The 288,358-nt window shown below is 33.4% G+C and overlaps 1 protein-coding gene and 1 long non-coding RNA gene across 2 annotated transcripts; one reads left to right on the top strand and one right to left on the bottom strand.

The window, feature by feature from the left end:
- Window positions 1-79,707: 79,707 nt before the first annotated feature.
- On the bottom strand, window positions 79,708-253,444 carry LOC133178456 (E3 ubiquitin-protein ligase RNF213-like). Its single transcript, XM_061313153.1, has 80 exons — window positions 253,392-253,444; window positions 252,922-253,286; window positions 252,227-252,517; window positions 251,363-251,543; window positions 249,136-249,535; window positions 235,857-236,010; window positions 235,529-235,746; window positions 229,747-229,899; window positions 227,375-227,536; window positions 225,512-226,103; window positions 213,392-213,533; window positions 204,233-204,369; window positions 203,234-203,308; window positions 184,233-184,339; window positions 181,682-181,823; window positions 181,377-181,575; window positions 180,841-181,084; window positions 180,467-180,613; window positions 170,480-170,582; window positions 164,316-164,481; window positions 163,461-163,629; window positions 162,032-162,162; window positions 154,782-154,979; window positions 154,555-154,677; window positions 154,305-154,425; window positions 152,117-152,358; window positions 150,720-150,802; window positions 150,336-150,469; window positions 145,132-145,224; window positions 144,194-144,365; window positions 143,919-144,109; window positions 143,577-143,795; window positions 143,274-143,444; window positions 143,064-143,126; window positions 136,875-136,984; window positions 136,538-136,672; window positions 135,731-135,902; window positions 134,701-134,774; window positions 132,411-132,543; window positions 130,399-130,506; window positions 129,706-129,791; window positions 129,173-129,361; window positions 128,843-128,969; window positions 128,250-128,444; window positions 124,358-124,494; window positions 122,731-122,938; window positions 99,562-99,751; window positions 97,842-97,986; window positions 97,227-97,564; window positions 96,826-96,995; window positions 96,454-96,675; window positions 95,937-96,151; window positions 95,373-95,472; window positions 95,012-95,112; window positions 94,482-94,664; window positions 93,965-94,222; window positions 93,636-93,756; window positions 93,276-93,532; window positions 92,792-92,912; window positions 92,413-92,529; window positions 91,972-92,082; window positions 91,714-91,767; window positions 91,313-91,513; window positions 90,826-90,925; window positions 90,610-90,644; window positions 88,494-88,591; window positions 87,971-88,124; window positions 86,485-86,656; window positions 86,043-86,143; window positions 85,852-85,909; window positions 85,499-85,683; window positions 85,077-85,218; window positions 84,371-84,454; window positions 83,900-84,092; window positions 83,061-83,283; window positions 82,441-82,515; window positions 82,046-82,237; window positions 81,146-81,235; window positions 80,742-80,938; window positions 79,708-80,364 (listed from the first exon to the last, which is right to left on the bottom strand). Exons 1-80 carry the CDS (start codon window positions 253,442-253,444, stop codon window positions 80,166-80,168), a joined length of 13,017 nt encoding a protein of 4,338 aa, XP_061169137.1. The 3' UTR covers window positions 79,708-80,165.
- Window positions 242,546-243,720, top strand: LOC133178570 (uncharacterized). The gene is made up of 3 exons (XR_009719991.1): window positions 242,546-242,800; window positions 243,450-243,546; window positions 243,646-243,720. It is a non-coding gene; the product is annotated as an uncharacterized LOC133178570 (long non-coding RNA).
- Window positions 253,445-288,358: the final 34,914 nt, after the last annotated feature.

Here is a 288,358-nt window from a genome sequence, read left to right as displayed (position 1 = left end):
TGTAATTCAAATTCATTTTGGTTGTTGGGAATATTAAAAATATTCAAAACTGACATATGATTTTGAAGAATTTCCTCCATAGAAAGGGAGCTATGGGCTATGGGATTACCACTTGTAGAATTAGATCCCAGTTCCTCTAAACTACAATTTATATAATGAGCCTTACAAACAAAGACAATGTTGTTACATACCTGCTTTGTCAGCATGGACCATTACATACTGATCGTGTAATCTATCTAATTCTTTTTTCACTTTTGAATTATTGAATACAAAAGGATAGATGGTTTTCATACTGTCCCTCAATCGTTTAATGTGAGATTTTAACATATATCTGATACATTTAATCCATTCTGACAAAGTGTCAAGGTCTTCTTTTTCATGTCTAACAGAACGAAATCCTCTACAGATTCCATAATATGTATGACGTCAGTTAAAGGATCGGGGTTGCCTATATTTGAAACCTTTTAAAATTAGTGATCTAAGGTCCTCATTATTAACTATTAAATTCCAGACATTGATTTTCATCATCAGCAATAGCATTAGATTCAAATGGAAAATACTGTGAAGTATGAAGCGTTGCTTACTTTTCAGAAATGAGTATTATGTCTAATCATGATATAAAGAAAATTTGAGACAGTCAAAAGAAAGTTCAATAATTTATCATCTCAGCATAAAACTAAAAATACGAGGTATTTACCTTAATAATATTTATTGTCATAAAAGTTAATTCATATTAGAGAACATAATGAAACGTTGCTTTTTAAATCAAAATATCACATTGTTTTCTGTGCTTGTAAAAAAAGAGCATTCATCTACAAGAGTTCTCTTTCCATCTTCAAAATACATTTTTAAGTGAAAAATTAATTAATTATGAAAATTCTGTAGCTCATACATGGTAAATTACTGTAGCAATTAGAAAAAATAATATTGAGAGATAGAATTACCTCAGTTCAAACAGTTTAAAAGAACTGAATGCAAATGCTATAAGTCAACTATTATAAGTAAATATAAATAAGTTACTATAAAGAATATTAGATAAAGAAAAAATCAAAATTTGTAACATAATACAGATTTGATTAAGCTGAGTATATAATGGTCCTGATTATTAAACTCTGGTAGGACAATGTATTGGACAGCTTGGAATAATTTCCTTGGAAAGTTATCTCTCTTATCTGAGGGACATTTCAGCTTAACAAAGATAATTTCACATACTAGTACTTTACTTCATATTTTTGCAGAACTCGTGATTATTCCAGAGATGAGGAAGAAGACAAGGAATTTGATATTTCTCACTTTTTGTGTCGTGTTTTTCCTGACGTACGCTACCTTCAGAGGTCTTCATCATCCACTTAATAAACTCTTGGAAACTTTGTCACATAGTACAGAAGATCAAAAAACATTTCGTCATAGTCATCTTGCTACTCGTTCCTTCACAATTCCAACAAAAACTTATGCAATTTCTCTCGGAACATCTGCAAAACCATTCAATGCTGTGAAAATACGAAACTTCCCAACAGAGAAATTAGCCTTTAGGTATAAATTTCTTCCTAAATTTAAAACTACTGAAAGAAATGCAGAAAAGAAGAACTGTAAAAAATGGGCAGTTCTGACCACGATCTTCAAACCTTCGGAAGCACTTCGGCGTTTCATTTACCTGCCTTCATGGTGTGTCGTGGTTGTTGGGGATTTAGAAAAACCAAGAAAGTATAACATTCCATCTTCATTAAAAAGACGTATGATTTTTCTCAGTCATGATGATCAGATGAAAATGGGGTCAAAATTTGTTGACCATTTGCCTTGGAACAGTTTCAGCAGAAAAAATATTGGATTTCTTTTTGCAATTTCCCATGGAGCAGAGACCATTTGGGACTTTGATGACGATAATATGCTGAAATTCTGGCTGGAGAACGCTGCGGTTGACCCGAACCAGTGGATTCAGGCTTTTATACAAACAAAGATCTCTGTGTCAAAAATTGAGAAAGACCAACGATCGTTATTTTTTAATCCTTACAACTACCTGGGATCCAAAGAACAAAAAATATGGCCTCGGGGATTGCCTTTAAAAGAAATAATACCCCTGAGAAATCAAACTTTCAAATTTGTTACAATGGATTTTTCAATTGAGAAAATTGGAATTTTGCAGTCGCTTGCTGACCATCAACCAGATGTTGATGCTATATACAGACTGACAGAGCATACGCCATTTTATTTCGAAAAAGCATATGCAAAAGTAAACAATACCATTATTTTACCACATGGACTCTACTCTCCGATGAATGCACAGGCTACTTTACATTTCCAGAAAGCATTCTTCTGTCTATATCTCCCTGTGACCGTAAATGGACGGGTGTCTGATATCTGGCGGAGCTACATTGCTGAAGTTTTGCTTTCTCTCCGAGGACTTCATGTCGGCTTTTTGCCCAGACCGCTAGTCGATCAAGATCGAAATGTACATAATTATGAAGGCGACTTTAAATCGGAAATTCCACTTTACATACAAGCTAGTTCTTTTGTATCTGTCTTGGAGTCGTGGAAGAAAAATATCACTGAAGTTGTTGATTATAAAAAGCGTTCCTTAGAAGATTTGATGGAAGATCTTTACGTTACACTATATGAATGGGGTTTCATTGAAATAGATGATATCGTGAACATCCAGTTATGGTTGAAGTCTATTAATTCCGTTGGCTATGATTTAGGACTTAGTAACATGAGAAATATTCTTACGAAACCTTCTGAATCTATATTAGACGTGGGATCTTCAATTCTAACAAGACCAACAGGAATGCCAAATAATTGTGTAGACCTGAAAAAGAAAAAGATGTCCGCTATATTTTGGACGTCCGACCTGCACGATGGAACAAGAATAGATATACCTTCTTTACTGTCCAGTTTGGGGCAGAGAGTCTATATAGCAGGCATCAAAGGGGACAGATCACCCTATCCTGAAGTGTTCAAGCGCCCTGGAATAAACATTTTCGGAAATTTATCAATGGAATTAAAGAAATATACCACCCATTCTACGCCTTTATCTATAAAAAGTATCAAGAAAAATGCTAACTTTTTTAGAAAGGATGCAACATTTAAAAGTGTTGATGCTTTCTATTGTTCATTCCCTGCATCTATGTGTGAACTGTGGATGCCTTTCAATGAAACAAAATCAATATTATTTCTGCCGTCGCATAGATATAATTTAGGTCGATGTACTGTAGAGAGTTGGGAAGGACTCAATGTCAAATTGCATAGCCTCGCAAAAATGAAGACGGATCTAGGTTCGAAACATGTTATTGGTGCTTATAATCGATATGATTATGAATATCTCTATCACTACACTGGAATAAAATCTCTGGAGTTAATATCTAGTTTTTCAGGATTTTACACTGAGAAAGCTACGTATCAACCGACAAAAAGAGAAATTCTTGTTGTGTTTGCTAAAGGTGGAGAAATTCCATCTGTGATAAAAGATATAAATTTCAATGTGACAATTCTTTTTCATAAGTATAAACATTACACTTTAAATGATTTGGCGAGTTACCCAGCTGTTATCTTTTTCCCATATTCCGTGCACTCTTTTAAGATTACAGAACTCTACTCACTTAATATACCACTGTTTTTTCCGAGTCTGAAGTACTTCCGGCAAAATGGCGGATTGGGATCTGATCGCACAAGTACTAGTGCACCGTACTGCCAAGAAGATATGGACCTTTGGAGGAAAATGAAGAAACACCCGTCCAGCTATCATTCGTTCAACCCTAACGCTGAATTCAGGGATCATTCAAAAGATGAAATGTATTGGTTGCAATTTAGTGACTTCTATGATTGGCCTCATATACAATATTTTGATGATAGAGAAGACTTGGAAAGTAAAATGTCCAATATATCTGAAGCTGACTTGAAATTAATTCATCAAAATATGAAAAAGGAAAATGAGATACGAAAATATGTTCTGCTTAATAAATGGTGTGACATTATTCCAAAAATCAAACACAGACACTAGAAGGCTTAAAAAGAAGAATTTCAGAAATTGTTTATTTTTCAAATTACACTGTAAGAGAGATTTTAGAAGAAAAAGTACACAAGAAGAAAATGTCATGAAGCCCATGGGCCTTAACGCTCATCTGAGTAACTTTAGCCCTGTTGTTCCTCAGCAAATTTTTAGAAGATTTTTATCTAATTTTAAGGTGTCTCTGAATCCACACACCCTGGTTATGTCTCAGTATCTATATGACTAACATGGCCTTGCATTTATATGGAGAAGGGAATTCTTTTCGTAGTATTCATGCATTATTTAAAATTTTATTCTGAATTCAGCAAAGTTTAACCCACGGTACAAAATTAAAAAGGGAAGCTAATATTCACACAATATGGGAATGTTTGTAAATTTACGATTCTTTTGTGTTTCGTTGGACAACTTTTAAAAAATAAATCTTGGATAGTTTCATGTGAAACTTTTATACCTTTTTGCAACTCCCCCCCCCCCCTCCCGTGGCCGGAGTTGAATAGTTTAGAGTAGCCACTACCTCAGGAAGCCTTCACGTAAGTTTCATCTTTTCTGGTCCAGTGGTTCTTGATAAGAAAATTTTTAAAAAGATTTTTCCTATATTTCAATGTAAAAAATTGACCCCTTATAGTAGCCTTCTCCTTACCCTAGGTGCCTGATTTAAACATGTTTCATCTTTTCTACTCCAGTAGTTCGTGAGAAGAATTTCTAAGGGTTTTCCTATATATTTCAATATTAATATTTGATCCTTTATTATAGACCCACCTTACGCCCTAATACTGGGGGTCCTGATTGAACAATTTAAAACTTACATTTTCTCTGGAAGCTTTCACATTTTCTGGTCCAGTGGGTCTTCAGAAAAAGATTTTTCATTTTTATTTTATTTATTTCAATGTAAAAATTTGATTCCCTATTGTGGCCCAACCCTAACCTGGAGGCCATTATTTGAACAATTTAGAATGAACACTACCTCAGTAAGCTTCCACATACATGTAAGCTTCAACTTTTATGACCCAGCGGTTCCTGAGAAGATTTTAATTTTTTTTCTTAATATTTCAATGCAAAACTTTGATTCCCCATAAGAGATCCACCTTACCCCCAGGGACATGATTTGAACAATTTAGAATCTATACATGTACAACTCCTTAGAAGGTTTCCAAATAAGTTTCGACTTTCCTGGCCCAGTGGTTCTTGAGAAGAAATTTTTTTTTGACCCAACCCTATTTTTGCGTTTTCTTGATTATCTCCTTTTAGAAGTAGGCTTGGTCCTTTATTTGGACAATTTATAATTCCCTTTGCCTAAGGATGCTTTGTGTAAACTTTGGACAAAATTGGTTTGATATTTGAGAAGTCAAAAATGTGAAAAGTTTTACAGATGGACGGATAGACAGACAGACGGGCGGACGCCGGACAATGGGTGATCAGAAAAGCTCACTTGAGCTTTCAGCTCAGGTGAGCTAAAAAGTAAATAGATTATAAAAATCATTGTGTTGTTTTTTAAGGTTCAATTCTTAATTGATAAATAACGTTTGTATTCAATACAAGCTACAATATCCGATTTAATTTGGAAATACACATGTAATTAAATGATTATTTTTCGGAATTGTGAACAAAATGTTAATTAAGATATTACTTTTTTTTTTTATCTCTACCATAAGTAGTTGGATAAAAACATTATAAGATCATTGTTTTCTTAGGACAATACGATAAATTAGACACCCGAAGAGTTTTAATAACCACCGAGCCTGAAGGATTTAACGTCATCAAATTATCATCAAATTAAAGAATATGTAGTTCTTTTCACATTTTTCTATCCCAATATTTACAATTTTCTTTTTTACTTTTTGTTTGTCATGTTTATATTACATTTCCATCCCTTTAATCTCATATTTGGTTGCTTATCCCTCTGAGCCTTTGATGAGTGGTTCATTTTCTAATTTAATTACCTTTACACCAAGATTATTTTAAAAATGTAGCGGTAATTTAAATTGATTCTTCTTATTTCATATGTAGTACTTTATTGATTTCTCCAATTTAAAAGGATATCAAACAAGCTCGATATAGGTATATACAGAATTACTGCACATGCCAAAAAAATTTCGAATGCATTTCAACCATGAATTAAAAATTTTCGACCATGAATTAAAAATTTTCATGTCATGGATTTATCTTACTAAGATATATCATTCCTTAAAGGTTTACAAAATGAATGATTTGAAATGTTATTTTTTAAAAGTCTTTTTCAAGTACGCTGACCCTTTGAATTATTTTCGCTTTACCATTACTCCATAATATCATAAAAGCTATACGTGTCAAAATTGTACAGTGACTGAGAAACGAAGAATATTCCTCCCAGAAACATGTCCTTTGTTTTTACTTTATGCGCAAACAATTTAGAGAATGGAAAAAGGACCAAAAATTGCGTCGAAGTAAGGTGGCTTAGTTGGTAACGAACTTATATTAATTAGGCCCTTCCAAGCTTGTTAATATGAATTAATTAATGCATGACTGTGAATTACAATTACTATACTCTATGGGAGAGACAAATTGAAAATTGAATCTAATGGTGTACTAGAGCAATTCGAGATTCTATTCTCTAGGGACAGGGATAAAACACTGTGAGAAATGAAGCAATAAGTATATATATAGCGTCTGATTGATGGTCTCTTATACCTCAATGCTACATAATAGTTGGTTCAGAATAATCGGTCTAGGTAAGGATAAGGAAATAATAACACTGTTATGCAGAGATATAAGTACGCCGAGACGTCGAGCCAGCCGTTATATACATGTATCTTCGGGCAGATTAATATGTATAATGTAAAAGGTGAAGATAATGAACATTGATCGATCTCAAAAAAATCTATAAACAATACAAATATGTGCAGATGGAATAAAACACGGACCCCTGGAATCTCCAGAGATGGAATCAGGTGCCTAGGAGGAGTAAGAATCCCTTGTTAACCGGTCACACCTGCTGTGAGCCGTATGAATTGATAGTTTATGATGACTGATCACACTGCATCATCATATCTAAAATGTATGATTATATGGACAATAAAAATCGGGAACATGTTTTAGTAAATTATAAAATAAAGTTCCTTAGCAACTTTAATGTCAAACAGCTCTTGAATTAAAAGGAACATATAAATAGAGGATTTATGTCACCTGATCCCACTTCTGGAATTTCCACGGGCCCCATGTTTTGTGCCCTGTATACAGATTTGTACTTTTTATAGTTTTTTTTTTAATATCAATAATTGTTCGTTGCCTTCACCTATTTTGTTGCATGAGCTATTTTCCCATGGTAACTAAAAATAGTCACTTTTCTGATTTTTTTTTTTTTTTTTTTTTTTTTTTTTTTTTTTTTTTTGGAAGTGCTTCTCCTCCTATAGTTTTGATGCAGTGTTACAAAGCACTTTGAAAAATTACGCACTTTGAAAAAAATTTCAAGTGCGTTAAATTTGGGACCAAGTTAACGCACTTTGAGAAAAAAAATAAATTTCTTCATGTTCTTTTCAAAGTGCGTTAATATCGACCATATTAAAGCTGAACATGACTCGTAAATAGGCATACACCATTTTTGATAATGCTATCTACGATATCATCACCGGGGTACACCCTTCGCATTCGTTACACCTGACTGCTTTATTGTCAAGGGTATCGGCGTGGAATGGCGACAAGTGTCCGTGCTGGTTATCTTGTGTTGCCTTTTTTTTCTTTTTACATTTTAGTGCAGTTACCTGTATCTGTGTTTGTGTACTGCACTGACCTGTGTAACTGCTTTAAGTTTCTTTGGAATATCTTACTCTCCAGCATTAAAAGAAGTACACAGTGATTTTTTTTTGTCGTTACCGGTGCTGTGTAGCACACTCGTATGTCCATCTACACTGATGACGACTGATTACACCGAAGAGCGACTAAGTGAGTGGCTTTATATAGGGGTCCTCAGATATATAGCGAGAAACCAATCGAATATGGCGGACATATTCTTTTTACGAAGCGTGTTCAGCTTTAACGCACTTTGAAAAAAAATGTGCACGTCTTGGTCAATATTCTTGCAAATAGGTATGAAAAATAATTATTTGAACCTGGTCCAAGTTTGTATGCTCGTTGAAATTTTCCCGCACAACATGATTTTTTTTAAAATAGCTATTTGATAAGTATTTAGAATTATAAAAAAAAAAAATTGTTTATTCCCGTACAATATGATGGCCATTTTTTACAGTTTTTTTTTATAAGTATTAAGAGGTATATACAAAATTATTTATGCATTTTAAACAAGTTTTTTTAAAATTTGTATTTGAATCTGTAACGGTACTTTGGTCAAAGTATAGTTGGTTGCTATTGTTGCTTAGATCAGCGATATGGCCCCTGAGCCTCTCTTCGTATTCTTTAATATAATAGTGTGCGTTATTTCTTTTTCATGAAAGCTTATCTCAATTTTTTCATCTATTTTACTTTAACTCAAATTTATTGAGAGAAATTAGATCAATGTCATACCAGTTATATGTAAATACATATATTTTGATAGAAAATATAAAGAGTTAGACTGTGGGACCTTCTACCTGTCTTCTCCTCGTTCTCGATGAGGGTAGATCAATCTATAAATTTTTCGAAAGAAACAAAACAAAATAATGCTGTGTCTTACTAAAAATCGAAGTCCAGAATTATTGTTTTATACATATTTTTTCAAAGTGCGTTAAGTGTCTCCATGGTAAACAAGAGGCCCATGGGCCACATCGCTCACCTGAGTTACTTCGGCCCTGTTGTTTTTCACCAGACCCCCTCCCTTGTAATACTTATTGCGGCCCCGCCCTACCCCCGGGGGCCATGCTTTGAACAATTTAGAATCTACACTACCAAAGGATGCTTCCACATAAGTTTCAGCTTTTCTGGCCCAGTGGTTCTTGAAAAGAAGATTTTCAAAGATTTTGCCTATATATTTCAATGTAAAACTTTGATTCCCTATTGTGGCCCCACCCTATCCCAGGGGAACATGATTTGAACAATTTAGAATCTACACTACCCAAGGATGCTTCCACATAAGTTTCAGCTTTTCTGGCCCTGTGGTTCTTGAGAAGATTTTTTAATGACCCCACCCTATTTTTGTCTTTTTTTGATTATTTCCCCTTGTAAGGGGGGTTGGCCCTTCATTTTTACAATTTCAACTCCCCTTCACCCAAGGATGCTCTGTAGCAACTTTGGTTAAAATTGGCTCAGTGGTTCTTGAGAAGAAGTTGAAAATGTGAAAAGTTTACAGACGGACGGACAGACAGGCAGACAGCTAGACAGACAGACGGACAGACAGACAGACGGGCGGACGACGGACAACAAGTGATCAGAAAAACTCACTTGAGCTTTCAGCTCAGGTGAGCTAAAAATGTTGATGTACACTCTTAACGCACTTAAAAAAAAAATTTCATAGTGCGTTGATGTCCCAAATTTAACGCACTTTGAAATTTTTTTTCAAAGTGCGTTGATTTTGTCCCATTTTTTTTTCAAAGTGCATAATTTTTTTTCAAAGTGCCTTGCCACAATGCAAACAATAACACTTGGTACACATGTAGACTACACTCAGACATATAATTCTTAGCGCTGGTTTTGATTTTGACAATCAGCGTTGCCATGGTTACAATTAATGTATTTAAAATAGAAATTCTGTGATTTTTTTTTTCGAAAACAGCTTCATTTATTTTGCTAAAACTTAAAACAAGTAGACTACACTGTGAAAATGAGCATGTTGATGCAAATGTCGGAGATATGTAATAGTGCATAAAGTTAGTGATTTTACATAATATATACTAGATATCCTAGATTAAGTATAATTGTTTTAATGCATTACTGGATTTGACTGTAACAACTTTTCGATATTTCATTATAGATTTTAAGGATGATTAAAATGACCTCATAATAGAGAAAAACGATGGGATACTTCTGGCATATCTTACTCCAACTCAGAAACTTGTATCTATAGTTGAATCTTGTAATTTTAACCCCACCCCACCCCACCCCTCAAAGACAGCTACTTACAATGTGTCCCTTTAAGATTATAATAAATACATTTTCCTGGGGCCTGAGGGTGGGGCTAACACGATAAAAATTAATGTAATCTTTAAAAACTCCTTCTTAACTTCTGGACATCAAGCAGTCAAACTGTTGAAATATGATTGTAATACTAGTAAGAATTGAGGCCTTTACCAAAATTGTGAAATTCATGGTCTAAGGGTCAGGAGTTCTGGAGTTAAGTTTGTGTTCTGTTAATCATATAGTGAAAATGCATAAATTCTTCTTTTTTTTCATCTTCTCTCCCCTGTACTTTTAGCAGATAAACTATGTGCATAATTATGATGACAAAAGTGTCTCTTCCAAAATAGTAAAAATTATGGCTGCTGGGTCAGGGGTTCTGGATTTAGGACAGGGCTTTATCATGACCATGTATAGACATTTTTACTCTGCTTTTTGAATAGTTATTCGATCCATTAGTTGTGAACCCTTTTTAAATAATCACTTTATATAATGTAAATTGAATTAATGAATTATACAAGATTTTTATAAATCAATCAATAGAGTATTTTTGGAGTTTCTTAGTAGCAAGACGAAATGTAAATTTAATTAAAGAATTATACAAGATTTTATAATGTACAAAACAAAGTATTTTGGTGTTTTTTGTAGCAAGATAGACTTGCAAATAAAAGATGAATAGAAAAGGAGACAGAAATACCATATTCATGTATATTTACTTTAAATATTTTTCAGAGACCATGAGAGGACAACGGTTTTGGGATCATGTTGGGGATTCTGTGTGAAATTGTTTGTTACATTAAATCAGACTAAGTTTAGGGATGTCAAAAAGTGAAGAAACTATGGGCAGAGACAGGCAAGTTACTGACTACCAGACTGTATTGTTTTGTTGATCCATGATCATCCTGTTTCTCTTGTTTTTGAATTTCAGTTTATTTTGTGTTACATGTATTTATGTAACTATTTATCATTCCATGGATCCTTTTCGAGGTTGTATATATTATACTCAGGTGACCGTTAAAGCCCTTAGGCCTCTTGCTAAACATTTTTCCTATGTAAAACTTTGATCCCCTATTGTGGCCTTTCCTACCCAGAGGGGCCATGTTTTGAACAAACGTAAATCTAAAATACTCAGTATATACTAAGGACACTTTCGTGTAAGTTTTATCTTTACTGGCCAGGGGTTTTTGACAAGATTTTTTAAAAAGATGTCACCATATTTTTGAATCCTCTTCACCATGGAAGACTTTGTGTAAAGTTTAATTGAAATTGGTAAGCAGTCATTTATCTGAAGAACATTGGCTTAAGAATCCCCTCCCCAGCCCTTGAAATAGCTTTTTGTCATTTGGGGAGGATCATTTTTTTTTTTGGTTGCTTTGTCTTTTGTTACTATGGCCTGATATTCTCCATCATCAGATTTTTGTCCTCTATATATTCTCATGTAAAACTTTGATCACACATTGTAGACCACCCTGCCCCCAGGAGTCATGAATTGCAAACAAAATTAAATCAATACTACCTGAGGATGCTTCCATTTTTTTCTATGTATTCCTATGTAAAACTTTGACCATCTATTGCCCCCCCCCCCCCCCCCCACAGGGATCATGATTTGAACAAAATTGAAATAACACTACCTGAGGATGCCTCCATATCAGTATGAATAATCATGCTTTTTCTGTTCTTGAGAAAAGATTTTGAAAGATTTTTCCTAATTATATATTCCTATGTAAAATTTAAATCACCTATTGTGGCCCCACTCTATCCCCAGGGGTCATGATTTGAAGAAACTTGAATGTACACTATATAATTAAGCTTTCAAATAAGTTTCAATTTTTCCTATACATTCCTAACTTTAACTGTGTTCTGCTTTTGGGGTCCCAACCTGGGGAAATGAACACAAATTTGAACTATTGAAATTCAGTTCTCGAGTTTTATAATATGTGCGCTTTAGTTACGGATTTTACACAACTCTCATTTTAATTGTCAAAAGCAGAAAATGCTCTGCAAGCCTTGTGTCTTTTGATAATTTAGAAAAAACTAGTGGGTATTGTTTTTTTTTACAAAAAAAACCCACATGTCTCCCCTTCTTTACCAACATTAACGAGTGCAAATATATGATCAGGGTCAAAAATAATAATGCAGTGCATCTCAACTCAAATTCTGAGTACAAAATTTCAAGTCTTCATGTCAAACGCATCTCAAGTAATGGTCTGGTCGTGTTTTTCTTAATTTGACCTTGAAGAAAGTGGTCAAGGTCAAATATTTTGATGCAGTACATTTAGTCTCAATGTTGTCTTTCCTTGTTCCAAGTTTGAAATCCTAATGTCAAAAAGTTCTCAAGTTATGACCTAGACTATATTTTCATGTAAACGATTGACCTAGACTTTATTAATAGGTCAAGGTGAAAAATGTTGCCATTCACCCTTCCTCTATACCACCTCTCCATGTTCCAAGTTTGAAGTCTTAATGTCAGGGTTCTCAAGTTATGGTCTAGTCATGTTTTCTCTATTTGACCTAGAAGAAAGGGGTCAAGGTCAAAATTTTGAAGCGTTGCATCTTGTAATAATGTCTTCTTTCTATGTTACAAGTTTGAAGTCTTAATATCAAAGGGTACTCAAGCTAAGGCCTGGACTCTATTTAAAAGATTGACCTTGACATTATAATAGTTGGATCAAGGTCAAAAATTTTGGTGGCATGCATCCTTCCTTCATACCATTTCTGCATGTTCCATGTCTGAAGTCTTTATAACAAAGGATTCTTAAGTAACGGTCTAATCAAGTTTTTTCCCTATTTGACCTTGAAGGAAGAAAAGGGGTCAAGGTCAAAAGTTTTGGTGTGTTGCATCTTGTATCAATGTCTTCTTTCTATGTTACAAGTTTGAAGTCCTAATATCAAAGGGTACTCAAGCTATGGCTTGGACTCTATTTTGATGTAAAAGATTGACCTTGACCTTATAATAATTGAATCAAGGTCAAATATTTTGGTGGCATGCATCCCTCCTTTATACCACCTCTGCATGTTCCAAGTTTGAAGTCTTAATGTCAAGAGGTTCTCAAGTTATGGTCAGATCGTGTTTTTCCCTATTTGACCTTGAAGGCAGAAAGGGGTCAAGGTCAAAATTCTAATGCAGTGCATTTTGCCTCAAGGTCTTCTTCCTATGTTACAAGTTTGAAGTCCTAATATCAAAGGCATCTCAAGTTATGGGCTGAACTCTATTTTGATGTAAAAGATTGACCTTGACCTTATAAATAGGTCAAGGTCAAAAATGTTGGTGGCATGCACTCCTTCTTAATGTCATCTATCTATGTTCCAAGTTTGAAGTCTTAATGTAAAAGGGTATTAAAGTTACGGCCTGGACAAAATTTGGATGAAGAAGAAGAAGAAGAACTAGATGAGATCTCGTTGCGAGCAACGAGTAGGTCTTCCGTCCGATTTTTTGATAAGACGAGATAAGATTTTGATTATGATCTTTGTTAAAAGATAATAATATATAGACTTCCCTAATTAGATTTCATTCTTTTGATTTATGTAACATTATCAAAGAGCTATAGATGACAGGCTTCTGGCCCCTCAGAGCCCCTAATTTGAGGGGTCAGCCCCTTTCTCTTGATATCAAATGAAAGGTCTTGTCATTTTGAAGACTTTTATTCAACAACTATTCAGAGATTTCTTTTCGTTGTGGAGATATGCTGATTGAAAATATTTAGGGCCACCCCTCCAAGTCCTTAATGGGGCCCTTTGACAAAAATTGAAAGAGTGCATATTGTTTAGAACATTATTCTGACCATCTTTTGTTCAGTATTGCTTATCAAAATATTCCCCTTTTTCGAGATATAAAGCGTCAAAGATTTAGAATTCTGGCCCCTTGTTACTCCTTATTACGTAACATATGATCACAATTTTAAAACATATAGTTGCAAATCGTTGAGATGACCATTTTTGCCTCAGTAAATTGTAACAAAATATTGATCGTTCAAGAGTTATACATGAAAGAATATTGGCCCCTCATAGTCCCGAATTTCAAGGATCAGCCCCTTTTTCTTGATATCAAATGAAAGATCCTGTGATTTTGAAGACTTTTTTCAACAACTATTCAGAAATCTGCATTCGTTTTCGAGATATGATGAATTGAAATATTTAGGGGCCAGCCCTTCAAGTCCTTAATGGGGCCGTTTTGCAAAAATTGAAAGGTTGCATATTGTTTAGAACATTATTCTGAACATCTTTTGTTCAATATTGCTTTTCAAAATATTCCCCCTTTTTGAGATATAAAGCGTCAAAGATTTAGCATTCTGGCCCCTTTTGGCCCCTTATTACGTAACATATGATCAAAATTTTAAAACATATAGTTGCAAATCGATAAGATGAACATTTTTGCTTCAGTAATTTATTACAAAATATTGATCGTTCAATAGTTATACGTAAAAGACTTTTGGCCCCTCTGAGCCCCTAATTTGAGGGATCAGCCCTTTTTCTCGATATCAAATGAAAGGTCTTATCATTTTACACATCTTTTGTACTACATGTTTTAACAAAATATTTACAGGTAAAAAGATATAAAAGAAAACGTGTCAAATTTTGCGAGTTGTTTGTGAGCCTATTTTTCGAGCCCAGGCGAGCTTCAACGCCATTTCAGCTGGAAAGATATAGATGCCCAATTGCACATCTACATTTTTCCTCTATCTTCACTGAAAATCTGAACTCAATAGCTTTAGTCGTTTAGAAGAACACTCCAGGACAAGCCGACCCTCTGAAAATCAGAAAATTGTCAATATCTCACGACCGGAAGTGACGTCATCAAAAAACAAAAAAATAATCAAGATCAATTGAATATCTTTTACATCTGAAAGTTTGGTATAAATCGGCCAAGCCGTTTTTGAGAAATCGCGTGCACAAAATCGGTTGGAAGAAAAATAATAATAACTAGATGAGATCTCGTTGCGAGCAACGAGTAGGTCTTCCGTCCGATTTTCTGATAAGACGAGATAAGATTTTGATTATGATCTTTGTTAAAAGATAATAATATATAGACTTCCCTAATTAGATTTCATTCTTTTGATTTATCTAACATTATCAAAGAGTTATAGATGAAGGACTTGGCCCCTCTGAGCCCCTAATTTGAGGGGTCAGCCCCTTTTTCTTGATATCAAATGAAAGGTCTTGTCATTTTGAAGACTTTTTGTTCAACAACTATTCAGAGATTTCTTTTCGTTGTGGAGATATGCCGAATGGAAATATTTAGGGGCCACCCCTCCAAGTCCTTAATGGGGCCGTATGACAAAAATTGAAAGAGTGCATATTGTTTAGAACATTATTCTGACCATCTTTTGTTCAGTATTGCTTATCAAAATATTCCCCCTTTTCGAGATATAAAGCGTCAAAGATTTAGAATTCTGGCCCCTTGTGACCCCTTATTACGTAACATATGATCAAAAACTTATCATATATTGTAGTAAATTGTTAAGATAAGCATCTTTGCTTCAATAATGTATCACAAATTACTGATCATTAAAGACTTAAAGATGAAGGACTTTTGACCCCTCTCAACCCCTAATTTGAGGGGTCATCCCTCTTTTCTTGTTATCAAATAAAAGGTCTTGTGATTTTAAAGACTTTTTGTTCAACAACTTTTCAGAGATTTCTTTTCGTTGTGGAGATATGCTGAATTGAAATATTTAGGGGCCAGCCCTTCAAGTCCTTAATGGGGCTGTTTTGCAAAATTTGAAAGGTTGCATTTTGTTTAGAACATTATTTTGGACATCTTTTATTCAATATTGCATATCAAAATATTTCCCCTTTTGCATTCTGGCCCCTTTTGGCCCCTTATTACGTAACATATGATCACAATTTTAAAACATATAGTTGCAAATCGTTAAGATAAGCATCTTTACTTTAGTAATGTATTACAAAATATTGATCGTTCAAGAGTTATACTTGAAAGAGTTTTGGCCCCTTCTGAGCCCCTAATTTGAGGGACCAGCCCCTTTTTCTTGATGTAAAATGAAAGGTTTTATGATTTTGAAGACTTTTTGTTCAACAACTATTTAGAAATTTATTTTCGTTTTCGAGATATGCTGAATTGAAATATTTAGGGGCCAGCCCTTCAAATCCTTAATGGGGCTGTTTTGCAAAAATTGAAAGGTTGCATATTCTTTAGAACATTATTCTGAACATTTTTTGTTAACTATTGCTTATCAAATTATTCCCCCTTTATGAGATATAAGGCATCGAAGATTTAGCATTCTGGCCCCTTTTGGTCCCTTATTACGTAACATATGATCAAAATTTTAAAACATATAGTTGCAAATCGTTAAGATAAACATTTTTGCTTCAGTAATTAATAACAAAATAATGATTGTTCAAGAGTTATACTTGAAAGAGTTTTGGCCCCTCTGAGCCCCTAATTTGAGGGACCAGCCCCTTTTTCTTGATATCAAATGAAAGGTCTTGTCATTTTGAAGATTTTTTGTTCAACAACTATTCAGAAATTTCCTTTCGTTTTCGAGATATGCTGAATTGAAATATTTAGGGGCCAGCCCTTCAAGTCCTTAATGGGGCAGTTTTGCAAAAATTGAAAGCTTGCATATAGTTTAAACCAATATTCTGACTATCTTTTGTTCAGTATTGCTTATCAAAATATTCTCTCTTTTCGAGATAGAAAGCGTAAAAGATTTAGCATTCTGGCCCCTTCTGGCCCCTTATTACGTAATATATGATCAAAATTTTAAAACATATAGTTGCAAATCGTTAAGATAAACATTTTTGCTTCAGTAATTTATAACAAAATTTTGATCGTTCAAAAGTTATATATGAAAGACTTTTGGCCCCTCTGTGCCCCTAATTTGAGGGATCAGCCCCTTTTTTCTTGATATCAAATGAAACGTCTTGTCATTTTGTGCATCTTTTGTAATATATGTTTTAACAAAATATTTACAGGTAAAAAGATATAAAAGAAAACGTGTCAAATTTTGCGAGATGCTTGTGAGCCTATTTTTCGAGCCCAGGCGAGCTTCGGCGCCTTTTGAGCTGGAAACATATAGATGCGAAATGGCACATCTACAATCTTTCCCTTATCTTCACTGAAAATCTTATCCCTTTATCTCTATTCGTTTAGGAGAACACCCCAGGACAAGCCGACCCTCTGAAAATCAGAAAATCGTCCATATCTCACGACCGGAAGTGACATAATCAAAAAACAAAAAAACCTATCAAGATCAGTTGATTATCTTTCACATCTGAAAGTTTGATGTAAATCGGCCCAGCCGTTTCTGAGAAATCGCGTGCACAAAATCGGTTGGAAGAAAAATAATAATAAGAAGAAGAATAGGGAAAAAGAAACCGAACGAAAACAATAAGTTCTTCCGTTGGAGACGGAAGACCTTAATAATAGGGAAAAAATAACAGAACGAAAACAATAAGGTCTTCCGTTGGAGACGGAAGACCTTAATAAGAAAATCGACAAAAACAATATGTCTCCCCTGGAAGGGGAGACATAATTAAGGAGAGAACTGGAGAAAATTCGATAACTAAAATTCAGGAGTTATGGATTACCTTAGATATTTTTAAAATGTTTAAAAACAATTTACAATCAAAATTATAATCCTCCAATGAAAGTGTAAATCCTTACAAGATTTTATTGGTGTCATGGTATTAACTAGAAGCCATTTCAGGAAAACAAAATAAACACATTTGAACTATATCCCACATTTATTTTATAAAAATATTCATTGTCAAGGCTGATAATTTATGCTGTCTACAAATTTTGTCCAAGTTTCAAAAATCTCATTGAAATAAAGTTTAAAATATTACAAATAATATAACATGAATGATGCACCACTAACAAACAAGAAAAAAAAATAGCAATGATATGCAACTTAATTTAAAATATAATAATCAAACAATATTCAAAACCCTTAATATGATTTTATAAAGAATAAAAATCCTCTAGATTATGGCACTTTAAACCTTTTAATATTGACCAATTATGACACACTTAAATTATTGCACACCGGCTGATTCACATTTAACAAAAACCAAGGGTACATGTAGTAATAGGAAAAACTTATATTTTTCAAACAAATCTATTTTCTACGAGTATACCATATGAAAAGTATTTTAAAAAAAACCTAGCAAAGTTAGCTAAAGGCAATTATCACATTGAAAGGAGAAAGGGAAAAAAATATCACAGATTGACAAGAAGTGCAAAACAACCCTGATAAAAAATTAAAAAAAAAAATCACAAGATCTACAAAATATAATTGCGTAAGAAAAGTTTAATTGAAAGATCAAAGTTTTTTTTTGGATTTTTTGACAGAAATGAAACATACATTGTAGGCTGCTATCAACTGTCATGATGACAAATATTTCAATGATCAAGAAAATAGAGTATTCAGTCTATGGAATGCATGTACTTTCTGTAAGTGTTACTTGCTTAGATTTGGCAGTATACATGTATAACACTTTGGCTGTTGAACTCATGAGACATAAAAGTTGATCACATAATATATCAAATATAATGCCAGTATTTCACACCTACAAAACTTTTTCATCACAAAAAATATGCCCATTTTTAATATCAAAAAAATGTAACAATTCGGACTAAGGAAGTAATATAATGCTCCTTTCAAAGTAAGTATTAACTTTAAGAGGTAGCATGCAGAAATAATGCTCTAGAGAATGCATAGAAATACGTCCATAGGACATGAATGCATTGCAAAAACCAAACAACATGTACCTTGTTTCTTCAGGCTGAGCATTCAGTAAAGATTGTTTTTCATACAATATGCATAGAAATGATATAGTATTACATTTATTGCACTTCTTTTGTAACAAGGCAAGTTGTGCTGATTCATCCTGTTTAATAGCAAATGAATTTGAAATTTCAATATTTCAACTTATATATTCTCCCATTCTAAAATCTCTCCTCATTTGTGGAATTCAACACTTAGAGGGAAAAAATGGGAAGAAGTTAAGACTATGCATAGGTCATAAGGAATGTCAAGTGCAAAGGTCATAGGGAATGTCAAGTGCAAAGGTCATAGGGAATGTCAAGATCATAAAATTATGCCACAGTTGAATTGCTCTCACCACTTTTGATCAATTTATGAAGTTGATAAAACCATGCTGAACACAAGCTATATTCCTACTGAGGCACAAAAATACGTATCAAATAATTAAGCTTTAAGGTGTAATAAATTAAATGTAATACTCCAATGGTAACTCACTGACTCAACATATAAAAGAATATTATTATAAACTCCATAAACCAATGTACAAGGGTTGTCCCAGAAAAACGCGAACTTTTTAAATATTTCAAAAATTACGTTACGAAAATTATTCATTTTTGGCACAATGTTGGGAAATGATATTTTCGTCATTTTGACCAAATACTATAAGGTTGGAATGCCATATGCATTTAGAAACAGCATTTAAAGGGTGTTAAATATCGGTGGTTGGTGCACGGCAATTTCTTGATTTTCAAAATTAGCATTGCCATCTATGTTTTTCTTTATTACACGGCTATATGGAAATATAATGTGAAAAATATTACATCCATAGAAACTGTACGATCTAGAGTACTCGTGTGTAAAAAAAATAATACTTCGACTTCATAAATGACAAAAATATGACGTTATATGACCAAACAATATTAGTTAGATATTGTCAAAAACGGCGACATCCTGCGTTAATTTTGGCGCATGCACCAAATTATCACTCAGTACTGTGTGGAGCAGGGTATGACTCCTGTTAACACGGGAAGAGAGCTAGAACGAAGGAACGACACAAATACATGTATCGAAAACTGGTTTATACATAGTAAAAGAGGTTCAAAGATGGATGGAGTGATTATCCAAAGGAAGAAGCGTTTAGTATACCAACAAAAATGACGACAAACTGAAAAGTCTAGAGCTGGATGTCATACGTGGAGAGCGCCGTTAACTATGCGAGCAGTTAAGTTTATGATCGGGGTTGGAAAATGTCTATTAAAAAACTAATTCCTTGATTTATTCTTAACTGTAGTATGGCATGACATGGATAACTCGGTAACTAAAAGAAAATCAAATGCAGTATTGAATTTCTGCTTCGAACGAATTTTTAAAGATGCACAATTCTGAACAAATTCGAAAACTCAACGAGCTACGTTTTGACGTCGTTGATGTTGCGCCGTGGGCTATTTTGAATGATTCGTTTATCAGAGTGAAAAATGTTATTTATAGAGATATTCTATTGAAATTTCTGTGAATTATGTAAAAGATGTTGATTATGGTGCATGCCAATTTTTAACTTTATAACATAAGTAAAATGAAAAATATTGAAAATGTTCGCGTTTTTCTGGGACAACCCTCGTAGATATGTTAAATATACATAAAAGTGGAGACAATTGTGAGATTCTTCTGACTGAAATTCTAAACTTAAATAACATCATTAATGACCTAACAACGTAACTGTTCTATCAAGAGTCAATAATAATTTATCACTATCAAATAACAATTATATTAATATTTCATAGATTTTTTTTTTATTTTTAACACTTTTTTTAAAAAAAAGTAATCTTAATACTTTTAATAAAGTATTATATTCTTGTGTGCTTTCTTACTAAATTGCTATATCTTTTAAAAAGGGCATGTAATAGATATTCTAAAATGTCTCTATTTTTATCAGAAAGGTCTTCACAAAAAAAAAAAAACAAACAAACAAACAAAACAAACACACAAAAAAATCTTCACAAAAAACATCTACAAGTTGCTACTTTAGTTGTAATATACTGTTGAATCTGTCACATCTATTGTAGCATTTACATTTTAATTACAAATTAAGTCATTCTGATATGTGTTATTGTAGTTCAAAACAATAAGATAAAGGATTAACGATTAACAATCGCAAGTTGATGAGCACATATTTAAACAATAAAATACAATAACATTCTTAAAAATGCATATATAGGTATCACAACTGTGGAAACTCTGAAAAGAGGTTCACTCATCTATCACAATATACATGTACATGCAATATAATTGCAGACTAGTACTTGCCATGAAAATGAACATTTCTATCAATTGCATGTTCTCGAGCATTTACAATACTAGTATCAAGTCGTACCAAACATGTTTAGCCCCTAACCACAGAGTTCGAAGTCATACAAAATACAAATTTCAAATAATCCCTTATTCTGCACCTTGCATTGATGTCAAAGTTAAAAGATTTACACAGTAATATTTACATCCCCTGCATATAATCTTAATTTCTGAAGAAAACCATTGTTGATTATCAGTCAATAAACAACACTTAGCATATCACCTGTACAGATATTTTGAGCAGTGACTCTTCCATCAATAACAGGTTCAATGATGTACATATCAATAACACAATATTTAATCTACTTAATCCTATTTTAAATGATCATTTTTACAAATATAAACTGCAGTCATTGCAGAAAAAATTAAATAACCTACGTTAACATTAATAATTTATGAATCTCTTGTACTGCATGACAGAGCGTTGAGTCCAGGGTGCACATGTGTCCAGTGGTCTAGTGGACCCAGGTACGCTCCCAGAAAGGTGGTCACAAATGAAAAAAATCTCCTATGCCACCATATACAATTTTCAGTATTGGCAGCATTAGAGCAAAGGTATACCTGTTTGGTATTGGTCTAGAAAAATAAAGCGTCAATTAACCTCTTTTTTAGCTCACCTGAGCTGAAAGCTCAAGTGAGCTTTTCTGATCACCCGTTGTCCGTCGTCCGTCCGTCTGTCCGTCTGTCCGTCCGTCTGTCCGTCCGTCTGTAAACTTTTCACATTTTCAACTTCTTCTCAAGAACCACTGGGCCAATTTTAACCAAACTTGGTACAAAGTATCCTTGGGGGAAGGGGAGTTTAAATTGTTAAAATAAAGGGCCAAGTCCCCTTACAAGGGGAGATAATCAAGAAAAGACAAAAATAGGGTGGGGTCATAAAAAAATCTTCTTCTCAAGAACCACTGGGCCAGAAAAGCTGAAACTTATATGGAAGCATCCTGGGATAGTGTAGATTCTAAATTGTTAAAATCATGACCCCCGGGGGCAGGGCGGGGCCACAATAGGGAATCCAAGTTTTACATTGAAATATATAGGAAAAATCTTTAAAAATCTTCTTCTCAAGAACCACTGGGCCAGAAAAGCTGAAACTTATGTGGAAGTATGCTGGGGTAGTGTAGATTCTAAATTGTTAAAATCATGACCCCCTGGGGTAGGGCGAGGCCACAATAGGAAATACAAGTTTTACATTGAAATATATAGGAAAAATCTTTAAAAATCTTCTTCTCAAGAACCACTGAGCCAGAAAAACTGAAACTTACGTGGAAGCATCCTGGGGTAATGTAGATTCTAAATTGTTAAAATCATGACCCCCGGGGGTAGGGCGAGGCCACAATAGGAAATACAAGTTTTACATTGAAATATATAGGAAAAATCTTTAAAAATCTTCTTCTCAAGAACCACTGGGCCAGAAAAGCTGAAACTTATGTGGAAGTATGCTGGGGTAGTGTAGATTCTAAATTGTTAAAATCATGACCCCCGGGGGTAGGGCGGGGCCACAATAGGAAATACAAGTTTTACATTGAAATATATAGGAAAAATCTTTAAAAATCTTCTTCTCAAGAACCACTGAGCCAGAAAAACTGAAACTTACGTGGAAGCATCCTGGGGTAATGTAGATTCTAAATTGTTAAAATCATGACCCCCGGGGGTAGGGCGAGGCCACAATAGGAAATACAAGTTTTACATTGAAATATATAGGAAAAATCTTTAAAAATCTTCTTCTCAAGAACCACTGGGTCAGAAAAGCTGAAACCTATGTGGAAGCATCCTGGGGTAATGTAGATTCTAAATTGTTAAAATCATGACCACCGGGGGTAGGGCGGGGCCACAATAGGGAATCCAAATTTTACATTGAAATATATAGGAGAAATCTTTAAAAATCTTCTTCTCAAGAACCACTGGGCCAGAAAAGCTGAAACTTATGTGGAAGCATCCTGGGGTAGTGTAGATTCTAAATTGTTCAAATCATTACCCCCGGGGGTAGGGAGAGGCCACAATAGGGAATCCAAGGCTTACATTGAAATATATAGGAGAAATCTTTAAAAATCTTCTTCTCAAGAACCACTGGGCCAGAAAAACTGAAACTTATGTGGAAGCATCCTTGGGTAGTGTAGATTCTAAATTGTTCAAATCATGACCCCCGGGGGTAGGGCGGGGCCACAATAGGGAATACAAGTTTTACATTGAAATATATAGGAAAAATCTTTAAAAATCTTCTTTTCAAGAAACACTGAGCCAGAAAAGCTGAAACGTATGTGGAAACATCCTCAAGTAGTGTACACTCTAAATTGTTCAAATCATGACCCCGGGGATGGGGGGGGGGGGCACAATAGGGAATCCCAAGTTTTACATTGAAATATATAGGAAAAATCTTTAAAAATCTTCTGAAGAACCACTGGACCAGAAAAACTGAAACTTATGTGGAAGCATCCTGGGGTAGTGTAGATTCTAAATTGTTCAAATCATGGCCCCTGGGGGTAGGGCGGGGCCACAATAGGTCAATAGGTATTACAAGGGGGGAAGTCTGGTAATGAACAGCATGGCCAAAGTTACTCAGGTGAGCGATGTGGCCCATGGGCCTCTTGTTTTTGATATTCAGTTATATTACTGCTGTCAAAAGGATATACACTTGTACATGCTAGATTTAAAATTTGAATAGGTTAAAAATAAATTAGTGCAGGTTTTGACGTGCGTTGTAAAATCCATGAATAATATGAACCAAGTGGCATAACAGACTTGAGATATAAGCCTTAGAAACATCCTTCAAACAATTTTTTACCCTTATTATTTGAGTCATCTCTTACAAAAAGGATGCATTCACGATCATAATGGCTACCTAAATATAGCAGCTGAATATGAGATATCTTTCTCTTTTAAAAGGACAATTCACCTCACTAGGTGTTAGATTTTGGATACAAATATCTAACTGTTGCAGTCATAATAAAGTGAGCTCAACTAAATCCAAAGTGTATAGTTATTAGTGATGATTCTGTTAACTTGCAAAATATCTGAAATAGTTTGGAAGTTGAGAGGCTGACGATATATGGGCTTTAGTAATCCCAAAATAGGTTTAAGTGAAAGAAAAAAATTTAAGTGCAACAGTTTGTTCAACAACTTTACATCGAATGAACCGCCACGCCATTGTAAGGAAGTCTCAATCATCCCTGTTTTTGTGTTTACCATACTTGGAGATATAAAAAATGTCTGGATGATACAGATTAGATCAGAATACAAACGAGACAATTTTTTACCCGGACAAAAATGGAAATGGATCACTCCAAAAAGTATCGAAGTATGGGAAAGCACTCATAAATATCGGATTCTTGGATTCAAATTAGCGGAATTCCCTAAATATCGGAAGAGAATCATCACTGAGTTACATAAATTTACATTTGATTGGCTAAGATTTAGAAAACACCATCAATTTTTATCAGAATCTTGTATGATGCAGTTATTACATGTAACTAAGGCCTTCTAGGGATTTGGTACCTAGCATCAAATATTTCTGTTACCTTCCCCTCATCCTCACAACATCAGGGGTCCTGAATCAACATGTTGCCATTGGCAATGGCAACATGTTGACTCAGGACCCCTGATGTTGTAAGGATGCCTTTCCCTAAGAAGCAGTTATGGTAGCACATCATTCATTAAAAAGGTAGCTCTACATAAAAGCTATGCAGCCACTGTGATTTTGAATGCAACCCAGTGCTTTTAAACACAATGGAAAGTAAAACTGAAAATAATTATGTCAAAATACTACTTATGATTTTGTTACCCTGCACAGGCTCTTGAAGATCGAATTTCTGGTGTGGTCAAAGGTTCGGTCACATTTGGATTGTTTTCACTTGAATTTGAAGGTGTCACTTTAAGGCAGTCAGGATCTACGAAAATCATAAACATGCAATTACATTTTTAGACCTGTTTGATTGTAAAAGTCTGCCAGATTAGATTTTTGCCCTTTACATTCCTATAGGTAAAACTTTGATCACATATTGTGGCCCCACTCTGCCCCCAAGGATTTTGATTTGAACAAACTTGTTGCTACATACCTAATTCTAATACCTATGAATTAACATTAGTGATGGGAATCAGTAAGAATTTCATAATCGATGATCTGGCTACTGTAACTAACTAATTATCAATTATAATTGGACATTTACAAAGTCTGTCAATTTAGTATATTAAATGGTAAGAATGGGTGAATTAAACTACATTCTGTGATGGTCCAGCTGGTTCTTCATTCATTTTTGTAGAATCCAAAGTACATTCATACCTGAGTGTTGTTACCTGGGTATGAATACAATTGTCTGTTGGTCTCTGCCATTATGATACATAAATAAGTTAGTAGATAAGTCACGAAAGTATGTCGCCATATATCATGAAAATTCTTTTTATCTATGAACATTGACCCCCAAGAATTAAAATGATTCCACAGCAATCAAGGCAATACAGTCAATGCACAGGCACTTATTTCTTTTATTCCAAGTTTTTAAAATCTTACCCCTACTGTATAATATTTAAACTAACATAGAGCATGACATTTCTGAGAATTGCAGTAAGAACTACAAACAACTCTTGATTCCCGCCTACATTTTATCCCCATCCTTTTCAGTATAAATGGCATTTTGGCCATTAAAACTTTTTTGAATGCAAAGAAGAGTTCATTAGTAATTGATTAATATTTTAAAACCAGCAACAAAAAGTTAACTTTCTTTTTTAACAACTCTTTTCATAAGGGGGTAGAAAATTTTATGCGTTGAAATCAGGCATAACATCATCAAAATTTCAAATATGCACGTATATGGATAAATGCCCCTTAAATTTTTCCATGTTAAAAAAATTATTAAAAATTCAAAGTAAAAGATTGTCAAAGTGCATTCTTATTTAATTTGCTATCTACATTGGCTATAAAATGACCATTTTTACTGTCTTTTGGTCTGTAAACATGCATCCCCCCTTGAAACACAAATTTAAAAGCTTTGATATGAATTTGTGAAATAACAATCCAAATTACCTGTAAAGAGGAATTTCTGTTTCACAGGGGGGAAAGATGTTTAAAAAATATTTTTCCTTTTCTGTTGATTTCTATAGTGAACCAGAAGTCTCTGATGAGACTGTAGCTCTACTGGTTTATATTTATAACAAATGAAGGAAAAAGTGGCACCTGCACTTAAAACTGTGCAACAGCAATAAATAGAATAATGGTCCTTGGTTAAGTTGTTTTGTAGCAAGATTTATTGCAATCAGACTAAAACTGTAGAAGAAGTTTTGAAAGAATTTCATGAAAAATTCTATTTTTAGTAACCATGGCAAGACTGTTCATCAAAATAATAAAAAAACAAGAGGCTCAAGGGCCTTGATGGTCACCTGAGTATATAACAACAATTTAGAGGATCCATAGAGTATAACATAAACTGATAAATGAAGCTTTGTTGCCCAAAAGCAAGAGAAATAGGATGATCAGGATCAGTGAAATAATTAGTCTAGTATTCAGTAACAACTCATACATTAAATTCTAATCTATCCACCATTTATCAGTATCACCATACAGACTATTAACAAACTATTAGTACTTCTGTACTACTTCTAACCCCATGCATGTGAGTTAAGGTTAGGTATAGGCGTTTCTATGCAAATAAGCTAATAAAAATGCATAAGAGGTATATTTATTATTCAGAGAAAGTTTTGACAACTAGGCTGTTGATATCTGTGCAGCAATACCAGCAATCTTTGGAATATTTTGCTTCTAAATATACCTTGTTTCAGTTAAATAAAATAAAGCATGCCCTTGTGCCGAAGCATTTTTGTTGATGTCTTTTATAATTGTGTGTAGTACAGAATAATGATGTCATAATATGATGTCATAATGTGTACTGGCTATATCATGTTGTGTGTACCAAGTGTGTATTAGACAATAAGTTTTAACTTTCTCTGTATAATAGATATAGTCATTAGGCATTTTAAGTAGTTTATTTGCATAGACATGCCTATAGCTAGCCTTTATTAACTCACTTGCGCATATTGTGACCTCTCACATTGGCCTCTCTTGGTCTTTGAAGAACATTTATAATAAGTTATTTTTGTCTCATTTTTATTTATTTGTTATTTACAAGTCTACCTGATCATTAAAACTATGAAAGTACTTTTATACAATAAAATTATACAATGAAATTTTTTGCATAATTCTCTTATTCAGTACATTATTTACAGTAATTAATTACCAAAAGTGAATGGCAAAGGGGAATAACTTCTCTCAGTTGAATACAAATTGATAGAGCCCTGGTCAGGATCAGAACACTTGACCAAATGGTCCTGATGTTCAAAACCAGGTAAACAGGTTCTGGGCGGCCTCCGTTTTTGGAGGATAGCTAATTCAATATGGCGGCCAAAATTTTTACCATATATGGAAACCGCGTTGCATTGTGGGATAGTTTAAATGGACAAATACCCTCTGCTGGGTTTTTCAGAGAAGGTGCCAGGTCACCAATACATGTACGAGGGACATTTCAAAAGTTCTGGCAACTGGTGTGCGGTAAATTAATGACCATCATTATCATGAATTAAATTATATCAATCCCTCAAAATAGTCTCTGTTGACCTGGACACACTTTTTCAGTCTTGAAATCCACGTGGAAAATGCTGCCCTATAGTCCTCTTTCGGTATACGCTTCATACACTGGAATACGGCACTTCCGACTGCATGACGACTTTTAAATCACTGTCCTCGGAGGGCTTCTATGATAACGGCATTCAACCAAAAATCGCATGGAGCTAGGTCAGGACTGTAGGGTGGATGTGGCATAACGGCAATACCATTTTCCTTTAAATATTTGGTTACTACCTCTGATCTATGGGCAGGTGCATTGTCATGGAGGAGCTTTATTCCTCTAGTACTGGTTGTTGGTCAGGTCGTTTTATAGTGCTCTACAACCTGAGACAAGACATTCTCTGCATAAAATTGACCAGTAACACTGCTGTGTTCGGAACCGGAACTTGAGCAACAGGGCCTTTAGAATAAAAAAATAAGGCGTACATTACTCTCCGGACAGACCGGTTTCTGCGTGCAATTTGAGGCCTTGTATCATTTTCACCGATCCAAACTTTATTATTGAGCTTAGTTTCCGGTTCCAAAAAATATATCCATGTTTCATCACCAGTTACAATCTCATTTATTCGCCTTTGGTCACAATCTTCATAAACTGTTAGTAACTGTGAAGCCATTTCTACCCGGATGCGCTTTTGCTCTTCCGAGAGAAGATGTGGCACCCATCTAGCACAGACTTTCCTAAGCTTTAAGTTTTACTTTAAAATACAAAAAACTGCTGACGAATTAATGTTAGTTAAGTCTGCTATTTCCTCAACTGTATATCTAGCATCATCAGCTATCGTATTTTGAACAGCGACGATTTCTTTTTTGCCATATGCACAAACTGGACGCCCCAAAAGGGGGTCATCTTCAATTGATTTTCTACCCTCTTTAAATTGAACTACCCATCCTGCTATTGCTCGATATGAAAGAGCATGCTCTCTATATACTACATTTAAATCGGCTTTTATTTCTGTTGCCGTAAAGCCAAGCAATGAGCGAATTTTGCAATACACTCTTTGCTCAACAAAAAAATTGTTCTCCTTGTCAGTCATTTTTACGCACAGTGTACAGAGTATACCTAATTATGACGTCATTTTAGCAGACCTATACGTCATTTTGAATGTAAAATGACGTCACTACTAATGCCTAAGCTTTACAGTGGTATCAGAGTCATTTTAATCCGTAATGTAGTTAAAATTTTATATACCAGTTGCCAGAACTTTTGAAATGCCCCTAGTACTACCAAAATGGACAAATACCCTCTGCTAGGTTTTTCAGAGAAGGTGTCAGGTCACCAATACATGTACTAGCATTAAGATGGATCTAAGAGGTGTTCACAATATGTTTAAACATTTAGAGTGAAAATTTACCGGTAATTGCTCATTATATTTCTTTAATGAATGAAACTAAAGCACAGCCTAATAAAACATCAATTACATTGTTTTTTATTACATTGAAAAAATAAATAACAATTTTTAAAGTATTTTTCTATTGGAAAGTATGGATGCATTTTTATCCAATTTTTCTACAGTGTCTATAGGTCAAGATCATGACACACCCTCAGGTAATAAGCAATCTTTGTGTGAAGTAGGGCTGTGCGAAAATTTCGGTGCACCGTGGTTCATACTGTTCGATTCGGTGCACCGATCCAGAATTCCGTAATTCGGTTCAGTTCGCTTCAAAATTTACATAACACGTATAAACAAAAATGGCCGCCAATTGGAGATCAGAAGTGTTTGTTTTCATGATTTTAATACTTTTTATAATGATTGTGCCAGTTTGAAGTCAGTGATTTAGTTTTTTTTTATTCCACAAACACCCTTTACTTTTACAGTAGAGGTTAGTTTAAATTGGTATGGGCTAGTAAATATCCCGACGGGCTAGTGAAAAAGTAGCAGGTATTTTCCAAGTTTTGCTTTTAAATCCCCAACCAATGAAAAAAATCAAAGAAGTGTGGTTCTCTTGTTCATATCTCTTCTATCTAATTCTTTTAGCACTTCTACATTATTTATTTATTTCTAAAAACTTTTTCTACTAATCCGAATTTCCTCCATTCCGATTTTATGGAAAATACATGTAGATATCACATTAATTAATTAAATTATTTCCAACTACTCAACTAATTAACTGAAGATTTACAAGGATTATCAAAAATATATTAACATTGTTTCTGAAAATTTGAATTAAAAAAAAATAAATCACCTAGCTTTCACTTCATTTTGGAAGAGGAAGTCCAATGAACAGAAAAAAAGATGAATGTATACCACCATGTTATAGCATGATTGTTCATTCTATTAAATTCAGCCTTAAATAGTTTCTCTGATTATTTATTTATCATTGACTCAGAAGAAAAATACAAAATGAGAAAATAAGCAGAAGAAATATGAAAAGAGTAATTCATTATGAAATGGAATAAAATAATACAAAAGGTTTCAAATTTTATTATTTTTCTGGGCTAGTAGAAATTTTACTTTAGCTAGTAAAAATGTCAAATCCACTAGCCTCACTTGTTAGTGTCTCAGAAAAGTTTTTGTGAAGACTGGAATAAAGGATTTTAATCAGTTTTTAAAGCAGAGGTTATCATTTTTCATTTATGATGAGAAATATTTAGACTGTTTTAGGTTAAATCGAACCAAATCGAAAAAAAAACCGAACCGTATCATTCTGAACCGAAACCAAACCGAATCGATTGAACCCTGAATCGTCCCAGCCCTAGTGTGAAGTGGGAACTCCCAACATCATTATCAAAATTATTCTCCATAAGAAAGATACAGACTGGACATGAATTATGAACTTTTTCTGTTAGTGACCTTGAACTTGCACAAATGACCTTGTATCAAAGTCTTGACAAACCCTCAGGTCATAAGCAATCTTTGTGCAAAAGGGAAAGTCAACAGGTTTATCTATAAGAAAGATATGGACCAGACACAAATTATGAACTTTTTCTGTCAGTGACCTAGTACTTGCACAAATGACCTTGGGTCAAAGTCATGACACACCCTCAGGTCATATTAAGCAATCTTTGTGTAAAAGGGAAAGTTACCAGATTTATCCATAAGAAAGATATGGACCGGACAAAAATTATGAACTTTTTCTGTCAGTGACCTAGTATTTGCACAAATGACCTTGGGTCAAAGTCATGACACCTCAGATCATAAGCAATCTTTGTGTAAAATGGGAACTGACAAAGTTTATTCATAAGAAAGATACGGACCATTCACAAATTATGAAATTTTTCTTTCAGTGACCTTGAACTTGCCAAAATGACCCTGGGTCAAGGTCATGACATACCCTTATGTCATGAACAATCTTTGTGTGAAGTAGTAGATTCTAAGAATCTAATTCTAAGATGTAGGAAATATATGGACTGGACACGTTTGCACATACAGACAGACGGACAAGGTGATTCCTATTTACTACTCCAAACTTTGTTTGTGGGGGTATAAAAAACGATGCACTAAATTATGTATCTTAGTGTAGTCTACTTGTTTACCTAGTTATATTAAAATCAGATCAAAACTGTACGAGGAGTAGCGTTTTTGAAAAATTGTTTACAAACGGACAAACAGACAACTAGACAGATGGATGAAAGACGGACACCTTACTATCGCATAAGCCCTTCTGGTCTCTTACCAGTAGAGCTAAAAACATAAAAATCTATATGAATATAAAAATCATTCAAATATGTTAACTTTTGAAAATTGACTTGGAGGTAGGCGGGAGAACAATACTATTGTTTGTAGTTCTTTTGACTGATCTTGGTTTCTGGCACCATTCCAGAGAAGCTGCGATGATGTCCAAAAGCTTACCAGTGAAACACGACCATGGACAAAAATGGATAGCAAATGAACATGGCTCAGATGAAATAAAAAGGCTTACATTTTTTGTAATCTGCAACTTGGTGTTCTGAACAATCAGGACAATTCCTTTCATATGTCTGGCTTACAGCATAACCGCTATCTGTCTCCACCCACACTGCACATTCATTGACTGAAACAAATAAAACAACTGTTTAACAATTGAAAATTCATCAAAAGGCCCATGGGCCACATCACTCACCTTAGCACTTTGGCTAGGAAAAAGCAGAAATCAGTTCAGTATTGAGGTTTCAATAAAGTGGTCCAGGGACAGGAATGATTTGAATGAATTTACAGTTCCTAAGGATGTTTCCATATTTCTTCACTACCTGAAGATGCTTTTGATATAATATGACTAATCATTGCTTTGATGTTCTTGAGAAGAAGATTTGTAAGGATTTTCCAATGCATTCCTATGTAGACTTTGATGGTCCATTGTGGCCCAACCCTACCCCCTGAGGATCATCTGATTTAAACAAACTTGATTCCACACTACCTAAGGATGCTTCCATATAAAAATGACCAAATAATGCTTTCCTGTTCTGAAAAAGATGATTTTAAAAATTTTCCCCGTTCTTTTTCGCAAAATTATGATTACCATTATGACCCACCCTATCACAGTGTGTGTCATGATTTCAATAACCTTCATTCAACACTACCTGATAATGCTTCCAATCAAGGCTTTGCTGCTCTTGAGAAGATTTTTAAAAGTCTTCCTTTGAATTCATATGTAAAGCTTTGATCACACATTTGGTCTACCCTACCTCCTGGGGGGCATGATTTAAACTAGAAATATGTCCATAGGACATGAATGCCCCACTGAGTGTATATTATAATGCAACATTTTAACACAAATTGAGAAAAGTGAGGTCAAGGTCAAAGGAAAGGTCAAGGTGAAAAAATATTGATGCAGTTGAATAGCTTACATTAGTATGTATCAGCATATGAAGTTTGTTAAAAATATCTTGATTGGTTTCATTAAAACTGAGCTAAACACTAATTTAAAAGAAAAGTGAGGTCAAGGTCAAAAAATGTTGATGCAGTTGAATAGATTACATCAGTATGTATCAACATATGAAGTTTGATTAAACTTTCTTGAATGGTATCTTTAAAACTGAGCTAAACACTAATTTAAGAAAAGTGAGGTCAAGGTCAAAGGAAAGGTCATGGTCAAAAAATGTTGATGCAGTTGCATACCTCTCATCAATATCTATCAGCATATGAAGTTTGATAAAAATATCTTGGATAGTTGAAACTGAGCTTTGAACAGAGCTAAATGCAAAGTGTGACAGAAGGACAGACGGAAGGACGGAAGACGGACATGACAAACACTATATGCCCCGGCCATATTCATGGCGGGGCATAACAAACTTGATTCTACCCATCCTGATGATACCACTGAGCATCCTACATATTTGAATATGACCAGTAATTTTATCCAAATTTTATAAATGACACATAAAATAAACATTATATATACAATCAAACTTGTCATAGCGGTCACCTTTATCCAGTGGTCACCTGCCCTATGCGGTCATTTTATTTCCTCCCAATGATATTTCCTATATAAAGTAACTCTATTAAGTGGTCACCTGTGTAACGCGGTCAGCGGTCATCAAATTTCAAACGAAATCGCCATTTTTCCGTCTTTAGCGGCCATTTTGACCAATCATGTGACCTGATCTGGCATCAGGTATATATATATATATATATATATATATATATATATATATATATATATATATATATATATATATACACACATACATAATACACATATGTCATTGCATTCACTTTTAAAGGTTGGCATTTAATAAAACACATACTTTAGTTTGATTCAAGCACACATTTTATTGAGTTATCATTTTTAAAAGATATGTGAAATTACTGCTTTTTGTAAATTAACAAGGATCCTTAGTCTATTTATTAACCACAGGTAGTTGGATTATAACGTCCCTTGTCAGTTAATTAGGAAATATTCACAGAGAACTGATTGTAGCTTACTATAGGATTGACAATATAAATTATTTTGTTCATCGAGAAATGAATCTTAAAAAAACAAATTGCACACTTTATGAAAACCGAAGGCTTATAATTCAATTTTAGTGAAAAACATGTATAACTTTTAGTATACATACTCATTATTTAGCTAACTCAAATAATTGTGCACAAAATTTACATGCAGACAGCTCTGTAGAAATATAATATTAATTGGAAAATCACACGATGTGAAAAATTTACAGACGGATGGATGGACAGACGGACGATGGACAATAGGTGATCAGAAAGGCTCACTTGAGCTTTCAGCTCAGGTGAGCTAAAAACACATGATTAAAATATTTCCTTTAAACATACAAGGAGAAATAAAAGATTTACAGACACTGAATTTAAATCATGAAAAGAACATAATCATTAGTTTGAGAGAGTATTAGTTTATAACACAATCGCACTCCTATTTTTCTTGTGCAGACTTAATATCCTGACAAACGTTGTACCAAAACGTATAATGAAAAGTAGTTCGGTTACATATTAAGTTGACTTTATATTCATTGCATACTTGAACATAATTTGCACTTAAATGTATAACTTAACAAATAAACATTGCACTAAATTGACAGCTGTCGCAGTGTGTTTTAATAAGAATGGTTATACAGCTGTACCCCACAAGTATCAAGTCAACCTTTAGCTCATTCATCCTAAGACAATTTACATTCAATCTTTTTATTTACTGCATGTACAAATGTAGCTAGTCAGAATTTTCCACTAGAATGTCATATGTCATTTTACCATAAATGCACAGATTCTTTGCACATCCTACAGCCAATATTTGCTTGTATTTAACAGGCAGGCACACTGGAATAAAGCCTTTGAGGCACTGGAGATTACTTGTCAGGTTTTCAGTGAAGCAGTCCACACTGCTATCCAAGAAGGTGATGTTCTTGTAGGTAGGGACTGTTCTGTCTGTAAAACACTCTGACTGCTGGTCCTTCAAAAGGAAGACATGCATAAAATTAAATAGTACACCATAATGCATGATATATAATTATAACTAATTAACATAAGTAACCGGAAGTAGAACTCTTTAATAGATAAATCAACAAAGTTAATAGCCAACTTGGCTTAAAGTGACAATGTGACGCACACACGGGAAAATTGACAAACATAGAATTTTTACATGACCCTTGCAAATTTTGTTCAATTCCTATAAGTATTAGGTTTCAGAAAATTACAGGTTTGGGAAACTAAAAAATCTATTTTTATGGAGAAAAAAATAATTTCTGTATAGCCCAACATGAAAATATTGTTTTACTATTTCCTCCTTATTGTACACGTGCGCAGAAAAGTTGAAGAAGTTACGGTACCATGGTCTCAAGTACCAAAAAATGAATGTCGGTAGACCAAGAATTTTGATACAATCTTCAAAAAAAGATTATTAGCACATATTTCTCACCTTTGCATGCTCCGATTGAATGTTGTTTACAAGTTTACGCCAAAAATAAAAGTGGTGTGACCTTGACATGCACGATAACAAAAAAACGGTAGATACAACCTCTGTTTTTCCAGCACTTTTATTGTGCAGTCTTTTCCTGCTCTGCAGTGCAATTTAGTTGTCATATTCTCGCTATACTCGTAGTTTTCATTAATCTTTCGCTTTATGATACAGATAACATAAAAGAAACACATGATTTTGACTCATTATGTAACTTTAAAGTAGTAAACTGCCTCCAGTTATGATTATCAACCCAGATAAGGGGATTTCTGAACTACGGGCAACGCTAAATGAAAACACTGCATGATGTAAGTTTTATAAATTCAATAAAGTGAGAATTAACCTTTGTATATGATAGCAAATAATAAATAATAATCAAAATTTAATAGAGAATAAAGTCTTTAAAAAATGCACAGGAATAAATATATAAGTTTTATCAAAAATATAATTTTATTCGGCAAGTGAATAACAGTAATCTCAATAAATAATTAAGAATTTTATGGAAAATTTAATAGAAAATGGGAGGAATGTGGAAAAACCTATGAAAAATGAAAGATGCTTACTAAAAATATCTTTGTCCCTACTGGACCTCCATACTTATGAAAATGGGCAAAAATATACACAACTGAAAATGCCAATGAGCTGGAAAATGTAAGGAAAATGAGCTACACCACCCTAAAGAAACTTATCAACACTCTAGAGTTGAACTTAAAATAATAATGCTAAGTCTAGGCTCTAAAAATAACTGACTCAGAAAATAAACAACTGACTTATAAGTACTGAATAGTGGTTCCAGAAATTATACCTGTTATCTACAAATCCCTAGACCAGGCTGGACTTGGGAAGGGGAAACTAAATTAACTTTATAAAACCTACATCCTAACTGTTAATCCTGTCACTTTGGAATCCAAATGCTTAGAAGCGTACTTCCTTAAACTGATAATTAAACTCCATTCTATATGATCTATTTGGTTAAGAGCTAGCTTGCCGTCACAATATTTCAATACTTAGGTGGTATTAATGGCACATATCTTTATAAGTAAATTATGTATTTTCATCTGCTTTTTCTTCCAAAAGAGCTAGGTTCACTTTATGAATAAAATGGCTCTCTCATTATATCAATTAATTGACTGTCACCCTCTGTCCCATTTCATATACCAAAATAAAGTAGAGACTTAGTGCTTTCATTTCCTATAACAAAATTTCTTTTTCAGAATCCAGTTATTGGAAAACAGGCTTTGAGAAAATGCAGTGTTCTTGAATTTTGTAGAAAACATGCGTATTTGACTACCTTTAGCAAAGAATTAAAATATGAGCACAGTTCTCGATCCAAAGATTAAACATATTTTGTAATCTTCAGAAACCATTCTTTCATTATATGATTGCATATTTTGGATCAGAGGTTGTGCTCTATATGATATATTGAAAAAAATACCTCAACTTTTGGCCATTTTTAAGGGAATTAATTTAAGGATATGGGAAAAATGATGCATTTTATGACGTCATAATGCAATGACTTGAGAGAAAATTACGTCATGTTATGTACATTTACGGTCACCAAGGGTCCAAGTTAAAAATACTTATTTGGTGCTTCAAGAATTGTAGCTAGCCCACTTGATACAAGCTTAGATCTTATTTGCATATTTGTATGCTGTACTTAAATTCAAATGCAAGTCCCGCATTAAAAATAAATAAATGTTAAATGTATATATATTACAAATAATATAAATTTATAGATAATAATATATAATATAGATAATATAATATAATAATATAGATATAATCTGAGATACGGTTTTGTATTTGTGAAGCAACCCATCCAATTTTCAAAGAAATTGGTCGATAAATAAGGTAGCTGAATCCTTTGAAATAATACCACAAACTGTCTGATCTTACTTTACAGTAGAGGGCAAAAACCCATTACACAACAAAATCTGCAAAGCTAGGAATATATGACACCTTGGAGATTCAGCTTTGGATACCTGTCACTTAGCCATATTTCCTATGCATATTCACAAGAATGGGAGGTTCTTTTCTGTATTTAGATTTTAATCAAGTAAAACAGGTTTAATTCTGAATCAGAAAGATTTCCCGGCAAAATGGCAAGAGCTAAGCTCCACCTCCTATTTTATGGTCATCAGTGATCTGTTAGATCTCCTTCTCTAAATCTAGAGTCCCTGTAGTTTAATTACTGATAACCTCTGTGTGGTTAGTGAAGAATTCCTCAACAGGTCACAGTGATTTATTGCGTCTTCCATGAGCATGCAGGCACTCACAGATCAAATCAGAAGCTTCAATAATGGAACATTCACATGTTTTTACATGATTATGTTTCATTATTGCTAAATAGTTAGAAAACCATTTCATAATTACCAAGAATTTTACATGCATTATAAAGCAGTGATTAACTTCTTTTTCTTAATTAGCCAAAAATCTCAAAAATTGTTGAAAATCTTAAAAAAACCTTCGGTGTATCCCTAACAAAGAAATGCATTGAATTAAAAGTCTATAAAGCAGTTTTTTAAAAATAAAAATTCAAATAATAAGAATATCAATAAATACTGTAGTGAAAAAATGTGGTAAAACGTGTGTTACAACAAGAGGCCCAAGGGCCTTAATGGTCACCTGAGTATGATACAATAATTTGCATTATGCATAGAGTATAAAATGAACTGAAAGGTGAAGCTTTGTTGCCCAAAAGAAAAAAAATAGGGTGATCATGATCAACAAAATAATTGGTCTTAATATTCATTAAAAGTTCATAAATTAGGTTCTAATCTGTTCCCCATTTATCACTATCACCATACAGTATATTAACAAATTATCAATGCTTCTGTACTATTTTAATCCCTTGTTGAAATCTCTTACATTGGCCTCTCTTGGTCTTTGATGAACATTTAATAAGACAAGTTATTTTTGTCTCATTTTTCTTTATCTACTACTTACAAGTCTATCTGATCATTAAAACAATGAAAGTACTTTTTGTATTATACAATAAAAGTTTTTGCATAATTCTCTTATTCTATTTACCTTTCAAGTACATTATTCACAGTGATAAATTATCAAAAGTAAATGGCAAAGGGGAATAACTCCTCTCAGTAGAATACAAACTAATAGAGCCCTGGCCAGGACCAGAACACTTGACCAAATGGTCCAGATGTTCAAAAATCTGGTAAAAATTCCTTTCCTTATAAAAATTTTTACTCCATTTGCCTCAGATATGCCCAGGTGCGGAGAAGATTTTTAAAGAAATAATGCATTTTTACTACAGATTCACTATATTATCAATAGAGCCCCCCCCCCCCCCCCAACACCAGAGCTTCTGACCCTGGGACCATAAGTTTGCTCATCATAACTAATCACTTTGTTTATCTGCTTAACACTAAGGAGCAAACAGGATTATTTAATAGAATTAATGCATTTTCGCTATATTATCAAGAGCCCCACCCTCACACCAGCACATCTGACCCAGGGGTCATGAAATTCACTACTCTGAAAGAAGCACTCCTGCTCATCATAACTATACACTTAGTTTCTTTGCTTTTTTAACCAGAAGAAGAAAAGAATATTTTCAAAGAAATTTTGCTTTTTCACTTTATAATCAATAGAAGCCCCCCCCCCCCCCCCCCCCACCAGAACCCTTTAACCTGGGGTAATAAAATTCACAATTTTGGAAGAGGCATCCTTGCGTACCATAACAATGTACTTAGTCTGTTTAAACAATACTCAGGGGCAGAGAAGAAGATTTTCAAAGAAATAATTCACCTTCACTATAGGATCTATATAGCCCCGCCCTAGCACCAGAACTCCTGTCCCCAGGGCCATGAATATCACAATTTTGGAAGAGGCATCCTTGGGCCACGAATTTCACAATTTTGGAAGAGGCATCCTTGATTATCATAACTATGTATTTAATGTGTTTCAATAATACCCAGGAGTAGAGAAGAAGATTTTCAAAGAATTAATGCTTTTTCACTATATAATCAATAGAGCCCCACCCTAACACCAGAACACCTGACCCAGGGGCCATGAATTTCACAATTTTGGAAGAGGCACTCTTACTCATCATAACTATATACTTAGTTAGTTTATTTAATACCCAGGAGCAGAGAAGAAGATTTTCAAAGAAATAATGCACTTTCACTATATGATCTATATAGCCCCGCCCTAGCACCAGAACCCCTGACCCTGGGGCCATGAATTTCACAATTTTGGTAGAGGACTCAATGCTTATTTCAATGATGCCAACAGTTTGACTGCTTGATGTCCAGGAGTAAAGAAGAAGATTTTTAAAGATTGCATTAATTTTGGTGGTTTTAGCCCCACCCCTCAGGTCCCAGAAGGACAAGGACCATGAAATTCACAATTTTTGTTCCCCTTCACCCATAGATGCTATATGCCAAATTTGGTTCAAATTGGTTGAGTGGTTCCAGAGAAGAAACTAAAAATGTTCAAAAGTTTACGAACAACGTACGACGACGGACAAAAACGGATAGCAATAGGTCACCTGAGTTTACTCAGGTGACCTAAAAATGGACTGACAATTGAAAATGATTTTTTTTACCAGGTAAGATTTTTAAAATTGATTTTTTTTATTAATTAAAAACAGAGGGAGATAACTCTTAATCAAATTCAAATTCATGTTAGGACACATCCCTACATGCTAATAGTAATAAATGGGAATTATGTCTAAATATACTGAGTATTAAACACCTACACATCTGTTATGTATTCAATTTCACTGAATCTTTTGCTATTAAGATGAGGCCAAAATAAAAAATACCTTTGTTTCCCCTAACGCGACCAACCCAATTAAATTGCGCCTACTTAAAAGTTTTTTTAAAATAAGATTATTCAAATATTTTTTTTATTTATCAACTTTTTAAAAGTTAATTTCTTCAAAATCCATTTTTATCAGAAAGGCTGCTTTTGTTTTACTCTGATTTCAAGCGTTTGTTGGCAACAAAATGGCTTCAACAACATGAGGTCACAGAGGGCTAGTTCGTGTTAGAAAAAAAACGGCGACCTATCAGTCTTTTTATATATCTTTAACTCATTAAAATCCTACACTCTTGAAACAGTTCGTTAATTTAATATACCATGACTAAATAAGAAGTGTTTCAATGGTACACGTATTTACAAATGTGTCTTCACAAATTAACATAATTATGAAGTAAGCATGGCAAAGCCTGCCTCATGAGCAGATGTACGGCACACCTTGTGACGGTTTTGTGTACATATCAATACATTTCATTTGTTTTGATCTAATTACCACTCAGCACAGTTAAGGCTACAGAAAGGAGAGGGGGCCTAATTTTTACGGGAAATATTAACTATGACATCACACAAAACTAACAATCCTTAAAAATACCAAAAAATGAAGTGATTTGCGAATCTAAACTGTAGGAGATAATTAAACTACATCAAAACTTACTATAACATGCGTTTTTGTCATTAGTTAAATCCCACATAGCAAGGTTTAAACAAGTCACTTATCGCACTGCACTTGTCGATATGACGTCATTCTGTAAAACTTGACGCAGTTTGTATGAAGTGAGAAGCGGATCAAGTAATATTTTCACAACGAAAAAAGGTATTTTTTAATTAAATAAAATATTATTTGCAGATTTTTAACAGGCTATTAATTTACCGGTAGATACAAAGCCCTTTTAATGATTTTATTCATATATTTTCCGTACATTTCCTATTTAACAGATACTGCCGTATATTTGTATGCAGGTTCACTGTAGGATAATCTAAGGGTCTTAATAAATTGATCATCCAGTCCAAGGGCATATCCTCAATGGATCATGACAAGTTTTTAAAGATAAACTCTAGAAGTATTAAGCTATTTGAAAAGTGCTGCGATCCTGCTGAAATCTTGAAACTGAATTATTTCTATATTTAATGAAGCTGACCTGCAAAAAATTCTGTATGCGTTCATACAAATATGATTTAAACAATGAAATTGTAGAATCTATATAGGATCGCAGCACTTTTCACAAACTACAATGGGTGTTGAAACTATTTAAAAATTAAACTTCGAATTTTAACTTGGTTATGCCCTTGCACTATTGAAATTTATAGGTGACCTCAATACTGCAAGTAGACGTGCAAATATCACGGGACTGTCACATAACATGACAGGTCTTAATAGAAAATCTTATCAATATGTAGTTAATAACCATAATTACAATTGTCCGATATTAGTAAAGTACTAAAAAGAATCGCCATCCTGAAAAAGAATATATTTTGTTTCATAATAAATCGCCAATATTTCCACTGCGCACCTTAACTGTACTGCGCAGTTCATGTATGATCTCATTTTTACTATGTGGGACCATAGCAGTTCTAACATGTCTTTGCATAATTATTTCATCCTGATAAATATAATTCAGACGTCGTTGCTTCATTCCTTTTATTCATAGGTTAAACTTTCGTGGAGATAACATTGGATATGGCATTTTAATCATTTTTTAGATATGGTTTGGTTGAATTAAATATTGTTTATACAGAGGCACATGTACTTGACTGTATACTCTTTCCAAATAGTTTTGAAATTTTATGCTTATGGTACGGCTTCCTGAGACGTCCAGTGTATTTTTCTTTAGTTAGGACCTTAGAAATAGGTTGTTTTTTTGCTTGAAAATCCCTTTAAAATTGTTGGGCTGCACCATTTCAACATTTGCCTGGTGGAGGCTTTAAATTTAGACTTTTACTTGGCACTTATGACCACTGATCAGAAAGGGTTCTTTTTCATGCCACCATCTACTATGACACTGTATGTACGTTTTTACGGTCTCAATCAAATGACCAGTCTCCACATCCCACTTCGGAACCTGTGACTTGAATAAGCTCCTAAATTATGTAGTGACTCCAAAACAAAAAGTGTTAGAAGACTGCACCACACAAGACCCTTGGAAAATTACATTGCCTGTGTAAACTTGAAGATGAAAATAGGTTGATTATTCAATTTCAATAAATTTACTCTGGCGTGAGATATTTCACAAGTTTGAAATAATAATATTTGTGAATTAATGTACCATGATGTTGCTTTTTGAAATTCAATTGTATGTTGTTGTTTTTTTTTTTGCAGAATGTATTTTCAAAACTGCTGTCAGAAAAAAAAATAATTTACCTACCTACCTACCCAATATGAGATTTTAGGGTCGGTTAAGATTTTCTTAAAGATATTTCCTATATATTCCATGGTAAACTTTGACCCCCTTGTTGTGGCCCTACCCCACCCCAAGGGGTCATGGTTGGAACAAAATTGAATCTATACTACCTGAGGATACTTCTGTAATAATATGACTTATCATGGCTTTGCTGTTCATGAGAAGAAGAATATTTAAGACATTTCTTATGTATTCCTATGTAAAATTTTGACCCTTATATGAACAAATTTGAATCTACAGTATGTAATGAAGCTTTCACATAACTTTCATCTTTTCTTGCTCAGTGGTTCTTAAGAAGAAGATTTTTTAAAAGATGCCACCAAATTTTCACGAATTCTTAGTTATCTCCCCTTGAAAGAGGGTGCGGCACTTCCTGTGAATAAACGTGAATCCCCTTCACCCAAGGATGCTTTGTGGCAAGTTTGGTTGAAATTGGCCCAGTAATTCTTGAGAAGAAGTAAAAAATGTGAATTAAAAGTTTACAGACACCAGACAGTGCTCTTTGACAGATCAGATCTAGAAAAGCTCACTTGAGCCTTTGGCTTAGGTAAGCTAAAAACGCAGACTTTATTTCTTAAAAAATATATCTTAAATCACAATCACAGCCCGTTGCTGTATAGTGAATAAGGAACTGCCTCACTCTGTTGAGTTGTTCTGAAGCCTTAATTAGTTTCATAATAAAAGTTCTTTTTATCTTAACAGATCAAAGTCCAGATGCATGACACTTCACAATAATGTTTCAGTCTTCGACTTCCTTTAATGGGCTCCATTGAAAAAAATGGAAGAAAATGATTTATTTGGTCAATGTACAGTTCAGAACACTTTTGATGCATGGCTTGCATGATTATTTCAAAAACAATTCATGAATGTTATGGTTGGTTTTATGAAAGGTAAGGTTCGTTTTGTGAATGGTATGTTTCATTTTGTGCATGGTTTGTTTTGTTTCTTGCAGTTTTGTTTCAATTTGTGAACAGTTTGTTTCATTTTGTGAACGGTATGGTTCGTTCTGTGCACTGTACAGTATCCTTCTAGCACGAAACAGTTTGTTTTGTGTCTGAGGTTTACTAGCACATTTTAGGGTCTGTATATAGTGACAAAATATTTGGCGATACCCATTCCTATTGGACTTTTGCGAGAAGCGCTGACTTTTACAATCGACGGTTTACTTTTACACTAGAACAGAATATGGAACCTCTTTTGCGATAAAAAAAATTAAGCTTAATAGTTAATTAAATGATAATAATGGGCCATTTCAAAGCACATTAGATTACATTGTCTAGGAAGGGAATGGCAACCATCTTACCCTCAACCCCCTCCCTTCCAACATTGACCAACTCTTGCTTAGTTTTCCTTTTGTAATGTTTTTTCTTCCTTATTTGATTCCTTCAGAAAATGAGATTGAAAAGAAAATACTAATCCTCACGAATAAATAATTTAAGCTATGTAATTCTGCCTCCCATCATCTCTTGCATTGATTGCATACCAGTTAATCATGTAAGTGCTCCAAACAAAATATCTATAACCACTATTGCGGTTTTCTTTTCTATTATCAATTCCGTACCTCTGTACATAAGGTAAGTTTAAATGTCCAAGTAAGCTGTCGACTGTAAAAGTCACATTTAAAACAAAACACCAAAAATACAATACCTACACAACTTATTAGCATGCAAGTACTTAATTTGTGCTAGACACCAAGGTGCAATTGTAAAATAACTTAAACCAACACATGCAAATGATAACACCAACTAAAAATACCACATTAAACAAGTACTGATATCTACCGACTCTTTGCTTGAAAATTCTGTAGGAAGAGGAATGATGTGAAGAATTATTATTTTTAAATTCTTAATTTAAATTCTTAATTTCAATTTAATATACAATTTCAATTTTTACAGAGAATATTGTATCAAGATTTGCTAAGATATACTAATTACAGTCAAACCTCAATCTAAATGAGACCTAGAAAAAACTTTGAGATATATCTGGAAATTTGAGATGCAAGGGTAAAATAATTAAAGAGGTGCCTAGGACTCCAAATCATATCAACATATCCATGGTATTCAAGACGTTCCAGATACTGAAGGTCAACTGTTAATTATATTAATTCAGTCAACCTTCAGTTAGCTGCAGCTGTAGCTATCATTCAGTTTGAATAATGGGAGGAATATACAATGTATTTTAATTTCAAAGAAAGATCTGATGTTATGCAGACTCATGTAGTCTTCAGTTCTTAAAGCATAATATGCTGAAAGACAAATTTATACATATTAATTACCTTAGTATTCCCAGCTTGACCTAGAGTACTTGCACATACATACATGCCTAAAAAAAGACAGAGTCATGTCAATAAAGTTATTATGTAACCTGTAGATCTCAAAACTTTAAGATGGATTATCATTTAAGGGAAATGTTTTTTTACTTCATAGACAGATCTAATTGTAAGTTGAGGAAAATATCTGCATTTAAACCAAACTAGGAAACACTTCCTCGACATAAATCTGCATCTATCTATATATAAATCAGCATCATATATACATGTATAAATAAATATTTTTTTATGCTCATCACTGTAGCTTCAAATGGCTGCTTTAGCCTTTTGTTGATATAGCCAAGTGAACCAAAAATAAATTTTGTAAAAAAAGTGGTAATTTTTTTAATAAAAGCAATAGGCAGGAGATGGAGTAAACATAAGTAATCTAAGAGATTACAAAGCTCACCTCATTGAATGTTGTCTTTAAGCATTAGGCATTCTAATAATCTAGTAGTGTACAATCCTAGATGTAACATTTATGTAATTTTGGTCTGAATGGGTTTGCAGTTACTTGGGAATGGACTTTTTCTAAAAACTTTAAACTAGTCACTCATTCAGAAAATGTAAGTCAAATCCAGCATCTAAAGCAATTTTGAGAGAGTTCATTCCTTGATGCATCATCCATGCAAGTTTAGTTCCAATAGGCCTTATAGTTTCTTGGTGATGGATCTGCTCCAAAAACCTTAACCTGGTCACTCATCCAGAAAATGTAGATCAGATCCAGCATCTGAAGCAACTCTGGTAGTGTACATCCCTTGATGCATCATCCATGCAAGTTTGGTCCAGATAGCGCTTATAGTTCCTTTAGAATGAACCTGCTCCAGAAACTTTAACCTGGTCAATAATCCTGAAAATGTAGGTCAGATCCAGCCTCGGAAGCAAGCCTGGTAATCATCCATGCAAGTTTGGTAAATGTAGGGCTTATAGCTACTTTAGAATGAACCTGCTTCAAAAACTTTAACCTCATGGTCACTCATCCTGAAAATGTAGGTCATATCCAGCCTCGAAAACAAGCCTGGTAGTGTGCATCCTTAGATGTATCATCCATGCAAGTTTGGTCAACATAGGGCTTATAGTTACTTTAGAATGAACCTGCTTCAAAAACTTTAACCTGGTTGCTCATCCTGAAATTGTACGTCAGATCCAGCATCTGAGGCAACTCGGCTAGTATGTATTCTTAGATGTATCATACATGGATGCAAGTTTGGTCAATATAGAGCTTATAGTTACTTTAGAAGCCTGCTCCAAAAACATTAACCTGGTTACTCATTCTGAAAATGTAGGGCAATCAAGTATTGAAACAACTCTGGTAGTGTGCATCCTTAGATGTATCATACATGAATGCAAGATTATGGTCAACATACGGCTTATAGTTTTTGAAATCTGCTTCAAAAACTTTAACCTGGTCATTCGTACGAAAATTGTAGGTCAGATCCAGCATCGGAGTGAAGCAAGCCTAATAGTGTACATTCTTAGATGTATCATCCATGCAAGTTTTGTCAATATAGGGCTTATACATAATTACTTGGAAATGAGACCTGCTCCAAAAACATTAACCTGGTTATTCTTTAGCTGAAATTGCAGCATTTGAAACCTTAACTGGTACAATGAATCATACTAGAAGCATCCTCCATGCATCTCTGATTAATATTATATGGACATAGAAGTACTTGAAAAAAAATCTGCTCCAAAAACTTTAACCTAGGATGCTGATGCCAACATTATTACATAAGCTCCCCCAACTTCGATGAGGTGAGCTAAAAACTTCTGCCTAAAGCGGTGAACACATGTATATGAGTTACTGTGAAAACATGGGGTCCATGCATGCTTGACAATATTTAATTGCTGTTCTGGAGAACAACAGGATACTGCTAACCAACTATTATTCGTGTCATCTTTTATTTGTGATTTGTCAGTTTGAAATCGATCTGCCACGATTAATTTTCGCAATTGAAAAACATTTAATACATATACAAAGCAAAATAAATTGTTTGCGGCGACTAATATTTGCGAATTAAAGTAGGTTACAAAACTTGAGAATATTTCTCGCACGCAAATAAAGTTGGTTTACAGTAATTTTTAATTTAAAGATTTCTTTGTACATACATCTGTTTACAAGCATTATAATGTAAAATCTGATTTGGAAATTTAATTTGAATCCTTATCCCAAGGTCCAGAATTCAGAATTAAAAACTTTTCACAACAAGAATGTTTTCATCTCACTATGATTTAGTGAGGCCTTGCTACTTTTGAAACAATAGTGAAAATTAATATAAAGCTTAACAGAAAACAATGCCACTCTTCAATAAATGACTATAGTCTCCTTAAGAATTTTAAAAAAATTACTTTTTGTATATTTTCATCCTTCAGAACAAGACATGCATGCGTACCCTTAAGTCATAATAAGTAGCTTTTGTCTAAATATAAACTTCTAGAATTTCTCCATTTCAAAGTTTTGGATAGAACTTTCATACCAAGGATGGGGTCAATTACTTTAAAAAGTAATTAATTAAATTACAATTACTTTGACATTTTCTTCAATTAAATTACAATTAAATTACAGGCTTTCTAAGACATGTAATTAATTAAATTACAATTACTTTGCAAAAGTAATTAATTAAATTACAAATTACATTTTTATGTTTTTTTGAAAATTTTTATAATCCTTTTCAATGAATATACAGAACATCATTTATTTGTATATAAGCTCAGCCTCTGCACAAACAGTACAAGAAACTAGAGCGAGCTCGTTGCAAAGCAACGAATAGGTCTTCCGTTGGAGCTGCGGAAGGAAGAAGTGACCTTGAGTCAAGGTCATGCCACATTCTAAAGTTATACATGTAAGCAATCTTGTAAGGGGAAGCAACTTACAATATTTCACTAGGAAAAACTGTAAAGGAATGTACGTGACCTTGAACATTCCAAATGCCTTGCGTCAAACCATGACACACTCTCGTCATAAAACCCAATCTGTGTGTTACTGACTTGAAAAGTTCACAGTGACATGTCATGTTCTTTTAGTCCATACATACAGTCAAAACATCTTATCCTTAGTGACCTTGAACTTGAGTCAAGGCCATGTCACACTCTGCATGATACCAGCAATGTTTCACTAGTACAAATACGGTAGCGAAATTACAGTTTCTTTGTCAGTGACCTTGACTCGACCAAATGACCTTGCATCAAGGCCATAACACACACTGGTTAAAAGCAATCCCAGTCTGTGAGTTTCTGAATGGATAAGTTCAGCCATGTTTTTTCAGATCATACAGCGAGTCAGAATAATTTGTTAGGTTCAACATAATGATTAAAAAATTCATTGAGAATGTTTTATGCCCAGTTTGGATAAGTAGTAAAACGTGGAGATCGGTCCTTTGGATGAGACCGTATAAGGTCTCGTGTCGGGGTAAGTGCTAGCATGAAAAGGATCTCTCATGCTATAAATTTTGAATTTACCGGGTGGCAGTAAATACTGACAACCGGTAAGTTCAAAATTTACAACATGACAGATCCATGGCACTTGATTCTACCTCTGATTTCAAAAGATTTGCACTGTTCCTGATTTGTATTGTTTGAATGGTCTTTTAAGCTTGAATGCTGCACAGGTGCTTGTGGACAGGACCCCCCCCCCCCCATATACACCCCGGGGTCCAAGAATATTTTTATTCGTCTTTTTCCATAAATTAATCTTCTAGTACACATTTACAATGTATTCCATATGAAAAATCCATAAAAATAACGTAGAATTAACGTTTTATTAAAAAATCATACCCGCGGTATTATGAAATAGAGAGGGTAAGTCACTTCCATTTGTTAACGCTGGACCCCTCTTGGATATCGGGCCTAAAATATCATATACATGTACCTACCACATGTCACCAAAATATGTTATTATATCTTGTTTCATCGTCGCAAGCCACGGGTTTTGTGTCCATTCTATTTCCACAAACCCGTGGCTGCCTCCTTCAAATTTCTCTCGTTCTCATGAATATTAATAACATACATTCAACCAATGGAATAACATCTGACGCTTCAAGTCAGAACCAATGAAAATGATCAGTCTATCTTGTTTTTGGATGTAACCATAACCACGAGCTGTACATCAACTTCGGTTCGAATTTCCTTTCTCAACGGGCAACGCTATTCAGCGTTCTCACACAACGTCTACATTCGAAACCCTGTATTTTAATGTAAAACCTTGTAAGTATTTTAGAATATACGTTACTCACATCTGTTCTTCAGGATCTATCGTATTTTTTTTCAATAAATCTGCCACGCATAGCAAACATGATTTCATTATGGGCGCCGCCATTTAAGCGTACCAAAAATTGCTACAGAGTGATTTCATTGGTCAGGGTAAATCTGGCGTCACTTAATAAATATTCAATGATTCAGTCGCGAGAACGAGAATATTTGGTAGGAGGCAGCCACGGGTTTGTGGAAATAGAATGGACACAAAACCCGTGGCTTGCGACGATGATCTTGTTTCGGTAGACATTTTTGTCTTTAATCGTGCTATTTAAACGGAAGACCTTAAATAGTGTCTGTGGCTGTCACTATTTCGGTGTTTTTCAGAAACTTGATCGTAGAATTAGTCAAAGTCAACAACTGGACAATAAACTGATAAATCGGCTACAGTATATTATCTGTTCACAGAAACGACATATTGAAACTGGAAAAAAATAATCCAGAAGCAATTCATTTCATTGAAATTCTATCATGAATATTTTGTTTTAATCGATGGACTCGATAAATCAATAAACTGACCGAAGGAAAAACGTTGCACGTGCCGTAACATTCTGTACGTTTTCTTTTTTTTTTTTTAATTTTACATTTTACTTGCATAATACATGCACATGTACATATATATTAAACAGAAACATAAATACCAAGCCCGCCAGCATTTAAAAAAAGTAATAAAACATAATTTGATTTGATCTATTTTATTTCATTGAAACTCTATTAATTTGTTTTAAAAGTATGATTGATCTTTTTCCTTTTAACAGGGTGAAAAAAAGTATATATTGACTCGCGTAACTTTCATGGTTGTAGTTACATTTGAAAATGAAGAAATAATGAAATAATGAAACGTTGAAGGGACTGGTGTGTTGTATGGCTAGACAACGCCTTGCACATGCAGAGAAATTTACCACAGGTACTCTAGGACAGGTGTGAAACCCCTAGGGCATGCCGTTTCCTGCTCTTGCTCTGCTAATCCCTATACACAGGAAATGATCGCGACTAATACTTAATACACAAAGAAACAGAACATATTCAAGTAAACTTGGCATTGATTTTTTTCTTGAGTATTATTGAGAATAATAAGTTTTAGTGATATACCTCCCCCCCCCCCCCCCCCCCCCCCCCCGTTTTAATTGTTTTGTGAAGTTCATCACCATGCACATTCCATCTTCTGTAATTGGAGAAATGTTTAAATGAAAAACAAACCACTGTTTACAAAAGAAGTAAATATCGAGGGAAAAAAATTGTTATATTTTATTGATACCTTTTATAACGTTCACGCGCCCACTCACTGCAAACGCTCGCCATCGAATATTACAGCTTTCCGGTCATTCGACAATTTCAGGGAAATGCTTGCACATTAATACAGTAAAGTGAAATTATTTAAATGAATTATATTGTTCTAAATTTGGTAAAAAAAAAAACATGAACAATATATAGATATATTTTTTTCCTCATAGGAATGCTGAAAACTGTTAATCGGAACTCGCACTGACTATATTGTTTAGCACGTGTATGTAACATTGCAGTTCGCATATAATTTGAAAAGAGAAGTTATTAGAACTAATATTTCCGACATTAAAATTTGTCACGTTAAACTCTCAAATGACTCAGCTTATAAATAGTTTTCTTGATACTATTTAAAAAAAGATGTCGCTTTAGTATTGATATATAACTTAACAAAATTAATAATAATTATAAATAAAATATAAAAAAAATAACGATTAAATATATTCTGCTTTACAATTTTTTTGTTCGTTCATTATTTTCACCTGTTGCGAAATAAAAGAAAATACATTCATAAATATACATACACAGCGGGATTTTAATTTGTTATTTTTAAAGAGGGAATTTCGCAAAATTCCTGTTCGGGGAGATAACTCCCGTTTGTTTACGATACTAGTTGATCGATGATTTAACCGCGGCGGGGACAGGTAGGTGATGAATTTCCCGCGGAGGGAACGCGGTTTACCTGTCTCACCTGGCCAAATCCTGTGTTGTGTTTATACCGCGACGGGGCGCGGGAAATACGGGATCCGCGTTGCCTGTACTGTACATGTATAGTCAATCAGATTAGAAATACAGCGACTATCAGAATTTCGGGCCGTAAAAAAGATCTGATTTTGATTTGATTTCAGGTGTAGGCGAATGTGTGTGTACTAAGGGGTTAGTTAATTCATTCAAGATTTATTATATTGTTCGTTTAGACGAAGGCTTCATAAAAATATACACACTGCTTGTACAGGTACACGTCAATGAATGTTCAGATTAATTCAAAAATCGGCGGACATTAATTTATTTTAGTTATCTAAAGGCAATGTTATTTCCAGAGACATTTATATTTTCTGTTTTTTGTCTCGGATTTTTCTTTTTTGTGATTTACCGGTTTACAAAGGCCTGTGTTTTAACAGCTGTTCATAAACGCTGTCAATTAATATATGATCAGAGAAAACGAGACATCTCCCGGTAATTCATTTATTATGGAAAATATATGGATTGACATCTTAGTATTTACCTGTGTAATTACGATGTTACAAACCGTGACGATGACTGGCCAGGAGGACTACCCGTTATGAAAACAACTCATGATCAACTCAGCGGACCTATAATTGACTTTAATATATGCTGTAAATCAATAAAATCATTTCAGTTTAACCGATATTTTATTGCAAAGATAATGGGGGAAAAAAGACTTGGGATTTAGAATTTTTCTGAATTTCAAACGCTCGATATGCATATATTTGGGGCGCTCTTGCATATGCACTTATAAAATGTGCATGTTCTGTACTTGCATGCGTGTACATTGTATGTATCCGTAAAACCTTAAGAGAGCTGATAAATGTGTTCTGATTATCAGAAAAAATAATGGGGACCTATAAATAATTACATGTTTATCATTTTGTTCGCATACAATAACAAGTTTAGTAGAAAAAAATAATTTGTTCAAGGTTAGGTGTCTAATAAATTTGTAATATTCAAATACAGTTACGCATGTATGTCTCATTCTACATACTTTGGAGGCGCGTGTGAATGTGGGATTTTGTATTTCCATACGCTCGATATGCATATATTTGGGGCGCTTTGTATATATACAGTTGTACATTTTAAGGGCGTCGACAAAGGAACGTATATTAGATTACATACATGTACATTTAAGTTTCAAAAGTTCCATTACTAGTAGGAATTAATTAAGGTTACATATTTTGAATTTTATTATGAATAAAACAGACAATTAACTCGATATCGAGAAATAAATTGTTTATAACAATAACTATGCAACTTTCCTGTAATTCAGCGAATAAAATATTAAATAAAATACACTAGCGATTTAATCAAAAATATTATGAAATAATCTAAAAAATTCAACATATTTATCCACTCATGACTTAGTTTACAAAATGAATTTGGAATGGCCATTCTATGATTTGTTTTGTGTATGACTAGGTCGCTGGATCACATACGCCGATTGATCCCCGGTGACCTCCTTTGCCACGCGCTATCGAAGGAGGTGTTACATAATTGTAAACACACAAGGTGAATGTAAAAGGCGCACACTTAATGGCTGTAAATAGTCTATGCTTCAAAGTTATGTTTTATTTTCTCAAGTATATTGTTTGTTTTTATATGATAAGAAGAAAAGGTTATCTTTTTTCCCCTTTTTTAGTAGACTGGTTTATTCGACTTTGAAAAAAATGAAATAAAACGAAAAGTTGTCAAAAAATAACTTGGAAATAAAGCACAAAACACTTCAAGAACCTTATTCTAAAGAATATTAGCATCTAATGTAGCCAGATTTATTATTTATAGTAAGTTTATTTTAGTTACACGCATGAAGAGCTCTCGTTTACTTGCTGAATGAAAACAGTTACCTGTATATGGGTCAAGCTTCTAGCGCATTTAAAACACAAGACTCGAACAAAATAACATTTTCATGAAATCAATAAGATGTTAAAGAACAACTTTTTTAACGACAGCCATTTCGAAATATTTACCGGTTTTGAGTTATAAAGCAAAAACTTTAAAGGGCTCCAGATCCCTAATTTGAGGGGCCAGCCCCTTTTTAGTGGTGTCAAATGAAAGGCCTTGAAATTGTGCACAACTTTTATTCTACATGTCTTATCAAAATATTTTTAGTTTTAAAGATACAAAGGAAAATATGTCTAAATTTTCGCTCTTTTAGGCGTTCTAAATTTTGACCCCTATTTAGCGCCATTTTGAATACAGAAATCGAAAAACAAAAACCGATGTGCACAACTTCAATCCTTCTATTATCTAAATTCGGTAGAATTTCTGCTCCAGCTTTTGTAGTCTCGGAGCCTTTGTCTGGAAATGAAGCCTAATAAATTTTCATTTAAAGGGCAATAACTCAAAAGCGGAAGTGACTTTTTGAACTGTTTGACAGCATTCTGATAGAGTTTTGTAACGTCTATAAACTCTGCAAATTTGAGCAAAATCCGTTGAGAAATGAGCGAGATATGAGGTCTCAAAGTTGGCGTCTAGGAAAAAGAAGAAAAAAAAAAAGAATAATAATCTTAACCATCAGAATCAGTAGAAGGTCTTCCGTTGGAACGGAAGACCTTAATAATATGCTATAGGCATTGTGTATCATAATGTGGTTGAATTTATAACATTTATTTACAAAACAATAAGAATCTCTTAAAGAACTATTCGCGATCAGTTTGATGCAGTTTCCACCATACAAAACCTATATGTACACAAATTGCATGGCTTATGATATTTGATTAGAAGTGAGTATTTTAATAGAGTCAAATTAGCCGCAACTGTAACCCCTTAAATTAAATATTTCCTTTGAAGGTAAACTGAACATCTCAAATTGCTATTTATGTTGAACAATTTTACTTCATAAATCAGAATTGTACAGATAGAAAATTCATTCATAAAAATCTGTTTAGATGTTAAAATAATTATCAAATTGAAAGTATTTCTTTTCTAAAGCCAGCGGAGCATTTTAAACTGAAATAATTATCTCCATTGGCTTTGTCTTCTAAATCATGGAATGAATATCTCTTTAAAGGAGTTGATTTGTTTTGATTGCAATTTAAAGCTTTGATCTGGAGGGCAATTATCTCTTCCCAACAAGAGAGAACTCTAACTTAATTAATGACACACACCTTCCTTTTCTTTATTATTGATCAAACAACAAAGATTGAAATACATGTACAACAAATCTGTGTTGCATAGCTGAATAGACCTAAGAAGGGTGGTTCAAAATTCATATTTATAAACATAGATAAAAAAATTCAAAATTTACATAATGATTAGAAAGAAACTAGTTTATTATTATCAAGCCAATCATTTAATTATTTATTTGTAAGCATTAACCTAAGATTTTGTTTAATTGAAGGATTGAGGATATGTTTTAACAATAAAATAAGAACCAGTAAAATGGGGAGGTAGTGGTAACGATATATCATGAATATATCATGAATGTGTATTATATAAAGTAATTGAATGTAATTGAAAAAGTAATTGAAATTACATGGTATTTTTTCAGTGTAATTAATTAAATTACAATTACAAGTAATTGAAAAAATGTTCAATTACAAATTACTTCCAATTACTTCAAAAGATGTAATTAATTACAGTCAATTACAATTACTTTTTTCAATTACCCCATCCCTGTTTCATACCCTTTGACCTTAACCTCCTCCAAGTTGCCTTGGTACAGTGTCGATAACCAATACACCTCTAGTCATAAACTATCTTAATTTGTACCAAGGAGGAGATTCTTAACCAAATAGATCTCAAAGTTATGTGAAGAACTGAGCATACTTTATGAAGTATTTCACTCATTCATGTCAAAGAAGTCAAGACATCCTTAGAAAAGTCAGATCATATTTTTTTCACTTGGGAGAACTATATTTTCAAAAGTTTTACAAATGGTTGCACTATGATGCTTGCCACAAAATTCCCTCGTTCTTATATATATTAATGACATCACACACATTAAACCAAATAATAATGATCTGACCCTGTTTGCCAGCGACCTTTTTTCCAATAAAAATGATTGGCATATCTTACACTATAGTGGTAAGCCACAAGCGTTTCAATTTTAAAATACAGGTTACTCTCAATACCTTGAAGTTCACCAGGAAAGAGGAAAAACTTCTCGAGATCAAGTGTTTGAGTTTTCAAGAGTCCAGAATTTTCCAGGTTAGTTGACAGGTTTTAATATTAGTGTAGCTGGATGTCCTGACTTTCATTCATTTCCAGTGATATATATTGCCATTTTCTTTAACAACGATACTTCTTACCATATATGTACTCGCCTATAAGTTGGTCCATATATAAGTTCAAAGGTGGATCCAGGGCCGGCGTGCGCACCCCCCCCCCCCCCCCCCCCATTTGAATTTTTTGTATGTAAAACTTAAATGTCAATTATCCTAAAATCAAGGAAAAAACATCTCTTATTTGTAAGAATTTGTCACTAAGGCCTTGCCCTAGGCCCACTGGAGGCTTCAATGCAGCTCCCAGACCCCCCTGCCTTCTGTTATGAAATTCCTAGATCCGCCACTGAAGTTGGTTGTATTTTTTAAGATTAATTTTGAAGAATTAGCCATTGACCAGCTTATAAGTAGGTGAAGTTTTTTATTAGAATCTGTTAAGAATTTTTGATTAATAATCTATTGTATTTACCAGAGTTCCAAACTATATTTTGGGGTAATTATAGACATATCGATATTTGATCTTTCATTAACAATTTACAAATACAAGATCATTTAAATCTTTAAGTACTTTTCTTATGTGCATGTGGTTACATTTGATCTTCATTACCTGCATTAGATTATAAGTTCCGATCTTTACAAACAATTATCGTTGGAGTTGTTACAATGTAATACCATATTTCCTCTTCAAGAAAAATTCCAAATTTTCTAGAACTAATGGCTGTAAGTCGGACTTAGTATTCAACTCCCAAAAATCCAACTTATAGGTGAGTATATACAGTAATTTGTATTTTTTAGGTTAATAATTACAGATCTGCTTTTTTCAAAACAAATAAAGAAAAAATTGTATATCGTCATTATATTTATTTATTCTAGTATGTAAGAGAAAAACATCAAGAGAAAGACATTTTATAGTGTTTTACTAGTTATTATGAGCAAATAACCATGAACATCCATCCCATCTCATATTTGACTTGGTAATGTCTGCACCTACCAATATTTGCATAACTCTATACCAGAGGCTGGCATTGTGCTTGCCTTGTAATTGCATATGAAAGGAATTGGAGGCATAATTCTTGGGCTTTTTGATTCCTTAATTAATAATAATAATTTTTAAAGCATGTTAGTGCCTTAATTTGTAACACAACTTAATAAAGATGATTTTTTTATGATTTAATTTTTTATCAGTTAATTTTTCTGCTCATCTACCCTGTAAAAGCTCATAGTTGTCTCTGTATACCTTCAGGGAAGATTTCATTGATAAATTGCATCACATCCCCATGACAGAATGAGTGAAGAGCATTGACTACATGTTAATTAATGTATCGCCAAAACAACATAAACAGGAAGAGTTGCAGGCTTTAGAAATTAAGGTTCCAGCCACCATCTATATATCTGTCTGTTTATTTCTGGAAACTTAAAGTAGCAATAAGACACCGATATATATGATATGCTAGCTATAGTATTATTGACACCAGGTACATGTAGAGTTCCAAGTGGATACTCATTAACAGTGTACTGCTTGAAGATTTGATTACATTATATTAAGCCCTACCATGAAATTAATGAATGCAAAATTGCTACAGATCAATTATTTCATTGGCCGATATTAATCACCTGGCATCGACACTTCAATACTCAGTAATTCATTCCAAATTAAGAATGAAAAAATCTTGCAGCAGGCAGCCATGCACATGCAGATTCGTAAAAATAGAAAGGACACAGAAAATTGGCTTGTGAAGATGTCTGAAACATTACAGCTATAAAGATTCATTCCAGTGTAAATTTCTTTTGCATGTTATACCCAGATATCAATTAAACTTAATTACCAAACAGTAGTAGGGAAAGGAACTTGGGAATCATCCAGTACAGAAACTGCTTCTCCTGTGAAAGAAACATAAAAACTATGATTTAATTTTCTGAAATAAAGTTTGACATGCAAATTTATAGTCATCTTGTCACTTTTTAACAAAAAGTTTCCTGAACAGCCCAATACTGGACCAGAGTGCATGACCTTATCTGATGAGGTTCAGACATTGTTTTTCTGCTATGTTAGTTTAAAATACTAAGAGGTGTGTCCAGCACTCATAAACTATCAATAAACATAACCACGTTATTGTAGGATGACGTGTAACTATATATCTAAGGATTATAAACTCTTTTAACTATGGGCTTTAAATTACTGTAGGATCAAGTAGCTAGGACTGTAATTAACCTATAGCTAACAACATAAAAGTGAAATGAAAGCGTATTTTAGTGCCATTTTGACACTTTTATTCCTTCAATATGTAAATTACACAAAATTATTCTGTAAAATTTATAATTTAATATGCAAAATGTACACTTTAATCTTTAAATTTTAACTTCAATCTGTAAATTTTACATTTTAATTTGTAAAATTATACACTATATAATCTGTAATTACAGATTAAGGACATGATACAAACAAACTTTAATTTATCAAAAATCTTGAAATAACAACTTCTGTCATGTTTCTATAAGTAAAATGAATATGTTAAACCACATAGATTCTAAATTTTCATTCAAAGTTTCACAATAATGGGATTTAAAGTGGCAAAAAGTTGTAAACATTAATAAGGATGGTTCCAGAAAGGTAGAATTTAACTTTAACATTATAGAAAGTTTACAATTTCTTAATATTTCAGAAATTTAATATTTGCACCATTTACAACCAAAATAGGTCCAAAAACATATACCAATCCAGGCCTCCATTTTAATTTTTGTTTGTATCATTTAAATCTGTAAAATTTGCATTTAAACTGTAAAATATACACTTTATTCTGTAAATTTTACACAATATTGATCATGTTGTTCCATAATTTTTTTACTTAAATCTCTTACCATTAATTGAATGGTCATGTTACAGGTTGAAATGATGATATTACAAGCACAAATTAAATATTATTAAAATGATTTTATTTTGAACATATTTTTTGTATATTTATACATACTGTAACATGATAATGTCCAAGAATAAGGCAGATGTTCTATTTACAGTTTATTTACATATTTACACAATATTACACACAACACTTATGTTGTATAACATCATATACTCAATACATCAGTCCATCTGCTTAAACATTGTTAAAGTGCAGAACTGACATCCGTCTGCGTTAAACTCTAATGCAGAACTAACTTCTCATTTAATTCAAGGTTCCCAGCCAAAAGGCTTGGGGTAAAAAGCTGAGTGGAGTGGAGTGGAGTCTTGTGGAGTCATGGAGTGGAGTCTGTATCATAACAGTACAGAAAGTTATAAAAACAATTTGATTTCCCTAACATACAATCATTTCCTTGCAATGAGATTTTGGATTTGTGTAAAAAGAATGAAATAAGAAACAAAAGATTCATTAAGAAAAACAAACAAAAAAATTATGACCTTTAAATGTCAGCAGAGGATCACCTAAAAACGTTCTCATAACAAAGACTAGGTGATGCATAAACGACATGAAACTAGGCTTAAATCCTATCCCAAACCAACAAACCTATTTAGAGGTGTTGACAGCTTTAATATCAGACAGATAAATAGCGATCATTAGAGTTTTTTTAAGCTAACAGCTGCACTGAGAAGTGAATTATTAAGAAGCATGATTTATTTTTAACTACCACATATTTGGATATGGAGGGGGCAGGATTTTCATTTATTGAATTTCTATTAAAAAAATTTCTTTAAACTCCAACCTACCATACCCTCTGGAAACACATGGACCCCTCCTAAATAGTAAAGAAGAAATGGAGTCATTTCCATGTTAGACATTTTGTTAGAGTTGATGTGGGAATCACCCTGGAAATAAATCCAGGATCTGTGCATGTGTGAGGATTATTTAATAAATGATTCAACATACAGTATATCATAATAAATATAGAAGTATTAAATTTTATTTTTTCACAGTTGAAAAGTTCTATTAAAGAGCTCCCAATCATGGAAAAGTGAAAACCTCATGATTTTTCCTATTATCCTTGCAAAGAAATTCTCTTTCAAATAAAGCATGGTCACTAACTGTTTAAAAATGTTCTCTAAGACATTGCTTAGACTCTAAACATTTTATCATCCCGACATTTGATAAAATTCTGACAATGGAAATGAATGTAATAATATTTTTATCAGATAGGTGCCTTATTTTCTTACAAATGCCAGACAAAAACATGCGTTAAATGTGCCAACGGTTTATTTAGAAAAGAATATTTAACAAATTGAAGATTTGTTAAACTTGTGTGATTGATGACAAAACATAGGAGTACTTTTTTAACCAAAAAGGAAGATAAGTATTAAAATGTGAAATCAAAGAAAAATCTGTGGTCTTATTATTGTAAAGAGAAGCAAGAGCTCCAAACATGTTTTATTAACTTTCATTTTTTTTTTCAAGATGTCCACTAAGACATACACGAACACCCCAAGAAAGGACTATCAGTGGTAACTTTAATGTTCCAATTGTACTAAGGAAAGTTAAACAGATTTCCTGCAAATGAATTAAGTCTAAATATTGGTATCCAGGGTAATTTTCTTGTACCTGACAATGCTGATGCAAATTAGCATAGGTAAATAAATGAAATCCTGAAGAAAAGAAAATTTACAGAACTGTGTCATCCCCCATATTGGCTAGGTCTCAGCCATTGAGAGATCTCTTTATTCCAAAAATGTATGAAAACAATAAAAGGAAGATTGTACAATATCAGATATGTTATAAGAAGTTGATTTTATCAGTGTCTTTGGGGCATCCCTAAAGATAAGTATGCTGAGGTTTTCTGGCCACGGGTACAAAGACCTTAGACATGCGTAAAGGATAAAAAGGAATGCTTTGAAGGATTCAATATATTGAGAGTAATGTATTAAGTACTTTTCTTACTTTAAGATGACCTTTTGCATTATTTATTGAATGACCCTCGTACATTTTTTTTTTTACTTTCAAAGTGCAAGGCACCCTCTTTGTTGATATTTGATGATTTGATTGTCATTTTATAGTATTTATTACTCATTTTGTGTAAATATTTTTACATCACCCCTTTTCTGGTTAAATTTGGGGAAATGCTATAAAAAAAGATTTAGAGTGGCGTGGAGTCATGGAATTGTAACAGATTAGAGCTGAAAAGATTCATCTTCTGTCACTGTCCACAATTCTCCCTCCTTCCCTCTCTTATTTCTGTCTGCAAGAGTTACAGTTATTTCTGTGATCACTCAGATTTTAATGCACTTTTAATCTGTATGACCCATATTGACAACCGAATAAGTGAGGGAATAACTAACGACCTTCAAATGTCAACAATGGGAATGGCTTGTGTGTTTTGGCTTTTTGTTTTAGAAAACAGACTGAGTGAACTGTGCACGCACTTTTATCCTAATAGGCGAAAAGTCTTGACAGATTTAATTACTGCATTTGAAATGCTTACTCAGTAAAACAAACTTGCTATGAAACATAACTGGTTTTGTTTCTGTAAGCAGAAAAGTTTACCTGGGCATGAGTAATAAAAAAAATTTGTTAACAATCTGGTTTCAATAAATTGGAAATAAAAAAAATACATTATAAATATATTCTTTTCACAGGATCTGTATCATTTATTCGCAATTTTTTGTTCTAAAATTCACTAATAACATTATATATAAATTTATCATATCACTTAAATAATAAATGTTCCTTAAAAGTTACAATACTTAATAGAGAAAAAATAAATTAAGAGAAAAAAAAATCTTTCACAATGTGTTAAAATATAACACACACAAAATAGAATCACAAATTCAGCACAATTAAAGTCGCTTTTTCAACTTTGACATGGCTGTCTCAATATGTTCATATTACCTAATGTATCATATTCAAGAGTGTCCATTGATTATAATTCTATCAACAAATATGGGTTTTGGTAAAAATGCTTATTTATATTGTAAATTCTAAAGGATGAAAACTGTATTTTAGATAAAGCAAAACACTTTACTCACTTTTTTCAGTGTTCAGTGTACAAGTAAGTCCATTTTACTGAAAGGATACATTTAACTTTTGTAACACATCTTTATGGTCTGCAGTTAACTGAGACATGATTTCTCTATGTACAATGACGTCTCTAGAAATTTCAAACAAAGGACATTTTCTTCTACAACAGTCTGAATTTAAATGATAAATAAATATGTATTTTGCAATGTTGGTGTTGTTTTATAGGTTTTAGAGTTTGGACTTAAATATTTTCTATGATCAAAGCGTTTTAATATAAGATCATTTGGTGGTGACCTTTGTCTATCAGAAAAACACTGTCCACATCCATAACATTTCTTCACAATTCCAGCCAAAAATGTGAGATGAAATGGTTGATCAAGTGAAGGTGTATGTGGTGTTTCAAATTCAATAATTTCAGTACTACATTTATTATTCTGACCCTTTCTTACTGAGGTTCCTTTTGGCTTTTGACCTCTACTTTTTGGCATATTTGCTAGCGCCATTTTAGTTAGACTAGTACCTAAAGATTTATACTTTTCATTGTAAATTTTGATAAAGTCTTTAAGAATGTCACAGTAGTTTGCAGCAGCAATCGTATGACTGCACAATTTAAAACTGGAAAACCGATGACATCTATTTTCGCAGGTAAAAAAGCTTGTAGTTTTCAGTTTGCATATTTTATATGGATCCTTCAGATGTGCAACGTTCAATATAAATAAAGATGATCTGTCTTTGTATCCTGGCATTTCAACAATTCCATTCACAGAATTTATAATAGTTTGAGCTTCCTCAAATATATTTTTCAAAATTTGAAATGGAATATTTGTAATTTGACTGTTCTCTGCTGAAATGGGAAGTGATGAATTTTCTTGAAGATCTTCTAATTCACCAGTATGGCATGTGAAGTCCTCTCCCAGAGCTAGTAATGGCTCTTTCAGCATCCTGTTAAATATTAAGTAAAAATGTTTTTTAAGAAAGAGGAATGATAAATATGACAGATTATCGAGACAAAATACATATTAAATATTATACTAACTTTGTAAAAACTGCCTCTCTTTGTAGTGGTGTTTTTCTCCAATATATGTTGTCTGGTACTTGAAGATGTTGGTATTCTTTCTTTAAACGATACTCCCCCTTTCCAATTAAAGACAATTTGACTTCTGCCTCTTGCCTTTTTACAGTTTTCTCCAAGGCTAAAACGACTTCCTTTTCATTGATTTTTGAGTGATGACCATCCTTTTTTAGGTCACTTTTGATGACCGAGTTCATGCATTCATTGGCATTTTGGTTATAGGGTTTTGGTGGAAAACCTAGTCCTGAAAGACTTCGCAACTCTGCAGACATACAATTTTTTATCAAATCTGCTTTGAATTCAACAAAATATTTTAAGAATAAGTTTCCATTTTGGTGTAATGACTTCCATTTTTCATACAGATTTTGCAATTTATGGTCAAATTCTTCAGAACTCATGCAGTCCACTAATCCCTTTATTTTGACTTCCCCAGTTCTTTTTCCAAAAATATCATCAATATACTCCCTGGCTTTGCTTTTTGTTATTCCTAGATCTTTAAGTTTTCTCTCTATGTTATCTTGCATGTGGATGTCACACAATAAATGTTTTGTGGATGTGAAACAAACTTCAAAGGCATCGGACAAATTTTTATCTCCATCAGTTCCGAACGCCTTTAGATTTTTCATTTCTGGGCATATTTGCAGAATTGAGGAAGAAAGTTTAAAATAACTATCAAAGTTTTTCTTCTGGTGTATCAAAATTGGTCCAATCATGACTGGTTCATTTCCATTTTTACTCATTAACACTGTATTTCGATAAGTTGTTACTGTGACATAAAAAGCACCTATATTAAAGGTAGTGTCAATGCCCAGTATTGAGAAATTCTTTGCATTCGTACAATATTTCTCCATTTCTTTAAGCTGGCAATTTGATGCTAAAAACACAGTAAATTCAGGAGCACATCTTACTTCACGTACAAATACATCTTTCATTTGCTCCTGTGATTTTGCAAAGTCCATTAGTTCTGCAAGTGAATCGAAATTGCTTGTACTTGATTTTTTCATTTTTGAAATATTTTTGATTTGTTGTCTATCTCGAGGAAGAAATAATCCACCTGGTGTGTGTTCTATGCCTCCTTGCTCTTCTATTATGGTATGAAAAATGTCATTTGGGCGTTTATTTTCATCAACTAAAGTTTGAATCCTCATTTTAGTGCTCTCACTAGTTCGCTGATATTTTTCCAGCTGTTTACTGTTTTTGTGTGGATTTGGTATAAAAGAATGTGGTTCATTTTCAAAGTAGTATTTTGCAAAAACGAGGTCTAGCACAGTCCCATCTTCTGTTTCCATGTGTAAAATTACTCTGTGTAGGTCAGGGGATGTATTATTCACATATTTATGTCGAATGGATTTTAGCACCACATTTTCTTTCAAAACTTCTTTCACATCATGTGAAATTTCAAAATCAATTTCAGAAATATTTATAAGTGAAACTTGTTTTCCCATTTGTTTCCAAGAGCCCATTCCGTCACACAGAGTATTCTTCCAGTGACCGATGAATTTGACACTGTATAAAAAGGAGACATTTTCATTTATTTGTGAGGGAATGTTCTTGGCTATAGAATTTTCATCCCAATGCTGTAGTAACACTTTATTCACTTCTTTTGTTTCAATACCTTTTGAAAGTCTTTTGTAAATAGGCATTAATGGATCGCTTTGATAAAAATCCTCAACTGAACCAGATAATGGAACTTCAGACCTTTCATCTATGTCAGGAAGAGAGTTGGAATCTGAATCAACACTAGTGTGCTTCCTCTTTGCTGATGCTATGGAAATGCTTGAAACAGGTTTCTCTGGAGACTTTTCATTGTCAGATGAGGAAGATAAAATGTGAACATCATTGTGGCTTTCCTCTGTGTCTGGATGAGTAAGCCTCCTTCTTGCTGTTTTCAAAGGTGAACAAGCCGTTTTTCTTGGTGACTTTTCTGGAGAAGAATCTGAGATTTCAATTATTTCATCTCGAAAACAGATCTTCTTTGAAGGACTTCCATGTTTTTTCCCTTTTCTTTTTAATGATTTTTTGCTCTTGACCAGGACTGGCAAATCTTCTGACGATCCTGAACTGCTAAGATTGGTGTATGAAAAGCACATATATTTTGGTTTCAATACACTTTCCCCCGGAAATCCATCACTTTCCAAAGCATTTTCTTCTGACACGTGTGAACCTGAAATAATAAAAATTAATATATTTCAATAGTTTCAGATACAGAGTATATCATTTCATATGAAAATAATCATCTTTGAATCAATAGATAGATAGATAGTTTGAAGGATAAATAAATAATTTAATAAATTAATTAATTAATAACTAACTAACTAAATGAATTGATAAACATTTTAAGTAAAAAACAAAATTTTATTTTTAATACAAAAACAAAATTATTTGCTTGCCCTTACCTCGCACAGCATCAGCATAGGATTTTTGCAGGAAAAACTTCTTCGACATTTTTTTTCAAAATTGTAACAAAAATTGCCGTAAGACTGCTATCATATGTTGTAAGGGTTTTTTTTGGAATGAAGCTTTAGTTTATTAAGGTACTTATATATTGTACCAAGTATGGGGAATATTCGCTGCCTCAGCAACATCAAAGACAAACTTAAATAAATTTTAATGTAATTATAAAGAGGCATTGAAAGATGTGTCCATTGCAGATAACTATGTGATTGTAATACTAGAACCAAGTTGACAGCATCCTGCTTTAGTATCCTTTTTAAAACAATGAGTAACCAAAACCTTTCAGCACATCATTATGGGGATTGACATTTTTTAACGTTCCCATTCTCCAATTAAATAAATTCCATCAGTGAACCTACACCAGTGAACCTACATCATTGTTTTCAGTGGTTGATAGACTGCATGTGATACAGACTGCATGTGATACAGTACATTGATGTAATATACAAATACAGCAATACCTCAACATATATATCTCTTTTGAGTAACATTTATTAAATAAGCCTATGTTTGTTCAGATATTGGTGAAATTAATCATAGACAGGAATTAAAGCATTAAACCCTACCAAACACACAAAGATAAAAATTCAAGTTAGTGAATGCTGAATCACTAGTTATACTAAAGTACAATGTGTACTTTACAAAGTTTTAGATACATTTATAACAATATGAGTAGTTGAGTATATTTCAATAAATATTTTCCTTTATATATTTTATAATTAGTCTTGGATTCCATTAACTGCTAAATCTGATGGACATTGAATCTTCTGTAGCCCCCTCCCCCACCACCACACACACCTTTAATTTAAACAGGGAAATAAAATACAAACAATGTTAATGATATACAGGAAAAATAAATAATAACATCAAACATCAAAGAGGTCACTTTGCACTTTAGTAGTAAAAGTTCATAAAAAAATTTCAACCAGTAATTGCTGTTTATCAGTTTAATATGAAAGCTGTCAACAAGACATAGCTTTGTCTATGTGCATTGTTATTGAATGGCAGAGTCTTTGTCCCTGTGTGACATTTAAAGGTCATTATTTACTTTTTTTCATTCTTCACACACTAACCCAAAACCATGTAACAAGGGAATGATTGTATGTAAGAGAAATCAAATTGTTTTTATAACTTTCTGAACTTTCTGTACTGTTATGATACAGACTCCACTCCATGACTCCACAAGACTCCACTCCACTCCACTCCACTCAGCTTTTTACCCCAAGCCCAGCCAAAATCATAAAGCACCGATAGTGACCAACCTTAATCAGGAATATAAACAATGAACCCCCATATTCCCATGAGAACTTCAGCGACCAGGCAGATCTGGACGCTGACAGACATATCCCAGTTACCCATTAGAATAACGGTGCAGAGCAATAAATGCTCAGTACGCATGAATTAAAGATAACACAAATAAATCAAATTAGTGAAACTCTAAATTATGACAATACAAAAGGATTGGATACAAGTTTTTTCAAATTAATAGATCCTCTCTTTGTTATACAAACACAATGATTACTAGATCTATATGCATGATTGTCATAACAAATAAATTGAGATAATTTACAAATCATGTTATATTGACATGCAAAAAAAAAAAGAAAAACAAGATAATAAATATATAGGAAAGGTTAAATAAATATACTGGTACAGTAGATATATATTATTTCAGAAGATACACGAAACTTTGATATTTCTAACTTTGTGCACTTCGATCTGAATGTTATCTACATACAGAAGTGCACAAAATCAAGAATATCAAAGATAGTGTATATTACATGTATCATTAATCAAGACTTCTTTTATGGTTAATTTTTCCTTATTTTTTCCGTTTATTTATTTATTTTATTTGGTTGGTCAACCCTATTTGTTTTACTTAATGTATTTATTGTCTTTGAACAATTGTTAGTTTATATGTACATATCATCGGTCAGGTCTTTAGTAGATATGATCAGTCAGGTCTTTAGTAGATATGATATCAGTCAGGTCTTAAGTATAGATATGATGGTCACCCTTACCAAACTGTTATGTTTGCTGCAGACCTGCAGCAAGTCTGCTGCAAGTTTGCAGCAAACAAATTTGTTCGCAGGAAGAAAATTTTCTTGTTCGCAGATGATTGCCGCTAGCTGCGATCTTGCGGCAAACATTGCAGCAATTGCTGCAAGCTTGCAGCAAAATCGCAGGAACTCAACATGTTTGCAGGAACATTGCAAGAAACATAAACGCCAATCTGTTGTTCACAGCAAGTTTGCAGGAAACATTCAACAAATTGAATGTTTGCAGGAAGTTCGCAAGAACAGTAAACAAGACAAATCAGCCAATGAAATGCAGACTGTACTGAGGTCAATACAGAATTCGCCATTTTGAAATGTTTGAATTGAAGTTGTAGATGTTTCAGTATTTTGTTAGGAATATATACCATTTTGAATGATTACAAAAGCATAATTATGGATGTAGGAGTACATTGGCATACAAACATCTAATTGGTAAGATCTGATTTTGTTTTATTTTAATATGAAACAATTATCTCTTGACAAACTGGTGTACTTGCTAAATCTAAATCTACTTATGAATTTCAATCTTTATCTTAATATCACATTTGTATGTTTCTTTAATGTATTAAAGGTTCAAAACCAATTTTTATAAATGTTTATACGTTTTCAAATAAATTGGTATTAACTGTAAAATTTTTTAAAAATTTGTGTGTACAGAGAGAAGGGTTCTTAATTTTTTCTGTACATGTCTATTACATCTGTACATGTATATTACATTTGAATTAAGAATAGTATGGGAACCTTGTCTAGAAACAAAAAGAAAGACTGTCAATAATTCAGAAACTTGCATCATTTCAGACACATATGGTGGATTTTCTCTATAATTAACAGATTAAGGTCAGGACAAAGGCTTTCTGCAAACTTGTTGCTTGTATGCAGGAATGTGCTGAAAACAATAAATATATTGCTTGCTGCAAGTTAGCAGCAATGTTTGCCGCAAGCTTGCAGCAATGTTTGCTGCAAGCTTGCAGCAATGTTTGCCGGAAGCTTGCAGCAAGGTCTCCATATTTGGAAAATCCAATGTTTGCTGCAGACTTGCAGCAAACCTCATTTGCATGGTAAAATGTTTGCTGCAAGCTTGCTGCATACCTGCCGCAAACTTGCTGCAAACACAGAAGCTTTGTATAGGCTGTCATGGTTTCTTTAGCTTCATTGCCGCAAGCTTGCAGCAATGCCTGCAGCAGGTTTGCAGCAATGTTTGCTGCAGACTTGCAGCAAATGTTTGCAGGAAGGCAGTATTTTTGGTAAGGGCAGTGAGGTCTTTAGTATAGACATGGTCTGAGTCTTAAGTCTCTGCAATTGCTGTCAGGTCATCTATATTTTATTTTATGCTTAAAAAATATAAGATAAGATTTTTTTTAATTTAAGTGTATACAATACTTTAAATTATAATTGGTGAAAAGTTGCTTATGTAAATTCGGCTTATAGTTTCATCAGGTCAATGCATATTTGATATATAGGTTCATAAGTTTGTGTTAATCTGTCAGAAATGTTTAATTACAAAGTATTATACCTTAATATTTATAAATTAACATTATTTGTATTAAATATTTTTATAAAATGATAACGATAATTACAAATGATTTTCATTTGGTCAGGTCATTTCATATTTGGTCAGGTCATTAAATATTAAATTATCATGAAATAAATGGATAAAGACTAAATATTTGGTAAAAATGATTCTAAAAACATTTTATCTAAACTATCAATCATTACAATAGAGAATATAAGTTAAAAATGTATCAGATATTTTTAAAAAGATAACAATTATGAATGATTATCATTTGGTCAGGTCATTTCAAATTTGGTCAGGTCATTAAATTTTAAGAAATGAATGGAAAAATGACAATAAATTTGGTAAAAATGATTGAATAAACCTTTATTCAATTGAATTGAACCTTATGATTAAGAAATTATCATGAAAATATTGATATAAAAACTCAGAATATTGATATTTGGAGAATTTTATGTTGGTCAGGTCAGTCAGGTCTTTGGTCTTTAGTATGTTCCCATTGCTACTGCAAGTTCTATGTACGTCTGTCACGTGACAAACAGCTGATGCATTGGTTGTGCAATTTGCAAGTAACTCAATAAAGGTCTGAAGTGGAATATTTCCAGTGGCATCAAAAGCATACATTCATTATTATTCATAGCGTATAAATTTTTGACATTTTCTAAAGTATTTCCCATGAGCGTAAATAATCTGCGCACAGAGGCCGCACAAGAACAGGAATTCTGTATATAGCTGTAACTGGTCAAATCTGTATCTAGTAAAATTACTTGTATACAAAAGCATATTAAATAAAAAAATAAACATACCATCAACTTTACCATACTTTCAGTCTAAAAGCTTTAAGCCTGCCGTGAATGTGTGTAAACGGTGAAAACTGAAATGACACAGCAATACGAAGAGTACTGTCAATTCGTACACAATCGATTCGTACACAATCGTACAATTCCTACATGAAATTTTAATGAGAGAAGTCCATTTGTACACAAGGCTTTTTAAAGGTTTTGTAAATGTTAAATTTTAATAAAATTTGATGAAACTCAAAATTTGAAAATATAAAATTATATTTATGGTTATTGGTTTAACATTTTAACACCTTCCCGTCTTCAATTTTTGATTTGCAGAATGCCCTGCAACGGTCCTACTAAACAGAGTACGCTAGAGTACTTTAGAGTACGCTGGTAAAATAATGGAAGTTAATGCACTTAAACTGCTTTTTATATATTACATTATTGTAGTTTATCATAATAAATATATATCTTGAAGCATTTCCCTCTCTTTTAATTATTCATTGAATTATTTCAATTTATTACTTCGGGTTACAGTTTACAGTTTGAACTCGATCCCGAACTAATTTAACTATATGTAAAATAATAGATTATTACTAAAATAACACTTTTTTTAATGAACATTGGTATTTTTCATTTAAAAAATTATTAACATATACTTTACATATCTAAAATAGGAATTACATGTGCATTATTATTAATTTAATATAGAAATCACAATTTTTTCTTCAGTAATGCAGTTTTAATTTTTGAGTTAAATTGCCTTTCTTTTTTTTTTTATTATTGTGATATGGATTTCAGGAATAGTTATGTAAAATGGATTCAAAGTTATAATTTACAAAAAATGTCATTATTCGGATTAAGTTTAAATTAAATAATCACGTCTTTGAAGGTTACAAACGACCGTTCAAATGTGATTTCATTGATGAGTGCCGCTGTAGAGTTAAATCAACACTTAGTGTATATATAACCGTAACAGACAGCAATTATTTAATTGATTCGTATCATTAATTGCTTGAGGAATTTCTAAAATAAACATATAAAATGATCTTCTTCACCGTGATTTGCGATTTATCAAAAGTACGTTTTAAAATGTTTGCATTTAATTATTTTAATAAACCAAGACTTCTGCTATATCAAAGGAGAAGAGGACAAACTTTTCCATTATTGTCTCATCATCAAGAAGATGAAAGAGTCCGTAAGTATAAAAGTTGCTGAATTTTTCCTTCAATATATCAGTTTTTTGCTATCTTAGTATACGTTAAACTGTTATTTTGACTTACTAGTCGGCATTATGAGGTAATTATTGTCAATAAATAAAAGATTGAAAAATAAAATTTACTTATGTCTAATGTCATCATGAGGGGAACGCAATTCGTAGTTTTGTTTCTAAAATTCTATAGATTTCAAAAAAAAGAAAAAAATCAGGACAATTTAAAGAATCTAAAGAATTCGTAAAAAAAAAAAAAAAAAAAAAAAAAAAAGAAACCGCTAATTTTTGGTCTATAATTCATAAAAATCAAAATAAACAAAACTTCGAATTGCTAAGGTATAGTATAACGTGTAACGAAACCTAACGGTGACAACTAAGTACATGTCTTTATTTATTTTTACATGTAAATACACCTCCTTTCATATCTGTGTCTGAGTTCCTTCGGGAGCTTCTGGGAGGAGATAATGCTGGACATCGGGGTTTACTGCAATGTAGCTGTATATGCTATATGAAGTTTTCACCCATTGCACTTGTGTCCTAACTCCCAGCCGGGTATTACAAGGAAAGGAGACTAATGTGATAGGCCCACATACTAATATTATGGGGTTTATGCAATTTTTTGAGCATAGATTTGTAAATATAAATAAAAATCTGCAACATTTCGCCACGAGATGAAGACCCGTCCTGTCATTGAACATATTTGATTTATGATATATAAATTTCATTGATACATGTTTTCAACATCAAAGAAATATAATGTTGAGCTGCGATTTTAGTTTCTTACCCTTTAAATTATGAAGAGAAATTTCATTTAATATTTCCCTGAGCTTCCTTTTATCATATTATGGCGGCAGTCACTTTCGTAAAAAATAAATATATATATAAATAAAAATAATATTTTGTTCTCTCTAATAATTTGAAAACCGGTATCAATTAAATCAGATGTTTTCATGTGGGAAATAGATAAATTTAACACCAGATCAGAGACAACGAAGGCTTCAAAGACTTCTGAACTTTACAACACCAGCGTCTACCATAACAACTAAAGACGGAAGCTTAACTATTCCGAAAGTAGCAAGCATTGCAAAAAAGCCTGGACAAACAAAAAGAGTTAAAGCCTGCAAGTCAAACACTTTTTTTTTATTTATACATAATTTTATTCACATGAAGTGAATGGGATTAGGCAGCAGGCATAGCCTATTTTAGCCCTCTCCCTACAGTCAAACACTTTGACAAAGAAGGCAAAAATTTCTTAAAGAAAAAAAATGAAAAAAAAAAAGGAAATGAGAGCAGCAAACAAACAAACAAATAATATAAAAATATTAAAAGCAAAAAAAAAAGGGGAAAAAAAAAACAAAAGTAAAAAAAAAAAGAAAAGAAAAGAAAAAACAAAAAGAAAAAAAAAAAAAAAAAAAAAAAAAAAAAAAAAAAAAAAAAAAAAAAACAAACAAACAAACAAACAAAAACTAAACACTAAAGCAAAAAAAACAAAAAAAACAAAAAACAAAAAAAAAAACAAAACAAAAAAAGAAACAAAACAAACAAACAAAAAATACATAAATAAGAATAAAAATATAAAAGATATGGATCCTAATGTAGAACCACGTCCACGTCGTAGGATCTGGAAACATTCATATGAACGGCTAAGAGTTCTACAAAAAGTTAAATAAAAGAATTAAAAGATATTTTTTTTTATTTCATTTTTTTTCCTACAGTTAGATTAAAAGGAAAAGGAGAGAAAAAAACCCAGGATAAATAAATTAAATAAAACACAAAATTATATTTAAAAAAAATAAATAAATAAAAATTGAATTTAAAGAAAACATAATCCTTAATGAAATAAGTCACCAATTTAATATGTCGCTCAGTACTTCCAAAAACAAAGCCAAATAAAATTCGGGATCGGGATACCATAATTGATTATCAATGTTTTCTGGACAAAAAATAAACAATAACAAATATTTGAGAAAAATGTCATAATATTATTTTAGAAAAATGTTTATTAAGGTTAAATGTGAATAATTAATCCAGATGATTGCATTAAATTCTATTATTTTACCAGCGTACTCTAAAGTACTCTATCGTACTCTGTTTAGTAGTACCAGAATAGCTCCATATCATTGAAGTTTATTTATATACATACATGTGATATGTACCGGCTGTACGCAAAATGTACAGTTTTTCGAGCCCATTCATCGTGTACCGGCGGGACACCAATTCACAGAATATGAAAAGAGCTAGAGCCACGAACCATCAAAATGTGCCTTAACTCAAAAATGAACGAGGATTTCAATATAGATAGTAGAGACTTTTAGCTTTTCATTACTGTTTTTCTTTTTTAGATATCTATTATACTTTTTCAAGAAGAGATTTTACATTATGGTATTGTTTTGATTGAAATTTGCGTGAGGAACGTCATTATTTGTAACGTAACGTCATTATGTTACATCGTAACGTCGTAAAAAATCCATGATTGCAATTATATGAACACATTTAAAAACTTAAAATTGGAATAGAGAAGTATCTAATAAGCATCATAATCATTTTACCAATATATTAAAAAAAAAAACAAAGAAAGGTGTTGATTTCATATTGCAGTTTATGCAATAACTGCGCGCGAGTGTAAACCGATTGCATCATATCCTATAGTACATGGAAGCATACATGTAATCTGTATCCCCGAGACTGGGAATCATTTGACGAAGGAGCGTTCTACAGTATCTGCTATCTTTGTACACATGAGTACTGCAATAGTCCTTTTGTTTAGTATTAAAGTATCTTATACTATAGACGTATAACTTATAAATTCTATAATCTACATTATTTTCTGATATCAAAAATAAATTCTTGAAAGCTTCATCTGAACTGGATAGAAATATAAATGCAAATACATATTTTCAACAGAAAGTGGTGTCCAGTATGATAATTGTCAAATCCTTTTAGTAGCGAGCATGTGAGGCTATTAAAGATTTTATTCTCATTAAATTAAAATTGAATTATCAGAGAAGAGTACTTTGTGAGTGCGAAGGACTAATTTCCAAATCATTTGTGATTTTTTACAATGAAATGAATTAAAACAATTGAATGTCTCGCCGATTTTCGTTTAGTTTTCAACATAAACTGAAAAAGGGTTTTTGTAACTGATAGATTAATTTTATTTAAAATACATGAACTGAACACAAACTTTCTATCTCTAAATATGAGTTTTCTAGAGTTATATTATAATCCTCTAGATATTATAATATCGATATATTTTTTTATGTTATTCAAAATATGTGACGAGATCAAAAATTTAATTTCTAATCACAGGCACTTGTTTCGGTAATAAATTTTTGACCCATAGTATAATAATAACACAGGTATGTTTCGGTAATAAAATTTTGACCCATAGTATAATAATAACACAGGCAAGTTTCGGTAATAAATTTTTGACCCATAGTATAATAATAACACAAGGTATCCAACTCCGGATTACATGGAGTACCCCCCTCCCCCAGAATCGCACTCATTTACACTTTCAGAGGAAACGCACTGGCAAACTATTCATACCTATGTCTTCTAAGATAATTTATCTACACAACCATATATAACATGCTTGTCTTTATTTTCTTTTATCTCTGTAAACAGCGTCAAATCTCTGCTCGCCGAGTGGAAAAGTCGATTTAACCCATGAAATGGTATGTGCTAATCCCGGACAGGGAACAAAATTAAAAAATGACTGGGTTTAATAATTCAATTCCAGTGTTTAAATATTGCAGTGAATAAAAAGAATTTGTTTAAGTCTGATTTTCCCTGAAAACATTACGATGTTTATGCGATGTAATTTTAGAAGCAGATTTTTAGCCAATCAAAATCTCTGCCCGGGATTAGCACATACCAAAACAAGTTATTATTACCGAAACAAGTGCTATTATATTATACTACAGGTCAAAAATTTATTACCGAAACAAGTGCCTGTGTTTCTAACATAAAACCCAATTCACATAGTTTTCAACATGACCTCCCTTTCAAAAGTAAATATGATGAATGTTAAATGAAATTTAATTATAACGTACTATTATTTTTAAACTGTAAATAAATGGTATGTCTTATAATTGTTGATTCATATAAACTTTTACATAAAATTTCATGTACAATAATTATCGATGTTAGACAACAAAAAATTCTTGACCCCCTCCCCTAAATACACGTATTTGAATTAAGTTTTTTTTTTTTTTTTCTATCAGACATGTATCTTGCCCTAAAAGCAGAATCATGTTTATTTTTTTTATTTATTATCTACTATCGCTTCCATTTGTGGTTTTTTTTTTGGTCGGGGGGTGGGGGGGGGGGGGTATCGTAGCGGAACCACGTTACACATGCATTTTAATTTCGAAACGTATACATGAGAACGTACTACATAGGAAACAGTACGTATGTTTATTCTTTGTTATATTGTTGAACAGTTCAAGTATTTACATCAGTAAATGATTGTTTCTGTGTTTCATGTGTTTATAAAAATATCATCATTTAAAATCGCACAAAGAAAAGATGCACATTCAGAAGAGTAGTACCCGGGAAAGGGGCAGGGTCAAATTATGTTTGGAGACCTTCCTCTACTTTTTTATTAAATTAAATAAACTTTTTCATCGCTGTTCTTCTCCCCATACTCCTCCATTCCGTCAAAATTACCACCTTGCCACACTTTATTTAAATAATTGAAGCTAAACCAGCTAAACTACCAGTCTTAAGTGAAGGGCCTTTTCTAACAAAATAATTGTCCCAATTTCACGTTTATTGTAGTATTAAAATAGGTAGTATATAATATAGATTGACAAATAAAGTATGTCCTGGACTATTCATATTTCAAAAGCTTTATTCTTTCTGTTTAATTGTCACCCCCTTAAGTAACATTTTTACATCACTTCTGCAGGAATTCCCTTCTAAACTAATAATCCTTTGAATCTAATTTTTTACCTTAATGATCTAATTTGTTAAAGCCGTCCGATCCATGCTATGTCTGATCACCCTAGATGTGATTTAGAAAGCCGGTACATGAAGGCAAACCATCTAATAGTAAATGAGGGTCCAAAATATGTATTGGAAAGGCATTACTATCTTATATATCCTATGTGTGCAAATCGTAAGTCGGACACCTTTTTTCAGTTTATTTGGATCACCTCGGTATTGTACCTCAAAATGCATTCAGATGTAATAGAATTTCGGACACATTTGACATTGGGTCGGACACTTTTCTATAGATACAAAATGATGCATATACGTATGCGCGGATCTATAGGGGAGAGGAGGGGGGTGTTCCGGAGTTATTCAATTTCAGAGTTATTAGATCTATATAATAAAATGACCGATAGATGTCCTTGAAAACACTCCTCCACACATGCACACAAGAAACAGGGACCCCTGTAAATTGGTAAGAAGAGTCTATTTAGTGGCTTGTTCAAGACAAATGTCTTACACCCGCACCCCCTTTCAGGGAATTTTTTTATTGTCAAAACATCCCCCCCTTTCCGCGCATTGGATATTTTTTTTCTTTTTTCCCTTTTTGTGTTCGTCAAAAAATTCTAAGTCGTTTTATTTTTTAAAGGGGTATATGATATGTAAGCTGTTAGCTAAATAAAATTATTGATAATTGGATCGAGAACACAATTAACCGTATAATTTCTTCATATAAAATATCAGTGTGTGAACAAGTCAAACTATTTCCGCTTCATGTATATCTAAAACGCGCATAATTTTTGCGTATTGTATATATTTTAGATAATAATTTGTATTTTTATCAATATAATAAATCTGAAAATAAATTTTACGTTCAACATGTAGTACTGGCAAAAAATCGGAAACTGGATTTCGACACTTTTCAATTATCTATTTTGAAATTATTTTGGCAAACTTCTTCAAATTATCTATGAGATGCAGTCGACGTCAAAAACGTCAAATTATGACGTCATCATTGATGTACGTAAGTATGAATGAAAAGAACGTAATTTTAAATTTTATATGAAACAACACATGTTAAATGTGAGTTTAAGATATTCTAAAACAAAATAATTGACACATTAGGGATTATGTAGTTATCAAGAATAAATCTCATATACTAATAACTAATTTAAGCTATTTATGTATATAATGAACTCTTGTACCATAGGACTGGCGGTAAATTTAGATTTTGCTTTCATGTTGCTGTGGTGTATTTGCCAGAAGAATCACAGTTTTTTTAAAGTCACGCCCACCTTTTGGCATCAAGCCATACTGTGTCAAGACCTTGACTAATGAATGAATGAATGATGTCAATTTCAAGACCAAGGCAATGGCTGATGAATGAATTAAGTCAACATTTTAAATTTCAAAAATACTAACATTATTTAGCTTGTCGGTGTCCGCTTCATAAATGGTTTTGTATGTTTTCTCCGCGTATCCTTAATCAGTAAATGATACGTCCTATATCTCGAATTCTCGTCATTTTCTTTCCCGTCTCCAAATACATATAGCAATTTCACATCAGAAGTCCCCGCATTTTTTTTACTTCCAATACCATTTCAAACTTTCATTAAAATGTCACAAATCATTTCATTTTTTTCTGTACGCCGATTGCCATAAAGAAAAAGTTCAATGCCGATGTTTCCTATATCCATCCCCCCTTTTTTCAAAAAAAAAAAAACGATCTAGAAAAATAACTTTTCTTTCAGAGTTGACGGCTTGAACATAAAAGCCTACAATCGCTACCCCTATACCTGTACCTGACAAAAATCATGTTTTCTGCGTCTTCAACATTTCAAAGGTACAATATCTTCACACGTACCATGCAATTCCGATTTTTTTATCAACAACTTGTAGTAGCAGTGCCGCAGTAAAGTATGATCCTTGCAGATGGAGACAGCTATTTATACAGACTCCGGACCGTGTCTTGACACCTCCTAGTAGGCGGTGCTATTTATCAACTCGCTTTTCTCTCATTGGTCCTCTGGTACAAGTAACTTACACAATAGATATTAATTGGTTAGCTGTAAATACACTCACAGTTTTTATTCACTCGGGGCTCCGCCTCTCGTGAATGAAAAACTGTGAGTGTATTTACAGCTAACCAATTAATATCTATAGTGTAACTATAACATAATTACTGTTAAAATGGAGGACCTTGCTTCACTTTCTGATAGCTCATCGTTCATAAAATGTAAAATTCATATTGGTCACACTCGAGTACCTCTAAGATATTTTGCTTAAAAATGCATATATGTAATATTTTTCTCTCTGCAAAGTTTGGAATCGGTACTTGAGTGTGGCCACATTCAAATTTTGAAATAACTACCGTAAAATCGACGTTTGTAAGCAGTTTTTAACTTCATTTGTATATTTGATGCTGCGCATGTGCTAAAGACGGTGGTCTGTGTGGCCAAAAATTGTATGTAGAGTAGCATGACATTGTGCACTACAATATAACATATGACCGGCTTAGTGGTTTCAAACTTAAATTTTGTCTAAAATTTAAGGCACATTTTGATGGTTCGTGGCTCTAGCTCTTTGTACAGTTCTCGCTAAATGCCGCCATTTTCCTCTCATTCTCGCTCGCGAGACACTGGAAACGTCACCTGTGTTGACACTTGACCTTCAGATAATTGTGTAGTGTACACAACCATCGCGTGCGAAGGTGTGAACTGCCAATTGGGATAATTATCTTGCTATAAATTCGTATCAAATACCCCTTTAGGTAGCTTTATTTTTTAAGGGGTACTTAATTACTGTTAATGTTTCATATACGTAACTTGATTGAAAAAAATTAAGTCAACTTCTAAAGTTGATATACGTGAATCTGACCCAGATCTTCGTAGGTATAAAATATACGATGTTTATTACAATGATTACGATGGAATTTCATCAGAATTTAAGCGATATTTTATACCATTTTTTGTACCGTTTTTTGATAGGCAGTGTACAGTTTTTTCACCCAAATTCCAGTTTTTTTATGGCTCCTGTACAGTTTTGTGGTCTTTGACTTATCACATGTATGTATATAACATTGATTTTTTTAACGTGACACCCTGAATATCAGTATCTATAGCCCTGGTTTGTAGAAAACAATGTTGCCATTTTCTTACTTTCCAAACGACTTTGAAAAACCCGCAGTATTCTACTTATTAGAAGAAATGAGGATCCAAAAGGTATGGATCTAACTGTTTATTTCCAAATTCATTAGTGTCACTGTTAATTGTACATTTTTTTTCCATCTGCGCTGTATCAATTACTGATTTTGGGGGTTTAGATGTCCCTGCTTCTAGACCATTTGAGATCCACTCCCCATCATTTACTGGGAGAACTTAATTCTTATTCCATGCAACAATATCACCCTCAGAACTGCATAGATATAACCAACAGAACCCAAGTTAAAACCTGAACAAAATTCAATGAAGTAACTTGTGTACAAAAATGATCATGGAATTATCCCATGAAATCTAACCAAAATCATTTTTGGGACTAATGAAAAAATTCAGAATATTTAATATTTGTTTTTTTTACTATGCTAATATATTCTGACTTGTTGGAGTGTAAAATGAAATTTTGTGGCAGACTCTGTGATGTCTTCTACTTCACCGAGTTCATTAGAATATATCAAGATGACATATGAATGAAAATAGCTCTTGTTGATTAATTGATAAAATGTTGTTGATCTATCAGAACTTGAGATATTATCTACTCGAAGAAATAATCAAACTCAAACCTGAACAAATAGTTTATTGCACACATGAATTTACCACAAAATGTAAAAAGCACTACAAAGAAAAAAAAAATAATGATGCATATATACTCTTGTTACACAAAGCATTCAGTAATATAAACATGATAAATATCCCCATTTTATTGTGTAATTCTAAGATTTTCTAAAATGAAGGCACAAAAATAACTCTGCAAAATGTCTTTTTTCACTATATAGCCATGCCCTCTGTAAAAAAATTGGTATGAATTTAAATTTCTTGGCTCTTCTGTTGATCAAACATATTTTCATATTTGTTTTTAGTTTTCATTAATATGTCAGGGATAAATCATTTCTTCTTCTTAAATCTTGGTACAAAGATACACACTTTTAACAAATGAATATACATCATAATACATGCATACCAACCAATAACTACTTCATCCTTCCAAGCATATAACATAAACAGCATTTTTTTTTTAAACTTGGAAAAAATACATTTGATTAAACCAGTTTTAAATAACTATTCATGTCTATGTACATGTATTTTAAAATTGTGTAGCTTAAAAAATAATTGCACACTACAAAATACCGGGTAGAGGATGCACGGCCCCAAAATGTATGTTGCATTTGGTTATTTATGTTGGTCACATGAAAAGTTGGATGTCAATAACATTAATCAAAACAGAGAGTAAATGAACTAGTATACATTTATTTATAACATCAAAGTATTTGAAAGTCTTTTATTGAAAGCACAGCAAAAATTAAGTAGATTCATCTGAAATTTTGTCATTTATTTTTTGAGTAAATACCAACATGGTAGTAAGGAACTATTTAGAAGCCTTTTATGTCTTACAAAATCAAATATTAATCCCCTACTTCTGTGGGGAGATGAATCACAAAATCTTGAAATCAAATCAATATATTTTTCAATTGGTACAAAAAACTTAACAGAGATTCTGGTAGATTTATTCAATATTATTAAAGCCTAAAAACCAGAATTCAAATAAGTTATATATTTAACATATGTTATGAATGTACATGTATAATGTATAAAAACCAGTTTGTATATCAAAGTTTTTCTATAGACATTTCGTTAGAACATAACTGTGTTCAAACTGTATCATATCTATACAATAAAATATGTTCAAATGTCATCAGAGAAAACTTGTCAAAGCATATAAAATGATTCTAATGCAGGTACAAAAATTAATTGGCACAAATGTGTTTTTTAATTATCACAAAGAAACTTGTGTTCACAACAAAGCTTTTCTTTAATATGGCAATGTTCATGAAATGAATTGATATGCATTAGTACTTAAATTGTGCATGCATGGTATCATTTAAATGATGTCTTATACTCAAGATAAACATGTCTGAAAGTCACCTTTTCTGCATGTATATGTATACATGTTATCTAAAATAAATGTTACATCCAAAACCAGGAGTTTATTTTCCTCTATTTTTCACTCTGTCGTACAACATACACTTTTTATCTCCTTTCACTTTGTTTTTGAGAGTAGATGGCATACAAAAACAGCCACACATCAACAGCTTGGTTGTTCATGATTTTGGTGAAGTTTTCTCCTTCATTGGGGATTCTTCCCACCAGGTCAGTCATCCATCCTGGGTAGGTCAGGTCAAGGTCATATTGAGGTGCTGACAAATATCCAATCATTGTGTCTCTTAGGCTGAGAATAGAAAGAGTGACAGGTAAGATAAATATCCAATCATAGTGTCTCTTAAGCTGAGAAAACAATTATATAAATATATAAATAATTTTCAATCAATGAAACTGCATGTTTATCTGAATTTTAATCTTTAATATTCCTCTTGTCAGAACTTACAAAGGATTATAAATATTCAGTCATATTAGGGTAATTATAAAATAAGTCTTATGAACTCCACAAAAACATTAATTTCCCATTTTTATGGAGAAAATTGACTGTGTCAGAGTAATTGCCATTTTTTAGAATTACTCTGACTGTTCGGTAAGAACAAAATTTTTTGTATTTTATTTAAATTAATGTGCAAGTTTTCTCCTACTTTCAACATTTTAATCAATTACCTGAGTTTGGACATGTCTAAATCATCATCATCTGTTCCTTTGGGAACTGTGATCGTCAACATGATACACTCAAACAGGGTCTCCAGTAGGAGTTCTAGTCTCTCTATGGAGAGTTCCTCGCAGAACATGGTGATGATGTCACGCTGATCAGGGTGGAGGTCCACCCTCAACTCACTGGCCACGCCCTCAAAAGCATCCTGAGAAGAGGCAAAATAATTAATCCTTCAAAGAGGCAAAATAATTAATCCACATTTTAACCAAGAAGAAGATTTTCATTACAATTACATGTATAATACGTGAACATGTTCCTTTTCAATTTAAACTCTATCTTGTATGACTATAGCCCTGAAATAATACAGTTAACTCAGGAATTGTTCTCATATATAAATTATAATATAAATTACCTCTTTGTGTGAAGCTTGTCTTTTGGTTTTCTCCATTGCCAATGTGATCCAAAGTGACTGAGCATGCTTACACACACAGGAAGATCTTGCCTAGAAAACAAACATAATTAAACTAAACATTCTGTTACAGTAAACTGAAACATACACCTGCCCCTCTTATTACTTCACATGTCATGGTCATATACAAGTGTCACAGATGTTGTGTTTTAATTTGTACATAAAATTGGCGTGCATTGCCAATCGAATGTGTTCCCTGCTTTTGTTTGTGTTGTGTGTCTAGTGTGAATGTTTTGAAAGATCATGTGACATTGTTTATTTTTGTATTTTCACGTGTTTCCGGTGAGCTGACCAATAACCGACTGTTTTATCTTATTAATATGCATGTTTTAATTTCTGCACCGAGTATATAAGCGCAGAACCCGCCAATTCTCGACCCCCATGCTTTTTGCCTTTACGGTAGAAGTCTGTACATGTATTTAAAACATAAAAGTATTCTGTAAAGTATTACTTGGAGTTAATTTAACTGGATTCCTGGTAAGCTTTCTGTTTACCTTTATTATAATTATTATATAAATGCATTTTATAATTTACTTTTATTAATTAATCCCGACAGCGAACAATCATATAATTTATGTGTTGTTAATGTCTGATATTAAATGTAAAGTATTCGTTTTGAGTGTGTATTGTGTTGTGAGAGTGTGTTTAATTTATACTTTGTAGGTTTTTTGTTCTAAGCACAGTAAATAAATATAGTTTGTGCCGAATCCAGTGTTGGATTTTTATCCTACAAAAGACCCAGTGACACAAGAAATCATGACATACATCCTTTTAAGGTGACACAAATATATGTCAAAAATCATAAACATAACATACATCTTAATATGTATATATATGGCCAACCTTTTGACTGGGGAATGGATTTTCCATTTTAAGAGTCTGAGTCATAAATTTTTCCAAGGACATGTTAGCATCACCCCCTACAGATTTCAGGAAGCTGATGGTAATGTCAAGCTTATCAAGAGTTTGACAGAGGTCAGGGTAAGCTCTGATCTCTTCACTGATCTGATTGGCTACTGCTGGGGTCAAAGGTTCCTGTGAATAAAATCAAAATAGTTAAGGAAAGGGAACAAATCACATGCACTTGAATAATTTTCTTTAGCATTAAATTTTATCTCTATTATCTGAACAGATATAGGTAAACAGTTATAATTTTCAGAGATGACAAAATTGGAAAAAATAGACTATTGGTATTTAAGAAGATAATTATTCCTTAAATTGCTAAGTTTTTGACAAACCTGTTTGATTTTCTGCCTGAGATGTCTAAACACCACTGCATTAGTTGTCTCTGATCTGTATGTCATCATTTCAAACTGCAAGACAATTTAATGTGGGTCAAATATGTTGCACATTAAAATTTCTGAGCTATAGTAACATTATTTGAACATTTTTGTACCAAAACTAATCTTTAACTAGAAGTGAAAAATTGTCAGATGTGTTTGTAGGACGTAATTCCTGAAGCAAAGAGCCCCCTTTTCTTAATCTTGAGGTTGACTTTGATTTGGCATGAAGGATAGACCTTAGCCAAATATTGTAGGAAGTATCTTATATATTTCAAGTTTCATCTAATTAAAAGTTAATTTATATATACAGGCAAATAGAGGATGAACCAAGAGCAATACACACTTCCCAATGGTTTAACCTGAAAGCGAACAGAATAAAAATCCCTAAAAATCCAAAACTTTTCTTATCAATGAACACTCTGTTGAGATAAACCAGGTAATTTTAAAACCATTACTTTATCAAATCTTTTTTTTTTCTGTAAAGTTTTAAGGTACATTACTTCAACCTTTATTTGAATGCACATGATATATCTGCATGATTTTCATCTGTTTCTCAACTTTGCTTAGTTATGTACCTCATAAACAGGCATGTCAATGACAGACTTGGAGAAAAGGAATCGGTCCATGAGCTGGCGCTCCAAGTCACCAAAGTTGTAATCTATCTTGGTTCCTTTGCCGACCTCAAAGGTGTAGTGACAATTGGCAATGACCATGGGGAGGATGTCTCTGTCAGGGTGGTAGCTGATGAGGTGGGCAGAGGTCACACCATTCACCTGAACCTTGGGTAGTTGATTATACCTGTGAAAATAGATTTTATTTATTATATTTCTTGAAGCATCTTTAAATCTCGTATAGACATCAAATATAAGGTATGAAGTTAAAAGCACCAACTGCATAAACCATGTCAAAAACAGTGAAATCAACTGAGCATCGATCATTACATATATTTACAGTAAAACACGCTTATGGCAAAGTTCTAGGGGCTTCCATTTTTGTTAAGTTCATAATATTTTAAAGCAATATTAAGGGAATGAAAATCACTTAGCTGTAAGCATAAATTCATAAAAAAACATGTTTGTTGTAACTGTGTTTTACTGTAATTTCAATTTATTTTCAATTAATCTCAAAATCTTTGTTCAAATGTTACAGCCAATACCCATAATTCTAAATTCATGATAGTACATCTGCATAAATACAATAAGTATTTAATATATTACATATATATGATAATATAATGTCACACAGATGTTTTTCAAACTACAAACCCTGAGTAGAGTTTTTTTTTTCAGGTACATGCCCTTGATTTGAAGCTTTGACTTTTACAGAGGAAATTGTCATTAATTTCCAGAACTTAAAATAATCCCATTTACTGCATCTGTAGAGAATCATAAAAATATCAAAACTATAGGCTTACTGCATTCTTTTCTTCTTGCAGTACTCCTGAAGGAAGTTATTTTGTTTCTTCAGTAAGAAGTACAGGAGGCCATAGGAGCAGAGTCCGGCATCCCTGAAGGTCGGTAACAATACAGATACGGGGTGACTCTCAGTAATCACCTTCTGACAGTACTCCTTAGGGACCTTACCTAGTCCTTCCAGGGTGGGAAAAGCTGCAACGATTCATACATTACGATATTAATCAAGTTTCAAGTTTTCACAATAATTATCAGAACAACTGAACCTATTCATTTTCAACTTTTTATTTCAGATTAGAAAGAGACATTCATTAAACGTTAAATTTTCCTATAAGGAAATTGAAAAGTCAAATGATTGAGTTTACTTAGCAAGGAAAATTAAGAATTACACCATGTGCACTGTCTCAAGATTTTACTTTAAATTATTAGCCTTAAATAAAAGTAGTTCTAAAATAAAGCTCTATAAAACTTACTGAATGTTAAAAGTTGTTCTCGCACACACTGCCATGCCTCAATGAAGTCCCTTACCAAATTCTTAATCTCTTCTGCTCTTCCCTCTAAAGTTGATTGTCAACAACAAAATACAACTGAACATAAGTCTAACAATTTTACTTAAAGTTATATGTGCATCAATAAGATATGGTAAATGTACTTTTTTTCCCATAATTCCACAGAATAACAATTTCTGTTCAATCTGTGGGTAGAAAATTAAGCAGTTTTCTTAGATTGCCTCAAGATACCTTAAATGCACTTTACGTACGCAAAAAAAAAACATAACTGCAAACATAATGTAAATAAATATCATGTGGGAAAAAAAGTACTTTTACCGTATTTATTTAATACAGTCAAACCTCGTTATCTCGAACCTGATGGGACCGAGAAAATACTTCAAGATATCTAAGGGTTCGAGATACCCAGGGTAAAATACTTAAGTCATAAGTAATTGGAACTTCCAAATCACTTGGACATATCCATGGTATTCGAGATATCAGTGTTTGAAATACCGAAGTTCAACTGTATACTAAATCATTTTTAATGCATCAGTTAATTTAACTTCAAACTATCGCAGTCTTCACAGAGGATGTACGAATTGCATATTTAATAAGTGACTACCTCTTAACAAATGGACAAACAACGTCTTAATGGTCAAATCCATTCATGGTATAATAAAAGATTTACCGTTTTCATAAGACTGTATCATGTCCTCAATTGTTATTGTTGTGGCCTCTGCTCTGTCCAGCTTTCTCTGGTATCTCTGTATCAGCATCCTCTGCAACTTTAGGATGTTTGGTACCAGGCGAATAGCTCTCAGGTGGTGTTCCTAAAATGAAAGGTCTCCAACTAGTTTTGGGACTGATATTGACATACTTCCACTTAATCCACTCACTTAAACTAATCCACAAAATGTAGGTCAGATGTAGCACTTGATGCATGCATCGAATCAAGCATCAATAGCATCAATATATGAACTGTATATACTGAAGTTCGGTTTGGATAATCCTACATAAGCCTAGAATAGACCTTATTGTTTCCCCTATTAAGTCCTGCATTTACTCAAAAAATGAGAGTAAGCATGAACATACAGGTACATCAGTGTTTACCTCTTGTAAAAACATGTGGAGGACTTGATGAGCCCTGCTCTGCACTTGTAAGGTGTGTAGTAAGTGGTCCATAGTTATCTGAGATCGGTAGCGCCACACAGCTGGAACATTGTGAAGAGTGCTTGGTGAGGAATGTTCAGAGGGAATGTCTATCTCAAATAACAAACACAGCAAAGGGTCTGAACCTGTGAAACAAGAAAGACCTTCAATGTTCTTATACTGTCTATTGAGACTAAACCATTTGTTACAGTTGTAGATCGAAACTTGTCTAGAATGTATATTGCTGATACAACATTTTAGAAAACATCCAGACATGAATTTACAGAAAATTAGGCTGGCTAAGCGTGACTCACCAAGTCTCTGGTCATTAGCAAGCTGTTTATTCACAGATTTCAGATAGCCATCCATTTCCTGAAAAAGAAAAGAATATTTATTTCCAACATAAATGTAGACCAAATAACAGTAAAATTCACAATACTGAATTCACAGCAATGACTTCCTTTGTGATATGAATAGTAAAGACTATAAATCCTTAATAAAATACCTGAAGAACTGGAGATAGATAAGTCTTGGTGAAATCATCTTCCCATTTTTTCCTGCTGTTTTTATTTGCCAAGATGCATATTTCTTGGTTTAAATGAGTGTCTGAAAGTAAGATTTTTTTTTACTATAAGTACTGCTGTTTATTTTGATAATTACAAATACAGTCATTTTGATCTTTTAAGAAATAAACCATGGATGTTGCATGCATCAGCTAGAGAAGAGTTTGGCTGGAGGAATTGTTGGTGATCGAGGACACTAATGCAACTATTAAGAAGATGGAGACTCAAATTGTCTTAAAGTTCTCATTTCACATATTTTCCCATGTAAAAATTCCATCATAATCAAGAAAGAAGACAACTTGAGAAGGGTTAAATTGATAAAGAACTTTAATGTAACCCCCTTCCCACCCACCACCCTATCAAGAACTTCCGTATGAAACTCACTTCTGTGTTTCTCCATGATGTCATTACAAATTCTATGTATCAGGATATAGACATCGTCCACGCTTTTTCCTATGGCTTTCTGGATAGTGACGAGATCTCTATCTATGTGTGCCCACAAGAATGGCAGGACTATTGCTGGATCCAAGTCTGGTTTTATTATGCTGTGTATAGCCTATGTAAATGGACATGAACAAATTAAATATACTCTAACAAAGGACCTTCCTTGTTAAAACTAGAAATCTGACCTGTCAGCAAGGGCCCCGCCGAGGGGTAGAAATATAAGGGTGTAGATTAGGGGATATGAGAATTTTACTTGATTTACAAAAATTTAAAAATATATAAAGAATAAGCATATTTAAAGAAGAATGAAGCATACATGTGTTTTCTAAAATGCCAGCCTTCAGTGAATGCAAATATCACCCAGGCTTGACCTTAACTTCAAAACAAATATCAGTTGCAGACAAAGGTGTTAATTAATCTTAAAAGTGACAGAAAGATAAACCCTCTAAAATTTTCTGCAAACCAGCAAGATAATCAATCCCAGGGGATTAATTATACTGATCTCTCAAACTTTTCTTCTAAGTTTACAATAAGATCTTTTTCAGCAATGATAGAATGAGGTTATTATCTGAATACCTGTTAAAATAAATAGTATTCTTGAATTTACATAAGGCAGAAAAAAAGAAACAAAAAAATAAAAAAATAAATAAAATCATAATAAAAAAGATATCTTTATTTACATGTATATCTTGTTTTTAGAATTCCATAAAATCATAACTCATTGTGTATTTTACCAAAATAAAGACTATGAACATTATTTAAATCCACATTTCAGAGAATGTAAACATCATTCAAAATTGACCTTAACTTCAAAACAAACTTCATTTGCAGACAGAGGTGTTAATTAATCTCAATGTGGCAGATAAAGATAAATGCTTTGGATTTTCTTCAAGAGGAAAGTTAATTAATCCCAAGAGACTCATTGCAGCCTTTCATAGCTTACAATAGGAACATTCTCAGCAGTTATCTCTCTTTGTCCATTCACTCTTATGCAAAGTTAAGGAATCTACCCCACCACCTCAGCTCCATACCGGATGACACAGAGAACCAAACTTAGCATCAAAATATGTCTTACTGCCTATTCAACCAACATACCAAATTTGAACTTAATTGGTCAACCCTAAAAAAAGTTATTAGAAAAAAACAGAAAATTTGTGGACGGAAGAATGACAGACGGACAGACAGACAGACAGAGTGATTACTATAGGGCACCCGCAAATCCTTGCGGGGCCCTAATTAAAATATTTAAAGATTTGCTCTTTAATGAAATTTACAATTTTATTCTGTAGGGAAAGCAATAATCCAAGAGAATGTCACTTAATACAAATTTTGCATAATTTTATCCCAACAGTCAGTGATAGCCCTTTCTAATGACAGATGTTATTTAACAACATGGTTGGAATAAAAACTTACAAAAATAACTTACTTGTAAGTTGACATTGGCTCCTAGGTACATGGCCATGTGAGTAAAGAGCCTGACTATGGCACACTCAATGGGAGACAGACTTCTCTCAGGACTGGCCACGGGTTGTCTCCCCTCTGCTCGACCCAAAATATGACCAGTGGCAGTCTGATCTAACCTGTCAAGATGGAATAAAGATATAGATTATATGTACTCAGAAAACCACTAAGGCTCTGCTCAGTCAACATTTCTACTTTTTATCTTCATTTTCATTAATACTTCCAAATTCCATCATTTCCTGAAAAGGCTGTGACATCCATTAATCACAATGATTTTTGAAAGTATATGATATAAATTTCTGCTTTCAGATTCAGATATGTTTGTGAACAATGTGCAGAAAATAAATAAAATATAAACAAACCCTTGGTCTAGAACATTGCCAGCTCGTAGCTGATAAGACTGACCCCCGATTTCTTGACCACATTCTTTACATCTGCCCACAGTGGCGGGTCTGCCACACTGAAATATAAAAGGGGCTTAGACTTACCCATCATGCAAATGATTGGTGGCTAAAAGTTTGTGACCTTCACCTCCTATCTCCATTCCGCAATCTTTACAACGACCTTTATAATACGGACGACCACACTACAATTTACAACAGTTTGGTGAAAATTTCAGTTTTCCATACTTTATTGCAGTGTTCTCTGGAATGTGTGCAGGCTCTCACTTATCGTAAGAAAATAAGTTAATTCTCTCCATAATATTTAAATATTTTTTTTTTCATAATTATTTATAAGAAATTATAGAAATTTAGCAAGTAAAATCATATATTACTTAAAGTTTGCTTTCAGACAAGAACTGATTTCATCTTTGGGTAAAAATGCTTCTAAATTTATTGGGTAAAAATGCTTCTAAATTTAGTACACACGCACATTAAAGCAAGAAAATATCAATGCTTTTGGAGGACATATATTCAAATACACTTGCAATCCTGCCACATAAACTATATATGGGTATTAAATAAAAATAGCAACAATCTGTTAGTAGAATCTACGTGATAAGTAAGAGACTTTGCTCCAACATACAGGATGCAAGCATACAGTGACTGAATCAATAATTTAATGGAATATAACTACCTCATAATATATGCACTATAATCATTGAAGTGTGGTCATCCAACAAAAAGACTAAAATCTTTGGCCTTAAAATTAAATAAATTCAAAAAATTTTTGGAATATAACAGTACATGTCATTTTGACATTATTGTTAAATATGTAGTAAATATTATCCATAAAGTAATTTTTTTGCATTCAAAATTTAAACTTCAAGAATAAAAAAATATTTTTGTAAAGGAAAAAACAACTGTAAACATGCATTCATATTGGGATAGTTTAAAAAAAAAAAGAAGTAACAACAAAACAAGCTTATTCAGAGAATTTGTGTCTCCCACACAAGGAAAAAAGAAAAGGGTGTGGAAAAACTGGGAAATAATGCAGATTGTGAAAGAAAAAAAAGTCAACCTTGACCTTTAAGCTTTTGGCCTTAAATTTTAAAGTTCAAGAAATTTATGACCTAAAGTTTCTTAAAGTTCGCAAAAACTGTCAGAAAAACTAAATGACATCTGAAAACTGTGTATGCAATATATATTTGTGACCCTGACCTTTGACCTCAAAGTCAATATGAGGCCATAGGGAGTCATAAAATTTCATTGCAAAACTCAAAGGCTTTTTAAGATATAGTCTGGAAGCAAAAGTGTTACACAGAAAGAATAAATGAATTTCTTAACTTGACCTTCAACCTTTTAGGTGCCATCCTTTTGCCAGAAGGAGTTGTGATAGTTAATTTTACTGAAGAAAGCTCAAAGAAAACTTAAGTTATCATCTGGAAAATGTGTATAAATTTCTGACCTTGACCTCTTAGGCCATTATGAGTTTCAATATCAAATTTCATTGCAAAGCTTTTTAAGACATTGGCCAGAAAGGAAAGTGTTACACACATAAAGAATGTATAAATCTATGTCCTTGATCTTTGGACCTCAAAATCAATAGAGGCCTTCTTTAGGCCAAAGGGAGTTTTGATATTAAATTTTATTGAGAAAGCTCAAAGAAAACTTGAGTTATCATCAGGAATCATCATTTGCAATGTATGAATTTCTGATCTGTATCTTTGACCTCAAAATCAATAAGGGTCTTTGTTAGAGTATTAGGTATTGTAATATAAAAATTCATTGCAAAAGCTCAAATGCTGTTTAAGATATTGCCCAGAAACAAAAGTGTGACACACATACTGAATGTATGAATTTATGACCTTGACCTTAGACTTTTTGACTCAAAATCAATAGGGGTCTTCTTTACGTCAAAGGGAGTTGTGGTATAAAATTTCATTGCAAAACATCAAAGGCTTCTTGAGATATTGTCTGGAAACCAATTGTCTGGAAACCAAAGTGTTACTCACAGACAGACAGACAGCTAGATGGAGAGACCCAAATTAATAACCCCCTCTTTCAGTGATGGGGGGGGGACAAAAACGTGCTTACTGAGAGAGAGAGACAGAGAGACAGAGAAAACCCATCAATGTGCAATTGCTAAGCAGCAAAGGATTTCAATTCAATGTGCAAAACAAGATATAAAATACTCACATTTAAGATAAAAAAAAATACTCACATTTCCAATTACATATGGATGACCATTGGGGCAACCTAAAAAAAAGGTTAGATAAAATCTTAAGATGTCATCTTTTGAAAAGTTGGCCACAAGTAGCTGCCTCAATCTTCTTGCTTTTTGTGGAAGTTACATATCACTTCAAACAAAGCATGTGCATTAAACAAAACATTCATAAATTCAGTACATATCAAATATTTTTTTTCCCTCAACACTTACGATAAAAAACAGGATTTTCATCGCCTCCTTGTCTGGCAGCCAGCAGTGCCTCCTTGATTTCTGCCACATCATCCTGTGGCATGGTGGGCAGAAAAGCTCTCTGGTAAAAATCATCCACACATTATATTTTCAGAATTTGATCATGCTTTTTCCATTCTAACATTCTAAAAAGTTCTTTTTTGTAATTTGCAGCATCATTTTTTAGTATTACATCTGATATATGTAACTGATTTTCTTCCTGGTGTTGATGCAACATTCATTATACATTTTAGAGAGCAGCAAAATTATAATTGCAATATACATTATTACAGCTATACAGTTACTTTATTTGCAAAGAAACTAACTTAAAGTTTCCCATCTGAAGTAATTCATTTTTAATTCAGTTTATCTATAATTAATATTCCCCATTAAAGTACAATTTGCATCCAAAAAATTTTTTTGACAAAAAACTCTATTACAACAGGAAACTAGTCCTGACACTACCCACCTGCATGTCCTGTGGTTGTTGAACCAGTTTGTTGAGGGGTTCTATGAGTGTCCTCTCCTCAGGGATTTGTAACAGTGTGATAAAGAAGTGGTTCAACAGACACACCGTACTCTGATGTCCGAGTTCCATTCCCTCCTGAACAGTCAGATGAGGGTTTCTCCTCCACAGAGCATTTCTACAGAGTGCTTCAGGAAGATTAACCTGGTAAACAACAAATAAAAAATCCATTAAATGAACAGATTTTGTCATCAGACAAATCATTCATGATGAAAGAATTAATATCACTTGACATTCACTTATCAAAGTGGAGGGATAAAAATACTGTATGTAAGCTGTGACCTTACGCATTGCTTACAGCAGGCAATAATAAAATTTAATATATTGCTCAATTATTTCCTTACCTGATTTGCAAACAGAGGATGTTGTGCCATAAACTGGTGTAATAGCTCAATAGCCTGTGAAGAAGAAAATGTAAAATTAAAATCATACATACTTGTGACTTCAGTTAATATCTTCTTATAGCATGAAATAACTAAGAGAATTTTGGTAACAATTGAATTTTATTCTCTGAATAAAGATAATTTCAAGATATTTAGAAATAGCAGCTTTGATAACCATTGAAATACAATGGCAGCAAATGTGGCTGAACAAGAACTTACAGCTGTAGTAACTCTTCTCTTGTTTTCTGGGTACAAATAAGACATGGTTATTTCCCTAAGAATAGCCAGGACAGTCAGTGTTCTTTTCTGGAAATCAGGTACCCTGACACTCTGAAAAGCAACATAAATTAAGACTACTTACATGTAGGTATACACTCCATTGAAAGTATGACATATTTTGCCTACGTTTAAAGCTTACTGACATAATTCATGAAACAAACATGTGCACCAACAAATGCTGTTTCCTGTTAAACTGATAATCGATCATCAGATTAACAGGATTATTTGATTAAATATTTATCATATTATATGAATTTATTCGTACTGCACACCATATTACATGTATGTAAAGCAAACTTCTAAATCTATTTAACACTAAGTTTTGATGATTATCATGTTTTACATCTTCCTATACATTTTCAATGAGTACATTGAATCTACCTCTATAGCAGTGTTGAATAACTCCATGTTCTGTCCTAGTGCTGCCTGGGTCAATTTCTCTCTCAGTGCTTTGTACTGGTCTCCACACACAATAAACCTGTCACTGCACTCAACAATCTGTGTCAAATATCAAAGATTCTTCTTATTCCATTGAAAACAATAGGTTCGGGCAATTTTCTATTTTCATTCATATGCATAAAAGTCAAGTAAAATATACAATATGTTCAGCAATTTGCATTTGTGCAACTCAAATATTTTTTTAATTGTACAACTTGATCTTTTACAACCCCTGTTTTTCACATAAACTGTAGAAACAATCTGTTATATAATTGAGATGGTTAGATGAATTACTGTGCTCATGCTGTTTATAATGAGATACCTCGTTTTTCTGGAGTTCTGGAACACTTAACCATCGAACTGTGGCAGCATCACTTGTCTTGCAGACTTTTTGATAGGTCTCCAACCCAAAGCATCGACAGAGATGTTTGATCAGGAACAACCTAAAAGAGCAGAAAATTTGAAAATAGTTTTTTCTTAAAAACATTTGCCTTAAAAAATGGAGAAATGTTACTTTAAAAAATTGTTTGCCCTCTACCAACCCACTGGCCATAAATGACCGATTCAAAACTATTTTTAACCTCTAGGATTAGATAATTTTTTTTCCTTTTTATCCTGTGTTTTCTCATCCCATCAACAAGTACATGTATGTTGAAATTTTTTTTTTTTTGGGGGGGGGGGGGGGGATTGGGGGATTTTTCCCAACTACCTACTAACCCAAACTTTTTTACCCTGACTCAGGAGAGGGCTAACAAACATTATCTTAAAGATGGCCGTAATATGATAAAATTTAAATACAATCTTACTTTGGCTGCTTTGACCCGCATTCATCACACAGCCTACCAGCAGCTTCTAAATTTATTGACCTCTCCACTAACAACTTGTGGAGGATCTCTGCCACAACAATCAGGCCAAACCTGGTCTCAGCCATACAATACAACTTCTCCACATCCAAACCCTCCTTCATCACCAGGTGAACATTGTGCTGAAGCATCTGGGTAGCCATCTTGATTTTAGATTTTTCAGGGTCTGCATTTTTGGTAACCTCTTGATGCAGGGAGTCCTTTTGTAAAAAGTTTATAAAATATTAGTATTGATACTCAGGCCACCTGTTTGGCTAATAAATGACAGAATAGAAAGAGAGAGAGATTCTAAATCATATTTACCTCTAGACAATTAATGACCAACAGAGAGAGTTCTATCATTTTGTCTTCATTTTCTTTGAGGGACATCAGCTCCTCCACTTGATCCAGATAAATCTGTAGACACTCGCTTACTTCTCCAGAGCTGAATAGCAAGATCAAAGCAAATGTTTTCATTATCATATTAAACATTCTTTATCTTTCAAATCTTCAAAAATGCAGCAGAAAATTATTTTCAATTTTTTTTTTTTTTTTGCAAAGGCTGGATAATATAGGGGCATGTAATTGGTAAGGAAAAATTGATACATTCAGACCCTGTCCTTAGATTAAAAGTTTAGTGAACAAAAACCCACCTGGTCCTTATAAGATGTTGTAGGAGGAAGGATCGTAGGACTGGTGTAGGATCAATGCCTTCCTCAAACACTGACAACTCTTTACTGGCCATTCTTCCTCCCTGTCCTCGTCTAGCTGTGGTCGTGATGTAAGACATCAGCTTCTGAACCACGTGACTGGACGGTGGCTCATCATCAGTGAAACACAGCTGGGACACCAGATCCATGAAGAAACTGTTACAGTGTCTTTGGAAAACCCTTAATTGGTGGAGCTTAAGGCTGAAATAAAATTGACTAGAAATTTTAAACAAATATCTCTTTTTTATACTTGTGTCACTGAAATTGTATGTTCATAAAATCACAATTTAAAAGCTCATTTGGAGATTTCAATATAGTAAACAAATTTGAGACAAGAGAGTTTAAGTTAACTTTTCAGATTCCTGCTTTTTATTATACTCATTTTTAAAAATAATAGCAATACTTCCACTGATCATGACAGAGAAGATTATATTATAACCAAACATATAATTGCACTTACTTTTTGGTGTTGTCTTGATGGGGATTAAAGTGATCAGGAATTTCATCATGACAGACAGGACATTCCCCGGCCCCTAAGATCTTCATATCGTTGTAACACTTGATACAGATGACATCCTTACAGGGGAGTTGTATAGGTCTCTCTGTGATCTCACTCTCACAGGCTTTACAACTATCCAGCCTCCTACAATGTATCCCACTAAAGATTTAGTATGCACTAAAGGGAACTCAAAGACTCACTCAGAAAACATGAGGTTTCTGGCTTCTTAGTAATACAATCCTCTGTTCTGCAGCCAAACTGATCCTGAGACAATTACAACTTACAGTATTGAAAGGGATATACAAGAATGTCCCAAAGCTAAACCTGCATGAGCCAGACCTTCCAGAGACAACTTAACAGTATAATCTCCTTTTTAATGGAATTACTTTTCATTATTTCAGTAAACGATGTTAATAATTTAAATAGGTTTAAACAGAGCAATAAGACCTTAAAACTCAAATGAGTGACAGTGTGTAATAATTCTTGTTTACCCAAATGCTGTGGTGACTGCCTTTTTCATGCACATTTTTAGGAATTTCTCCACCTTCTCCAAAGCTTCAATGTTCTTGAAGTCTACATTATCTTTGAGCATCTGTTAATGAAACAAAAATGATAATTATGATTTTTTTTTTTTACCAGTTGACTTTACGTGTAAGTATTTTAACTGTTAATTGCAAAACAAAAATGACAATTACTTTACATCTTGAAATCATAATATTTCTATGACAATTATAGGTCAGTCTATCTTTTCCACATATACTATTTCAACCACATGATATTGGAAAGCTCAGTGAGATTTTGTTAAAATTGTAACTTTAAGTTATGTTCTATCATTCAAGTTAGAATACCTACCACCCATAGCGTCTTGCATCTCTCCACTGGTATAGTGGTGTCCTCAGCACAGACATGCTGAAGAAAAAGCTTCATGACTATAACCTTGGTCCATTGGTGTCTGAAACAAAAAGTAGAAATAATTGAATCAGATGCAAACAGCTCATGCAAAAGACAACAGGAACTTCCTGAGGTGCAATACATGTACATTATTTAACCTATTGGACAAATCAGAATTAATTTCAAAAGATTCCACCTCCATCTAAATCCATTTGAAGAAAGTAAATCTATAACCATGTTACAAGCAAAACATAACATATTCATGCTTATAATGAAGTCATGTATTCTTATAACTAGTAATATGACGAAAATTTAATAATAACAGATAAAATTTCATCTGTCTTTGGTAATTTGCTTTAACTCTATATTTCTGTCATTTATGTATTCAGTAAATATTGAAATTTTAAAGAGAAAGTGTTTAAGTACTTGTTCACTGCAGCCCATCGAGCTCAATGTACTTACAATTTAGTTCCTACTTTACATACAAATTCTTATACATGTGAATTATTTCTGTATGCAGTTTACCCGGCCTCCTTAATTCCCTCCCTACACCGTCTCCCAAACTCCTCCACTCCTGATGGATCCACTTCCTGTACAAACTGTCCCAGAATCCTCTCCACCACTGGTCGGTACTTGAGCACCTGTTTCTGCCAGTATTGTCTGCCCCTGTAGTCATTTAGTGAGTCCTTCCCAGGCTCAAATGATTGCAACAACAGGTAGAGGCCAAGTATATCCAGGGTCTGAAAAGTGAAGCAAATTTATCATTTTGAGATTTAACTTAAAATTAATTGATACAACCATGCAAACCATGATAGACATGATATGGTAAACAAAACATTCATATTTATTCGTAAAAATTGTTTACACAATCATATAAACATTTGAGACTTTGAACCTAGCTGCTTAAAAGATGTTGAGTCAATTTATATTCTTCCACCACTTAAAGTTATGGTGATAATCGACCTAAACAAAAATTGCAATATTTCCAATAAGCTAAGACTGATGATTGGAAATTTCATAACAAAAGCATTTTCATCATTACCAGTTCTTCATCAGTGACTAAGTAGAATTGAGCACTTTTCTGCTGGAACTCAATGATTTTGGCACTACACTCAGGCCAGACTCGTGTAATGCTGGCAAAATTCCTCAGACGAGGTACAGATTTATTGTGTACAGCATGAATTGCTACAAAGTTCATCACAACACTCTGCAGTCCTTCTCTGAAGTCCATATTCATTCCATTCAGTAAATTTTCATACACCAGCTAAAATGAATATAATAAAGTTTATCATGACAGTAATCATATTCTGCCATAAATCTTAAAAAAAACTTTTTCAACTTAATGAAAACTTAAGTTTTCTTTTTTATTTAATTTTTTTTAAATATTTTGAACTTTTGAATTTTTGAGACTTACCCTATGTTCCTCCACACTGGTCACATGATACACCATATGAACAAAATCGCTGAGATATGGCTTCACAAATTCAGACACCGTGATTTCACAAAGACATTTTTGAAGAGCTTTTCCAATAGGTGTGTTCTCTATGATATTTGTTATTCTCTTCACCAATTCTTGAATTGCTTCTGCAAAACAATTTCTATATATATATGACCCCAGGGGCTCTGCATATGGCACTATATGTTATTAATAATTATTACTAAACACACAATAAAGCCATTGTTTAGGCAACTGTTCATGATTGTTTAATATTCAATCTCTAAATGCAGACATAAAGTCACTTTATGACAAATCATTATCGGAACAAACATTGCTTCAAATATATGTTCTTGAAATAAGCCATGGCGATTATGTACCAGGTTTTTCAATATCTTGTGAAGTCCTCATGGTTCGGTCAATCAGTTTGTAAATCAGCCAGGAAAATGGCATCTGTGCTGTAAATTTCTGTCCATCACAACCCGTCCCCCTCACCATCACCTCGGGAAGTTCCTGGTGTCTTTTGGGGGACACAATCATGGAATACTCGATCTGTGTGGCTGAGGGGTCATTAATGATCTCAAGCCAAAGTTTGTGCTCCCAGGTGTCTGGGTCAGTTTTAATCAAAAGGTCAAGGTTATTGTTGGTGTCCACTTGTGCTATGATGCCAGCTAAGATGGGGGATAATTTCTTAATGATGCACTGGTTTCGAGCTCTTCTGCATGTCAGAATACAGCATATTTTAAACAGTTAATAGCTTCAAGTGGTGAAAAAACATACACAATAATTACGATGACTCTTAATACAATCAAGCATATTTGTTTTTGTGCTTTTCTAATGTCAACCGATGAATACAAATCACTATAAAGGCATTACATGTAAGAATTTCTGATTCCAAAATGATCAATGTTTATATACATGTATATATATATATATATATATATATATATATATATATATATATATATATATATATATATATATATATATATAACCTGAATGTCCCTGCTCTTTTGATACAGTCCCTGTTGATGGCATCTGAATAGAGCCAACTCTCAGCAGACTGCCCCGTGGTCTCCTCTTTCTCCTTCACCAGAGCCGCAAGGTGGCGCCCTACTCCTTTCATGAATGTCACTTTTTCTGTGAAACATTATTAATTGTGATAGATTATATAATCATCAGATATCAATAATAATTATAGAAACTAACATTTTTTAATTCTGACAGTGTATTTGTTTGTTGAAAAATTAATTATTAATATACAGACTAAGTATTAAATAAAAAAAATTAGACCTTTCAATGCTAATCAAATTGAAGAACATTGAAGAACATTAAAGAAACAAGAGGCACATCCCCTAAAAGTTCACTTGATTATTATTCAACAATGTAAAAAATTCACAAAATGGCAATTTATAACCAGAGTAAACTGAAAGATAAGATATGTTACTCAAACAAGAGAAATAAAACAGGGATCAACAACTTTGAAAGTAGACCTATTTACTTGCCTGTATGTGTCAATGCGAACTCTTTCACTATCACCAAACTTAACATTACAACAGTGACTTCGCATAATACACAGTACAGTGTTTACAAAGAAAACCCAATAAAATCTCTCCCCTCTATTCGCCTCTCTACTTTTACAATAATTAACATTCAATGTACTAATATTACGTATGTTTGTCTCATTTTTATTTATCAATTTTTACACGTCCACACGAGCAATAAGAGCTTTAAAAGTACTTTATATATACATTTTAAAAATTCTTGCATTATTATATATTTCAATTTGTACATCAATTACATTTTTTACAGGGATAAATTACTTACTCTGATTATTAATTACCATTTTTGGAAATTTTACAGGGTAACTTTCAGGCAATCAGCCCCGCCCTGATTCCAGGACCCAAAACCCAGGGACCATGAATTTCTAACATTTGGAAAGACAGTCTTGCTCATCATAAGCATGTACTACGTTTTCTGCTAAGTACCTATGAGAAAGAAAGAATATTTTCAAAGAATTTTGCATTTTCACTTTATGATCAATAGAACCCCGCCCTTAAAAAGCACACTCCAGTATTTCTGACGCATAGGTCATGAATTTCGGAATAAGCACTCTTGCTCATCATAACCGTAATATTTAGAGAAGACGATTTTCAAAAAAATAATGCATTTTCATTATATGATTAATAGATCCTACCCTAACACCAGAACGCAGGGAATACACATTTCATAATTTTGGAAGAAATAACCTCGTACATCATATTTGTGTACTTAATTGGTCTGCTACATAAAGCAGAAAGAAGAAGACTTTAAAAGTATTTATATATTTTCACTACATCTATAAAATTTCATCCTAACACCAGAACGCCTTTGCATCACCCAGGGACCACAAATTTTAAAAAAATATGAGAGGGCATAAGTAAGCCAACAGTTTGACTGCTTGAAGCCCAGGAGTAAAGAAGGTTTTCAAAGATTGCACTTTTTTTTAAAATTGGCTTAACTCTTAGGCAAAGGGGAGGCAAAGACTATAAAATCATTTTTTTATTATTTTTCCCATATATGACATACAGATAACGAAAGGTCACCTGAGTGACTAAAATCTTAGTATTTATTTCCGTGGACATAAAACAGAAGTATTTACTTCATTTTGAATGAAATTAATTGAAAATTTAGATCATAAATGGTAACGAAAACTAACATCTGACAAGATCGTACCTTTTTTTGCCTGATGTAGAAGCTCTAGCAGAATTTTCACTCTCTCTGTTGTCCTGGATGAGTCCTCAGCTGGATCTTTCACCATGGCCAGGGCTGGATGTGCTGACAGATTCATCAAATCCAGAAAACTGGGCATTTTATCATCATCAGGTCGAAGGTCATCAATGTGGACAGAGTGCCATAAACCACACTAAGAAGAAATATGCCTAATTATTATTATTTTTAAATCCAATAGGACTTTAACATGTATATGGTATGTTAATTTAATTAAACACTTGGCCAACAAAAAGTTGACAAGTTAAAAAGCTGAATCAGGTTTTACTGGTGACAAAACCAGCAAATACAAATAAATGTAATAATGTTCATAACACTTCACGTGTTAACCATAATACTCATCTCAATAGTTCAAACGAACAAATGAGATCAGATGGTTTGACATTTAACACATTTAATATTTCAGATTTTAGTAGACCTATGTCAAGGTTAGAAAATTCTTCTTCCGTTGACCCTGCATATCAAATACAGGACAGTGGTTCTTCTTTAAACACAATATCGAGTACAAATTTATCCGAAATGCGTGATAATTTGTCGCGAGGTAGTGAATCGAGCCCGTCTACTATTCAACCAAGTTTAAGACGTTCCACAAGAGTTAAAAATCCTCCTGATAGATACGGAAATTGGGTTGTAGGGGAGCATGATGCTCAAGTATGGTATGTGTAGGAGGAGAATGTCACAGGATTATTACAAGGATTAGATTTCAGATAGTATATTCCAGATAGTTAGTTGTATATAGTTTTATGAAGTAGATATCTAAAGTTGATATTTTTAGGATGTATGTGATAGTTGATAGTTTTATGACTAACATGATCGCTAGTTGATCATTTACCTAGATTTCAGGATACTTTATTAATCATGGATTGCTTTTCAGCTTAGCCATTCATGATTCCAGTTTTAGGACAATAATACATTGATATGAATTGAATGAATGATTTTGTATTTCAGCTTGTGCTAATACGAAATGCTTTCTGTTATAGAGCAGAAGATGTTGCAAAACATTAATTATCAATTATATGTATGTTGATATTTTTAATATTTAATATTTTCATTTCATTTGATATATATTTTTTACATGTAATTTGATGAAATGTAAGGACAAATTTTTCTCAAAGAGGAGGAGAATGTCACAGGGTGAATTATAATTAATTAATTAATATTACTAATTATCATTCATATCATATTCATACATTTGTCTAAGGCATTATATTATTATAGTAACTAGTGAATTCCGTTCTCACTACGGAATTTATTCATTGCCTTATTCATTCATTCATTCATTCATTTATACGAGTGAGTGGTCAGTGAGAGTACGGGTGTGTGAGTGGTCAAACTGGTTTTACTCTGTCCCCTGCGCATTCGCGCCAATACTAATTCTCGAGCAAACCAATACGCAAGTTTCGAGATTATCTCCCTTGGTGCGCTCTTTTGTTACGGAGGGGAGTTTTGTTTCCGCTTAAGCAGGCAGGTGGGACAGTTGTTTATAAATTGGATACATTATGTAATAGTGTTGGATTTGTACAAAAATAAAGTAACAGAACTTGCCAGAATATATGTTTTAACTTTTATTTAAATTTGTTATTCAAAACCTAGATCCACCCCTTAGTTCTCCCTTACCTGTACATACTTATATATATACCTAAGGGCATTGGTCAGGTGTTTTGGAAGTGGTTATTGTTATTTTGGTTTTTATTGGTTATTGATTTGAAAGGTCTGATTCTATTGGTTTTATTGACTGGGTTGGAGTTTTCCCGCTTTATTATGAGCATTCTTTGTTCAGAGGTTGATTTGACCAGACCACATATATATATATTCATAAAAGACATTTTTGACTTTGGACAGATTCCCATTTCTGGTAAGTTACTAATATTATTTCATATTTTAAATGTTCATCCTATAGTATGCAAAAGTTATTTCCATTTGCACTTACTAAAGTGAATGAATGAATTTGAAAGAAAGTTATTTTATGATGTATATTTATTATTGATAACAAGATCAATATTAAGTATTTAACAGAAGTAATTTGATGTTTATCAGATTATATGTTTTTATGATGATCAAAGATATATTTGATGATATTGTTCAAAGTGAGCAATTGATATATTTTTAAGGGGTCTTATTTTTAAATAAATTGTAATAAATTACAGATCACCATTCATGTAGATACTTCTATATTAACAATTTGTGGGAAAGCCTATTCCCATAGAATGGTGAGATTTAGATTTATATGTTTTTAATCTTAAATATTTTTTTATGATATTATGGGAGTAATTAATATGTAAAGATTTATATATTCGAGAGTTATCTCCCTTTGATGACAATGTAAATATAAACGATGATAATTCAATAATTATCTTCATGTGAAATAATGAACATTGTGTGTGATAAATATTTACATTATATTTATTGTTGTTTTTATGATATTTACAGGGCTTACATAATACAACACAATATATACATAATCACTCCACTGTGCAATAAATCTGATGAACCCTGACAGGAGTGTTGTGTTATATACTTCCATAGTGATACCCCTGTTACATTTTGGCGCCCACGTTGGGACACAGTGGCTTTGAGTGCAGACTGGAGACGAGTGTATGGTGTGTGGTACGTTTACGGGTCCATGGAGATCGTCAGGCCGTCAGTGACGCATGAACTTACCTGTGATGACTGTGTGTATCCACCCAAGTTACAAACTTTGATCCGCGCCTAACAAGTGACATTCTGAAGGATCATCAGTGACACCGGTGTTGTGCATTTGAGACTGCATGCAATATTTAATCTGTGATATTTATCTTTACCAGCAGGTGAGTTACATGCATGTTTATAAACTGTAGATTTAACTTGGTGCACCGTTAGAGTTGAATATGTAAAAATATATATATATATTTTTTTTCTTTGTAAAGAATTTAATATTCACGATCGATCAGTGGTGTAAATTTTTTTAATAGGCCTACATTTAGCTAGCTAGTAATATTTTTATAGATCAAAGTTGATCATTGTCTGTCTGTTCTGTCCGTCATAACTGGGTTTGTTATTTTTTTTTTTTTTTTTTTTTTGTGCACATATTGGTATAAGAACTTTAAGATGTAAGAAGAACTACAGTGAGAGTGAGAGAATGGGTAAGTTGTGTAATTAACAGTGCAAATATTTCCCTCATTCCATTCCCAGTGTTAATTAGTAGCTAATTGCTATATCTTTCATCTGACATTTTACAGACAAGACAGTAAGACTACAACAGTTGAATTTACTAGTTATATTGGTCGTATTCAAGTCAGTTGATCTGAGTTTGTCGTGATATTTTGTGAGGTCATTGTTGCTTCAGTTTTATCAGTGGTTTTGTAATTGTCTGGAAGTTAAAACACCCTATTACCCAAAATACCATTACCTCTGCATTGTACATATTATTTATTGTTTACAGTAGTGTTTGTATAATTTCATTCGTATCAATTTAGATCGGGTTCGGTTTCTTATCCGCATTTCAGTCGAGTTCGGTTTTGTTTTGCGAATTCCGATCGAGCTCGAAATCCGTTTCATTCATAAACCGGAAGTTTACAAAACGTGATTCGGTAATTCTTGATTTTTTTTTGTTTTCAGCACTTTAATTTTGTTTTAAAACTTCAACAACAATCTTTGCATTCAGTTTTTGTGTTCTTGTGTTGTTATCTCAAAGATTCCTACGTCTCAGGTAAATATTTCTGCTTAAAACCTTGTGTTTATTTGATTATTTGCACTTCATTTCTTCAACATAAAATCAGCTGATTTTGATCGACAAATAAGTTCATAGTGACAAAGATATCTGTTTATTTTCAGTATTGAAATTATTCGCTGATATTTTTGATCTGTTCTTGAATTGTTTCACGCTTACCAAACTTGCTTAATACAGTGCAAAGAATTAAAAGTTATCTTTATTGCAGGTTGTAAATTGCATTTTGTGTTTCAGCCATAAGATAAAATATTTTGAGTGCATTTATTGACCGGAAGTGCAACACTTAGCGGAAGTGCATCCCACTTTCATTTTCTATTTATATTTTGACTTTGTTTATACTTTCCCAAAGATTATTAGTTCATTCTGAACTACCCTCCTGGAATTATTTGCAATTTTATTTCACCATGAGATAAATTACAGGTACAAACAGTTGCTTTATTTTGAATATTGTGTATTATTCTGCAGCATTGTAAATATTGTGTACTATTATTTGTGTTACCATACAATTATTCAACAATCATGTCTGAAGAAGCAGCGATGACGAAGGAGGAGGTGAAGAACATGCTTATTGCCTGGAAGGCAATGAAGTTGAAGCCTAAGGCTGATACCCCACAGGACTTCATAGACTGGATGACAGCTACATTTATTAAGGAAGAACCTACAGAGACAACTGAATCTCCAAGCACAACAGCTTCCAGTAACACAGCTCAACCTCCACCATCTTCTGGGAAACCTATGCCTTACACTCCGTTCCCACGGATATCGACTTTCTCAGGAGATAGTAAGAGTGATGTTACTTATGATGTTTGGAAGTATGAAGTAGAATGTTTCATCAATGAATCATATCATCCAGACACTATCCATCATGCCATTAGACGTTCGTTGAAGGGAGAAGCGAGTCGTGTGACAGTGCATCTTGGACCAGGGGCATCTACTCAAAGTATCATCAAGAAACTAGATAGCATCTATGGTACTGTAGCTGAGAAAGAGGACATCCTGTCCGAGTTCTATAGTGCTAGACAAAAGGATGATGAGGAATGTGCAAGATGGAGTTGCAGATTAGAGGACATTTTAGGCAAAGCCATACAGAAAGGACTTATTGCACAGTCACAGTCCAATGAGATGCTACGGACAATGTTCTTCAAAGGATTAAGGCCATCACTGAAAGATATTTGTGGACATCTCTTTGACAAGACTCTCAACTTTGATGAGCTCAGATCAGCAGTGAGGAAAGTAGAGATGGAGCATCAACCTCAAATCAAAGAGAAGAAATCAGCAACTGCAAAAGCTGCAACACCTGCTGAACACTCTACTGATAGACTCGATGATCTTGAGGCAAAGATTAATCAACTGACCACTGCAATGCAAGGATTTAAGGATCGTCAGTACACTTACAACAGACGATTACCACAAACATTCAGTGCACCTAGACCATCCTATCAAAGAGGTAGACAAGATAGAGTTTATAGAGGAGGATACAAACAGAATCTTAGGATATCTCCGTCTCAGGTCACACATGATGATGTGCAGGAACCTCAGAGATATAGGAGGAAGGAACCACCTACTTGCTATAGATGTGGACAAGTCGGACACATTGCAATCGGATGCAGGGTAATGGTGGATCACAGACGCCAGGCTTTAAACTACAACAAGTCAACCCCTGGGGACGAGGAGTTGGCTCGAGGACCAAGAGTCCCAGAACGAAAATTATAGGAAAACCAAATGAGATTACAGTTGCCATCAACGACATTCAGTGTACCGCTCTTTTAGATACTGGTGCTACTGTATCTACTATAAGCCAGTCTTTTTATGATCAGTACCTTCAAGATGTAGAGTTACATCCTATTGAAGAGGCTATTAATATAGAATGTGCTGATGGACAACTGATGCCATATAGTGGTTATGTGTGTGTCAACCTAACACCATTTGGTATTCCAACATTGGACAGACTCCAGGATTGTTTATTCCTTGTTGTTCCAAATAGCAACTACAATATGCATGTTCCTGTGCTTATTGGAACTAACATAATCCAGAGTCTTATAGATGTTACAAAGGAGGAATATGGATCCAGATTTCTTCAAGAAGCAGCTTTAACGACACCCTGGTACTTAGCCTTCCGCTGTATTGCTGTTAGAGAGAAGGAATTAAGCAGGAATGGGTATTCACTAGGCATAGTGAAAAGTGCAGAGACATCCAGAGTGATCATTCCTCCAAACAGCAACATTACCATTAATGGGTACATTGACAAAAAGATTCCTTACCACAGATGTATTGTTATGATGCATGAATCTAACAATCCTGTATTCCAAGTGATGTTGACATTGAGGCAACTCTCCATCCTTATCTGTTTGAGGATCATCAGATAATGCCGGTAACCATCAACAACGTCACAACTAGAACCATCTCAGTTTCACCAAAGAGCATAATTTGTGAGATTCAACCAGTAGAAATAAAGGATACAGGACCAACATCTAGTGAATCTTCATCAGTGTCACCAAAATTAGAAGACATCCTATCCAAAATTCACCTACCAGAGGATATATCAGATGAAGAACAACAAGCATTCTGAGAATTAGTGGAGTCATACCAGGATATATTTTCAACAGGTGCTACAGACATTGGAACAACAGACAAAGTGAAACACAGAATTGAACTTGATGACTCAACACCATTTAAGCAAAAGTATTCCACCTTCTATGATAGATGAAGTCAGGTCGCATATTAAAGAGTTGTTGGCAGCAGGAATTATTAGACCTTCACACTCACCTTTCTCCTCCAATGTCGTACTGGTCAGGAAGAGTGATGGATCTCTACGACTCTGCATAGATTATCGACAGTTGAACTCCAGAACTGTAAAAGACAACTCTGCCTTGCCCAGAATTGAGGAGATACTGGACTCACTATCAGGAAACACCTACTTCAGTGTTCTCGATATGAAATCAGGATACCACCAAATAGAAATCGAAGAGCGGCATAAAGAACGAACTGCATTTACTGTGGGCCCTCTTGGATTTTATGAGTTTAATAAAATGAGTTTTGGCTTAGCTAACGCACCTGCAACTTACCAACGTCTACAAGAGCAATGCTTAGGTGATTTACATCTTAAAATTTGTTTTATATATTTAGACGACTTGATTATTTTTTCAAAATCTTTCAGGGAACATATTAACAGATTGCAGCAAGTATTCCAGTGTATCAGAGAATATGGGCTTAAACTTTCTCCCAAGAAGTGTTCACTCTTCAAGAAGAAAGTTAGATATGTCGGACACATCGTGTCTGAAGATGGGGTTGAGCCAGACCCAGACAAGTTGTCGAAAGTCAAAAACTGGCCAGTTCCAACAAATGCAGAGGAAGTTATGCAATTTTTAGGCTTTGCGGGTTATTACCGTAAATTTATACAGGATTTTGCCAAGATTGCCAGACCATTAATTGACATTATGGCTGTTGGAAAGAAGTCTAGAGGAAAGCAGAAACCAGACCCAAAAAGGAAATGGGAACAAGAACAACAGAAGGCATTTACTTTACTTAAGGACAAGCTTACTTCACCACCTGTTCTAGGTTATCCAGATTTCACCAAACCATTTAAGTTACACACGGATGCTTGCCAGACAGGTCTTGGTGCAGTATTATATCAAGAACAGGAAGGAAAAGATAGAGTCATTACATACGCAAGCAGAGGATTGAGCAAGTCTGAGAAGAACTATCCAACTCACAAGCTTGAATTTTTGGCATTGAAGTGGGCGATTACTGAAAAATTTTCCGACTATCTACAAGGAAAGGAATTTGCTGTCTACACTGACAACAACCCACTTACCTATGTTCTTAGTACTGCAAAATTAGATTCTACTGGACATCGTTGGATTTCTGCTTTGGCCTCCTTCAACTTCAAAATTTTATACAGACCAGGAAAATCAAACACAGATGCGGATAGACTTTCCAGACTCGACAACACAGAAACCATCGACAGCGACTCTATTAAAGCTATATGCCAAATTGGACAGCCATATGCAGAGACTTTAGCCACAGATGATGCTATTTGCCAGCTTATGCAGCCAAGTTTAGAAATAGCGGATCATCTGGATATATCAGCTCTACAAGATAAAGACCCTACTGTTTCTTTCTGGAAAACCCAAGTGGAATTAGGAACCAGACCAGACAGGGATTCTTTGAACACTGAAAATGACTTGATTTCCTACAGAAATTTTTCCAAATTCAAGGTCAAAGGAAAATCTTAATGAGAGAAGTGAAAACAGAATATGGCATCATCCATCAATCTGTTATTCCCATGTCAACCATTCCAACTGTATTACATCACCTACACAATAAGATGGGACATTTGGGCAGAGACAAGACTATTTCATTAGTGCGACAACGATTTTATTGGCCAAAGATGCAGAAAGATATCATCGATTGGATTGATTGTTGTGAAAGATGTATAAAGACTAAGACAAGTGACCAGAGAGCTGGAACTTGTATGCATGGATTTCCTAACATTAGAACCAGCAAAGGGAGGAATACAAAACATCTTAGTCATTACAGACCATTTTACCAAATTCGCTGTAGCAATACCAACTAGAAATCAGACAGCCAAAACAACTGCGGAAGCTATCTTCAATCATTTCATTTTACATTACGGAATTCCAGAAAAACTGCATTCGGATCAAGGAACAAATTTCTGCAGCAACATCATTAAAGAATTATGTACTCTTTTAGGAATTTCCAAATCAAGAACAACCCCCTACCATCCGATGGGTAATGGTATAACAGAACGCTTTAACAGAACTCTTCTTTCCATGCTGAGAACTTTAGAAAACTCCCAAAAGCCTGATTGGAAAAGTCACATCAATTCCTTGGTTCACGCATATAATGCCACAACAAATGATTCAACAGGATTCTCGCCATTTTACTTAATGTTTGGGAGAGAGCCTAAATTACCGGTTGATATCATCTTTGGATTTCCTCAGCAGTCAGATGAAGAAAAATGCAATACTAAATACATCAACAGATTGAAAGAACGACTACAAGATGCATATAAGCTAGCTAATACAGCAATCAAGCATTCCCAACAAAGGCAGAAGGAAAACTACAACTTAAGGGCAAGAGCGGCTACTGTACAGGTCGGAGACCGAGTATTGGTGAAAATTGTATCATACGATGGAAAGCATAAGATCGCTGACAAGTGGGAAGATGAGCCTTATGTAGTCGTTGCTCAATCTAATAAAGACATACCTGTTTACAAAGTTCGACGAGAGGACGGTGAAGGAAGATGTAAAGTTCTACATAGAAATTTATTGCTTCCAAAAGGTTCTAAATTACAGAAGTCTACACCTCCTCCATCAAAACCACCAAGATGTAGAAAGAAGGCAACAAAAAGAGAAGTATCAAAAGAAACAAATTCTAATGATGGCACCAATTCAGATTCAGATAGCGAATTTTCTTTTATAGGTTACCCTATAATACAGTCAGAAAATTCATATCAAGACATCCCCAGTCAAGATGGTGACGACCATTCCTTGGCTGAGGAAGCTTCAGTTATGACTTCAGGGGAGGACGCTCTCCACCAGGATGAGCCTGGGAATCATGCTGAAGAGGATGAAGAGCATAATGATGTTGATGATGAAGATGTTGATGATGATGTGCCTTCGCATGCTGATGATACTGTTCATCAAGAGCCTTCTACACAAGATACCCAAGTACCAGTACCAGCGCCAAGGAGATCAACTAGAAACAAAAGTAAACCACCTTGGACAAAGGACTTTGTTATGATGAGCCAGACACAGCCAGACTGGTTACAGAGAGCCAATTTTATCAAGAGTTTGATGGAACAAGGAACTTTAGAGAGTGTTGACTCCAGTGTTTGCCAGTTAGCCTTGTTAAATCTTGTGTCTGCATCATCCAAGTAATGTTTTAATTGTATATTATGTATTTTTATGCTTTATATTTCAGGATTATAGTTTCCCATTTGAATGACGTGGACGTCATTCCGCGACCGGGGGGAGATTGTAATAGTGTTGGATTTGTACAAAAATAAAGTAACAGAACTTGCCAGAATATATGTTTTAACTTTTATTTAAATTTGTTATTCAAAACCTAGATCCACCCCTTAGTTCTCCCTTACCTGTACATACTTATATATATACCTAAGGGCATTGGTCAGGTGTTTTGGAAGTGGTTATTGTTATATTGGTTTTTATTGGTTATTGATTTGAAAGGTCTGATTCTATTGGTTTTATTGACTGGGTTGGAGTTTTCCCGCTTTATTATGAGCATTCTTTGTTCAGAGGTTGATTTGACCAGACCACATATATATATTCATAAAAGACATTTTTGACTTTGGACAGATTCCCATTTCTGGTAAGTTACTAATATTATTTCATATTTTAAATGTTCATCCTATAGTATGCAAAAGTTATTTCCATTTGCACTAACTAAAGTGAATGAATGAATTTGAAAGAAAGTTATTTTATGATGTATATTTATTATTGATTACAAGATCAATATTAAGTATTTAACAGAAGTAATTTGATGTTTATCAGATTATATGTTTTTATGATGATCAAAGATATATTTGATGATATTGTTCAAAGTGAGCAATTGATATATTTTTAAGGGATAATATTTTTAAATAAATTGTATTAAATTACAGATCACCATTCATGTAGATATTTATATATTAACAATTTGTGGGAAAGCCTATTCCCATAGAATGGTGAGATTTAGATTTATATGTTTTTAATCTTAAATATTTTTTTATGATATTATGGGAGTAATTAATATGTAAAGATTTATATATTCGAGAGTTATCTCCCTTTGATGACAATGTAAATATAAACGATGATAATTCAATAATTATCTTCATGTGAAATAATGAACATTGTGTGTGATAATTATTTACATTATATTTATTGTTGTTTTTATGATATTTACAGGGCTTACATAATACAACACAATATATACATAATCACTCCACTGTGAAATAAATCTGATGAACCCTGACAGGAATGTTGTGTTATATACTTCCATAGTGATACATGTACCCCTGTTACAATTACATCATCGATGTGCCATCATATCTGATTGTTGGGATGCACTCTTCAACTCGAAAATTACCGAATTAAAGTAAAGGCATCAATTTTTTCTACGAACAAAAAATCGGAACAAAAATTAATAAAAATCGGAACAAAAGAAAATATCAGTGGATAAGAACTTATCAAACGAGCGAAGAGATATGGATCTCTAATAAATACACACGTATGTGATCATTGTACGTCGGCATTCTGAATGACTCTTTCCCTTATAATAACTTCGAAGAGCCCGATAACTTTTTAGAAAAGGTTTTACAATCAAAGAATTATTTTTCTTATAAAGACTATGACGGTTCTTTCGTTTTCAAGTATCCTAATTGAAAGCAAATTTTGTAAATGTGTATAGTATAGTTTTTTAAAACCATCAAAATGATCATTACTTAGTATTATCATCTTTCTATAACATTAAATGAATTTTAAAAGCCATATCCATCGTTCATTTATTTATGCACGTTTGTATACATTAACAACCTGTCCCACTTCCATGCTGATATGGATCCTTTTTGCGCCTCTATCGTAAGAGAGTTACAATCTCGAAACTCGCGTATTTAACCTTAGACTTTGGGGAGAGAAGACGCTCTCTCTCCCCAACAAAAAAATATATCTCACGATAATTGTGAACTTCAGTCTAGGAATTACGGTAAGAAATAATTGGTAAATTATTTCTAAGGATTCAATTACTATTCAATATCTATTTGATCATTTTATTTCAATCAAGTATTTTATAAATTCTCCAAATTTATGAAATTTAAATTATGATCTGCGTAAAAGTGTGAGTGAGGCGAGAGATATTTAATACCTGTTGTTATATTTCAGGTCACCCTTCCTTCTTTGTTATAAAATTCAATAATCGTAGAATATATATTATATATAAACATCGAACCCAGCAGCCGTGTTGTGTTGTATTTTACCACTTATAAAAGGCTGTGACAAGCATTTCACTAGGAGCTAGCCTTTTAAAAACTTGGAAACTTCATCAATTCGAGTCGAATATTCCAGTATTAAAACAGAAAGAAAACTGTAACTGAAGACTAAAAATTAACTAAAGTAGAAAATTCACCATGTCATACAGGACAGTTGCTAGCTCACATCAATAATTTTGAGTGTTTGTTCCTAAACTTTGTATGTTTGTTTGATTTCTTGTTTAACATCCCTTTTAGATTTTTTTCTCATATTGAAAGGCCACAAATTGCCGGCGGAGGGCTGCACTCAGTACTCAGCACTTACGGCCTTTGAGCAGAGGGATCTTTCGCATTCCAGCAACTTCTGTGACGCGAGACCTCGGTTTATACAGTCTCATCCGAATGACCGGTCTCCAAGTCACATAGTGGATTCGAACCCGCGAGGCAAGGATCAAATCTTTTCACAGCGACTTTTGAGCAAAGGCTCTAACCACTGCGCCACCTGAGGTATTCCTGACTGTTGTGAAAAGGGCTTTAAAATATTGAGGTCCATAATGGGATATCTTTTAATCGTTCGCGAATAAAAGTCTTCATTTTAATACATACTCCATGACATCATGAGAAAAAAACGTAGGTCGAACCTGACTTAAATGACCTCGAAAACTGTTCATAAATTATTTTAATAAAATGTCTTTGCTAAATCTAGAGCGTCCAAAGTTTTAAAAGCATATCAAAGGTAATATTCATGGTCAAGAGGCCAGTAGCCCTGGTAATTTTCAAAACTCATTGTTGCAAGGAATACATTTGCAAAATATCAAATAAATACTCTAAACCAATTATTATTCGCAAAAAATGCTTGAAATCTATCTGCGACGACTAATGTTCGTGACTGTTGAAATATTCTACATGAATGCACAATGAAATGAAGAGTTCACGCAGAGAAATATTCGCGAGTAAAACAAAGTCATAAAACCCGAAGATATTTCTCGCAATGTAAAGTATGGTAGAAACAGGGCACAAGTGGGAATAGGGGAAAGAATCTCCTGACGACCGTGAGTAAGACGCATTGATCAGGAAGACATAATGTATAGTAGTCAAACTTAGTATAAAAACAAAGGCTTAACAATTGGTGTGAAATATGTCAGTCAAAATACGACTCAATGTTAGGTTATATTTGCTTATAAGGTCATTATAACGTCCATAGAGTTTCTGAAATACTGACTAAAAACGAAGTTGTTGAAATCTCTGTTAACATCAACTTATATGTCAGTAGCCTGCCTCGGTACAAAAACTGATCGTACTCAGAGCATGCTCTTGAGTATCAAAGAAGTTGGAAGACATAAATACCATAAACAGGTGAAAGCTGTTCTTAATATTGGTATTTAGAGATGTAATTAAACTCCTGAAAATTAATAGAAACATGCGAATATTAACAAAAATAAAATGACTTTATTTTGTTATGCTGTATCTGTCACTTGGATTAAAATCTCCCACCGATGACGTCATAATTATTCAACAAGTAACTTGAGAATTGAATCGTGTTGTGTAACGAGAATTTGATGTTATGTAAAAAGATACGTAAACGGGGGAGGGGGGGTTAAAAACAAATACCGTGAATATTGTGTGTGATTCATATGGAGTTGAAGTTTGTTAAATAGATATGCTGATTTATTTTTCATCAATTATACCTTCTATTGAAGACAGTCAGTTATTTAAGTATCCCGGTCGGCTTTTCCTCTGTCTTTTGTGACAACAATAATTCAAAAGAACAACACTAAGCTGAATACTTCAAAACATAAGATTTGTACCGATCGAAAATTTCCGTTCTATGATATTGGAAAGCGCCTCTAGAATCATGAGGAAACATGGTTTGAAGAAATATCTCGGGTTATACATGTATATATGTTGTGATTTTTACACTAGAGTTATCTCCCTTTGTTTTCATACACTGTTTGTCATTGAGGGTAATTTCCACATATATTTTTAGTAACAGAACTTCTGTTAAACTAAACTATTCAAGATATTATTCAAAATATTTTTTATAATTATCATTTTTCAAATAATTGTAGCGCAGGCCGAGCTGCCGGGGAGTCAGATTAAACTGCTGAGTTGATAAACATTTACTGTCCGAGCGGTTTTTACTGAAATTCTCACCCCTCCTCAGAATAATGCTGAATAACTATGAAGTCCGCATAAAAGTTCACTAATTTATTTACATATCTATACACAATATTTACACATATATAGTCCACACTTCACATTAGAAATAATAGTAAAATAATCCAGATAAAATATATAAAATCCTAAACCCTGCTACTCTGTCTAAATCTATTCTGTCTGATATTTACAACAATTCACTACACAACTGCAACTACTTTAACTGTTTTAACTGTACAAATGATCAAATTCGCTTACTTATATACTCTACCGAGCCTCCACAATGTGGGGAGTGAAAACTCTACCTCCTCTAAGTGGGGAGGCAATACATAACATTAAACAATGACCACCTGTGATTAACTAATTATCACTATAATTAAAAAGCAATAAACTGCCCTAGATTACAAATAGATACGACTAAACAGCTAAATAGAAAATTAATAACAGGTAGCTATAACCATGATTACAATCCGGAATCTGACAATCAACTATCATAAATTTGCTACAACTCTCCCCCACTTAATTTTTGACTCCGCTCAAAATAAAGAAAAAAAACTAAGCTAAACGAAACGTTGACAAAATTGAAACAGAAAAACATACATGACAACACATAAATCAGCAACACTTTAACTTCGCATAATTAATCAAATAATAAGAGATATTCAAATACATGTACAATAAACAAACAATTAAACAAAAATAAATCTGACTGTACATTTTTGACAACTGAAGAACATATAGCATACAATGAAATTATATTAATCAGAACAATAATGAGAATAAAAACATTATTTAAACACATTCACTATCAGCATTAGTTCACAAATTTACAATATTTTGTCAATCATTTAATTCAACAATCCTGACGTTTCGATTACGAAAATGTTCCGGAATTTCAGTAAACACGTCAGTTGCAAACTTCATAACATCTAATTCGTCTGGGTTAACAGTTTCTGAATGAGAAATTTCGGTATCCCGAACAATCTCTGTGGTGCCATCAATGTGAGAAATGGTTTTCTTAGTCATCTTGATAATGATGGTTTCAGTTAAGGTAACTGTCTTTGATGTATTGTCACTTGGCGTCTTAGTTTCGACGGATTCCGCTAAATAACCATTGTTGTCAGAGTTACATGTACTAGATTCACCAAGGCCTGACTGTGTCTCTCCAGCACTGCTAAACAAGATCTCTTCTACGAACGTATCCGCGTCGGCCTTCTTGGTTTAGTTAAGAAGTTCGTTTTCTAAAACGGACCCAATTGACGGCCAATCTTCATCTTCACTAACTGGTTCGTATTCCGTTGACGGATGTGGCGGTGAACTAACTGGCGTAATATCTTCATACATCGAGCTGATAAATACAGCTTTCTTAGCCTTATTTAGTTCCTCTTGCGACATCTTCTTTTTATTACTGTGTTTCACTTCAATTCTCGCATTTTTGTCGGAAAGTTTGTGAGAATTTTGTAAATGTCTTTTTAGGCTGAAAGTTCTCGAAAATGGTCGCTGGCAATAAGAACAGTTTACAATAAATTGGTCCAAATGGTTTTCTCTGATGTGTCGTTGTAAATTATCTTTTCTTATAATATTTCTTCCACAAAATTCGCATAACATTACTCTCAAATTTTTTTTGTAGAATGGTTACAATAAGTAACGCTTCGGTAATTTAACTGCACGGCCCTTGCGTGTCAAGGTGGTGCTAAGCTGCGACTCCTGTTCCACGTTTCTTCTAGTCTTTTGAAGTTCCGTCGTTTCCGTATGGGGTGTCGAGACAGTTAGGTCAGTCTGGTTGGGGAGCGGCAAACTAGAAACGTCAGGGTCTTCTGGATCAGCATCATAATTAACACCTGATAAAGTTTTACTGCCGTGGTATCGTTTAAGGTTATCTGAGTAAATAATAACGGGTTTTGAATTTTCCGAATGTTTTATCTAGTATGATACTTCTCGTAGTCTTTTTCTGATAATCCATGGTCCAGTCCATTTTCTAGCCAATTTTTGTTTTGTTCCTTCCACAATTTTTGGTTGACTACGGCGCACTAAATCTCCAACTTCGTATGTTACTTCTCGTAAATTTCTGTCAAAATTTCGTTTCTGTATCTCAGAGTTATTTTTCATCGTTTCCCTCGCCAACTGATGAATTTCTATCAGTTTGTCTTCTAAGTTGCGCACATATTCTGCGTCATTAATTTCAATATCACTGTTTGTTAGATCTTTTTCAGTCATGAGATTCAGTGGTTATTTTGCTTCTCTTCCAAATACCATCCTATATGGTGACATACCCGTAGTTTCGTGTGGCGTAGTATTATATGCAAGAACAATACCATTGATGTAAGTATCCCAGTCTGTTTGATTTGAGCATATGTATTTGGACAACATTTCTTTAATTGTTCGCTTCAGTCGTTCGACCATTCCGTCTGATCGTGGATGATATGGGGTTGTCCGGGTTTTGCTAATCTGAAATATCCGACACAAGCCTTGGAATAAGTGACTCTCAAATTGTCTCCCTTGATCTGAATGAATTTCACCTGGACATCTATATCGTTTTATCCAGCCCTTAAAAATCACTTCAGCAACTGTCTCTGCTTCTAAGTTTACCAAAGGAAAAATCTCCATGAATTTGGTAAAGTAGTCAGCAACTACTAATAAGTAAGAATATCCTTTGTCCGATTTTGGAAAAGGTCCAGTAATATCAATTGCTATTCTTTCAAACGGTTCACCACTGAAATATTGCTTCATGCAGGATCTTTTCTTTCTTGGTGGATTTTTCCTCTCCTCACAAATATCACAGGATAAGACAAAATCATGCACACTTTGTCGCATTCTTGGCCAATAATAAAGAGAATTTCGCACTTTTGCAAGCGTTCTCTTTTCTCTCATATGTCCGGCACTAATGGAATCATGCAGCTGCCACAGCACAACACTTCGTAATTTCCGAGGAACACATATTTTGTAATCCTCATTATCCAACGAATGCACAGTATTCAATGATCCATGTATAACAAATCCCATCTGGAAAACCGAAATTTACACTCAGAATATCACGCGATATCACTGATAATGGGGGTTTGTTGCCTTTTTCCTGCCATTGGATAATAATGCGCATTCCGCTATCTTCGAGTTGATGTTTTTTAATGTTCTGAATATCCAATGGTTCTGTTTGCTGTTTTCTAGCTTTTGCTCTGGTAGGCCTGTTAGCTCTATGCCTTTTATCCCCTAGTATTGGTGCACAGTCACTGACATTAACACTAAAAAGTCTGTCAAGAGCAAACACGTCTTCTTCTTTGATTGTGTTAAAAGTTCCCCGTAATTCACTAACATGAGAGAATTTGTCACTGTCACTATTTGTAGATTCACGTTTGCACTGTTTACAAGTTGAATCACATGGAATTCTAGACATCGCATCAGCATTTCCATGCTGCTTCCCAGAACGGTGTTCAATTCGGAATATATCTGGTCCTAATTGTTGAAGCCACCTAACCATCTGACCTTCTGGTTCTTTCATCTTATGAAGCCACACTAGTGATCCGTGATCAGTCTGTAACAAGGATTCTCGTCCTAGAAAATAATGTTTGAATTGTTTGATGAAATACACTACTTCGAGCATTTCTTTTCTTGTAGCACAGTAGTTTTTCTCTGAGTTAGACAGGGCACGGCTTCCATAGCAAATAACAACTTCTCTACCATCTTGTATTTGTGACAGGACTGCTCCAATAGCATCTGTATCCAGTATGAATTCACTTCCCTTTACATCCGGGTAACCAAGAATTGGTGCTGACACAAGTTTCTCCTTTAGCAATTCAAAAGCTTCTGTACATTGAGAAGTCTAGTTCCATGTACTATTTTTACCAGTGAGAGCATGTAAACACTTTGCTATTTTAGCAAATCCATTGATAAATCTACGATAATATAATGCCAGTCCAAGAAAGCTTCTAAGTTCAGAGACATTCTTTGGTACTTTCCATTCTTTCACTAATGTAATCTTGGACAAATCAGTTTTTATTCCTTCTTGAGATACGACATGCCCGAGGAAATTCACTTCCTTCTGGAAAAAGTTGCACTTTTTAGCCTTCAGTTTTAAATTTGCCTCTTGTAATCGATCAAGTACTAAGTTCAAGTTCTCTAGATGTGTATCAAAGTCACGGCTGTGAACTATGATATCGTCGAGGTATAACACTGATATTCGCCACTGTAACCCGCTCAAAACTTTTTCAATAACACGCTGAAAAGTAGCTGGTGCATTGCACAGTCCGAATGGCATTATTGTGTATTGATATAATCCTCCACGAGGGGTAGCAAATGCTGTTTTCTCTTTATCACCCTTGTGCATGGGAATTTGGTGGTACGCCATGTTTAAGTCTAACGACGAAAACCACGCCGATCCTGCTAAGGAATAAAGATCATCTGCTACTCTGGGAATTGGATAAGCATCCTTGATGGTGTTTGCGTTCAGCTTTCAGCATAGTTTCCAGCTCTTATCTTTCTTCTGCACTAAGACAAGGGGAGACGACCAAGGACTATTAGACTTCTCAATTAGTCCTTGTTCTTCCAGTTTCTGTATCTCATTATCCATAACCTCACGTTTAAAGATTGGGACTCTTCTTACAACTTCTTTAAAAGGTATTTCTTCTTTCAGTTTTATAAAATGTTCTCCAACACGTGCCCTCTCAAGTGGTTTACTCGGGTCAGCAAAAACCTCTACACGACTCAGGAGAAAATCTTTGAATTTCTTTGTTTGCTCATCAGTCAAATGTTCACATCCCTCAGTGAACACCGGCTCAAGGAAATCTGGCAATTTCCTATTTGACGTCTAATCCACACAACAAACATTTGTAATTTTGACAGAAGATGAAACACACTCAACTGGTTCAACGAATGCTACGGCCATATTCTCTTTTACACGTACTTCCTGCTCAAATGGATTAAATACCCGTAAATAGATGCAACTCTGTTCAGCATCCAAACTCACAAGCACACGAGCAACCGCTAATCCATGGCTAAGTACAAAATTCTGCAAGGGCTCTAAAATTCCTATTCCTCCTCCTGGTCCTGAGTAAACTCTGGCTGTAGTAATTGCTTCATGATGTGGTAGAATTACACAAACCTCTATGGAAAACACATGAGATCCCTGTAAACTACTATCTGATACACATTTTAGAATACACAAATTACGATCAAAGTCCCACTGGCATTTAAATCTTGTAATGAAATCCAGTCCAAGTAAATTGTTTTAATACCTCCAACAAATACACGAAATATCACACTAAACCCAGCAAATGATATCAATATTTCAGCTGTTCCTATAATATGCAAGTTGTTTCCATCGGCAGCTTGAAATTTCTTCTTTGTGAACTCAAGTACTGGTCGTTGTTCTGGAAGGATGCTGTAATAGGCATCTTCTGTTATGAACGTATTTATGGCTCCTGTGTCTAATTTCCATTCTGATGGTGCTCCTTCTATAAACCCTTTTAACTTCATTCCAGATTCTCCAGGAATGTGTACAACGCGTTCACTCACATTAGAATGATAATCCAGGTCCTCTATAATATCTCGTCTGTGTTGCCATAGTTACTGACTGTGAAATGTCACCATCAATTTCCTTAACATCACGATATTGCAGGTTAACAGTACAAGGCCGCTTCCTTAACTTAGCCGACGCATGGCCTACTGCCTCGACTTGCATTTAAGGCTCCCTTGCTTCACGTTTATTTTGGTTAAGTGTCTTTTTCGGACAGTCCTTTAGTAAATGTCCTGTAGAATTGCATCTGTAGCATCGTTTCACTGATTTAAAACTACCTCGCTCTGTGTGATTATTCTTGTTGACATTTCTTGCATAAGAATTACGAATATCATAAACAGGTCTTTCTATTCTTCTTTCTTTCATCCTTACATTTTCCGTCATGCGTATACATTCCTCCTGCATAGCCGCGGTAACAGCATCATCCGCTGCCACCAGTTGTAGCGCAGTCCGAGCTGCGGGGGAGTCAGCTTAATTAAACTGCTGAGTTTAAAAACATTTACTGTCCGAGCGGTTTTTACTGAAATTCTCACCCCTCCTCAGAATAATGCTATGAAGTCCGCATAAAAGTTCACTAATTTATTTACATATCTATACACAATATTTACACATATATAGTCCACACTTCACATTAGAAATAATAGTAAAATAATCCAGATAAAATATATAAAATCCTAAACCCTGCTACTCTGTCTAAATCTATTCTGTCTGATATTTACAACAATTCACTACACAACTGCAACTACTTTAACTGTTTTAACTGTACAAATGATCAAATTCGCTTACTTATATACTCTACCGAGCCTCCACAATGTGGGGAGTGAAAACTCTACCTCCTCTAAGTGGGGAGGCAATACATAACATTAAACAATGACCACCTGTGATTAACTAATTATCACTATAATTAAAAAGCAATAAACTGCCCTAGCTTACAAATAGATAAGACTAAACAGCTAAATAGAAAATTAATAACAGGTAGCTATAACCATGATAACAATCCGGAATCTGACAATCAACTATTATAAATTTGCTACATAATTATAGAAAATACATATAAGTTTTAAGTTAAATGTAGGTTGTTTAATATTTTGATAATTTCAACTTCACTTCCTGTGATCACGTGATTTCATAGTTTATGATTTTGCACGAAATGTTTCGCGCTAGACTGTGTAACTGTTGAAGTCAATTGCATGTCTGTAATAGTAAATACCAACTGTAAGTTTTTATTTTTTATTCTTTTTTTTTTAGATATCTTTGTTCATAATAGTAAATGATGTTTTGGTAGGAATATTTTAATATTTATAAAGTAAGAAAATATTTATTCTAATAGAATAAGTTTAAGACATGTATTTGTTGATAAAAGTTTTCATATTCTGTTGGCTATTTATTTTAATTCTAAGTATGAAAGGGGTTAACATAGATATATTGATTTTTATTAGATTGCATCACTGTGACCAATACACATTGTGACCTTAACCTTTTGTGCATTTTGCCCTAATTGGGGTAAGGTTTATATTAGGCATATTCCTTATACATATTTATTCATAATGTCAATTAATTATGAGTGTAATATACTATAAATCTTTATAATGAAAAGGTCAACTGTCTGTCATAATTCTGTATCTTAATTTTTATTCATTTTTAATTAATACTTCATTACAATCATGTGAATTTAAATTTGTAAGTAAGTTTTTTTCTTTATTTTTCATTTGTACAGCACACTGCCATTATGATTATCATTAGCATTATTATTATACCATTATAAATGTTGTAACTTGTATGACACAATAAACCTATAAAAGACCAAAATCTGGTTATCACAAATGCAAAACATCGGGTAAGGTTTCTTGCGAATGTTTGGAATAATAATTAATTATAATAATTATATTCATTGGGATTCTAGTAGCACATTTTAGGCATAAAGAGCTGTTTTTAACTATATATTTACTTAAAGAATTTATTAAACCCGGGGTAATATTGTTCTGTTAACTTTTTTTTATTAAGGAATATTTTTCTACGCTGTCACGTGATGACGTCGTGGTGGTGCACTTGTTGGCCCCAGACACTCCGTTGTCTTTATGCAATAGTTAATAATGGTTTACATTTTATCGGTGGCTTTGGTAAATTATCAAACTTTAATTTCTTTAAAAAGTCTAAATTTCCCGAGATATGATTTGAATGCTTCCTTAAAATACCCATGAGAGGAAAAAGCAGAAATAACCTTATTTGTCTCAGTTAAATTGTTAGTTGGACTATAGCGCCTTTATTTAGTAAATAAAAACCCCAAGTATAAAACAGATGCAATAGACTCTGTGGTATCTTTTTTTTATTGATTGACTGTATGTTATTTTACGTCCCGTTTGAGAATTTTCACTCATATAGAGACGTCACCAAAAAACGGTGAAGGGCTTCAAATTAAGACCTTTACTCAGCATTCAGTACCATTGAGAAGTGAGGGATATTTGTCATACCAACGCCTACCGTGACACAGAGCCTCGGGTTTTAATGGTCTCATCCGAAGGCCTGCATCTTTCATTTCAAAGTGCCGAGCGCTTGGCGAAGGAACAGTTGCTACCTAGGTTTTATCGACTTAGGTCAGTTGTGGCCAAAATTCGAACTCACGACCTTCCAATCTCGGAGAGAGCGTCCTTTACGTTGGATTCACTGGGATATATTGAGTGGACATATGAATGGAAGTAACTATTGTTAATTGATAAAACGTCGTCAGTTAAGTTGTTAGTCGGCCCGTAGTGTCTTTAGTAAAACATCCAAATATAAAACAGATAGAGTCTCCGTAGTATCTTTTGAGTTCACGGGGATATACTGAGTCGACATATGAATGGAAGTAACTATTGTGGGGTTTTTTTTCTCGTGTGTTTGATAAATTTTCTGAATTTTAGATTTGATTTTTTTTTTTTTTACATTTTTTAAGTATCAAAATTAATCAATTCTGCTTCATAGGAATATAAAAACAGGTCGGCAAGTAAAGGAGCACAATTAGCGCCCATCGAAATTCCGTTTGCTGGAAAAGACCAGGTCTCCTAGGAATACACAGATGCTGTCAATGAGGATCTCCAGCATTCTTTGAATATCAAATTCAAAGAGCTTGTATTTAGAATCAGAGTGATTTTTCACAAAGTAATTTTGTTGATGACCGATTACAATATATTAAAATTTCTGAGTTTCATTTTAATTAAAGAAGCAATTATACTGTGTATCTTTCTCAAAGAAATATATGCATCAACATAGTTATAATAGATTATTTTGATTTAAACGTCTGACCACATGTACATGATCCCAAAATCTAAGAGCAGCTTCCTCTTATTACAAGCCACCTTTGCAATAAATATATGTTTCTGGATTTCATATATTTTAAAAGAATATCTGATTTTTTAACACATGTGTGTGAAAGGGCCAGGACATTTCTCCTAACCTCTGATCATTTTAATTCTTTTCATTTCCTCTCCCTTCCACAGTTTATATATTAAATCCAAAGTCTGTAGATTGAAAGAAATTTAAATAAGTGCATCAGATTAAAAAAAAGTTTATAAAACAGACAAACAGACAAGTAGCATATTGTTGTACCTATATACATGCTAGCTAGTGACAAGTACATATATAGGGAACTAGCATATTAAAGCATTTAAACAACAGAACATTCATTTTCAATTTACTACCAAAGACGCTTACATTGCTATGTTCCCTTCAACTTTCCTGAAATAAAAATAAGTGGATACTCGTATTTTTTTTTACCTGGAATTCTGTAAATCCTCCACCTGCCACCCTGGGGAGATGGATGATGAAGACAATGTGTGTCTTCCCTGTCTTCTCCTCCTCCAGCTGTTGCAGCTGATCTAACACAGAATACTGGGCACAGGCCACAAGGCTGGCATTCTCATTTCCACTGTCACACTGTACAATCAACAGAGACTCGGCAGCTAAGTCTCTCTCAAAGCTTTGTCTACAAAAGAAGTTTTCCATATTTTTATGAATTTATAGATAATCAGAAGTCCCAAGACTGGCCATTCCTAACGCTAAGCATACTCGGTTTTCACACTTATTTGCCAAAAAATGAGTTTCCAATGGAAATTATCTTCTGTAAAACAACAATAGTGCTGATTTCACAATAGCTAATATGATATGATGTGTTTGAAAAAAATATATACTACAACTACTATTTATAAAAGGATTCTCTATAATAATTGGTGAGAGATAACAATGCATAAGGATGTACTTAATATTAAAACATATTAGATTTGTTTCATCATAAATCATAAAAAACATTACAAAACAAATATAACCATTTAAACTAGTAAATCCCCTTAATAACCCAATCAGTATTAAAAAAAGAAATTACATCAAACAGCTTAATATATTTTGATTTCCAGTCTCGATGTGTTAAAATTGACAAGAGAACAAACTTGTGGCTTGTTCTCATCATTTTAAAATTTTGTTTTGTCAATCTCTGTAAAATATATATATATAATGTACCCCTTTTATTCGGTCAATCAATAGATATATCTACTTCACAGAAAAGCATATCGACCTCGCAATTCTAGGGACCGACCTCAAGAAAGGGCTATAATGTATAATATTGGTATATATATATATATATATATATATATATATATATATATATATATATATATATATATATATATATATATATATATATATATATATATATATGTGCCGATTAGAGAGTTTTGGACTTAACGGGAATTAAGGAGGACGGGGGGTCAACAAATTAACCATCAGATATAACTTATTTTTTTTTAGATATGATACCTTAAGTTGTCAACTATCATTTGGCAAAGAAAAAATCCATACATTTTAGTTTTAAAATTTGATCATATTTGTATATCTTTATATGGAGCTCTTCTTCTAAAGGAGATCAATATAGTCTAAAAATGGCCATGACCACCCAGCCCTCTTAAATATTTTTCTAAAGTTACAAAATGAGAATGATAAATTTTATGACAGGACAAACAAAACCTCCCCTTCCAATCTGAGGGTCATAAAAATATTCGATTTAGGTACTTGTAATGCTGCAGTAATTCGACTTACTTGACTTGTCAACAGAAATGCTGACTCACTTGACCAGCTGTCTTCATATCAAATGACTTATCAAACTTGTTTACATAACTGCTGCTCTGTAACAAATGACTTATCTGACTTTTCAACAGACCTAATAACTTACTGACTTGTCTACAGAACTGCTGCTCTGTATCAAATAACTTACTGGACCTGTCTACAGAATTGCTGACTTACTTGACTTGTCTTTAGAACTTTTGCTCTGTATCAAATGACTTATTTACTTATTTGACTTGTCTACAGAACTGCTGACTTACATGACTTGTCTACAGATCTAATGACTTACTTGACTTGTCTACAGAACTGCTGTTCTGTATCAAATGACTGTAGAGTGAGGAGTGTGATTTGTGTGTGAGGAATGTAGAGGTACTGAGAAAGCTTCGTTATATCAACTGCTGTGCGCAGTTTGGAGTTTGTGGTCACCTAAAATATAATATCAATTGATTAATGAATTTAAAATATATTTTTACGATACTTAGTATTAACGTAATAGCATATATCAATAAACAAACTAGATAGCTAAAGTAATAATTAAGGAAACGTTATTTAGTTTTTCGATTAACTTTACAAGGAAGAAATAAATTGAACTTTATTTACAAACACACACACACACACATTGAGAGAGAGAGAGAGAGAGAGAGAGAGAGAGAGAGAGTCTGATCAATATTCCAATTTTTCTATTTAAAAGAAAAAAATATTTTGAAAAAGTTTATCCAAATTGATTGCAAAAACGTGTAATACAACAGGTACATGTAATCATTTGTATTTTGTCATATTCATTCAGGTGGCTTATTTAAATCATGGAAACAAATTTCTTCCTGGTGTCCATGAGTATAGATAATTTTTGTACGTGTAATATATGATTAATATGTGGTCTTTAATATATGGTCTTGTTAGCCCCATATTTCAAAATTTTGGTTGAGAGCTAAGTGTTTTATTGTCAAAGAAACAGTTTGCTAACTTAATGTCCATCAGTATAGAAGATGGTTTTTATGGGATTGTTATTTATTTTTAGTATATGACCATCCTAAGGCCTAAACCATGGACCCAGGGGACAAAATAAAATCCATCACCGTTTTGGTAAAAATTAGAAAACATGTATAATAATGCAAAAAAACTTATCTGCTAGAAGTTTGTTTTTACTAAAAAAAAGTTAATTTCATAAGATACACGTTAAATGCATTTCTAGTATATTACAAATCAACCTGGAGCCTGGTCCCTGACCTCAGGGATCAAGAATTTCATAATTTGGTAAACAGCCAATAGCTAAGCATGTCAAAACTTTGACTGTTGGATTTAATAGAATATAAAAGATGTCTGAAGATCATTCATTCTGAGGTGTTTGGCTCCATTCCCGAAATGCAGGGACCATTAAGTTCACAATTTTGTTCCACTTGAACCATAGATACTATTTTAAACTTAAGCTGTTCTTGGAAAAAGCTGATAGGTTAAAAAATATGCAAGAATGAAAACAAATGTCAAATGGTCACCTATATAATTCAGGTGACCACCTATAAACAGTTTTGACCACTATATGCCGGGGAGTAAGGAGAACGTGTCCAAATATTTCATGTATTTTTTTGTAATTAAACAACTTATCCCACTCCTAATAGTTTGAAAAAGCAAACTAATTTCACATTTTGAAGCAGTTTAACTCAGCTTTTTCTAGACATGCAAAAAGAATTCGTGTTAAATGTCAAGAAGTAAAGGGAATGGTTTTTAAGTGTTACATAAATTCCTGTAGTGAATGCCCAACTTATTTCTACCTTAGGCATCAAATCAAGGGACTAGCACGAACTACATGATTTTGAAAGAGGAGTTACTGCCAATTATACTCATGTACATGTACATACTTTGCTTCTAAGATAACAAAGAGTATATACATGTAAAAAGATTTTATTAGGTTGCATGAATTTATTTTTGGCTCCACCCTTTCGTCCAGGGGGAAGTGGGTAGGAAGTTTATAAGTGACATACGACTAGACTTAGGGGTGTGTACGGATTTCAAATGGACACCTGACTGACTCCAGTGAAATAAAAGGTCCATGGGCATTGTTAATTACCCGAGTATCAGGTTTTTCTCATGTGATTAACACTTACGGCCTGAATTTCACAGTTTGATTAGGATTCTATGATAATTCTTATATTCATGAAGCATGTACCCTTGAAGCCCTGATATAATGAAGATAAATTTCAATGTATGACTAACCTAGCCCCTCCCCCCATCCCTGATCCATCCCTGATCCATGGTCCCAAAGGACATCACTTTTATTTTGTAGAGGCCTAACTGCTCTGAATAATCAGGCAAACGATTGCACAAAGTCAGTAAAGAAAAAGATCTTAACGAAATATTATTTACTTTCAATTTAGGGCTGACTTAGCCCTATTCTGGAGTTTAAACATTGGCCAGGGGACAAAACATTTTAAAATGTGGACAGTTTGCCTTTTACAAGCCAGTGAACGGGGCATAAAACATGGACCCCTGGAAATTTCGGAGGTGTGATCATGTGCCTACTAGGACTAAACATCCCCTGTCGAGCGGTCACACCCGCCTGATCCCTTTGTATTGATTAGGTAGAGGGAATATTCCATAGTCGAATTTAACATAAAAACAAAGGCATAACTATTGTATGAAAAACTTCAGCCGAAATATGACCCAATGATAGGTAATATCTGCTAACAAGGTCATGATGACAACCATAGAATTTACGAAATGCTAACTTAAGATGAGGTTGTTGAAATCCCTGTAACAGCAACTAATCTGTCAGTAGCCTTCCGCGGTTTAAAAATTGAACGTACTTAGAGCAAGCTCTTGGAATCAAATGAATTAGATGTACACCCCATATGCAGATGATAGCGGAAGGATACTACATAAATAAGGAAAGTTGACAATGGAAAAGCTAGTCATTTCGTTTGTTATGCAATTTAGCTGTAAGTTGGCCCTTATCGTCTATAGTCAACCTCCAAATATGAAACAAATGTTGCAGATTCTGTGGTATCTTTTATTTCGAGTTCACTGGGATATCTAGAGTGGACAAAACATATGTTTCAGTATATGATAAACTTAGCCATTTTCTTTTGCCAAAACATTAGGCCAGAGGGGAGTGGACATGAATTTTACAATTTTACTTAAGGTTTCAGTGTTCATTATAATCATATAAACAATTTATCTTCTAAATGTCCAAGAGTAAAGATGATTTTCAAATGCGATATTTATTTCAACTTATGACCAATGTAGCCCCACAATGGGGCATGAACGATGAACCCAGGGGATATGACTTTAAGGGATTTCTATAGAGTTATGCAATCGTTGTAATAATTACATTTGCCCATATATGTCCTTTATAAATAGAGAAAAATTCAAAGACGCAATGAATTTTTCAATTTGTGACCAAATTATCCACACACTGAAGTCTGGTTCCTGAACTTTTCATGCTAACAGCTTGCCTGCTTGATGTCCAGGGGTACAGAAGAAGATTTTTCCCTATATATTCCCATGTAGAACATAATCCCTTAATATTACAGCACTCTACCACCCTCCCCCTCAGGGGCCACGAATTTAAAAAAAAATGAATCTGCACGGCCTGAGGTTGGGTGCTTTTTAATACGACTAATCAATACCTTGTTATACTTCAGAATAAGATTTTTAAACCTACGTATTGACAGATACAACCATGATCTTAAATTTTGGCCTGCCCTACTGCATCACTATTGGGCCTGCTGTTACTTATCGGGAAACTTTGAATATTTTTCTTTTATATTCAAGTGTTAAATCTTAATCCCCAATGTGGCTTCACCCTTACCTAGAGATTCACTCTTTTACAATTTTGAATATGCAATATGTAAGAAAGTTTTTTTTAATAACAATGTAATATTTTTTTTCCGCCCAGTTGTACTTGTACAGCTATAAAACCTCTTTTTAAATAGCCCCTATAATATTTACACTATTATCTTTTTTACTACCATCTTCCTTTTGAGAATGTGGCCCTTATTTTTGAATACACTTGAATCTCCTATACCCAAGAATGTTTTATCATAAGTTTGGTTGAATTTGGTCAATTGGTTCTGGAGAAGAAACTAAAAATGTTGAGAGAGTTTACGCTCGACGACGGACGAAAAAGGTAGCAACAGGTCACATGATTGACTCAAGTGACTAAAAACAGAAAAAAAATTCTTTGCCTGAGCAAGGAGCCCATCACTATCTTCCATCCTAATCTTCTGGTCAAGATAATATAGTAAATTATCATGCTTCTGTTTTTCATAGTAAATGTTCTCTACAAATTCATATTCCCATTTAGGAACTTTATTTCTTGCCCTCAGCACACCATCAGGAGTGGCACACCACAGTAAGACTTCCTTGGCAGCTTGCATCACCTGGCCAGAAAATGAAACATATTATTTTATCAAAATTGTACTTGTTAATATATTGACTTTTTTTCTTTATGAAACATTTAGCGAGAAGCATTAAATTCCTATTATTGCGAAGTTGAAAATGATCTATGACATCTCTATGACATTTACATCATCATAAAACATTCTTAACTTTCATTCTGGCAATAAATGAAAGTCGATCTCTTATATTATGGTCATGTTTAAAACCTTTGTAAGAGAGATCGACAGACAGAAAGGTAGGTGTGATACAGGAACCTTGACAAATAAAATTATAATGATGCAGTCTTGCATTACTAGAATTCTCTTTTAAGATAACTCTTCCTGCAACAATGCATATATTATTGCATTTCAAACGTCCATCCCTAAGATATTTTCTGTACCTCTTGCTCCATGCCTTCTAAGTCATCATCACTGAATCTCTGGCAGACATGGAGAATTATTGAAGCACACGTATCAGCATTGAATCCCATGAATACATGTCCAATCTTGTATTCAGTTGCTTTCTCTCTGATGAAACCGAAAAATATCAACGATAAGAAAATATAATTATCTCTCACAAATTATGAAAACGCTTCAGGAAGTTGTACCTTTTTAACGGAAAAAACGCTCTTAAAAAAAGAAATCATTATCTTTCCCGTCACTAATTATCTGTTACATTAAGATCTTCAAGAAATTAAATTATAGGTACGGAGAAGAAAGCCACAAATAACCTTGCGTTCCTGAACATTGGTACTGTTATTTTGACAAATTGTTCTGCCCATTTCTCTAACTTCTGAGCCAGCCTGACTTGTACTGGGGACAACATGGTGGAAATGTTGAGGAAATGTTTCTCCAGTCTGTGGATCAGAGGAATGGGGAACTTACTGTACACAACCTCCTTCTTTGCTACAACTATCAGTCTGTAAATGAATTGAAAATTATATAATTTATTGGTTTACATTGCTATGTACAACCTTCTTATCAGCTACAACGATATCAACCTGAGAATACATATACTTTTATTGCTTTCCATAAAATCAATCAGATTTTTGGTATAATCCATTTACAATCAATATCATATTATTTGATTTTAATTCTGTATTAGCTATTTTTTCTCTGCATGCTTTAACAAATTTTGATTTGCAAGTAGCTATAAAAGTACCACATACAATCTATACCTTATTCGACGAATTCCCGCTATAATTAATTTCAATGATTTCAAAGGTCACAAGCTGATAAAATAATGTTCATATATTCTCTGTACCTGAAATTTTTGTGGACTCTACTCTTGACAGGACGAGTTCCCAATCTAAGATCTACATATCTTTCTCTTCCAAAGTATACGTAAATCTGAAAGTATTCATAACTCATTAAAATATAATTTATCAAGTTTTATGCTTAGTTGTGGCGCGATGTGTGTGAATATTATCTCAGCAATATTCTAGAACTATTATAAAATTGGCATAAAGCTTTATAAAATCATATATGAGATCACAATTAGACTACATTACAGTTTTTGATATATATGGATGTTTTTCACTTCCCAAATTATATAACAATAAGATCTTGCCAGCACATCTTAAAATTGATCTACAGTGCAATAAAATTTTATAGAGATTTCAAGAATTAAGATAGACATGCAAATATATGGATGAACAGCCACACAGTGGGACTTGTCTTAACCAAACATCATTGGTTCCATAAATATTTGCCAGATAAAAAAACATTCCGGATAAGACAACATTTAAATCTATTGAATTTACTGAAAACCAGCCGCGACTTATCGTACTAGGTAAGATTTCAGAGTACACAACACATAGATAAGACAAGTTTCTCTATATAAGCAACCATGTGCAAATCAAATGAAGTTCTAAGAACTTATAGGGATCAAAGAATAAATTTCAAATGTTTAAAGCGTCATACAGTATTGAAATTCAATGCATTATAGATAAATTACCTGATCAAGGGCATCATACAGACTTTCATAAAGATTCTCCAAGTTCACAAGGACCGTTGTGTTTCCAGTCTTCATGCAAATCTTTAAACGGTTAATTTTTCCATACATCTATAAAATGTGTACAGAATCTTCCATATTTTGTGGTTGGATATGATTTTTTGTCCACAGATTGTGTATTTTCTATCTCGAGCCTTGGCGATGGGATAGTAAACACACAACGACTTAGATGAAAATCAAATCTTATAATAACCATTAACATATGGGAAATTCTTTTTATCACATGTTTTACACATTCTTTTTATAACATGTTTTACACATAGCTTTAACATTTTTACACTGTTTTTATATGTGACTCCACCTCAATTGACATCATTTTTACGCAAAAACCATTGAAACGTCACAGCTGTTAATATGAAAACGATACCAAATATCCACCGTATAAAGTATGATAAATGTATGTATATATAATATGTGAAGTGAGAATGATGCTACTTCACCGTGTTTAAACCCTAAAAAATACTATAATAAACTATAGTTAACAATAGTTTACTATAGTTAACTATAGTATCAAAGTAAAAACTTTGGAACTTTGATTTACTATAGTGAAAACTTTGGAACTTTAGTTAATTATAGTAAAAACTTTGGAACTTTGATTAACTTTAGTAAAAACTTTGAAACTTTTATTTACTATAGAAAAACCCAAGGAATAATGTTTTTTATTCTCATTATTAACATTTTATGATATTTAATGTTCAAATTCATAAAAGCTTCAGAGAATTTTACATAAACCCGATCCCTCCCCTAAATGAATGTACAAGAAATGAATTTTAATGTAAGGTTGTCTGTCGCGCCACAGATGAGCAACATTTTAATGTATTTAATTAAATGTAGATGTAGTGTATGTTTTTTCATGGAGAAAGGACAATAATAAGCTATAAAATAAAATTCGCTTCATTTAGAACTAAAATACCTTCTCCATCAACTTCAGTAAAAATGTAATTCTTTAAAATTTAGAAATGAAAATATTGCCTTTGAATTAACTAATTTGTAAATTCAAATTAACATACCCCAAAACCCACAGCTCCCACCCAACCCCAACTCCAACCCCTTGCAAAACGGTAAAATAAGCAAAATATTATTTAAATACTTTAATAAGTTGATAAACTATTGTGAAAAAGTTGATATAGTATAGTGATACTTTGATTAACTATAGTAAAAACTTTGGAACTTTGATTTACTATAGTAAAAACTTTGGAACTTTGGTTTACTATAATAGCGAAAACATTAGAACTTTGATTTACTATAGTGAAAACTTTGGAACTTTGATTTACTATAGTTAACTATAGTTTACTAGAGTATTTTTTTTGCTAGTGAAATTCTTGTCATTCACTATAGTGTAGAAACAAGCCTATTGATTGCCCAGCATGGCAAAGCTGACAAGTTTTTTTTTTTTTAAACTTTGCAGTTGAATTTCTCAGACCTGAAAAACAAGTCAAAAGGATTTTTATGGGAGCACTTAGACTCTCTGATTTATTTTTCGTTACAATTACTTTACCTTTAACAACTGGGTAACTTTCCTGGTTGTTATATTCATTATCAAAGTTTAATAAATAGCGGGATATAAGATTTATCGATCTTGGGTAACTTTATCAAAGTGTTTTTGAATTGAAACAATTACATTATCTTTGCAAATTCTTGATTATTGAGTATAATGATTACCTGTATGTAGTCTAATCAATTAGGCACTGTGTCATGTATGACTCCAGATTATCAGATTTTGAAACCTTTGTAAATAATTAAATACTGTTACTTGTAACTGTTACCTGTGTGTATTCTTGATCACTGTTGCTTGATTATTGTAACCTGTTTGTACCATTAATACACATTCTGTTAATCATGGGGTTCTTTTTCTAATTTTATTTTTGTAATTGTACTATGTTTTGTTAACTATGTACCATTCAACAAGAAGTACTGTTATCTGAATATACTTGTCACTTAACACTAAATTATACCTGCTTATACTCTTGATCACCAGGAAAGCTGCTACCAAATATTGTAATAGCATTCTTCATTGTCTGGATCTTCTGTCGCAAAACTGTCAAAGCTCCATAGTTTTCTGTCATTAGTAACAGGTACCGTGTATCACTGAGGAAAAAAAATGATATTTATTTTTTTTTTTAAATTAATTTTAAAAATTTCCATCTTTTTTAAAAAATACATTATTTGATGTTAACAAAAAATGTAATTTCAACATAACAACCTTTAATCAAAATACTTATTCTACCCTAATAAATCCTGGTGTCCTTTAAAATATTTTATTATTATTATTATTATTATTATTATTTTGTTTTGTTTTCATTTGCATAAAAAGTCTGACCTAATATTGTAACTCATACCAGCATCAAGGAGCTTCAATTTGACATAACCAAAATTGAATCCTACGGAAGCCCATTTAGGACCTACATGTATCAAAAAATATTTTCGAATTCGATAAAACAAATTGTCGAATTTGTTATAACGAATGTAATTCGTTATAACAATTTCTTTGAATTCATTTTAATGAATCTAATCTGTTATAACAAATTCGTTATAACGACTTCAAAAAATTGTTATAATGATTTAAATTCGTTTAAATAAATTCTAAAATTAGCTATAACGAATCAAACTCTTAAAATCAAATTCCACAATCAGGGTCTATAGAAAAATATACATGTATATGAATTCAATATAACGATTTGTTATGAGTTACAATATTAGGTCAGACTTTGATATCTAGCTTAGTTTTGGAATTACTGAGGGAAATGTTAAATTAGGCCAATAAATTGGAAACATTGGAGGGCACATGGCTGTAACTTTTGAATTAGAAGATTTTTCAAAAAAACTGAGATACAGTTTTTAAGTTCAATCTTTAATCTACCTTTAGGCAAAATGACCACTTTTAGGGGTTAAATACAAAAAAAATTAATTTATAAAATATTTATGCACTAAAATATACATTAATATTTAAATAATTTTTTAATAAGTTAATAATTAAAGTTTATATTAGGATAATTAAATAGTTAATTTAACAAGCTTTCAAATGATATATACTTTTATTATGTTATCTTTGATATTGAAAGAATTACATGCAAATTAAATTCTGGAATTTGGAAACCATTGGTGTATCCTTAACTAACTGGACATTATCCTTGACAAAATTTTTCACAGATGTGTTTGCATATTGTGAAAATGACTCATTTTCGAGGGGGTTTAATTTTCGTTGTTTTCGAGGTATGAAACTACCCACGAATTTATATCCAGCAAGAAATACAATTTTCCACATAAATTACTTCTCAATAAATCTTCATCTACAAAATCAAATCCACATGAACTCAATTTTTCCCCCAACCACAAAAAAGACCTCACGAAAATAAGTGATTTTGCAGTATATGCATTAGATTAAATTTAATAATCAGTTAATGACCTATCCTATCCCATGATCCATTATTTTCTAAATCTCGAAGCTACACAACTATGAATCATTTGCATATTATGAAGGTTAAGTATCGCTGTGCTTTTCTCGAACTTTTTTTTCAAATTTCTAAATACAGTATTACAGGTTTTTTGTGTGCTTGTTCACTTTTTGTTGGATTCTGTAGATTGGGAAAATCCATAAAAAGTGCAAGCGCAAAATATTTTCAGGAAATTAATTTTCAATGTAAACCCTTTAATGTATTGCTATGTGCTATAATTAGAAAGAAAAAATGCTTACTGCAGTACAAAATAAAAGTAAAATGAACACTACCTTAAAGGTAGTAGAGTATTAAGCTTGCTTTTAATTTGGATTCATCCTGAACACGGTTACACATCAATCTCATACTTAAATACCCAAAACATTGCAATGCTCTGCTTAATCCTTTGTATCCGGTTATCATATTCCATAAATGATTTTTTTTCGCCGACTATTGCAACGGCAGAGAATAAAAGCACGTATATTAATTATTTGCACATTTGAGAGGTCAATTCATAAAAAAAATTTCATCCCCAGAAAATACCTATTTATGGTATCTCTATTTAAAATATAAATCTTCTTCAACCACGGATGATTTGCAGGAAGTTCAGTTAGATTTGCTTTTTGGTTCTACAGAAGAAGTTGAAATTTACGACAGACGGACGCCAGACACTTTTCAGTCAGAAGAGCTCAACTGAGCATTTGATGCAGGTACATGTAAGCTAAAAAGTAATAATGATGATAATTTTAAATAGAATGACAAAAGCGAAATATTGCTTTAATTCGAATTATTTTTGTCTTTCTCGACCTACCTGTCCACTCCATCGCCGTGGAGACAAGCTTTAATGAGACCAGCAGGTGTACAGTCAGGATCTCCCGGTGAAGGCTGAAACACAAAAATTTTTATCTCACTCCGGTACCCCATTTTTTTTATATAAATAAGTTTTAATATTAAATAGCATTACTGATGAAGAAGTAGAGTATAAACAGAGGCACCCAGAGAGTGCTAATTCTAGCAAATTTAGCATAAAGTTAGTGGAGGTAATCAATTTGAATCTTTTTATTAGTCAGTTCATTACAACAGGATTTAAATCGAGTTTTAAAAGATATACATGTAGGAAACACGGGGATTAAGATTGACATACTTAGCTTTCTCAAGGTTATAGGTCGAAATTCCTCGATTAATAATTACAAATTAAATTGTTTTTCATGAAATACCCTGACGATTTCAACTTCAAATTAAAGTATGAAGTTATAAATGATATTTATTCTTAAGAGGCAGTGCACCAAAAAACAAGGAAATGGTTGGCACATCGCAAATCATGCATTTTAATTATTCTTTGCTAGTAGATTGATTAAAGCAAGAATTTATGCATGGCGACATCAATTTTTATTAGTGTTTTTCTAGTCTTATTCTTTGTAAGTGCTTAATTTTGATTACAAAGAAACTCAACAGAATGGTTAAAATTTTATTATAAAAAAAAAATTACTTTTTGATTTATTTCATTTTATTTTTAATTTATTTTTTAATACTCAAAAACTAGAAATGTCAATAAATATCATTTATAATATAACCCATATCTTTTTATTTTATCAATGAATAAAACAGCTATTAATATGTTTTCAATTATAAAATTAGGATGTCTAAAATTGACTTAAACAAGTGACATGATGAATCATTTATTGAATTTTCATTACGTTCTAACAATCATACATTTCAATCTGAATACCTTTTCCTCATAGTATAATAAATACAAACTTCATCAATGTATGTAGGTCTAAGAAGCCCACGATTTCAAGTGGATGTGTGTTATGATGATATATATAGATTTCAATAATTACAATCTTAATTTTTTCCACAGCAGTTGTAAGATGTTGAGAGAAAACATCCAGGGGATCTTGATTTGTTGAGTGTTCAAATCCCCCAAAGTTTCTCCTGATGCAGTGTTGTAGCATCAGCCAGGTGAGTTTCTTGTTGTTCCTCTCAGCAAAATTGTACACCATTTTTATTAAACTGTAAAATACGAACACAAATAAAAATGTTTTCTCGAACTATGACCTTCCTGCCAGTCTGGAATCCTGAGACATGAACTGAACAAAATCTACAAAATTTTGTTCATTATCACATAAATGAAGTTTGTCTGAAAGACGAAGATTTAAAAAAAAACGTATTTTAAATATGATTATGATCAATTTGTGATGTATTCTGGGATTTGAACTTCTTGTACCAAATTCAAATATTTAATCACACAGTTTATTTCCAAAATACCATGCAAAACATCAATCAATAAAAAAATCAATACCATAATGAAAAAGATGAATTAAACGAACAACAATCGATCTCATAATTTCTTTTAACATTACAAATTATGAGCAGGGCACAAAAATAGCACCCCTGGTTGGAAGGTCAGGTGCGAAGGACAAGTAAGCATCCCATGTCAATCGGTTACAACTGACCCCTCTGTATAATCAGGCAAACAGAGTAATCCGTAGTCAGAATTGTGATAATTGGCCTAACAATTTAAAGACTGATCGTACTCAGATTTTGGTCTTGCATAATTTTGACAACTTTATACATGTATGGGACGTTCCAATTTTCTTTTCAATATTGATTCTTGATAATCTTTCTCACTCGAATGGACATTTTACCTGTAGAAATCCCTTAATCCAAAAAATTCCCTCTTTGCGATGATAGATCTAAACACTTGCAAATACGACTCTGTCAGGGGTTTGATCAGTGGTTTAATAATCTTGCTTATTCTCTTGTTTCCAGAGCATATGCCTCTGCAATGAGAATTCAATAGATGCCATAGTATTTGGCAAACTACTTTCTGATACAAATGAAAAAAATGCTCTAATTTGTTACTATAAATAAAAATTCTGACCTTATTGAGTATAATCTGAGAAAATACTTGAATTTCTTTTCAATGTAGATTAAAACTGTTTAAATATCAATTGAATTTCAATAGCATTTGGAGTTTATTACTCTGCACTGTTTACGAGTTCTTCAAGGTCGGGAACCTCCCTCTGTACAAGGATCCCTCGATTCATTTTGGCAGGATCCATGGCCCAGTTAGAAATTCCAATAAAGGCTACCTGAATAATAGAAGGTGGATTGTAACCATAAGTTGAGACTAGCATAGCATAACTCCATACCCATTCATATTGTTTGAAATATATACAAAATAACTTCAAATTAAAAGTAAAGAAAGATAATATAGCCGGTTGCACAATTTGCTCGAATGAAATTATGATTCTGTTATCACTTTTAAATTGTATTTATGCTTAACATACCGGTCAAAAGCATACCGGTACATATTATTAAAGAAGATTTAAAAGTAAAGGTCTAACGCAACAATCAGTGCAGTATCAAACTGCATCCTGATATATATATATATATATATATATATATATATATATATATATATATATATATATATATATATATATATATATATATATATATATATATATATGAAAAAATAGTAGGATTTATAGTAGGGTAGACAGACGTCACAACGACACCTTGGCCCGTCACGCCTAACACCTCGGCCCTGACAGGTCGGCCCAAGATTATCGACACGACAGTCCATATAACAGACACCTCCCCTCAAACAAAATTTATGATAGAAAAAATTATCCCAAGCATATCATAAATTTAATTATTCTTTCTGACAATTCAAAGATTTTTTAAAACAAATTTAAAAGGGGGGGTCTGTGAAAGATAATTAATCAGATCAGTCTATTTCCTGTGGAAAATGTCCAATATGTACACTTAAGTAAAACGAAATTTTATCATTCTAGGAATTCTTACCATATTTTGCATGACTATAATATATTCTATGTCCCTTGAAAAATTGAATTCTTAAATAAAATATATTTTATAGTAACAACATTACGAAGATTTATAGAAAGGCCAAAATGGTCTGTCGCCGCACGAACAAAATCAGAGAAAATTTCCTATTGCTAATTACTATTGGAGATAACGAACAGTAATCAAGGTCAAAAGTCCATTAAAACTAATAGAAAGCAGAGCAAACACGGATCTCTTAAAGCATCAAAGGTGAGAACAGGTGCGATGAACGAATATGCATCCCCTGTCGACCCGTTACTAGTAAACCCGCCGTGTGCTCCTTCATGATCAGGCAAAAGAAAAAAATCCGTATAAAATTTGTGAAAATAATGGCCTAATAATTAGCATTCGACTTAACGATAAATTTAATTTGCTGACAAGGTCATAGTATCGACCATAGAACTTGCATGCTGATGACTTTAAATGGGACTGTTGATATCCTTTTTGCACCAACTTGTTTGTCAATAGCTTGCCTCGAATTTCTTCGTACGTAGATCAGGCTCTTGCGTACCGAATCAACTGGGAGACATAAACTCCATATGAAGATGATAAGGGTATATTGCTACATAAATAAGTAAAGTTGATGTTGACGATAGAAAAGTGGAATTCATCACGTTTATCATAAAGGTTTCTTTTTAGGTAACCATTAATTTTGCTCCTCTTGTTTTTAAAGAAGTAATACAAATTTTCATCATTTAAATCAGAAAATAATATAAGTAATATGTCAAAGAGAGGAGAAGTAACAATTTTCGATTTATTCTGAATGGAGTTTTCTGCAAATGACGTCGTCAAATGATACGCATAAGGATGGTATCATGTATTGTTTTGAATATGGTTTGAACCCCTCAGAGACCTATATATATATATATATATATATATATATATCGCAAAACACACTAGAACGTAAGCAGATATATTGTTAATAAATGGTATAAATATTATTGACAGTTTCACCCCAGTTTCACCCCATCACCGAAAGTAGAAAGATCTAAGAAGTACAGTAATGTTTGTCAATTTCAGACGGCGAGGAAAGTTAGGAGTCATGATCGATGTTAAACATTGTGTATTTTCTAATTCTTACATGTTCAATGTAAGATGGCATTGCAAGGAATCAAATTTGAATATAATCAAGAAAGAAGGACAGTGGTGAATTTTAATGCGTCCTTGGATCAAAGGTGTATTTGAAAAATCAAAGAAGTCTTACAAGACACATTGAACACAAAGGCCAGTAATTTTAAAAAGAATGATCATGACTTGCAAGAGATATTAATTAATTACGCTTGCTTTCGTTTGCCAGCATACACTTTTATGTCAGAATTCTTTATTTTTATAATTTATTATTTTTTTATCTGATCAAATGTGTTTTATTATGAAACTTCATGATCATTTAATGTTGCTTTTTTCTATGACAAGAAAAGAAAGTAATTACTGATAAATTGAAACTAAATTGTTTACACTTTCTAGGACTTTTTGGGACAACCCTTGTTTTCATTCCTATAAAGTATTCAAGTAACTTCAAAGTGATTTATTGGACCGCCCAGCGAATTTCGGACCATTGATCAATTGACCGCCAGTCAATTGTTTGCAAATTTTTCACCAGCAATCTATTGGCGTGGAAGTCCTCATATGTTAGGTAATAAAAAAGTCATTTAATGTATGATCAATCAACAGACAAGAATATTTTTCACAAGGTGCTGAGAACGGTTCAATGTCTACAATTGCCCGAGGTTTATAGAAACCATGCTTGTTGAAAGAGAGTATTATATATACTGAAAGCAAATATTCAACAGCTGTTCAATTGTATCTTTTTATTAAAGTATATCACTTTTATAATAAAAAAAAATCTTGTATTTGTTTAATTTAAAAATATCCCCCTTTTTAGAGTATTTTTTATCTGGGAAAAAATAATAGTTTAAAGAACCTTTTGAAAATAATTTGGTATAAAATTTTGCGAAATTTGAGGAAAAATTAATATCTAAAGTGGTAAGGTCCATAGACTATTCTGCATATAGTGATTTGATATTTGAATATTTGATATTCATATTTTGTTTTAATATTATCATGTTTACAAACTGATAGTTTTTTTTCAAGTACTAAAGGCAACGCAAGAGGAATCGTTTTCTCATGCAATGGCATTAGTATTTTCATTCTGATTAAAACCAAGTCTCGATATTGCTTAACAGTATCAGAAGCAAAAATAATAGAAATTTTCAGGTTAAAGGGTCAGAGTTCAGGGACAAAAGAGCTCTAAAGAGACTTAAATCTAATGCAATTGTATGTTTCTACGCCATGATTTGTTTTTAATATACAATAGATCTAACTGTAGTATTTTACCGACACTGGGAATACTTTCTCATTTTTAGCTTGATGCATGTTTTTAATTTTTTTTTTCAAAAATGGTTGTTTAAATGATGCGTTTATAATCTGTTTATGATTTGGGTGGGCTGTTACTTTGAAGAAACCATACATACATGTAACACAGTGCTTAATTTGGTATAAACAAGATTGTTGGAGCTAAGTTAATGGTTATTACAGATGTGCAAATCTAGAGGGTTAGGACCTTTCATCCTTATATTTTCAGAGTTATTTAATGTATATAATAAAGTAATTAAGAAAAGTAAATCATGAAAATGACCCCCCCCCCCCCAAAAAAAAAAAAGATGGACCCCTTGTAAGTTAGTTAGAAAAGTAATTAATTTGAATCAAATGTTATGTATGTTAAAATGTATGAACAAGGACCATTTCTAAATAGGTAAGATGTATATTATGAAGGAGCAATAAATGATACCTAAACCCAACCCAAGTAATGAAAAAACATTCAACTTTTAACATGATGTCGTTTAATGTGAACTCCTTGTTTTGTTTTTTATTTTCGTTTCATTTTTTTGTTGTTACCAAGCCCATTTCTCATCCAACATTCATTAAAACTTTCAACAGTGTACACTATTTAGACCATTCCGGTCGGTAAAATCTTTTTTCCACCTACTTTCGAATAGAAATCAGGGCTGCGTTCAAGATCGTAGCGTCTAACCGCTAGGAGGTAAATATCAGTCTATTGAACGGAAAGCTAGCCTAGCCGCTAAGTGTTAAATTTCGGAAAAAAATATCAATTAAAACTTATTTTTAGAACAAAAAGATTTTCCATCAAGCGAAAATATATAAGTAAATTTACATTTCAATTGTTAAGATGCAGAAATCAATCCATTTTTTTTTTTTTGTAAAAATGTTGTGCAATTAGCATAAAATAGGCTAGGCTAGTTAAATGTTCAAGATAGTAGCTTTACATAGAGAATACGTAGCTGCTACGCTATTAAACACACCACAGAAGTCTCAGATGAGACTGTACCTCTACTGGTTTTTAATTAGTAAAGGAAAAGAAGAGAAGCAATTGGACCTAAAAGAATGGCAACAGCAATGTAAAACAATGACCTTTGGTTTAATGTCTTTCTGTATCAAGTTTATTTGCAACTGGACAAAATTTGTAGAAGGTGTAGCCTTTTGAAAGAATTTCACAGAAAAATCTTTTTTAGTAACCATGACTACACCTTTTGTTAAAACCAATAACAAATCAAAAGGGTCATGTATCTTATTGAAGCTTAAGTGTACATCTAGCTTTATTAAAATTAGAGTAAAAGTGTAGGAGGTGTAGCATTTTGAAAGAAACTCTTAAAGATTTCTATTTTTAGTAACCATGTGAATAGCATTCATTGAAATCAAATACTTAATAAAAAGAATTATGCGTGTGAGTATAGTCTACTTGTGTCAAATTTTATTGGAGTCATATCAAAACTGTAGAAAAAGTGGCTGTTTGAAAGAATTTCGTTGAAATTTCTACTTTTAGTAACCATGACAACATCGTTCACCAAAATCAATAAAAACCCGATATAAAGAATTAAATGTATTTTTGAGGTCTACAAGAAAAAGTGACTCTTTGAAAGAATTTCATAGAAACCTCTATTTTTGTAACCATGGCAACACGGTTCATCAAAATCAATAACCGAAACACATAATTATATCTTAGAGTAGTGTACTTGTGTGCCCGTTTATACTGAAATATGACTAAAACTGTAGAAGAAGCGTTTTGAAATAATTTTACTGAAATTTCTATTTTTAGTAAATATAGCAACATCGTTCAGAGCAATCAAAAACCGATACACAGAATTATGTTTCTTAGTGTAGTTTACTTGTTTACTCAGTTATATTGAAATCGGACTAAAATTACACGAGAAGTTGCTTTTTAAAAGAATTTCACAAAAATTTCTAGTATTAGTAATTATGACTACTGTTTCTTGAAATTAAAAACTGATATACAGAATTTATGTATCTATGTGTAGTTTACTTGTGTACCAAGCTATTTTAAAATACGACTAAAATGTAGAAGGTGTAGCATTCTAAACAATTTTACAGAAATTTCTATTTTTAATAACCATGACATCATCATTCATCGAAATCAAAAGCCGATAAACAGAATTACTTGTAGTCTGCTTGTGGACTACAATTGCAGAAGGGGAAGCGTTTTGATAGAATTTCACAAATTCTATTTTAAGTAACCATGATAATACAGTCAACGAAATAGAAAATTTTAAACAGTATTAAGTGTCTGATTGTGTACCCAGCTATACTGAAATATGACTAAAACTGTAGGAGGAGTAGCGATTTCAAAGAATTTCTCAGGATTTTCTATTTTTTGTAAACAAGGCAACATCGTTGACAGAAAATTTTAAAAAAAACTATATAGAGAATTATGTATCTTAGTGTGGTTTACCTGTGTACCCAGTTACATTGAAATCAGACTAATATTGAAGAGCACTAGCATTTTGAAAGAATTTCACAAAATTCATTTTCTTTTTTTAGTAACTATGACAACACCGTTCACCGAAATAAAATACTGATACATGTACACACCACACTACAGAGTCCACAGTCATCAAAGGGAGATAAGTTAATTTCTATCTAAATGTCAGTTTTCTTTTAATTAAATTTTTCTCACATTAATAAATAGAATACCGAAATTATTTTTTTTTATTTCTTATTTCTCTTATAAAGATGATTCGAAGCTTCATTTCCTCGAATAACATTTGCATAAGAAGTATTTGTCAGAAAAAAAATCAACTTCACTAACTGTTTCCATGATAACAACTGAAGATTTACTAGAAATATATTTTGAAATAGGATATGAGGTAGTTAACTTCAGAGAAATTTGAAAGAAATATATGACTATGAGATCCAAAAAAGTTAAGAATGAATATTAGTTTTTTGGATGAAATTTAAAACAAAGGGTCATTAGAACATTAAAAAACTATAGACTCTTGAAAATTTTACTTTTTTATGTTCCTCTGGTATTTCATCACCCTGACACCCATCTTCTAGCAAAGTATGCAAAACCTATCGTGAAAAGAGATTTTTTTTATTCACAACACAATTCGTTAACTAATAACAAGATTTACTCAAATAGAATTAATGAATCACTTCAAGAGTAAATTGTAAAAAAAAATGTAAAAACATTCAGGTGGAATAATCCTTAGTGACTACCGTAAACGGCATTTTGGAAGAATCTTCAGCAAGTCCCATCATGTCCAGAACCACAACAGAGACAAATCTATTGAGATCTTTGTCTTTCTGGTACATGGCACACTGACGGAAAATTCCTACAATTCCCTCTGGCATAGACAAACGACTGCATAGGAAAGACAACATTTGTACCTTTTAAAAAATCGAAAGAGGAACAAATATTATAAATTTTACGAGAAAGAATTGAAATTTTCATCCTCCGGAATACGATAACTCTAGAGACGTTATTACCAAACTGACAGTAACTAAGTCATGCTTCATTACCTGTTTGCAGTTCCTGTAAATTTCAGTATGGGCAGCATTTCCCTGCATGGCATCAGCTACAATGGTTTTAGCTAGAGACTTAGAACTCCCAGATTTTCCCACCAAGAAAAGAGGGATTCTGAGCTCTATACAGACCACCATCATAAACACATTCTCTCTCAAAGCCTGGTTCTTGGCAACGCTGGCTCCTAAGTTATCGATCTCCAAGAAAACATTTTGGTATCTAAAAATTCAGTTATTCATTGACTAAGAATAAGTCAGCAACATATCAATTTTTTGAAAATAACATATAGTGTCAAAAGTTTAACAAAAGCATGGTTCCAAAGTCATTCTATTCAATATGCACCTGGTAATAATATCCAACATATGGTCAGCACCTTTTTGACCTGTTGGGAAAATACATGGAGATCTAAACTCATTGACCATTTCCTTTCGGAACTCCTCTCTGTTTTTCAAACAAGCATGGTAGCAGACTCCAAGAGCTAGAACAAGTGACTTTGTCAAATCACTGACAGTCTGAAATGATTTAATAACTTAATTTTCGCATGCATTGTTGTATAGGGAATTTGATTATTATGAATAAAATTGTCAATCGAAATAATATAAATGTCAGAAACCCTGGCTAACCCCGTTGCCCTTCATTTCTTGCTCCTCTTCTTCCCCAGAATCTGTCTCCTCGTCCTCCATCAGATCAAACAGATTTGTCTCCCCTTGACTCTGTCTGTAAAACCAGCTCATCACCTCAAGGACTCTCTCCACATCTCTCAGACTGACAAAACTACACTCATCCTGTAGAATAAACAAGCTCAGACTGACAAAACTACACTCATCCTATAGAATAAACAAATTCAGACTGACAAAAATACACTCATTCTATTGAATAAACCAGCTAAAATTGTCAAAATTACACTAATCCTGTAGAATAAACAAGATCATACTGACACAACCGCACTCATTTTACAAAATAGAAAGTTTACTGGGTTGCATATGAGTATATATTTCATGACAGAACTATCCCATCATGGAAAAATAACAGACAGTCACTGTAAGCACAAATATTATGAAATTTTCGCAATTTTCAGTTTGTAATATAATGTAAACGAATTTATTTCTTAGATTTTAAAGATTACGAGCTCACCTTGACATATGTCTTTATGTAAGGTAAATTCACACACAAAATGAGTTTCCCTGTAGAGTGCATGCTATTATGCAAAATCAAGTAAGTTTTGATTGATTGATTGATTGTATGTTGTTTTACGTCCCATTCGAGAATTTTTCACTCATATAGAGACGTCACCATATACCGGTGAAGGGCTTCAAATTTGGACCTTTACTCGGCACTCAGGGCCATTGAGCAGTGAGGGATCTTTATCGTGCCAACACCTGCCATGACACGGGGCCTCGGTTTTTAAGGTCTCATCCGAAGGGGGGGGGGTAGCATAAACCCCTCTTCAATTCGTCGAGGTAAGCTAAAATTTTCTTTTAGCTAGGATCATTACAGTGCTTTTTCCTAAGGTAATGATTTTATTTAAACGTAAATCTAGAGTATTCTTACCTGCTGTCTTCTCATGAATTCCTGAGCTGATGTAAGAATATGACTGACTGACTTGTTGAAATTTGGTTCATTTGGCAGTTTTCCTTCACGAATCTGAATGTAAAGTAAAAACTTTAAGCAATCTCAATTGTTGGTACAGGAATAATTTCTTATCATAAGCTTTCCAATATTTGGACAAGTTGAAGTACAATATTCGGAAGATTTTGAAAATTGCATTCATTTTGATGGTACTGATCTCATTCCAAAGAGGCTTTCACAATTTTTGATCATCTTTACCCATGAAAAATATGTTCTTTTAAAAATAGTTGAAAATGGTTTAAACGCAGTAGAGAAGAAGCTGGGACTAAAGACAATAGGTCACCAGAGTAACTAAGTTTCTTGGAATATTTTTGCAGAAGGTTAAGCGTGTTAACAAAATGTCCTTGTGTAGAGGAGATACTCAAAGATGTACTTTTTTTCTATATATCACCAAGGAAGTCCAACACTAGGACTTGCACCATACAGACACATTGGGCATGAACTTCACGATTTTGATTACATATATACGAAGGTTCGGAAAGTTTGTGGACTACGTCAATCTTCATTATACTATCCTCGAGAAATTTAAAATGAGTACATTATTATATGTTAAAATATTTATTTTGTTGATGTGTGAAGTTTCATTCCCTGTGATTTAATAGAAGTCATGTTATTTAATTTTATAATCAACATGTTTGGTAACCACAGAGCAAACTCAACAACATTGTAACGTCAAAAACGTAGCTTCATGAGGTTCTTAAAAATACTCTCCCATTACATTTCACACAGTATAGCCCAATAGCAGTGCACGTACTAAAAACTTTTCTTCATCACTTGAAATTATTTTGCTAACATTTATTCCAGTAGTATAATTTTGTTTTTCAATGTTATATTTTTTTATTGTTCAACTGTGCTTTCACAAGATCGGCAACTGTGAAGCGCTTAACTCTCACCATGACGTTGCTAACTTTTTAAAGGATTTGAACAGATTTTTACAGGTAATGCTTTTCTCACAGATCATCCTCGTTTGATATAGAGTCTCTATCATTCAAATACCGCCTGTCCCATGTATACACACATTAATGGCTCCTTTTTGACACATTTCCTACTTCTTCCAGCATTTTCAGAATTTTTTCCAGAGTACAACACAAAATTGTATTGTTAACTGCTGCTCCATGACGTGCTACGACGTCATCTTTCTGCCTTTTTCAATGAAGACTACCTGTCTTCTGAAATTGATTTTTTTGCAACAAAGCAAAATATTAAGTCATAATTTGGAATATGAAACGATGTAACAAATCTTAAATTGATCGTCTAGGATTTTTCTGATTTTGCATCATTTTACAGAGAATATGACTATAGATATTAATCAGTGTACTGATTGTAAATACGAATTTTTGACCTTTTTTAACTCTACATACGTATAAAATAAAATACGATATTTTGAATTTTATTTATACACCTCATTTGAATATTTTGTTGAAACATTTCTATTAAATTTGGACATAATATGACGTAAAGTAAAATAGTTATGACAGTTGTCCACGAACTTTCGAACAACCCTCGTAAAACCCTTGATAGAGAACACTTTGAAATGGCGGTAATAATGAAATTGTTTTATATTAGATTCTAACCAAAAATAGATAGACAAGTCAACAGACATAGCCATTACCATTATACTATTGGTAATATTAAATTAGGAACAATTCATTTTAATTGTGAAGTTTTAAATTTAAAAAGGAACATCAATAAGATTCTAACAATAAAGAACTGACAATATTATATTTTTTATATTAGATTAATCTTTCAATAAAATCCATTAGCTTTTGCCATTTTACGAAATAAAATTGAATAATAATTAAAAAAAGAAATCGGCGATTAAGATCGGAATAGGCCTCCAAAGATTTATTTTTAACTTTTTGAATTCTAGGTTAAAAATAACCCATTCGATTTACAAACCGCGTGATCAACTGTCAAAGAAATGCGGTTACAATATCAATTAATTACAATTAATTTACAGATTGATATAAAAATTTGAATTGTTTTTTGTTTTGGCTCTTGTTCATGTTACTTTCATTTCAATAACTCAGTCTTCATTTAAAACGGTCTTGGAAGAAATTTATACTATAAACCAATGAAGCATGCATTTTTAATACAATTTTGTTTTTACAAATTATCTGAAACAACCATGAATAATTTACATGAACATTTCTTATTTATCGTCAGAAAATCTGTTATTTCCATGCTTATTAAGTGTGCACGTTCATTGAATTTTTTTCTTTCGTCAGAAACTATATATATTTTTTTACATTTAGAAATAGTTGTTACTCAAATATTTTGAATATATGTTGTAAAAAATAAACTGCAGATTTTTAGTCCTCAAATAAGTAATGTATCAAGAGTTCTACTACCTACTTTTCTTTTAACACACTACAGCAGATGTTTACCTTGTTTACCGAATATCTAAGTGAGGAATTAGCTCTTTTAATTAAATGTATTAACCCCGCCTTCTGGGTTGCTGAGACAGCTTGGACAGGTGCTAGGACTGCTTTCTGGGACTGCTATGGGACCACTCTTAGTCCCAAAAAGCAATCCCAGGGACTTTTCTGGGACAACTTTCTATCAGGATGGGTCTAATTGGTGCTAGCTGTTATCCCACGTAAAGAAATAACACCACTTTAGCCCCATCCTGCACCTTTTGGCCATGATTTTGACTAACACGAATCTACAATATGTCAGGAAATTATATTACTATCAATATTATTTTTTTTTAAATTTTATTATTATTATTATTATTATTATTATTATTATTATTTTGGTTTTGTTTGTTTTTTTTTTATTTTGCTTAGTTTTGTTTTTGTTCTTGGTTTTTTTTTTTTGGCTTTTCTTAAATGGATTATCTCCTCTTCAAAGGACATCGTCCTTCATCTTGCAAACTTAAGTATCTGTTCCCCAAGGATACTTTCTGGCAAGCTTGATTGAAATTGGCTTGGTGGTTCATGGAAGGAAGATCAAATTGGAAAAGTTTACGACAACAATTTAGAAATTTATAACAAAATATATTACTAGAGTCTTTCAATTATATGAGCTAAAAATTACAGAGGTCCGTTTTATCGACTACTCTGTTGCAATATGAACATTTTGAAAATGTATAGCAATGTTAAGGTGCACTATGAAGAAGTCAACGGAATAAAGACGTACACAAAGAGATACTTTAAAACCGAAATTATTTTTGTAAAGCTTTTATATTATCACATGACTTTAATATAAATCAATTGACTGATTAACTGTTTGTTGTTTTACGTCTTGTTCGAGAATTTTTCACTCATATAGAGACGTCACCATATACCGGTGAAGGACTGCACTCGACACTCTGGGCCATTGAGCAATGAGGGTTCTTTATCGTGCCATCGCCTACCGTGACATGGGGACTCGTTTTTTAAGGCCTCAACCGAAGGACCCGCAACTTTCACTTCAAAGTGCCGAGCGCTTAGCGAAGGACAGTTGCTACCTATTTTTTCGTCGACTTGGGTCAGTCGCGGCCGTGATTCAAACACACGACCTTTCGATCACTAGTCAATATAGATGAAGTTCCATGATAATTATAAAATAGTTTTGTTGTGCTACTGACTGCAGTAAATTTAATAATTAAAACCATAAAACACAAAAATTCATAATGTTATGGCATCAAGTTGTAACGAAATTGCGCATTATTCATAGTCCCAATACTTCATGATTCAAGCGTATAGGTATAAATTTGAAGCCCTCACCGGTATATGGTGACGTTGCTATAGAGTGAAAAATTCTCGAACGGGATGTAAAACAACACAGAATCAATCTATGTATCTTAACTAAAAAGTAAATTGCAGAAAATGTTTGATACTATTTGTAGTTAAAATCATTATGTCTGTCAACAAATCACAGATATTTGAACATTTTACAGTCAATTTACCAATTAATTTTCATCACTTAATAAACATTTTAAAAAATATATTGCAAGATATAAAATATATAATCATATTTTGAAGTAATAAAAAGTGAAATACTTGCCTTGAATGATTGAAAATATCAAAGTGACGAACTGCTTTACAAGTTTTGAATGAAATATATGTGTCATAATTTTTAAAAAAAAAATTTAATAGAATAAAATATCAGATATTAGGAGTTCTACAAAATTGCGTAAAATAGGATCACTTCAAAATCTGGTATTTTTTTGTAAGAAAATATATATAAAAATTCTTTTTCGTATAGATTTGAAAAATTGTCTAAATGGACATAAAGGCAATTTTTGAGGAATTTAGTGTATAATATGTTTTTCATATTAAAACTTTTCAAACCAGAACTCAGGCATTTAATGTAAAATAACAATCAAAAGTCGTTTTTTTCACATACAAGAGAAGAATCTCAATCAAGGTTTCGATTTTATCATTTATATCTCTGACACGAGTCTGAAGGAAAAAAAAAAGTTTCCTTGATTATGTATTTCAGAAATTCTTTTCGGATATAGTAATATTTTCTTTGTTTCAAATAAAGGTCTACTAATAAAATTCTGAAACCTTTTTATGTATTTGTTTTTCTATTGTCACTTCAGAAATTTTTACAAGAATGTACATACACTATGTATTTATACTTTAAAGATATTTAATGGTAAGTTTAATTCTTTTTCTAAAAATTCAATTTTTCTGGTCATTATTTTTAGTGCATCCATAAGGTAATTATTAAATAAGACAGAAAAAATGGCATTCTTCATATTTATACACTGGTGTATCTTTTGAGTGGGGAAAAAATGTTCTCGCTTTAGGTTAGGCGAGCTCATAATCAAAGATACCATTTTATCATCAATGCAAAACAAAATTTAATTCACGTACGTAACATTATATCATTAGTATATTTTTGAATCATTAATACATGTAGTTGCTACATGTACAGGTGTATGTCAAACAAATATTTAGGTGCAATTTTCACAACTGAAATAGGATGTAAATATAAGGCATCTCATCTATCAATCATGCAAAAATAGTCACTTTGTGTACAAAGTGCATCATTATATTTGCTGTTTCAAAGCATTTCTTACCCTGCACCTGTTTGAATATGTAATAAAAATGTCAATGTAATCAACGTGTATTTTATCTTGCTATACTACATTAAACAATTATAATTATGCAGGACACCAATTCCTGACTTACGTATCTGCGAACCATTCGTTTGATGTACATCTTCTCCACATTAGTGCCTAGCTGTCCAAAGTCCCAAACCAAGGGGAGCATGCTCTGGGGGAGGGGCTGAACTCTGTATACGAGTCTCCTCACTGGAACTTGGTCTGAAATAGATATCAAACTGAATTTATATATTATGCTTAATTAAATAATATACTTATAATTGTCAAAATGTAAATTAACAGATTTCAGATATTTCAGATTAAATTCATCTTAAACAATTATTTTTTACTTTGTTTTCATAATCACGTATAATCGTACACACTGATTTTTTTTATTTCGAAGAAAAGATATAGACAGCATCTTGTAATTTGAGAATTTTTATTCTCTAAGCTTATTTAATGCATCACACACCAATTCTGTCTGTGGTTTTATCAGCATCCACTTGGTACCCCGCTCCAGCTTGTTCTAGTCTCTTGATCAGGTCCTCGGAATGTCTGAAATTGAAAGATTTATTTGCATGATGCAAATTTGAGCACACAGAGAGAGAGAGGGGGGGGGGGCAGAGAAAGAAAGAGAGAGACGGAGGATTAATTTCATAAAGAATACCAGTATGGAACTAGAACTGTCTGAATTGGACTCACTATATATATATATATATATGTAGAGAGAGAGAGAGAGATTGCACTAAAAAAAACGAAAAACATTCTACGCTAAGGTTTGGTCAAAGTGAGCGAATAATTTAAATAAAAATATTTACGAAAAAAATCTTTAAAAATCTCTTTTTCACGAAACAGCAAAGCCTTGATTAGTCATATTCATATGGAATCATTGTCAGGTAGTGTAAATTCAAATTTGTTCAAGTCATAATATAATTTTTTTTAAAATAAATCTTCTTCTCAAGAAGAGTTAAGCAGTGATTAGACATATTTATATGGAAGCATCCTCGTTAGTTTATATTCAAGATTGTTCAAATCATGACACACAGGGGTAGGGAGGGTCCATCATGGGTGATCAAAGTTAAACATGAAAATCCATAGGAGAAATCGTCAAAAAAAAAATTCCCACAGAATACATGTAGCAAATCCATGATTAGTCGTATTAATTCAGAGTATCCTCAGGTACGGTATATTCAAATTTGTCCATCTCATGTCCCAAGAGACATGAGATGTTTAATTTGTTTCATCCATACTGCAGTTTGAATGATATCCCTCCCAAATAGGTAAAAAAGTAAGTATACTCACAATCAAGTCTTTGATCTAATCTAATAACAAAAGAACACAAACAGAAGTCCTTTTTATGATTTGTTGAAAATGTCACATGGAACTCCTATTTTTCAAGAACGTGTAAGTTCTTCACTTACATCCTTTAGAAAATACAGGACTGTCTTTAGAGTATGCAAAAATGAATTAAATTATATTTAAGAATTTGAAAAAAAAAAACTTACGGAACCCTCACCCGATTCGTTGAGAGAGGTAAACATACGCTTCAGGGTATAATTATCATACATGAGCTCTACAAAAAGTTCTACACATGCGAAAGTTCATCACATAGTGTTGATTCAAGTTTGTCCAAACCATGACCTCTATGTGTAGGATGAGGCCACAAAAGGTAATCCAAGTTTTACATGAAAATGTATAGGAAAAATATCTTCAAAAATCTTATCATATTACAATAGATTAATTGGTTACTGCTTAAAATAAAAGAGGAGTTTGAGAAAGAAGAAAGTGTGACAGACGGACGGAAGGACAGACCAGGGTAACAACAATATACCCGAACTTTCTTTAGAAAGTGCAGGTATAACAACGTACTTTCTGTAGGGGTTACAAGCAGCCACAATTTTCAGGGTCTGACAGAGTTTGAGTGGTTCCCCCTCTATTGAGCGGTCACACATAATCTCCTTGATTAGACCTATAGCTTCTGTGGTGTTGGCTTCATCAAAGAACAGCACAGTATACAGTCTCTGTCCATAGTTCGCTGTGTTCTCCTGAGCTATTCTCTCAGCCTCCATCACTTTCCTGATGATGTCACTTCTACGTGTGCCTCCATGAACCTTTATAGCATAAAGATGTACTGAATAACACAATTCAGGGGGAAAGGTCATATCTCAGCAAAAAAGATTCAGCGTGTATATCGTATATCCAATGGACAGGGATGGGGTAATTGTTAAACGTAATTGTAATTGAGTGTAATTAATTACATTTTTCAAAGTAATTGACAGTAATTTGTAATTGACCATTTTTTTCAATTACTTGTAATTGAATATAATTAATTACAATGAACAAAATACCCTGTAATTTCAATTACTTTTCAATTACATTTCAATTATTTTACATAATATATATTATGTGTATTTAATAGGAAAATACTTCCAACAAAGTCACATTTTACAGTTAATTTAATTATTCAAAGAAGCCCTTTTGTTTTTTTTCTTCAGTATTTAAACTCTCTTATATCTCAATAAATGAATTTAATATATTGGCTTGTTTATAAAAATAATAGTTTGTTTTATAGTTATAATGCACATTAAGGATTAATACTAGTTTAATGTTTATCAAAATTTTGTTCTACCTCTCATTGGTGTAGGCATGAAACATTTCAATTTTTTGTTGCTTGATTATCAAAAAAGAATAGAAAATAATCTAATGTATCATTAAGACCTGCCTTGTTGCCCTTGAACTCCCAGCTGTAAATTGCTATCAAAACAACTCTCCAAATTTTATTTAAATTTATACCATGCTTTGTTTAAATTCAAAGTTATGACCACAAGAGGTGATTCATTAAATACTATCAAGAATGCTCTATTATTTATATACATGTACAATGTCCTTGAGAAAAGAAATAAATATTGAATCACTATTTTAACATTTAAACAGATCTTTATATACATGTAAGCATTTGGTATCTGAAATAGATACACGTATTACATAAAACAAGAATTGTCAACATTTGCAACTAAAGGTGTTTAGCTTGCCTACCTGTAGCTGAAATAATTTGAGAGTTTTTTATGGTTGATTTATAAACTCTTGAGAACTTGATTTTAATCAAATTTCATAAAGATAGTCAATTTAAGTGACACCGTGACGGAAAAACGCGAAAATCCACAAAAATAGAATTTATACATGAGACATGCAAATTTTGTTCAGTTCTTGAAAGTATTAGGTTTAAGAAAATTACAGGTTTCAGAACCTAAAAAATCTACTTTAATGGTCAAAAATAAATGTAAAAAAAAATTTGTATAGCCCAACACAAAAATATTGCTTCACTTCTTCCTCTTTATTGTACGCATGCGCTGAAAAGTTGAAGAATTTGCCATGGTTTCAATTCCATAGATATAAATGTCGGATGACTGAGAATTTTTATACAATCTTCAAAAAAGATAATCAGAACTTATTTCTCACTTCTGCTCGCTCCAATTTAATGTTGTTTACAAGTTTCAGGCTAAATATAAAGGACGGGTGACCTTGACATTGTGGACATTGACGATAAAAACAAAGCGATAGATACAGCATTTGTTTTTCCGGCACTTACATTTTGCAGCTTTTTTCTTGCTTTAAAGTGAAGTTGAGTTGCCAAAACTTCGCTATATTCATATTTCACATAAATCTTTTGTTTTGTGATACAACTTTCTTAAAAGAAACACCTGATTTTGACTCATTATGTAACTTTAATTGATAAATGTACATGTCGGACTAGGTATTAATATGTTGATGAAACACACAAACATGACAGGCCCCTAAGATTCCCATAACCTTAAATTTACATGTATACATTTGTTCAAGATTTTAGAAAATGAAACAAAAGTAATTGAAGTGTATTTTATTACATTCTTCAAAGTAATTGAGAGTAATTAATTACTTTTGTAAAAATCAATGTAATTGTAATTGCAAGTAATTGACAAAATTTTCAATGTATTTAAAAGTATTTAATTACATTTCAAAGTAATTGACCCCAACCCTGCCAATGGATGTAAACACATGGCCAACCTGTACTGTTTACCTTCATATGAATCATATTATGAACCTCCTCCCCTAAAGGATACTGAAGCTGACACATGAATTTGACAAGCCGGGTCTTGCCACAGCCAGTTTCTCCCATGATAATCACAGGAATGTCACACCTGAATCAAACAAAAATTAAATTTAGTTTTCCAACAATTTACTTTAAGTTATACATCTCTACATGTACCTTTCTAAAGTTGCTATGACAATCAAAATATATTGTAGAGCTTTTTCCTAAAACAGCTTACTTAAAGCGCATGTAGATGCCCATTATCTTCTTAACATTGTCTGTTGTAAGTTCATAGGACGGGTCAGGGTCAAATACATGTTCCACACCCATCACACTGCACAGTTTATACAACTTCTGATCTCTGTGAAAAAAAAAACAGACTCCATGATAACATGTTCTCACCACATATTACTACAAATTTTGAGAAAATAGAAAATACTTTACGGTAAAACACACAAAGATTACCTTGGTAGACTGTCAAAGTTTTCATTGATAGGGACCCCGTTTCTGGTGAGGGCATCCTGTAGATTTCTCTGCATGATTCCCCTTTCCAACACTATGTTTGTCTGTACATCTATCAGGTTACCAGACTGTCTCTCTATGTTAAATCCGAGGAATGTCATGGAATGATGATCGGGATTAAAGAACAAACAGGGGTTGAAACTAAAGAAAAATAACAGAATATGTCATACATACATTAGGACATAGAATATTAAAAAAATATATTATGGAAATTTGTTAAGCAGTTTCTTCAGCCTTCATTTTTTTCCTTAACACACTTTTATGGATTTTGTCTGCAAAACTAGCTTTATTTTTTCATTCTATTCATTTATTTCAAGTTATAACTATTTCATTTATTTTAATATCTATACTTTAATATCCATATGGAAATTCAATGCAACGACATGGAAAAAAAATGAAATGCACTAAAATAAAAACAGGATGAAACTCTGTCATTCAGTTAACTGAAAGGTGACTGAAAGTCTACTGAAAGGTGACTGAATGGCCAAGCTCTGCCATTCAGTCATCTTTCCAGACCTTTCAGTTGACTGAATGTTGTAGGTTCATCCTGTGAAACTAGATGCTGTCATGAGACGGTAATATCCGTACATATTAGTAAGTGTTTGCCCCTAAATGTACTTTCTGTTCAATCTGGATAATGAAGTACCCACAAAAGTTATTCTTTAATTTACATAAATTGAATTGAGCAAAAAAGCACAGTTGAGCATGTGGCAAATAAGCCTCTTGTGTTAGTACTTCAATAATAAATTCATTACCGCGCAGGTATGTTAAGGCAGTACCCAGATCACATTTCGGCGAATTTAGACTTTTTTCGTAAAATGTAACATTGATAAATCGGAAAAGCCATAGATAAAACATTTACTATTATTATCCATTGTATTGACGTCATTGAGTCTTAGGCTAAAAGAAGCACTCCACTACGACGTCATCACGTGACGTCTATAAATAGAAAAATTGCCTTAATGGAAAAGTGAAAAGTTCAGCACTACCCCGGAGATAATTCATTTCTTTTAGTGAAAATAATTATGTAAAAACATCACTTGGCCATGAAAAGTGCTGCTAGAATCCTACTCTCCCGACACAGAAAAAAATATTCCAAAGTTTCACATGAAACCTTACCAAATTTTTTTCATTTTATACATATGATCATGGAATTGCTATCAATTCATGTTAACCACACGATTCTAGCAGCACTTTCCAAGTATTATAGAATAAAAGCTTTCGATACAAACAAAAATTATGTTTCAAAGTATGCGGCGTAGTGTTGAACTTTTGCATCTTTGTTGTTATAGATCGACAGAGGAAAGGCTGTTCGGGATTTCAAAGCAATGCCTGTGTTCATTATAAGAAAACATGATAAGAATATATCAGCGTACCTGATTCTTAATCTTTAATTTCTTATGAATCACACATAACATTCACGGTATATGCTTTAAAACTCCCATTTCATATATTTGTTTACATGAATTCTCGTCACCTTTAATTTCACTCGGCAAATAGTTGATCAATAGTTATGACGTCATGGGTTTGGTATTTAACCCCCGTGCTAAATAATTAGCTACTCTTACCACCCAAAAACGACAAGATTTAGTTTATATTATGTTTTTAATGATTCCATCCATTTCTTTGACCTGAAATTATACTTTAAATATAGATATTAAGAAATCATTATTTCTAAGGTTCACGTCATACCGCTTACTATGACGTCATATTGTAAAGACAAGTAGGATTTCTCTGGGTGTAGCCTTAACATAACCGCGCGGTCTGAAGTTCTCTCTAAGAAAATTTTTGTTGGGAATGTTTTTGGAAAAAATCAGTTTATATTTAGAAGTTGATGCCCACCGTCACAGTAGCTCAGTCGATAAAGTGCTCGCTTCTTGATCGGAAGGTCGTGTGTTCGAATCACGGCTGTGACTGACCTAAGTCGATAAAAAATAGGGAGCAGCTGTTCCTTCGCCAAGCGCCCGACACTTTGAGTGAAAGTCTTTCGGATGAGATATTAAAAACCGAGTCCCCGTGTCACGGTAGGCATTGGCACGTTAAAGAACCCCCACTGCTCAATGGCCCAGGAATACAGAATACTGGTAAGTATCTTTAAAGAAAGCTTTACCCTGTACCAGATATATAACCTTGTGTCATGACACATAAAATAGTATATATTTTTTGTTATGATCCCTGGAGGTCATTCCCATCCGCTGAAAATGGAAATGGTCAAATATATCAAAAAAACATTTAAACTTCACTCTCAACCATAATGTAACCTTGTTCTTTGTGCCAGGACACATTAAACATAATATACTTGTAGGTCATGACCCCTGAAGGTCAACACGTGACTTTGTGAATGGACGTAAAGTTTCGGTGCTCTGAGTTTTAAGTAAAAATGCGTTTTAAACAGTGTGAATTTGTGCCATATCTTGATGTTACTGAATATAATGACTGGAATTAGACAAAACAAGCAAAAGAAGAGGAAAAAGGCCAAAAGTAGCAGCAGTTATAGAGATAGTGAAGTCAGTCCCGATTTTAAATATTTCAAAGCCGAGGACACCACTTTGAACAGTAATCACGAGCAGATCGAGCGAGATATAACGGTGAGTGATTAACTGAATCAAGCAAATTCTATTTTATACGCGTCCACTGAGGAGCTTAATAACAGTACTAGAAACAAATCTGACAGTGAAACAGTTAGTAGTGTATTTGATGATTCATTCACTTTCCATGAAAAGTCACTGGATAATATAAATATGGCGTCAAATCAAACAAGCTCTGACTCTGTTTCAGGAAAACTAGATACATAATTGTCTGTAGTCCTTGATTTAAAAAATAATCAGGAAAGTATGAAGCGCATGGTTGAGTCCAAGTTAGACAAACAAATAACTGATTTGATGGAAAATGATGAAAAAAAGATTCGATCATTGAAGGATGAGTTATCCTTAGACTTGGCTCGAGAAACAAATCGCACTGATCAAATTCGCACTTCTATACAAAAAAATCCATATATTCACGTCTGAACAATTTAGAAAAACAAGAAAAACATGTAACATGGGGATTACGGACACTCGTTAGATCCGCTAGATAACAATGGAATCTCTATTACATCTAGTGGCATCCCTGTCACTGAAGATGAAAACGTAATGCAAAAAGCTGAAAATTTGATTCAAGCACTGGGAGAAACCGTATCACAATACGTTCAGATAACAAGCGCAGTCCGGCTTCCATCAAGATTTCCAAAACCAGGCCTTGTTAAAATAAGCTTCCAAAATAACGAAGAAAAAAATGTGTGCTGTAACAGCAGAAAAAGTACCATGGAATTAGAATTCTTGAGAGGGTCCTCCAAAACATACATTTTTGCATTTTTGTCGGGAACAATTAAGATTTACATGTACGTACGTATGGCCTTGGGATCAGCTCCGACCTTCTTTGAACATTTCGATTAAAATATCTTTGTTCGGTGTATATTTTCTCTCCCCCTGACCTTCCCTGGCCCACACTTCACCCATGGGTAGAGGGTGTGCAAGGACCTCGAACCAAGCAAAGGTCAAGGTCAAAAAATCTCTGTGTAAATCCTTGTTCGGGGCATATTTTCTCTCTCCTTTGCTGAGTTGGGCTCAACTTAATCCATAGAGTGCCCTTGGGTAGAGGGTGTATAGTGACCTTAAACCAATTTTCTAGATGAAAGGTCAAGGTCAGAAAATATCTTTGCAAAAAACAAAATCCTTGTTCAGAGCATTTTTCTTCCCCTTGGCTCAGCCGGACTCAACTTCACCTCAGGAGTGCACCTTGCTAGAGGTTGTGCAGTGAAAATTAATTAATCTTTTAGATGAAAGCTTATGATCTAAAAACATTTCTGTATAAAATCCTTGTTCAAAACATATTTTCTCTCCCTTTGGCTCAGTTGGGCTCATTTTTCACTCATAGTGTTCCTGGGATGTAGACTGAAATTGAACCAACTTACTAGATGAAAGTTAAAGTTCAAAACCTCTTTGTGTAAGATCCTTGTCCAGGGTATATATTCTCTCTCCTTGGCCCTACCTCAAACTTCCAAGTTTCTAGGCTGGTGGTCAAGTTTATAGCAAACCTTTATTTTTCTTAATCTTTTCTTCCTTCCATCCAGGCAATAACCAAGAAATTATAAGCGAGTTACTAACTTAAATCCATCAGAATATACACGACTGACTTTATTCAAATTTTGTGTATGCAGAAATTAAAATTATGCTTTAAACTACTCACGTGGACCCTCACCTGACTTGTTGCAGACGGGTTAACATGCTCATCAGGGTATAATTATCTTACATGAGCCTGTACAAAATTGGATTACGTTATCATTATTTTAATTAAAAAAACAAGAAACATACTAGAGGTGTGATGAAATAGATAGAAACACAGCTGATTTCGCGTTCAAAACGTTACATTTTGTATTTTTTTAAACTTCTCCCTCGCCTTGATTTGCCCCCGCCCCTTTTTTTGCTCAGTACCAAATATCATGGTACTTGGGAAAAGTTAACCAACATATACTTATCCTATGCATCCAAAATTTAAGGAAGAGCTATGCATTGAGTATTATGTTGAGAGGGTGCCCCAAAGTCATCCATAACCCTTAGTTTTAGTTCACCTGAGGTAAAGGCTCAAGTAGCTTTTCTGATCAAAATTTGTCTCTATTGTCTTGCATTGTTGATGTCTTCATCAAGTTTTTCCGACATGATCTTCTTCTCAAAAACTGCTAGAACAATTTAAACAAAAATGCCTCAAAGTATCATTGTGTGAAGGGGATTTATTCAAATTTGTTCAAATGAAGGGTCAAGCCCTCTTTTGATGAGAGATAAGAATGAATGAAAATTTTAAAAATCTTTTCAAGAACCACTGGGCCAGAAAAGTTTAAATTTATGTGAAAGCTTTATTACATAGTGTAGATTCAAGTTTGTCCAAATCATGACCCCCAGGAGTAGGGTGGGATCACAAGAGGCAATCTAAGATTTACATGGGAACATATAGGTAAAAATCTTCAAAAAATCTTCTTAAGAACCATTTCGCAAGAAGGGCGGTAGATAAATGTACATGAATGTGCTTTGTAATATATAACAAGAGGCCCAAGGGCCTTAACGGTTTCCTGAGTATAATACAACAACTTAGAGGATCCAAAGAGTATAAAATAAAGTGATAGATGAAGCTTTTCTGCCCAAAAGCAAGAGAAGTAAGAAGATCAACAAAATAATTAGTCTATTATTCAGTAACAATTCATAAATTAAGTTCTAATCTGTCCCCCACTTACCACTATCACCATGCAGATTATTAACATACTATTAGTACTTCTGTACTATTTTAACCCCATATTAAAACCTCTCACATTGACCTCTCTTGGTCTTTGAAGAACATTTAATGAGATAAGTTATTTTTGTCATATTTTTATTTATCTATTAATTACAGGTCTACCTGATCATTTAAACTAAGAAAGTACTTTTTGTATTATGCATTAAAGGAGCATTCTTGCCTATTAAAATCATGCAGTACTTAGTTTGTTTAAATAATTTTAGGGACAGAGGAGAAGATTCTCAAAGTTTTAATGCATTTCCACTATAGAATAAATAGAGCCCCGCCCTAACACCCGAACCCCTGACCCAGGGGCCATGAAATTTACAATTTTGAAAGAGGCATCTTTGCTCATCATAACTATCTACTCAATTAGTTTGTTTAATATCTAGAAACAGAGAAGAAGATTTTCAGTATTAATGCATTTTCACTATAGAACCCACCATAAAAAAACATCGAATTATTTAAAAAAAAGTCTAAGAAATTAAAAAATATATATATCATAGTATAAATAGAAATTATGGACTGTTATTTTTGAGATTAAAATGTTTTTTAAGTATGAATTTCTTCTTTGATGCCAGAAAAGAAAAAAAAAGATTTCAAAGTCGGTATCTTGTGTGCTTATGATTACCTCTAGAACTGATAGAGGTCAAACATCGGCGACACATCGGAAAAAAACTATCATTGATTGTGTCATATTGTTCAACTTTTCCATTAACGCCTGATACAACTAGAAGTGAGTTGTCCCAAGGCATCCAAAACGTGCTACATTGGTGACAAATACAGTGATTGATTGGGTCAAGGCAAATAGTTTATATTTTGAACTTGTGAAAAAGCCAAAGATATTCTTATCCTGCTGAAATATCCTTAAAGTAACATTGGTAGCCGATTGTTATCTCTTCAGCGTTGAGACGTAAGAGACTTGTCACAGAAGTTGAGCTGAAATTTATAGTGATTGGAAAGAGCATCCCAAGCCTATGGTCCTACCATTACCGTTAACATGCTGGAGAGAGCTGCTGGCAAACCGTTCATTTTCTGTCCAGACAATCTGCATTTGGAACTCAGAATCCAAATTTTTCTAAAAACAAAACCTCTCGCCATCTTTGCCTTGATAGGTTCTTGTCCATCCTAACCGCCGCTGACAATGGTTTTGTGTCTTCTAGGGGTTAACCAGCTGTTGATTCAGCAGTTTTGAACCGGTTGCATTTGTATGCGGCGATCTTGGATTGTGGAAACTCTTCATGCACCTAGTCTAGTACGATCAGTTGTTGTTAAAAATCTTTATCTAAGGTGCACAATAGTGCTGGGTGGTGATGAAACGAATCTGAAACAATTTTCACTGGTAAAACAGCTCTTAACATGCCAAGAGCTTGGTTGCACTCATTTATGGAAAGTTCTGGCATTTATTAGCTCGATCCCCGAAAGAATTCACAGAATACACCAAGAACATTCTCTAAATTTCATTTTGAAATGTGTATCTGCATTGTTCTTCGAAATATCCACATTAAAGAAATCTATTGCACCCGAAATCAGATAGCACAAATAACAAATCCGTGTTTGAATACGAAAGAAAACCTTTCCAGTTGATTTAATAATGTTAAAATGGTACCTTCTGTGAAAATCAAAGATATTCTTAGAAAAAAAAAAATTAAAAATGAGAAAAATATCATAAAAATAACTTATTTTGTGATGCGTTTATTATGATGGTCAGTATATTTTGAAAATTAAACTCTTATTGAATATTTGAAAAAAGAGATTTGGAAGAAACTTTTTCCAAACGCTGACAGGAACATACCGGTACAGAGTGTACCTAGAATCCAATTCAAAGAAATATATGAAAAAAATACTGATAACATGGTAGAGAGAACCTGCCAGAATACAGATTTTACCTGTTCTCCCACGTCCTCCTGAGCTGAAATTGACGAAGCACGTCCTCATCCTCCTCCTCCTCAGCGTCCATCCTCTGTAACATCTGTATGGGGGACTCTTCACTCATGTTCAAGGAGCGGGTTGCAAAATTCTGAAATATTTAGTCCTTGTCTTTCACAAATTCTATACAACTAGATTTTATAGAGACAGTGACAGTTTCAAAGGGTATCACTTTTAAATCTTGGTATAAAGAGAAATAGAATTTGCTAGATGAATTTCTTGTTATAAGCTAAAAATATGAGGCATGTGGTACACTAATCCCTGTTTGAGTCGCCTTGGACATAATTGTTCAACATATGATTTTTTTTCTCTTTAATTTCCAATTAAAACATGTTTTAACCATACTGTAGCCCTACTTAGAATCAAGAAACTATGAGCGTACGAAACCTGAATCCAAATAACATGAACACCCAAATTGACTACCGTAGTCTTGCTTGATTGAGAAGATTTTTATTTTTTTTTTATATAAATATATTCTCATATACATACATTATCAAAAAATTCGATAGCACATTTAATCCTCACTAAAACTCTAGAGACTTCACTGTAAAACACAAAAATAATCAGGACAAAAGTTTTTGCATTTCCTTATGATTCATTTTGTCCCTGCTTCGATTGAAAGTACATCTTTCTGAAAGCCCTTAACTATGTCTATATAACTATAGGTCCACATTTCAGCCCACTTTTGTTCTAGGGCCATAATTTGATGAACATTATGATTTGATCCACATTACACTTTATCGAATAATTGCATTTTGTAAGGAGTCATTCTAGTCATTGTTTTCGAGAATTTTGATCTTCTTGTGGTCTCATCCTACCTCTTGGAACCACGGGGATTTAGACATTTGTTCAGAATGAGATTTTACAAAATCAAAAGGCCCATTGGCCACAACGCTCATCCAAGGCACTTTTTCAAATCATTAAAGATTTCTTTTAAGTTTATCTTTACGTTTAAAGAAAAATGACCCAAAACTGAACTTGAACATATTGAAGACTGTTCTATATGAGGATGGATGCATGTTATCATGCCTGATCATTTCTTATTTTTTCCAATATATTCTTTGCATTTTGGGGGAATTTTTGCGTCCTAATATGATTATCATGATACATCTATCCTTGAGAAGATTTTCACAAAAACTAAAATACCCCTATTGTGACCTCATTGCGCCCTAGAAGCTATGAATTGCACAACCTTCAATCTGCTGTACTTGAGGATACTTAACTTTCAATATGACTAATTATGGCCATACTTTCTTGAGAAGATGTTAAGGACCACATGCAAAACTTTGATCCCTTTTGGGACCCCATCGTACCTTTGAACACGCTTCTATCTGCACTACCTGAGAACGCATAATATTATTAGAGAATGGGAGAAAATTCCTAAAATACCCTAGACATCTGGATGAGGAATCTTAGGACAAATTGTGAAAATCCGGGTAGATCTTCAGCAGCTGCCAGACTGACAAAATCTGAAGTTTCAAAGTCCAAAAGCTGTGTGTTAAGGAACCAGACAAAATGTCGCAGCTCTGCCCACGAGGGATCCCTGATACCACAGTGTCTGTTTGAAAAGTTTTTAAAAAAAGAAATACACGCAAGTCCTTCCAAATTATGCAAAGTGCACTTTTTAACCAGAAAATATTTTAACAAAAATTCGAAGGATGTACCTGACACTTAGATATCATTACATCATTTTTTTTTATATCTCTCTCAAAAGTATGTATAGAGTACCCGGATATTTTCAGATCTACATCGGTCCGCACTGTAAATGCCTGAGGACTATTTTGTTGTTTCTGACGTCACAATGTATCATCCTGTGAAGAGACGGGATAATATATTGTGGCTTAACAAACAACAAAATAGTCCTCAAGCATTTACAGTGCGGGCCGATAAAGCTCTTTAAATGCCATGTACATTTGACGTCAAATATACTAGTTAAACTGGTAGTTGCTAATGTCATAAACATCTTAATGACCAAAACGTTAGGAAGATTCCATTCATATATATCAGAATAAATATATTGGTCATATCAAAATATGTTATAAAAAGGTTATTGACTGAATGTCGGGAAATATGCCTACCCTTGTTCTTTGCGCGGATCCGATGTGGACCTCGCAAGCTCGATCCACATCCGACCTCAGGCGGGGATATTTTCTGATGTTCTTTCAATTACCTATACATGTATATAACAGTAAAGGAGAATAAACTTTAATAACATCTATATGGTCAATTCTTCGTCTGTATTACTTGAGCAGTGTCTGTAGACAAGTTTGGGGGTTTCCCTCTGTTCTTCTCAAGTTCACATCCCCGACTCCTCGATTCATGTCCAGTCTGTACAAATACTGGAAAGGTCTCTGGAAAACATCGCTTCGGAATTCCTTGTCATCAAACAGCAAGTCATTCTGACCAATATCTAGAAATAAAAGCATGTTAATGACATTAAAATTATTCTTGAAGCACTCTAACGATTGATAAAATTGCAAAATTTATATAATCGCCCGCGTGGCGCAGTGGTTAGAGCGTCTGCTCTAGAGTCGCGTTGATCCTTACGTCGCGGGTTCGAATCCCACTGTGGGACGTGGAGACCGGTCCTTCGGATGAGACCGTATAAACCGAGGTCCCGTGTCGCAGTAGGTGCTGGCACGAAAAAGATCCCTCACTTCTCAATGGCCGTAAGTGCCGAGAATAGGACAAAATTTGCAGCTCTCCACCGGCAAGTGGTGGCGTCTCCATATGAGTGAAAAATTCTCGAGAGGGACGTTAAACAACATACCAACAAACAAAACATATATACATATAAATGGTTATTTCTTTTTGACGTATTGTAATAACTAAAATCGGATACACATGCATACAAAAATGCATTTAAAGCAGGTTTTGCACACCGATACCAAGTGTAACTTAGTAAGATGTTTTTCCACGTACAAAAGTGCAACAGCATTTTTCTTCAAATTCTCTGTTAGGATAGCGCACATCATCCAAAGCCTTCGACTTTCATAAAGTGTGGGAATTGTTTGATCAAATGAATTCAAAAAGTTATTCTAATATTGTTTAGGTGTATCCTTAGTCTCCTTGTGTTCCAGGTCTTATCGAAACAACATCGAAACTGTAAGAAGGAGTACCATTTTGAAAAAAAGATTCAATGAATTATTCCGAAAGAACAAAGTTCACTTGGGGCCTTTTTTGGCCCTGTGAATTTCTGAAAAACTGAAACTGCTTAGTTTTAGTTGACAATGCATTAAATTTCATTTAGATATTTGGTGATTGCGAATCTACCAAAAATGACGTAATTTTCTGGCTAGTCAATGCATTATGACGTCATGAAATGCGTCATTTTCCCCATATCCTGAACAATTCTACAAAAACAGCCAATTTTTAAAGCTATTTTTCGATATTTAATATAGAGCGCAATCTCTGATCTAAAATATGCAATTATTTACTGATAGAACCGTTTCTGAGGATTACAAAACATGTTTTATTTTTTAGATCAGAGGGTGCGCTCATATTATTTTTCTTCTCTGAAAGTACTTAAATATACCTCTTTTCCTTAAAATTCAAGAACATTGCAATTCCATAAAGCTTGTTTTCCAAGACCTGGACTTTAAGGAGAAAAATTTTAATAGGAAATGAAAGCACTAAGTCTCTACTTTATCTTGACGTTTAAAATGGAACATAAGGTGTTAGTCAATAAATTGGTATATCTACAGGGCCATTTTATGCATAAAGTGAACCTAGCTCTTTGTCCATGACATGTCAAAGAGAAAGCAGCCAGATAGAGCAACAAGAAAAGTCTATGCGAAATAAGAGGAGCACTGTCAGGAAAGAATGTGAACACCATGTTCCACTGAGGGACAAACAAGACAATATTGCCACCAACGATATAGGATAAAGAATCAAATACTCTTTAAATCGACAACCACAACCCAGTCTTGCAGGTATACCACCAGCAAATAATAATCTTCACATCAATTCGGTGTAACCATGTAGAATAGAAACCGAAGCCATAAAGATATTAAAGAACGGAAAGACAGCTGATTCAGATGGAATCCGTCCTAGGGCACTCAAGTCTGAAGAGATATGTTACAACCATCTCTGCAATAGATATAAGAATAAACTCTATAGGCCTATGAATTACAGGGCTCACCTCCGTCACTTTGACAAGGCCACTTTCATTTCATCAATATTTTGACCCTTGCTGTAGACTAATTCAAAAGATAGAGTAATTATGATTTATTTATAGTTAAATCAGCACAACATAGGGATGCTTCAAAATCAATATGATCACCATCGTCCTGCTTGAATTAACACAACCTGAGGATGCCCCAAACAATCATGAATAATCATAGAGAATCAAATAAAAGAAAAAAAGAACAGTAGCAGCAGGGTTCCACTGGTAATCACATACCATCCTGTCCTTAATGAACTAAAAGATGTTCTTATAAAGACCTCAGCCATTCTTTCATCCAACAAAAGAATGGCTGAGGTCTTTAAGGAAACTCTATTGGCTGCCTATAGGCGCCCAAGGAACTTGAAGGATATGGTAATAAGAACCAGATTGGGTACCCAGCGGGGGTTTAAAACTTGTTCTGACAGAAGATGTCTTCTCTGTAAGCACAGCTCTGACATGACACAGACAGTTTTAACAGCCCGGTATCAGGCTGCAGCTACAGAATATTAGGGAACTTATCCTGTTAAACAGATAACTGCATATATCTCATCAGCTGTAAAGTATGTCAAAGGCAGTATGTTTGTAAAACGGGAGATCTCCACAGAAGAATCAATAATAACCGTTCGACCATTAAGACCAAGAAAATCAATGAACCAGTTGGGGAACATTTCAACCTCGAAGGTCACAAATGGGAGGACAAGACAGTAGTGGTTATTGCCCATAATCCAAGATGGACAGACACTCAGGGAAAAAGCAAGGAAAAGTTCTGGATGCACAGACTGAAATAATTCCGCCCTAATGGCATAAACAAACTAAATGACTTCACCAGGATGAACGTGAACTAAATCAAATTCCTGATTGTGACAAACAAGAACATTTTCTCCATATATAGTGTAAACTTTACAGTTAGTTCGCATTATCAATTCCGAAAGGACGCACACACTATGTTTTGCTAACATTTTTGTTTATTATTCTTTTATCCAATAAACAGACCTCAAAACATTTCCAAATTTATAATAGATCCAAATTCATGTTTGAAAATTTCCTTTCTATATTATCTTTCTTTGCATTGGTTTCTTTTATTAGCATAGTTATACTATTTTGAGACAATAAGACAGTGTACGATTTACTACATGGTCGTAATTAATTAGCGATAATTAATCCGTTCAATCGCACTTCAACAGAGTACACCCGACAGACCAGACGTATTTCATAGCGGTCCGAATTCCTTTCTTTACAACTGTTTAAAAACTTCAAATTAAATATGTAGCATTGTAAATATATTGTGTTTGGTAGTTTAATAGTAGTGCTAGTTGTGTTTTGTTTCTCTATTTCCTTTGTTTTTATGACTTCTTAACTTTTTCTATGTACTGAGGAAGGGACGGGGCGTCCCGAAAATTTGACAATTTTTTTATTGTTCACACCCTAACAAAAATTTACCATAGTTAACTATAGTGAAAACTTTGATACTTTGATTTACTATTAAACTTTACTCTCGTACTTTTTTGAGATTTCAAAGCTTAAAATCTCTAAAATTTGATAACAGTAACGTAAAATTTGGAAATAATGTGTGAATATACAAATAATATTTCAATTTAATAAAAAAAAATGTACAGGTATGAATTGAAGAACAAAAAATATAACACCTTGATTTACTATAGTTAATTATAGTACTTTTTTTGTTAGGGCATTTATACATAGATAATATATATATATATATATATATATATATATATATATATATATATATATATATATATATATATATATATATATGATCGCCCATTATGACCCTAGTAGCACCAGTGGCACGACCATAGCCCCGGAACTCGTGACTTGTTCAATGAAACCTTCAAAGAAGTTTCATCTTTTCTGGTCCATTGGTTCTTTAAAAGTGGGTTTTTAAGGGATGCTATAATTATCACTGAATAAAACTCTGCCATCGAGTTAACTGAAAGGTGATTGGTAGATTTCTGCCTTTCAGTCACCTTTCAAGACCTTTCAGTGACCATTCAGTTGACTAAAAGGTGCAGCTTAATCCTGTGTTTTCACTAATTATTAATCATCTACCCTTGAATAAGGGCTAGGCGCTTTATTTGAACAAATTTGAATCCCCTTTACCCAAGAAGGCTTTGTTATAATTTGGTTAAATTTGCCCTATGGTTCGTTAGAAGTAGAGAATTTGAAAAATTTATAGATGACAGATGTCAACACAACAGACGACAGACGAAGTACGACAGACGGACTGTGGACATGTTATGTAAAAGCTGACTTGAACATCTGGCTCAGGTGAGCTAAAAAAACCCAGATACTTGGTCAAATACAAAAGATAGGTGACCTTTCCAGTGTGGAAATTGGCAAGGAATCATGCTCCTATCCATAGTCAACAAGACTGTAACAAGAGTAGTCTTGTAAACAATGAAATGACAAGAAAATAAGATTAGAGCAATCAGGCAAGACAGATTGTGCAAAGATCACATTTCCACTATGCGTATGTCATTGAACAGTCTATTGAATAGCAGTCTCAAAATTCTCAAATTTTTGGCCTTTGAGAAAGTATGGATGTTTATGCAGCATTATGGTAATCAGTCAAAGTTCATCAATATCATCAGGTATAATGATGCCACAGGTCACAAACTCAAAGATCCTTTTTCTGTGGGAACAGGGGTAAGGAGAGGTTGCAACGCGTTCCTGATAATCATTGACTTGATCATTCAGGAAACAGCAAATCGCAGAATCTTTTGAACCTTCCCCCAAATAGCTCGAGGGCCTGAATTTTACGGATGACATTAATCTACTCTCCAACTTACAAAAACACGCTTGAGAGAATTTGCAATGCTCGTTATCAGGAGCACAAAAAGACCGGCTTGAAAATAAACACCAAAAAGTCAAAATTTATTATGTGAATCAAATACAAACAGAAGTTATGAGTCCAGTTTATTTGAGGGAACATAAAAGAAACTGGCAGATTCACCTTTTTCAGGAGTGTCATCAGCAAGATGAAGGCACAGATTACGAATCAACAAGGCAAGAATGCAATCAAAACTCGAAAACACTTTCCATCCTCGGATGGCTCAACATTATATCAAACAACTGCCAACCAGAGAGAACCATTCATGATCAAATCAAAATAGACATCAGAAAGAGATGGATCTGAAAAATATTGTGCAAATCCAAGTCAACCGTCACAACGCAAGCTCTTGAAAGAGAATGGCTGGAAGATCCAGGCAAACCTGAAGATCTATAAAAGCAGAGGCAAGAGTAAAGGGATGTACGTGGACCGAATTGATTGATTGATTGTATGTTTACGTCCCGTTTGAGAATTTTTCACTCATATAGAGATGTTACCATATACTGGTAAGGGGCTTCAAATTTAAACCTTTACTCGGCACTCAGGGCCATTAAGCAGTGAGGGTTCTTTATTGTGTCAACGCTTAAAGTGACACAGGGTCTCGGTTTTTAAGGTCTCATCCGAAGGACCCGCAACTTTCACTTCAAAGTGCCGAGCGCCTGGCAAAGGAACAGTTGCTACCTATTTTTTATCGACTTAGGTCAGTTGCGGCCGTGATTCGAACACAAAACCTTCCGATCACGGAGCTAAAGCTCTACTGTGGAACAAATTGAAGAAAACAGCCCACAGAGGAATCCGTTGGCGAGGTGTGGTTGCTGCCCTATGCCCTCCATGGAGTCAACAGTATTAATTAAAAACGGGTAATTCCATTAAAATTACCAAACAACATCCTTCATGAAACTCAAAATCAATAAAAGAATAACAGATCTGTTTTAGTCTACATGTGTATTTTTTAGATATACAAAAATGGAGTTGCATTTTTGAAAGATTGCTTTCAGAGACAGATATTCAGATCAGAGAGAAATTATCCTGAAAAGTAAATCTGCCTAGCAGTTAAAAAAGTTTGACGTTTATTTTCTGATATATATATATATTTTTTTTTGTAATATTGCTGTGCGACAATCTCATCTTCAGCATGTAGTTATCCCGACACTTTTCATCCTTTTTCATACGAGACTACTGTGATTTGAAATTCAAACATCAAAATCTTGTCATGGCAAGCAACCTTTTTACATAATAAAAACTGGATATTTAAATCATAATAGAGCAATATAATAACAAAGTCAGTTGGAACATTTTTCTTACATACATTATAACTTATCTTAAATACAATACTTTGAATTTGAAAGATGACACAATCAGTATATTTAAAAAAAAACAGCAATTATGTACCTGGAGCATTTCCTTGGTATTTTTTCAGACTTTCTCGAGGAGATCGACAGGTAACAGCAGGTAGAATGTCCAGGCTTCTATGTCTGCATTTCATATATCCTCTCTTTTAAAATATAAAAGAATTTATAATTTTTTTCATTATCAGTAATGTAACCTTCCTTCAAATTCATATGCACTAGATAAAATCCCGAGCAAGCGCGGGGAATTGAATTTCTACCACTACCGACAGAAAATATATTGTAGTTTCTACTGACTCCTACGGGATTACAGCAGGAAGAAATACTTTGTCCAAAATCCCGCACGAAGTAGATGTACGTCTCCACCACCACCCCCTCCCCTCTTTCGTAAAACTTGAAAAATAACAATTTCATTAATTGAAGTTTATTTTATTGTGAAACCTGTTATACATGTACTATGTTATGGATATTGTTCTTCAGATGCTCTTATTTCTTTTCCGTCAAGGATGAAAACAATGGATATGCACATTTTACTGATAAATTGATTTTTTTTTTTGGGGGGGGGTAGAAATTCACAGGTACTTGGATCTTGGTTTATGAATATGTATGTACCTCATTGATATGTAAAAATGTACTTCACTTTTTTTACATACATATATCAATAAGGATCATACTTATTTATAAACAAAGACCCAAGTACCTTTGTTCAAATTAGCATTTAACGCCCTATGAATAGGCCGAGTATTTGATACGAAAGACTGTATTCAGAAAAAAAAATTGAAATGTATTGATTAAAGCACAAAATTTTACAGCTTTGATTTGAATAATACCTTATTCATCAATTTTCTCTTTTCGTGTAAGAAAGTTTATTACTAAGTACAAATTGTACTTCGGGTTAGTTGCAACTATGCTCTCAGTGAGGAATTAATATATATAAATTTTACCGATAAAATTAGGAAAACCTACTACATATATGTAATAATCTTTCGATATATAAATATATTCACAACTTATAGTGTTATCAATGATTTACCATTATTTCAATGACCATTCACACAAAAGCTTTTTTTATGTTCATCGCCTCGGTGTTTTTTTAACATCGTGCTCGATGCTATATGATGTTCTAGAAGCTTCCGTCAATATTAAGATCGGTGAATGACGAAAATAACTTGCACATTTCCCTTTTTAATCGGTTATCGCACCTTATTTCTTTTATATCATTTAAATCAAGTTTTGATTGAATAATACAGTGATGAAGTTTTATGAAATAAATAAACGATTGCTTGTTGCCAATTTCATTAAAAATTGCCAGTAACTTAGATCCGCCAACCGGAAACGCCACCGTACTCACGTTTCTGCTATTTCATGGCTGTTTATAGAAAATGAAAGTAGACTTTTAATTTAATGCACGATACTTACTATGCGAGTGAAATCTTAATATAGTTTACGGACAACATCTTGTATCTAGTGTATTCTTAGAGGAGTTAGTAAGAACTCGGGCGCACCCAATTCGGAGTTTATTTTCAAAGTTTATTAATTTATAAGTATAGATGTACGTGCGAGGGTCATCCGAAAATTTCGCGGACACGTTGATTTACGGAAAAAATATTATGTACAAAGACGAATGACCTATTTCTGATTAAATTCTTATCTTTTGTTTATTAGTATATAAAAGAAATACGTCCATTTATTAATATTTTGAAAATATACAGTGATTTTTACTGTGCGGTCATAGGATTCATGGTCATAGGATTAACGTTCTTGACGTTAGGTGACGCGACAACCTGATTCCGAAAAACATTCCTAAAACATCTTTCATTTCTATAGACTTTTCATGTGTTTTTCCTTCTTAAAATAACTAAATCACGACATGTTACATTTTTCCCAAAATGGCTTTTGTGGCGTATTGAATATTAGTGAGATCTTAAAATTAATGTCTACGCAGTTAAGCGATTATGTATAGAAACAATGAAAAGTCAATAGAGGCAACGTCAGTGCAATTTTATGATCATCAATGTAAAATTCAAGATTTCAGCAAAGATTTTCATTTTATTGGTGTTGGAATCAACTTAATAAACTGTAGCCGAATTGTTCTTGTGACAATTTAAACTAGATGTACTGTGAGCACTGAGTTTACAAAATTATACCCCACCCCATTTTTGCTATGGAAAAGTACGTGCACAATGGCGCTATGTAAAAATGTTTTGTGAAAGTATCACAAAATTTTATCCGGTGGTATAGTAGGAGTTGCGGATAAAAAATGGGCATCTCTGATATTATAGAAAGAATGGAAGTTTCCATGTTTTGCTATGGGAAACCTGAAAATGTGTCAAATCAAAAAGGAATATAGGAGGTTCACAATTTCACTGTGTAATAGATATACTTTAAAAACATCATTAAATTTTATTCAGTGGTATAAGAGGAGTTGCAGATAACAGATGGGAATCACAATTTTATATATATATATATATATATATATATATATATATATATATATAAAGCATTGTCTTTATTTTGCTAAGAGAAACCCAAACTATGTATCCGATCAAAAAGTAAAAATGAAGGTTTATAAGGGACTATATCATAAAGTTTCCGTGAAAGTATTATTGGATTTAATAATATTTATAGCTAAATAATTTTTTTAAGTTTTTGAACTGTAAATTCATATGTCATTTAGGATATTATATCCCAAACTGGCTGTTATACATGTATAACGTTTTGGGCGATTATTGACGAGATTAAATTTTTATCAGCTGTTTATATGTTCTCGAACTAATATTTAGTTATATATTTATTTCTATCCATTTTTACTTAATAAAAAGGTTTAATTTGGATGTGCAATTACTATACACAATGATTTCTGTTTTGAAGTCAATACGATGATAAAGCCAGTCGAGGAGTACAGTTATCACGGAGCCAGAAAGGTGACTTGAATCTTGAGTTTTGAATGTGTCAAACATATTTGACTAAAAAAACAGCAATAAATGATTTTCATATCAATGATAATTTTATAATGATATAACTTGAAATGCAGACCATGTAATATGGCTTGATTCAGTTGTTACATTCATTTAAATTCTAGCCGAACTCACGGTAGTCAGAGAATCGGCATAAAAATAAACATAAACATTTGTATTAATTTGGAAATTCTTTTATCCATTTTTAGTTTGATGTAGAAATGTATATTTTTATTTTATATACAAAAAAATATGATACATCTTTTTGTTATTACTCTAAGAAGGAAAATTCACATACACTACCCTTTGTAGGTATAAAGGTTAGATAACTGGATATGAATTGACAATAAATGCGCGATGAGCACACTGACAAAACGATCTAAAGCAGGATTTTACTTTGTATGTTTGGTTTTTGTAGTCTCTCCTTTTTTTAGGGTTGTAGCATTTTGACATTATGTTTTCATTTTTAAAAAAAAGAAACCCATGCCTCACAACTCACTTGAGTAATTTTGGTCCTTCTGTTTTTATCATCAGATTATTTTCCCTATATACGAAGGTTGTCCATAAAATTCGTGGACAATGACGTTTTTGTCAGAATGAATGGTCCTAAATATACTTATTGTATATCAAAAGATTTGTTATGAAAATCCAAGTCAGATAACTTGGTTTTGATTGTTAGAGCTGAATAATTTTGTAAAATGTTATCGGGGTCTTAAAAGGTCGCAGGTAGAGCGCACGGTCTAGGATTAAAATGCCATAAACTTTGAAATACATGTAGTTTTTTGATTTAAAGTATTATTTTCTTTATAAAACAAATCAAAGCTTAATAAAAATTAAAAGTAACACAATAAAACGGCTATCATCATTTTCTGATATCTTGGGTATCGCTTACTAAACAAATAGTGAAAAAATTAAGAAAAAACTGCAAGGATAATTTTTCAAATTACAAATCTGACCAAAAAAGCGACGTCGACCATCCGAACGGAACAGCTTCCAGTCATAAATCATGTTTTAATATGGTCGACACGACGTCAGAAAAAATATTCATTCAAATTATTGGATTATATGAAGTTCATTGATTTGAAATTAGCATATACAATTTTTCAACGGTGTGCACAATTTTGGAGACACTGCAAGAAGTGGTAAACTACTGTTATTTGGTAAAAATAGAATTTCTCTATTCATGACGTTGTTATCAATCTAGCGCAACGTCGGGCTGGCCTGCGCAACCTGTTTTTACGATGTGTTTATATTGATGACACTCGTAAGTTTTCGTGTATGGATTGATTTGAGTTTTAAAATTATATCAATCATGTTCTATGTATAAATTACATTGTACACATTTGGCAGTGTGGCATAAAAAATAAAATGTAGCCTGTGTTGATCAACATGTAATAAAAATTCAAAATTCATATTTTTGGCGTTATCATGAAATTAGCTTTACGTCAGACTGGGCCGTGCAGCTTGTATATACAAAGTATTTACACCTTTAACGTTCGTAAAATAATGTGCATTGTATTTATTTTTATATTTTTATTAAATTATGGTCTCTGTTAAAATATAATTGTGCACGTTTGACAATGCGGTCATTATAAAAAAAATTATAGCATTTGTCCACGACAACCCTCGTACTCTAATGAACAAGAGGCCCATGGGTCACATAGCTCACCTGAGCACAATGGCTAGGAAAAAGCACAAATCAATTCAGTATTGAAAAGTTTACATTGGGGGGGGGGGGGCTTGAATTTTTAACTACCTGAAGATGCTTCCCTATCAATATAACAAATGGCTTTGCTGTTCTTGAGTAGAAGATTTTTAAAGATTTTTTCCTATATTTATATTCCTTTGTAAAAATTTGATACCCCATTGTGGCCCCTCTCTACCCCCAGGGGTAATCATTTGAACAAACTTTAATCTACTCTACCCGAGGATGCTTCCATATCAATATGACTAAACATGGCTTTGCTGTTCTTGAGAGAAAGATTTTTTCCTTCATATTCCTATGTAAAACTTTGATCCCCCATTATGACCCCACCCTATCCCGGGGGTCATGATTTGAATCTACAATACTTGGGGATGCTTCCATATCAATATGACTAATTGTGGCTTTGTTGTTATTGAGAAGAAGATTTTAAAGGTTTTTTGTATATATTCTTATGTAAAACTTTGACCCCTGGGTTCATGATTTGAACAAACTTGAATCTACAATACCTGAGAATGCTTCCATATCAATATGACTAAACATGGCTTTGTTGTTCTTGAGAAGAAGATTTTTCAAGTTTTTTTCCTATATTTCTATGTAAAACTTTGATCTCCCCTTGTGGCCCCACCCTACCCCCAGGGGACATGATTTGAACAAACTTGAATCTACAATACCTGAGAATGCTTCCATATCAATATGACTAAGCATGGCTTTGCTGTTCTTGAGAAGAAATTTCTAAAGTTTTTTTCCTATATATTCCTATGTAAAAATTTGAACCCCAATTGTGGCCCCACCCTACCCCCAGGGGTCATGATTTGAACAAACTTGAATCTATACTATATAACAAAGGTTTTCTATAAGTTTCAACTTTTTTGGGCCATTGGTTCTGAAGAAGAAGATTTTTAAAATATCCCACCAAATTTTCACTATTTCTGAATTATCTCCCCTTGAATGAGGGTGTGGCCCTTCATTTGAACAAACTTGAATCCCTTCACCCAAGAATGGTTTGTGGCAAGTTTGGTTGAAATTGGCTCTGTGGTTCTGGAGAAGAAGTTGAAAATGTGAAAAGTTTACAGACGGACAGACAGACAGACGGACTACAGACAAAAAGTGATCAAAAAAGCTCACTTGAGCTTTCAGCTCAGGTGAGCTAAAAACTTAGATCACATAATGTGGCCAACCTTACCATAGGTGTCATGATCTGCACAAAGTTGAATCTGCAATGCCCGAAGATGCTTCCACATTAATACGACTGAACAAAGCATTGCTATTCTTCGGGAGAATATTTTGAATAATTTTTTCCAATATATTTACCTGTAAAACGTTTACCCCCCGATGTGACCCCAGTCACCCCCATTTGTCATTATTTGAACAAACTTGAATCTTCACTAACTGAAAGTGCGTCCATATCAATATGACAAATTATGTTATTTTTATATTATATTTCCTATATATCCCTATGTAACACTTTGATCGCCCGGTATTGGTCTCACTCTTCTCCAACAGGTCCTGATTTGAGATAAATGTAAATCTTTACTACCTGAGGATACTTCTATTCATATCAGTAATCATGGGTTTGCTCTTTTAGAGAAAAAGATTTTTAAAGATTTTTTTCCTATACATATTCAGCACGTAAAACTATGATTGCCCATTTTGGCCCCACCCCAACCCGCGGGGGTTATGATTTGAAGAGATTTGAATCTACACGGTCTGAGAAAGTTTAAATAGATTTATGACTTGTCATGGGTTTGCCCTTCTTGAGACGGAAATTTTTATAAAGATTTTTCCTATGTATTCCCAAAACTATCCCAAGAGTTACGATTTGAACAAATTTGAATTTGCTTTATCTGAGGATACTTCCATATAAATATGAATAATCATGGGTTGCTAATTCTTGAGAAGAAAATATTTAAAGATTTTTCCTTTATATTCCAAATGAATATAAAATTTAGATCGCCCTTTGTCGCCCAACCCTACCTTAAGTGATCAAACTTGTATAAACTTTATTCTAGGAAGCTTTCGTATAAGTTTCATCTTTTCTAGACTAGTGGTTCATGAAAAGATTTTTAAATGACCTTACCCGATTTTCACTATTTCTTTATTATCTTCCCTTGGATGAGGGCATGGGCCTTCCTTTGAACAAATTTGAATTACCTTAATTTAAGGATACTCTGTGCCAAGTTTGTTTGAAATTGGCACAGTGTTTCTTGAAAAGAAGATAAAAATTGAAAAGTCTACGATGACAACGACAATAGACAAATTTTGATCAGAAGAGATCACTTGAGCCTTCGGCTTATGAGCTAAAATGTTTAAATTTGAATTTAATGTGTGTATGGTTGTTTTAAATTCTTATCTGTCATACACTAGTACATGATTGTTTCATTTGATAACAATCATTTGTTTATACCTTATTATGATTAGGGGTTAAAATCTTATGAATTTTAATTTCTTTAAACTAAACTGAAGATTATTCATTAAATAGATTGACTGATTCTGAAAGATTAATTAATTTATAGTGACTTTGATTTGTCATGTATAATTATCAAATATGAATTTGTCTGATTATAACTAATAAGATTGATTGCCCTCTTCTTTCATTTTTATTAATTAATTAATTAATTTATTTATTTATTTATTTATTTATTTTTGGTCAATTTATAAATGTCAACTTTTAACTCAATTGTTATCAATTCAGTTTCTATTATATCTTCAATTAATCATCAAACAGAGAACAAGATACAGAAAATATGCCATAAAGTTAAATATTATGCTTACCTGGAAGTTGGGTGAAGGTGAAAAAACTGTTTTTATTATACCTCATTATAATTATTCTACACAACGCGTTATCTGATGGGTTCTTGAAGGTCACGAGACAGGACCATAAAACTTTATATTTACATTTGCTGTGTTTTTCTACTAAGCCAACTGTGAAATTGATTTGAAAGTCATTTTTGTGTATACTCACGCGTAGAAATATACATGGTGAAACACGCGCTAAAGTGACGTCACAATAAGGCAAAAAAGACGTTAATAAAAATGTAACTATATAGGGCAGCAAGGAATTTGAATATTGAGTATATCATTGGTTCTTTTAAACTTGTAAAATGTAAATATAAGGAATGTTTATAAGTTTAGTGTGAATTATTGGTGTGTAAATCACACAGACTTGCACGTAGGCATATTTTTCATGAAATATGCCTACGTGACAAGTCTGTGTGATTTACACACCAATAACTCACACAAAACTTAAAAACATTCCTTAAATATTTCCTGTCGTTGTCATGCTTTTCATCATATTCAACCTATTCGGAGATCTCGAGCATATTCCCGCAATACTTATCGTTTGTTGAACGAAAGCGTCCGAGAGCAGCAGACGTCACAAATTCGGTGACTTTTAAAAAATGAATGTGAACGTGAGAGCGGTGCGGAATGTGACAGTTTCTGTTTATTTTTAAAAGCTTGGCTTGTTTTGGTATAATGAACAGTTTATTGCATGATCGTGAGGGAAGTATGAAAATTTAAAAAGAGCCCTTGGGGAGTTTGATTTTTCTTGGCTGAATAAATCTTCATACTTCCCTCACAATCATGCAATAAATGCATAAATAAGTAAATTAATACTTTTCAATCTTTGTTTAGCTTAAGGTAGAAAAAAATGTTATGGTCACCTGGAAGGTAGGTGCAGCTGAACATAATTTTCATAACTAATTGTATCAATTTGAAAGTTCTCGATCTATGAATGTACAAAAAAATATTGTTATGATCAGCTGGAAGGTCTCATGCAGGGGAAATACTGTAGTATGAAATCTACAATGTTGGATCTCAGCCAGTCAGAGTAGTAACTTCGCGGCTAGGAGAAGGCTGTCAGAAGAATGTAACAGTGTACCAGTCAAATTAACTTCTTTGAACTACCTAGATATGACGTCATAATGGCATATGACGTCAAGTCACTGCAATTTGAGCAGACATGACGGGGAAAGTGTCACAACTTTCACATTCCTGTCACATTACATGTTGAATTTTTTTACGTTGATGTTTAATTCATGTGTCTGGATTGTTGTTTTAAGGCTGTTATGATGGTGAACATTTGCAGTATAATATCGGTATTCCTTTTTCTTGTCTAACGTGTATTCAAACAATAACAAAAAAGAATGTGAAATGCTCCCCCTTACACGTAAGTAGACAGAGGTAGAATTTATAAATCTTATTTACATAAAACTGGCACAAGTGAATAATAAGGATTAATTGAAGATATTCTGTGTGAATCTACTACAGAAATATGTCCTCTAACTGAACTGGGGTATTGTATGTAATTTATCCCATTTTGTATAAATTGCGATGAAGAGTGGAAAATCACCCCTTGTATGTGGGAAAGTTGAATTTCTCGTGAAATATTTTCTTAAGAAATAAAATTCAGACTTGCCCACAGCACTTTATATATACCCAAGAATACGTTTAATTGTTTTATTTAACAAGCCGTTCACAATAATTTTGTTTTTCACTTGTGCCGATGCGATTTTTGTGCAACATTTAAGAAAATTTAAAAGTGTCCATCATGTGATCAACACAGTCATGTGACATCACAAAATGCTTTTTTATAATACCTTATTCAACTCTCCTTACAACTTAACTGTGTATGTACACATAGATTACAAATTGAAATCAAAACATAGCTCAAAATAAAATAGTATATATCTAATCACATTAAGCCTTCGGACAGCCTTTACATAGCTGCGTTAGGAAATAGTCAACCATATATTAAAAACGGTTTTTATATATTTATATTATTTTAACATAAAGATAATTAACGATAATAAGTTTTATATTCCTGATTTGAAAGTGTAATTCTAGTCTTATATAACTGAACACATTAAATTCAACAAAAAACTTTCTTATGCCTCTTTTTTCAAAAGTTTTTTTTTAATCAATAAAAGTAAAATTTAGAATCCATAGCATCCAATTACACGCAGAGTTAATAGAAGATAACATCGGTGGTCAAACAGCAGTTATGTTTATTTCTTTTTAGTTCCAAGTTGAATTTGATTAAAATAATGTTTAGAAATCCAGATATTCTGTGATATTCTGATTTCGGATATTTTCCAGTGTGTCATAAAAATTAAAGAAATTGTTTTTTTCAACAATTTTTCTTTTGAATTATCTTTCTCAAGAGTGAAGAGTAAGTGAACAGCATATATAGTTGTAAGCGGACCCCGAACTCAAATTGACCTAAGCGTAATGATTACAACTTGCAGGGTGGACTCTGGTCAAAGACGGAGAGACAGACAGATAAAATAAATACAATGATTAGTGATGGGGATCTGCATTTAATCAGGGTCCTTACTAAATTTAAATTTTAAATGTTTGTAGATCAGACCTGCTTCTTGTAGTCCCTGCCCGGTAGAGGCATGGTCTCTACAATGTAGAGATCATAGGGTAGTTTCCTCCACACATGCCCAGTACTGTTGGTCAGACAGCCCAGGATCAGTAACTGGAACAACAGATAGTCCACTCCCTCCTGGACCTATGAAAGTTTAACGTATACAGATACAAGACAATATATAGTATTTGTGTGCAAATGCGAAAATTATAAATATTTTAAAATATTCCATTTTTTGAAGGATTCTGTAGTCCTTTTTTTAATGTGTATTTCAGTTCCAATTAGAATATAAAAGATATCTAACAAGCTTTTCAGTGGGGGGACTAGAATTTCTTACATGTAATAATACAAGTAACAATAATGATTTTCACCTCATGAGAGAGATCAATGTGGAACAATCTTGGTTCTATTTTCCCAGGATGCAACGTGTTCTCCAGGAGTACATCCATGATGTCGTCAATGTTAATTTCCCTCTCGTGTAACGGGATAGACACCACTGCCTTCTTGCTTCTGATTACACCACTGTGTAAACTTTCGAGTTTTTCAGCCAATCTTTTCTTGTGTAAACTCTTCCCAACTCCGGCTCTCCAAGATTTCACCACTCTCACTGTGCAACTAAAAATCAGATAGCAGTGGTTTTCAATTATATACATGTATAAATATTTGGGAAAAAAACGTATTAGTTGATATACTATATAATGAATATTTTTTCTTCACAGGATTAATTCAGGAAATTATTACAAAACAATTTGTCTAAATGAAATCTGTAAGACCTAGGCATACGTGAAGTTTAAAGTTGATATTTTCTGAGTTTGAAAACTAACAATATTGATAAAAATGACAGGGAAATTCAAAATATCCGTTTTAAATCGGAGTATCTGTGCTTAATTCATTGAATTTTACACACAGATCAAAGTCAGCTTCAGCTGCAGGGGAAGCACTTGGTCTCCTGATGTCAAAGGTCAGCTTATCCTTGATATATTTTGTCATGTTGTCATGTGTCATCAGAGGAAGAGGGGGGCGTCTATATTTGTCCAAGGCCGCCACAATTCTGGAGTGATACTCCCCCTCTGTGCTACAGACCACCACTAGTTTGTAGGGAATCTCTGCAGAAATATTGAAATACAGGATGTTGATAATAAATATTCAAAGCATGATAAACCTGAGGAATTTTTTTTAAATAAGGCTTCAGTTGGTTTTTTGAAAAACTACCGAGTTCTACAGCTTTCTGCATGTGATGTTCCAGCCTTCTCTTCCCTTTATCACTGACTTCATAATCCAGGAGGTCACCATTGACCAAACAATGGATTTTGTCTGTTGTGTCAAGTACAGCTCTTCTCCAAAATATCTCCACCTAATAAGAAGCATCAAATACTAAATTTAGTAAAATTTATTGACCAAACAATTGATTCTGTCGTAACAAAGACAGCTCTCCTCCAAAATGTCTCCAACTTACAGAAAATGACATTGTTTTTAAGCACAAATATTTATAGATTTTTTTTGTTTGAAACTTATAAACAATATACTGTTGCTTTCTAAAAACATCATTGTACTTTTACTTTCTGAAGAAAAAAATCCAGAAAAAACTACAAAGCAAATGATTCATGATGGCCCGCATTTCGGCAGATGATTGCTGTAAAACTACATTGTGTGGAAAAAGTTTCATTTCCCATCTTTCCTGAGGGTCATGCATGACTCATTTGAACTTGAATCCACACTACATGGGTATTCTGGATATTAAAGTCATAAATGTGTCCATGCTGTTCTGAAGAAGATTTTAAAAATTTTTTTTTTATGATAACATGTATAATATAAGCTTTAACCGCCGATTTCAACCCTATCGTAGTTTCAATGTCAATTATTTGAAAAGAATGAAAAAATAAATGTCACGGGACGTGGCAATGTTTGCATTTCCAAAAGATTGATGCATGCCAGTCTTGAACTTTTTTCATCCAATTTCCAATGTATTCTCATATTAATTAAAAACTTGTTATAGCTCTACTCGAAACATAGGAACTATGGTTTGAACAACGCGGCTAGGATAAGGCTGTCCGAAGAATGTCACAGTGTACCAGCCGCACTAACTTCTCTGAACTACCTAGATATGACGTCATAATGGCATATGACGTCAAGTCACTGCAAATTCGAGCAGACATGACGGGGAACGTGTCATAACTTTTACATTCCTTTCACATCACATGTAGAATTTTTTTACGTTGATGTTTAATTCATGTGTCTGGATTGTTGTTTTAAGGCTGTTTTGATGGTGAATATTTGCAGTATAATATCGTTATTCCTTTTTCTTGTCTAACATGTAGGTATTCAAAAAATTACAAAAAAAAAAATTGTGAAACGCTCCCCCTTACTCGTCTGTAGACAGAGTGAGAATTTATAAATCGTGTATATATTAGACTGGCACAAGTGAATAATAAGGATTAATTGAAGATATTCTGTGTAAATTTACTAGAGAAATATGTCCTCTAACTGAATTTTGCTGGGGGATTGTAGGTAATTTATCCCATTTTGTATAAATTGCGATGAAGAGAGGAAAATGACCCCTTTTATGCGGGTAAGTTGAATTTCTCGTGAAATATTTTCTTAAGATATAAAATTCAGACTTGCCCCCAGCACTTTATATATACCCAAGAGTACGTTTAATTGATTTATGTAACAAGCCGTTCACAATAACTTTGTCTTTCACTTGTGCCGATGCGATTTTTGTGCAACACTTAATAAAATTTATAAGTGTCCGTCACGTGATCAACACTGTCATGTGACATCACGGAAATGCTTTTTTATAATACCTTATTCAACTCTCTTTACAACTTAAGTGTGTATGTATTCATAGATTACAAATTGAAATCAAAACATAGCTCAAAATAAAATAGTATATATCTAATGCATGTTAAGCCTTCGAACAGCCTTAACATAGCTGCGAAATATAAATTAACCCTTCACTCTATTTGGATGCTTGCAAATTTGTATGAGTAGATATTGCACTGCCGCTTTTTAGAAGTAGTTTCTATTTAATTTCTTTATATTCCAATAGCAACTATTTTAATAAATCTTAATATGAACTACCTGAGGTTTCCTGAAAATCAAACGCCTAATGTAACTTGGTGTTCTTGTAAAGCAAATTTCAAAACTTTCCCTATATATTCCCTAAATATTCAAATGCAAAATTGCCAACGCCAATAGTAGCACCTTAGGACCCCCGGGGGCAATGAATTGAACTATCTTTATCTACATTGCCTAAAAAACTTGCATAATAAATACTAATAATGATATCAAAAGTCCTGGTTGTGCTGTTCCAGAGAAGAAGTCATATTTTAGTATGTGTAACATTTGTGACCCTCTATTGTGACCGCTACCTTCACTGAGGTCCATGATTTGAACAACCTTGAATCTGCAATTGAGAATGTTGCATATTAATACAAATAATGAAGGTTCTGTTGACCATTAGAAGAATTTCAGCTGTTTGTTTGTTTTTGTTTTTTTGATTTCCCTGTCTATCTCTATGTATAACATTTAACCCTTTGTGGCCCAATTCCCCCCCCCCCACCCCCCTGCTCAAAAGTCATATTTTAAACGAATCTGAGCATTATTCCCTTAATCCAAGGTTTGAAGGATACTTTGTTACAGAGTTCTGGTTAAAAATACTTAAATATTTAAAAAAAAAAAAAAAAAAAAAAAAAAAAAAAAAAAAAAAAAAAAAACTAAGGAACATAAAAACAGATGAAAAAAATCTAAATAATAAACTGACCTCATCCAGAGTAGTGTGTGGAGTACACATCAGGATCTCATCCGACTGAGGAAGAGGCTGATCCGGATCATGGCTGTATATTGTCAGCACCGTATTCAAAATCTCATCTGAAAATTGGAAGAAATTATTCCCATTTTATATCCTAACCATGAAACCATGAACACATTTCTACAGAAAATGGATGAAAATATTTTATTGAAATCTTTACGGATGAAAAACATTTTGAAAGAAATTTTAAGCCATTTTTATTCAAAGTTTCTAATATATCATACTGTGAAATCACTAATTTTCGTGTGGGGATTAATTTACGCTGTTTACAAGGTATGAAGAGACCCACGAATTCAATTTAAGTCCTCTGCGAAATGTAAAATATATACATAAACACTCAACAATTCTTCAACTACGAAATCAAATCCCCACGAACCCATAGTTTTTTCACAAACCACAAAAATTTGACACCATGAAAATATGTGGTTTTACAGTAGGTAGTCTGATCATTACAATCAAATAAATATGTATCGTTGTTTAGTCTACCTTTTTACAATGTACGAAGTTTTATTGAAATCAAATTAAACTAGAACTGTCAAAAATGGACAAATGCCCCCACTGGGTTTTCCAGAAAAGGTACCAAATCACTAAAAGTATTTTATGGATCTAAAGGTGTTAAAATTTGTTAACTGGCAGTCAAGTCGCCCGCGTGGCGCAGTGGTTAGAGCACCTGCTCTAGAGTTGATCCTTACGTCGCGAGTTCCAATCCACTGCGGGACGTGGAGACCGGTCCTTCGGATGAGACCGTATAAACCGAGGTCCCGTGTCGTAGTGTTGGCACGAAAAAGATCCCTCACTGCTCAATGGCCCTCAGTGCCGAGTAAAGGTATAAATTTGCAGCTTTCCACCGGCAAGTGGTGGCGTCTCCATATGAGAGAAAAAATCTCGAGAGGGACGCTAAATAACAAAATTTATTTATTTTAAATCAATCCAATACTTTACCACCTGAGGAGTACAATATTTACCGAGCCCAAAGGGCTAAACTTTATAGAATTGTCATTAAATTACATTCATTTTTTTGTTCGTTAAACAACAAACAAACAAACAAACAAGAGGCCCATGGGCCACATCGCTCACCTGAGTAACTTTGGCCATGCTGTTCATTACAGACTTCCCCCTTGTAATACCTATTGTGGCCCCTGCCCTACCCCCGGGGGCCATGATTTGAACAATTTAGAATCTACACTCCCCCAGGATGCTTCCACATAAGTTTCAGTTTTTCTGGTCCAGTGGTTCTTGAGAAGATTTTTAAAGATTTTTCCTATATATTTCAAAGTTTCCCTATTGTGACCCGCCCTACCCCCGGGGTCATGATTTGAACAATTTAGAATCTACACTACCCCAGGATGCTTCCACATAAGTTTCAACTTTTCTGGCTCAGTGGTTCTTGAGAAGATTTTTAAAGATTTTTCCTATATATTTCAATGTAAAACTTGGATTCCCTATTGTGGCCCTGCCCTACCCCCGGGGGTCATGATTTGAACAATTTAAAATCTACACTACCCCAGGATGCTTCCACATAAGTTTCAACTTTTCTGGCTCGGTGGTTCTTGAGAAGAAGATTTTTAAAGATTTTTCCTATATATTTCAATGTAAAACTTGGATTCCCTATTGTGGCCCCGCCCTACCCCCGGGGGTCATGATTTTAACAATTTAGAATCTACACTATCCCAGGATGCTTCCACATAAGTTTCAGCTTTTCTGGCTCAATGGTTCTTGAGAAAAAGATTTTTAAAGATTTTTCCTATATATTTCAATGTAAAACTTGGATTCCCTATTGTGGCCCCGCCCTACCCCCGGGGGTCATGATTTTAACAATTTAGAATCTACACTACCCTAAGATGCTTCCACATAAGTTTCAGCTTTTCTGGCTCAGTGGTTCTTGAGAAGAAGATTTTTAAAGATTTTTCCTATATATTTCAATGTAAAACTTGGATTCCCTATTGTGACCCCGCCCTACCCCCGGGGGTCGTGATTTTAACAATTTAGAATCTACACTATCCCAGAATGCTTCCACATAAGTTTCAGCTTTTCTGGCTCAGTGGTTCTTGAGAAGAAGATTTTTAAAGATTTTTCCTATATATTTCAATGTAAAACTTGGATTCCCTATTGTGGCCCCGCCCTACCCCCGGGGGTCATGATTTTAACAATTTAGAATCTACACTACCCCAGGATGCTTCCACATAAGTTTCAACTTTTCTGGCTCAGTGGTTCTTGAGAAGATTTTTAAAGATTTTTCCTATATATTTCAATGTAAAACTTGGATTCCCTATTGTGGCCCTGCCCTACCCCCGGGGGTCATGATTTTAACAATTTAGAATCTACACTACCCTAGGATGCTTCCACATAAGTTTCAGCTTTTCTGGCTCAGTGGTTCTTGAGAAGAAGATTTTTAAAGATTTTTCCTATATATTTCAATGTAAAACTTGGATTCCCTATTGTGACCCCGCCTTACCCCCGGGGGTCGTGATTTTAACAATTTAGAATCTACACTATCCCAGAATGCTTCCACATAAGTTTCAGCTTTTCTGGCTCAGTGGTTCTTGAGAAGAAGATTTTTAAAGATTTTTCCTATATATTTCAATGTAAAACTTGGATTCCCTATTGTGGCCCCGCCCTACCCCCGGGGGTCATGATTTTAACAATTTAAAATCTACACTATCCCAGGATGCTTCCACATAAGTTTCAGCTTTTCTGGCTCAGTGGTTCTTGAGAAGAAGATTTTTAAAGATTTTTCCTATATATTTCAATGTAAAACTTGGATTCCCTATTGTGGCCCCGCCCTACCCCCGGGGGTCATGATTTGAACAATTTATAATCTACACTACCCCAGGATGCTTCCACATAAGTTTCAACTTTTCTGGCTCAGTGGTTCTTGAGAAGATTTTTAAAGATTTTTCCTATATATTTCAATGTAAAACTTGGATTCCCTATTGTGGCCCCGCCCTACCCCCGGGGGTCATGATTTTCACAATTTAAAATCTACACTATCCCAGGATGTTTCCACATAAGTTTCAGCTTTTCTGGCCCAGTGGTTCTTGAGAAGAAGATTTTTTAATGACCCCACCCTATTTTTGTCTTTTCTCGATTATCTCCCCTTGTAAGGGGCCCTTTATTTTAACAATTTAAACTCCCCTTTACCCAAGGATACTTTGTACCAAGTTTGGTTAAAATTGGCCCAGTGGTTCTTGAGAAGAAGTTGAAAATGTGAAAAGTTTACAGACGGACGGACGGACAGACGGACAGACGGACGGACGGACGACGGACAATGGGTGATCAGAAAAGCTCACTTGAGCTTTCAGCTCAGGTGAGCTAAAAACCGACAGTCAAAATTTAATTGAAATTTAATTAAAATTTATGAATGATGAACTAAGCCAGTTCAGCCTAATAATACATTATAATACTAATCATTGTAAAATCTTTGGCTTGGCAAAATATTTAAGTACATGTAGTATGTAAAATCATTTTGTTTACGAATAAAATTATTGATAAGAAATTATGCTCAGGTTATAATATTTTTTTCAATTCAATTAATTGATTCTTATCGAGTGTGTACACCAAATTTACACGTACAATGTACATCAATTTTAAGCGAAACTGAAAGGGCTTATCCTCATTTAAATTGCCATTATATGTCTTTTTTTTATTAAGTACACATGTACTTGTAATTTAGATGTTATTCAATTGAAATTTGTAAGCGTCACTTTTCGAGACATGGTGACAAAATTACAATTAACCTATCAGCGGCCATAACGACTGTAATATGGTTTTGAGATAGAATGTCAGATCCAGTACACCGGAACAAGAGTACGTCAAGGAATAGCAAAATAGACAACTTTGTTGGTCGGAGAATCCTTACAGGTATCACACCGGTAATTGACCAATCAAAATGAACTTAGTAGTTAGTATTCAATTGTAGTTCCATACATAATAGCATCTATTTGTGTATACAAAATAGATGCCTTTATTTTACGAGAAAAGTATATTTGCAGGGACCTATATACTAGTATATAGGTCCCTTGTACGTTGGTTTTTAAGAGTCGGGCTTGGATGACACAGCAAGTGTTGTCTATATAAAGGGTCGGGTTTGTTCTTCACATTCCTTTCTGCTGAACCTTTCAAAGGTAAAGACGCATATCAAATGCTTGCAAAGAATACATCTAATTATTGCTTTGTAATTTTAAAAAATCGTATAATTTTCCATTTATGAATTGTTTTTCAACCATTTTAAATCTTTTATTACTGTTGACGTTTATTAAATAAGGCGGATGATGTTGGATTCAAATTTTTACGAAGCAGACGACGCACACGCGGTTATGCCAAAAAATAATTAATTTACCTTTGTTTTGTTATTAAATGATCAAATATTGGTTATCAACATTAATTATTGTCTTTTTGTTTCATATTGCGTCGAAATCGGAAAATGCAAACCCAGAATAGGGGAACAACAATATGGAAACTCGGTCGGACCTTTCTGTGGACACAGTGAGGATGGGCCCCAATACAAGTCAAAGAAAAGAATCGCAAATAGTCTGTGAACCAGTTGGAAAACCAGACATTGAATATATGTATCATCACAATCCAATACATCAGGTACATCCACCACCTTTGAAATACATAAATCAGTTGAATGTGTACATGTATCATGATTAATCTTTGCCATTGTAGAATGAGACCAAAATATAAGCAATAGACTGCTTATACAGTGTATAAATATTGCTTTTAAAAAAATCATTGCTTAAAGTGTTACCTTTCAAGCTTATGGTGAAGAATTTTATTTCTGTTTTTTTCTAAAGAAAGGGGGGGGGGGCTTACAAAAAAAAAAAAAAAAAACCTATTAAGTTAAGTTTCAACTAAAAGTACCAGAAAGTCAAGTTGAAAACAAAATAGATATAACTAACCAGTTAATCCTACAAAATTATGTCACAATAAAATAATCTTTCAAAAATACATTCAAATCATATTATAATTTTACCATAGAATTCTCTCAAAATAAGGACAAAAGACTTGCAGTTGCCTGGAATTGTTCAAAACTAAGGTCAAAATAATTCAATAGATTTTGCATAGATGCTATTGTTAGGTGCACATTGTACAGCAGCCTTAACTTTGCCATATGTCCGGTTATACTAGTAGAATGTTCTGGACCTATTATATATTTATATTAGCTGGTTTCTATTTGTGAGAGGATTAAATTTGGTTTTTGTATAAATTCAGGTAGTATGATATATAACAGATACAATGTTCTGTGTCATTGTAAAAGTAGAACTTGGTGAATCTTTCAAATCCAACTATTAGACACTACTTACAACAGGGCTCAGACTAAACAATGATTTGTTTGGAGAAAGAATTAATTTATGAAAGCATCAAAACCAATGAAAGCCCTAAAATTCTTGTTTCATGAAAGAATTTGTAATTGAAGTTAGAGCACTAGATTATATATATATAAAAAAAAAAAAATTAATAAAAGGGAGAATGAAACCACCTATCTTGCCCAGAAAAGAGTATTGTTATATTTATTTAAATGCTCCAGGGCTTTCCTGGATTTCAGTGCTTTGTATTCATGAAATTTTAGACTAATGTTGTTGACATTTAGGAGGCTCTGATATATAGGTAAGTCATAAGATCAGTTGCATATCTTTAGTTATTACAGATTTACACAGCTTCCAACTCAATATATATGACTTGAATCAGGGGGAACCTAATTGTGTGGGGACTGGGAGCAGTAAACCTCTAGAAAGGGCCTTTCTCAAATCTCGTATCTTTAGGTGCTCTCATTGAGGATTCTATTTGCTAGCTATTAAATTGGAAAAAATGATCTTGTAATACAAAAAGGGGGGGGGGGGATTTATCATTGTTTAACCACATAATTTATCAATCTCATTGATTAAGTTTTAATGAAAAGGAAAATGCAAAATATTTTTAGATAAACATTCATTTTCTATTACTGGAATAAGAATATCTTTGTTATGATCCTGTAGAGTGCAAATGTAATGTTGGAAATTGCAACATCTTGTACAAGAATGTTTTTGTGATCACTTATTTATGAATACATGTATACCTTAGTGACCAATTATTAAATCAAAAAAGTCAATACAACCAAACCTCATTGTCTTGAACTTATGGGACAAGAAATAACTTTCAATTGAGATATCGGATATTTGAGATGTCAAGGGAAAAATGCTCGAGGAGTAGGTGCCAGTCTGGAGTAACCATGTAATTTAAGATTTCAGTCTTCCAAATACCAGATAAAATTACAATTACTTCTGTAAAGCAATTAAAACTTATACAACATTCATCAGATTGTATGTTGCAAAATGAATATATGGCCTTATTTTAATTATATTTAGTTGTCTTTAGACATCAGAAGTGACCCAAAGAAAGACTTTGTCAAGTACATGTACCTTAAATTTTTAATAATGTAGCAATTATTTCTCATAAGTCCAAGAAGGATGCTTAAATTTTGTAATTTTATACAGATAATGCTGATTGTTTGACTTCGGGCATTGGGCTACATTTTAAGGTGTTTGGATCTGAAAACTCCTAGCAGGGTGCTTATATTTTGTAATTTTGTACATGTATATAATGCTTATTCTAAGACTTCAGGGTGTGCATTTGGTTTACATTTTTAATGAGTTTGGTTTTGTTTTTAATCAGAACACCAGAAAAATATAATTTCCTTTTTTGGATCAAGTCCATATTGATAGCAGTACTAGTTATATTCAGGCTCATTGCATATGAAAATATATCTCCAATTGGTGTCATTAATAATCAAACATCTATACCTAAAAGAATTTTATACTTTACTATGCATTTTGTACTACACTGGAACAATATGGTCATGCAGAGCTGTATAGAGTTCTGATGCGCATACATGTGTCACAGGCATTAATAATGTTTATTGAAAGACTCTTTATCAGAGGTAAAGGAATTAGCACATAAGTAAAGATTAGTTGAGTATACTAGTATGACAAGCATCTGTAATAAAATTGCAGCCTAAAAATCACAGGTTCAAATTGGCACCGTCAAAGTGCCAGATATCTTCATTGCAGCTAAACTGGTTATTGCTAAGTATAAATTTGAATAAGCTTGCTACATGTATCAGGTAATGTATCTTTTTCTAGGAATATCATTAAGACCAGCATATGTTTTCAAAATATCATTATAATTGACAGTCCTACAACCATTGGTAACCATCAGTAAGTAGTGTGATATATTCTTATAATTGTGTAATCCACATTTGTGTTGGGAATCTCCCAAGAAACTACATATTTGGGTATCAATAGGAATATAGCAAGATTCAACCTTGAAACTGGAGTTTTTAAAATGTAATTAAGGATTTCAAATAGCTCTGCTTAAATTTGCTAATTAGAGAGTGAATGTGTCACCTTCGGTGACATGAAACTTGGTTCATCAAATAGCAGCATATGCATTGGCTTTCCTAGCAATTTTCATGGATTGAGAATTATGCTATATGTAATGATAATGAATGAAACTCCCCCCTATTTGGTTATAAATCCAGATATTTGTTTTGATGAATTACGACCTATATATAAAACTTGCCTTGGCTAATGGACAATTCAAAACAAAATTAACAAGCAATGGTAAACTTCATGTAAATGCATTACAAGGTGGAATATACATTTGTGAGGCAGGATAGTAGGGAAGTTTCTTTCTACTACAAGACCAAAGCTTTATAAGGCATTGAGGGAATAGGTGAGATACATGACATTATATATATATATGATATCATATCACAATATCAAGTCTCTTTTAAAGTCATCATTTCGTAAGTTCTATGGTCGATACAATGACCTTGTCAGCAAATAAAATCTATCACTAAGTCAAATGCTGACTGATGTTTTTCATACTTCCTGGTAGTTGTTAGACCATTAATATTATTTACACACTGAATTATCGACAGATTTTTCTGTTATTTCCCTGTCATGATAAGGACACGGCAGGTGTGACCGGTCGGCAGAGGATGCTTACTCCTCCATGGCACCTGATCCCACCTCTATGATTCAGAGGTTTCAGAGATGTTTGCTCTGCTCCACATATTTCATTGGCAAGTTTTGCTTACTTAATGTGTTATAGCACCTTTCTTAATAGAGGGAAATTCAAAATTAATTCCAAGTCTGCTTAAGGATGAACACATCCATACATCAAGATGTGTGCAAGTACCCATTGGGGAGGGGGGTCTTGGGCAGTATTGGTCGTGGAACAGTTGACTTGTTTTGCTTCCCCCAATGTGTGGGGTGACTGCAATCTGTGCCAGCTTGCAGTCATGTGGCGTCTGCGCACACCAAGTCAACTGATAACTGAATATTTGTGTGAAACTTGTACTGAACTGTCACCTTGTTGATATGCTAATGCTAGTGTAAACTAAGCTAATAAGCTTACTCTTGGTGACAGTGATATATACTTTAGAGCTGTAATATATAGTACTAGTTTGAAATATGAAAAAGTTTGATATTTGAAGTTTGAGATGTTTGATCTATGAAGTTTGAGATATTTGATATATATTATGTACAAGATTTCATATGTGAAGTTGAAATGATTGATATTTAAAGTTTGAGATATGACTTTGATTTTGAACAGTTTGTATGTTGATTTTGAACAGTTTGTATGTGTGCTGACCCTCCGCGGTAAACCCGGGACGGTTAGAATTTGAAACACACATGGTGTTTGAATTTGGTGGGATTGCCCAGTTGAAATGGCATCCCACAATGTTTGTATTTTCTTGTGCCACGGCCAATACTCGCCACAATAAATAAGTATAAATTCTATACTGAGTTTTGTGTCATTTTCTCTGTATAAATAATAAAGAAATATTTTTTTTATTGTGAGAATTTTTTTATTTTCCCTTATTCTATTTTTACATTTTTGGTATATGTGCTTAGGATATTTTCTGTACTTTGTAAAATATGAAAGGTTTTTGACAGGAACTATTTCTTTCGTGGCATAGGAAGCCACTTCCTGGGGTGCACACAGGATGTTTATAAACACATTGAATACACGTGGTTTTGAGGGTATTCCTGTTTGCGGATGGAAAAAAAATCAGAAAATGCCGTGTACGTACCCTATTTTTTGGTGTCAGCTGATGTGACTGGTAACGTTTAACACTTCCTGCTAAATATTTTTTCATGAATTCGAATACCTGATTTTTAATGATTTTTTATTCTATATAGAATTACATAGTGAAGACAGTTACCGGTGTGATACCTTACATGTATGCACTGCCCCGACAAAAATAATTCAAACTAGATAAAACTTTATCAGATGTTTTGGAAAATAGCCATTGTAAGTGTTGGAAGATGAGCGCTATGTAGCCAGAAATTAAAATCTGCCACAATACGCAGGGACTCACATAGGTCTCACATGGGTCAATAATACATTGCCTTATAATTAAAAATATATGCAGAATTGTCCGATAGCTGACGTCCTCTAATCATGTCAAATTATTTTCATAAAACTTTTGAAATCTTACAACTTCTACATCTACGTGTAATATTAACACAAATCACTATAATTCAAAAGAATAGTAGGAATAATTCATTTCCAGTAGTTTACTACTATTTAAAATCGTCTCAGGGACATTGGAAATTAATCCAGCACAATTAAAGTTCAACTACTGCATGAGTCTTTACTGTATATTAAGTCATTTCCTGTGTATACGGATTAGCAGAGAACACGACGGTGTATTCCCCGAACGTCTATTCGCTAAAGCAACAGTATAATTATCACACTCAATGAAGGAGCCCTCCAAGGGATATAGATAGAGTTTATCTATATGAATAAACTACCTGCATTTATGACTGTGTTTAATTGGAAAAATATATCAATATATCCTATGAAATGAATTAAATATCTCAAAGGTGTTAAATATTTCTTTTATATTTAATTTATTTTTAAATGAGTTTTCAAAGCATTTATTCTAAATACGTTTCATAATAAACTTTGTTTATTTAAATGAAAAAATCAGGTCAGTCTTCTTTTCAAAATATCATTTAATTCTTCTCAATATATCCTATTAAATAAGTTTTTTCATGGTACTAAATAATTTTTTATTTCTATTCATTTTTAATGTTTTAGTGTTTCAAAGCATCAACTGTTATATATTATTATAATAATCTATACCTGCATTTAGACAGCCAAAAAAAAAAAAACGTTCATGTCATTTTTCTTTTTAATATATCCTATTAAATCTTTTTTTCAAATTATCCTATTAAATGAGATAAATTTTTGATGGCGTTTTTTAATTTCCACTTTTAACTAAAGGTTTCAAAGCATTTACTCTAAATACATTTAATATAACAATAGATCATTTCAAAATCAATTTAATTCTGCACGGTAAAACTCAAATCTTAAAATAATTTACATTTTGGTAAAAAAAAATTACCAAGAAGTTTAATATTCAATAATTTGAAAATAAATCACTTTACTATGAATTTTGAATATGATGTCAACGAACAACATATATTTAATGGCAATGACGCTGATTAGATCAGTTCACTTTGAAGGTTAAATGAAAATTAGAAGGAATCCCTATGTTCTGAATTCGTCCAAGCATCCAAAATGGGACCATCGACCTCATGTCCTGCACAGTCTCCTCATCAGAACTGTTACAAGTGGGATTGTGATAGTGAAATAAAACCGTGCTGATGACATGAGGCATAAAGTGCAGTAAATGTAAAGAAATAAAAATGCTAATGTGTATTTCAGTCGTGAAAAACTAAGTTCTCCGTGTTTAATGTACATATAAAAATCTTATATAAAACATTGCTTAAAATGTGATGTAAATAAAGAGTGCAGCAGGTGTTAGGTAAAAAAGTAACGTTTTTAAATAATAAACATACTATCACTTTACATGTATTGTGCCATGATGTTAACATTAAAATGTGTTTGAAGTAAAAAATATTTATTATATGAAAAATACTTGTTCAGTGTCTTGAATTATAGTAGTTTTATTATTTAATCAAATAAACGGTTGAGGCTATCCGGTACCGCTTGCAGGGTGGCTGGCAGGAGTTATCTCTCCATAAGTGCGTACGAGTTATCTCGCATTACAACGGTGATCCCCATGAATTTATACCCTTATTAAAAAGTTCCAGATCAATCGTTCTATAGAAAGGTTAATGTTTATTTAATATGTAAAACGTAATAATTAAGAAAAATAAAGGGAGACAGACAATTAAAGTCCTCTAATTGTTGATTTAGGAGCATATAGTGCATTCGAACTTGGGGGGGGGGGGGGTGGAGGGCGAGGGGGTATTGTCACAATAATTTTAACATTATATAAGAGACTTACGGAGCTCTCTCTCTCTCTCTCTCTCTCTCTCTCTCTCTCTCTCTCTCTCTCCACAAAAAATGTATGATGAAGTTTATTTTCTAAATTATTTAATTATTTTTATATATATATTATTTAATGTACACATTCATTTTTATTTATTTTATTTATTTTTGTAATTACACACCTTTTGTTTATCACTCGAGACTGCGATGTTTTCAGTTACCTTTTGTCATTATTCTTTTCTTTTGACAAATTTTTACTCGCTTTGTCATTCTCGCAGACATGGCACTATAACAGAACGTCTTCTTTCTTGAAATTGAAACTCTTATAAATCAAGGTACAAAAAATTTGGGAATTTTAACCCCCCCTCCATGTATCAGAATGCCGGTGTGCAAAGACTCTACATAGACCTTTTATTATATACTTATTTACAATTTAATCAAGGATCGAAAGGAAGTGTTTTTAATGTCTCCAAGTTATTAACAGTTCTCTCTGTCTCTCTATGTCTCTCTCTCTGTCTGTCTGTCTCTCTCTCTCTCATTTAATCTAATTTTCAGACACTCTTTGTTAGCTTTCTAGTCATCATATTCTAATTCACCGAAAATTTTTCTGTTTATTTTTAAAATATAATTCATCTCATATTTTCACAGTGAGCATAACAATTCCATGATAACCTTGTACAATTTACTAATAATGATAGCGTTTATAATATAGGTCCAACAAGTATTTCAAAACTATCCCAAAAATAAAATTCGGCACTTATATGTATGCCCCCCCCCATGAAAAAACTAAAATTCTTAAACCAGTGATATTTATTTTCTTTAATGCATATTAATATGAATAAAGGAATGTTTTAACGCCGAGAATCAACGTTTGATAGTTCTAAACATGTGTATAAAAGTTAAGACATACTAAAATCACCTCTACCGACCGCCTAAGTTTTGCTAAGATTGTCATATCTAAGCACGCTTTTAGTTAGGGTATTAAATCAACACTGTACATTTAGCATGGTGTTAGACTTAAGTACCCTTTATGTTACGACCCCCCAGAAAATGAAACTTCCCACCTCTAACAGGTACTACATTATGTAGCTTGTCACTGTAAAATGTACAGATATCAAGTTATGATACTTCCTACCTCTAACAGGTACCAGATTTTTAAAGCTACCTACCTCTAACAGGTACCAGATTTTAATACTTCCTACCTCTAACAGGTACCAGATTTTAAAGCTACCTACCGCTAACAGGTACCAAATTTCAAATCTACCTACCTCTAACAGGTACCAGATTTCAAATCTACCTACCTCTAACAGGTACCAGATTTCAAAGCTACCTACCTCTAACAGGTACCAGATTTTAAAGTTACCTATCTCTAACAGGTGCCAGATTTTAAAGCTACCTACCTCTAACAGGTACCAGATTTCAAACCTACCTACCTCTAACAGGTACATGTAACAGATTTCAAAGCTACCTACCTCTAGGAGGTACCAGATTTTAAAGCTACCTACCTCTAACAGGTACAAGATTTTAAAACTACCTACCTCTAACAGGTACCCGGGTTCAAAACTACCTACCTCTAACAGGTACCAGATTACAGGACTACCTACCTCCTACAGGTACCAGATTGCAAAACTATCTTCCTCAAATACTACTGCTGCTAATCTCCATTATGTACCAGATAATGAATCTACCTACCTCTAACATTAGATTATGAAGCTTCTTTCTTGTAAGAGGTACCAGATTATAAAGCTACTCACAGGCAATGGGTTATAAAACTACCTACCTGCATGAGGTACCAGATTATGAAGTTCCCTACCTGTAAGAGATACCAGATTACGAATCTAACTACCTCTAACAAATACCACATTTAGAAGCTGCCCACCTCTTACAAGTACCAAAATATGAAACTTTCTTACTGTAAGAGGTACAGTATTATAAAATTTCCTATCTACATGATGTACCAGATTATGAAGCTACCTACCTGTAAGATTCCAAAATATGAAGTAACTTACTTCTTACAGCCACCATATTATGAAGCTACATGTACCTTCCTGTAACAGGCACTAAATTATGAAGCTACCTACCTACCATATTATGAAGCTCTTTACCTTTAACAGGTAGCAGATTATGAAGCTACCTACCTTTAAGAGTGTTATGTAGTTTTTTTTAATTTAATTGTCGTGTACATGTAAATCACACAAGCATATCTGTCAAAGCCTATTTTATGCAGCGCGATTGTCAATGTACATATTGTCGTCCTGTTCATATTGTCTATACATACTACATGTACATGTACTTGTACTAATGTGACGAGTGCAAATAACATGATATTATATAAATTCATAAAAAAAGACCAGGAATCTCTCTCTCTCTCTCTCTCTCTCTCTCTCTCTCTCTCTCTCTCTCTGAAACTTCAATCAAATCCCCACTTTCTGTCAAAAAAGAACTTTCATCACTTTCGCCTCACTGATATATAAAAATTGTCGACCTCAAACACCAATAACTTCAGTACATGTATAAAAATGAGGCAAAAAATAATTTCCGGATAAACATTACTACTGAATTAAAACTTTATTTCAATTTCCAAGTATATATAACAAGAAAAAAAATAGGTTGGTTTATCAGATATCAAATATCTCAAGAATTACGGTATCTTGACATATCATAGTGATGTACATAATGTACATCAATACTGGACACAATTTTTCTGACCAAAACATTTTCTCCCTACTGTATTGCGAGTTATGAAAATTGTTTACTTATTTAAGTGGCGTACACTTTGTCTATCCTTCTGTTTGTATGTCTGTGTGTGTTTGTGTGTGTTAATCTCTCTCTCTCTCTCTCTCTCTCTCTCTCTCTCTCTTTAAAACCTTAGTAAATATTCTTCAACACAATATATCGGCCACAAAATGTGCAAATGTTCACAACAAATACATATTGTTGCCGACGACAAAATGTGCCGATGCTCGACTGTACATTTTGTCGTCTATTATGCAGGATGAAAAAAGGCTCAGTAAATATTGTCGCATCAATATGTACCGATGGTCGATAATATGTCCAGTGAGGGTAGGTACATATTGTCGCTGACAACAAGATGTACAGAATGAAAATACTTTTTTCCGAGCATAACTTTTTACTATTGAAATGTTCATGGAAGGCTGCCCCCCCCCCCCTTTTGTTGTAGTAATTAAAGTCAATTAAGGGTAATGTAGTATTGTATGAATAAAAATTGGTACTGAAAGAACCTTAACACCCCCTCCCCCCAAAGGATTTTTTTTTGCTTGTCAAGCTTTTTCAGGTAAGTTGAATTTTTTTCTTTGGCTGCCACCCCCCCCCCCTTTAAAAACGATGCTACGCCCCTGACCGTCACAGCCCTGTCTAGCAACATAAAGCTTGACCCAGTGGCCAAGAATTTCACAAATCTTCACAAAACACCGTTACTCATTACAACTTTGTACTTTGTTTGACCCTAGATGCACAGGAGCAGAAAAAGAGATTTACTATAGGTTCACTATACATGTATATTATAAATAGAGCCACTATAAATAACCAACAGAACCACCTAATAATCAATAGAGCCCGAACCTTAATAACGGAAACCCTGATCCAGAGGCCATATATTTCACAATTTTGGAAGAGGAGCCCTTGCTTATCATAACTATGCACTTACTATGTATTATAAAGACCCAGGAGTAGATTTTCAAAGAATTACAGCATTCACTTTATGATCAATAGAGCCCCTCTCTAAGCACCAGAACCCCTGATCCTAAGGACGTGATTTTACAGTTTTACTAGAGCTCTCAAGGCCGTAACTACCACTGAGGCAAGTGAGCCAAATGCCCCACTAAGATTTTAGCGTTTTCTGAGAAGTGAATATTTGAACTGTAATAATGTTTGACTTCGCACTAAATTAATACTTTCAATTTTTGTTTCAATTCCTGTAAATCAGGTGCTTCATTATAGTTTAAGAGGAATGTAAAAAAAAAAATCAAAGCATCTGAAAACTTTCGAAGATTAAAGTCTTTAATTTGCTAAAATCCAGTTTTTGGACCCCCCCCCCCCCCGGTCAGGACACTACCCTGCACCCGCTTAGGAATCGGGTGTCCCCCCTACCCGAACCATTACCTCACTAAAAATTTTAGCCTAGTTACGGCCTTGATCTTATTGCTTGATATAATCATACCAACAGTTTGACTGTTTGATGTTCAGGAGTAAGATTTTAAAGATTGCAATACTTTTTATTGTTTTGACCCCACCTCTTAGGCCCCAGGGAGAACAAACCATGAATTATTAAAGTTTTGTTTTCCTTTGCCCTAGATGTTCTATGCCAAAATTGCAATACATTCAGCCATTCATGAGAAGAAACAGCATGAGAATGTAAAAAGTTTTGACCGATGCACGACAGAAGGTGACGGACAAACAACAAATGATGACTCAGGGGACCCTATAAACTAATAAAATCTTTAATTCACAAAGTAATGGATTGTTGGCATATAAATAAGATATAAATCCTTCTTGCTATTCTTCCAATTAAGCTTTTTTGTACAAATTTTCTGTATATTCCCATGAAAATGTTACTCCCCTCTCTTCCCCCATCCTACACAAAGGGGTGATGATAAATGCGCAATAATGCCAATTATGTTACCCCTACTGATCTTGAGAATATTGAAGATTTTTCAATTTTATTTTCATGTAAAAGACAGGTTTCCATAAGGCTGGTTTTTTTGCCCATATTGAATTTTAAATTAATTTAATTAGTAATGTCTAGTAATGTTTCCTCTGTTATATTTTATAATTTATTTGCAAAACCAATGTATACTGGTCACGTGACCAAGGGGTTATCTAAAGAGTCCCTCTAAAAGCGTCTAAGAGGGTTATGACAATTTATTAGATGTAGTAGACTATTCATTTTGAAAAACCAAATGTAGATTAACAGTATATCATCAGGGAACATAGAACAGGACTGAAGTAACACAAAAGGCTAACTGATTTAATATTTTTTGGAAAAGAACACTTCTGTAATTGTAGCCATAAAAATTCAATGGAAATTGTGTACACTTTCTTGTTCGATATATTTGCTATTTATAATGACATAAAAAGGTATGAAAAACAATCAGTCATGAAAACAAAAGCTTTCAATATTAAGAAATATCAGATATTGTGACGTATTATTAAAACAACTTTGCTTGCAACTCCTACATGCATTTACAAGTATGGAAAAAAGACCTCTACTCAACATAAGTAAGCACATCGATTTCAAAGTATTTGATTTAGATAGACACATAGAAAGTGTAAAAATCTCTTAAATTGTTTTGCATGGCTAATGGGATTTTTAGATTAAAAATTCATTGTGCATTCAGAATTGATTCTGAAAGTGTATACTATGCACTATAATAAATAGGCAGTTATACATTATTTACATGATTGTATATAATGCATAAAGATTTATAGATATAAAAATAGAAATTCCCATACACATTTTTTTATATTATATCTTATTTACAGAAATTGGATGCAAGATTTGTCTTTTATCAAACTTCATTTTTATAAACATTTTTTATATTCTTAAGATATATCCTTTGAATCCATGTCTGTGCCTATTTTCATGTGGAACGTATCTTCAAAATGTTTCTGAAACCGCAGTTACCAAATTGTGTTCATCAACCAATAGTTCTTGATCATACGTTGCACTGAAAATACAAACCAGTGATTGGGGGGGGGGGGGGGGGGGGGGTAAATGGCAAGTGTCATTGAAAGATACTAGTATCTACAGATATCTCATGAAGATACATGGCATGATTGAATTCTTGCTCTCAACAGATCAGAATTATCTTAGTTTATATTTAGAGATTCTGTTTGTTTTATTGGAGACAACTTTTTTTACCATTACTTTAATTTGTTTGGCTAAATTATATACCGACTCTCAAAAAAAAAAAACGTTCAAAAGTTTCATCAACTACGTACTCTTTTACAAAATGTAGAAAGTGTCCTAATGTCTTCATTTAAGTACATTTTTACTGTGTCCCAGGGATGACCATTCAAAAAATCTCCCCTGACATCTGAGGTGCTCCTTCAGTCGCAGATTACAAAAGTCTTTGCAACACTAAAGATACGCGTTGGATTGCACATTTATCTTCAATATCCAGGTGTAAAAAGTAGAGAAAATGTTTCTTTCTCGCAAATTCACCACCAGGGAGAGATAAACGGCTTATGGTAGGGACTTTCAGCAATTCTTTTTTCAAAACTACAACTGACTCAAACCTCTTCTTTTGGATCTTATTGCAGCCCCATACCTACTCCTGAGGGCCATGCTATGAACAAGTGGAATATGCACTACTTGAGGATGTTTGCATATTATATGTCTAATCATGGTTCTGCTGCTCTTTTAAGCAAGATTTTGCAAAAAAAAAAAAATCGTAAAAATTCGCAGTATAAATTTGATTCTGTATTGGTTTTCAAACCTATCCCTCATGATCAAACTTTAAACAACCTTGAATCAACACTGTCTAACCTTACACATAAGTTTGAACTTTTTTGGCACAATAGCTTTGGAGAATACCCAACCATGTTTCCACTATTTCTGAATTATTTCCCCTTGAAAGATAGTGTAGCCTTTCATTTGAACAAAAAAATAATTATTCTAATCACCAAGATTGTAAATGGGAATGGATAACGTACAGATGACATACAATATACAGACAGACAGACAGGCAGTCAGACGCTGAACACTCTAATCAGAAAAGGTTACTTAAGCTTGCGTCTTATGCTGTTTTGAGATAAAACTGTCATTATGTCAACCAAAACAAAGTCAAGCGACATATTCTTACTCCTAGACCTAAAATTTTGTCCACGAATATTCTCACAGATGGCTTAGAGAATTTTAATGGAATTTCAGAGATAGTCACCAACTCTAAATGTGCAATTTAGGTTTATGCACAGCAAAATCAAATGGCTTAAAAAGTTTTCAGGAATAAATTGTAATACTAAAATTCATCCAATTAAATTGCTTTGTTATGTTTGATTTATTATTCAAATCAATTAAAAATGTGTTTTACTAGAGACTTTAACGTTTAAATAACAGCAGCAAGTAAAGGAACTAGATTATAACTGTCAAAACCATTTTTTGCTTGCTGTACTTGATTCAAATGATTTTCTTATCTGTCGCTGATATATACTTTAATTTCGCTCTGTAATCTTGATCAATCTTTTCAAAAAATTAAATTTTTCCTGTCATCTCACACCGTGCCTTCTAGCGTAGCTGAGGTGGATTGAAAATGAATTTCAAACTAGAATTTCAATCCAATATTTTCTCGGACGTCCGTGCCAAATTGTACCCGCCCATTCCATTGTCTATCATTAAATGTTTTGATTGTAACAGACGGATATGAAGTAAGCTGTATATTTCCAATTTTGCCAGTTAATGTTCCGCGGTCTTAAAAAGCAGAAGGAGAATTTTTGAAAGAATTTCAAAGGTTTTTTTAAAAATTATTTTTCATATCAACCATGGCAACAATGTTCGTCAAAATCAAAAAAGAACGAGATCTACTTGTATGCCGTTTCCTAATGAAATCAAAATTATAAAAGAGTAGCGTTAAAAAATATACTGATATATGGACCAAAAAACACCTTACAAATAGCTAAAGAGCAGAAGGAAAATTGAATACCTTGCGGAGAAAGTAACAGATTTGGTAACCCTCTTTGAAAACAAGGTAGGAATGGACGGCTCACAATAAATGATTCTGAAAAAAGAAATTAAGAGTTTTATGGCCATAATGCTCACTTTTGTCAGATCTCTCTTTCTAACCAACGAATTTCGTAAAAGATCCATTATTGCGTGTGACCTTAAATGCATGACTTTAACAATTTTTTTTCTTTCTGAGGTATATATATGTATAATGCACAAATGTGTAGTTGCTTTCTTTGCAAACTCAAGTTTATATATTTATTATATCAAAATCAACTCTGACTTCAGGAACGGATTTGAATTCTCTTTACAAAATCAAGGATGTTGCTAAATCGGTTTAAAAATAGTGCTATATTGTTCCTGTAAAAGATATTAGGAAATGTTAGGAAATTATTTGTTGTTTTATTTTAGGTCAAAGTGGGATTTTAGCAACTCAAGAGGTACAATTTCACAGAGCCCTTGGAGAGGTGAAGATTGTGCTTGGAGAGTTGCTAAATATCATATTGATTTTAAAAAAAATGCAAGAGTTGTTTAATTAGTTATAAAAGATACAGACGCATTAAACAAACTTTTCTTGGTTGTTTACGTCAAATGAAATCCTTGCTGAACGCAGTGTGAGGTGTTAAATTTTATTTCACACCAAAAATAAAATTTACCGATCGTACTAATTTAATGATTTTAATCTAGTTTTTAGCCCTATAAAAAAGTCAAATGTGGTATTACCTAGAAAAGGGGAGCTAGTGAATGTATCATTTTGAATAATACAATAGTTGATATCAGCCTGTCAGACAGCTAGGAATTATTAAATCATGTTTTTAAACTGTTTTGTAAAACGGCCCCCTTTATGTAACTCAATTTATTCAATTCCATCAGAAAAATTTCCAATTATTTTGTTAATTACTTGAGCACACTTATACCAAGTGATCAGAAAAGTTTACTTGTCAATAGGCTAAAAGCTCAGATTAATGGTTTTACAGACCAGTTTCTGCGAGTCTCCTGAGAATGATCCCCAGATGTTCCACACTGAGATAGTCTGACACATTGGAGGAAATGGAGGACAGGAATTCCTCCCACAACTGTTCTAGGTCTGGAATAAGGGTGTCTGCTGCTGTGTTGCTACAAGGCAATAAGCAACATGTATATGATTATTATACTTTTAATGAGATATTATTCAGTCAGAAATATTCAATAATACATTAAAGAAGAGGTTCTTTAGCATGGAAAAATGTCTGTTGACTAAGGTCAGGAGAATTACCTTGCAATACAGCAGAACTTTTAGCATAACCCAATGCTTATAGAATTAACAAATTTCACATTCATAAAGTAGTATATTTTAGGAATGACTCTAATTCTTGGCCAAATTATTTGAGTATAACCTGGTTTGGGTCAGTTTACACCTTATAATCCGCGAAGCAGATTATAAAACAGCGTAAACTGACCCAAACCAGGTTATACTCGAATAATTTGGCCAAGAATTAGAGTCATTCCTTATAATTTAATTTTAAAATCATTAAATAACTATGGGTGTAAAATTTCGTTGCTTTTTATTAGTTCAAATTTGCCGCTCAATAATACAACCATAGTAACGGAAGTTACGGAAGTAATGGGAAGCGAGGGGAGGTAAAAACTGATACATAGGCTCAGCAGCTTTGTTGTTTGTTTACATGTGGAAAGATCGAATTATTGTTTGAAGTTAAAGGTACATTTATTAAATCTGGAATTTTCCATGAATCCCGAGGACTGGATATTAGAGGATTGTATGGATACAGATGATTCAGCTGGTTGTCGGGGGGGGGGGGGGGGGGGTGTCCCCATACCAAACCAGGTTATACAGAAATAATTTGTGTTCCTTTTTGGATATTAACCAATCAAAGGCTAGAATACAAACAGAATTAAATTATATATGATTATCATAAAAGTTTTGTAATAAACTTTGATCATTTTGAAGAAGTTTTAAACTAGATGTGTCAGTGTGACACTTTTTTTTTGTAAAAATGCAGAAATCAAAACAAAACTCTTATTTAACCTATAAGGTGTTGTGATCGCTAAAATTGAATTTTGCTAACAATTCATTCCACACTGGAGATGATCATTATATATCTTATCCCTTTTAAATTACTTCTCACTAAAATTCAATACTGATTTTTTAAAGACAGATGTTAAAGATTGCTTGAATCAGAGCCGGAGGGACCATTGAAGTTATAATTTTATTCCACTACAATGTATATAGGTGTTACACACTAAATCGGTTGAAAATAGGTCACTCAATAGCTTACCAAACGACGCACGACAGACAGGCATCTATAACTTAAAAAAGCACCTGAACAGCGTTTTTGGGCGTGAATGAAATTTTGTCGTCATGTCCGACAAAACCAAAAACCGAAGGAAATGTCCTTAAATGAAATCTCCAATAATGGCTGGATGGAAAAGTTAATTTTCATCAAAATTAAAATCTGTTATAATAATTTATCTATATATGTTGCCAAAATATGGCTGAAATTTTGCCGACTCGGAGTTAAACAATTATTACTCAATCAATCTGTAAAATATGTGGTCAGTACAATCAATACTCAATTAATTAGGACTTACAACATTTCATTTTTTGTACATTTTACCAGGTTGTACTATACAATATATTGCTATGGAATGAGAAAGTCTTCTTTTTTATGCAATAATTAACGTTTAACATTTCTAAGCTACTCCGAATTCATTTTTTTTTTATCAGTATTATTTTTTCGTAGTCAAGAAAATAAAAATTATAGTGTACGCCGACAAAGAACATAAGGAGTTAATAAGACCTAATCCTGTAAAGTTGATAGAATGATTTTAAAAAGTAATCAGACTTAACTCAATATGAGTTAAGTCATATTATGGAAATGTGAGTAGATCAACTTCTTGTAACATAGTTAAAGAAGCATAACTCTTACAACATTATCATTACTGACTTTTGACACTACCCTTTACAATTATTAAGTTTTGACACATTCCCCTTTAATGCACATATATAAATTATGCGCGCGCCAATCGCAAATTCTTTCTGGAATTTCATCTCAACAAAAATTCAACAACCTATCCACCATAATCCAGTGATCACTTCATCCATTCCCGCCATCCAATATTAAATTTTGGGTAAAGTATATGATCATAGAAGCTACGCTACGTATTTACTGCTATTTATTTTGATTTGTTCGCTATCATGTATAATTCTGGTAACCGATTTCAGCTCAACCATCAGCCTTTCGGCATCATGCCGCCATTATTGTTGCATGGTTTCTTTCTCAAAATCCGAAGGTATTTCTGTTTACGAATATGAACTAATAACTTTAAACGGAGTTTGCATTAGAAGTAATTTTTAAACACAGTACTGTTGAGTCTGTAATTAATAATTTCATTATGTAATGTAAAGTTTCGTCGGGGCCGTTCAGGTCCGCTTAGCTAGCCAGTGTGCTATCATGCATTTGTTAAAACAGTAAATATAATTAGTCTTACGACTTCTTAGCGAATGTTGCGGTGTAGTAAACGGAAATCAAAGTCCCCCTATGCCAGGCCAATCAGGACCCCAGCTGAAGGGGCCATAACTAATCCCACTACGGTGATCCAGACTTCACAGCCAGCAGAAGTCCCGCAATAAGCTACCCAGGTTCCTCACCCATCAGTTGCAACCCTCAATCCTCCTTCTATAGGGAATCAGACATCTCAAGTCCAACAAACAATAAGGCAGCCCCCCTCCATGACACAATCTGAAATACAAGGCGCTAGTCATCCATAATCCCTGTAGACCCTGGACAGTAACCAAGACGTCGCAACACCAGAGCAATCCTTAGCAATCGCCATGCCATGTATGCCACCATCAAACTCAGGTGAAACTCCATTAATAAGCATTTCTGATGAGCTTGGGGTTCATGTCCCCCAGACCATCAAAGAAAAAATGTGGTCTAAACAATACACTGATTTGGTTAAAGTTCTCTATTCAGAAATAGACAATCATGACCTGCATAAATTCTCCATTGTTGAAGGTCAACTGGTCAATGAACCCAAACTAAAACAAACACAATCACAACAATTCAAAGTTGGGTAGATGCCTTTTTGATATTTTCAAGCATATACCTTGCTAGGCACCCTTCAGATATTCAGGTCATATTGAAATATATGCACACGGTACGCCTAGGTTACAGCAGAAACACAAATGCTTACTGACTTGAATATCCTCAAATTCAAGATGCCCAACTGTTACTTAATGGATTTACATCTGGTTTTTATCTGAATTATGCAGATCCAAGAGCCTATTTACAACCAAAAAACATGAGGACTAGGGAACATGTGCATGAAAATTAGGTCGCATGGCAGGTCCTTTTCCTAGCCCCCCATTTCCCAACCTTAGGTGTAACCCGGTCGGTGTCTTGCCTAAAAAGGACGGTGGAGGGAGGTTGATTTCAAACCTGTCAGCACCAACTGGCAATAGCATCAATGAGCATATTGACCCAATTTTATGTTCAGTCTCCTACAGTTCCTTTGACCAGGCAATTTCCATGATTCAAAAAAATGGCAAAGGGGCATTACTCTGTAAGATGGATCTGTCTAGTGCATTTAGACTTTTACCAATTCACCCTACAGATTTTTCTTTGTTGGGTATGTGTATTCAAGACAAATATTATTTTGACATGCGCATGCCTTTTGGTTGCTCCATTGCTTGTTCAACATTTGAAAAATTCTCATCTTTCCTGCACTGGCTGGTAGCGCAAAAGGCCCAAAATTACAATATCATTCATTACCTACGGGTAGATTATTTCTTGTTTGCCGGGAGACATAATACTTCACAATGTTCTGAATTCGCCAAAAATTTTCAGTTAATCTGTAGTGAGTTAGGCATCCCAATAAATGACAAAAAAACAGAAGGACTCTGTACAAGATTAAGTTCTAGGTTTAGGGATCGACACGGTGGACCAGGTAATCCTTATTCCTGACAAGAAGGTTATAGAACTTCAGTATAAGCTTGCATCGCTTGTTTCTTCCAAAATAGTAACCCACAAAGAAATGGAATCACTTTGTGGATCCCTAAACTTTTTTGCAAAAGCCATCCCAGGTAGCAGAGCAGTTAATGGCAGCTTTTAGAATACAGCAATTGGCATTAAAAATATTACTTCTTGATAAAGGTTACACAAGCTGTCAAAGAGGATGCTAGGGATTGGCTTACATTTCTCAAAGACTACAATGGACGTTCGCCATTCCCTGAACTATCTTGGTCAAGTAACGAGTCCCTTAACCTTTTCACTGATAGTTGTGGTTCCTAAGGTGGAGGTGCAATTTTTCAGAATCACTGGGCAGTTATTTCCTGGCCAGCATCATGGGGTCCAGATATTCGTAGGGATATCACCTTTTTTGGAACTGGTACCTATTCTCTTAACTATTTGGGTTTGGGCCGATTAGTTTACCGCAAAAAAATTATTGTTTAATACTCATTACTGACAACAAATTCCAAGACCAGCAAGTCTCAGAGGGTCATGACACTATTAAAGCCATTAATATTGTTATGCATTAGGCATAACATTCAGATTAATACCATTCATTTTCTAGGTTATCAAAATTCTACCGCAGATTCAATTTCTCAATTTCAGTGGGAAAGATTCAGAACCTTGGTTCCTCAAGCAGACAAGATTCCAGCCAGTATACCTCCGGCATTATCGTCTCTATTAGACCACATGTAGAAAGTTTGCTTGAAGCAGCAGTATAAAAAAAAACACTGCCTCAACTTACCAAAAAGGCATCAACTCTTTCGAAACCTTCCGTTCTAAATATAAATTTTGACTTGTTTTGGCCTCCACATGTCCACCAGATCATTAACTACATTGCATATCTCCGTATAAATCAAATATCCTATTCAACAGCAAGATGTTACTTAGGTATTAGTTACAAAATCCAGTTAGAAGGGGGTATTGACAACACTAAAGCCTTTATAGTTAAATGTTAGAAGGTTTCCTAAGGCTAAATCCGGCAAAAGACCTTCGACCCTCAATTCCTCTACAAATGCTACATCAAATGATATCAATTCTACCCACAGTGTGCTCAAACAACTGCCTTTCAATTAGCATTTTTTGCACTGCTGCGCATTAGCGAATTTACTTTCACCAGTAACTTTACACCGGTACTATCTTTTCAAGATGTCACCATTGACGAAGAAAAAATTTCTTTGTTTATCAAAGGTTCAAAAACCGATCAAAATCAAAAGGGTACCATGTTACAAATCACGTACAGTTCTCAAACCGTATCTTTATTCAAACACATGCACAATTTTTGGCAATTCGACCTCAAATACAAGGTCCCTTTTTCTGCCATCTTAATGCTAAACCTCTCACCAAATATCAATTCACATCACTGTTACACGAAGCTGTGAAATTTATTGAGACAGACATATCTATATTCAAATCACACTCATTCAGAATAGGTGGGGCTACTCATTTGTACATGCAAGGAGTTTCTGATGAGGACATTAAATCTAAAGGTAGATGGAAACCTAACGTATTAAATTCTTACATTAGATTTTAATAGTAATGCTTATGCCTGCAACGTTATCGTATTCTAACTGAATACTAAGATTGCAAGTCATACTGCTGTTTGGATTATTGGATCATCCATAGTCCATTACGCTGCCCTTTATGCCGACAAGCAATTTGGAAACGCTCATCTAGATCTCCAACAGCACAATATAACAGTACTTTGGTCTGGTAAGAGTGGCATGGTTTGGGAGAATGTAGAGCCTACAGTTAATCATCTTGTTGACCAAAAGGGACATCCCGATTTTGTATTGATACACTGTGGAGGCAATAGTATAGGCACTATACCATTGCGTAGACTTCAAAAGTATATGAAATTGAATATTGTTAATTTGCAAATCCTGCTGCTAAACACACGCTTCATATGGTCCCAAATACTCCCAAGAAATTACTATAGACACATGCTCTCAAACATTGCAGCTGAGAAAGCCCGCATAAGAATTAACAAATCCTTAGCACCATTCATAGTAGCACTTAATGGTGCATATATAAAATACCCAGATCTGCAGCAATATACATCAGAATTATATCGTGATTGAACACATGTGTCCAATACTGCTCAGGTTATATTTTTGAACACTATTCGCTAAGGATTACTCTGCATTGTACGTAGAAATGCCGAAGTTTACCCTCGACCTTCTTCCGTGTAAATACAGTCTCCCTGTCATGGCAATGGGGCAAAATTTTGCCTGCCTGTGGCGGATGTCTTCATGTATCAGATTTTATTTATCATACATGAAGACATATGGCCGAATTTTGCTTAAGCCTGCCCCGGATTCTGTTTTCTTCTAGGTTCGTGGCCAATAATTGGGATTATTTTAATTGACACATTGATGAAATACATTGAGTGATTGAAAACATTGATGCACTGATTGATTGCCAAGTTGACTGATCTAAACATTGATTGATTGAAAACGTTCATTCATATGTTTCTTGTGTTGTTTGATTGAAGTATTGATTGTTTGAAATATTGACTGATTGATCAATTTATTGAGTGTTGATCTTACATCATAACTAACCAAAGTCGATGTAGATCACGCATTTTAGTTTAATGACATATTACATAATACAATAATATAGTGGATTGATATAGTGTTTGTCAAATCTGATTTCAACAAATTTTATTATTAAAGCCATGACAAAGACTGCCAATACTGTGTTGTTGATCTATTCTATTGAAAGAAATGAATTTTACAAGGCAATAAAGCTTGATTCCCTCAAAGAATGGATACAATTTAATTTAAATTCCTTTTATAACCGACATCTTTACAACCATTTATTTCTTCTCAAAGAAATGATCAAAACTTTAAAATCAATTTAGAAACATATTTACATGCCACTTTACTGCATGATATGTTGATATGTACACGTGTATCAAAGTAGGCATAAACTGCAAAGGTAAGAATATAACCATGGACCTCTTATGTTAGTATTTCAAGTAATAACTAGTGGGTATTTTTTACCAAAAAACACATGTCTCCCCTTCTTTACAAACATTAACGAGTGCAATAATATGATCAGGGTCAAAGATAATAATGCAGCGCATCTCAGCTCAAATTCATCGATCTGTGTACAGAGTTTCAAGTCTTCATGTCAAAAGGATCTTGTTATGGTCTGGTCGTATTTTTCTTTATTTGAACTTGAACGAAGAAAGCGGTCAAGGTCAAATATTTTGATGCAGTGCATTTAGTCTTAATGTCTTTCCTTGTTCCTAGTTTGAAATCCAAATGTCAACAAGTTCTCAAGTTATGACCTGGACTATATTTTCGTGTAAAAGATTGACCTTAACTTTATTTATAGGTTAAGGTGAAAAATAATGTTGGCATTCACCCTTCCTCTATACCACCTCTCCATGTTCCAAGTTTGAAGTATTAATGTCAATAGTAATAGTATTTCAATTTTACCTTGATGAAGAAAGGGGTCAAGGTCAAAATTCTGGTGCAGTGCATCTTGTATCAATGTTTTCTTACTATGTTACAAGTTTGAAGTCCTAATATCAAAGGGATCTCAAATTATGGCCGGGACTCTATTTTGATGTAAAAGATTGAACTTGACCTTATAAATAAATCAAAAATTTTGGTGGCATGCACCCCTTCTCAATGCCATCTATCTATCTTCCGAGTTTGAAGTCTTAATGTCAAAGGGTATTTAAGTACGTACGGCCCGGACAAAAATTGATTGAAGAAGAAGAAGAAAATCGACAAAAACGATATGTCTTCCCTTGGAAGGGGAGACATAAATCTCTAAAATTAAAGATCGCATTGAAGCAAATTCTGAATTTAAAAGAGAGAGTTTCAGAAAAATGTTTTTTTGTAAAGAAAAAAAGAAGAAAAACATCAGCTAAAATTGAACTTGAAAAATTCCGTTTTTTTTCAACCCCCATTTGGCCCCAAGGGTGAAAATTACAATTTCAAAACCTTGGTACATCTGCAGAACGCTCCCAATTATCTTGCAAAAGATGAGATGGCTAATGTGTAGAATGTAGGAAGAGTTCTAAGAACCATGCTTTTTTGTAGAAAAGACATCGTTTTTGACCCCCATTTCACCCTAAGGGTGAAAGTAAAATTAAGAAACCTTATTGCACTCATACGGGACACCAACAATCAGCTTGCAAAAAGACGAAAGTGCTACTGCGTAAAATGTAACAGGAGTTCCGGGAACCAGAGTTTTTTTAAGAGAAAAAAAGTCGTTTTTCGACCCCTTATTTGAACCCCAGGGTAAAAAATGAAAATTTCGAAACATTTTCCATATCTAAAGGAAACCGCCAATCATTTTTCAAAAGATGATTTAGCTACTGAGCGGTAGTTACAATGTACATGCGTAAAATGTAAGAGGAGTTTTGGGAACCAGGTTTTTGAAAGAAAAACGCAATTTTCGACCCCTATATTGCCACCAGGTTGGATTTGAAATGCGAAAACCTTATTGCACATCTACAGGAGGCCACCTATTATTTTCCAAAAAAAAAAATAATTGGTTACTGTATAAATTAAGAGAGGAGTTTGAGGAAGAAGAAAGTGTAACAGACGGACGGACGGACCAGTGTAACAACAATATACTTGAACTTTCGTTAGAAAGTGTGGGTATAATGATTGAGAAAGGATGGGAAGTACATACACTATAACGACTATAAACGACCTTTTGAATCTTGTAACAAATGTTTAAACACTCACTAAGTGCCAGTATTACCTAGTACAATTATAAAATAGATCTTTTAAAAAGACTTGCATATTTCCAAAAACATATGAACAAAACAAACAGGTACAGAAATGCCTTTGATTAAGGTTCATTGATACTCTGATAAAAGAGATAACTCTTACTGGGAAAAATGTCTATTATTCCTTTATTAATTTGTCAAGCTGAAATGTCTTTTTTGTCCACTTTTGCTCCGCAACCCCAACTATAATTATGTTTATTTTAAATACATGTATATAATATTTCCCTTTAGGAAAAATCATAAACAACATTTTACATGAGTGAGCAGAGGGTATATGGACCTTAAATAAAGTTATCGTAAGCTCATTCGAGGGGAAAAAAACATTGTTATTTGAAACATTTTTAAAAATATTTAGTATATTCCCATCACTTACTCTTTATTCCACTGAAGTCTAGATAAGACATTCTGGATGATAGAGGAGATAGTCTTGTCCGTTTCTGTCCAGCCTTTATAATCCTTGATTTCCTGTGCCTGCAGATCTGCATGGTCCTCATATTCCATGCACCACACTATACCTACAGTAGAATACATACGTTTAATCTTAAGAATTTTCCTTTTTTTCTATGCTAGCAGCAGAAACATTTTGATAGCAAACATGTCCAATTTTAGAAATCATTCTATCAAATATAAAATAAAATTTGTCCCATTCAATAACATATAAAAGAAAAGACCCAAATTAACCAGTTTTCCCCACATTTAAAAAGAGGGGATGTATTGGATCAAAACCTATTACCACTCATCTGAACAATTCAGAAGGTATTCTGTCAATAATTCCGTTTTCTTCAGAAAGAGAGCAAAAGTAATTGCCTGTGATTGAGTGATAATGTTAAAAATCATGCTTTAACAATGACATTAAAATTGATACAAGAAAAATGTAGATATTTTAAAATCAATGAATACTGTAGAAAAAACCATAACACAGATAAGGTTATTTAGAATTTTTTAAAAAGTTCACCATATACATGTGGCAGTGAAAAAAATGAATAGCCACCCAAATGGTGTCATTTTCAATCAAGACCTGCACTCTTGGTGAATTCAAATCCTTATACAAGCACAAAATTATAAATATAAAGTTGAAAAAATGTATAATTTTTTAATTATTTTAACAAGACTATGTTATACTGATAAGAGCTCCACAGGCTAAGAATTTGTTCCCTCTCATTTGCCTCCCTAGCTCCATGGGTTTATTACATAACATAACGTGAATCCACACAGCATTGGACTATTTCAATATCAATATCTTGGGCTCGCAGTTTTGGAGAAGATTTTTTTTTGCTTGTATACATGTGAAACAATTCGGGAAAAGTTATTCCGGTACAAGCGGAATTTTAGTCATGTTTCCGCTAGATGGCGTTGTTGGTCACATAGGGTATAAATACAAGTGAAGCGCCAGAGTTGAATTTAATTGCGAAGTTGATGCTGAAGTGGCAACACAAGCGGCGGACCATTAAAGATCAGAAGTAACTTTTAGTTAATGATAATAAATAAATATTTAAAGCTTTAGACGTGACTGAACAAGTCTTTCCTGGCTTTAGATATTGTTTGTTATTAAGAAAGTGACTGTGGGAGCCAGCAAGAGCTGTAAAGAGCCGAACTGTAGGAACTGCGCTGTAAGAGCCAGTATTAAAGAAAAGAGCTGTAGGAGCCGGTATTCAAAGAGCCGAGCTGTAAGAGCCGGTAACCATAAGAGCCGAGCTGTAAGAATCGATCGCTCAAGAGCCAGCATACATGTAACTTTAATTTATTGTATATAATTGATTAAAGACAGGTAGTCTCAATATTTATCTGTGTATATTGCTTGATCATATATTTGTATATTTTGAACCTGCCAGGTCCTCAGAAAGTTAACTGGGGAAATTCAGCCGCCTCTGCTATTTATAATTACATTATAAAGTTTCACGCTGCAAGTTTTTGGTGGCAGCGGTGGGATACTACCTGGTAGTATTTTATTGAATTTTTTCTTTGTACAATATCATTAATCATGAATATTGATGAGGTCAATGCTACAATACGAGAGCTCGAGAGCCAGATTGCCTCATATGAGCTGGAGCCTTCACAAAGGAGCCACTCCACACCTGTAAGAACGCCAAATAAAAATAGTCAGGTTACAGACTCAGGGTTTGCAACCTCACATGCTGTGGATGATATTGAATTAGAAGAACAAACTGGAGCCAAGAGAAAATCTGTAAGATTCGGGGATCGGGTCGGTACTGCAAAGGAATCAATGAAAGATGAATTCGACCTTAGCCCTTATTTGAAAAAGAATGAACAGGAGACGCCCGGAAGAAGACGTGAAGATCCAGTGTCTAATGTAACCTTTAGGAGGAAGCCAAGAGCCTCGTCTCCCAGCACAGGAGTCCAGTACGCTACCAGTACGCGTGATACAAGCCCAATTCTACAATCTAGGGAAACATAAAGCCGGCAACGTATGATGGTTCGACGTCATGGCTTGATTATAAATCACATTTTGAAGCCTGTACAAAGTTAGGTAATTGGGACGAAACAGAGAAGGGATTGTACTTGTCCGTATCTCTAAGAGGCAGTGCTCAAGGTGTTCTTGGAAATTTATCAGATGGTAAAGAAATGAGCTATAAAGAGCTGACATTTGCATTAAGTGATAGATTTGCTCCACCAGATCAAGTAGATTTGTATAGAGCTCAACTGAGAGAGCGAAGACAGAGAGCGTCAGAATCGTTGCCAGAGCTTGGTCAACAAATCAGGCGTCTTGTGAACTTGGCATATCCAACAGTACCTGCAGATGTAAAGGAAACTCTAGCTAAGGACCATTTCATTGATGCCTTAGCCATATCTGATATTCGGCTGAGAATCAAACAAGCCAGACCAAAGAATTTAAATGAGGCTGTTAGAAATGCAATCGAACTAGAGGCTTTCCTGAAAACTGAACAAAGGTTGAGAGGCGTGAATTCATCTTTGAGAGCTGTTGGGCAGGACACATCTAGGGATGAATTACATGTAACAGTAGAGTTGAAAAAGGTGAACAATACCATACTGAATCTTCAAAAGTCGATGATGTCCATTGTTGGAGAGCTCAAAGAGCTAAAACAAAAACATGGTGATCTACAAAAAGACAAATGGACAAAGAAACTTGAATGGAAGGAAAACGCTACTTGTTATAACTGTGGCAAGAGGGGACATCTCAAAAAGGAATGTCTCTAAAACAGAATCCCCAGAATGTCAATAAAAACCATGTAGTGCAGAGAGGAACAAAACAAACAAAAGAGTCATGCAAAACGGAGTCTCCTGAAAAAGTAGGGATTACTGGGGATGCTGGTATTTTTGTTAAAGCATCTATTGATGGTTTTGATTTAAACATATTGGTTGACACAGGAGCTACACTGTGTCTTTTGGCTAAACATGTATATGATAAACTTCTCGAAAGCAACAGCTCACTTGAAACTTTAAAGAAAGTCAGCCAGCCAGTGCTATCAGCAAGGAATGACCCTCTTACGATTTATGGGAAACTCAATGTCCAATCCTTATAAATAACATTTTGTATAGCACCGAAGTTGTTGTTACAGAGTTGACTGTCGATGCAATTTTGGGGTTAGACTTTTTGATCGGAAACAAATGTGTTGTCGATTTAACAACGCAGATTTTGGAAGTAAATGGGAAACCCTCACCTTTGAATAAAGCGGGTCATATTGGATGTTACCGTGTTGCTGTGGCAGAAACCATTCATATACCAACTAGGTCTGAAATTGTCATGAATTGCAACTGTGTATACCTGACAAGGAGCCATTGCCAAGAGGTTTAGGGATACTAGAAGGCGATAAAGACTTTCTGAAATCTGAAAGAGGGATAATTGGCAAGGTGCTTGTCACGAACCAAAACTCCGTTCCTTTTCGACTGATGAATCCTAGTCCAGATGTACAAGTCATTCATAGTGGAACTGTTGTTGCGAATTTGACACCAGTTGATGGCATAGTAGAAGAATCACATCAAGCGCCAACAAAACAGTTAAAGGAATTACCAAAAGCTCTCAGAGAATTGCTTGATAGATCAAGCAAAGGACTGAGCCAGCAACAGACCGAAGAACTGAGGTCATTACTCTTGCGGAATGTAAATTTGTTTTCTAAAGATGACAGGGATTTTGGAAGAACAGATATTGTAAAACATTCCATAAATACAGGGTCAAGAGTACCGATAAGACAGCCTCTGAGAAGAACTGTTCACTGGAAGGACAATATAGACAAACAGATTGAAGAGATGCTCAAGTCAGATGTCATAAAAAAATCAACAAGTCCTTGGGCGGCCGGAGTAGTTCTTGTACGGAAGAAAGATGGGAGCCTTGCGTAATTATAGAAAATTGAATGACTCTACTATCAAAGACGCCTATCCTCTTCCGAGGATAGATGAGTCCTTGGATCATCTTTCAGGATCCTGCTGGTTCTCAACTCTTGATCTATCATCGGGATATTGGCAAGTTGCAGTAGATCCAGTTGATAGACCAAAGACAGCGTTTATTACAAAAAAGGGTTTATATCAGTTCAAGGTAATGCCGTTTGGACTGTGCAATGCTCCGGCGACCTTCGAACGGTTCATGGAGACAGTCTTGTGTGGTCTCCAATGGGATATATGTCTTATATATCTCGATGATATCGATATTATTGTGTTTAGCAAAACCTTTGAGGAAATGACAGAGAATCTGCAGAAGGTCTTTGATAGATTACAGTCAGCTGGGCTCAAATTGAAAGCAAAGAAATGTACTCTTTTTGGAGAGCAAGTTGAATACCATGGACATATTATCTCCAAGGCCGGAGTAGCAACAGACCCTAAAAAGATAGAAGCTATCAAACACTGGACAGAGCCGACATCTGTTAAAGAAGTAAGATCATTCGTTGTGTTATGCAGCTACTATCGGCGGTTTGTGAAAGATTTTGGTAAGATTGCAAAACCTTTGCACAAGTTAACAAACAAAGATGCCAAATTTAAATGGACTGAGGAATTTCAGTCCGCATTTGATCAATTGAAAGGTTTCTTAGTCAATGCACCTATACTAGCTTTCCCTGACTTCAGTAAACCTTTCTTTCTTGACACAGATGCGAGCGACATGGCCATAGGAGCCGTCTTATCACAGAGCCAGAACGGATCAGAGAGAGTCATAGCGTATGCTAGTAGAACAGCAAGGCAGAGCGAAAATACTGTGTCACCAAGAAAGAGCTATTAGCTATCGTCTCTTTCGTAAAATATTTTAGACATTATCTGTATGGACGGAGATTTCTGGTTCGTACAGACCATGGCTCGCTACGATGGCTCCTCAATTTCAAACAACCAGAAGGCCAACTAACGCGTTGGATCGAGATTTTGGGCATGTATGAGATGACTGTCGAACATCGCCCAGGCACTCAACACAGGAATGCTGATGCCCTCAGTCGACGTCCCTGTGGGAAATGTAAATACGATCCAGACTGGGAGGCTCACCTTCAGACGAAAATAGAAAAGGAGCCCAATAAAGTCCTTGGTGTTTTCAGTGGAAGCGAAGATGGTTCAAGTAATAACAATGAAGATGAAGAATTTTCTCTTGCTGATCTGCAGAGTAAAGACAAGGAAATTAGTCTAGTGATACATTGGCTCGCAAACTGATCTTAGTTACAGTGGAGTCATGTCAAAGTCATTTTGAGCACAAAGAAATATGCTGGAGTTAAAAGGTGACTTGCTTTATAGAAAATGGAAAGATGACAAAGGAACGACTCTCCAAGCGATCATTCAATTTCAAGACAGACGCAAAGTTCTGGCATACTGTCATAATCACAAAACAGCAGGACACTTAGGAGTCAGAAAGACACTAAGTAAGGTTAGACAAAGATTTTATTGGCCCGGTTTGCAAAGAGACGTGAGACATTATGTAAAAGGATGTGAAGTATGCACCAGATTTAAAGGTCTGACGAAAACAAAAAGAGCTCCAATGAAAACATTGGGAGCTGGTATGCCAATGGAAAGGATTGGTATTGATATTGTGGGAGAATTGCCTCGAACAGAGGTAGGCAATCGTACATAGTTGTTATCTGTGACTATTTCACGAAGTGGGTTGAGGCATTCGCGATGTCAAACATGGAAACAGTCACTATTGCCAAACTGTTGGTTGAACAGGTGATATCACGATTTGGGTGCCGGGATCTGTGCATTCAGACCAAGGCAAGCAGTTTGAAGGGAAAATTTTCACTGAAATTTGTAAAATATTGAATATCAAGAAAACACGTACAAGTCCTTATCACCCAGAATGTGATGGACTTGTCGAAAGGTTTAACAAAACCTTACTCACGATGTTGAGGACTCTTGTAGATGAGAATCAGTCAAACTGGGATGATCTGTTACCTCATGTGTTGATGGCTTATAGATCAGTGGAAAATGAGACCACTGGATTTAGCCCCAATTATTTGATGTTGGGAAGAGAGGTTGGTACACCTCTTGATATTCTTTTTGAGATACCATCTAATATGAAGGAGATCCCTGCTCAGAAGTGGGTTTGGGAGCTTAAAGAAAAAATGGAGTTAGCACATTCATTTGTGAGAAACAAATCAATAGGCTCCATGCTCAGACAAAAGAGTTTACATGACACAAAGTTAAGTTGGCAGACATTTGAGAAAGGAGATGAGGTTTACGTGTATTTTCCACGATATGCTGTTGGGAAATCTCCTAAGCATACAAAGTTTTGGCGAGGTCCATTCATAGTAGAGGGAAGATTTTCTGATGTCACATACAAAGTTAATTGTGGTGCAAACGGAAAATCTCAGGTCATACGTGTCAATCGTATGAGGCCAAAGAATCCCCAAGTGTTGATAAGAGAAGTAGCTTCTTCTGATACTCAAGATTTAGGCACTGATGATATTCAGGAGGAGGAAACTTTGCTGTTTGAGAGTAATAGTAGAATCGAACCCGAAAACCGCAGAGAGAGACGAAGACCAAAATATCTCTCCGATTATGTTGTTGATATATAACTCCTTTCATATTTGTTTGCCAGAAAGAATTATTCTGTAGATTTTAGTTACTGCTATTATCTTTTGACATACATGTATACACATTATGCTATAGCACTATTCATAAAAATGTTTCTGTTTCAGTTTAGACAATGCCTCTAACCAAGCTCACCCCTAGAAAAGAGTCAAAATGTCCAATGTGTCGATTTAAGACTTATGACATGGCGGAAATGACTAGGCACATCACAGAATGTGGGTTGAAACACATTGAAAGGAAATTTTCTTGTGATAGAGAGGATTGCAACTTTACTACTAATAAGATGGGAAATCTTACAAGACATAAGAAGAGACATTTTGAGCAGGAGGGGCAGAGTGATGATGTTCGACAAATCGCATCTTCACATTACAAGAATCAGAAAAGTGACAAGGAAACAGCAAGTGAGAGTTCACCATCAGTGGATTGCAATGATAAGAATAGTACCTCACAGGATGCTGGTGAAGGAAAGGCAATCTCAGACGAGGAGTGGATAGATGCCGACCCAGGGGATCTGCGAAGCATATTAGGTGATGTTTCCGAGACTGATAATGAAAGGGAGGAGGATCCAAATGTAAAACAAGTTAATGAAGATGCAAATATTGGAAGAATCTTTCGGAAACCTACAACTCCAATGCCGATATTTGCTCCTAAGCGCAAGGACCCCCTTGTCGCATCTTCTGGACTTCCAGCACGTCCTTTAGTAAGAAAACCTCAGGTTTGTGTAACTGGTACACAAACAGAAAGGAAGATTCGAAGAGTAGAATGGACAATTACCAAGTGGAGAGAAGGTGAAAGAGACTTTGAGCACATTGTGATGATTGAAGAAGACTGATGAGTTTGAGAGACAAAAGACTGTGTAGAGAAAGCAAAAGTTTGTTTTGTCAATTTGAAATTGTTGTATGCGTATAATTTCCTAAAAGATGAATGTATCAATATCTGATTAATCATTACTTCGAAATAATCAATAAAGCAGGTAGCTGAGTTGTATTATAATTTATCTAATAAAAAAAAATGAGCATGCGAGGTCGCATGGATTTTGAGGCGTGGGTACTGAAACAATTCGGGGAAAGTTATTCCGGTACAAGCGGAATTTTAGTCATGTTTCCGCTAGATGGCGTTGTTGGTCACATAGGGTATAAATACAAGTGAAGCGCCAGAGTTGAATTTAATTGCGAAGTTGATGCTGAAGTGGCAACACAATTGCAAGCGGCGGACCATTAAAGATCAGAAGTAACTTTTAGTTAATGATAATAAATAAATATTTAAAGCTTTAGACGTGACTGAACAAGTCTTTCCTGGCTTTAGATATTGTTTGTTATTAAGAAAGTGACTGTGGGAGCCAGCAAGAGCTGTAAAGAGCCGAACTGTAGGAACTGCGCTGTAAGAGCCAGTTTTAAAAAAAAAAAGAGCTGTAGGAGCCGGTATTCAAAGAGCCGAGCTGTAAGAGCCGGTAACTATAAGTGCCGAGTTGTAAGAGCCGATCGCTCAAGAGCCAGCATAACTTTAATTTATTGTATATAATTGATTAAAGACAGGTAGTCTCAATATTTATCTGTATATATTGCTTGATCATATATTTGTATATTTTGAACCTGCCAGGTCCTCAGAGAGTTAACTGGGGAAACTCAGCCGCCTCTGCTATCTATAATTACATTATAAGGTTTCACGCTACACATGCATTATGTAAAATTTGATCACGGATTTTATCCTCGCCCTAACCTCAAGGTCCATAATTTGAATAAAACATTAACCCTCAAAACTTTTTATTGTTTGCATATTTTAAAGGTCAAATTCATAGGAAATAGAAACACTTGTAAATGATATGTGTTGTAAATAATAGTTAAAAAGAGGGAATCACAATATTCGTTAAATTTTAAACCTCGTTGTTGTCTTTATTTGCCTGTTTAAAAATCGCTAAAAATAACGTCTATCAATAGAGTCACTTCCCCTTTTTGTGACGTCATAAGAGACAATCAACATCAGAAAAATCTAGTAATATAAATAGAGTATAAGTAATATAAATATAATATAGTGCTCTTGATTATCTTAAAAAATGGCAAATTATAGGGAACGTTGATATACCAGAGGTAGATCTTTTAGTTAAGAATAGGCTCTACATGTTTGAGCCAATCAAGGAAAGTACATGAAAATGATTATTCTTCTTCGACCGATTCTGTTTCGTCCGAAGGCTCCAGGTGCGTAGCTGCCTAGATATGCAAATACGAAAGTGCGTACACCCCCCCCCCCCCCAAAAAAAAAAAAACAACAAACAAACAAATAAGTAGGGAGAGAGGGAGAGAGATCCGAAAAAAATCATTCCCTTCCAACAAATATTCGTGTTTCGAATTATTTTGTGCCTTACTGTTTTGATTTGAATTTTAAATTATGATCATGACTATAATAAATAAATTAGGGTAATTTGGTGATGTATTAATAAAATTTTGATTTTTGAAAGTTGGAGCCTTACACCCTCATCACTTCCTGACCCCCTGCCGCTCTGCGTACACTTCACGTCCATTCTGGCTACGCCATGAGACGCTTTCATTAAAAAATATTTTAAAATCAAGTACATCACCCTAAGTTAGTTTTTTAGATTAAAGAAAAAAAATAATATTCAACTATCTATTCTGATTACATGTGGTAATTCTGTGGTAAATGTGTTACGATGCCGACAGCAAGAGAAAATAAATGCTGCAGAAAAACAAATATTGCATGTGTACAGTAAAATTGAGGAACAATCACTTTGTATAATATCCGAGGAAAATGCCTTACGTACAGGCAGGAAATATCGGGGGAGGGGGTGCTCCCCTGACTTTCTCCTAGAATTAATTTCTTGCTTTTAACCCTTACTTTTTTTAGAAGTAATTTATTACTTTTAAATTTTCGTGAAAGGATGGTAACAACCCCATCCCCGTTTTGTTACAGTAAGGTCAATTTCCCACACCTCAATACATGCATATTCATTTTTTTTATTGAGAAAAAGACTACCCCCTCCCCTTTCCCCTTTTTAGTTTTTTTTTTTAGTTTGGATTTTTTTCTTTTGGCTTGTCAAAATTTTTTATCAATAATCTTTTTGGCTTATCCCCCCACCATATTCTGCCCCCCCCCCCCCCGCCCCGGCTATTGATTCTTTCACCATGCTAAACCTTTTTTTTTCTTTGAAAGAATAGCATTTATGTACACAATGAAAAAAAAAAACCAACATACAAATGGTATTTCCTTAATCATTTCCTACTCTACATACATCTCGCTTATCGCAGATTTGTCGGATTGGTATATCAGCGCCTCGGGAAGAACAGATGAATTCTTGTGCGCAGGCACCTGACGTATTACTAGTGTATATATATTCCCATCCCCACTGAGTTTTTTTAGACACGATAACTTAGCAAATATACATACATTCCTTGTCTATCATACCAATACCTCGACATTTGATATCATTTTCCGTTTTTGTCAAGTTGTAGAGATTGTCCTTTTACGGTATATCAGTCATTCTACGATAAAAGGACCAATTCAGGGTATAAAACATTCTAAAAAAAAAAATCATTTTTTCAAATAGCAAATTGAACGTCATACTTCTTTAAAGGACATACTAGTGAACTTGAAAAAAAAAGAATTGTCCACAAATCTGGTATAGTTAACTTTTTACATCAATTTCATTTTACCATTTGATTTTAAGGTAATGTTACAGAAGTTTTCCAACCCAAAAATATTTTATATTATTTTCCGGGTTTTTTTTTTACGTTGTAGCGATTGTTTCTTTACGAAAAAAAAAACCTTAACTCCCTTCCCATGCGTATTATACCCAGAAAATTTCTTGACAAGCAAAAAAAAAAAAAAAAAAAAAAAAAAAAAAAAATCGTAAAATCCATGTACTGTAATGCAAATCCTAAAACCTTTCCTGCAAACAGTATTGCGGCTAATAACCAAACTGACAAACAAATGAACAGTATATATTTGAAATAAAACCAAGAAATTCTTTGTTCTGTTTTAGTATCAGAGGGTATGAATTTTTATAAAAGGCCAGTTTTAGCTTAAATTTTGGATTTTTTAGTACTAATACTTTGTGAATATGTCATAGAAAAATATTTTATTTAAAAAAATCAAAGAACCAATGGGGTACGGAACACGGGGGGGGGGGGGGGGGGGTCCCGTCCCCAACCACCTGTGTAATAAAGCTGTAAACTGGACTAGTCCGTGTAAAATGTCGCTCAGATAGCGTCGCATGTTGATTGGGTTCAACTTTTTTTTTTCTTCTTTTTTTCTCTTTGTAAATTTAATGTCCATATTTTCCTCAATTTCGGGTCATTAGGAAATAAATATATACTCATGTCTTGTCCCAAGTTATTGGTACAGTTAAAAGCGCACAAGGTCACATCTCGCCAACAATAGATAGTTTTCAGTAAGCCCAAATTAGCAAGAGTTATTTCCCGTTGGCCGCCATATTGGAGGTCAACATGCTCATATTCCTTCATTATTCAACCAACTTTAACTTTTTATACTGGCCATTTTGGGGTAAGAAGCGTTGTTTTTCTCAAAAATATACATTTGTTAAAGCCTCCTTTATTTCATAATTTTTATTCTATAAAGATTTTCCCCCAAATATGTCTGGTACACCCTCTTAGATTTGGTAAGACAAAGAGGAAAAATTACCAGGTTGACCACCAAGATGGCGGCCAAGGGAAATAACTCGGAGAGAAAATACGTCATATGAAAACTATCTATAATGTTCCAAACCTGGCAATATAAAGTTTGTACTTTCTATTTCTCGTTGTCTCTTATGACGTCACGCAACAAGGGAGAGAAGCGATTAACAATAAAAGATCCACTTGTCACACAGGTAAATTTAAGCGACGATTAGTGATGGGAATTGGTGACAAAAAATTAAACAGACTATATAATGTTCATATTGTTCCAAAGGCTGATCATCATGAATAATTATGATTTTCAAAAAAATATTATACTTGACCTTTAAAATATGATATTATGAAATGATGTGGACCTGCTACAATTCGAAGAAATTTGTGTTTCAATTTCCTATTTTCATGCAAAACTAATCTAATCTTGGCCCAATGTATTTTTGAGAAGATTTTTAAATACATTTACTAATGTGCCTATGTAAAATTTTAATCACTTTTGTAGCCAAAAATTGAATCTACAATTTTAAGGAAAGTTTTCACTTAGTATTTGTTTTATTCTGCCCCAGTTGATTTTGAGAATCTTTACTGTGACCTAGTTATCTCCCTTTGAAAGATTTGAATAAATCCGAATCCCTTTATAAGGGGATACTTTGTGGCAAGACTGGTTGAGTGGCAAGTTTAGTTAAAATAGGTCGAGCAATTTTTGAGACGTCAAACAATTGGTTGGATTACAGACGGATGGACGGACATGAACAGGCAGACAATGGGCACCACACAACAAATGATGAGAAAAACTTAGAGCTCAGATGAGCCAAAAATTTTGAATGAAATATAGAGCAAATAATATGAGATACAGACTTCACAAAATTAATCAGTACCTTCATCAATTTCATTGGGGTCAATGCCTGCTCTCAAAGCTTTTTTTGCTAATGTCTCAGGAAAACCGGATTTCATTATTTCTGAAACAAATTCTGCAACAACAGGGTTTTCCATCACCATACTTTTTACTTCATCTTCCTTTTTAGACACGTCAGTGTTGGCCTTTATCAGTGCATCAATCAAATCCATCTTTGTACAGTCATGTTTGACAATTGATAGCAGTGGGTAAATAAAATCATTTGGTTCTACTTCACCTCCCATTGAAACTAACTCTTTTTGCAAAATCACTATCTGATCAATAGTGAAGAAATTCAGGTGGTGGTACTCATCCCTTTTCTGATCAATATATTTCAGCCATTTTTCCAGACAGTTTTCCATGAATTTGGCAAGTCTAGGGATTATAGTACTTATTTCCTCATCCTTCGTTCTCCTTCCTTTTAACTGGACTTCCCCATTTCCAAATTTTACAAACGCACACACTTTTCTGTTGGGATCACAGAGGAACCTGGCCTGCCAGCTTGAGAACAGCACACAACCAGATGACACAAGCTTGATGTACACATTGCAAAGTCTTACAACTGAATCAAATACCTAGAATTAAATTACAAATTGCATTCTCTATATGAAGAAGCACATTATTGTTAAAGAAAAAAAGATTCATTCCGAAAACGATGTTCGTGCAAATAAGGAATCTCTAGCAATGTCTAGTTTAAGGTAAGATTCCTTACAAGTTGGAGTAAATGTGATCATATAAACATATTAACAAAATGATTTCAAAACAAGTTAAACAATATGTGAGGGGACATGATAAGTATTATAATTCCTTCGTTTTCCCATTATAAAAATACTTTGATGCTAATGATGTGTTTAAAAATCTAACATTTAATTCTGCAACATAAGACGAGTAATTTTAGCATACCAGGACATAATTTGACAGGAATGACATTTTAAATGGCTGATCATGCTTTTTCTGTACTTGCATAATCCTATGTACAACTTTGTTCGTCAACTGTGGCCCATTCCCACCAGAGAGGTCATGATCTGAACAAATCTGAATATCTGGTACGCTACATGAGGATGCTTTCTTTCAGTGTGACTAATCATGCCTTTGCTGGTTTTGAAAAGATTTTTTTTAATATTTTTTCCTACATAATCCTATGTATTCCTTGAATCTATACTTTGTAATGAAGCTTGCATACAAGTTTCAACTCTTGTGGCCCAGTTGTTTTTCAGCAAAATATCTTAAAACATTTTTCCGTTATGTTCCTATGTAAAATTTAAAACGCCTATTGAGGTCCCAACCTATCCCAATGCGTAATGTTTGAGCAAACTTACATCTACGCTATGTAATGAAGCTTTCACGTAAGATTCATATTTTCTCACCTACTAGTTCTTGAGAACTAGAGTTTGAAATTTGTCATGACATTTATCAAATTCTTTCTTATCTCTCCAAGAAAGAAGGCATGGCCCTTCTTTAAAACAACTTGAATACTTCAAACAAGGATGTTTTAAGTCAAGTTTAGTTGAAATTGGCCAAGCGGTTCAGGAGAAGATAAAAATGTGAAAAGATTGCAATGGCGCAAACGCGGATGGGAAAGAACGCACGCATTTCGATCAGAAAAGCTCACTTGAGGCTTTTGCTCTGGTAAGCTAAAATGAATCCATTTATAACCAATATCTTTACAACCATTTATTTTTTCTCAAAAAAAAAAAAAAAAAAAAAAAAAAAAAAAGATCAGAACTTTAAAATGAAGAATTTTATCTCACTAAATCAGTTCCTTGTAACATATGTCACTTTACAGGCTCAGATGCATAGCATAAAGATTTTCAAATATAATTACAATATTTAATGACATTCTTACCTTGACAAAATTTTCAGCTTCATCTCTGTTGCAATTTTCCTTGCTGTCTACCATCATTATTTTGTGCTGAAGTTCTTGGAGTTTTTTATACATAAACCTTGTTTTTGACCTACGACCTGTGCTGTCTATCTGAACATACAGTTGAAGTACATCTTCTAGACTCTAAAAGTACAGCACATATTTTCTTAGGAAATGAGGTATTATTTTCATTTTTAAACATCTCTAGGGAGATAAAAACCATTTTGTCATATGTTCCACCCTATAGCAACCAAAGGGTTCGACCTTTTGACCAACACATATCAACATAGTATCCCAGTAGATGTTTTAAATGAAATCTTAATGGTTTTATTTGCATTCATTACACAGATATCTCACCAATGGTTATCTGAAACTCACAAACATTTTATTTTCCAAACATCAAAAAGTATCGGCTTACTGTAGTCGCATAGTGAAACACACTGAAAAATAATGAATCCAGTGAAAATGAGCTCATGAGATGAAATACAAATGATCCCAACTTAGACGTTAATATCATTTAAAATTTTACAGCTTAAATATTTCTATAAATAATCACATATCTCACATATTTTTATGAGCATTTGATTAAAATGCAGTAATGTTACAGCATGAAGCATTAAAGTAAAGTTTACAGCCCCGTATCCGTACTCGCTATAAATCAATCTCAGAAATTACAGCTTTACATTTATTTTTTTTTCTTCTTCAGACTTTGAATTTTAGTTATATATTGAAATATCGAGTGTAATGTATTAACAAACTAGGTAATCAGTTATTACAGTATAAGCTTAACTCGCAAAATTCCGTCTTTATTTAATGCTAAGGCTTACAATAATTGGATGTTCTAGTGCTATGCACATGCATCCTTACCATGCAAGTTTAGTCTGGGTAGGACTTCGCTTATATTGAGAATGGATCTGCTGCAAAACCTTTGAATTTTCACTATCCCAAAGAAATGTCTGGCATAGCATCCAAAGCATTTCCTGATTTAATTTACGTGATTTGAGAATGTTGAAAATGCATTAAAAATAATTGTGGCCTTGTTCCTTCATATAAGATAATTACTTTTATTTCTTAGAAAAATTATTCCCAATTTCAGCCCTATTATAGATATCAGAATTTAACACAAATCATTTGCACTGAAAAGGGATGATAAGATGATTTATTGTCAAATTTCCCGCTTTTGGAGAAGCTTTTTGAATATCTTTACCTTAACAAACTTTTTTCCCTCGTCATTCGGGACAATCCTTGTTAAGTTTTGTTTAAATGACACCAACATTTGTCAAATACGCATGGGAAAAAAGAATTGTAAAACAAAAACAAAACAAAAACAAAAAACCAGAAAGTCAGCTACACTAACAGGTGGACGGACAACAAACAACAATCGTTTGACCATATGGAAAGTAATAGGTTATCTGAGTGACTAAGATGATTTACAAATTAAAACAATAACTGAATTTCCAATATTGGTTTCCCTCTTGTCTTAAAAAAGAAAAAGAAAACCAGGGCAACTAAATTTCAATATATTTTGAGGAAGGTTTCTGGAAAACTTTTGTTGACCCTGAAAATATTTCATAAAAGGCACCGACTTTCTAAAATTAGACCACATTGAACTTTTTCCGGTCACTATACGTCCCCCCCCCCCCCCACCGAATGCATCAAGTGACCATTTTTTGATGTTCCTTCCGGCGTACAAGATATGCCAGGACACACTTTGGCAATGTATAGACATAAAATTCCAAAATGAGACCAACGCCAACTACTTTCGGATTGTGACACTATTTTCACTCAAATGCATCAACTGACCAGATTTGGAGGTCCCAGGTCTTACATTTTACTATATATGATCTAGAATAGATCCAGACACTATTTGACTGAGTATGGCTAGAAAATTCCAAAATGACGTCATCATGACCTACCTTGCGGTTGCTTCAAACCTTCTCACCAAAATGCATCAACTGACAAGATTTTATGGCCGTAGACTTCAAAAACATCTTAAAGCTATTCTTTCTACAGGATTATTGTGCTTTTGCAATAGGTACTATTAGTTATACAGTTTGAAACATAATAAGGAGCCATCCAGGATGTGAAATGGAAATCCGTATTGGGCAAGGCGAAGCCTTATAATTCAAAATATCATCGAATAAAATATATTCTCAGTATTACACAAAAGATACATACAATAAATTTCAACAAACAAACCGTCTGCTTGTCGCTATTTGTCAGAAACACAGAGATCAGAATCGTTCGCCCGAGTTCAGGGCGTCATGTGATCTGTTTTTTAGCCAATCAATATTCTACAAATTTGTCTGATGAGGGATAAAGTATATTTTACTTTATACCATGTAAGTACTTACTAAATTCTCGTTTGGCATATTTGGATAAATTTTTCCAAGCATGTATATTCCTCCAGAGTTGATGGCTTCTGCTTGTTTTATAGATGTCACTGGCACAGAACCCAGGGAGCATTCAACACTTTTATACCATTCCAAATTCCTTTCGGTTACAATCTACAAATAGTTACCTTTACGATCATAATGAATTTTTATAAGGAATTACTCTTCCATTCACATACCAAGCAAAGCTTACAAGTTAATAATATTGAAACAATGACAAAAACTTTGCATCGTTAAGAGCTATTCTCTGTAACCACTCAAACCTTTTAGGCACGCATGGTCACCAGTTCAAACTAGCAGCGACCACCAAGTTAACCAAGGAAAGTTAGTTCGTGGTGATGTACGCTATTACATGCAATATCAAGATATATATTTTTGGAAATGGTAGAACCAATTAGAAAATACGAATCAAACCTGTAGGAAACGCATAGTTACCACTAAAATTCTTGAGAACAAGCAGTAAAAACTAGAAACTTTCAGTAAGATACGTTGAAGAGCTTTTTTTCAAAATTGTTAGAACCTCTGTTGTAATATGCTGCATGGTGACTGATCCCATAAATGTAACAATTATGGGCATTTTTTAATTTGAGAAATCTGTCATCTTCGGGCTCATTGGTCAATGGGCATAGGTATATATATGGACAAGAGTGAGAGGAATAGATTTTTAAAATTCAGTTTAAAATACTTAATGAGACCGTGAATACCCATTGAAATAAAAATAAATTGTTTGCTGTAACAAGAAGACCACGAGTTTTGACGATCACTGATCTATAATGACCACTTTAGCCCCAACTGAACCTGAACTCTGGTCTCATTGGAGATCATGAATTTGTAATAATTATAATATTAATACATTTTGATTCCTAGAAAATCAAGAATGAAATGTATAAGGAATTTATGACCAACTATCTTAACCTTGTTGCCTTATCCTTGGATCCAAGACAGGCCCAAGAAATACCCAAACAAATTATAGCACCTGCTGGATTATGATGAAAATATGAAATACATGCCAATGCAAATTTCTAGTCATCAGTTTGACTCTAAAACTTGTCTCATATGCTAAAAAAAAAGTATATTTCAGCTGATTTAAGTGATTTTATTTGCAAATAAAGGATATGTACAGGTAGCTATTAAAAAAGGATATCCTCATTAAGTTAAACAAACTGAGACGCATGTAATATCATAGCTTCTTACGTATTTAATAATTGTGTAAAACTACATTTGTTCAAAATTCAGAAGATAAAACTTTCTAAACGCAGAGGTAACGAATGCTAATTGTAACGGAAACCGTTACAGATGTTCCCCAATCACTCATCCACTCCCTTATGGGTCCCACTCCCACAAGCTTCATTAAATTTGGTGATTCTATTTTGTAATAAATCTACATTTTATTTTCAGAAATATTTAATCGAAAAACAACGCCGGTATGGTCCTTTGAGTATTCGCAAATCAGATTTCAGAGCACGCGCATGCCCATGTCTTCCTCGTGAAGTGACTCACAATAAATACCTATGTAAGAAATCTCAAACATCTTCATTGAAAACTATAGTATGAGAGACAACCATATAGGTATTAGCCAATCAAAATCCAGCACACGTGCATGCATGTTCTTGCATTTGATTTTGATAGTAGCACAATGTAGGAACTCGTTATACCTATCTATATTTCTAAATTTCATCCTGTTTTGTTGAAAACTAAGTTACAGTTATTTAAAGTTTAAGCCAATCAAATTGCAGCACACGTGCATCCGCGCATTTTCACGATATGTCATATTTACATGGATCATGATGTAGAACCTCCTTATGTATGACTATTATGTTTAAATTTTCAAAGTATTTCGTCAAAAACCAAGGTTATTGAGATTTTTTTGTGTCAGCCAATCAGAGCGAAGCACACGTGCATGCGCATGCTTTCTTGCTAATTCAACCACCTCATCTTGTGTGCACCACTATAAGTATATGTTTATATAATAAGATTCAAAGCATATCATCAAAAAAAAAAATAGGAAGGTTAAATCTGTTTCAATTGTATCAGTCAATTTACTCCTCGCATGCGCATGCACGTACATACAAGTGCGCGCGAAATGACCTTCGTTCCGCACATCTACACAACATGCCTGTTAACCCTAAAAAGGTTTCATCTCAATCGGATGAGTAGTATTTCTTAAAAAAGAAAGTAAAAACAATGTGTTCCCAAACTTCGTTTTGGGAACATAATTACATAAGTGAATAAGGAAATTTTGGAATTTGTCGATAGTCAGTTTAAGAGAAATATATCATTAGATATAATGCATATCAGATATTTAAAGGACCAATTCAGGGTATATAACATAAAAAATTCCTTTAAATAGCCCATTCAACAATTTAACTTTCTAAAGAGCAGTGTACTTGGAAAAAAGATTTATCTATAAATCTAGTATCGTTAACATTTATTAAGGTATTCGATTTACTCAAAAAGCAATAAATGCCTAAACAAGACTCATTATTATTGAAGTAAACCTTAAATTAACCTATTATTTGTTTTCTGATGTTGAATATGGAACGGTAAAACATGATTTTTGAATCTGACACGAATCTGGTGCTGACTTAAAATTTCCTGGTAAAATCGTTAACGTTTGTTTAGTTTACCAAAAATAATACGTATTTCGTTTAAAAAATTATTAAACTTTTTACATATAAAAACAAAAAAATCCTTGATTACATCTTTGAAGTTAAATTCTTCAGAGAGATAAAACTTTTGTCTAATTCATTTTGTTTTGTCGAAAAAATAATGGACATAATTATCTGACTCGCATCTAGAATCGATCTTTCGAAGTTCAACTTTTAAGTAAGTTTCATTTTATTGTCTGTTCTGCAAGGTTGTGTGAAATTGAAATTTAATACAATAAGGTTAGGGAAGTAAAATCATTTTCTGCCACCAAGCTCCAGACAGCTCAGTATTTCGTTACTCTACGACTCCATATACATGTACATGTAATACCACGTTCAACTTCATTTAAGGTTACATATATATACAAAATCATGCACATATGCATCAACTTTTAGAGTTGAATTAGAATCTTTTTTAAATCATGGACAAAATGATGTTAAACAGTTAAATTTGTTTGTAACATACAAATTGTTATTTAGGCTCACTTTTTTGTAAAATGATTAATTTGCAATACACCTGTACATGTCCAAGCTAGCCGAACCCTTCAATGTGCATCCTTGAACAAGGGACTATGATTTTCACACCATTTGATTTAATAATATTGCATTCATTATCATGCCGACAGTTTACATGGTGAATGTCAAAGAGTAAAGACGATTTTTTGAAGATTGCATTTCTTTTCATTGTTTTTGCCTCACCTTTATTCCCATTGTGTGACCTTGAAATTTACAATTTCGTTCCACTAGCTTGACCGAAAGGTGTTATATACATGTACCAAAATTACATTAAGTTAAATGAACCATTCCCAAAGAGAAGCTGAAAATGTTTTATATATATATATATATATATATATATATATATATATATATATATATATATATATATATATATATATATATATATATATATATATATATACGATCGACCCGAGATACACAAAAAATTGCAATCCAATAGGTGTCTTTGATTGTCTCAGGAAACAAAAAACTGTCTTTACTTTTTTCTTCATTCTGTTCTCTTTCCCTGTCTCATTCTCTCTCTTGCTCTCTCAATTTTTTCCTAACAAAACCCTGAATACTATACCTTATGGATTTAAGAAATATTCTGGACTAATTATGATTTAAAAAGTTTTGTCTATTGAGTATATTGGATTACTATGAAGATATTCCAGATTTATCTTTATCAACTTAAAGACATTTTATATTTTATAACCTTAATTTTTTTGGAAAACATGTGTTACATTTACACTGGAATAAACTTGATATAAAAAATGATCTTCGTTCAGAGAAATGTCATATTCTCTAGTCACAAGCCACAATAAGTTTTCAAAGAAGAAGCTTCTGTTTCTTCAAGTTGAAGTTACATAATGTTGTATTAGCCCAGACAAGAATTCTGAATACTGGCCGATAAATAGTCTTCAATTAATAATTGAAAAAGCCTGACACATTTTCAATTGACAAATCTCTTTAAGAAATTCCAACTGCATATTAAGATATCTATTTTTTTTTAAAGAAAGTTTCCTATTTTTTGTTTCTAAAACATCCTCAGAATACCCCCATCTAATATTTTCATTGGATGGGAAAATCATAAAAGAAAACAAATGTATCAATGTGTCAAAAATCCTGCTTGTCAGAAATGTGAAAGACACATAATAAACAGCAGAGGCTATATAAACAAATAACATTTGATCAAAAGAGCTCAAAGTCTTTTTGCAAAAAAAGAAGCCCATGGGCCACAACGCTCACCTGAGACAAATATGGCCCTGCTTTTCTTCATCAGCAGATTTCTTCTCCTATATATTCAGCTTTGATCGCCTGCTCTAGCCACACCCTACCCACAGGTGTCATGTTTTGAAAGAAATTGAATCGAAACTATCTGAAGATATTTCATATTCATATGACTAATCATGGCTTTGCTGTTCTTGAAAAAAGAAATTTAAAGATGTCTGCCACCCTTCCGGGGCGGGGGGGGGGGGGGGGTCATGATTTGAACAAACTTTAATCTACACGACCGACCTGGGGATGTTTCCATATCAATATGACTAATCGTGGCTTTGTTGTTCTCGGGAAGAAGATTTTTAAAAGTTGTTCCTATTTATTCCTATGTAAAACTTTGATCCCCCATTATGGCCCCACCTTAGTCCCAGGGATCATGATTTGAACAGACTTAAATCTATACTATCTAAGGATGCTTCCATATCAATATGACTAAACGTGGCTTTGTTGTTCTTGAGAAGATTTTTAATAGTTTTTTTTCCTATATGTTCCTATGTAAAAATTTGATCCCCAATTGTGGCCCCACCATACCCCGGGGTCATGATTTGAACAAAAAATTGGTTTTACACTTCCTGAGGATGCTTTCATATCAATATTTTAAATCCTAGCTTTCTTATTTTTGAAAAGAAGAATTTCAAAGATTATCCGATCAATTTGACTAATTGTGGCTTTGTTGTTCTTGGGAAGAAAATATTTACATATTTTTCCTATATATTCCTAATTAATAATTTGATTCCCTATTGTAGCCCCACTTTACCCCCAGGGGTCATGATTTGAACAAATGATTTGAACAAACTTCAATCTACACTACCTGAGGATGCTTTCATATCAATATGTCTAATCTTGTTCTTGAGAAGAAGATTTTTAAAGATTTCCCCTATAAATTCCTATGTAAAACTTTGATCCCCCATTGTGACTCCACCCTTCCCCCTTGGGTCATGATATGAACAAATCTGAATCTACCCTATGTGATGAGCGTTTCACATAAGTTAAAACTTTTCTAGCCCAATGGTTCTTGAGAAGGAGATTTTTAAAAGATGAAATCAAATTTTTATTAAATCTTAATTATCTCATCTTGAAAGAAGATGTAGCCCTCCATTCGAATTCCCTTCACCCGAGAATGCCTTGTGACAAATTTGGTCGCAATTGGCCAATTTGTTCTTGAGAAGAAGTCAAAAATGTGACAGGCGTAAACGCCAGACAAAAATGTGATCAAGAAAACTCAATTAAGCTTTCAGCTCAGGTGAGCTAAAAAAGAAAACAAAAAAGAAAAAAACATCATAAAGAAATTGTTCATATGCACAGAGCAATGTACTTGCCAGTTTTTCTGGTAGGTTTGGATCTGATATAAGCTCTTTCCAAACAAGCTCACATTTTTCTAGAAAAAACTTCAAGTCGTACATTCTATCCAGGTTGAAAATAAGTGGACGATATCCAGTTGTTGCCGCATGAAAACAATTTACCATATAAACTCCCATTTCATCGTCTTCAGCAGTTATACTGGCAAGGTCAATAAACACTACTAACTCCATCCAACCTTTTATAAAGAAAAGAACAAAATTTAAACCATAGTCAAAATAAAAACATCTTTAAAAATGATACATATCCTGAATTCACAATATTTGAATTTAGATTAAAACCACATACATTTCATGGATCCCCTGATCCATTCCACCAGAGGTTTACAATTCATAAATGCCTCTAGACAACGCTTTTGTTCCCCTGTCATTCCCTTCAAGCTCATCATTGTCTTCATCAAATCTTTGTTCAATTTGCACATTGCAATATCCTTTCCATTTGCCTAGTGAAAAACGTCTAAGAACTAGTTATAATTGTAACGGGGACCGTTACAGATGTTCCCCAAACGCTCCCCAACACCCTTTTGGTGTCTTATTTCCTGTAAGCTTCATTAAATAAGGCAATGAAGTATATTGATCGTTTTTTGCATTTCACGCGTGCGCACGTGCATGCATGTGCAGGATGACCATGTCATCTCATCTATACTATAAAAGCATCTTTATATTCTCAGTATCAAAACATTCCATCAAAAAATATATAAGTTCCGGCTATATCAAGTATATTGGTCATCTTAGCATTGCACGCATGCGCACCTGCATGCATGTTCATAATGACCATGCCATTTTGTCTACACTTATAATATGTCTGTTTATTCTTAGTATCAAAGCTTTTCATAAAAAAAATATAAAAGTTATGGCTATATTAAGTATATTGGTCATTTAACACATTGCACGCGCGCGCATGTGCATTCATGAGCATGATGTCCACATCATCTTGTCTACACTTTTAATATATCTGTATATTCTTAATATCAAAGCTTTTCATAAAAAAATATGAAAATTACGGCTATATTAAGTATATTGGTCATTTAACACATTGCACGCGCGCGCACGTGCATGCATATGCATGCATGCATGCATGTGCATGATGACATGTCATCTTGTCTACACTTTTAATATATATAAATATTTTGAGTATCAAAGCATTTCATCAAAAAGTATCAAAGTTACGACTATATCAAGTATATTTGTCATTTTACGCTTTGCGCCTGCGCACACGTGCATGCATGTGCATGTTGACCATGTCATCTTGTTTTCACTTCTAATATATCCTTATATTCTGAGTATCAAAGCATTTCATCAAAAAATATAAAAGTTACAGCTATATCAAGTATATTGGTCATTTTACGCATTGCACGCGCACGCACGTGCATGCACGTGCGCGCAAAATGACCTTGATTCCGCATATCTACAAAACATGCCTATTAACCCTAAAAAGGTTTCACCTCAATCGGATGAGTAGTTGACGAGATCACTCGCGGACAAAAAAGTACCCAGGAAGAAGAAGAAGAAGAAAAATAATAATAACTAGAAACTCATTGCGAGCAATGAGAGGTCTTCCGTCCAATTTTGAAAATAAAAATGTAAATTCAAGCTGAAAAAGTGAAAAAGAAATCAGACACTCCGGAGATTTAACCCTGGTCGTCAGCGTGAAAATCCAACGTCCTAACCATTACGCCATTTCAACTCCCGCTTCAAAGTGAAAATGACGAATATCAAAAGTTTGGATTTATCAATTCGAAAACAAATTATATATTTAGTATTTTGAAAAGAGGCTCTCTTTACCCTACAGATAATACAGAAAAATATTGAAGATAAAAAAAATCGATTTTTTAAATTCGCTTCTGCAAGCGACCGGAACTAACGACGACACATGAAAAGGTCCCTTCGCCAACCTAGAAATCATGTTCTATCATCTCTAACAAAAACAAAAACACTCAGCATCATTTATAAAGTTGAAAATGTAAATTTAAGCAAACAAATTCGGGATTAAACCCAGTTCGCCTTCATGAAAATTCAATATGGAAGCCACTACACCAGCGCAATTTTACCAGCCATCATCGATGTTTACTTTGTATCATTGCCTGAGGTAACGAGCGTCAGGGAGGTTAAAAGTTTTTTTTTATATAGTGCGGAATTATAGAATGAGAGCTAGCTAGCCAAATTTTGTGCAAGCTGATTCACATCGGAATTCGTTACTTGAGTTTAAACAATAACAAATAATCTATTACTGATGAACTGATGATACTGTTTACTTCCTTTATTCTTTATGTATTCAACTTTTTATTCCACGTAATCTTTTTCTGTACTTCTGCATCAGACTATTTTTCTACTTTGAAAGGAGAGTCACATCATTTCGCGCCAAACTCACGAGTAAATCTTCGCGCCTTTTCTTTGAAATGTATGTTCTATTAAATGGTTTCGATTCTCATATATATCATTGTATGTACCGTACATATTACTTATTTAATTGCATTTGGAGGTCCGAGTATTTATGTTTTCAAAGACAAATTATCAATTTCTAAAATGATCCAGATCTAACAATTCCTTCACATTCATTGATCCTTATGGTATTTCCTTCAACAAGACGCTCGGTTGTCTCCACAAAATCCGACCTGCCAATCGGCAATCCTCGGCTGACTCCGCCAGGCTTCATACGAACATACAAACACATCAGCAACATGGAAGAACACCGTTGACGTCCGAGGTTAGTGTGCGAGGTACGAGCCACCCGAGGAGCTCCGAGTGCCGACCTGCTCGTCGGAGTTTGCGGAGATAGCCGCCATTTTGGACCCGCTTCAAATTTTAAAATGCGAATATCTAGAGTTTGGATTAATCAGTTTTAAAACAAATTATATATTTAGCATTTACAGAAGAGTCTCTCTTAAATTTACTAAAATAAAAAGAAAATTGAAAAACAAAAAAGTTGAAAAAAATCACTTTTTTAAATTCGCTTCCGGTAGCAACCGGAAGTAGTGACGACGCACAAAAAGATGATTCTGCAAATCTAAAGGTCATGATCTGTCTTCTTCAATAAGTCTCCAGTTCATATACTAAACCGTTCTTTAGATCATTCGCTGACAAAATTCTATTTAAAAATCAGGAAATTGTCCATAATTTGGAACCGAAAGAGACACTCTGGAGATTTAACCCTGGTCGTCAGCCTGAAAATCCAACGTGCTAACCATTAACCATTCCCTTTTTTGCATCACTTCCTGTCACGATCGGAAGTAACGGCGATACAAGATTTTGTCACGATTCAAATAAACTGATGACTGACTATCAGTCCTGAAAGTTTTAGACTTCAGTCGTTTACTGTTGCCGAGCAATAGACCGGAAGTTGATGATTATTTCCGGTGGAATCTAACATATTTTAAAACAGCGAAAGAGATACAATAAAGTGATGCAAGTTTTAGTTTTAAAAAAAGAAAGAAGAGAAATAATGTGAGCGCATCCTCTGATCTAAAAAATACAACAGGTTTTATAATCCTTAGAAATAGTTCTATCATTTAATTGTTGCATAGTTAAGATCAGAGGTTACGTCCTATATTAAATATCGAAAAATAGCTTTAAAAATTGGCTGTTTTCTAGAAATTTTCAGGATATGAGGAAAATGACGCATTTCATGACGTCTTAATGCATAGGCTAGCCAGAAAATTACGTCATTTTTGATAGATACGCAGTCATCAAAGGTCTAAATGATATTTAATGCATTGTCAACTAAAACCAAGCAGTTTCAGTTTTTCTGAAATTCACAGGGCCAAAAAGGCCCTAAGTGAACCTTGTTCTTTAATATTGAAACCACTACACTAGCGCAATGTACCAGCCATCATCAATGTTTACCTTGCACTCATTCCCTGAAGTAACTAGTGTTAGGTAGGTTATTTTTTTTTTCTTATAGTGCGGAATTATAGGATGAAAACCAGCCAGCTAAATTTTGTGCAAGTGCTAGTCTAGATTTACATCGAATTTGTTACTTGAGTTTTAATAATAACTGATAGCAGAGAAAAAAATAATCTGTTACTGATAAAAACTAAAAAGAACTATTGTGTTTACTTCCTTTATTCTTTATGCATTCAGCTTTCTATTCTATGCAATTCCAAATACAGACATGTCCGTGTAATCTTCTTCTGTACTTCTACACTACTGCATCAGACCATTTGTGAGAGGCGGGTCAAGGTACATTATTTCGCGCCAAACGTCACGAGTAAATCTTCGCACCTTTTCTTTGAAATGTGTCTTCAATTGAATAAGTGTACGTGATATCTTCAATGAAATTTAGAAAAAAAAAATATGTTGCTATAGCCTGATTTTCGAGCCTAAGAATGTTTATTTATCACACTGTACATATAACATATCGTATACGGGCAAGTAACATAAAGGCAGCGCTAAGTTTTCTGACAAATTTTTTATTCCTCTTTACCCCCAAAGTGGACTATTCCAATAAGTAACACATTAATGAAAAGTCTTGAATGTTTTGCAACAAAACACGTCTCGCCATATGACGCTCAAGGAATCTGATACCTATTATGTTCGGTAACTTGCATCTATAAAGGAATATAACCCTACTTAAATCAAAGAAAAATATTAAAAAACGTAAAAGTTGAAAAAATGGACTGTTTTAATTTGCTTCCGGTAGCGACCGGAAATACTCACGACGCACGAAAAGGCAAACCCGCACATTTAGAAGTCATGTTCCATGCTCTCCAACAATTCTCCAATTCATATCTTAAGCCGTTCTTCAGATCTCGCGCGGATAAAATTTCATTTCAAAATCAGAAAATGTCCATAACTTGGAACCGGAAGCGAATTTTTCCAAAATTCTTTCAAATGTAACAATGGCATTTTATAGCGCATTATCCCTGAAAGTTTGATGGAAAACCATTGAATAGTTCTTGAGATATTGCGTGCACAAGATTTGTCTAAAAAATCTATTTTTAAAATGTATTCTGGTAGACAATTTTAAAAACAAATTATATATTAAGCATTACAATAAGAGTCTCTATTAACCCTATTAAAATCAAAGAAAAATATTGAGAAACGTGAAAGTTGAAAAAATTGACTTTTTAGATTCGCTTCCGGTAGCGACCGGAAGTACTCACGACGCACGAAAAGGCAAACCCGCATATTTAAAAGTCATGCTCTATGCTCTCCAACAAGTCTCCAGTTCATATCTTTAGCCGTTCTTTAGATCTCGCTCGGATAAAATGTCATTTCAAAATCAGAAAAATGTCCATAACTTGGAACCGGAAGCGAATTTCTCTAAAATTCTTTCAAATGTAACAATGGCATTTTAAATTGCATTATCCCTGAAAGTTTGAAGAAAAACCACTGAATAGTTCTCAAGATATTGCGTGCACAAAATTTGTCTAAAAAATAAGAATAATAATAATAATAATAATAATAATAAGAAACAGTAGAATCACTATAAGGTCTTCCGTGAAGACGGAAGACCTTAATAATAAGAAACAGAGTAAAAACAATATGTTCCCCAACTTCGTTTGGGGAACATAATTAGGAGGGTAACCAACATTCAAATAAAGTCCATGATTGTTAGAAAATTTGTTTAAAAAGTTTTCTATGAAAATTTAGCAGTTCTGCTATAATTACTGGTATTTGATCTGAAGGTGAATTATTGTGATTTTCTGAATAGATAGTCTCTATGCATGCATTAAATTATACAAGTTCTTTATTTTATTACGGAGTTTTTTATTTTGCGCTTTAGAGGTTAATATTTTAACCAATTTTCCTATGTTTAAAAGATGAAAAACGAAGAAACCCGAATGTTTCTTTTTTCCCTTTGTACTACCGCTGGAAAAATAATGGAGAAAACAAAATAACTCATGCCAGCTATCACAGGAAATTGCAAGTGAGGAACGGAGTCGGTATGAACTAATAAATATAAAATTCTCCAGACCAAAGCAACTTAATCCAAGCTAGGAAAATATAATTAACTTAGATAAATCATTACCTTGTCTTGGAGGAGAGACGAGTGGCTGTAATATGAGACTATTTTTACGTGAGAGATTTGCAGAATAATTCTATGGTTTTAAAAAATATGCTATGCAGCGGTGTAAACCATCTACCGGTAATTTAGCTAGATACAGATATTTCAAACGGAGTTAAAAATAAGAGATAAGAAAGTTTATTTTTTTTTAAATATTTTCGTCATTAGGCATCCATCAACACTTTTAATTGTTAAATATCATTCCTATCCACATGAACTTCTCCAATAATTGAATGTAGCGAAACTTCGGTCTTAGTGAGGTAAATAGGCTCAAAGAGTATCGGACCAGAAAATATAAAATTTAGATGAAAGATTCCTAACATAGTGCAGATTCAAATTTCATGGCCCCCGAGGATAGGGTGGGCAACAAAATGGGATCGAAATTTTATATTAGAATATACATATATAGGGAATAAATCTTTAAAACTAATTTTATCAAGAACAGAAGGGCTTTGATTATTCAAAATAATACACAGGCAGCTTTAATTAAAACAGATCAAAAATTATTCAAATCATGGCTCTTGCGTATTGGGGGTATGGCCATAATATGGGATCAAAGTTTTACGAAAATACATTGAAAAAGTCTTTCTGAGTGAGATCATAAGAACAATATTTGATGAAAAAGTAAGGGGAAGGGGATGGTAAAGAATCCAAAGAGTTTTTGTCCGAATCGATAATTACACAGAAAGCAAATTGTTCACGGGGACTCTTAAGTTACTTGTATTTGAAATGTTCCAATGGACTTAAGGATGGATTCTTGTCAGCATTTTACGTCGTCAATGGGTCTCCATAAATTATGCAAGTCGTAAAATGCAAAATTCATATTTAATTATACTGAAGGAAAAACTATTAGTTAATTTGTCAGTTTAAGTAATGTTGAATCTATTTCTTATGAAATTAATAAATTTTTCGTATTATTTTCTTTGATTTGCGACAATCGCCATAATATTCGCAGTTCGGTAGGGAATGTCAACATGTCCAGATCATTTTCCGTAGAAAACCCCGAGAGGGTTGTTTTGTAAAATCTACAAACTGTGAACATTATCGAAGCATTGCAGAAGCCCAGGTACAGTTATGACAAATTAAATCATAGTTATTTATGCCCGGGGCATTCCGATCAACCAAAAGGGAAGCTTGAACTTGAAGGTCACAAACATGTGCAACAGCTGTGCAAGATTGCAGATCCACGTTGCCTCGTCTGATGTCATGTCGTGTGCAGTGAGCATGTAAGTTAGTTATATATGTTTAAGATTTTTATAATTTTGAAACTGAATTCAATTACATGCTGGTTTGTATTGATTTATGGGAATTCGCACGGAGATTATCAATATTTCGTCTGCTTATTCCCGCGACTTGTCAACATTTGAAGAGGATATATTTTATGTGTTCGTCAGGGTTATGAATAATAATTCACAAAAATAGCATTTTTTGTATATGATTACAACAAATTTTATATTTTTAACTAGCCTACTAGGATACTTCAAGACACAACAATCATCAAGTTATTAGAAAAGTAAGGTGTTCCGCTTCGGTACAAATCAAACGGAAAAGTAACTTGATATTGTATGTGGAAATATCAATAATATTGAAACACACAATTGTCTAATAAATAGAGCAAAATGAAACATTATTGTTAAAAACTATTTATATTATTATTTTTTTTTTACTTTTCTGTACTTTTAGGATAAAAAAAATGTCTATTTATTTATATCCAATACACTATAATATAAGACATTATACATGTGGTAGAATCTATTAAAATATCTTCATTCATTTAAATCAATAAATGAAATACAGATGAGATAAGTTGTTTAATCTTATAATTTCCATTAATTTAAAAAAATAGTCTAAGGGATGTTCATGTCTAATTCTTAGGAGAAAAACAACCCTACTTTACCCTAGACTAGAAAAAAGACTGGAGGTCAGAATGCAGGATGATTGAGCATGGAGTGCTGGCAGATGGACTATTGAGGTACATGTATAAGAAATGTGGACACTACTTTATCTAACTATCAAGTAATGCAGCATCCGTGCTGCTATGTAAAATATTTTACTTTTTTTTAAATTATAGGTCAACAAAAAATTTGGACTTTCACCAGGTGGACACATGTTCAGCAAGAAATTCTCACATCAAATGAATGATGGCTGGCTGTGGAAAAGAGATTTTCTCAGAATATATCATGTCAGAAGCAGGAATTACATATTTATCTGATCAAAGAAATGTTTTTGTAGAAATGTTATCAAAGTCACTCTGCTTGTTGCATGATTCCATTCTTGATTTTTTTCAGAAACTTTCAGTCAAAAATAGTTTTATTGATAATTATATAATGTTTAATTTTTTGATTCCCAAGTACCCGATACAGTGCAAGCTTTGTAGAATGTGATTACTTTACAAAATCTTTGATTCAGATTTGAAATCTTACTCCCAGAGTGAATTTTTCAAGCATTATCTTTCATTAGATTACAATGTGAAGATTTACATGTACTGGCATTACAACAACTTGTAAATGATATATACCTAGCTCTATGTATTCAGTTGCTTTATATTTTCAAATACAGTTAAAATCTTAAAATACAGTTCTGGAATGCATAAAAATGTGCCTGCTTTAGATCATTTAGTTAAAGGGTGATTTTAAGCAAGAGCATGCCAAACAAAATTGCTGGTAGTGGCTGGGTTAAAATTTAGATTTTTACAAATGAACTACATATACAAGTACTTGCAGTAGAAACCCTCAAGAGGTAATTTTTAATTCAATTTCAATACAAGTTATTGACACTGATCAATAAATGTTTGTGCTACAAATTTTCAAAAAGAAATTTCATCCTTGAATAAGTATTTTGAATCTAAATGTGAAATTAAGTTTGATAGCTGCATGCATATTATTGTTACAAAGTTCAAGGATGTCATTTTCAGGCAAAGATGTCAAAGGGCATTTGATTGTCATAGATGGCTTTTTTGTTATCTTAAAACTCCAGCAAATTTTACGCAATATATCATATCACATTGAGGAGTTATATTTATTGGTGCTGAACAAACTATATACTTATAAATGTGTGTAGGTATTTATTGTCCCTTGCTTTCGCGAAAGAGAGGGGACATTAAATCTCATTCGTCTGTCAGTCTATCTGTCACAAAAACTTTAACCTTGGCCATAACTTTTGAGTGAGAAGAGATTAGGCTTTTGTATTTCACTTGTACATTACCTGTAACAAGACCTTTCCAAATATACTGTGAATTTTGACCCCGTGGCCTTGGCCTTGAAGTTTGACCTACTTTTCAAAAAAATTAACATTACCTGAAATTGGTCATAACTTTTGAATGAGAAAAGATAGGACTTTCATATTATGCCTGTTCATTACCTGTGACAAGACCTTTCAAAATTATGCTATGACTTTTGACCCCGTGACGTTGACCTTGAAGTTTGACCTACTTTTCAAAAAATTAACATTTCTTTAATTTGGTCATTAAATTTAAAAGAGAAAAGATAGGGCTTTCATATTAAATATGAACATTACCTGTAAGAATACCTTTCCAAATGTACTATGATTTTTGACCCCATGACCATTACCTTGAAGTTTGACCTACTTTTCAAAATTTTTATCTTTGCTTATAACTTTTGATTTAGAATAGTTAGGGCTTTCATATTTGACATGTGCATTAGTAGTGACAAAGTGTTCCGAGCATGCTATAATTTTTTACCCCTTTACCTTGACCTTCATGTTTGACCTAAATTTCAAAAAAAATTATATTTGGTGGTTTCTTTTGAATGACATATGATAGGGTGTTCATATTTGACAAGTGCATTACCTGTGTCAAAATGTTTCTGAATATGCTATGATATTTGACCCTATGACCTTGACCTTCCAGTTTGACCTAATTTTCAAACATTTCATCAGTTTTCTAACTTTTGAAGGAGCAAAGATAGGGCATTCATATTTGACAAGTGCATTACCTGTGACAAGCATTTCCAGATGTACTATGATATTTAATCCCATGACCTTGACCTTGAAGTTTGACCTAATTTTTGAAAAGTTTATCATTGCTAATAACGCTTGATTGAGAGAAGATATGGTATTTACATTTGACATGTGCATTACCTGTTTCAAGACCTTTCTGATTGTATACTCTGGTTTCTGATATTTTTTTTTACATGTGCATCACTTGTGAGAAGATCTTTGGATTTTATTATGATATTTGACCTCATGACCTTGATCTTGAAGTTTGATGTAGTTTTGAGAAGCTAAAGTCTTTTCCATAACTGTTATTAATTCAATAATTTATGTCTTTTTGTATGATGCACAGATAGCACAGGACAAACAAACAAGACAGTTACAATATGCCATAAATAATGGCATCCCATCCACTAAGACATTGAAAGCAGGGGACCACAATTCTTTGAATTTGCTTGTTGTTTTCAAAAGTCAGTTTACAAATGTAAAATATCCAATAATAACATAATACCAGGGACCTATATGTATATAACGACATATACATGTATAGGCATGTATATTAGTCCCTCTGATATTCATATATTTAGCATTGAATGGCATGTTCACTATACATGTATATTGATTTCATGTTTATGTCATAAATAATGTATTGAAATCTTTTCTAGTCTGTGAAAATTTTTTGTATGATTTTTCTCATAACTTTTTGGAAGGTTTATTATTTATTCCTGGTTATATTGAAGGTTAAGTTGCTTTGAATTAGTCCTGTGCATGTGAAGAATGTATGTGATAATTTTTCTGTAATTGCCACTAGAAAATTGATGTATTTTATAAAATTGTCAAACATAACATTCATAAGAATAAAATGACAGAGGAAATTCGAAATGAATATTTTGAATATCATTAGTGTAAAATACCATAAAAATAGAATGTATAACTGGTAGAAATGAATGTATTTATGTCACAATTACACCAAATTGATATATTTTTGGGGATTAAAAATCTTTCTTATAGACATTAAAAACACTCTGTAAATTGAAGATTTAAGAAAGTATAGAGCAAATTCGGGCTAATTTTTTTTGATAATTTGCCTGATTACTATATCTTTTTTACCTTGTAAATTAATCTTGAACCTTTGAATATTCATCAGACAAAAATCTAAATATTTGACATTATATGGTCAATTGTAAAAATTGAGATGAAATTTCATGTGAATTCATGAAAACTGAGAATTTTGAAAAAATATCGAGGAAATTCGGATTAAATGTATTTACTGAATATAAAGGATTTCACGTTATCTTTTCACCAGCTCATTTCATATGAATTGGTCATCAAAAATAAGTAACAACTTTAATTTTATGGTGAAAGATATTTTTTCAGTCAGCAAAATTTATTCATATGCATAAATCTCAAAACTTCTCTGTGTAAAAGCACTATTTTTAGGACTGACTTTCAAATGACCTTGACTGAAAATCAAGGCCGATGACACCAAAGTTTTTGGATGTTAAAATAGTGTAAACAGTCTGAATATTGAGTATTCAGAAAATCAAGATTCTGCCATTATAAGAAATATGAGAAGAATCCATCCTTAAGAGCTTGATTACTGTTCGTTATCTTCATATTTCATTTTATGAATTAAAAAAAGAAATTTATTGTTAAGTGAAACAAATACTAGTGTATTTATTTAATCAAATTTAGATCAACATTTATCACAAGTTCTATGAAGGTCGGATCTTAATAAAAATGTGTTTGGCACGGCTGTTACAACGCGAAATGTAATTTATAACAACGCAAAATGTAATAAACTGGGATAATTACATTTTGCGTCGAGATCAACGCAGAATGTAATAACGCAAAATGTAATAACACGATTTTTTGATTATTGCATTTTGCGTTATAACACTTTGCTTTGGGATTAATGCAAACTGTAATAATTCATTTATTGGTTGTTACATTTTGCGTTACTTAATTTTTGTGTTGAGGACAACGCAAAATGTAAGAAAACAAAATGTAATAAAACAAAATATAATTATTTTTTCTATTGTGTTCAACGCAATGAATAATAAAATTGATTTAAACATAAAACAATTGGGAAACTCGCTTTACAAAATGACATACAGACCTATGACTATGAGACATACGTAACGGCTTTTACGGACATTACTAAATCTAATTGTATTTTTTTCTAACCCTGTTTCTAACATTTTTATTGAATACTTATAAAACTTTAACTTAATTTTGATCGACATGTCTATTTAAAAATCAGTCTGTTTTAAATATCCATCTTTGACATTCTTAAATACCAAAGACTGACCATTGGTCCATTAAAAGCTCTTGATATGCATGTACGACATGCATGTGTACATTAGTGTCTGGCGAGGAGAAATGGGAGGGGAGTTATTTTGTATGTTGATCATTGTATTTTTATGCACATGCAGAAACTATCCATTTTGTTATTGGAGAGAGAGAGACAGAATCTTATTTTTGCTGGTCTGCAATGCACATGATTTGTAAAACAGTATGAAATCTTAATTGTCAAGAAACCCCCTCCCCGCTATATTTACAACTGCCAGTAAAAAAAATAGATTTCTTTTCTAAATTTCATGCATGTGCCTATCAAAAAGCAAAAACAAAGTGATACAACAAAATCCCCTCCCGACCCCCCCCCCCCAACACACACACACGTGCGCACGCACATTTCTAATTTGCAATACCTATGATTTGAATATCAACTGATTTTAAATGGCTAATGAAATCAATATATGGTGAAATAGGATCTAATGTAAGAATTAGAATATGTTTATTTTTCCTACTCAGTTGAAAATTATTCTCAACCTGACTGACCAAAAAGTGTATTATTACATTTTGCGTTGTTGCATTTTGCTTAATTTCAACGCAAAATGTAATAATCCAAAAATCGTACTATTACATTTTGCATTATTACTTTTCGCGTTGAGCTCGACGCAAAATATAATAATGCAAAATGAAATAATCCTAAAAGGTCTGTTTTTACATTTAGCGTTATTACATTATGTGTTGATATCGACGCAAATGTAATAACGCAAAATGCAATAATCACGGTTTATTACATTTTGCGTTGTTATAACATTTCGCGTTGTAACACACAGCATATTCACAAAAAAAAGAGCCAAGCACAGTTTTACAGTTGATTAACTAGGTCAGTAAAACTAGACTAAATGGTTGGAACTATATCATTCTATATACTTATTTGTAAGATATAATTAAACATTCTATGAACTTATTTGTAAAATATAATTAAAATTTGATATTCATCAACGACTTGTTAACCATGATTTCACTAATGATGAAATTATATATTTTTCAGATTCAAGTATACTTTAGAGTTGCTAGCCATCTTTAAAAAAAATCGTGAAACTGTGTTTATCAGATAAATGAAGTTTTGCACTGCAAAAAAACAGTTTTAACTGTTAAGTATATTTTAAACTTGTGAAACATAAATTGACATTTGAGATTTTTAATATAAATTGACATCCTTAACTATAGGTTAGTAAAGGAGTATTGTGACCCCTGGGCCTCTTGTTTCTTCTTTATCTATAATATAATATAATTGTAGCCAACAAATCTTATTTACCAGTTCCAGTATCATGCTGAGATGCTCAAAACTTCCCTCAAGACCATAAGTGTCTACAACATTCTTAATGGTGCTGGCTCCCTCCACACATTGCTGTACTGTTCTGTACATCAGAAGTTGCTCCACTCTTTCATTTATCCAATCTATGCTAACATCAGCTGCTAAACTTCTCAGGTCATTTATCAAATTGTCCCCTGTCTTCTTTTTGTAATGTTTTTGAAACTCACTGAAGAACATGGTACCATTTTGTATTCTTTTGGCAATAGTCAAATCTTCATACACTGGTATCCAGACCTTTGATATCACTTCTTCTATTGTCAGGGGAATACCCGTTTTATCCCTAACACATTTTTCACCTCTTCTCTTCCACAATTTCACGAAAAGTGTTTCTCTGCTGTATCTAAATAAATCATTGCAAATTGGGAGTGATATATTTTTAATACAGTTTTGTTTGTATAATAGTATAATAGTATCTTCATCAATACATTCCCAGTTGCATAGAAAATAGAGATGGCATTTTGAAAGGGGTCAGTACACCTGAGCGGTGCTTTGTAAGCACAATGATATCCGAGCCATTAAGTTTGTTTTTTTTCATTCATTTAAATATTCACGGGTAACATCACGTGGAAATTTTACCTATAATTTTTAAAATGGAAATTAAATTGATCCTGAGTACAATATAACAACAGAATATTCAACAACTTATTCCAATCTCAGCTTAAATTCATCTCACAATTGACAATATATAGGAGTAAGCTCCCTTCACACTTTTACTCTATAGGAGAATGTGGATAATTTAAAGCAATACAAAACTCTTTTAAAGAAATAAACAGTAGCACACAATAAAATGCAAAATTACAGTCTAATGACATTACGTGTAACCAATAAAAAATTTGATGTCACAGAGGCCCCCTGATAAATGCATATCATCGATATCAATTTTTGTCATACACATGTAGGAAAATAGGCCCAAAGTCTTAACCATCATATGATTTACTTCAGCATCTGTTTTCTTATGTACAAAAAATGTATTGTAAGTATAGGGTGAATGAATATTTTGAGTAATACCCAAAACATTTGTTTCCCAGATGGTTGCAAGAAAAAAAAATGAAATTTATCAACATATACAAGGTGTTCCATAATATATGTTATAATTTGAGTCTGCAAGAATTAGATACAGACGCGTGTTTTCATCAATTTAATGGATGTATCAATTAGATTCATTTTATCTTATGATCCACCAATATATTAAACCGTCGAAGAAAGCCATTAGTAAAAATAAGAGAAATTTCTAAATTATAATTTTTCACAAAATCAAAAACTCACTTTACATGTTTAAAATGATCATCGTCTCCTTCAACGACAAGGGTAGGTCGCGTTTTGAAATTTTTAACAATAGTGTCATATATTTCCTCAGAGACACTCCTCATTTGAAGCTTTAATATTTTAAAAGTTAATTTATTTTCAGAGGATTAGATTATGAACCCTGTCCTTTAGAAACCACCACAGAAATATTTCCATAGGGTTGAGACCTTGCGAATGCGGAGGCCAAACTTTTCCTTTGAGGTGTTGCATTATTGAAAATTTGTACAGTGTTAAATGTCATATTTAAAAACCCTGTATACTCTAAAAATGCTGGTCTTCACAGCATAAACTTCTGGAACATCTTTCTGACACTTTTCTAAGGAGAATACGAAACTAACGTTTCCATCTCACTTTGGTTCTTCAATTCCTTAAGCTTGGTATTCCCGGATTGCCGTGTCTTTTATCGCATGTGTCGTTCCCTGTCTTTTCAAACTTTGTAACTTCAGATATGGTCAATTATTTTAGAAATTTTCCTTTCCCTTTATCAACTTTTCAATGATTTTTGGTGAATTTATATTGGTAATAGAGGTTTACAATTCAATCTTCTGCTGATTTGTTTTATCCAATTTGAAAAAAAAATTTCAAATTATAAAATCGGTATTTAGATCACAAATAACCATTTTAATGCAGTGATTTCCTGAACTTTTTGTACAAAAAATGAAACTGTAGGATTTGGTGTTTAAAATGGCATGGTTTGTACATTAAAAAAATTTGATAGATAAAAAGATATATCAATTTAAAAATGTAACATTTATTACGAAACATCATGTATTACGTTTAGCTCTCCCATGTGGCCTTATTTAATTGACAGGGGTCAACAAATTCACAAATTAAGAATCTATGTAATGTTGTTTTTTTTTACCTTTTAAGATCCAAGATGTGTGCGCTAAGTTCTTCATCTACTTCGAAACCACTAATGGTGGGTACATATGATTCTAAGCTGTGCATTGTTTTCGATCCAACAGGATGACACAAATTTGCGATGGAAAAGTTGTCTAGCTGACTGAATTTCTCAAGCACTGTATTGTATCTATCTGTTTCCACTAAAAGGAAATAACAGTAAAAAATGCATATAAATTATTTTCTTACACTAATCCACTTCTGGTTTCTCATTTGCAATTTCTTTTGTGTTTGTATTAATAACAAGCGTTTAGAATTATGTTAGTATGCATGAGGTATTAAAATTATGAAAGTTTGGCCATTACATTAGAAATATTCCTGTATAAATTGTAAAATTGTAGTTTTACTTGACTAAATTTGGGATAGTGTTGATTGGTGCATTCCTGATGGATATGAATATCATCTACGCAACGCAAAAAATCTCAGTAATAATCACTTTCAATTAAGACAATTACATACAAAAAGTTTTATAACAACATACAATATAACTATAATCATTATCATCATCATCAATAATGTTTCAAATTTAATGAATCATGGTTTTAAATTTGGGGTATCTATTTATATTTTATTAAAGACCTTGGAGTATTACACCTTATACAAGTGTAACAGAATTACTTGCATTACAACAGAAATATATAATTGCATCTTGCTTGTTGTGTCATTGAATAATTTATTTCGTTTCCCCGTGAAAAAAAATATATTCTGACGTTAATAAAGGGAAAAGAAAGTTCTTAGTAGAATGCTCTGAGTGTTCCCAGTATGATCAGAAAACATACATTGCCATAAACGTAACTTCTTAACATCTATGATTACAGTTACTTACCACTGAAGTGTTTACAAATCTGAATGAAGAATCTAATGTCATTTACAGCTCCCTCAAAATGACTCATTTCCTTTCTTCGAATCTTCATCGACAAAATGAAGGAATTCTCGTCAAACTTATTATCTGTGATTCTTTCAGCTATTTCCTTAATATTTGCTTGAAATGTTTCTTGTTCTTTTTGTATTGAGTTGAAAGACTGAATGGTTATCTGTCCATTTTGAATATCCTCAAAGTTTTTCCATAATTTTTCAATATCAGATCTCAAAAGACCCCCGATGCTGCCTTCAAAATCTGAAACATCGCATCTCAAAATAAAGACAAAAATAAATATTGTTTTAGATATATAAATGTTAACAGAAAGACGTTAACAATATTAATGAGAGTGAAAGATTTTAACAAATTATTTTTGATAATACAGGTACAAATAATCTAATTACAGGAATAGTTTAGTCTTCGAGAATGTGAGCAATACATGTATAAGAAATCTTATCTTAATAGAAAAGTGTTTTAAATTTAAAAAAAAATCAATTGATACAAGTTCTTTTCGGGGGATTTTGCACACATTCATTTTTAAATTAAATTCTAGATCTGCGCAAATTCAGCAATTTAGTAAAAGATACATTCCCTAAACTTTCATAGAAGCAGTTTTTCATTTGTAAATGTAACTTATACTCTCGCACTTTTTAACGCCTTACTTGAAATCTTTTGGAGCACAGTACTTTTTTCTGTTGTCTGTCCACATCCATAACAAGATATGTCACTTGGAATCCAGATAGCATCACAGCATTGGCCATTCTGTTTGAACCCAGAGCACATTATACCTCCGGACAGGAAGGCTTTTGGATTCACCTTCCAGCCACACTTCGTACAGAACCTTTGTAAATTTGCAATTCTTGTACCACAAGGTGGTGCTCTTTTCCCATCTTTCATTGTATTTGGACAAGATATGGTGCATGCATATGAAGTTGATGGAAGGACAACTTTCTTTCCACAATGTGAACAAAATTCCACATTGTCATCAATCAAATGCTGCTCTCCCTCTTCAGCCATTAATTCTCCTCTAAAAAGATTAAAATTAAAACATGATCCATTAAACTAAGAACCACCGTCAAGAAAGGCATTTCTCCATATTGAATATTAGCTGAAGTCATTGTTTAACTCATACCTTCTTTTATATCCATTTAAAGCACTTAAACGAAGAGTGCGGAGCATCAACATTTTTATTATAATACTTCAGTTTTAAATCAGATGCAACACCTGAAACATCTCTCGTTGCAACATTTTTGCACGATTGATTATTTTTGAGTTTGTAATGAATTTAGAATGAAAATCCTTAATGAAATTTGACCCTGATTATACTTAAGGAAATTATAAACCACAAGTACTATCTGAGGGATCATTTCTTACTTTTTTATGCATCTTTGGTGCAATATCTTATAAAATTTAGACAAGGTACGATTCATACTACATGTACATGTAACTTCAAAATTTTAAAATTTTCGTGTTAAGACGAATTCAAACGTACATATTTTTGTAGAAAAAACACTGTATTGAAGTTATAAAACTATGATAGAGCCAATAATCCTTATCTGAATGATTAGCAATCCCACATTATACGCCTCAAACCATCTTATGTATTTAAAGGTCAACAATATATAAAATTGGGCTACATGTATGAGGAAGCATATGTCTACTCGAAATTTTTATAAGTCAAGCCCCGAGGATATTAAATCTCAAATTCAGTTCCAATCCTATTGAGGAAGACATTGGCTACTCCTAAGAGGTCGATAATAAATATCCCACAGAAATGTACAAGCATGCATGTTATAGCGATAATCACCATTTAATTCTGAAACCCCTCAACAGCTGCATATGATTGAACACTTTATTAAAATTTAATATTAAACCACTTATACCTGTTTTGACATAAAAAAGGATATGCCAACAAACTTGTACCCAATCTCCTCAATAAAATATATAATGTTTATAAGTATCCATCTCTCTTTAGTGAAAAAAAAAACTGCTGAACAAGGTCCATCGGATGCTGTCTTTAGCATAATCAATAAAATTAAAAAAAACTAGACTTAGAAAATTTCAACCAACTCTACCCCTCTTTGGGATAAAACTAGCTGACCGTGATCTTTAAATCTTCGGGCAAAGCTTACTTCCTATAACAACTCTTTCGAAATGCTTAGATTTCGCCATCAGTAAGCTGTTGGTACGGTGACAATGAGGTAAACACAGACTTCATCAATATCACAACTCCTACAAAAAAAAACAAATACAAAAATGGGCAAAAAGGACCTTTGAAAACACAAGAGATGGGACTGGGTTCATAGAAGGAGTAAGCATTCCTTGTGGACCGGGCGTCACACCCGCCCTTAGCCCCCTGTGATCTTTAAATTAATGGAGTATTTGTTTTCAAATTTTGTCTGTTTTTAGAAGTTTGATCTTCTTTTGTAAAATTTAACGTTGGCCATAACTTTTGCACCGGAGAGACTTCAATATTTTTTCGTAAGTGCATCATTTGTAAAAGACTTTTTGGAATGTATAATGATATTTGATATTATTACCTTGCAGTTTGATCTTTACTCTTGTCTTACTTTTTCTATGAACCCGGTCCCATCTCTTGTGTTTTCAAAGGTCCTTTTTGCTCGCTGAAGGGTTTGTCGGTCTTGGCTTTAACGAGACTGAGTTTTTACATCACAGAAAAGCGTAAAGACTTAAAAACTAGTTTATGTTTGCTCTCATTACATTGTGGTCTTTAATCATTGATTTTTTTTTATTTTCAATAGCACCACATGTCTTTCATCGATAGTTGTAAGCCGTTTCATAATGTTATGGATTTTAAAATCCTGTCTCGATGAAGCTCTTTTGTTTTGTTTTCTACTGAGAGTTGTAATCTTTATATCGTAAACATCATATAGACTTTTCCCCTTTCGACTGAGTAATTTGTCGGCAACTAACAAATACTTACATGGACTTGTCATTTTACTCTGACACGCGCGGAAGTATAGTAGCCAATTAGAAATAGCCAAAATGTAAGCAGCCAACCAGAATTGCCCTAGGTGTTCCATAACATGTTATGAACACGAAAAAAAGAGAACTGCCAGAAAATGATGAAACACTTTGGGAGAAAAGTTTTCTATCTTCACAAGACGTTAGTTCGCAATAAGTCAATGGCAAGAATAATTCAATATTTTTTTCTCCCTTAGACGTAAAAAAATATTAATTTACCATTCATAAACAAGTATGTAGCAAAGTCATAATTGAGCATAGGTATATTTATTAAGGTACACTCTACTTCATAGTGTTCATATAAAAATGAATTTCCAATAGCCTTGATGAGCCTCCATAGCTGTAACAAAGTAAATAAAAATGGTTGTTAGGACATGTAAGACACACATACAGAATTTAAAGATTTTGTATTTATAGGTGAAAGACCATGAATGTATGGCGTTTAGATCCCACTGAAATCTTAAATTGCTGTGTAATTACTAAAAATTCAAATTTCCGCCTAAATTAACAAACAAAACGCTATCTAAAAAGTACTACTGATTTTTGTTTGCAAGGACTGTTTCAGCAAAATAAGAATATGTTTTTGTTTCGGGTAACATAACTGGGCTCGTTCCCCGTCTCTTGCTCTAGACGTATAATTGTATGAAATTCACCCTCCTTTATATTTGCAATATAATTTGTAAAAAGTGCAAAAATTGTTATAAATTTTGCTGATCTCGAAAACAGTTTCTATCAACTTTTCAAAGCAGTTGTAATATATATGAAAAAGAAAAAAAGAAATACAAAACAGGTACCGTAGAACTCTGAAGGTAGATATTATAAAGAAAAGTAACTTACAGATCACATCTTAATTCTGAATTAAATTTTTCATCCGGCTTCTTTCGTTTTTGGTATAGCTGTTTTAAAAATATATCTACGGTACATCTTTAGCAACATAAATATTCTTTCTGCAGGAAATTAAAAAGGAGTGTACCAGTGTATTTTAACCTCAAAGAATATAAATATTTATGTCTTTATGCATCCTTTTTACATCAGCAAAAAAAATAACATATCCATCTGTCTGCTTTTACGAGAAAATTTCATATGAAACGTTTTTTCTCCTTACAGTGCAAACATCTATAATTATGAAATATTTGTCTGTAGTAAATAACCAACTTTTTCATCCAATCAGCAATCGCTCAATATTCTATTAAATGATGCACTCGCTTCGCTCCCTCCACCCCTTCTTAAGAATACACCAAAGGTTTCCAAATACCAGAATTTAATTTGCATGTAATTCTTTCATTATCAAATATAACATAATAATACTTATAGTATACATCATTTGAAAGCTTGTTAAATTTACTTTTTGATTATCTTATTATTAGTTAAACTTTAATTGATAACTCATTTAAAAATTATTTAAATATTAATGTAAATTTAAGTGCCTAAGTATTTTTTAAATCCACTTTTTTGTATTTAACCCCTCAAAGATGTCATTTTGCCTCAAGGTATATTAAAGATTGAACTTAAAAACTGTATCTCAGACTTTTGATAGATATTCCAATTCAAAAGTTACAGTCATTTGCATTTCAATGTTACAAATGTAACATTTTCCTCAATAATTTCAAAACTAAGTTAGATATCAAAAATCTGAGATACGGTTTTGTGAACACACATTTGAGAAGCGACCCATCCATTTTTCAAAGAAATTGGTCTATAAATAAGGGAGCTGAATCCTTTGAAATAATACCACAAACTGTCTGATCTTACTTTACAGTAGAGGGCAAAAACCCATTACACAACAAAATCTGCCAAAGCTAGGAATATATGACACCTTGGAGATTGGATTTGGATATCTGTCACTTAGCCATATTTCCTATGCATATTCACAAGAATGGGAGGTTTTTTTTCTGTATTCAGATGCTTTAAATTAAGTAAAATAGGTTCAATTCCGAATCAGAATGATTTCCCAGCAAAATGGCAAGAGCTAAGCTCCACCTCCTATTTTATGGTCATCAGTGATTTATTAGATCTCTTTCTCTAAATCTAGAGTCCCTGTAGTTTAATTACTGATAACCTCTGTGTGGCTTGTGAAGAATTCCCCAAGTGGTCACAGTAATTTATTGCGTCGTTCATGAGCAGGCAGTCACAGATCAAATCAGAAGCTTCAATTACGGAACATTCACATGTGGTAGTGTTTATGTTTCATTATTGTTAAATAATTAGGAAACCATTTCATAATTATTAAGAATTTTACATGCATTATAAAGTAGTGATTAAATTCTTTTTCTTAGCCAAAAATCTCAGAATTGTTGAAAATCTTGAAAAAAGCCTTTGGTGTATCCTCAATAGCTAAAATTTTACTTTATTTGATTTACTATTACTTGAAACACAGATATATGAATTATATGCAAAACTCTATTTCGGGGGGGGGGGGGGGTTGTAACATAAGTCATAGTCATGTCATAATTGTTTAATTTACCGGGTGGTAGTAAATTAAAAAAATTACAGAGTTGTCATATTGTAATTTTTGTATTTACTACCACCCGCTAAATTCAAAAATTACAATATGACAATCAGATTATCTATTTTCAAGGATATAAGATACTCTTTAATTCCATATTTGACCTTTTTTTTTTTATAAATTATAAGAACGCTGACCTATCGTTGTTGTGATAGAAATGCAGACTTCAACCTGCTTTTTGATTATACCAAAAGAAAGGACAAAGAGACAATTGATGCTGATATAAGCAAAATAATGATGTATTGAAATACTGAAATTATTACCAGATAATATCCGTTTTGTTCTTTTTTCACATACAATATACAAATTAATTACATTTTAATTCCTTCTTGTAAACTCATACAAAATAGTTTTTTTCAAATATTTCATTTTATTTATTTACTTTCGTTGATAACAACTGTTTCCGAAATAAAAGAAAAACAAAGGGAAAGACAAACTGATAGCAACAACAAGTAAAGTACAATCATTAGTTGAAACATTACTGCAGAATATGCTATACAAAGTATATAAAGTATATGAAATTCATTTTATTTCCCTAGCCTCTTATGTACATTTGCTACTGGAATAGTTCCAACAAATAATTTGGAAACAACATAATTTTTTAAATTTTCTTCTTAACATTTTCAGCCGACCGCAAACTACTTGGTAAGTTTTGTAGCATTTGTGTTTAATTTTTTGAATAATATCACACCATTTATTTGTCAGATCAAATTTTCATACATCATTTTCTTTTCTCATTTAGGTGAATATTTTTAAATCAGCTTCGGATATATATTGGGGGCATTTTTCTTTCATTTTCATTTGTCATTTGCCATCAAAATATTTAATATGAGGCCAATCATAGATGTCACTGAATTGCAACCAATACATTTCATCTTCTGAATGATCCCTGAATTAAGCGTAAGGGTTGAATGAATGATAACTGGAGGGATGCATGTTTCGTCATTTTCCTCCAAAGTTCTTCATGTTCTTGAAAATACGGTGTTAGTGTTTGTGCGATCAGATCATAATCCGCCAATTTGTCTGAAGCACCTCAGATTCGGAAAATAGAGGTATGTTTAGTACATGGTTTTTGTAATCTTGAAATAATGAAAAGATAACGGCTGAGTAACTTGACAATTCATTTTACGTGTATTGATTATACTTATAAAAAAAATTATCACATTAAAAGAACTAAATATAAGATTCTCAAATAGCCTCTAAAAATGAGTAACTTAATTTATACATAGCTTCACTTGCAAAGGTATGAACGTGACGTTTATTCATAATATTCAATCTAATCAAAATGCTATTAATTTAGAAATATGACACAACATGAAGTAACCTTTTCCCGCCATTTTAATATATAAAACTACTTATTTTCAAGCAGTTTTTTCCAGAAAATATTTAGTGCAAATCTTGAACAAACATTATATTTACACCAAAGATGTATCTATCTTTTTAAAAAATTGCTTGTTCAAAGCTGCGCTCTATGTTTTCAATAGGAAAAACGTCAAGAAAAAGGAAATTTTTGTCTTTTTGATTGGATTGTAAAAAAGGCATCATTTACAGGCAGCGAGTGCATAAAAAATGAGGCAAATGTATTAAAAATATCTCTAATAAAATCTCTTCTACAAAATTTAAAAAAACAATTAAACAGACCTGAGTCACATTTAAGGAGGGATTCTAATCTGGTGTTTGATTAAATGAAAAATCAGAGTATTCTGCTTATATGTCATATATTTAGATGTAAGGTATTTAAAAGATCATAATTATACTTCTTTCCTCCTGATGATTGTACAAAGGGCTCTCTCTCTCTCTCTCTCTCTCGTCTAGTATACGGTCAAAAAAAATTGCTTTTGTATCATTTTGGATCTTTATTTGACTACCATTTGAGAAAATAAATATACGAAGCATATAATTATAACTTATGTTAAAATTTAAGAAAAATAGAGGAAATTCGGATTAGCCAATATCTAAATTAGTTAAATTATGTATGTCAATTTGGTAGTACCATCTGATAGACCTTATACGGTAACATCTTTTTATGCAAAAAGAGAAAAGTCTTTTGAAATAGAAGAAGGCAGTACATAATTATCAACCGTAATTTTTATTCTTAATGTCAAGAAAAAAATAATGACCTTAACCTGCCATTGCTTCTCAAATAAAATGGTCAAATTTAATCTAATTGATAACATCATTTAGTGATAATGTCATCTTGAAATTTTGTAAATTTCATTTATGTTTTAGCATAAGAAATATGAGAAGAATTCCTCCTTTAATGCGTATGTGACGTCAGTTATAAGGCTTCTTGCGTGTTCAAATGAAAACATGATCTGGACAGTGGAGGGGGTATATTGATTTGATGTGTGGTGGGTAGGTCACGTGGAGGGGGCACATTAACAATATAATGTCGTTAGGCAGCATCATATATTCTTTTCGACCAATGAAATTTCAAGATTTATATCAGAGGCAGGATAAGTATAGCTACATATCTTTTAGAAATTTAAGTTTGTTGCTCACTGAGATAATGTAGGATTATTGATCAAGATATAGTGTTTATCATTAAAAGTACTTTAAAAAAAACATTATACATGTTGTGTACAAATTTACACTCACTTACATGTACCTCCAGAGTTGATACTCATTTGCTCTGATGTAAGTTAGTTAGGCGTTATTTCTCCAGTCGTTAATCCATAAAGTAACTTAACCTTTTTACTTTAGCTCTACCTGACAAATTTTATCCACTCAGATGTTCATCGTATTCCTACAGGTAATTCAATAATTATTCTCTCAAATGTCCTCTTGGTTGTCACTAAAATGGTCATTCTGATTTTTAAGTGTTCTGCAACCCTTCAAGGAACTCACCTAAATACTTTTCAACTTTATTTGCAGAATCAGAAAGTTCCGCGACTTAACGCTTATTCATCAGTATTTATGGTATCCGACACCGAAACCATCGAAAATAAGAAAAAGGGAATGTGTGTTATACTTTCAAGAGACTAAATAAAAATTGAGAGAAAATGATGAAGAGAAAAACAGGTAAGAATATCTTTTATAATTGTATAACAGCTGATGAAACATCTTAATTAAGTAGAAATATATTTCAAAACCAGCATATATCAACATCTAGAATAATCGAATCTAATTAGTAGACAGATGATTGAAAAAAACGTTTTTTAACTTTGAGAAAATTATATCCCTACCTTAAAAGCCGCACATAATTGGGTTTATCTTGTTCATTCTCAACATAGTTAACTAAGCCATATTTTCCCAGGGAAAATGTTCAAAGATAGTGAAGCATTATAGAACAGAAAAAAAATACTCTTAAATAAAATTATCTTTTGTCAGTTAACAAAGATAATTTCGTATAATAGTAATATCTTCGTATTTTGCAGAACTCATGATTATTCCATCGATGAAAAAGAAGACAAGGACTTTAATATTTTTCACTTTCTGTATCGTGTTTTTCCTGACGTACGCTACCTTCAGAGGTCTTCATCGTCCACTTGATAAACCCTTGGAAACCATGTGTCAAAGTAATGGTATTCGTTCCTTTACAACTAATTCAAACACCTACCCTATTTCTCTCGGAACATCTATACAACCATTCGATGCTGTGAAAATACGAAACTTCCCACCAGAGAGTAGCCTTTAGGTATAAATTTCTTCCAAAATTTAAAACTACTGAAAGAAAATACAAAAAGGAGAACTGTAAGGAATGGGCATTCTTACCACGATCCTCAAACCTTCGGAAGCACTTCAGCGTTTCCTTTACCTGCCTTCATGGTGTGTCATGGTTGTTGGGGATTTAGAAAAACCTTAAATGTATAACATTTAATCTTCATTAAAAAGACATGAGTTTTCTCAATTATGATGATCAGAAGAAAATGGGTCAAAATTTGTTGACCATTTACCTTGGGGCTGTTTCAGCAGAAAAAATATTGGATTTCTTTTTGCAATTTCCCATAGAGCAGAGATCACATGGGACTTTGATGATAACAACATGCTGAAATTCTGGTTGGAGAACGCTGCAGTTGACTCCAAACAATGGATACAGACTTTTGTACAAAGATCTTTGTGTCAAAAATTAAGAAAGACAAACGATCGTTATTTTTTAATCCTTACAACTACCTGGGATCCAAAGAACAAAAAATATGGCCTCGAGGATTACCTTTAAAAGAAATAATACCCCTGAGAAATCATGCATGCATTCAAATTTATTAAAATGGCTTTTCAATAGAGAAAATTGGAATTCTGCAGTCGCTGACCATCAACCAGATGTTGATGCTTATACAGACTGTCAGAGCATACGCCATTTTATTTCGAGAAAGCATTTGCAAAAGTAAACAATACCATTATTTTACCACATGGACTCTACTCTCCGATGAATGCACAGGCTACTTTACATTTCCAGAAATCATTCCTTTGTCTGTATCTTCCTGTTACCGTAAATGGACGGGTATCTGATGTCTTGCAGAGTTACATTGCTGAAGTTTTGCTTTCTCTTCAGGGACTTAATGTCGCTTTTTGCCCAGACCGCTAGTCGATCAAGGTCGAAATGTACAGAATTATGAAGGCGACTTTAAATCGGAAATTCCACTTTACATACAAACTAGTTCTTTTGTGTCTGTCTAGGAGTCGTGGAAGAAAAATATCACTAAAGTTGATGACTATAAAAAGGGTTCCTTGGAAGATTTAATGGAAGATATTTTATGAGTGGGGTTTCATTGAAATAGATGATGTGAACATCCAGTTATGGTAGGAGTCTATCTATTCCGTTGCTTATGATTTAGGACTTAGGAACATGAGAAATATTGTTCCCGAGATCTTCTGGATCTATACCGGCCGTGGGATCTTTAATTCTATCAAGACCAACAGGGATGCCAAATAATTGTGTAGATCTGAAAAAGAAAAATGATGTCCGCTACATTTTGGACGTCCGACCTGCACGATGGAACAAGATAGATATACCCTCTCTACTGTCCAGTTTGGGGCAGAGGGTCTATATACTTCAAATGGGGCAGATCACTTTATCCCGAAGTATCCTGGAATAAAAATTTATGGAAATTTATCGACGCAATTAAAAACATACATCTCTCACTCTATGCCTTTGTCAAAAAATAAATATCAAGAAAAATGCCGAATTTTTTAGAGAAGATGCAGCATTTAAAAGCGTTGATGTTTTCTGTTGTTCACTCCCTGCATCTATGTGTGAACTATGGATGCTGTTCAATGAGACAAAGTCAATATCATTTTTGCCATGGCATAGGTATAATTTAGGTCATTGTAATGTGAAGAGTTGGGAAGGACTCAATGTCAAATTACATAGCCTGGCAAAAATGACTATGGATCTAGGTTCGAAAAATGTTATTGGTGCTTATAATCATATGATTATGAATATCTCTATCACTACACTTGGAATAAAATCTCTAGAGTTTATATCTAGTTTTTCGGGAATTTACACTGAAAAAGTTGCGTATAAACGAACAAAAAAATAATTTCTCTTTGTTTTTGTCAAAGGTGGGGAAATTCCACCTGTGATAAAAGATATAAATTTCAATGTAACAAATTTTTTTTCATACGCTTGCTAACACTTTAAATGATTTGTCATGTTACCCAGCTCTTATCTTTTTCCCATATTCCGTGCACTCTTTTAAGGTTACAGAACTCTACTCACTTAATATACCTCTGTTTTTCCGAGTCTGAAGTACTTCCGGCAAAATTGCGGATTCAGATTTCATCGTACAAGCACTAGTGCACCGTACTGTCAAGAAGATAAAGATCTTTGGAGGAAAATGGAGAAACACTCCTCCAATTATCATTTATTCAACCCTAACGGTGAATTTAGGGATCATTCAAAAGATGAAATGTATTGGTTGCAGTTCAGTGACTTCTATAATTGGACTAATATTCAATATTTTGATGATCAAAAAGACTTGGAGAGAAAAATGTCCAATGTATCTGAAGCTGACTTGAAACAAATTCACCTAAATATGAGAAAAGAAAATGAAATACGAAAATATGTTCTGCTAAATAAATGGTGTGATATTATTCCAAAAATCAAGCACAAATACTTAATAGCTTGAAAAGGAGACATTTTTTTATAATTCATTTGTAGGAGCTATTTCAGTAGAATAATTAATAGCAAACGAGAAGGAAGTGAACTGTGAATAATAGACTTAGTACAATGTCCTTGAAAACCATTTATACTAAAATTGTTATCTTTAATTGGATCTGACAGCTAGCAATAAGGCGCTTGCAATGGATGCATTTCATTTACAATATTCATTATTGTTTTTTTTATTTGTTTGTCTTTCCAATGCTTTAGCCACCTGAGGAGTACAATATTTACCGAGCCTGAGGGGCTTTAACTTCATAGAATTGTCATTAAATTACATTCGTTTTTGTTTTTTTTTTTTTTTTTTTTTTTTTTTTTTTGAATATTTCTTTCCCAATATTTTCAATTTTCTTTGGTGATTTTATTTTTTGTTCGTGAGGTTTTCATATTACCATCCTTGGATGGTTTAATTCCGTCCTTGGATGCATATCCCTCTGTGGGGCCCTTCCTGACTAGTTAATTTTCTAGTTTACCTTTACTTCAAGAAGATCATTTTTTTTATCTGACGCAGTTAATTAACTTGGATCTTCTTTCTTTTATCTGTTTTTCTTAATAACTTCCACCAATTTATTAGGATATCAATTATGCTCGATAGATATATACAGAATCAAAGCACATGCAAACTGAATATTTTAAATTTGAGTTGACGTTGCTTTTAAAATCATCATTGCATGTTTTTAAAATTATCTTATCGACTGCTTGATTGTGTCTGAGGCAAGACAGTTTCTCAATTATGAGATGAGATTTCAATCTCCTTATCAATCTTTTATTGCATATATTTATTCGAATGTCGTTTCATTATTCGATAGTCGGTCCATTCGACTGATAGTCGAATAGTCGACTATTCATTGACATCCCTAGTTTTTAAGCTTTCTTAGACGTATCATTTCTTTAAGATTCACTTTCAAATAATTTGAAATGATGCTTTTGAAAAAAAAAAAAATTCAAATACGCTGACCATGCTGATCCTTTGAATTAATTTGGTTAGATTTTCACGGATAATTCCACAGCATGTAAGTGTCATACTTGTAGAGTGAATAAGAAACGAAAAATAGTCCTCCCGGGAATAAGTCCAATAGTTGTTATTAATTTATACAGTTATAAGCAAACATTGTGCGTAACAATGTACAGTACCGACCAGATACAACCTAACAGAAAGCGAACCCAGAGCGCACCCCGGGTTCGCTTGGGGTCCGCTAGTGCTGACCTCGAGCGAACCCGGAGCGAACGCTGAAAGCGAACCCAAAATTCAGTAGCGGTCCCAGAGAGCGAACGGGCGTTCGGTGTTGTGTAACAGAGCTGTCAATCAGGATTAGCGATTAACTCATCAGCGCGTCGACCAATCAACATGCCGAACAGGTCTGTCAATCAGGATAAGTGATAAAATGCGTTGACCATCAGTGCATCGACCAGTCAACATGCCAGTTTGTAATGTAAACATTGTACAAGCAAAGCGTGTGAATGTACAGTGTAAAAATATTATTAATATGATTTTTAAACATGATTTTACATTTATATATTTTAATTCTCCAGACAACATGCAATATTTACACATCTATTTTCATTATTTTTTTTTATTTTTAAAATCTATTAATACATTATATATTTTTATTATCCAGGTAGCATGTTACATGTATAGTAACATATTTATTTTCTTTATATTTTTAAAATCCTTTAATATATAAATATACATTGCGTAAATTTATCAGACAATAAGTACTTTAATTCATAATAGAAAAAAAGAAGATAATAATGGTAAGAACAATTGTTACTTAAAAAAAGAAAAAGAAAAAAAACTGGTCTTCGATAAATTATAGAATTTTATTATCTCAAGAAACAGTTTAAGAACATGTACGTGCTTTAATGTAATTATTTTTTATTCATTATTTCAATTTACATGCACGTTTTAATTCATCCAGATCAACATCGAAATTATCGATCTTAATAATTGATCATGAAAAAAAAATGAAATGTACATTGTACAGTATAAATGTGCATTATGTCAATACGTAAATTTGAGAGGAAAAAAATCTCATTTTTTTAAACTACTATGATTTTTTAAAATTAATCTTTTACCAAAATTTAATAAATAGCTTGATTTAAATACATGTATGTAGGGAAAGATTATTTTGTTAATTTTAATCATCCTACATGTACACCTTACATTGTATGTTTTTGAAATTTTGTAACTACTTGCAAGTCAGTCCAAAAACAAAACAAAAAAAGCAAAAAAAAAAAACAAAAAAAAAAACAAAAAAAAAAAAAAAAAACAAAAAAAACGAAAAAAAAAAAAAAAAATGCTCATCACTTTCCTTCGCGTCGATATATATAATTATACAGGTTTACATGTTCACGAACCTCTAACATGTACTACATGTAATTTTCCAAATACTTTATATGGATATAAAAAAAAATACTAGACGGGTACGTTTTGTACTTGTGCATGAAAAGTACACGTAATTCCAACATTAGTAAATTGAACTTGCAAAGATACCTTAATACGAAAACGTACACATATGTTTTCATTACATAGGTACCTGTATTTGAACTTTGTAATTGTCATAATTATTTAATTTTAACACTTTAATAATTATAGTTTCAAAGTGAAGCCAAGGTCATCACGTGTCGGTAATCATCCACCTGTTTCGAAGATATTGCGGGTGCTAAGTGCAATTGCGGTGGGTTTTTAAATTGACACTTGCTAGCTGGACGTATACTGTCTCCTTGGTCACGGTATACCTGAGTATATACTCCCCCTACATTCGATGCCCTCGTCTGGGCACGTTATCAATGAGAAATTCAATTATTATTCTTATTTTTTTTGTTGATTTTTGAATTTGGAAATGTCATAGTTCTTTGGTACGTTGCATGAAGAGTACATGTTCATGTAATTTGCTGCCACCTGAATGCTGAAAATCAATAAAATAGCTTTACAAGAGAGAGAGAGAGCACTGTATATTATTTGAAATTAAAATCGCTGTAACCGGCCCATAGAAAACAATTCGAGTACGGAGAGGGGTGGGGGGCTCATCGAAATAAAACAATCATAAAAAAAACTAGAAACTCATTGCGAGCAATGAGAGGTCTTCCGTCCGATTTTGAAAGTAAAAAAGTAAATTCAAGCTGAAAAGGTGATAAAAGAAATTCAGACACTCTGGAGATTTAACCCTGGTTGTCAGGGTGAAAATCCAACGTACTAATCATTAACCATTCACTTTTTTGCATCACTTCCTGTCACGACCGGAAGTAACGGCGATACAAGATTTCCTCGCGATTCAAATAAACTGATGACTGACTATCAGTTCTGAAAGTTTTAGACTTCAGTCGTTTACTGTTGCCGAGCAATATTGTGAGAACAAATTCTAATTCTGAGGACAGGTAAACACGCGACCGGAAGTGAGTTTTATAAAAAATCTCTGACGTTTCTCTGTACATTTGCAGTATCTACAAAATGCATAAAAACATTTCAAGTACTTTATCGATAAGCAATATTTATGAGAAGGTTAAATATCTAAGTAACGTAGTTTATCACCTAAAACCGGGAGTTGACGTTTTTGTTTCCGGTGCAATCTAACATGTTTCAAAACAGCGAAAGAGATGCAATAAAGTGATGCAAACTTCAATTTGAAAAAGAAAAATTAAAATTTTTGATTTCTTTGATCACTTCCTGTGACGACCGGAAGTTACGACGGACGCGTTTAACCAAAATGGTTTTGCCTACTCCTCAAGGTCTGCTACTCATAAGAATTTGGTGTTTTAATCTTTTACCTGTTTTTGAGATCTCGCTCAGACAATTTTTCATTTTGAGGACAGAAAAACACGCGACCGGAATTGAATTTTTGAAAGATATTTAAGGTTATTCTAGACGTTTGCAGTCTGAATAACATATTTAAAATTCATTTCAAATACGTTATCTATAAAGAATATTTATAGGAAAGTAAAATACTCAAATTTTGTAGTTTTTCTCTTATAACCGGAAGTTGTCGTTTTTGTTTCCGGTGGGACCAACATCTTTCGAATCTGCGAAAAAGATGCAATAAAGTGATGCAATTTTTAAATAAAAAAGAAAAGTTGAAATTTTCGATTTCTTTGATCACTTCCTGTGACGACCGGAAGTGACGGCTGACGCTCTGAACCCAAGTGGTTTTTGCTACATCTGAAGGTCTGTTGCTCATATAAGTCTGGTGTCTTAATCTCTTACCGTTTCCGAGATCTTGCTCAGACAACTTCTCATTTTGAGGACAGAAAAACACGCGACCGGAAGTGTATTTTTGAAAGATATTTGAGGTTACTCTAGACATTTGATGTCTGAATAACATATTTAAAATTCATTCCAAATACTTTATCTACAATAGATATTAATGGGAAAGAAAAATACTCAAATTATGTAGTTTTTCTCTTATTACCGGAAGTTGACGTATTTGTTTCCGGTGGGACCAACATATTTCAAAACTACAAAAGAGATGCAATAAAGTGATGTAAGAATTGATTTAAAAAAGGAAAGTTGAAATTTAACGATTTCTTTGATCACTTCCGAAAGCGACCGGAAGTGCCGACGACAGACGAAAAGGTGCCCTCTCCAATCTAAAAATCATGTTCTATCATCTCTAACAAGTCTCCAGTTAATATCTTAAGCCATTCTTGAGAACACTCGCGGACAAAATTGCATTTTAAAATCAGAAAATTGTCCATAACTTGGCACTGGAACCGAGTTTACCAAAAAACGGAATTTTATATAAAATTCATATAAAGACCTTTTATTCCTGAAAATTTCAAGGAAATTCATTGAATAGTTTTCGAGAAATCGCGTGCACAAAATTTTGTCTAAAAAAAAAAAAGAATAATAATAATAACTAGAAACTCATTGCGAGCAATGAGAGGTCTTCCGTCCGATTCTGAAAATAAAAACGAAAATTCAAGCTGAAAAAGAGATAAAAGAAATTCAGACACTCTGTAAATTTAACTCTTGTCGTCAGCGTGAAAATCCAACTTGCTAACGTTAACCATTCATTTTTTACATCACTTCCGGTCACGACCGGAAGTACCAGAAGTAACGGCTATACAAGATTTTCTCACGATTCATATAACTGATGACTGACCATCAGTCTTGAAAGTTTTAGACTTCAGTCGTTTACTGTTGCCGAGCAATATTGTGAGATCAAATTCTAATTTTGAGGACAGGTAATCAAGAGACCGGAAGTGAATTTTATAAAAATCTTTGACTTTTCTCTAGACATTTGCAATATATACAACATACATAAAGTCATTTCAAGTACTTTATCGATGAGCAATATTTATGAGAAAGTTAATTATCAAAGTAAAGTAGTTTATCTCCTAAAACCGGAAGTTGACGTTTTTGTTTCCGGTGGAATCTAACATATTTCTAAACAGCGAAAGAGATGCAATAAAGTGATGCAAGCATTAATTTAAAAAAGAAAAGTTAATTTTTTTTAGATTTCTTTGATCACTTACTGTGACAAGCGGAAGTGACGACTGACGCGTTTAACCCAAATGGTTTTGCCTACTCCTCAAGGTCTATTACTTATAAAAGTTTGGTGTTTTAATCTTTTACCTAGTTTTGAGATCTCGCTCAGACAACTTCACATTTTGAGGACAGGAAAACATGCGACCGGAAGTGAATTTTTGAAAGATATTTACGATTACTCTAGACATTTGCAGTCTGAATAACATATTTAAAATTCATTTCAGATACTTTTTCTAGAAAAAAATATTGATGGAAAAGTAAAATACTCAAATTATGTAGTTTTTCTCTTATAACCGGAAGTTGTCGCTTTTGTTTCCGGTGAGACCAAGATCTTTCGAATCTGCGAAAAAGATGCAATAAAGTGATGCAATTTTTAATTAAAAAAAGAAAAGTTGAAATTTTCGATTTCTTTGATCACTTCCTGTGACGACCGGAAGTGACGGCTGACGCTCTGAACCCAAATGGTTTTGCCTACATCTTAAGGTCTGTTGCTCATATAAGTTTGGTGTCTTAATCTCTCACCGTTTCCGAGATCTTGCTCAGACAACTTCTCATTTTGAGGACAGGAAAACACGCGACCGGAAGTGAATTTTACAAAGATATTTGATGTTACTCTAGATATCTGCAGTTTGAATAACATATTTAAAATTCATTTCAAAAACTTTATCTACAAAGGATGTTAATGGGAAAGAAAAATACTAAAATTATGTAGTTTTTCTCTTATTACCAGAAGTTGTCGTTTTTGTTTCCGGTGGGACCAACATATTTCGAAACTACAAAAGAGATGCAATAATGTGATGTAAGTATTGATTTAAAAAAAGAAAGTTGAAATTTTATGATTTCTTTGATCACTTCCGTAAACGACCGGAAGTGCCGACGACGAACGAAAATGTGATTCCACAAATTTAGAAGTCACGTTCTATGCTCTCCAATAAGTCTCCAGTTCATATCTTTAGTCATTCTTGAGAACATTCGAGGACAAAATTTCATTTTAAAATCAGGAAATTGCCCGTAACTTGGAACCAAAATGGAATTTTCCAAATTTTCCTTGTGATGAAACAAGTTCATACAATGACTAATTTTTCCTGAAAGTTTCACGAAAAACCACTGAATAGTTTTCGAGAAAACGCCTGCACAAAATTTGGTCAAAAAAAAAATAATAATAATAATAATAATAAGAAACAGTAGAATCACTATAAGGTCTTCCGTGAAAACGGAAGACCTTAACTAGATGCGTTTCTTGTTGCTAGGGCAACAAGTGGTCTTCCGACCGAACTTTTCTCCAGAACGCTATGCTATCTCACTTCATTTAATACTTTATTGCAAGTATTTTTCGTTTGCGTTTATGTAACACAGTCTTTCAACATAGATCATAATTATTAAAGGATTTCTGTAGAATCTCTGTTAACAAAGCTATGAAAAAATAAGCAAAAACTATCGTACATGTCTTCACGGAGAAAAATATTATTTACAACTGAAAAAAAAGAGAAACAATCTCCCGCTCCAGCAGGATTCGAACCCGCAACGTACGAGAAAGTTTGGATCGGTCATATCTTTGCAATAAATGCATCAATCAAAATGATGAAAACATACATAGAATTCTTAGAAGACTCTCTATTAACCCTGTAAATTTCAAAGAAAAATATTGAGAGAAAAAAAAATTGCAAATTTAACATTTTTGAATTCACTTCCGTTCGCGACCGGAAGTATAAACGACGAAAAATAAAGGTCGATCAGCATATCTATATGTGATGCTCTATCACGTCCGTGAGTTTCACTTTCATATCTTTAGCCGTTCTCGAGAAAATTAGGGGACAAAATTCCATTTAAAAAATACAAATTTCCCCAAAAATCGCAAACGGAAGTGAATTTTAAAAAAGTGAGGGACACCCCTAGAGATATTTTCATGATGCATCTTCCCTGAAAAAATCTTTAGAATTGAACCACGCACAGCTGAGATATCGCCTGTACTATGAAAAGTGGAATAATAATAATAATAATAGAAAACAGAAGGAAAACAATAAGGTCTTCCGAAGGAAGTCAGAAGACCTTAATAATAAGAAACAATAGAATCACTATAAGGTCTTCCGTGGAGACGGAAGACCTTAAAAACATCGGGCGTTATTATCTTAGTTTCATCTACTTAATCATGCAAGTTTACAGTTATTGAATTCTTGTTTTGTTTGTTTTCTTTCTTGTTTTATTTATTTTTAAACATTTAGAATTTTGTTTGTTAACACGCCGCTCCAGTATGTACATGTATGTAGTTGGGCGGGGGGGGGGGGGGATCATGGACCAGTAAGGAACACAAACTATTCAAGTGATCATTTAAATGTATTTGAAAACAACTTAAAAAAATAATATATTCTTATCAGTGGACCAGTTATTACATGTAATAATAACATGTATACATGTAATGGACGGCAACCTAGCTTAAATATAAACTGCTAAATATGAAAACTTAGCATTTTACGTGTACAGTATGTCTCAGCTATTTCATAGATAAGATCATAATTCAGTTGTTTGTATTTCAAACATTTAAATTACGATTTAGCAATTGCAATTACAGTTGGAAGTTCCAACTTATTTTAAAATGCATGAATAATGTAAACAAATGTATATATTTACATTTGCTATGTTTTTCTACTAAGCCAACTGTGCAATTGATTTGAAGTTCATTTTTGTGTATACTCACGCGTAGAAATATATACGGTGAAACTCGCGGTAAAGTGACATCACAATGAGGCTACAGAGACGTTAATAAAAATGTAACGATATAGGGCAGCTAGCGCTTCATGAAGAATATGCCTACGTGCAAGTCTGTGTGATTTACACACCAATAATTCACACTAAACTTAAAAACATTCCTTATATTTACATTTTACAAGTTTAAAAGCAGCAATATTATGTTCAATATTTGAATTTCTTGTTGCCCTATATCGTTACATTTTTATTAACGTCTCTGTAGCCTCATTGTGACGTCACTTTAGCGCGAGTTTCACCGTGTATATTTCTACGCGTGAGTATACACAAAAATGACTTTCAAATCAATTTCACAGTTGGCTTAGTAGAAAAACACAGCAAATGTATATATATATATATATATATATATATATATATATATATATATATATATATATATATATATATATATATATATATATATATATATATATATATATATATATACTTTATGAAAAATCCAATTTTTGATACAGTAAAGTATTGATATATCCAATGAAAAAATCAAGAATCACAGGACTCGAATAATCATTTTAACTGTAAGCGCTTTCTGCCTTTTAATGGCGTGCGTTCAGTTTGCTGGTTTGTCCTATGTAGTATTCATCACAGGTTGGACAGGTTATGCAGTAAATGACATTTTCTGACTTACAGGTCATGTTGGCGTTTGGTGTTAATTTTTTACAACATTTTAGAGTTTTTTCACTGCCCTCCTCCAGATATTCACATGTTCCACAGCGTGGGTCACGGCACTTTTTGACGACTTTGGCATTGTCCGATGCCCTCCTCCAGATATTCACATGTTCCACAGCGTGGGTCACGGCACTTTTTGACGACTTTGGCATTGTCCGATGCAAATCTTGCTCTGGTTAGGATTTTCTTTAGATTGGGTGCCTGTCTCCTGCTATTAATTATTTGTGACTCCTTGATAACGTCTTTTAAATTTTGAGACTGTTCTAAAATGGGAAAAAAATCTCCTGGCTGTTTTCAAAATATTGTGGTTGCGTGGATTGTGCGTTACAACAAAAGGGATGTCGCTTTTTTCACTATCATCCTTGTGGCGATTGTTCCTTAGTATAGACGTAGGGATGCTTTTTGCCTTTTCAATTCCGGCATTTATAAGATTCTCCGGATAATGTTGTTTTTTGAGATATGAGTTAAATTCTTCTAACCTTTTCGACCGTAAAGATGTATCGGTTACTATTGTGCATATGCGTCTTGCCATGTTGTATGGAATATTACGTTTAGTATGCGATGGGTGACATGAATGAAAATCCAAATACTGGTGCGAATCTGTTTCTTTGCAGTACAGGTCTGTAATTATTTTGGTATCATCCTTAATTAGAAGGAGGTCCAAAAATGGTAGTTGACTGTCACTCATCTCCATAGTGAACTGAATTGATTCCTGTAAATGATTAATTACCGTGTGGAATTTTTGTAAATCATCTTCAGTTTTGTTCCAAAAAATGAAAATATCATTCAGGTACCTTTTCTAGTTTTGGCGAATATATTGTGCAAAAGTTTCGTCAAAAATTTCCGGAAGTTTATCATACAGCTTTTCTTCCAAGTAACCCATAACTAGGGTGGCATAAGTTGAAGCCACTTTGGTACCCATAGCTGTGCCCTTAATTTGAAGGTAAAATTGGTCATCAAAATGAAAATGGTTATTTTCTAACACTACTTGAAGAGCTTCAAGTACAAATTCTTTAGAAAACTTTTCATTTGTTTCTATCGGATATTTCTCCATCCAAAATTTCACAGCTTCAAGTCCCAAGTAATGTGGAATGTTGGTGTAAAGACTGGTCACGTCAAAACTTACAAGAAGCGTGTTCTGTTGTACTTCTTCTGAAATTAATGTAATTAGGAAAATCCAAATCATCACGGATGAAACTTGGTACTTTTTTGCACAGTGGTTTGAGAATTAAATCAAGTAGATTGCTCAGTCTTTGTGTACATGAGGATGGTCCTGCTATTATAGGACGGAGTTTTAAATCCGAGGGTTTTGGAATTTTCATATATGTAGTGTGACATCTTTTGATATTTTCCTGGATTTCCTTGGATTTGTGAATTTTTGGTAGACCGTAAAAATTGCTGGTTTTAACTTCAAAATTTGTGAGATAATCTATTTCATTCTTAGTAAACTCAGCAGCAAATTTTTTAGTAAGTCGTATGATTCTACGCATTGCTTTGCGGTCTCCATTTTGGTCAAGTTTTTTATAGAATTGATCATCTTGAAGTTGACTCATTACCATTTCCTTGTAATGGTCTCTATCCATAAAAACTATGGTACCTCCTTTGTCCGCTTTTTTAATAATAATGAACGAATCTTCACTCAAATCTTTTAAAGCAGTCTGTTCTTTTCTTGAAATGTTTGATTTCAAATTGATTGCTACTAAGGGGTATATATATCGTCTGATAAAATGGTTTCTTATACCACATTATTACGTACTAGTTGTTGGTTCAAAATAACTGTCTATGTAAGGATAGGGAAAGGGTACATGTAACACTGTTATGTAGGAATACGAAGAGTACGTCGAGACGTCAAGTCAATCATATTATTTATATCCTCTGTCAAATTAAGAAGTATATCATGACTGATCACATCATCATATCTAAATTATATGGTCACAAAATCGAGAGCATTTTTAATAAAAATTAATGAAAAATATTTTTTTTTAGTAATTTCACTGTTATAAGCTCTTGGATTCATATAGGATTCACCAGATCCCACCTTTGGAATTTCCAGGGGTCCAAGTTTTATGCCCTGTTGACAAATTTGCATTTTTGTACGCTTTTTTAATATCGATCACTGTTTGTTATCTTCATCTAGTTCGTTTCATGAACGATGTTGCCATGGTAACGAAAAGTAGAAATTTCTGTGAAATTCTTTCAAAATACTTATTTAATTCTACTCCTCCGGCCAATAGTTTTGGTCCCATTTCAATAACATTTTATACGGAAATGGACTATACACTAAGACACATAATTCTAAGCCCGGTTTTTTGATTTTGGCAATTTACTTTGCCATGATTACAGTGTACTAAAAATAGAAATTTCCTTGAATTTCCTTCAAAAAAGTTTGCTTTGATTTTATTTAAACTTAATACACTATACACTACACTATGAAACGATAATTGTGTTGTATCCGTTTTTTTAAGAAATAAATAACAAGTTTAAAAACTTCTCTGGGAAATGAAGTGGGTCGGTCACGTGATCAAATCCTGTGAAGGATATACATTTGAGATGGACAATCGAATATAAATATTGCACTAACTGTTCGCCGTAGATTTTGACAAATTACGCAAGGTGTAAATCGGCTTGAAAAGCGTTTACGCTTCAAATTCATCTGGCAAAGGAGTCTGTTTTGGAAGGGAATATTCTGTGAAAGGCTACTTGTGATCAATTATATTGAGCATATTGGTGTCTGGGAATTTTGTGTATTCATGAGAACCCATATTTGATGTTAAAAAAACACAAGAAACACGTCCCATGTTTGATAATAAAAAGTTGGAGGAATTTCGGTTGGAAAGGGATGGATGGAGACACTTGTCCGGACCAGATAACTTGAAATCAAGTATAAAATTTGATCAGAAACATAAAATCTACGATTTCAGTAAGGCATATTTATTATGATCTTGACACGGAGACACTGGCGACAGCTCACATTGTTAACGAGGTTCGTTCCTGAGCTTTTGAGCAGATTTTTATCTTAACCTATGTTTAAAAGATTATGCATTATCGTTTAATTCTAACAATAAATTTGGAATCTACATTGCCAATTAAACTATATTGAGTTAAAACTCCATGATTAAATTCCATACCAAAAGCATTAAGTGAGGAACTATATTTTGGGGCGGAAGGTTTTTTTAAGAAGAAAATGATCATTTTTTCTCTTTCAAAGTTTTTAAAGTATGTTAAGTGTTTTTAAAGTATGTTAAGTTTGGATTCATATTTTTACATGCAGTCTGCACACAGAGTTATTTTGTGCAGTAAAGTGTTTTATGCTGGTTCTTAATTATATATTAAATAGACTGTCATGAATTCTATCGTCATATTTGATAAATATAGCAAATATATTGTGAAAATCAAGGGGGAAAAAATAGCCCTAATTTATGCATAAAATTAGCACTATTTTAGTAATATCTAAAAATTAACATCACAGACCCCCACTTTTAATTTTCTTTTCCGAAAATATAAGATACTTTTAACAAGTTCTTCTTAAATTCAGTAAAATGTCATTACTTTCTAATGATTTTTTTGGTTGTTAAATTTTTAATGCCAGAAAAATGACAATTTTTGAGTGCAAAAAGGTCAAATAATTGAACATGCGGAGTAATTTGAAAATGTTTTCATTGTCACAAATTTTAATGTGTCTATTTAAAATGAAATAAGACTGTGTTTGTTCCCATAATTTATTTGAATAGAAAATATTAGAGGAAAAAACTTTAAAAATTGATTTATGTGTAAGACGTAGTTACAGTGCAAAAAGGTCAAACTAAATGCTCTGTAGCGCCAAAAGAAGCGCATTGACCCCCATTTTTTGCTTTGATTTTTAATTAAGCTATGTGTATAAATTCTAAAAATATACTTGATAAAAAAATTCTCATTACTTTTGATGGCAGGATCCAACCTCCTTAAGACAACGATCTCGATGATGAAGGTGTGTCTACCGAACTTCCGAAGTGCAGTGTTTGTCAGCTGTTTGTGGCGTGATTGCATTACATTGATATTTTCCAACAGATTTTCAAATTTATTGTGAGTAAAGTTTAATGAAAAAAAAAATTAAAACATTCAGAGGTCTACAAGAAAAAATAAGGGTAAACGTTGAGACTATGCAGCTCAGACATGAAACTTATAACACGTAGTTTTCTATTCTCTATGTAAAATCGATCAAGAACTGTGTTAAATTCTCCTTTACAATGTTAATAAAATGATTATTATTTTACTTGCGTATTTTGTACATTTTTATACATGAAAAACATGCTATATTGCTAAGTAAGTCTTTTTATGTAGATATTACTGCGCTGTGTGATTAGGTATGAAGATATTTGCTCTCTGTATGTTTATATAAGAGAGAGATACCACAAATGTATATATATTTGAATGAATGGTGTTGCCATGGTTACTATAAAAAGACATTTCTGTAAAGCTCTTTCAAAATATGTACCTCTCCAAAGTGAACGAAACACGGTTCACAAATATAAATAGTTAATAATGAGGACTTTAAATCACTTATTTTAAAAGGGCCTAAGTTGAGGAAACCCCGATCTTCCAACTGGCGTAATAATTTTATAAATAAAATGAATTCTGTCGAAGATTACGTAGACGATGAGCCAAACATGAAAAGAATGACACTTTATCAGAATGGATGAAGAGTATCAGAGGATATTTAAATGTCGCATTAAGTGATTGAGGGGCAATTTGAAAACATCTATCTTTCTGTATTCAATAATTCAGAAGTGAAAAAAGAATTAGATTACACGATCAGTATATACTGGTCCCATCTGAAAAGGCAATTGATTGTAAGGCTCATAATTTTAATTGTATTTTAGAGGAACTGTGATTTAATTCTGCAAGTGGTAATCCAACTTATACCCACGGCTCCCTTTCTAAGGAGGAAATTCTTCAAAATCATACGTCAGTTTTAAATATTTTTAATATTCCCACAATCAAAATGAATTTGAATTATTATACCTATACTGGATTCCTAAACTTCATAAAAATTCTTACAAAGATACATAGCGGGTTCCAGTAAATGTTCTACCAAGCCTCTTTCTTTACTCCTCACTAAAACATTAATGGCAGTGAGTGAGAAACTTCAGGTCTGGAGTACCGTACAACAAAATATTCGAGAAGGGTGTAAATCAGATGTGGATATTTAAAAACTCCTAGGAACTTTTAGAAAATTTAAAATCACAAATTTTACCAAAAATCAATAACTTTAAAAGATACGACTTTTCAACACTTTATACAACCACTCTCCACGATAAATTAAAGTCCAGACTTTCTGACATCATAGACTTCGCTTTTTCAATAAAAATGGAACTAGTAAATTTATTTACCTTGTCATTGGTCATTTGCAAAATTATTTGACAATATTTATCTCACCAAACACCTGATCTATGTCTTGCTATGTTAAGGTTAGGATTTTGAATCTTAGCTTGTGTCATTGACATCCTATAAAGCAGGTATCAAGCAATGTTTATTTATTCTTTACTAGGGTGCTTTATAATGCAATATATATTCAAGAGAACAAATTATGTGTCCATCAACTTAAAATTGGATGATGCCATAACTATTATAGAATAGGTTGTTTTTACGTGTGTTTCATACCCCAAGACTTTAGAGTCAAAATTCCGAACGGAAATATAGCTTGGCAATACATTAGCTGATTAGGGTTCGTAGATCCCAGCAACAACAGTATTTTTAAACACTTTTCAAGCAATTTCAAGACTATTTTTCACGCGGTTTTGGACAATATAATCACGAAAAAAAAAAAAAAATGATATTATACTAAATGAATTATTTAACATTCTTTAACTCATTTTTCATCTGATTTATGTCTTTTTTCAGCATTTTCTAATTGGTAATGCTATAAAAAGTAAAGCAATTTTTTTCTTTCCTTTTTAAAATATTTACTAATATAGCAACTCAAATTCTGAAATCAAGCACCATACAAAAATGTTAAGCACTTAATATGCAATATTAAGCCATTTTCCATGAAGCAATTTCATGCATTTTTTAGGGACAGGCTCAAATTCAAGCACTCTTCATGGTGTGTAAGAATCCTGTGATTGTACAAATGATATCATTCAATAAACACCTATTCAACCTCAAGAAAAAAACCTCCTAAATTTGATAGCATGATAGGCCATACGATTGTGAGGAGAGTAATGGATAATAATCACTTGGCTAGCAAAGACAGTCTAAGAGCTAATTCTCGCTTCCTTAGTTACAAGAACAAACCAGTAAATCGCCGCTTATTTGTAGAATTATTAGTAAATCATCAAGCGTCGCAAATGCACAGTAGCCCTAACGCTCAATGAAACAATTAGCAAATATTGACGTGATCAACCGCCGCTAATGATACAAACAATTGTTTCATTAAACGTAGCAGTCGCACCCTTTAATGATTAAGAGTGCTACTTTTAAACCAAAAACATCGCTCTACCTTTCCCTCCATCTCACAATAGTCATATATGTATATTCGCTGTCACTTGCTAAATCATCCATTGATGCTTTGTGGCAAGTTTGGTTGAAATTGGCCTAAAGGTTCGTGAGAAGTTGAAACAGTCAGACGACGGACAAATGTGAACTAAAAAGCTCACTTGAGTGTTCAGGTGAGCTAAAAATAAGGAATGAGAGTTTGTATTAAAAAAAACAACTAGTTTCTAACTTGAAGTGGTTAAGGAACCTATTTTTCGTTCATTGTTTTACGTATTTATTCGCTTCCGCGCAACCGATTATCACAATTATATGAAAATTTTTTGATATATATTAAATCAATCATTGTATCCTTGTGTGCCCCAATTATGCTTTGGAAAAGTCATAGCATTTCTTGGGTACAAAATATTTCATGAGAATTTCAACTTACCACAAATTTGAGTGTGTTTTCCACTCAATATCGTAATCTGTATCAAAATAAAGCCGTCACAAAATTTTCCAATTTTCCCAAGCAAGATTCAGTTAGAGAACAAACTCCTCTTGCTGCTTTGCACAAAATATCTCAAATGATTATTATATTTCAAATTTTCTACTGATTTTTTCCCTATATTAAATAAGATCGTTAGATGTGACTAATTCTTTAGAAAATGCCTTGAATGGACTAACCACCGTGCATTAGTCAATTAAGCTAATCTCTGCTCTGAAATCTAATTCCCGGTTATCCGTAATCCTCGAGATTTTACTGTTACAATGGTATGAAATGTGAATGGGCTCAGTAATCCCCGTATATGTTAGTCAAGTGAGATAATCCCTGCTTTGAAAGCTACATGTAATTCCCGGTCATCCATCATCCTCTAAATTTACTTTTGTATCGGAATAATAACACAATTAACAAAAGGCCCATGGGCCACATCGCTCACCTGAATACAATGGCTAGGAAAAAGCACAAATCAATTCAGTATTGAAAAGTTTACATGGGGGGGGGGGGGGTTGAATTTTAAACTACCTGAGGATGCTTTCATATCAATATAACAAATGGCTTTGCTGTTCTTGAGTAGAAGATTTTTAAAGTTTTTTCCTATATATTCCTATGTAAAACATTGATCCCCCATTGTGGCCCCACCCTAACCCAATGGGGTCATGATTTGTAGAAACGTAAATCTACACTATCTGAGGATGCTTACATACCAATATGACTAAACAATGTTTTGCTGTTCTTGAGAAGAAGATTTTTAAAGTTATTTTCCTATATATTCCTATAGAAAACTTTGATCCCCCATTGTGGCCCCACCCTCCCCCTGGGGGACATGATTTGAACAAACTTGAATATACACTATCTGAGGATGCTTCCATATCATTATGACTAAACAAGGCTTTCCTGTTCTTGAAAAGAAGATTTTTAAAGTTTTTCCCTATATATTTCTATGTAAAACTTTGATCCCCCATTGTGACCCCACCCAACCCCCGGGAGTCATGATTTGAACAAACTTGAATCTACAATACCTGAGGATGCTTCCATATCAATATAACAAATCATGGCTTTGCTGTTCTGGAGAAGAAGATTTTGAAAGTTTTTTTCCTGTATATTCCTATAGAAAACTTTGATCCCCCAGTGTGGCCCCACCCTACCCCCAGGGGTCACGATTTGAACAAATTTGAATCTACACTATATTACAAAGGTTTCTGATAGGTTTCAACTTTTTGGGGCCATTGGTTCTGGAGAAGAAGATTTTAAAATATGCCACCAAATTTTCACTTTTTCTGGATTATCTCCCCTTGAATGAGGGCATGGCCCTTCACTTGAAGAACTTGAATCCCCTTCACCCAAGGATGCTTTGTGGCAAGTTTGGTCAAAATTGGCCCAGTGGTTCTGGAGAAGAAGTTGGAAATGTGAAAAGTTTACAGACGGACGGACAGACAGACAGACGGATTACAGACAAATTGTGATCAGAAAAGCTCACTTGTGCTTTCAGCTCAGGTGAGCTAAAAAGTATATCATTGAGGGAATTAGAAAGATTCCACTTCCCTTTGACCAGGACTATTTCCCTCGGCTTCACCTCATGAAATCGGGATAGTCCTGGCCGTGCAGTCATTAAAAAATCTTCTTCTCAAGAGCCACTGGACCACTGAGCCAGAAAAGCTTAAACTTTTACGGAAGCTACCTTAGGTAGAGTTGATTTCAAATTGTTCAAATCATGGTCCCCAGGGATAGGGTGGGGCCACAATAGGGAATCAAGTTTTACCATTGAACTATATATGAACAATCTTTAAAAATCTGAGCAAGATTTTTAAATCTTTCAGCATAAAACTTTGATTCCCTATGGTGGTCCCACCGTACCGGGGGGACCATGATCTGAACAATTTAGAATCAATACTACTTCCGGAAGCTTTCAACTAAATTTTATCGTATCTGGTCCAGTAGTTCTTTAGAAGATTTTTAAAGATTGTTCATATATATTTATATTCTGATATTCGCTGTATAAGCACCTATCAGAATTTCGGAGATTGCTAGAGGGCACGAGTTATGGAACCTTTATTTTGTGAAATTTACAATCAACATGATTTATACCTACTAATGAAATAGTAAGTCATTAAAAGATTAATTGGTGTCATAGTATTAACTACATGTAATTTCAGGATAAGAAAATAATAAACACATTTGTACTTTGTCCCACATTTAATTGATCAAAAATATTCATTGTCATGGTTGGTCATTCTTGCATGCTGTCTACTAAATTTGGCTATGTTTCAGAGATCTCAGTTAAAAAAAAAGTTAAAACCTCATGAACAACATAAAATGAATGATGCACTTCCACACACATACACACAATAAATACAATAGAAATGATATGTGACCTAGAAACCTCTTTTTTTAACCTTATTCAAAACCTGCATGGGCATTTGAAAAGAAAAAAAATCTTGTAGATTATGGCACATATGAACATTTCATATTGACTATGTATGAAACACAATTATACTAAAATAACTAACACAAAAAAAACTACTCTTTCAAGAGCTGATACAATATTTTTAAAAAATGTTAATGCATTAAGAGGAAAAACATCTACATGTACATGTATTTTTAAAACATACTTTTATCTATTTTCTATGAATATGCCATAATCAAAAGATTTTTTTTTAAGAAAACCAAATTTAGCTACAGGCAGTTATAATTCTGAAGGGAAGAAAAGGGAAAAAAATATCACAGATTGACAATAAGTGCAAAACAACCCTGATAAAAAATTTAAACGTCACAAGATCTACAAAATAAATTCTGTAAGAAATGGTAAAAGCTTAATTGAAAGATCGAAGGTTTAATTATGCTTTTGACAGAAGTGAAACACATTTTACTTTTTGACTAGCCCCCTATCAGTTGTCAATAATAAACATTGCAATCATTAATAAATTGAGTAATCAGTCTATGGAATGTACATTTGTAAGCATTATATGCTTAGATTTGGCAACAGAAATGTTTGGCAAGTAGTTGAACTCTTAACAATAAGACATAAAAATCAATCACATTAAGACATAAAATATATTTCCAATATTTCACATCTACAACACCTCTTTATCACAAAATATCTGCCCATTTTTAAATATCAAAACAACCCAAGTAACAATTCATCCTGAGAAAGTAATATAATGCCTCTTTCAAAGTAAGTATTGGCTTTAAGAGGTAGCATACAGAAATAATGCACAAATGAATGCATAGAAATGTCCATAGGACACGAATGACTTGCAAAAATTTTGCCAAAAAATTATAACATGGTTGAATAGCTCTAACAAATTTCTTTCAGATTATGAATTTTGATAAAATATCTTATTAAATATTTTCTTTGAAACTGAGTTAAATGCAAGAAGTGACACTGGACAGTCAGAAAGACAAAAGGGTGGAAAAGTTCAAGACACTATGCTAAACACATGCTATATTCATTTTGAGACTGCTTAAAATACATAAATGGCTGAGCTTTAAGATGTAATAAACTATATATAATACTCCAAAGGTAATTTTAAAATCACTGGCTTAAATATAAAAAAAAACAAGAGATGTTTGTGAAACACTTATGCCCCCCCCCCCCCCCCCCCAATAATTGGAATTTTTCCAAGTCTAAGAGGCATAACTCTGTCAAAAATTGCTGGATCGTACCCCAAACAAAACTTGACCTAGATATTCTTATGATTAATCTGTATACTAAATTTCATTTCAGTATGTGCAACCTCAGCAAAGAAAATGAACAGAAACTGTTGGTGCACCAACAGACAGCAGCAAAGCAATATGCCCTCCCTTCTTTGAAGGGGGGCATAAAGATTATTCTAAACTCCATTATTCTAAACTCCGATATTATGTTAATATACATAAAAGTGGAGACAATTGTGAGATTCATACTGACTGAACTTCATCATTAATGACTTCAAAACATAAATGTTCTATCAAGAGTCAATAAAAATTTATCTCTATCAAATTATTGAGGTTTTTTTTTTTTAATTTTTAGCACTTTTCTCTTTAAATGTGATCTCTATACTTTTATTAAAGTATCGCTTTCATACTAAATTGCTGTACCTTTTAAAAAGGGCAATGAATAGATATTTTTAAAAGTCTCACTCTATTCTTTACAAATTAAAAAAAAAATCTTCACAAAAAACAACTTTAAGAAAAAAAAATCACAAGAATTTACACATACATAACATTAACAATGACACAAAGAATCATTCAGGATGATTTTTTTTTTCTTTTTTCAAAATTTCATTTTAGACATATACATTCAAATACACAAAGACATACTTGCATAAAATCACATCACTGATGGAAGGAATTTCAAAAATGTTTACAAACTGATTGTCAAAAATGATTACTACTAGTTACTACTAGTTGTAATACATGTACAGTCAAACCTAGTAATTTCAAACTTGTTGGGACTGAGAAAATATTTAGAGATATCTGAAGATTTGAGATATCTAGGTTAAAATACTTAAGGAATAAGTGATTGGGACTTCAAATCACCATGACATATCCATGGTTTACGAGATATCAGAGTTCGAGATACCGAATTTCAACTGTATATTGATCTGCCACATCCATTGTCATATATATACCTTTACAAAATAATTCATTCTGATATGTACATAGTTTAAAAGGATTAAGAATGGCAAGTTGTTGAGCACATATTTAAACAACAAATAACAATAACATTTTAAACTATGCATGTGATATTTATCACAACAGTGGAAACTCTGAGAGAAGGCACAATGATCTATCACAATATACTTGTAGACTAGTACTTGTTGATGGTAACAAATAAACAAAAAAGCACCACATCCTCTAAGCCACCAGTTACAAATTCAGCAGCAACATGAACAGCGACATCAAAAGAGGGATAAATCTAAATAAAGTTTACAGAAATCTGAAGTGAAAAACATATCTTCAGAACACATAAATGAGAGTAAAAAATATAATAATTATAAATCACTATAATAAATTAATAATACTATAAAATGTATGTGTCATCTGATATAAGTCTAGAAAAATAAAACGTCAATTATCCCAGACAGAAATATCATATCCCACCCCTTCAGGACACTCTTACTTTTCCTGTTGGTGTTATAATTGTTTTATGGATGTCATTGAGAATACCTCGCAGATTACACATTCCTAGTGAGAAGTAAACACCACATAAGTTGAATTTTTAGCAAGATGCAAATTTACCAATTTAGCCTTAAAAATTGTGTTACATAATTTTACTGAGAATTTTGTTTATCCTCAACTTTTATATTTCAAAACAACATTTTTCGACCTCAGAGGTTAACTTACAACAGCCACGAAAACATGGAACTTTTCTAGATGTCTATCAGTAAAGAAAATGACTTTAAGATGTGTTTTTTTCCCCAAAATTTAACACCTAAAAATCATACTTCTATGCAAGTATATACAGTAATCAGTTTGTGCACTAGATGTCCTTTACAAGAGAAAATCACTAATTTTCAAAGTTGCAATAAATTTCCAATATATTTATATGCAACTAAACCCCATCTGGGGCTTGAAACCTGCATAGTTGATAGAAAACCATATCATGATCACAGGCATTTAGATTGCTTTAATAAAACCAAAAAATAGGAGCTATAAATAAATAAGGTATGGAACTCCTCACATAGGGTACCCAATTTCGCCAATGAAATATTAATAAATCAAATGATTTAAGGACATACGCAACGTACCTTACCTACTGATAATTTTTCAAGATATTCTTAATTTAAGATTATAGTTCCATCAGATGTTTGTAGACAAAAAACCAGCATGCATTACCAGAGGTTTTGAAAAGATATCAATTGATAAAAATTCTTGTATAATTCAAAGAAAAATATGCAAAAAATTCTAAACATATATTCTAGATGTTTTGTGTATCCAAACTTGTTTTAGAAGAAGTGTACAGTAGCATATATAGACATTAAAATGTAGCACACAGTTCCTTTTAAGTATGGGAACTCTTCAACTCCAGGGAAAATGACAATAAAGTTCAAACTACATTGCGTATGTCCTTAAAATTACCTTTTTTATTCTTATCTCTTCAAGAAGAAAACAATCAACGTTACTACCAAAGTTTATTCAGAAATGCCATATACTTCCTTAGATATGCAGAAATCAATTCAACTATGTCAATATACTACAGTGTACTTATGATTTCATTACCCCACGTAGACTCTTGAAGATCCATTTGGATTCTTTACACTGAAAGTTGGAGTTGTCTCTTCTGTCGTTTGGTTTCTTTTTCTTGGAAAGCATTTAGAATCTACAATACACATAAAACATAGGTAATCAGAGATTACAGAGCTCATCTCAACAAATGTTGTCTTTAAGTAAGGCAAAGTCCCACACTAAACTAATAATCTAGTAGTGTACATCCCAAGATGCAACATTCATGCAGTTTTGATCGGATAGGGCTTGCAGTTACTTGGGAATAGACTTATCCAAAAACTTCAAACTAGTCACTCATCCAAAAAATTTAAATTAAATCCAGCATCTGAAGCATATTTGAGGGTGTCTAACCCTTCATGCATCATCATGTAAATTTGGTGCAGATAGGCCTTATAGTTTCTTAGTAATAGACCTGCATACAAAACTTTAACTTGGTCCATTATCTGAAAAATGTAGGTCACATCCAGCATCTGAAGCAGCCCATTAGTGTGCATCCTTAGATGTATCATCCATGCAAGTTTAATCAACAAAGGCTCTATAATTACTTTAGAATGAAGCTGCTCAAAAACTTTAACCTGTTCACTGATCCGTAAAATGTAGGTCAGATCCAGCATCCAAAGCAAGCCTGGTAGTGTGCATCCTTAGATTTATCATTTATGCAAGTTTGGTCAACATAGGGCTTATAGGTACTGTACAGCAGCTAGGTTAAAATCGCAGTCAGAAAAGATCGCGATTTGTTCAACTTGCAGCAAATCATGGTCGTTTGAATTCACGGAAAGGAAAAATTAATATACAAAAACTTTTTTCAGCACTGCAAATATTTTCCTTACGTATTATGTCTATTCTGAACCCGAGAACGAAACACCATACTGATCCCGATTAGAAGACAAAATGTTGTACGATTTACAATATGACGCATTCAGATAATTTTTTTTCTTTCTTTCTCGTGTTTTCTTTCTTTTTTTTCTTTTTGTTAAATATTTTTGAAATATACATGAGTCTATACTCGAGTGATTTATTCAAGTGATTTCAAGTCGTATCCAAAACATTCAAGTACAAAAAAAGAAGCCCTTTGGCAGGTGTTCGTTCATAAGTATGTTTTGAGTAGCGTACAGAGTAGTATTTACTGCAGTATGTTTAAATCCCTCTGAATCTAAATCAGTACCGATAATCAAAATGTTGTACTGTTAATAAAATTGAATTTATGTGTAACAGTGTTGTCTTTACTATGTAAGTGCCTTGATTAAAGATAATAAGACTGAGTGATACGCACGGGTGAAATCTAACAATACATGTTTTATAGATAATTACATCGCACTTCTACTGGGTGGCAGTTATAGATGTTTTTATCAATTAAGCTTTAAAAAAAAATCAACAACTACGTGTTAGTAATTGATTCGTTCACCCTAATTAGGAAGACACCCTATATCTCCACTATATTAATTACTGCTTTTATGCTTGCAAGGAAACACAAATAGAGTTGACAAATATAATCACAGATATTGGTAATATTTCAACTTATCCTTATCAATTTTTGAAGAATTATTTACTGTATGTTGAATTCACAGAAGTTTTATTTCCGCGAATATAGTGAATATTAACTCCGCGAGTTAATTTCCTGCTGTACAGTACTTGGAAATGACACCTGCACCAAAAACTTTAACCTGTTCACTCATCCGGAAAATGTAGGTCAGATCCAGCATCCTAAGCAAGCCTGGCAGTGTGCATCCTTAGATGTATCAGCCATGCAAGTTTGGTCAATATAGGGCTTATAGCTACCTTAGAATGAACCTGCTCCAAAAACTTTAACTTGTTCACTCATCCTGAAAATGTAGGTCAGATCCAGCATCCGAAGCAAGTCCAGTAGTGTGCATCCTTAGATGTATCATCCAAGCAATTTTGGTCAACATAGGGCTTATAGTTAGTTGGAAATGAGACCAGCACCCAAAACTTTAACCTGCACCAAAAACTTTAACACTCTAAAAACATTAAAGCTAAACATGACTCGTAAATAGGCATACACCATATTCGATTATACTATCTACGATATCAGCACCAGGATATACTCTTCGCATTCATTACACCTGACTGCTTTATTGTCACGGGTATTGGCATGGAATGGTGACACGTGTTCATGCTGGTTATCTTACATTACCTTTGCTTACATTTTATTGCAGTTACGTGTATTTGTGTTTGTTTGCATGCTGTACTGACCTGTGCATCTGTTGTAAGTTTCTTTGGTATCTTACTCTCCTGTATTAAAAGAATTACACAATTATTTTTGTCGCTACAGAGTGCTGTGTACCATGCATCCGTCTACACTGGTGACGACTGATTACAATGATCAGTGACTAAGGGAGTGGCTTTATATGGGGGCCCTTAGATATAGAGAGTGAATAATTGACTATGGCGGACAAATACCTTTTACG

Source organism: Saccostrea echinata, unplaced genomic scaffold (genome assembly GCF_033153115.1).
Source record: "Saccostrea echinata isolate AGI-Se365-2 ecotype Australia unplaced genomic scaffold, CSIRO_AGI_Sech_v1 ptg000003l, whole genome shotgun sequence".
Taxonomy (NCBI): domain Eukaryota; kingdom Metazoa; phylum Mollusca; class Bivalvia; order Ostreida; family Ostreidae; genus Saccostrea; species Saccostrea echinata.
This window is presented reverse-complemented; position numbering and strand designations above follow the sequence as displayed.

Bases quoted from the DNA above. Each gene is read 5' to 3' on its own strand.
- LOC133178456 (XM_061313153.1), bottom strand. From the start codon at position 253,444: ATGTTGATGCTCCGCACTCTTCGTTTAAGTGCTTTAAATGGATATAAA. The intron at 170,583-180,466 runs GTCTGATCTACA...ATATTTTAAAAG, and splicing joins GCAGGGACTACAAGAAGCAG to AGAGGATATATGAAATGCAG. The intron at 95,113-95,372 runs GTAGGTATTCTA...TTTCATTAACAG, and splicing joins GATGCAAGACGCTATGGGTG to ATGCTCAAAGATAATGTAGA.